The sequence below is a fragment of the Taurulus bubalis genome, assembly GCF_910589615.1.
Source record: "Taurulus bubalis genome assembly, chromosome: 9".
Classification (NCBI taxonomy): Eukaryota; Metazoa; Chordata; class Actinopteri; order Perciformes; family Cottidae; genus Taurulus; species Taurulus bubalis.
Window position 1 is genome coordinate 17,450,736 of NC_136597.1, and position 288,358 is coordinate 17,739,093.

Sequence of the window (288,358 nt, forward strand, 5' to 3'; positions counted from 1 at the left end):
CATGGAAACAAGCTTCTCTCCCTCTCTCTCTGTGCATCTCCCTCTCTCTCTCACACACACACATACTCTCTCTCTCTCTCTCTCTCTCTCTCTCTCTCTCTCTCTCTCTCTCTCTCTCTCTCCTGGGATAGATAAGCAAAGGACAGGTTCTATGTTTACTTTCCATGGCCCCTCCAATCCCCGAGCAGGCTGAGCCCTGATAACACAAGGCCTGTACAGCCACCGACCACTGACAGCTGATAAGCACCCCAGCAGAGCAGAGCAGTCATCACCCTCCGACCAGGATGAACAAACCTGCGAGACCCGGATTCATTTGGATTAGGCTGGATTGCTGCTGCTTTTGCTGCCGCTGCTGTGTTCAGACTACTGATGTTCACAGGACTTTCTACATGAGAACTTGATGTTGCTCTTCACCCCGTGGAGTCTCAGAGCTTAGTCAGAGGACATGGGCACAGTAATGGACTGGATGCTATTTTAGATATTGAGGTCAAGAGACTGCCTGCACTGGGCAGGTTTGTGTCCCTGCAGCTGGAGGGCCGCGAAGATGGAAAAACATAATTCTACCTGATGTGTCCTGAGGAGCAGGTGACCACACATTATCAGTATGTTATTTCACCATCTTCTCATTCCTGCCCTTTTTGCAATGGCTGTTTTCCACTGGAACGCTAGTCGGAACATTCCTTTGTATTTGTTCCAAGTGTCCACTAAAAACTCTAATTCAATACCTGGAGTAATTAGATTTGTATGATACTAATGCCCTGAGAAGGAACCAACATGCTCTTTGATGTTGAGATCAAGACAACTACAAGTACTTCTTTATTATGTGCATTATGCTAACATGGTAATTATATTTCCACACACATTCTTTGAGTCAGGCACAGCTGGAGGTGTATAGCAACATGACTAATTACAGAGGAAATAGTGGTATTGAGCTAAAGTGGTGAGAGCTGGATTTCCCTTTGGCCCAGTCTTCTGCCTGTGTTTACTTGTACGATTTTTAATTTAATTTTATAAATCTGATTAACAGCTTGAGCACATACTCTGAATTAAAAGAGGGGGATTGTCCACTTAATATTAAAGGCTTGTAGGCCTATATTTAGCAGTTAAGTCGTTAATAGATTTATCTCAGTTAGTGTCAATAATTATTGTCTCTGTTGATTCAACACCATGGAATAAATACAGTCTCGGACCAATACATCACTTACTGCACATCCAAAACTGCATCGGGCCTCCTGTCTGTTGTTCTCTCTGGGCCTGTTGAATACGATGGGATAGCCATGTTTTATCTTTATGTTCAGTGAATGTAATGCACTACAGTGATACTCAACACTGTACGTGTTAAAGTAATGCAAGAGATACAGGACATATTTATGGAATATTATGTAGTTCCCTTTACCTTTATGGATGAATTAAGGAAAAAACATGCAACCATCAGTGTCTACAGTACATATTAATAGGGCTGGGCAATAATTAAATATGCTAATCTATCATCTTTCAATGATATACCGTGACGAAATCATATATCAAGATATTGTGAAACACAATTATGTCTTCTAAATGTATAATAACAAACACATTTCTCAGAAAATCTGACTATTTTGTCAGTGCTATTATTTGTAAAGTATTTAATTCACACGAGTATTCTAAACCTTTTTGTTATTTCATATAGACTACCATAACATACCATTGTTTTATGGACGTGTTGATGCCTTCTCTGCCGTGAAGAGTTGTCACTATCGGGATCCATGGCGGCTGCCATTCATTGAAGATAACCTCTGTGCTCCAAAGGAAACCTGGCAGCAGCCACCTTTGAAGCCCTCAGTCTGTGAGGGGTTGATATCAGTTGAAGTGACAGCAGCTCCTGATACATCTTAAACGTGAAGAACTGAAAGTGTCCGGACTCGTATCAAATCAACAATCAAATCAAGTTCAGGTTAACTCAGTTAGCTCACTTGAATGAGCTGTAAAAGCAAGTCTCTGAAGGGAAACCCTTGTGACAGATTTTTTTTTGTGTCTAGTTTAGGTTCTCAGGCAGTTTAGACCAGTGTGTTGATGAAAATAATGTGGTTCAACAGTTTTACCGACTTTCACAGAACTGATTTTCTAAATTGTAGTAATGATGTCATCACAATCCCATACACGCGTGTACTTTTTCAAACTAAAATAATGTGCCCTGATTATCTGTTGTCATGATACATCGATATTAAAAGTTATCCATGTACTGGTAGACTACTTTGAATAATTTGAATTGAAGAATCATTAATTAGTATATACTTCAGGGCACATATCCTAATTATAGTTTCACAGGAGTTGCTGAGTTGGAAGTCGAGCCTTGTTTTGTTGTATCCAGCACGGTGGATTGACTAGTGTGAGGGAAAGGTCATATTTTTGCCTATTATCGGGGCAATGTAACTGTCTCATATAGGAGACAGTTACATGCACCATCTCACACTCTCCCTGCTCTTGTCTCAGTATTGCTGCTGTGCACTGTAGTCATCACTGGAGAGATGCAGAGAGCAGCCGGCACTCTAAAGGCGTATACATTCATCACAAGATTGTCCACCGTTGTCTCTTGGCTTTTTGGAAAGCTCTTACACATGTAAGTAGTGAAGTAGCTGCACGATCTCTGTGCTGGAGAGCTCCGCCCTGTTCAAATACTACTTGAAGCTCAAGTGTTATTCTCTGCCACAAAGTGATACACCTACTTGGCCTCATTTTGTGAAGGATTTTTTTTTCTATCTTGACCACTATTATATAAAATCCAGTGGTCAGTAGCATTTTTAAGGCTTCAACTGACTATTATTTCATTGTTGATTTATCTGCTTTTTTGTATTAGTGGATACATTGTTTGAAAATAGTGAAAAATGGCCATTTTAATTTTCCACAGCCCAAGGAGATATATTTGAATGTTATGTTTTATTCAACTAACAGTAAATAAACCAACGGTATTCAGGTCATCTATAACAAAGAAAAGCCTTTGAGGCGCTGGGATTTTATTAAAAAAAGTTGGCAGTTATTTTCTTGTCAATATATACATATCAATCTATTTATCAACTGTAGCCTTATTGTTGCAGCTGTAATGTTTTGCTGAAATGTACTGTTTTTGTCTTTTATGGTGACAGTTGTGAGTTATGAATGAAACCGTGGACATGATTTTACAATCCAGACTGCACTGCAGGGTATTAACTTGTAGGTAAACCCAGGAAAATGTTGACACCAGACTAATGAGATTTATTTGATGAAACTGTTAGTGAAACTAGATTTCTTGCCTCTGCTTCCGGTCTCTGGCGAGTTTTTGTTGTTGCTGGTAAACACTTTATTTCTATTCCTGTTTGGTTCATTGAAGCATCTGTCATTCCCAGTGCTCCCACTGCGCCTGACAAAAGCAGAGCCATGTTAGATTGAAAAGACAGAGGGGCAATCTTTCAAATGGATCTCTTTTTCGAAAATATATTATGACATAATCATGTTTTCTCCCTAAAAGCCCAGGGGAGGTCTGTCTGTCAGATTGCAGTCCTCTCTTGGCTGCCTGGCCTGAACAGAAACAGCAGTTGTGTGTTAATAGAACCCAGAGGCTCTCTGAAACCTTACCCATTCTGCTTTACGCTCTCAGCCAGGAGATTAAAGTCAGGGAAACATTACAGGAGGCTGGATAATTGCCCCTGTGTCTCCACCAGACAAAAGGCAACGCTCCGGCAATTCCCTCGGTAAATTGTCAAGAGAGGCTCAAGGATCCTTCAAGGCTGCAGCAAATTGTACAGTGCTGTCTTACAAACTACCAATCTCTGGATATTATGAGGCTTCCATATATCCTTGGCCATAATGACAGCTTGCACTGCTATAATGGAGTGCAGGCACTGGATGGCTTTTGTGAACACACTTCCAATAGAAAAATTACTACCTTAGTTCCCAGTCTGCACTTTTCTCTTTTTTCTTTTTCGTTCCCATTTGTATTTTGATTTATTTTGCTATCATTTTTCTTTTTGCTTTTATTCAGATATGAGTGTCGGCTGCTGCCACCAAGAGATGATTGCAACCTTTACTCCTGAGGGCCACTTGATCCCCTGACAGGGGAAAAAAAAATCTGCAAGCAGTTAATGAGTTGCCATCCATGCCTAGTGTTAAGGGCGTCTACAAATTAACAGAGGCTTTTGTCAGGGCTCTCCCTCGCTCCCTCGCTCTTCCCTGCTCTTGCCACCACTTTCTCTCTCTCACCCCGTCTCCCTCCTCCCCCTCGCCATCTCATGCTCCCTCCTGCTCTTCAATTTTCCCCCTCTACCTGCCTGCTTCACGCTCCAGTGGCTACGTGGCGGGAGCAGCGCTGTCTGGCTTTGGCTCTGAGCAGCGCTCATTGTCAGTTCGGTTCATGTTTAGAATTAGCCATTTAATGAGAACAAAAGAAATTAATTGGTGGTTTAAGCCTAATGAGACGTCTGTGAAATTAACGGGCCTCATCAATAGAAACAAATAAAATCCTTCAGCTTGTTGTTGTGGAGCATTATTCTGACAAAGCTTTTGACACAATGATGAATAGCAGGTCAGGAGAGACCATCTGTGCTTTTTTAAACCCCTGCAGGAGGGGGATGGAATGTGGGCTGGCTCGAAGGGATGGTGATAAAAGAAGGAGAGGAGGGGGGGGGGAAGGGGTGAGGGATGGGAGAAAAGAGGCGAGAGAGGAGGGGGTGGGGGTGGGGAGCTGAGAAAAAAACAAATTCGCCGGCTTTATTCATCGCCCCTTTAGCATGATACCGCTGTCTAACCATGGTTACAAAGGAAATAAAAAACACGGGCATTAGCATGTGAAAGGCACTGGGTCTCTGACTATGCGTCCAGAAAGCCAAAGAGCTCTGATTTCGAGGGATATTTAACCTCCATTCAGACAGCAACAAAGGCCTGGCTGTCGCGCTGAGAGCAGTGGTTCAGCCTGATTGGGGCTCGGGAGGGAGAGAGGGGGGAGAGGAGGGGACAGCAGGATCACAGACCTCATTTGTTCCCCCTCTTTACTTTAGCCTGTCTCTATTCCCACTGAAGAGCAGCATTTCCTCTCTATAACCCCCCTCCTTCTCCTCCTCCTCCTCCGCCTCCTCCTCCTCTCAAAGTTGTAAATGTATGACCTGAGGAATAAATTGGATGGGAAGGAGCGGAGGAGGCAGCAGAGAGAGAAGTAATACATCTCTATCATGTTCGGTGACCTTTATTTACCATGCATTGAGTAACATTGTTGTTTGTGTTATGCGTCTGCCTCGCTTCCTTTGCTTTTAATGCCCCAGTATGGAAGTTGTGGACGTGATGGAGGCGGTTATCTGTCTGTCTTCAGCCCTGCCAGTGACTCAGCCCTACCCTTGCTCTCTGGCCACCCAGCAGGGCCGGCCCAGCCCAGCCTGTTTGTGTATCATGGAGAAACTGTTTGCTTTCCTGCGCTGATCAAATAAACAGGCCATGTCTTTGGGGGCGGAAGGTTGGAGGAGTGGTGTCTGTGTGTTGTTTAGCTCTCTGGGTGTAGATAAGGAATTGTTTGATGGGGTAGAGAGAAACGAGAGCGATTTAGGTCAGCTAATCTGATTTACACAGAGATGGTCTGGCCATTGCAGGGAGCAGTAATTACATAGAGGGATTAGAAGCCCCCCAAAGCTCCCAACCTACAGAGAGGAGAGAGGGGTGGAGGCTTAAAGGCCGGAGAACTGCTCGAGTGCGTTGCTGCAACAACAACAGCTTGAGCAACTCTTGGTGCAGATTAAAAATGGCTGAGATTGCGCTCAAACAAAAGGGGGCATTTGGCTAAAGTAGTATTACATAGCTTGTTTACACGCATTTACATCTGCTGCTTTGATCCCACAATTATCAGAATTTGTTTTCTGTGGCCAAATATCGCAGTTTTGTCTGCCAGGGAATCCAGCTGATGTCATCAGTTTATTCATTTGTCACGTTGTTTTTTTCCTCCGGAAACTTGTTTACAAAGTACACAGTATGAAATGAAATCACATGTTATGTTTCCCTCACTCTGGATCCCTCTCTCTGCTACAGCTGCAGCTGCTCTGTTTTGGAGTGCGTTCTGTGTGATACATCATTTGCAGATTGATCACTTTCAGTTTTGACATTCTGTTCACGATTAGCTATCATTCAATGTTTCTGCGAGGTACACTGAGCAAATATTCAACGCTTCTCTCAATGCCATTTGTCTGGGTATTTAAAATGCACAGCTGAATAATTGCACTGCCAGAGCCATTACTTCATCCACAGGAATGACTTGCACGCTTGGCTGCTGTTTCTAGAGTGTGCTTGGCTAATCCACTCATTGCTTTGTGCATTCAGTGCTGTGAACCATAGGGCACCCGCTTGGATGCCCGTGCATAAATTACTGCCATGGAACATAAAGTGCTGGGAGGATTTTCCTTAACGATCGCCAACGCTTTAAACGCTTCTGCTTCAACAGTCGATACTGCTCAGCCCATTCAATTATTCAGCGGCCCGTCCCTCATTAACAAAATCCTGACCTTGACATGTCTGCCCTATTTCTCTCCCCTGACAGACTCGGCTCTCCAAACGACTCTGTTTGCTCAGATATTGGCTTGGAAATCCATGCATATTGATAAGTTGTTTGCAGTGTAATTGAAAATGTCAGTTATGAGGCCTGTGCAGACAAAGGTCGGCCCCAAGAACAAAAGCTGACAGGCTGCTATGTATGCTGCATATGTAGTATAGGGATATATTATATACATTAATATACTTAAATATATGTTCACTATTTGCCAACTAGTAAAAACAAAGGGAGATAAAGATGTTTTAAGCCTGGTAATTACACAACTCCACTCTCCATTTTCATAAAGTTTTATGGATTGGTTTGTGGTCACTTGATTGAAATTCTAATCTGTCTTCAAAGGTCAAATTGTTCATCATTCATATCTCATGGTCTGGGTAAATATCTACGGCTCAAATAGTCGATAGGACTTATGCATATGCTTATCAAATTGGTAACCCACCATCTCCGGAGTAGTCACAGGTGTCCTGTGGGTGCCGTCTTATCTCGGGGAAGGGGTTGTACCTTGTGCATCAGTGATGTGATGCGTCAATCAAAAGCTGCCACGCACTGCATCTCTTAGCACTACCCGCTCACAATCTGTGTCTTAATCTGCTCCACAGGGGTGGGGATACAAGGTTAAAGTGCTCACCACTATTTCTACATAAACAAAGATTTGAACCTCAATCCCCGGGAGCCTCAGCTGGCCGACAGGCCCCGAGCCCCGCCATACCCTGTGCTGCCTGCAGGCAGAGTGGTGACTGCCTGCTGGTTCTTTAATCGATTGCTAATGGGTTCAATTCCATCGTTGAGGAGCTGCTTGGAACCTGGCCCTGAGACTGAATGAAGTGGAAATACCATTTGCGGCTTTATGAGCCGTTATACTGCAGCGAGAGACCTCTATTCGGCATGCTTCATAGCACTGCCGAGAGTTTTGCACCACCGCTTGATGGTTTTTCTTATGCCGGCTCCGACTGCTTTCGTCTCAGTGCTCTCCATTTACACTGTGCCCTAAAGCATTTACATCCATTCAATCTACAACAAAATTGCTTTGCTTTGCTGCATTTTTCACCAGGCTTGATGTGTAGGGTAATAACCATAGTATATCTCCCTTGTACACATGAGGGCCCAACAGATTCATTCAATCTTTAAGCTGAGATATTATTCATCAGTTTTTATCAGTAGCGTGTAGCTACGGCCCTGTGTAACTCAGAGGCTTCTGGGATCACTGTGTCTTATTACTACCCGCAGCAATGAGCATGCAGTTCAGTCAGCATGAAATATGTGAGTAGTGGATAAGTTATGAAACTACAGTTTTTTTATTTTATTGCAAGAGCATGTTTCCACCTTCTGAAGGTGTTGCAGTGAGCAAAGTTGTGCCTCATACTTTACTCTCCCTGGCTTCCAGATCTGCCCAGATTTCTGCAGCGCTCCTATGAGCGTGCTCTGGCTGAAATGCAAAGCTAAGCAGCCAACACTGCTCTACATTTCACATCCAGTCCCAGCAGACATGTGCTCTTTGAAGCATTTCTGGGCCAGGGATACAAGTCTTGTTTGTTCAGTACTTCTGGAGAAAAGAGAAAAATGTAAGCGATTTTTTTCTTTCACTATGGCAGAGAGTAACATTCTTTGACGTCTCAACAGAAAGCCTTGTGTTACAGAACTTGCCGCCAGATGCCTTGATAGAATCACCCATGTCAAACAGGAAGATAAATAAATGCTTCATTGAACTAGAGCTTAGCTTAGTAATGGTGGGAGGGAGCAATGGTGAGAAAGAGAGAGGGAGGGGTGAACAGGCGGCTATGTGGGTGTCTGTGGGTGTCAGTACACTAGCGCAGGGTTATGCTCAACCCTCAGTATAAGCACTTTCTTGGATGTGGTGGGAATAATTAGTGCGCCTGGCCTAGATAGCCTCATCTATGAACATCTAATCTTCAAAAGAAATAGGAAAGAATAAAGCCGTAATCAAGGAAACCAACAATTTTGGTTGCCGACCTGGTGCCAGCAGTTGCAGCTGGGTACAAAGCACATGTTTGTGTTGGTTCTTTCAGGCTCATCTTCCAGCGCCAAGTAGAGTATGACAGGATTTACATGCAGGTTTCTAATCTCTGTAAGCGAACCTGTTTCGGGATGTAATTCACATGGTATGTCTTTTGATTCGGATTAGTCTGGGCAATCCTCTTACCCGTGGCTCAGTATAACTTATCACTGACAGGGCCGTCTCGTGGAGCAGTGCAAATCCTCATATCCACCCCTCCCAGACTTCCAACTCTTAATTCTAATCTGTCCAAATCTGATCTGAGACTTTAACTTCCAAATACCTCTTGAAAGCCAGAGCTCAAGCTGAAGTTCATGCTAGGGCTTTGGATTATATAAATTGAGGTTAGGGATTTCCAATATGGCCTTATGTTTGAGAATGGAGCAGGATTTGGATGTAGGTTGTCGTGACAAATCTCCTGCATTTTTTAAATCATTTTTCTCTTAAATGTTGAATCTTAAATAAAGGGATGATCACTCATGTTCGAGCCAACATTCTTTGGTAATTGATATTGCACCTTTTTGTATGAATTTACATAAAATAAATTGTATGCTATACCCCAGAATATTCCTTCGATAGTCCTTATTTTGGTCATTTATATTTTTGGAAATTAAATTGGATAGAAAAAGTTTGCGTCACACCACATACTTTACTCAATGACGTGCTTTGACGTAAAAATACCATAAAATATTTAAATGTATGAGTCACATTCCTGATCCTTTAAGGTTCTTTATAATTCAATAAACAGGATTTAAAGTAGAGCAGGCATGCTCCACTTTTTCTGCCTCAGCCGGAAGGCCACAAACGGGCTCTTATTAAACGTTGTAAGATTATGCCTTAATCTCACTGAACACATGTTGGGTGGAATAAAAGCAATTTTATTTCTGAAACAGTACTCCACACAGCTCTCCCTCTCTATAATCTTATCCCAGCTTCTGCTACGGAATGAAAAGTCTTGTTGGCGTGCCAAAGCTGCTGCTTTGAGGAGGCTGAGAGATCAAGGTCCTAATTGAGAGTTATAACCCATTAATGTACCTGTGCCCGACTTGGACTGCACCTGCAGCCCAAAGACAGACTTGGTTCTCAGTCGGAGAGGATTTGGGTGCCATGTTCTCTGCTCTTGGTGAAACAGTGGTGTGAAGATGACGATAAGCCAAAGCTCTAAATCCCAGACTCAGCTGTCTTATCTGGAGCTGCTGGGCCGTGTGGCATGCTTTAATGGAGGCAGCTCACTGTCTGAGCTTTAGCTACAATCGCATTAAGATTCCCCTTCACCTCAACTAGGCTTGTTTGTTGTCAGTTTTTGATTGAATCTTGTGAATTAAGGTTTCAACTCTGTTAAGTCACCCCACGGTTTAATTCTGACTACTCTGTTCACAGGAAGGAACAGTCTAATTTAATCTCTTATCATGTGAGGGAATACTACAACTAATAACACACTAATACACTGTGTAAAACGGATTTGCCCTTTCACCCTCTTTGTTTGCTGCAAAGGAGGAAACCTGACTAACAAAATAAAGTGATCACTTATTTTATGAAAATGAAATGAATTCCACTTTTACTTCAAACCAAACACAACTTCTTTTCATGTCTAATGACAGGAAAATGGCTAGTTAACAAAGCTCTTTGAAAACCATACTGTGCAGTTGTCTGAGTATTTTGAAAAAAAATAATTTGCACCTTCGCTCACATATTTTTTTCCCTGTCACCTGCAAGTGAGGACAAAATAAGCCTCTTACAAGTAAAACTAAATGTTTATACAGCCAGCACTTAATTAATTAGTCACATATACACCTTGAGAAATACATCATGTGTGATCTGAATGAATGCTTAAAGGAGTCTAATGAGCTTTTATACTGTCTGTCTTACTCTGTTAAGTTTACTAGTCTGTATATCAATAATAATAATCATAATCTGTATCATTATATTTTGCTGTTGTTACCGGCCCCTATCTAGTTGGACATGAACAAGTAAAGCTATAAATAGTGCCAATATGTTTGACCTGTAAAATAATTTGAATAATATTGTGTTATTGTGGGGAATAGGGTAGAAATGATTGACGAATTAATTCAATTAGTAGATAGACAAAAACAATTGCTGACCGGTTACAGCTTCTCAAATGTGAGAATCTGCTGCTTTTCTCTTCATAATGTTGTAAATTGAACATCGGTAGTTTTCGGACCGTTTGTCAGACAGAACAAGAGATCTGAAGACATCCCGTTGGACTGGGAAATTGTGATGGTCATCTTTAACTAGTTCCAGGATGTGGTCACTGTGTACAGGGTCATCTCGCTGCCCCTTACAGCCACTGGGTTGTATAGAGGCAGGTTGGATTGACCTTGTTTCAAAGTGATAGCCTGGCCTGCCAGTACCTCTGGCATTGTTGTGCTTTTGCTATTACCTTCCCTCTGTTCATCCCACTCCCCTCCACCAACACACACATGCACATGTGCACGCAGCACACCCATACCCACAGTGAGTCCCAGTCTGTTTACTCAGGTGCCTACTCGCTCGCTGCAGTGATGAACTCCTGTGCAGACTTTAACACTCCACTGCCTCTCAGGCAAATGCCAAAACAAATCTTGTCATAATTAGCAGTAATCCTGCTCATTACCGTCTGCTTAATTATCCTATTAATAGCACTTCCTGGGAGAGCTTGTTTGCTACGCAGGCAAATGTTTGTTCCTAAATTAGCAGACAAGAAGACAGCTCCATTGTTCAAACAGCAGCTTTGACAAAGCAGAACAGGCAGGATTAACAGCAGACAGAACGGGCCACAAGCTCATCTCCGCTTGGCGCTGACAGGCAGGGAGGAGGCAGCCTGGGCCAACAACAGCACTCTTATCCTGCAAGCTGCCGTATAATCTACATAGTCAAGTACACACAATCAGCATAAGCAACTTGTCATATCAGAGCTGCAGTGGGCTGTGAAATAAGCATGAGTGACAGGAGTAGCAGAAGCTACAGGTGCACTAGGATTAATGGTGGCAGTGAAGTTAATATACAATGTTTTTAAATGTGTCTGATGCTTAGTTTCCCATTGCTGTGAATGGAGATAAAATCACTGGGTTGTTCTTAACAGGATCCAGTCAGATTCCTCCGGCCTGAGAGCCAAGAGCATTACTGAGGCACCCTGCAGACAACCGCCCGACTAACCTCATTACATTGCAGGTAACAAGACACTAATGTGGACTTACAAGGCTGTGTGACTTTCAAATTGAGAGTTGTACCGACTCCCAATCTTGTAAGGCGATGGGCTCATCATTGTAAATATGGAGGTATTAGTGAATTGGATCTGTCTTATCCATCCAGCCTCCCAAGTTCCCAAACAAGGCTCCGGAGGAAAGCTTTTAAAGTAAATAAGGCAAGTGCTCGGAGGGAAGTGAAGACCAGCCACACAGAGCTATGCACACTAACCTAAGCAGACCCAACACCTCACGCTCCAGCAGGCCTATACATTATAAATGACCCTCTCTCTTTCCCCCATGCACCAACCCCCCTATACTGTATACACAGCGTACCATAGCTGGAATAAGCAGGGCCCGTTCTGTGGAGCCCGCAGCACTGTCAGTCCATTGATGTACAACACTCTGCCCTTTGTTCCTTGTACACAAACACACTTTCCACATGAATATTTCACATGAAATGTACTCCGTGCTTGTGATTTAAAGCCTTTTCTTCTTAACAATGCTGTTTTCTCTATTCTGTTGCACTGAATTATGAAGGCAACTTGTCAGAAAGAAGACATGCCCATTGCATTATAATACTACTGAAGATAAATGATTACTGGCAAGGCACATGTGCCTTAATCCACTGTGCCACGCTGTGTTCAAACATTTCCCCTAAGGTTGCACTTGCAGCTATTAGTTAAAAGCACAGTGATGTGTTTAACCTAGTGTGCATACAGTATGTGTGAGTGAGCATTTGTAACGTGTGTACGCATTATGCACATATGCATATTATACATTGCTTTATTGTTCATGGATTTTTTTCTCAGATCTGTTTGTCGGAGTGTGAGAAAATGTACAGCCAGTGATGTCGCTTGTTTGTTCTTGTTGTCAGAGAAAAGGCAAGGATCAATGGATTTTCCTTGCAAGAGTGAAACATGACAGACATAACGAAAGCCTTTCATGAGAAATGAATGAATAATTCATGGACGCTCGCTGTGCTTTGTTGTGTCTCATACAGATGGGATTACAGAAGGCTAGATCTTGAAAACATATGAAAGATTAATTTGTGATCTGGGACACTGCTTGCTTACAAAAGGACTAAATAATGATTTTACTGAGAGTGGCAGGGATCTTGGGATGGGTGTGATATGCACGGGGGGCTGGACACAAAGAGCCTGCAGAGAACACGGCACGCGGAATAATGTGACCTGACAGATATTCAAAAACTTTGTGTGAAAAGTGAACTCCAGCTTTCAAATATTTCTCTCATTACTTTGATTGGTTTGTTGTGCTATTCAATAAAAAAAACTGAAGTTTACGTTGGAACAGCATTGGAAATCATTTTTTTTATTGATCCCTGAAGAGCAAAGTCAATTTGCTTTACCCTTTTCTACACAGGTAGGTCAGACAGAAGCTACAGAACATTTTTTTTCTGCGGCAATTTGCTGTCTTGCTCAAGGACACTTCATGCTTTTTTGAATCCAGGAACCTCAGCTGAAGAACCGGCTTCATATTAGCAGCCAGATTTAACCACAGGGTGTTCCTATCGTCTTAGTTGCTGAATGTAGCACTAAAGTGTTGCCTGAAAAAAACTTGTATCTTTTCAAAAAAGCCCTCCGATAATTCACCGGGGAGCACGTGAAGCTGCTGTCTGTGTCTCCCAGATGGCAGGACTCTAGGGTGGCACCGCTTGTTGTTTTTGATGAGCTGTGCATATACAAAAGCAAAACATCTGGAGCCGCCATGTGGCCTCTCCATTTGGCCAACCCCATACCTCCCCGAGCCAGATGCACCCAAACAACTGTGAGCTAAACAGCATGAATGATTCATAGAAGAGTGCGAGGCGCAGCTCACACCAGAGACCTGCCAGCCACTTTGATTGGAAATTTGAAAAAGCTATGAATATGCACGAGACATTAAGCCTGCTAGGGGGGGATTTGTCAAGTGATCTGTATTTGACCAATATGGAGAAAGCTCCTGTGGTTTTTCTGATGAGAAAATAAGAAATGTAATGTCCAATTGCCAGAATCATAAAATGATCAAGACCCTGGATAGCAAGGTGCCATGTGAATGTAACTGTGCCGTGTTGCTGATAGCCTCCCATGTCAAAGATAAGCAGTGTGACAGTGTGGAAGGAGAGGTGTTCACACCTGCTCCATGACTCAGTTAGACCAAACTAGATTAGATTCTAAATTGGAGACACTTTGCATCTGATATCAGACCATTTATGCAGGAATATATCTGTGGAAATAAAATAAGTGAGACGGTTTTGGTGAAAATGCATGTGGTCATTTGATTACTCAATGAAAAATGTGATCTAGCAATTTTCTCTTTTTTTTCTATCTGCACTACAATTTTTTTAATCATATTCAATGAAAAATTACTGAATTATTGTATTTATTATCAAGTATGTGTGACATCTGTTTCATTCAAATTCATCTTAGTTTTTTGTTTCGGGATTTAGGTAACAATATTTTACTTTGATATTTTATATAATATGTTTCACACTTCAGGCCTGGTGTTGCCTCTTTGTGACTTTGAAAACTACTTTTAACACATCTTGTTAAATACATGTTGCAATGCTTTGCCCTGAGACTTGCACAATGTGGAGTGAGATCCACTCAGTTTTGAGCTATTCACAGTTTGAAGATAATTTCAGGCAATTCCCAAGAGGAAAAAAAATATTAAAATGTTTTAATACCTGTCCTTGGTGTTGTGGATGTCTTTCCATGTCTTGTCACTGAGTCATTATTCATTGTTAATGTTGCGCGCTTCGTTATTAGTTTTGTTTTGCTGGAAACATTCTTTCCTGTGATTAATCTGTTTTTCAACAGAAGGTATTATTTACATAATCTGAAAGGATTTAGAATATGTCATTATTTGCCTCCAAAAATTATTCTATACCTTATTTACACGTCCCTCATTTTGTGACATGTTTTTCAATATATAGGGTTACATACTTACTTGATTTTAAGGATTACTTAATAGCACCAATTATGGCTTTGGAGGCCATATTTCACAATGTACTTAAAGTAACCAAAGCAAATTTCCAGAAACCCTTTTTTCCCACCAATAAGGCTTCAAAGCAGTATATCCTTCTGCATCTCTTTTCTTTTATCATTTTCTGTACCTTTGGGGTACTTTCTGTTTCTGCTCCATTCATGTTATTCATTATTTCCTGACAGTTTCTGGGATATGTTTGCAGAAAAGGGAAAGAAACATTAGCTAGTATCCTGCTGAGGCAGTGTTTCAGCATAATCATGTGTTGAAGTAAGTTGATAAAAGGTTAAGCAATATATGAATATTAATTGTTGCAAATTACACGCCAAGTCATGTTATAAGTGTACAGTTAGAATAGTGTTGTGTGATGTAGACACAGAGATGTAATGATGCAGCAACGAGGTGGTCACAGTCTATAAATAAAGCAATACACACAGAGCTGCTGCAGCAGGTCTGAGGAGGAATGTGTCATCAGAGCTCTGACATGTTGATTCAATTTACTGTCTAATGAGATGAGCTCTCATTGCAAATTAACCCATCCATAACTCCCAGTGCTCCATTCATCATCACACAAAGCTATAAGTGAAGACAGACACAGATAAGGACAACAAAATGTTCAGATGTGATTCAGAGCACTTCTCACAATTAGTTACATTGAGATGAAGTTGTAGGAAACAAGGTTGTTGATTTTGACTTGTTAAAGATGAGAAAAATAATTTCGCCATACTCACAAAAATAGTTAAGGCTGTTCTGATCACAAGTAGAACAAGTACAACACATCAAGTTCCATTTGCTTGAATCCCATCAGGAAGTAATCAGGTGTACGTATTATATATATATATATATATATATATATATATATATATATTATTATATATATTATTATATATATATATAATATCCAACACAGCAGCCCTGCAGTAATGGTGTTCAGACTCAGGTCTGTGGAAAAGTAACTGTATAACTGATTACTTGCATGTTCAGAAGCAAAGTTGTCATTCAACATTCTCAATGCGTTGTGGTAGTTTGGTTGACTGCCAGATTGGACATTAGACACTACGTCTGCAGAGGGACCAAAATATGATACTTCAGAAAGGCAGTTTATTTTCACGGCTTCTTCTGGTCATTTGCATTTATGAGGCCAGAAAATCACTTTGTGTTTGTCTTACTGACTATATGAGAAGCAGTGGCAGGTCAGACTTTGTGTTGACTCAGGCTAATCTGTCTAATGGCTTTGACTTTCACTCATAATCCAGTTAGTAAAACCTGACACCTCTGTTGGAACAGTTTTATGGGTCCTGTGTTTTGCCTCTCTGCAACTTTCTTCAGTTTACTGAGCCTGCTCGTAGCCCTCCTTATTGCCACAAAAGACAAACCCCTGCATGTTTCCTGATCCAATGCACATAAATCACTCCCATTTTCATTAACTGTGAATAAATAGTATAAAGTAATAGTTTGATTGAGGCATTTAATCATCCATAGAGGAGTTGTTGGATATTAAAGGAGATGTCAGGATTGGATGGGTGTGTAGCTAACAGACTAATAATAGAATTCACAGCGTAATAGCTAAATACAAATCTCACTCCCTGCAATATCTGCACAACTACAATGTGGTTACGTTTAGGAAGACTTATTCTTCTGGTAAATAAAAGAGGCTTACAGTTAGGCTGCAAAACACTTGGTCAATGGAGGGGAAGTGTATGGTTCCAGTAACTTTGACAGGTGGAAAACAATATAGACCCATTTTGTGTTTGACATGATGACTTATTTCTGTGGGTGGCATGTAGGTGGAGAAGGAATAATTATCTGAACACATTAGCTAACGCTGGTGAGCATGTTTTGTTGGCTTTTTTTGTTAATGACTGAAATTAAAAACAAAGGCTAAGCTATTTCTCCACATCGCTGAAACACTTTGAATATATTGTATCTTGCTAGAGCCTAGGATCACAGTTTCTGATATCAAATGCATGCCATATCAATTCTGGCACTGAACGACTCATGATGGGTAACTTCAGCCCACTAATCTGAAAGAATTCTTGTTTGCCTCCAGTCTCTCCTTTGTTTTGCCTCCAGCACCTTTGCCAGATCAGATTGCCAGGTTTCAAGCCCGATCACTGCCTCAAACACACACAAGTCAATAGAAACAGCCCAAATCATAACCTTGCCAGAAATCGTTGTAAAACCACAAAACAATTACATGCGCCATAGAAAACACATAATATGCATACAAAGCTTAATTTCTGCATCAAATAACCAAACATAAAATGTTAGATAAATAGGATGTAGGTATTATAGTGCATGTGAACTAACTGCAATGACTCCATTCGGCCGAGCTAAACGGCACAGCGGTTTACATTTTATACACTGCATGGAACAGTAAGTTTACTCAATGTAGTGAAGGAGACCCCAAACTAAGGGAAAATGAAAATATAATGAACTGCTGGAAAAAGCTTTTTATGGTTTGTGTCTTCGGCAATGTATATTATTCACAACTTGTCCAAATTGTTTTCTGATAAAGAGATCCTGGATTTTTAGTTTCCTCAGCTTGTGAAACAATACATTGATTTGCAGTGGGGGACACAGATGAACAGCATTAGTGCCCTTGTATGAGAATTAGTTTGTGCCCTTCTGTTTGTATTTGATTCTGGTTTATTGCATTGATGGCAGCTTTCAATTTCCCCCAGTTCCCTTTGGTTTCAGAACTAAGCTGCGTAAAAAAGGATTAAGATTATGCTTTGAACGAGTCATCACTTTAAACTACAGATGGAGTTTACAGTTCAAAGGGGATTATAAATATTAAAGAGGGCATTTTTTTTGCTTTCAAATGATTGGGTTTTGCTCCAGTGCATTGCTGAATCACACAGCATACACAAATTCAAAGGATTAAGCAAACACAAATCTTCAAGGTCTCTCTTGTGACGAGGTATGTATTTGAATTACTGCTGAATAATATCCAATTAAATAATTCATTGTTTCTGAGACAAACAGTCCTGTCACAGAGATGAAGCACAGGAGGTGAAGTCCACAGATAATCGTTGTGCTTTGATTTGCAGCAAGCTTCATCTGATCAAACGGCCCGGGACCTTTTTGCTCTTTTTTGGCAGGCTGTTGAACAAGACCTAATTTCCAGTGACATCATCTTCACAACCGTAAAGTGCCCAGTTAGATATGTTTATTTTTGTAAACATTGTAGAACGTTGCACATTGGTAGAAACTTGGGATGAAAGTTTAGACGGAAACTCTGAATGAGGGACTTTTATTTTGACATTGCCATTTTCTGCAATACACCTTTTCCATCGCAGATATTTTGTAACTGGAAAAGCACTAGTGTGATTAATAACATTCATCAATAACTCCACTTTCATAACCATAAGCTTTGTAGGTGTAGCACAAGGGAGATGGCGCCTTTGCATTTGTAGCCCCAAAGCTTTGAACAAGTTGCCTCTGCATGTTGGGTAAGCCCCTACACTGCCTGTCTTTAAATCCCATCTAAAAACACATATGTTTTCCTTGGCTCGCCTTATTGCTTTTATTGTTTTGTTGTCCTTTTGTCTTTTAAGCTGTTTTTGTGCTGTGCTGTGTGTGTGTGTGTGTGTGTGTGTGTGTGTGTGTGTGTGTGTGTGTGTGTGTGTGTGTGTGTGTGTGTGTCTGTGTGTGTGTGTTTTATGGTTTTAGTTGTTTTTGATTGAACAGCACTTTGCTCAATTGTTTTTTTTATGTGCTTTATAAATGATTTCAGAATTTGGATTGGATAACTTCATGTAAAATCACAACTTGTCTTTTTAAGTGTTCATCTTTTGTATGGATTAAAAACAACATATACAGTTATTTTGTGAGTTTTATGGGTGCTGGCAGGCAGATTCTTTTCAGACAGAAAACAGAGCCAAGCTAGCTGTTCCCCCCTGTTTCTAGTCTAAGCTAAGGTAATCACCCACTGTGGTGAGATTTTCTCAACAACTGGCAAATACTTACATAAAATCAAAAGGTCCCCTGCCATGCCTGCATGATTCAATGTTGGATCATGGCCTCAGACGTATTTAGATTGTGTTGAGTCACTGAAGCCTCAGCTCTTGGTGAGTTTACAGATACAGGCCATCATGAAATAGAAACCTCATATCTCAAATCTGTTTGGGAGCAAATTACTGGCCGGGTCGATGACCAGTAAGCACATGAATGGATCAATATCTTCACTCTGAGGGAACAATCTTCACTTATAATGACAATGTATTGACTTTTTAATAACCGCTCATGTTTCAGCACTGCTAATCATTTTGCTTCCCCTGAAAATGGATCCTTAACTCTCTCTGTCTGTCTGTCTGTCTGTCTGTCTGTCTGTGTGTGTGTGTGTGTGTGTGTGTGTGTGTGTGTGTGTGTGTGTGTGTGTGTGTGTGTGTGTGTGTGCGTGCGTGCGTGCGTGTGTGTGTGTGTGTGTGTTTGTGTGTGCGTAACAGGCAGCATGTACCTGGTGTGTGTGTCGCACCTGTCTGAGGATCAATGGATAAGTATGTGTGTGCATGTGTGTCAACATGTGTTTATGGAATAAGTCGAACGTGAGACGACTAATTGCCTCAGTCTAGCTGTCAAATCTCTTACCAGCTGCTTCAATTTAACAGCTTTTTTTTCTTTTGCGACTGTAAAACGAGATGCTTCTGGTAATTGAGAGCCACCTGCAGGTCACTTTGACCATCCGGGTATTATGATCCTTGAACCGGCTGTTCGCTGGTCCTGAGCTGCAGGTTTGGCGGTACAGTGGCCAACATGAGCCATCCTGTTCTGACAGATTGCCCCCTATGAATAAATGATGGACTGTGTGCGCAACGGTCAATGACTGAAATAGCAGCACTGCTGCTTTCATCTCTAGGCCTTGTTTCAACAGCTGGGAGGAGCCGGCTGCTCACACAATTTCACTTAAACAAGATCTTTTGTTAGAGGTTTACAGAAGGATCAATACAGCAGTGGATGTATGACGTATGTTATCAAGTCAAAGTGTAAGGTTATTTTGTGTTCAGTTATGTTTTAACATTGGTAGGTATGTGTATGTGTTTTAAGTTAAATTAACAAAAATGAGGAGTAACCTTTCGTAAGATATACTAACCATTGTATGAGGATACGTGGACAAGATGGATTGGCTTTATGCACAAGCTGTCATGGTCCCCAGAGGAACAATCCTACAGACTTTGGTGATCCCCTGACTTTACCTCTAGCGCCCACATAAAGTTGTGTGGCTTTGAGTGAAATGTCTTTTAGCTTTTAACTAATAGATGGGTTGACGTGAAATATGGTGCACACATTCATGATGAGTTATTAAAAACGTTGGTGATCCCTTCGCCTTTCATCTAGTGCCATCATCAGATCAACATTTGTATATGTCCAACACCAAATCGCTGCACAACTAATGGCTTCTTTATCAGCCTCAGCTGTACTTTGTGTTAAGTGCTAATTAGCAAGTGTCCTCATGCTAACACGCTAAACTACGATGGTGAACATTGTAAATGTTATCTGCTAAACATCAGAATGTTAACATTGTTTGTATTTTTTTTTTTCAGAATTATTTCAAGGATGCTATAACAACAACACATGCTACACATAATGACTTTGAATTTCTTATTTATTGACTGCATTTGTGATTTTGAGATTTTTTGGTGTGTCTCCAGTTTATGAACATAACATAGGTATAAGATGTTTGAAAGCTCTGACCTCATTATGTTGTCATGGGTAGAAAGAAAAGAGGAATGACTAAACTGCATACATCCCTCACACTGTGTTCCTCATCAATAATGGGGAGATAGTTTGAGTCCTGAGGCAGGGGTGGTGTTTTTTGAATGAAAATCAAATAATTTCAATTTTGAATGAGGTGCATAGATAAGTAATGCTGCTTTGTTGCTTTAGGATATGTCCATCTGCCACTTACCCTTTTTGTCTAAGCCTTGAAGGTTGGCATTATAATAGAAGAGAAGAATTCATGTGAATTAGGACGGTGATTAGAATCCTTCAGATTTGAATGTGGCAACAACTAAACAGGCATTTGTCTGAGAGTCTCTAACATTTCTCGACATATAAACTAAATGTTTGAATAGAATCCTTCGTAGGGTTGAAAGTAACAACCTAATGTCACTTGCAAATTTTGAGAACTCATTCCTTATGAAATCTAAAATCATTCCCTCTGTGTATTTACACAGAAAGCATACAACCTTTTGTAATTTAGAAAGTGTTATACCACTCTCCGTATTATCTTCTAAGTGTAACCTGAGTGACGGATGGATTTGTACATATAGGTGAAAAGCAAATACAAGCCAAAGGGCAATTTTCCTTCCCACTTGTGTCTTCCTCATTGAGGTATTCGGAGAGAGGAGAGGAGCGAGAGGCTCTGTGTTAAGTGTCTTATTAGTGGGAAATGACTGCAGTGTCAGACGAACCCAGGCTGTCACAGTGCAGCCGTCATTAGAATAAGCATGAGAAGCTCTTGTCGTGGATGGAATCGCATTTTAATCCCCACCACATTATTACTGTGGTGAGGAAGGTCAGCACTCAGGCACATTTAAGCTGGAATAAACCCCCTTGAGAGCTTATGATAATGTCTTCCCTCAATGGGAAATATTGGTCATATTTTAGTTTCAAGCTTTTTGTAGAATACGGCACGGCTAATGAAGAGCCTAATGTAATGCAGCTGTGCGGGCCGCCATGGTAACCATGAATAATTCAGCCTACTTGTTCTTTGGTTTCCTGGTCTCAGGAGAGTTCTGCCTATATTGTCCATTATGACAGGCCATTATCCAGCCTTCAGCCTGCTAGCTCTCAGATGGTGCGCAGAGCCCATTTGTTACCCCTCTTGCCCCTGGTAACCTTCAACCAGCTGGAGAGAATGATTGAGACTATACTGTTATATAAACATGAGAGCAAGAGGTGCAAGAGGCAAGCAAACCAAGAGACCCCTCCACACCAGGGGATTCAAGGAGGCCTTTCCATTTCATTACAAGTGCATATTACATCTGCCTCCAAAGCCATCAGTTACTCTTTGAATACAAATTGCACCAACAGGCCACTGGGATATATTAATGTGCATTGTGCATTTCTTGTTTTGAGCAGTGGTGGAATACATATTCATATGCTTTACATAAGTAAAAGTAGCAATACTGCACTGTGAAAATGCTCAAACAAGTCAAAGTCCTGTGTTTAAGTGGCAGAAGTGGCAGAAGTAATATGCTCAATGTTCCGTCAATGTTAACATGTTTATATATATATAATTGATTTGTTAAAAGCAGCGATTGAAAGGGGAGCTCCACTGGTTTCACACATCAAAGTCTGTTTACAGGTTTGGCAAGTACTACTGCATGTGTCTTACTGCACGCAAAATCTGACGGGTTGGAAGACAACACATTTGAATATTAAAAAGAAGTGATCTTACCAGAGCTCTGTAGATTGCGCTTTATCTCTGCTTGATGCCGACTACACTAGCCACTACTAGCATAACACACCCACATCTTTAACTAAACTGGCAGTGGTTGAGATGTATTGTGGGTAATATAGATGGCAGGTTTGGAGAAGGAAGGAGAATTCATTGGAAAAAAATAAAGATATTTGAGCAAATAGCAAGGTTATTATTAATAATAATAATCCCAAAATATGCTAAAAGGATATACTACAAGAAAATGCTTAAGTACAATACTTCAAAATTGTGCATTATTTAGTTACTGTTCTTGTGCCACTGGTTCTGAGCAGTTGTTTTCTTGTAGCAGTGCCACTGTCATTTCATTCTTGGAGAATAGCAATGATCAAATCACTTCCTATGGATTAAAGGGAAGAAGGAGCCACGAATAATTTCAGTAGTCTAAAAGGAAATTAGATGTGTGATTGTATTTGGTTTGGAATGTTGTCAGTATTGGACCGGCCAGTCGAGGAGGTGTGATGCATTTGATCTAGTCATTAAGACGGGCAGGGGGCTCTGCGCCTTGGTACCTCAGCCATTTCAAATCAATGCCTGTGGCGGGTCTTAAATCAATGAGCGTGTTGCATCTCAGAGTCTCATCAGTGGGCAGTCCCCAGAGAGAGGTTGGATAGCAAGGAGAACGGAGAGGGAGATAGACATTGGGAAAGAGGAGGGAGGGAGGGGGTACACTCTTAGCTACTGACCTCCGTAATTACCCTGTGCTACTGCCTGAAACCAAATGTGACCCGATTGAGATAATTGCCTCGTGGAAAACACCATTGAACCTCACTCCCGTCACAGCTCTCGCTGATCTCTGCCTGGACAATCCTGAACCTATGTCATGCTGTGGCCGAGCTGCCGCTGTGCTACGGCCTGATATTTAGCAGAGGAGTAAATTGAGACTGATGTTTGTGTTCTTGTGATTCCAGCCCAGCCATTGTCCCAAGGGCAAGGCAGTGTAATCAGGGCCGTGATAGCATCTCTTGGGGGGAAGGAGGAGGAAGCAGGGCCTGTGGGCTGATCCAGAGGGCAGATATATTTATCTAGGTAATGAGAGCCCAAACACTGTGGCTCTGTGGGGAGGGCCGGGGACATGGCCTAGTGCGCTGAGAGACCCGCCAATGCCATGGCGGCGCGGTCCCCGTGCTGCTCATTAAACTTCCATCAGCGTGTGGTCACCATGTTCCTGCCAGGCCTCCAAAGTGCCTGTTATTAATTCATGAAAGCACACTGCACATGTGATTGAGTCTGGCGAGCAGTGAAGCATTGAGGCATGAGAGATGGGGGAAATATTGTCTGTGTCTGAACACCCAACCCTCCACCAAGCCCCTCCCACACTTTCCCTCTGGCAGTGTGCCCTTGAAAAAAAAAAAACTCAGACAGAAACACAAATACACTATGTTGTGAAACATTAATAGCCACTGCTGCAGTTTGCCTACAGCTGGAAAGAGAGCAATGCAGGTGTGTGTGTGTGTGTGTGTGTGTGTGTGTGTGTGTGTGTGTGTGTGTGTGTGTGTGTGTGTCTGTGTGTGTGTGAGCACATTTGTGAATGTATATGCGTCAGGGTGTGCATGTATGTTTTGTGTCCATTTTCTTTAGTGTTCTATAAATGTGGAGGAGGTGGTTGTTTTGTTGTCAAGACATTCTGTGTGAATATATTATCAACAGACGCAGTATTGTTTTGGGATGGTACGCTTGTTTTTGGTGAGCCAGCCGCTTTTATCTTCGCTCCACAGACGTGCTCTCAAAGCTTGCGTTGGGAGGGCCGCCTTTTAAAAAGGGGACCGTAAATTGGCCTGGATATGGATTGTTGCAATTGAATTTAAAACATTAGCTCCAGGATAATAAGGGTTGCTATAGAGAAAATCTAGGAAATGCATTTGGTCGTTAGAGCATGGAGGGATGGGGCTAATGGCGCACGGGGGTGGGCTGGGGGTGGAGGCAAAAAAAGAAAACGATGAAAACCATTTTTAGGATGAATGGGTTATTTCAGGGAGAGAGTGAGAAAGACAGGGAGGGAGTGGAAGGGAAATATAATATGGGAGACGAGGGAGACAGCGAGAGAGAGGGGTGCTACATGATTTCAAATTAACCATTATTGTAGGCTGTGACATGTATTATGTCTCCTGAGGCTTCGGATCTTGAGCTCATTTTCACGGAGAAGAGGGGAATAAGAGTTCACTGTCACAGTTTGAACGTGTACAGCTGGCTTGAGCGCCTCATCTTAATGCCAATTATAACTCCTCTTCTTCCAAATCCTTAACCCAGCTCTCCAAGGCAAATCTCACCATGCATAGCTTATTGTTAGCCTCACTCGATGTCCAATTAACAGAATGTTCCTCTCACTTCCTCCCGTCCTCTTGCAGTGGAAAATAAGACACAGCAAAGCTGTGGTAAGCTGCAGCACTCGTTATCAATATAATGATAAGATAATAGCAGTGGGAATATTTAGATGTTATTATGTCAAAGCAGGGAGGAAAACATTATAATTGTATAATCATTTCCTGATATAGACATGTTGTTGCTAATACAAGTGGGAAGTTATTAGCACTGTTCTTGTTTTGTTTGCATCATAATGAAATGTACAGATGAGAGGCTCTATATTATATATATACCTTTTGTCAACACAGGCAGTATGTGATTTAAAATAGTATCTTAATCACGTTTGAATGGCTTCTCATGAATCAACAGTTCATATCTGCATCTTTTTTTTTTTACAGTAATTGAGCCCTAGTCTGTGGTATGAGCCTCAAGTTATGCATCTACGTTAGCTCATCTCATAATTGGCGTTGGGAGCGACAGAAGATTAGACAGTAAATTAAATTGACCTTGTCCTAGCCTTTGAGTAAGACGAAAATACCTCTGTGTCAGCTTACCTTACATGGAGAAAAGACAAAATGGCAACTGTCCAGAGAGAGACCAAGCCTCACTACATTATGTGTTTACTATCTTGAAATGGGAACGGCAGTGTTAATAATGTGCTGCTGTCCAGCCCAGGAGCATGTCTGTCAGAATGCATCAAAGTGCAATTAATAAGAGAGGCTGAAGAAGCTCTTCTCGTATTAATAGCTGCATTAAACTCCAGTGTGATATCATTAGTCCAGTATGTGCTGTCATTACCAGATGGGTGCAACATGTAGCACTACACAAATACATAGAGATTTAAGTCGAGTGTGAAACAAGCTATACTTACTATGAATTTCATTACAGAGCTAATCAGCTATTCTTAGTTGTTTATCTGTGATATTAATTACAGTTGGATGTTGTTTTATAGTTTCTGCAAGTACATCAGCACCAAGGACCTTGCCCCCTTGTTTTCCACTCTGGTTAGCCAGTTGTAGATACAATAATACAGCATTGAAGCCAAAACAGTGTGCCATGATTAGACGCCCACATCTCTTATTTTATTGCTCATGTGACCTACAAATGTAGGAAAAAAATGACAGGGAAAATACTTCTAGTAGAACAAGGGTCATGGTTTTGTGAAGTGATAACTGGGATTTCTAACGGTGATCATAAGCTTTTACAATCGTAGATCAAAATAACCCCAGCAGGCTATGGGATGTTGTCCATTCACCCCCGGCTGTATTTGTTGATTCTATTTTTGCAATATAATGATGAGAAACAGAAGACATTGTGACGCAAAAGTCTTTTTGGCCGTATCTTGGTAAACTGATCCCAGCTACATTTCTGTTGGTAAATCAATGCCAGCAAGTGAAATTGATAAATGTTTGATTTCCTGGTTAATGTGAGTGCAAAATGCTTGTTCCGGGATCTCAATATCTCCAAGTCCTTACAGTGTACTGAGAACATTTCTTGCTACTGACAAACATTTTTCACTCTCATTAACTAGGAACATCCTTTCTACAATTATTAACCAATGTGCAGGAGTGGAAACTGAGCTCGAAGTGGCAAACATCAGTGTGTTGTTGTAATGTCTACATTGTAGATTAGGATCATAGTTTTGCAGCATCATAAAAATAGCTAATTTCAAGCTTTTTTTCAAATAGCTTGATGACACTATATCTAGTTTTAGCCCAAAAGAGATGGTCTTAGTCGACTACAATTAATAATTTTTTTGTTTATTTTATTTGTATTTCTGAATTACTTATTTCTCAGAAACGTCTCTGGTATACACAATAGTTAAAGTTGTGTTTTTTTCAGCTTGGAGAGAAGCATTTACTTCTGCCCTGTCTGTCTGCCACCAGAGCTGCTGCCCTTTAGTGGTCCTCTCTGCCACTGTCTCATCTCTCAGTGGACATCATGTACTCGCCCTTTTAGGTTAAAGCTCATTATTAAGTAAGAAATATATTTGATATGTCGCAGTGTTGTACAAACATGTTGATGACGGCGAGGCATCATGTTGTTATTTTAGCTTTCAAATTGCTCCTCCAAACAGTCTGTTAAGTCTTGAGGATGCAGGACTTCCTGTAGCAGAAGGACATCTGTGTTATATGTGTCAGAAATGTGTTCGTTATGTAGTTGTCGCAAGAGGCGCTGTGGAGGAACAAGTCCCACTGGGAGACAGATGGCAGTGGCCACAGAAGTATGAGGCGTGTGCTGGCTCTGCACATTCATGGTAGGGCCAGATCTCAACACCTCCCCCCTTTCGATTAATCAAGCCTGTCGTGGTTATTTAAGGCCCCCGATTAATCATGCGGGATAACTGAGTTGATAGATTAGGGTTAAAGGAAAGTTTTGGGGAATTTGAAGATAAAAGGGTTTATTCAGGGTTAGTCTGGCACTGCAGCCAGAAATCATCTGACTGAGGGGCTGCAATTAGGGTATCAAGACCTTTTTGTGAGGTGAGTTTATGTATCTATCCATCACTGGGACAAATTCTCTTCAGTCATCATTAGTAATATGATCATTTGACTCTGTGTCAGTGATGTCTATCCATACGATCATCATTTCACAGACCACAGAATTCACTTAGGTTACCTCTCTTTCTAGGTAAAATAGGAATGATACTGCAGAGGTGTTAATATTATATGAGTGCTCTTTTCAAATTCATTATGAACAAATTAAATGTTTTTTTGTTTTTTTTATCAGAGTTGACGTGAGTGTTAACTCATTCCAATGGAGAAGTGAGGCAGCAAAGCTTGAGAGCACAGCTCTTCAAGCTTCTTCACTGGCAATTTAACTGCAGTATGTGAGAGGATATGCATACATCAACACTCAACACCTCAACACTTGCGATTGGCGGGGACTCGGGGGTATGTGTGTCTTTCTGCAGCTCAGCAGAACATTGGCATTGAATCTGCACGAGGAGCCCTCAGAATAACATTTCAGTCCCTTACTTCGTTAATGATAGCTGATGTTAAGAATTGAGAAATCAAGATTGCAATTTGAAAATGTGTTTCATGCCTCCTTTTAAGCAGCAGGCCTGTCTGTAATCACAGCATTAGGATGTAGTGAATAATGTCTTCATGAGCAGGCATTCCCTCTGCACGGCAATAACAAGTCCTTGGTTTGCTAATGAGCGTCTACAGTCTGGTGTGCTGTTAAATGGCAGGGAGAGCTGCGAGGATCTTATTCTAACACTTAAAGCTGACTTGATCTTCTGTCTTTACTCCTGCCAGCTGCTCTTTGCTCCGACAGACACGAACACATTCCTCGGAAAGAAGATTCTGGTTGAGCCATTTACCTGCCAATCAGGGCCGAGGGCCGAGGGCTCCCCCCCCCCAGCTCGTCATGCACTGTGGGTCTCCAGATGAACCCTGCCGCATGTGTTGATGTAGGATCATTTGAGCATGTCAGCCTGTAGGCCAGCACACATGTAGCGAGTACACCACGTCTATAAGGGGCCACAGTTAAGTTTACACTAATTAATGGGGCTGAACTTTTCAAGGCAATGCATAGCTTTCAAAGCAGCAGGACCACAATTCTATATTTAAATCTTACAAGCAGCAAGATTATTTACAGCTGGGAACATTATCCAACACCTCACTTTGCTGAATCCAAATGAAAACTGCCACTAGGAGACTCGAGGGACACTGGTTCACACCAGAAGATACTTTAAAATGTATTTGTACTAGTATGTATATCATTATTATTATTATTATGAGTGTATTAACAGGCTTTCAATCTCATAGTCGGTCAAGATGGTATTGCAACTGCTTTATATAGTTATGGGTGGTTAAATACATAACAGCAGTCTATATTTTTAAGCTGATCATGTGTTGGTGTGTAAATGTTTCATCTGGAAAGAATCCGACTGGCTGATATCATCAGCTGATATTAGCTTATCACACATTTATTGATATTAGCACATGACCGTCAACTCTGATATTGTTTTAATTAAGGTGCCCTTTTGGTTGTGTCTAGGATGAAATATGTTGTGTGATTGTATTTCATTTATGCTTTTATAATCACAAATTTGTTTAATTCTGATTTGGCATAACTTGTGTTGTCTATCGCTTGCTGTTTGTCTGTAACTCAAAGTTATTGCTGCCTATCTTGGCAAGGACATGTCATTTTCATGCCAGTGAGGCTTTTTCCTGTACGTTTATTTTGTATAAAGTACAGTGCTTAAATAAATGTACTTAGTTAAATATATATATATATGTGGAAGGATTCTGTGACATTTCACAATAGCAGTCTAATCTGAGCTAACGCTCCTAAACAATGTAGCACCTGATTGTTGGCTTATCCCGGGGCCTGTGGTTACTGAGGCCTGTCGTCCAGCCGGAGCCCTGCTCTTTGGGGGCTTTAATGAAAAACTACTGCTGGGAAGAGAAAGGGGGGAACGGCCTGCTGAGAGGGGTGGAGGGCACAACGATGTACGGGTGCTGAAATGTGTGCTCTCATAAGACTCTCTCTCCCTCTCCCCTTCTCAGCGGGGGCCTGTTGCCACCTCCCCCTCAGCCTATGGCCCCCCTGCTCCTCCCACATGACAGAGGAGCTGCCGGAGCAGCTGGGGTTAGGGATACTTGTCAGCAGGGCGATAGTGTGTCCTCTGAGTCTGTCCCCTGTCTGTCCCATAGCCACGTCGACTGACAGCCAGCATCAGCTGATTATCGCCACTGTGGCAGTAAAAGAAACCCACTTTGGCAGTGACAGGCTTATGACCTGCAAGACATGCTCATATTGAGTAACCAACACTTCTTCCAGAGGCCCAGGCTGTGTTACCATAGCCTTGAGAACACACTACTGGGCAGATAGGCTGACACATTAGCAATCTGTTTAAGGTGAAAGGATCAAATCATAACCATGGTCATAAATTGCATCTGTTACCCGTACAAGATGTTTATGTGTTTGTACACTGTAATTTAACTTTATTGCTTCTTTGATGCACAGAGTAGAGCAATTGCACCGGGCTAAATGTGATTCTTATCATATCTACAATGTCTTTGTCTGGTTAATGATCAAACCAAAAGGTTTACTCCTCATTAAACTGATGTGATTCTATGTTTGAATGAGTTATATTGCTGACCAAAGGCAAGTGTGGAAACCACAGTATATGAGCATGGCATTCAGAAAAGTTATTTTAATCCCTCCTGGCCAGTCGTGCTTGGTGTTTGTGTATTTTGAGAATCTCTGAGAGGTTAACACCCCATGTGCTCAGAGGCTCAGACAGACTACTGGTGTCTGGTATCAAGCTGAATTAAAGCTATGTCAACACATTCAGTCAGCCAGGCTTACATGACAGAGGCCCCCATTCGTCTCTTATCTGAGGCACACACATACACACACACACACACACACACACACACACACACACACACACACACACACACACACACACACACACACACACACACACAAACTCCCGTGTTTATTCCCTAAATATATTTTGGTGTTAAGATTTTTATGAGTTTCGAAATCTTTCTGCCGTGAGGACACGTTTGCCTTGTTTAAAATGCACGAAGATTGGAAACTGAGAGATATCATTTATTGATGGAATCAAATTAAAAGACTCATACTTATACCTAATAGCATCAGCATTATTAAGAATATGTGTTGGGGCGTGTGTGCTGCCTGGAGTTTGGTTCTGGATCGGCAGGCATTGTAACTTCCTTTCCTGACTCAGTGTGTTATTGTGTCACCGGCCTCTGGCCCCCGTGCTGCAGAGTAACAGTAACTGACGCTCTGCCTTATGCAGTTATGTAAAGAAACCCGGTCCGATGGGAGACTGCTGCCTGCCCGCCCGGTGAAGGCAGCGTGAATGAGGCGACATTGATGTTGTCCTTAGACTCCTGCTGTTCTGTTGATTGCCTGTGTGTGCGGCTTGTTAGGCGGCTGAAAGCATTGTGTTTAGCCCCAGAGATGGTGGCTTGAAGGTGACATCTGTCTGGGAGGTGGAGGGGAGAGGAGAGGGGAGAGGGGAGTGCTGCACCATGCTGCTATAAATACGCAGCGGCCGTGACAGCTCACAGAGGAAGCAGCTGAGAAGAAGAGCTTTGCTATGCTGCATACCTCCCAGTGACCCTGTCACTTCCACAGAGGTCTTAATTATTCTGCATTGGCAGCTCCCCTCTGCTCACTGCTGAAGCTGTGACACGCAAGGCCCTGTCAGAGGAAAGGGCCACACTGTTCACTCTCTCATACTGCACCCACAGAACATATAAACAGCAGTTTGGTTCAGTGTATGAGCACAGTGCTCCCTATACAAATCTGTCATTCAGGTTTTAAATTAGCATGTTCCCTCGTGTACTCCCGCACAACTTTTTTTGCAGCCTGACGCCATTTATCCTGCAATTATTTTGTACTTACTCCTGAGATTGCATGCTGCTGGCACACATAATTTGTCATATTTTGGCTCTCAATTACTTCAGTGGCTCTGTAACTTCAATTTGTGTCTGACATTTCAATTTCATAATAGTTGTTCTCTTTTTATTCATTTGTATACATCCATTACTTATGATTACACTTGTATTTACTCTAACAAGCTCTTTCTTCTTGCTGTGTTTGTCTTCACACGTCACCAGATAAATTATTCAGTTAGATGTTCAGTTTCTAATCTTGTACTCAGGGTTGCAGTTCATAAAACAAGTCATATTTTAGCATAGTGTGAGTGACCTCCGTTACCCTGCGAATGACGCTAGTGGCTTTAACGGCTGTTACTGGAATGGAGGTACATCTTTATCAGCTTTGCAGGCTTAATGGCAACTTATAAATGGGGCTAGTGTTTCCACACTCAGGTTTCAGTATGGCCAAGGTCACAAAGTTCCTGTTACACATGGAAAAAACACTGAGACACACATACAGTATGCACCTTTCAAGTTTGTGTATTTATTTTAATTTTGTCAGGGAGGAGGCTTCTCATAATTAGACAGTTCACATCTTTGTACATCACATGATACCAGGCAGTATTTGTTCTGCATGTTGTTCGACATTGCTGGCAAGATAAGTGCCCACTACTCACCATGGAATAGTTCCTTGTGTTCTTCCTGCAGTGCCATAACCAGCTCTCTGCTCTGACAATGGCTGCTACTGTCAAGTTGCCTTTTTCTGTGTGTGTGTGTGTGTGTGTGTGTGTGTGTGTGTGTGTGTGTGTGTGTGTGTGTGTGTGTGTGTGTGTGTGTGTGTGTGTGTGTGTGTGTGTGTGTGTGCGCACGCTAACTGGCACCAGTGGATAGATTACCTAATACAGTCCAAGCACGTTATTAGACCCCAGGGCGCTGGCTAAGTCACTCTGAGTTCTGTTTCTGGCCTTTTAATTATTCATCAAGGTATTGCCTGGGATGTAACCTCAATTACTGTGGGCTGTGGGGCCAGGTCACGTGTTGTTAACACCGCACTGTGATCAGAGCCACCACAGGGAAGGCTGCCAACGGGAAGAAGTGCTCTGTGGCTTGGCACTCCACCCACCACCACTGATTGGCTCACATTTAGCAGGATGCTGGCTGTACTGAGGGCAGAGAGGGGAGGGGCCGTCCTCAGATTCCCCGTCGCCACAATGGGGACAGGAGGATGGTGTAAATACTGTAAATCAAAGCTTGATTGGTGTGATCAGCGTGGTGTGAGCAGCCGTGTGAGGCTGGAGGAGGAGGGGGGGAAGGGAGGGAGGGAAAGGAACAGCTGAAGGTTTTAATGAGCCAAGAGGAGGGTGAGATGTGAGCTCTCTCTCTTGGGCCCACCTGTAGTGGGCAGACAGGCTGTGCACCTGCAGTCCTGGAGCCCCCAGCACACAGAGCGGGGGGGGGGGGGGGGGGGACTGGCAACCCAGCAACACTTGACAGAAGGACACAGGGATGAGAGGCTCGTCTGATTTGAGTGGCTGGAAGGTGCCACAGACGTTGTCCATCACATGCTCCCTGTTTTAAGTGTTGTCATGTTGAAATTACATTCTAATCTCATCTGACTCCTTTGTGTTAAAAAAAGGAAACAGGACAATATACTCAACTGAGTGCTTTTGACTCTTAATTTGCACCATAATAAGGCATCTGCGTTTCCGTTTGTGACGTCCATAAAGTCGAGCAGCCTGAGCTGAAATTCTGTACTTCTATCAGATCTGGTGAGAGTGATCAGACATCTCATTTCTCGGCGATCATGTCTGGCAGTCTCTGGTGCTTGCGTCGCTCTGACAACCATGCCATGCATATTCAGGTATAGATAATGAGAGCTGCTGTCATGGCGATCTATGACTAACAGCAGTTTCACGCTGTGTTAAATCAGGGCTGCTGCCTCGTTACAGTCTGCTCCCTCAGGCCACTCCTACTTTTTCCATCTGATAATGAGGCCTCCAAATCCCACGGATTAGTATATAAAAAGATGGTTATCATAAGGTGACAAATGTACAGATATTTCTACTGAGAGGGTTATCTACACACACACACACACTCACAATAGCACAAATAACCCACCGTCCTTGCATGACCCTGTGCACTGGTTGAATATACAGTCCACTAAACATTACTGTAAGGGTATATTATTAATTGATCAGTGAATCATCAGAAAATGTATCTGCAACAATTTTAATGATGAAAATTAGCTTTTTAAATCGGACTATTTGGCTTTAGGAACTTGTGTTTCTCACTATATTATGACATTTTATAGACCAACCGGTTAAACTAGAAAATAATTGAAGATGAATCAATCAGTTCAATGTCAATCAATCAATCAACTGTGACAGTTTGATCTGAGTTCACGAGCAGTGAGTAACAGCTGCGTTAGAGATTTCTTGGCTCTGACTGTTTCTTTTCCTCGGGCGCAGTGGAATCTTTCACTTGCCATTAGGAACACTAAAATATTATCTGACAGAGTATCTGTCTCATGAACTACCGTGAGGGTTTAGTGACAGTTTGAGAAAATGTGACAAAATAAGTTATTTTTATTGAAGTTACCAACCGTAGCTTTAATTGACTAGCTCTAGATGTAATGATCAGCAATGAAATAGTCGATAGTTGCTGAACTTAATATCATATCAACATGTCTGGAGACAAACTGTTTTGTCTGAAACTCCGCTGCTGTGAGTGAGTGTATTGAATTACACCCAGAGGAGAAGAGCAGATGTCCCAGAGAAGTGCTACTAGAGCTCCAGGCAGGCGGGAGGGGGGGCAGGGGGGTGGGGTGTGTGTGTGTTGGGGGGGGGGGCAGACAGGAAGCAGCTCCAGATGGGACATCCTGTGTCATAAATATTGTGTGAATTGTACTGGCTATAATGGCACATGCCTACTTCTGCCATGCTTCCGTGTAACCTTGACTGGGGATTTACAAGTACGAACATAAATTGCAGTGAATGATTTAGAGGCAGCGAGAGGGTTCAGTGAAACACGTGGACCATGTTTAGAGTTTGGCAGGTGAATGACATATTACTTTTCATTTCTAAAGTTTTCCGACATTACTGTATCATATTTAGTAGATGCAAGTTGTCAGAGTAACTGTAATAACTTGTGCCTACACGAAACAAAAATGCACATATTAATTTACTACCCTGAAGCATTTCATTTTTTATCTGGAGGTTTAATTATGGCTTCTCTCTGAAGGTCTTGTTTAGATAATGTAGTAGGTGCTAATTAACCAGCTTGCTCTCCCACTTGTAGCTAAGGTCACAATATTGCTTTGTTCATGTTGATCCAGCAGCTAAGCCATAGCGCTCTGCTTTCCATTATGCTTAAAACCAGAGAGCGCTGAAGTAAACCTACAAAATGAATTCTGGGTTAAGAAATGCAAACGCTATGCGAGCTGTGTGAGCTGAGTGGATTATCTATAGCTGCAGTCCTGCTGCTTCTCTGGGATAGAGCCTTTTATTATGGAGTGTTTTATTGCTGCCAGGAGTAAAGCTGACAAGGAAGAGGCAGCTATAAAATGAAGCCTCCCATATTTGGTCGTCTGCCACCTCCTGTGAAAGCCCTGCAGTCTGTATGCATGTATGTTCATGTGTACTGTGCATGCAGGGTATTGATGTGCATTGGATGCTTTTGTGTTTGTTCAGTTGGTATGAGTCTCTAAAATAAACAAGGCATTGGCGATGTGTGTCACTGTAATCTATGTGGCTCTGAAACCTAATCTGTCCTGTCCTGTACTCCACTGCAAACCAGAGTTTATGTGTAGAACAGTATCAGTAGGAAGTTTGAGTAAAGATTCATTTTAATGTGCTGCCACATCTGTTTTTGGGCTGACAGAGTTTTGGCTAAAATGAAGTGTCCCAAATATTTTTCCAGAAACCACAATGAGCTAATGGCCCCATGCACAAAACCACAATTGAGCAATGCTGTATATCAGTGAAGTGTGTTTGCTTTTCCCCTCGTATCTCAATTAGTCCAAAGCATCAGGGTGACTTGTTACAGCTTCCCTGGTGAACAGTGGGACACACCCAAGGGACATTCTTCCAAGCTGTGTGAGTGTGTGCAAGTGTGTGTGACATCGTGCGGATGACTACGTTCACATGCTTTGCAGTGGGGAGCAGCAGGGATCAGCGGTAGCGCAGCGCTGGCAGGTTGACCCATACAAAAGCCCTCTGTCATTACAGGGATCAAACTGTTCAAGGCCACAGACTTTCACTTTTACCCCTCCCACTGAAAAAATGCCGCTCCTGCCCTCCTCAATCATACGAGACAGTTACATGACCGTGCAGTTCGAGGACCACATCGGTGTGTAATTTTGGCCTCTCAACATTACTGTAAATGGTCCCTGTCTTTAGCAAATTGTGCGTGCATAAGTGTGCACGACGCATGCATGCTTTAGTAGAACTCAGCCTGACTGCCATTCATGTGGAAAACACTCTGTGGGGCTTCAAAATTGCCCGGCATCCATAATTTTACCCTCGTAAAAATTAGGCAGATGCTTATTTTTTAACACATTACTGTATTACTCTGAAACAACAGGTTGAAGTTTTGCACATAGATTATTAAATCTTTTCTACTTTTAGGCTTCCAAGAATTTAATGTTGTTTTCTTTTTTGCTGCATCGCCTTTGGCCAAAACGCCTCTGGCCAAAACGCCTCTGGCAGATGGTAAGTCCTCCGAATATCTTCCAAAACAGTTGATATCAGTTTTCCTGTCCTGTGTTATATGAATTGCTTTTAAATATTGCAGATTTATGTTGTAAAATATGTTTAGACGGAAACATATTTGCTGGCTGGTTTACAGACACAGCCAATGTTTTTCCCAGTAAAGGAAGTGCACTGCTTTTTGTACCGCACAAAAGTTGTAAGGAGGGCATCCTACGGTTAGGTTAGACTAGTGGTACCACAAATTAGACCACAAACCCCCATTTGATCAGATATTTTCCCAGGGTCCCCCATCTGATAGGATGTTGGCATGTATATGTTTTATGATAAGACATGCCAAAATACTCATATTGTTGGTCATAGTGTAATTTACGGATGGAAATATAATGAAAATAAATTATTTTCCTTTTTGCTGCCCGGACGACACTTTGAAAACCACTGGGTTTGACCACTAAAACTGTTTGTTTAAAGTTAGTGAAAGATTGTGGTTTTAGTTGAATACTATAAAATATGACATTTGAAGTCGCACATCTCAGCATTGTTTTTGTTTTTTCTTCTATATTTAACAACAGACCACAAGCGTTCCCTAACCTTCACCAAGTGCTCTGAGTGTCTAAACATAACCATAAAGAAGACTCAGAGGCTGCAGAACTCGCGGTTCTGTGGCGCTGTACTTATAGGCACAGAGGTACTTTTGCTAAATGCTAACATCTGCATGCTAACATGCTCACAATGACAACGCCAACATTCTGTTTTTTAGCAGGTGATGTTCACCAGTTTTTCAGGTTTTTTCAGGAAGTGATGTGGAGCAAGAGGAAGTCAGTCAGATAAGTAGGTTTGATTCATCCTCTGGGGAACCTGCATGTGTGTTCAACATCTCATGTAAATCCATCCAGTTGTTGAGCTATTTCTGTGTGAACTGAAGTGGTGGACACAATGACATTGCCAACCCAAGAGCCACGCCACTAGCATGGTTAGAAATGTTAGCATGCTTTGGAGTTGCTAGGCAAAGATATCGTAGGACTTCAAGTAAATGGAAAATAGTCAGGAAATGTTTTGAAGATACATTCAGTGTCAATTAAAGGTTGTGACTGAAATGTTAAACCAGTGTTTTCCAAACTTTTTTTCTGGGGTCCAAGACCAACTGTCCCGACCAAATTTGTAATAGGCCATATCTATAAATTGTGGGAAGAGCAGATGTACGCCTAAATAAAGTTCATGACCATTTCTACTGCAATTTTGGACATACCTCATATAACAGGTGAACCAGTTCGAGATTTACGGTAAATCACGACGTCATATTAAGCATATGTAATTAAAAACATATACTCATGTTAAATACCTATTAAATGAGACCATATAAATGCATTTCGGGAGAGTTAGCAGGCGCTTGTTTTTTCCCTCTGCTCAGGAAAACAACCCTTAATATTAGATTTAATGTAATAAGTCGACTTTAATTGTGAACGTTCAGACAATACGAACATTCAGGCTCCCTCATGTGGCTCAAATGTGCACTGCAGATATACGTCTTTGAAGAAAGACATGATTATGTTGTTTAAAACTGTAATTGGAGCAACATTATACTTCTCTCAAATCATATTTGTGTTGCTAATTAGTGAGTGTGGTACATGTAGCAAAAGAATTCAAGAGTGGTATTTAGCTGACGGGACGATCTCCAAAAAGGGGAAGAAGTGAAAATGACAGAAGTCTGAAGCAGTTGTTTGAGCCGTATAACAGGTGCCACGGCAGAGTAAGTTACGTGTGTACGTATGTGTTTGTCTGTTTATGTTTTCTCAGAGTAGAGGGAAAAGGAAGGTGTCTGTTGCGAGAAAGCATGTTTTCTCTCCTCTCTCCTTCTCTGATTACTGCTGTTTTGGCAGCTGACGCCTAGTAATGGAGACCTGGCTGTCAGGAAAATTTGTAGCTATCTGCCGTAGTGCAGCTCTTCATTCCAATCAGCAGCTGTCAACCCAGCCGAGGCCGTTATTAATGACGGCCACTAACTGCCTCACAAATTCTCGGCACTATTTGAGAGCCAGCGTGAAATAAGGATACACTCTCCCAGTGAGCTGCTGTGGGTTAATGGAGAGGTCTCAAATATCAAACAACACTACAAACTACAGTTCTGAGCCTCCTACTTCGGAGTCCATGCAACATATGAAGCAATAGTTTGTAATTGTTCAATGAAACCAAAATAAAAACCCACACCTAAAAGTGTTGTCATTGAGAATAGTTTAGCTGTTGGAACAGTTCCTCCCAAAGTAATAGTTATCATGCTGATGGTAGTGTCGTCATTTCAGGGTGTGCATGACTGATGTAGTCTCGCTGCTTGATTGACTGAGATAATGCCATCATAAAAACTACCTTATACCTTTGTGTGGTAGAGATTGCACTAATAGAATTGTGTTTGAGGCCATAAATATGACCGTAACAGAAAAAGCATGTGTTTGTCAGCTGTTAAACGTGGGCCATGGGCATTCATAACGGCCCACTGGGGGACAGCTGCCATATAAATCACTCACCTTTAAAATGCTGCGATGAGCTCTCCGCCCTCAGCGTCACTCCACGGGTGAACAGAGGAGCGATTCCTGGCAGGGAGCGGCTGACACTGAGCACGTGACACCACCTCCATCTGCCTGGCAGGCAAGGCGGCAGAGAACACCACCTTTCGTCAGGTTCCTGGCGGCTTAAGCTTGCTGTAACCATGACTCCTTTTGCGCCCGAGGAAAAACGGTGTGGTGCGGCAACACCCAGAAATAAACAAAGATTTTGAACACAAACTTCTCTGTGTGGTTGTGTTGACTCACATGGTTTCTCCACTTATCTTTCATCTGCCAGATTACTTATCCACCCTTTTAGGTTGATGAGTTACACCACAAAGAAGATTGACGCTCTTGGCTATTATGGGCCTTGTAAAAGAGAAGAGAAGATTCTTGTCCTGTGACAGGTAGCAATTAAGTCTTAAAGAGGTGTAAGGTCTTGTATTATCCTTGTCAGAGAGGTCATATCAAAGAACAGCATGTCTGCTATTTGTGAGGGGGAAGTAGATGGAGTAGAGATTGTTGTGGATTTTTCTTTTATCTGACCTTTGGTTCACAGGTAATCCTTATCTCTGGGATCTTGATCCTCAAAGGTACGGCTGTTTCCTACCCTCATTCACAGGACAATCTTTTCCATCATCATCCTTCCACAGTCTGCAAAGGAATGCTCACACCTGTAGCACTTCACCCCAATGTGAAGCCTATTGTGAGAATCCAGCCGGGCAAACCTTATTCTGCTAGCACATGCTGATCACTTCTCAGATAACAAGCTGTTGTTTTGGCAACAGCCAGACTATCTAAAAAATGATAGAGCAAAAAGGAGGAATGATAGTTATAATGATAATGACAATAATAATAGTGACTGTTATATGAGGTGCTGGCGCCCTCGAGTCCTGCGTCTGTTTGTAGTTCATTCAGACCTGTTCTCCCGCTGCTCTGGTGTTGAGCAGCATTCCTCAGCATGTTAAGTTGTTTGTTAATGGCTGTCTCGGTGCAGTGGAGGGCGGAGAAAGGGATATGTGAGTCAAAAGCACCACTGATGTTGGATTGAGGAAAGAGTGTGACATACAGCTAACCGCTCAACCACCTGTAAAGCCACACACGCTGTTACCACCCCGCCCTGTGCCATCACTGGGGAAATCGCTGACAATTACAGGATATTGTAGATACTAGTTCTCTAGAAGGAGGAGCGAACATTATTCTGAGGTATTTGACCCGCAGTGTCGGGTTTGTGATTTAAGTGCTGTTGCGTCAGGCTGATGCTCCTCTGTGGATTCATCTCCCATCGGGTGGAGAGTGACAGGACAAGAGAAGGCTGGCAGAATGTCTCCAAACTTGAAGTATTTTCTTGAAGAAGCTTCGGGTTATTAACCCCTCTCACGTTTGCTCATGCAGTCAAGCTAAAGAATACAGGAGCCTGAAGGCACACTCGTCCTCAAGCATTATTGGTCTAGATTTAGTTCAGCTGCATAGTTGTCATGCGTTGTCGATCTGTTTGATTAATTGTTTATATGTACCAAATATAAGCCTGTGAAGTTTGCTGGTTGCTTCCTCCTCCTTGTTTGTGGTGTAGTCATAGTCAGACCTGTAACACGATCCCACGATGAAAGGGGAGAGTGATGGGACAGAAGGTCACAGATTCTGAGGCAGCGCCGTGTCACGCGTCACACTTGTACACGGCCAAACTAGTTCATGAATGTGTTCTTTGTTTGTTTTCTTGCCTCCAGTTTTTCCTCTGGCCTGTGTTGTAAGCAGATGAGTCAATGATCGTTGTATATTGGCACGTTGATGAGAAAGATCAAGCCTATAGATATATGAACATAAATGGCTCGACCAAAGTTCATCGTCACAATACTTCACTCCAAACCTACTCTAATTGTAACAGGGATGCTGAATTATTTCAGGAATCTGTAAAATTATATTATTTCTTTCTCATTATAGCTGAAATAACCTTTTGTATTGTTCCATTAAAATATACTATATTTAAAATTGCTTGCCTAGTGCAGAAAGGAGAGGCACTTCATTGTTAATCAACTCTCAGAATCCTCTCCAGAGCAAATATGAGAGATGCTAGGATCTGCTAAATCCATCAGCCTTTGCTAATGTAACACCAGACTGTCAGGGGAAATGGTAAACCTCACTTTTGTACATGTCGAACATAACATGATGAACAGTCATAAAGTTGCACAGCATTAAAAGTTCACTTTTCCCACGTCGCGCTGCCACAGCGCCTGCAGAACCACAACACCATAACTCATGCGAGCTCTATAAACTAATCACTTCCCGGGTTTCCTCACACTGAGGCGAGACTCTTTCATCTCTGTGTAGATGAAAAATCTGGAGTTGTGAAATTTACACTGAGCTTATTCTTGAATACTCAGTGGACTAAAAAAAGTGCAAAAACTATTTCATGAGGGAGCTGTTACATTCGCAGAGTCGCCGCTCTTCTGTGCTCTTTTATGGATCTAGTTTCAGATCCATGAAATAAGATTCCTCTGTCTGGGCGAGACCTAGACATGGGTGTCTGTCGATGTAGAAATTGAACATCTGTGTGGCTGGGAAGTTGTTTCAGCCCAGGCCTCGAGAGGAAAAGCAGGAGTTAAAGGGTGCTGTCTCACAAAAGGCAGATCTGAGTTACAACTACTTCAATCTTCGATGGATTTCACTCTTCCATTTAATTTCGTTTTTTGGAGTACCTCACAAATTGCAGAGGCCTCCCACTGTAAGGTTGTTTCCACTGAGGACATTACTTATTGAAGTGGATGTTTCTGACCTTAGTTGAAACACTACAATGCGTCTCTTTAAGATGAGCGTCACAGTGATTTTAAAAAGTGTGTCTTACTCATCGTTCATTCGCCAGAGCAGCATGTAGGTCATAGATTTATTCATCGATACAACAGATTGTTCACACTCTTAACATGATGTGAGCTGTGGAGAATCACGTGGGTCACATCCAGTTTATCAGAAGACGCACACTGAATAGTGGCCATGTTAACGTACCATATAAATAGTTAACTGACTTTTAATGGAGAAATCTCACCTCAAGGTCTGGAGCTCTTCTGGAGCTGTCAATCACATCTCGTTGAAACTTTGAACACATGGGCGCTCAACTTTAAAGCTGTCATGGATGAGAAATAGCTCAGAAACCAAATGGAAATATAAACAACTAAATCTGCAATTTCATGTTAACTTGGCAAACTCTATCTGCTGATCATGACCGTGATGTGATTGAAAGCTCCAGAGCAGCTGTTAAAAAGATCTTCATGTCTTGTCAAAGTTACAATGTGCTTTTCAGAGGCGAGTTAGGAAAAGTAATGAAATTGTGCAAAGATTTGGCATGAAGCATACAAAAAACAAAAGCAGAATTAAGGCGTGAAATTCTAGTCAAAGCCAAGAACAATTAAAAAGAGCCAAAAAAAAGGAGATTAAAATACAGACTAAAGCAAAACGACAGAGTTTAAAGCAGAGATTTTAAAAGCTGATAAAAACTGCCAGAAGGAATTATCAGACAGTTTCAACATCGTTCTCTCACCTTTCATTGTTAAGGCTGGAGCTGGATCTCTGCCTATGTTTAGGCCCGTAAGGGGTGAGAATACAACAAGATTTGAGGGTAGAACTAATTGTAAACACTTATCTAGTGAACATGTAATCTATACATTTCCTCAAAGCCTTAGCAATTAGCAGTGTCTATCTTATTTTTTTTCTTTCAAGCAATTAGCAGTTATTTTAATAATTTGTTTAACTGCAAATATAAAAACATGTGTTTCACAAAGACAGTGTATCAATTTTGTGAAACTCCCAATGTCGACAACGTGTACTCAACTTTCACTTCAAGTCCCCCGTGGCCTATGTAGCCTAAATTGGCTAATGGATTTCTGCCAGATCATAAACTCAGTTGTAAAATTAACAGGAATCTGCAAAGAGGATAATATGGCAGCTAATATGTCTCCTAATCCTCGTTAAAAGTGTGGTTGTGATTAACCTTATTGTAGCCAAGTCGTTTCATGGATTATATCACATTGTTACAGCACACATTATGAGATGGGTTCCTAAAATACACTCCTGTGTTAGTTTTTAAGCTTCACAGACGCATTTATCACGGAGGGAGCACTGTGTATACAGCCTGTTAGGATTTCATGACAGTGTCCATGATGGAGTGTCATGCTGAAACTAGCTTTGTAAAAAAGGCACCCACAAATATAGCAGCCTGTTTCCCTGACGGAGCGTTTTGAGGTGACAGGGCTGTAAAATGTGGGTAAGAAAATGGATCATGTGAAACGCGCTGAGGCCGACAGAGTGATACTGAATATCTGTCCATTTCATACACTGCGAGAGAAAAACTCAAAACAAGGAAAGGAAACCATGGAAATTAACAATTTTGTGGCTAAGCTATTAGTGGGCATTTTGCCTGGCAATGCTAAAGATGGATAGCTTATCTGACTTTAATAGCTGGCACAGCAGCATTAGTGCTGAGCTGGAGCGAGGAGAGGAACAATACGCCACATTAGAGGAGCAGCCAGCACACGCCAGAAACTGCTCCAGACTTCTAATTAGCATTCATTAACAGTAGGGGAAAGAGCGATTATGGTCTTTAAGTAGTGCATTAGCTAATGTTGCTTTTTCTCATGTCAGCAGATTTAGATAGCGAGGAGTGTGCTGCCACATCAGAGCCACTGTTTTGTGCTGACTGGGAGGTTTTGGTTGATGTTTGTGATGACCTTAAAATACACCGCTGCTGTTTGTTTACACTAGTTATTACTGCTAACAAGGCCACAGGCTCAGTCAAACATGACTGACTGTCTTCTACCATCACAGCTGCTGCAGAGGCTCCTCTGAATGTGTGACATCCATCACAGCTTTTATGTCGCTTCTTTACTGACTTGCTAGACAGACGTTCTTTGTGAGCTATTAGCCTGATTATAGACCTCTGAGTTGCTGCTCACATCTCAGATTCAGACGATCAATAATGGAGTGAAATGGTAAATAAGTTTAATTATCTGGCTTGTGATCTACAATTTACAATATGTTTCAAAGAATTTTTGCCGTCATGGATATCATAACTTAGGTAAACGCTTTCTCAAACTTAAATTAGATTGGCAAGCAAAAAATGACATTCCAGTTGTTAACGCAACTAGAAAGTAGTATTAATTGATTTTTTAATTACCTTTTTAGGCACTGAGGGCAGCGCAACCAGCATGTAATACAAACAACTTTATTAATCAACATGTTGAGTTGGTGTCCAACTGACAAATCTAAATCCAATATTCAATCATGTTACTTATGAGCAGGTTAAGTAAATACTGATTAGTCCTGTATTTAATGGCAGAAAGTATACAGGTTTAAACAGATACATATCTACAGTGTTTTAAAAAGAAAACATGATCAACCCACCAGAATGCTGATCAATAACAGCATATTGTTTGTCCTCTTCTCTATTCTTGTCACTTAGATTGTCAGATGCAGAAGCTCAATATGTTTATGTTTGTTTTCCAGAATCTCCTGCAGATTAAATTGTGCTGGTGGATGAATCCCGAGCAAACAGAAAGTGCTGCTATCTGATGGGTTTATAATTTCCTCTTTTTTTATAACTGCAAATAAGGCAAAACTCAAACATTATTCAGCTGCTCCCAGTAATTAAAGCGTTATTCAGCCACAAGTATGCTTTATGCCACTGCATGTTTTATGTGAAGAAATCCCAGTTAATGGCCTTTAGAACTGACTCCACTACTTTGCGTGTATTCATCCACATGATGAATGGAAGGTTTAATTTAGTAGTTGAGCAATCTGGGCAAATATCATAATTAGGCTGTTGATATTGGCAGCAGCTTGACCTTGAACGAACTGAATCAAATACCTCTCCTTCAAGAGTGAAACCATCTGAAGTGTTGAGCCGTTCATGTATGACTGTCAGCAAGTCCAAGCTCGACTGCACAGAGCGCCTTAGGCCAGCAGAGTCTGACATCTCACAACTACATCCACATAAAAGACAGGTGATGAAAGAAATGTCCCTCTTGTCAAACATGGAAGCCACTGAGGCAAAACGTAAGCAGGAGTTTGCTTTCTTCCGTTTTCTTATTATCTTTATTATTATTACTGCACCAGGTGGTCAAGGTTCACTGACAGAGCACACTTAACCATGTATCCTGTCACACACACACACACACACACACACACACACATACACACACACACACATGCACACACACAGATAATTCTCTGTCTCTCTCCTAACACCAGTCCTGCTCTGTGTGCTCAGCTAATATTGACTCTTCTGACTAACACTGCCTCTATTGAGTCAAACACAGAACTGTTTGACTAGAATTAGAACATCATTGAGATAACAGCCGCCGACCTGTCCAGGCTGGAGCTGCGATGCTAATGTAAAGCAGAGCCGGGAAACCGCAGCTCATGATTGTCGTGAGTGAGCTGAAGGTGCAGAGGTGGGGCTCCCAATCTGGTCCCTACACAAATATTTTCTCACTTTTATCGGCGACGCACAATAACAGGCACTTGTGAAACGTCTTCTCGTGAAATCACACACACCCAGCGTTCTTGTTCGGCTGTGGGAAAAGCTGTGTTTATGTGTGTGTGGTGTTTCTGTCATTAAGCTCACTGAGTCCTCGGGGTTGTAAAACTGGCTTGTCACTGGAGCCATTGTGTCGTTTGTGCAACCGCAACGAAAACAATGTGCCGTCAAACTTGTTGGCAGCAGGAATAAAAGCTTTATGCATTGTGTGCCAAAGCACATTTTTAATCTGAATGTAGGTATTAAATTCTTATCTTCTGTTACACATTGCTGCTATAATGTTAACAGCTCTACCCGGCCATAAAACACATGCACACAAAGGACACAGAGATAAGTAAACCTACTAGACTACTCCCCACTCACAGGCCTACTCACTTTATCGCTCTTTATCTCTCTCACTTACACATTTCCCAAACTCAGGCTGGGTCTGAAATCACTTCTTGTTTACTATGTAGTACATTATATTTATCCTCCGCCATTTTCTTTGTGTGTAATTTATGTAGTGACAGAAAAATGTCCACAATGCAATGAAATAAAGCACCCTCCATATAACTTTCACTATTTTCTGCAACCATTACCACAATGCAATGTGTTGCCTTTTATAGATGTCAAAAATCTGTGACGACGCAAAGCGTTGATAATAATAATAATAATAATAATAATGCATTTAATTTATATAGCGCTTTTCTTGGTACCCAAAGTCACTTTACACAACATTATAATGTCCTAAAAATTATGTAATAAAACAAGTATAATAATAAAACAGATGCAAAATAAATAAAAACAATAAGAGCACACAGTCATACATTAAAAGCAATTCTGAAGAGGTGGGTTTTGATTTGTGATTTGAATGTGGAGAGGACAGTGCAGTCTCGGATGGGTTTGGGGAGAGAGTTCCAGAGGGAGGGGGCAGCTATAGAGAAGGCTCTGTCACCCCATGTCCGGTGCTTGGCCCTATGGGGGATGGATAGGAGGTTGGCATCAGAGGAGCGGAGCTGACGGGATGGAGTGTGGTGGTGGAGCAGGTCGGTGAGGTAGGAGGGGGCCTGATTGTGGAGGGCTTTGTGAGTGAGAAGAAGGATTTTATATTGGATCCGTTGTGGGACGGGGAGCCAGTGGAGATTCTGGAGAACAGGGGTGATGTGATCACGGGAGCGGGTGTGGGTGAGCAGGCGAGCAGCAGAGTTCTGAATGTACTGGAGTTTATTGAGGATTTTGGATGTTGTCCCATAAAGAATGCTATTGCAGTAATCAATTCTGGACGTGATGAAGGCGTGAATCAGGGTTTCGGCAGCAGATGAGGAGAGTGATGGGCGGAGACGGGCTATGTTTTTTAAGTGAAAGAATGCAGTTCTGGTAATTTGTTTGACGTGGTGTTCGAAGGAGAGGTTGCTGTCGAACACGACTCCGAGGTTGTGCATGTGTTGGGAGGCAGACAGAGTGGAGTTGTCGATGGTGAGGGAGAAGTTGTGACTGTTTTGGTGAGAGATTTGGGACCTATGATGATCAGATCAGATTTATCACAGTTGAGTTTTAGAAAATTGGTTTGCATACATGATTTAATGTCAGTAAGGCAGTCAGTCAGAGTGGAGTGAGTAGCAGTGGTGATGGCCTTTGTGGAGATGTAGAGCTGGACATCATCGCCGTAGCAGTGGAAGAGGAGACCATGTTGACGGATAATGTGAACAAGAGGGAGCAGGTAGAGGATGAACAGAAGAGGACCAAGCACCGAACCCTGTGGGACGCCTTGAGACAGAGGAGCGGTGGAGGAGGTGCAGTTGTTGATGCTGATGAATTGTTGTCTGTTTGTTAGATATGATTTGAGCCAGATGATTGATAAGTGTGATTGATTCACTGCAGAGTTAACCACAGAGTCTGTTAAGAAGGGAGTTATTTTGGATACTTCATTTTCTATATTTAGTCTACTGTTAAATTGACTATTAGTATTAGTATTAGATTGAGCTAAAGTTAAGCTAATGAGTGGGCTGACCTTTTAATAAAATGCCAGCTGACTTGTTTTAAACAAGAATCTTGTAAAAAAAAAAAAAAAAGTCTTTAACACCCACTTGATGGCTTCATACATGACGTTGTGCTAAAATTCAGCATGCTCTTCAGTTGCTCATTAATATGGAAATAGCATTTAGCTGTAGAGCTAGTTAGTTGGAATATGATGGAGAACAAATTGTTTTAATGAAACATGTATCTTCGCACACACGCTACCACTTCTAACGTTGCAAGAGAAAACGTGTTTAGGATGAGGATTTATTGATGAGTTTGGCAAACCCAACGCTTCCGTCTGGTAGCGTTGGCCGGGGTTAATTGAGACAGAGCTTCATTATCTTAAACTCTGATAGCACCCAGGGCCGGCTTCCACACAGTGTGGATTTACTAACAAACTGGATGTGGTTGTTGTTAACAGGTTTTTGTTGTCACAGCAATAGCTGTGGTCAGAGGCCTTATCAATTTATAGATATTTCTTCAAATCAGGCACAGGCATCCACATGGACGCAAGGATGAATTGGTTAAGATTTGGTGGCCAGAGGTCGCTGTGATGTCACAAAACCCTTTTCTGGCCCAAGAATTCATCTGCTAATTATGACAATTTCACACAAATGTATGACAGAATAAAATGATGAAGTAATGACATTTGGATGAACATGGATGTAAACTGCAAACTGGTCTTGTGTTTGGGGTTTTTCATCCTTCAAACTCTTTGAATACCAAGTGGGTCTCTTTCTACGGCCCCATGTGCACCGATTCAACGCGAGGAAAACCCTTGTTGGGCCCACACATCCGCGTGAGGGGCAAGCCATGTTTGTCAACCCCATGAAAGTTGAAGAGCATAATAAAACACTCTTGCAGATGGCAGTGCGAAAACCTTTTCTGCCTATGTGGTTTAATTGTATTCCTCCAGGCCCTCGTGGTATTTTGAATGGCCCTGGGTTATGTATTCACTCGTTCATGTAAGCTAAATGAACCATCCATAATGTAAATGAGAAAGAAAGAGAGATTGAGAGAGAGACAGGGATGCAAATGCAGTGGTGCCGCTGGTGTTGGGAGGCAAGAGAAGATATGTCAGCATTTTCCCATATTTCACTTTCAAATGAGCTACAGCTGAATGGAGACGCTAACCCTTTTGCACTGCATACACCAAATAGTGCAATTACTTACCAAAAGATTCAACGATATGTGAATTTAGAAAGTCAAAAGCATCACAAATGTGGTTTATTGTGTGAATTTAAAGAAAGGGTATCTCGTCCTTGCCTTGTCACAGTTGCTGACTCTCTGTGGCTGCCAGGAGTTATGTGCATTTGTGTTTATTGTGGTTGAACCTCCACCCCCTTTTCTGCTCTATCCACTTAGCACACAAAGTCCCAAATGCACTGTTTTCCCATTTAGCAGATGAAAAGCACCTTTTTAAATAGTTAATAGCTTTCCAGGGACACAGGTTGTGTTTTGAGTGCAGAATAATCACTGATGGAATTTTTTTTTGGGGTCGTGCCTGTTCAAGTCACAAAACAAAGTAACCACAAAACAGCACTACTTCTGTCTGCATTCGATCTCATTTCAATCAGTAATTACCCGGTATATTTGCACTTGGCACTGCGAAACATGATGCAAGTTATTTTGTGTCCTGGATGAGAAATATTTCCTGGCATTTCACTGCCTCCAAAGTGTTACAGCCAATTTGATATTAGATAAATATTTGAGCTGGCATCCAATGAAGCGTATGTCATTTGAGCAAAAAGCACTGGCACTATGGATGCATTTAGCTGCTCAAAGGGAGGAAAAAGACAAGGGAGAGGCTTTGTCTGTTCTCCATTAGATTCCACTCAGTTCCTCTACAAACAGAGTGGATGCTAGCCAAACAAGCTTATTCAAGGGGGTTCTGTGTGGACCGTGTTAGCTCAGCAAATCCAGCTCCACAAACATGCTTCAAAGAATCCTGCTATCTCTGCAGAGCCTTTGATGTGGGTATTGATCATGCAGCGGTCTGTGAGAAAGAGGGATGCAGTGGAGGTTTAATATTGTGTTCTGGCTCAGATAGAATAGATAATAGCAAAAACATGCACTCCCATCACGTCGCGCCGTGCTTCAGTTATGACAGCTGCACAACCATTTTCTGGCTCTGAGGTAGATGCGATTAGGAGTAAAAGACAAGGGAAGAGCAAATCAGATCATTTGCCCTGAGGACAGGTCACAGCGCATTATGTTTACCACAGTAGAGGAGCCTGAGCAGAATACAAATACAGTGAAAACATGAGTTGACAGACACACCTCCAGGTGACAGTATAAACAGTCTGAGATGTGTCCACCCACTTCTAAAAGCATGAATATATTCCCATTGTAGAAGGTCACCTCAGTCTCAGGAGGGACACATGAACAACAGTAACACTTTTGGAAAGTTCCTAATGTCGCACTACTGGGGCAAGAAAAGCAAACACAAACAAAGCCACCATATTCAGAATCACATAGTCGTGTTGCAAGCTGTAGAAAGGCAAACAGAGTCGGTTCTTCTTAGCACAGTAAAACAACCACCCACAGCCCCGCTACTGTCTCACACTGAGACCATTAGTCACGATGATTCCTCTGCCAGCTGTCCTGGTGTTTGGTTAAGCTAGCCTCGCAGGCAGGTTGAGCCTCATTTGAATTCTCACGTCAGTTTATTAGGCATGCACTGGATCATTAGTATCCAGTAAGGACCATGTAGATGTGTTCCTCAGGTAATGTTCAAATGCAAATTGGAACGGTCATTAATCATGCGGATAAACACACCATGGAAATAGCATGCTCCGTGAATTATATGAACCCTCGTTCATCCAGTGTTTTTGATTTTTGGAACAACTGTCCCGTTCACCTTGTAAACAGCGGTCGCAGCCAGCGCTCTAATCTTATTTGTGCACATGGATGCTGAGATCTCCGCCTTTATACTAATACCTGGCCCTGTGTGATAAAAGTTGCAGCTTTATTAGATTGATTGAACTTTGCAACTTAGCCATATCTAATGAATTAAGTAACAATGCCTTAATGTGCCATGTCAAATTGCCTACCATGTACAAAGTGCAAAGTGCACAGTACTGGACAAGAACAGCAGTGTGGCAGTCTATTATAAGATAAACAGCTGACGTGTGCTTTCAAAGAGGCTTTTATGTTTGCTTTTGCGTGGGATTTTGTGAGTAGGGACCTGATTGAGCCTTATGCAGATATAGAAATCATGTGGCGCTATTTCACCCTCTTCCAAATGCCATCTATGATTGTTCACAGATAAGCCGGTTCCAGTGTGAGTAATTTGCATGAACGCATTGGCAGGACAAAGGTTTGAAATACCACTCTCCTTCTCACTGTAGCAAACAAGGACTCACAGATATCACTTTAGCGGGTTAATAAGAGGTGTTTTAACGCTCATTTGTTCTTTGTACTTGCAGAACTGAAGCTAGAAGATTTATGTGATGTGAGTCAATCTCCACCACATCCCAAATACCATTTAGTCATCATACATCATCCTGCATTGTGGCATTGTCAGGAAAATCATTTCTGGCATCTCCTCTCCTTTCATTTCATCAGCATAAAGCTTGGAGCGCTGCTTAAATAATCAGCCAACTGCACGCAAAGCCCGGTTACGCCGCAGCGTTAACTAGATGAGATCAACCACTTGTAAAAAAAAAAAAGCAGTCGGATTTCTCTGTGAGGGACACATTGTGGTTACAATGAAAGTGAGTCAATGGAAATCAGTCATGGCATACTGTCACCACGGTGAGGACACAGCCAGCTAAAAGTGCAGCCAAACCACGTAGACTTGGCAAAGAGAATACACTCAACTGACAGCTGCAAGCACTCAGTCGGCTGCAAAGAACAAAGACGGGGAGAGGGGGAGAAACTACTCGGCCCAATTTGCCCATAATGGGCCTTCACAACAATGGCTTCCAATATTTTTTGTAAGAAATCCGTCATGTCTTGAATTACGTTTGTCAGAGGTCAACTCGCTCAAAGTTGATGTGTAACCACAACAACAAGCATGAGGACAAATGTATTCTTCATTACAACTTGAACTCTAAATGATAACGTCAGGAAATGAAATGGACAGTGACGGACTCAACATCTGTTTAAATCATCGCTGGGAAAAAAAACGTCATCCACCGCATGAAGTAAGAAATCAGATCAGCTCGTTGTAGACTGTCTCACAGAGTGTGAGTGGGGAAGCTAAGTGACATATCGGACTAAAAAATGCCGAGCACGAGGAGGTGGAGGTGGAGCAGATGGGATGAGGTGTTCTGAACAACTAACCACATGCGCTTAAGGGTCAGAGCAATTCTCATCCAATGTGCTTCTAAACAGCTGAAAAAACAAACTTTACCTCCGGGAGTCTCTGTGAGTTTGTGACTCTTTGACCCATCTGCTCGTCACCAGCAGAAAAGAGAGCGTGGGAGCTTTTACCTTTTATTAACACTGAGCACGGTGCCTCGTGCCTCCACTGGGCCTTTTAGTATGCATTAAGGCAGAGGAGCGTGAGGTGAGCAAGCAGTGAAGAGGAGCCCAGCAGAAAAAAAAGAAGAGGAAAAAAAAAGCCAGATGATTCCCGAGAGGCTGGGAGATGGGCTGAATGACAATTGACTAGCTGTCAACACTCATCTGCATTTGCATATCTTTCTGGCCCCGACACTTTTAGCTGGCAGGCAGCCACGGCTTTGACATATGAAGATGTAGTGTACAGACCTACTCAAAGCTTTGGTTTGCAAAGCTTTGCTCTCATGCAGTATTTACTTGTGTTTCCCACTAATTGGCTTTCATTGTCAGGGAATTGTTATCCTCGCCACTAAAAGAAGGTAGACCACCTTCATAATGGGTTCTGGTTTAAAGGACAGCTGTGGCTGTGATTTAACTACTTGCTTTGACATGCCCTTCAAATCAGCAAGCATTCAGTTGTTATGATACCGCTTTGGAAGCAACTGAAACAGGCGTCATACTTTGAATGCTCCGTGCAGCCAAGTTTAGAGTGCTACTGGATAGGGTTACACTTTCATCACACCTATTTAAACTCATGCCCACTTTTCACAGGCTGGTTCAGTACAGCGTGTTAATCATGGGAGCAGAAAGAGGTCATAAACTTTCTGTCAAGTCTAATATAGCGAAACGAAATAGCTGCTTTAAAGCAGCTATAATCGATATTGTATATTAATAGATCAAATGACGCCGTGATGTGAAACAGTGAGGAAGGTACAGGCCGACGGAGCTTTAATAAAGCATCTTTCGGCTCATTGTTTGGATTTTTCTGCCCACAACTTTACTGTTTTGGTTCACTCTCACCGCTCTCATAGCCACGCTTTTAGCTGCAGCTGTTTCCAGTGAAACATCTTTTAAAACTCACTGAACACACACTTGCTTAGCACCAAACAACAGAAGGACAAAGTTAGCGACTAACTGATGAACACAGTGAGCATTGAAGAGCTAAAGAGCCAGGTATTTCCCTCAGGACTAATTGTGGATTATATTGGATTAACATGAAGAGGTGGACAGAAACATGACTCCCCCTGAAGGCTAATGCGCTGGATGTTTAATAACAAGTTTGCCAAATCAACTTAAAAGGTGATGCTGCTATGTCACTTTTGTTACTAGCTTTGAAACTGTCAGTGAAGAAAATCAATAATTATACGACAGGTAAAACGGTGGACAGTGTTATTTTAAATCACTAACTTATGAGCGGCCCTCATCGACATCATAGATCGGTGTGAAAATGATTTCATCCTGCCTGTAGCAAAAGGCAGTTTAAGACCTCTTTATCAGACTCATTCAAGCAAAGAGTCAATAAAACATTGCAATTAGGCTTGCTCTTTTAAAATCCGAGATGGTTTAATTGACTGTGTATTCAAGTATAACATCAGAATCCCCTCCAGCAAGTTTAATAACATTGATAAGTGTAATGCGTAATTATAAGCCTGCAGCTCTGAAACACAGAATGATGTATTCCTACCATGCAGTTGGAAGAACGGTGTTGTCTTTAGGACTTGGTTTGTGCTGATTGGAGGCCTTTGTGTGCAGTTTTCATTTATTCCCCTCAAGTGTCTCTTTGAAACCGGTGATGTTGATCAGGAGCTCAACAGGAGTTTCATAATAACATCTTTATAATGTTCGCGCCACTTGTTGTGGAGGGCTTGCAGTGAGGAGCTGAGGATAACAGTGTGCTGCAGCAAACCAAACACAGCCCGGTCAAAAAGCAGAGCACTCAATATCTCATAGGAGTGAATTTAATGGCCACTGGTTGCTCTGGGCTCTTGACCCTCTCCAAGAGGCTCCATGTTAGTCACTCTCCAGTGCTTTCCAATTGAAACCCAGCCAGACTGGTAGTTGATGAGATTTCAAATGTCTACTCAAAGCCTGGATGACTGTGCCACTAGCTTCAGCTGGCCATTACACTGGCGATGCTCAGTTGATATAAGAGGTAGTGAAACTGGACGCTGGCATTTTAGCACGTGGAGGTTTTGCTGCAGTTTTGAAGTTCAGGGTTTTTCTCACTCTCCTTCTAGTGGTTTGTTGTAGATTGTTATTCAGGCTGTAATTTACAGCTAACTTTGCTTTCTTTTGATCATAGCCATAAACCCAAATGAAGTGGTAATTAAGTACATTTACTTCACTATTCTATTCCAGACTAGTCCATATCTCTTTACATTTTTTATTTATTTGACAAACGTAGTTATTAGATTGCAATTTTACATATGATCAGTATATGAAGTGTGATGCATTGTGATGATTAATCTACGACCAAATTGTAATCAGTAATTCAAATATAATGCTGCTAATATAATTTAACAGAGGTGTTTGTAACCTAATGATTACTTTTACTTGCATAGTAGTTTTGTGGTGTGGTATTGTTATTTTACCTTAAGGGGATTTTAATACTTTTTCCTCAAATACCAATATTGTCCTTGTCTCTTCATTTGCAGACAAAAGTCAAAACAGTGAAAAAAAAAGGAGAAGCTTGTAGGTTGTGACCAAGCCACCAAACAGTTCAAACCAGGATGTACTCAGGTTTTGTAATAGCTGGGACCAGAAGGCAGCCAACCAGACTAATTTAATGTGGATTTATATACGAGGTGTCTTGTTTAACATATTGCATATCTAATCAAGCATGAGCACAAGAAAGCAATTTCTGCAAAGTAATGGAAAGCAGACTTGGTTATATGACACAATATTGCCACATTCTTCTAATGGGACGTTAAATCTCTTTTCAAGCATGATTTTAAAATAAGCAGGCAGTCTCTCCTTATTGGCCCATCAACAGTTCTGCTGACTGCTAATCGCTTTTAAAGCAGCACAAAATTGACCCTTGAAACTGCAAAGCTGCTATTATTTTTTCACAGACACTTAAACTCTGTGCTTCTCTTCAGTGACATTCATTAAGTCAGCATTTCTTGTCAACCCGTTAACATGCTTACAGAACAGTGTGGTGTGAGTCAGCCGTCATGTGCCTTAAGTATTACTGCGGCGGTCAGCACATATAACTCCTGCTGTCCTCTATTGCCATCTAGTGGTCAGAAATGATCCTGGCACTAATTGCCAGGCGCATTATGCCCCAAACTGTCAACATTGCATTGTTTTTACTGTGTATACACGACAAACTAGTGCGTCAAAGGAATTGTATTCCGGAGTACAGTGAAGGCAGGAGAGCTCCGTTCTATCAACAGCAGAATCACATTTTACAAAGAAGGGAATTCAAAAATAACTGGATTATTCAAACCCTACTGTAAACTTGATATAATTTACCCATTAGGAAGAAAACAGTATGGTGCAGATGAAAATCATTATTGCGGCAGCTTCACACCGACTCCTCATGTGCCAAGTAAAAAATGTGACTTGTGTTACACACAAATGTGCAAGCAGACTTTCAGCCACAGTGACTACATATGTGCCGGCATCCTTGACTGAATCAGAGAACAATTGTATTGGTTCAAATACAACATATAAAATATTTTTACAAAACAGCTTTGGTGATTTATATACACTTCTGAATATATAAAAGCGTGGAAAATGTTTAAATATAAAAAGTTGAGACTATTGCACAACAGCCAGGTGAGAGGGAGTGATCACTAGAGCAGCTGGCGGCTGCTTTTAGGGTTTTCTGCGCCTGTAAAAGAAGAAGGAAAAACGCAATCAAATACTGTCCTGCTATTGCAAAATAAATGTTATTTTCAGATGTGATCTATGGACAGCTTACTTGGTGATCCCATGATGCTCATAGCCAGGACCCATGTTGGATCCAGCCCTCATCTCCACAGCCCCAGAACACTGCCAACAAAAGACAAATTAGGACCCAAAGCTTCTCTGAAGAGTTGCGTTTACATTAGTCTGTGTTGTTGCTCATGCATCTTTCAAAGATACACTTTGTTGCTTCTTTATCAAACGTCTGTCTCTGCCTGCAATCGGGTTGCAATGTTAGGAGTGCTAAAATAATTGACCTGGGGTGAATTATGTCAATTAATTGGGTGCATATCCTGCAATAAATCCAATCCTATGTTCAGTTCTGTTCCGATTTCACTTTAGTGTAATTTTTTATCTGTAGGTGGAGGGTATTATATTCCGTTCAAATAATTAATCATCTGAGACAAATTGATCAGCAACTTTATTAATCGTTAAGTTCATTTTTACTGCTTTTCTGGTCATGTGTGATTCATTAGCATTGTAATCTTTTGGGTTTTGGTGAGTAACAAGCAAATTTATGCTTTATTTAAATATATATTGTAATTTATTAAAATGGGGAAAATAAACGGATAATCGAGAATTAAAACAATTGTTGTTTGTGTCCCCCAACTAGGTTAATTATGACAAATTGTATCTGATAATAACATTTTTCAAACTAAAAGAACAACAGATACATGTTCAGATCTGTTTTAGGCTGGCCACCTTGCTTCTATACACATGCAAAGTAGTTAATCAATATAGTCATCCTACCCTCGTCTCCACATCAGTCCAAGCACCATCTGTTCCATCTCCATTGGCAGGTTCACCTTCTGATGATTTTCTTTTACGCCTTCAGACACAAATTTAAAGTGACAGAAACAAAATGTTTAAACATCATTACAACAGCCGACTAATCTGCCGCTCCTAACTGGCTGTCGGCTGCTACCTGGGGACAGTGGTGAGCTCCTGCCTCAGTGTCTCGATGTCAGTGAACTGGACAGCCTGTCCTCCTCCTCTTGTTTTAATCACATCACCCTGTAAAATGAAGAAAAGGGTATGACGCAATTTTAAGTTAATTTTGAGTTAATTCAGGTTTGTATAAAACAAAGGGGGTTAACAAGTGCAGCACGTGGTTTTCATATTTTAAAACCATTAGATACAGTGTTGATCACTCACTCGCCTCTAACTAGCGCTTTATCCCCAACATGCAATATGTAGAAAAACTAAAATGGCAAGGAAAAGACAGCTTTGCCTCATTCGATCAAACTTTTCAAAGGCCCGCCACTTTAGATATCTACAGATCAGAGGTTTCTTTTTCGACGCGCAAGACACTCCAGTAGACACTCCGCCCTGAACACGTTTTAGAATATGCAGCAGACTTTGCTGGTCGGATAAAGAGTGGGATGTAATCTTCCTCCGTCTACGTAGTGAGCGAATTTACAGAAGTTAAGTTCGACTGACATCTTGCTTTGATGAATGTGAAACATGCACCCGACAGTAGTTTAAAACATTAACGGCTCCTAAGACCAGTTATAGCAACTTCTGCTGTGACTGTGATGTTGGTGGATACCCAAATCACTATAACAAAAAACAGCCAACATGAACATAGCAGATTGATCATCAGCATTAATGTTAATCGGTTCCATTGGACCTAAATTTGCAGCGTACTGACCTTAATAAGTTTGGTCTGTATTTCCCCATCAGAGGTGATCTCCTGGTGTGTTAACACGTATCTGTCACACTTCGACAGGGCCTTCTCACTCGGTGAAGACACATGGATGGCATTGGGGATGACGGGCTGCAGAACTGTACCCAAGTCCAAATTGGACGAAGGCGTGTGGTCAACCCACTTCTCGCCTCCAGCAGAGCGAGAGCGCCGGTGCAGCGGTCGCACCGGCGCCATCGTCTAGAAAGCGGAGAAGCAATTGAAAAAGAGGAAATAAGAACATGCATACAAGCAGGATCACACTTTGACAAAGATATCCACCATGAGACATCAAGGCAAATGGTTGTAGATGACTTCAGTTGTAGGAACTCAAATTTGGGGGAAACTGTCAAATATTCTCCCTGAAGAGGCGGACACTTAAAGTCTGATCAGACACTATAACACCTCAAGCTGCTTCCTGTAGCTAGCTCACTGACCCTGTAGCTCCTCTCAATTAGGTCTAGATCAACTGGAACCCGACACACAGCTCTCCTCCTGATCCGGAGGGCTGGGGACCGGGCTGGGGACCGGGCTGGGGACCGGGCTGGGGACCGGGCTGGGGACCGGGCTGGGGACTGGGCTTTCGTGGGCGTTCTAGGGGACTGGTAAGCCGACCTGCTGTCCTGGTCTGCCTGCTGCTCCCATGCAGATACACAGTTAGACACAGAGCTACTGGGGATGGGGCAGCTGGACCTTGGGTTCATCTCAAGCTCCTCAAATCTAGTGGCACTGACTGGCACTGGACTGACACGGGGAGACTCAACAGGGCACTGGGAAGCAAAGTGGACAGACTGCACAACGTACGGTTAGATACAGTTAGTACAAATAAATCACAATAATTGAATGTTACTGGTGGAAGCAACATTTAGTCTATATCAATTAATCATTTGGGTTATTGTAAGAGCAAAAATAATAAGATGGTTCCAGTTTCCTCGAATGGTAAAATGTGTTTCTTATTTTGTTATAGATTATATTTAGTACTTTTGTTTTGGACTGTTGTTCAAATATAACTTAAACATCTCATTCTGTCACCATATCTTTTTTTAATCGTTTAATATTGTGTCGACCGCATGCCCTACTGTATGTAAATGTAGTTACAAAATAACATCCGTGAATATATTCCAATGTAGAGCTGAAAGCAGAAATTTTTGCCTTATAAATAATCAAAGTTGTTGCCAGTTTGATCCAAGTGGTAATTTTAGGATTTGCTTCTTTTCTATATCTAGCTTTCATTGTAAATTGAATATTTGGATTTGGGACCTAATATTTGAAGATAACATCTGGGACTTTGCAAAGTTGCGTAATTTTCTGAGACTAAACATTCGAGTAATTGACCATTATTTTGAGTTGCAGTACAGACACAACTTTAAAAATGAACAACTAATTTGACTTTATTCAATTATCTAACTGCTGCAGGAATAATGCACTGAACTATACTTTATACTTATACTGTACTTTATAATGCCCAGGTTTATGTTCCTGCATCTACTGCACCACAATGGGATTAGTAATTTTAGTCCAGTGAGGAAAACAGATACATTAATCAGGAGCGAGGCAGGTGCTCTCGATGTGCATCGTCAACACAACATACAGGGACGGGTGAGGGCGAGGCGGATCTCTTTGCAGGGAGGCGTTCCTCTCTGGAAGGCCGCTGAGGCTGCGTCTGACGTGGTGGCGGATCGGGGCGACCTGGAGTCGTTCTCTCCGTCACGATGGCCTTGAGCTGCTTCAGCTTCTCGTCTTTCACCCAAAGCTTGTTTTGCATCTCCAGCTGCATCGCATTAACGCGTCGGTCCTGCACAGCAAGAGGCATAATGTCAAAACTCTACACCACCGACTATACGATCATTGGGAAAATTGGGGCATGACAAACAAAATAATCCACGACGTGCCACTCTAGAAAAGCTATAGCACACATAAGGCTACCAAATGGATCAGTCTCTGCGTTATTAGAGGAGCAACTCACACATTCTTTTGACCACTTGTGCTGGGTGTCTGTGACCACGCCGTGCATGCGCTGCTCCATACGTTTCTTCTCCGACAGCTCCCTCTGCAGCCTCTGTTCTCTGGTTTCCAGTTCATACTTCATGGAGCGCTTGTCGTCCTCATAAATCTTAGTCGTTTTCTGCAGGATGTCAATCTGGAAGAGGACCATGTTGAACGTTAAAGAAACTGAGCAATATATCTACTAAACAAACCAGCAATCTCTGGGAGGTTTTAATGTTTTCGTCTGTCACCTTGTGTTCTTGCATCCTGTTTTTTTTCTCCAAGCGTTCGATCTCTGTCTTGTTGTTCTGGATGATTTTCTCCTTATCCACCAGTTTGCCATTTTGTTCATGGATAAAATCGTCTTTGGAAATTTGGTTTTTGTCCAGGTCCTGAAGCATGGACTTCATCCTGTTGGCTAAAATAACACAAGAGTGAACATAAGAGCAGAGTTAAGGAACTGTTCAAGTAACCTGAACAATAAAAGTTGTGGTGTGACGGTTGAGCTAGGATGTTAGCAGGCACCTGCATTGTTGTATTCGTCAATCATCATCTGCCTGATCCTGTGTCTGTTCTGCAGAGTTTCGATCAGCCTGGGCAGGGTGATGTCATCATGGGGGTCGGTCAGCTCAGAGGAAGGTAGAGGAGGGAGGCTCTGGCCCAGGTGGTTTATAACAAAGGGCCCGTCTAAAAGAAAATGGACAAGAGAATACAACTTCTCTTTTCTATTCCAAATATGAAGATATAGGTCTCTTTTTTTAAGTAAATAAGGGATTTCTTCAATTTTAGGACTGATGCCATTATACATTAACATAACCAGAAGGTACATGTATGAGCGTGATAAGAATTTGAGTAAATTAACTGAAGGAATGAGTATTACCACAGCCGATATTAAAACCTTTTTTTTTATTTTATAAAAACCTGAATATTCTGCTTCATGCTGATCCTCTTTAAGATGGTATAATTACAATTAGAAAGGTCAATGGGCTACAGTTTGACGTTTCATTTAAAACAACTATATTTTATGTTTTCCGTTTTTGCGACAATACATTTAATGTTTTATAAATATTTCTCCTATCATCAGGCTCGTCTTACATTTGTTCCAACGTGACAGTCTATGAAATACTCTTTATTAACTACATCCAGTTATTTTACAGATTAGCTTCTACAGTGCGTAATTTACCTCTGTCTATTGGACCACCGCGCTCGTCCAGCTTGCGAGACAGTTCCTCTTTGAAGGCCTGGTTTCTATGGCGACGGCCCGGGGTGAAGCCACAGATGGTCCTGTCCACTGGCCGAGCCACTTCCACATCCTGGGTCATCTCTGCAAACCGCATCACCAGCTGGACAAACAGAGAGCGTCGTTTGAGAGGCAGACAGAAAACAACTCACATGTTCATTCAAACAACAAAAAGGGACGCGGTGAAGGTGCAGGACGAACTTACCAATGTTTCCTCGTAGTCGTCGGCTTTGGGATTGACACAGACAACCATTCTCACTTTACCCTCTCCGTCAAAGTAGTTCTTGAACAGATGGGTTACTTTAGAGTCTCTGTAAGGGACCATCTGTAAAAGAGAACTTGCATTACCAACATGGTTCATCAGTAACTGTAATGACAGTATTCAGGTTTGTTCTGGTGATTCATACCCGGTTTGTGCCACACATCTGGTTTTCTCGAAGTATCTCAATGCACGTTCGCAGATTCAGCAGAGACTGATTGATGTTACCTGCAAGGTAAGAATTGTATTTAATCTCATGCAACTTCAGCTACAAATAACACTTCATTTTTATGTTTTAGTAACAAACCTGCTTCTCGCATACGTGTGCCTTCTGCCCCCGTTCTACCGGTACGCTCACTTCCTGCCAAGTCCACCAGGCAGAGCTGACTAACAGTCACCTGGTTTCTATCCTGACAAACACAATCAAAAGAATATAACAAAATGGTGCTTATAGTTAATCCAAATATGAATCTGGGAGCAGACGTTTGGTTTCAGTTCAACTGACCTGGAGAATGTTGTGGCCATCTGCGTCAAGAGGAGCCTGAGCCAGTTTAACAATGAGCACGCTGTGGGAGCGACTGGACTCTGAATTCAGACGGGTGTTTGCAACCTTCCTCTTCTTCTGACCTGTAACGCCATAATATAAGTTACTTTTTCTAAACACGTTTATTCACAGATATGCATGCAATTTTAACCGCTCTAAACTATTTTATATGGCTCAGCGAGAAGATTAACTGAGGTCATATCCTGGCCAGAGCCGACCCGGAGGCTGGCAATGCCAGGTCAGTCACATCTACTATCATCAGTGCAATGTTTTTCCCTTACTCTTTTTTTTCTTTAAATGTGACTCTTGACTTCTATAACGCAGGTCTTGCAATCACTTACCTCTCCAGAATACTTGAAAGGCCTCCTCAGCAGACTTGACTTCGACTTCCATACAACCAGACACATACATGTTGTGATTCTGATCCTCTCTGAGGGTCTTGGATTGAGGTGGTCTACGTTGAGAACATGAAAGTGTTAGTCACTGACAACATGGAATTTCATTTTTCATGCAACAGATGTGAAGAATCGAACATTTGGAGGGGTATAAATGTTGCTCGATTGCAGCCATTAAAAAAAAGTGATCAGTGACAATCATGAAGGGAAATACAAAGCAACAGAAAGCAGGTTTACATTCAGGAGCTTCGACATAAAGACCACAAGCAGCTGAAGGGGTGATGCAATGATTTTAGGACTAAATGAACACTCATCACTGGAGACATCACCTGGAGCGGCCTGCAATCGGTCAACTTTTGGGTAAGGCCGAGTTGCAGGCCTCCATATTGTGTGGCCACTGACCAAATGTGTCTGTGGCGCAGCATACCTGAATCTGGAATGCTCACAGACCATTTGATGTAAATTGAAATTTTGACAATATTTTAATCGGCAAAGTTCTTGTACAGCTGCATGGGTTTTACTTTTTAGAACACGGTTTTGACCCTGAAACCCAGTCTTACTTCTGCGTAACTTCTTAGTTGTCCTCACTAGATTTGATTTTTAAGCACAAGAAGTTTCCATATCAAGTTTGTAAGTTTGAAAATGTCTCCAGTGTTGATGGGGTTATATTTGCAATCTAGCCTGCAGATGTTTGTGTAACAGGGAGAGTTGATCTTAACTAGGCGACTAGTCTGATGATGTACGAGTATTCACTGGTCACATACATGAACTCAGTGTTCTGGCGCACAGGTGTGCCTCCACCATTCCACCTGGTAAACAGAAAAGACGATAATTGCCTTCCAGCTACTTTGAGAGAAAAATGAAATAAATAAAGTAATCTCTACAAATCACTACACTTGAAATATAACATTTGAATAAGTTTGAAGAGTTAAAACATGATGCTGATTAATCTGCCTTTAAATTAATGTTTATATCTGAATTATGTTCCTTTCACTTTAAATTTCCGTGACTCACTTTGATTTGATTGCTTCCTCCTGATTTTCCTCCAGGAGGTCATAGATGTAGTTTTTGTAGATTTCTATGTAGGAAACAAAGACGCTGTAGCTGCTGTCCTCATCCACGCCGTCAGTTTTATAAGCCTCCTCTGACTTAATCATGTCAGCAATTTCAGGATCGAGCTTTTGTCTGAAATCACAGTGGAGACTTCCGTGTTATACATCAGTTACACTGCAGCAGAACACTGATGTTTAACAGGACTCAGACTTACCTGGAGGAGGGTGGTTTAGGAAAAGACGTGTTTTCCCGCTTTTGGCGCTCCAGCAATGCATCGCCTTCATTTTGGACCTCCATGCCATTTTTGTCATCAGTCTTGAAAACCTGAAAAACCCAAGAGGAATTAAATTATACAAATAAATGCACCAATTTCACAAAGCATTGAATTGTGTGGGGAACGAGAGATGATCAACACCGCTCTTGAATGTGTACTCGCTTACATATCTTTTGGCCTGGTATGGTCCTATACTGTTGAAGATCATGTCCAGTGAGCGAGGAAGAAGTCCACCCTGGCCTGGAGAGCCAGTCATGGTGAACGTCTTTCCACTTCCTGTGACCCCGTACGTAAAGAGAAGACCTGCAACAACGAAGGACATTTAGTGGAAGAAAACGTAGCAGAATTACTGATATATTTAGTATGAAAAATAGAGATTGCTTTAGTTAAACTTATATTGTAATTTGAGAAATACATGTGGCTTCTTTCTGAAGGTGGCCACAGCTCTTACCATTTCTTCCATGGATGAGGTCGTCAACCAGAGGTTTGGCCACATACTCAAACAGCTCCATCTGAGATATTGACACTCCAAATACTTTTTTAAAGGAATACTGTGTCTGAGAAGTGAAAAAGATTGATTTGAATATTGATAGAGAAATATGTTACATTTAAGCACAAAAAAAATAAAGACAAACAAAAACACAATAAAAAAATATATACATTTCCAAATTCCAGTGTGCACTGTAGTTTTGAGATTTTTTTTTTTAAATCAAGAGCAAACTGTGCATTTATCTTTATTTGAAATGCCTATATATACTTTTTTTTGATGTGCCTTGTTCTGTCTTGTGGAAAAGACAATAAAAACATTTGTCAAAAAAACAAACAGTGAATTTGTCAACTATGACTAGTACAATACAAATGTGGTACATCACTGAGCATTTATGCCAGCTGGTTTGTACTCTCATGGTTGAATGCACTCTTTCAGGCCTTTGGATCAAAGCGTCAGCCAAATTAAATGTAATTTAATATATGTGGGATTGAATTGAGGAACATTTCACACACCATTGATGCGGTTAAAAACAAAATGTTTGACCAATAGTGATCCATCAGACTTTGGCTACACGGATAAGACTTGTGAATAGGAACCATGTGTTGGTTTTAGTCTTTCCATGGGATTTGTTCACAAAAAGAAAAATGCAGACTGTTTAATTTATAGGATACAGCTGGTGGCAGTCACATGATCATTGTGTAAAGGGACAACAAATACCTCTCTTATTACCCCTCAAAAGTACTTGATCAAAAAGGAAGGGAACAAAACTACTCGTGGTTCATGGGGTATACATTACCTCTTTGTACTCTCCATTGCGGTTTGTTTTAAAGCCTTCAGGGGCGTGCAGCTGGATGGTGCTGCTGCTGATCACCTCGATGCAGCACTGCTCGTCCTCCACACCCAGAGGTCGTACACGACAGTACACCTGAGCAGAAGAGGTGGACGTGTTTATTCGTTCACTGCTCCAGAGTCCATTGTGTGAAAAGTATCAACTGAACTTAGTAACAAGCCAAACATTCACACATCACATCCCAAACATAATGAAAGCTACAGCCTGTGTTGTTTGACAATTCTTGAACAAACTTCAGCAACACTGGAGACATCACCTGAGTGGCCTAGCATCAGTGATCTGATAGTCAACTTTAGGGGAAAGGCCTCCATATTGTATGTCCACTGACAAAAAGTGTCTGTAGCACAGCGTACCAAAATCTGGCATTGAATGCTTGCAGACCATTTGATTTAAATTGGAATTTTGCCAAATATTTTATCAAGCAAAGTTCTTGTACAGCTGCATGAGTTTTAACATTGTATAACTTTAGTTTCAGGCCTGCAATTGATGATTTCCATTATTGATTCAATTATGTTGTAGTTCAGTCATTTGGTTAATAACATTACATTATAAAAGTAAGTAAAGTTACAGGAGGTGGACGTGTTTATTCGTTCACTACTCCCGAGTGGGTCAAGTATATCCACTAACGGTTAGTGGATATACTTTACCTTAGCAACAAGCCAAATGCCCACACATCACACCCCAAACATAATGAAAGCTACAGTCTGCGCCGTTCAGGGACACTCACCCCCACCGGGTCTTTCTGGTTATTGGACGGCTTTTTAGGAGGCCTGCGGGGGGTTCTACCCTTCCTGTAAAACAACCACACGTTATTAGCAGTTACTTCTGATGATGCGTGAACAAAGCCAACAGCTAACGTCAGGGCTAAGCTAACCGCTAGCTAGGTACCGGTGGGCTGTTGGAACTCAGTCGACATCCTGTAACTTAAACTGTATCTCGACATTTAGCCTCCGCATAATACTTTATGATCGTGTACTTTAAACAGTTATTTAAAAATAAATCACGTCTACTTACGCTTGTCTGATCATTGTAACTCGCTGCTTCGTCTTCTTCTTGAGGACTTTTTATTTTTTTGTCGTTCCTGTTCCGACGATTTTAAAATTCCCTCCGCCTCAAATCAAGCTGGCCGTTCGTTCAAAACGAGCCGCCAGTAGCCAATGAGAATTCACAACAAGTGAACACGTGTTTCCGGTTTCACCTGCGAGCCGTTTGAGGAAACAACCTAAGCGTAAAATATGTTACGTGTCATCAGATTAACCTTTATTAACCATTATCCAAATAAAGAATAACATGATACATTTTAGAAATAAACGAACTAACTAAAACTAGGACAGTGTATATCAATATATGCAATAGTGTATACCATAGTCGTATAGGTTTTTAAAACAATATATTACAAAAATGACATGCTATGTATTTTAAAATATCTATATCCACACTGGAATGTTTAGTATTACATAATCCTTTTTCTGGTCGAGGGGGGGCGGTTCTTCAAACTATGTTAAACTAGATCCCGTTCTACATACTCCAGTACGGTAGGTGGCGCTATGCATCTAAAATATGTATATGCATAATAAATGCAAAGAAGACAAACCTACCGCCCACCAGAGCTCTGTTACCAAACACGTTACAAAACACAGTCGTGTGCAGCCGTCCCTCTCACGTTCATTGTTGCGTTATGCAAACACCTGGAGCTCCTGCGACTTTAAACACCAGGCATCACAGGTATGCAGTTTCGTTTAACCCCACTGTGGCTGCTAAATGAGTAAGTGTTAAGTCAAACCCTCCGTGTTGGTGTTGTACATTAAATATTCGTCATTTTTTTAAAGGGGGGAAACATGAAAACAAGACAGACGAAGTCCGCAGAGGCACCGGAATCAAAGGCTAGACTGAGGAAAAGAACCGGGGAAAGTTCTGCTCCAACTCTCTCCAAGAAACTACGAGACAGGAAAGATGGAGAAACATCCAAAGAAGGTGTGCAGACCTGGAAGACAGGACAACTCCAGTAGGTTGATGTGTTCTTATCATGACAGTTGTTTTTGCAGGGCCTCCTGTTAAGCCTGCAGGAGTTCAGAAGAGAGGAGGACACAGGAGCATCCTGCACTACATTTACAGGAACACTCTGGGACAAAGTCTTCACTCACAGATGAGACAGGTGAGACCAGTCTACATGCATGCTGGGGCTTTATGTGAATCTATACAAGTTATCTAAATGCATATCAATTCATGTGTGCATAATTTTTTCTGCACCTCGCCAGGGTGCAGTTGCTCATTTAACTCTGTTGTTTATTCCAGTGTCTGCAGGAACCTTTCGTTCGCTCGCTGTCGTCCTATCATTTCCACGGTGCTACCAGCCCCTTCAACCGGAGAATCACCTGTCTGGAGTGGCACCCCACTCATCCCACCACCCTGGCTATGGGCTCCAAGGGGGGTGACATATATCTGTGGGATTTTGAGGCGCCGGAAAAAAAAGTATTTCTTCAAGGGGTGAGTTCCTGCACCAGATACTTGAATGACCAACATGACAAGTCGTCCAACAAGCGTTCCCGTCTTTAAAGTGATCCTTTTAAATCATGCAATGCTTTGAGGACATCTTGAAGCTGTGATTGATTTCCAAGCTGTGTTGATTAGATTTACTTGACAACACCCTTTTATTGGTTCTCTGCCTAGATGGGGGTCGGAGACTCTGTTACAGACATGAAGTTTAACATGTTAAATCACAATCAGCTGTTCACCTCGTCTATGCGGGGTGTGACAGCACTTCGAGATTTCAATGGGACGACTTTAACAGTGTTTGCCAACACAGACATTCTGAAGTAAGAAATTATCAGTTTTCTCTATGCTTCAATCAAAAAGGGATAGGCCTGAGCATCAGTCTTCTTAGCCGGTGGCCCTTATTGGTTTAATGCTAAACATTTGTGTGGTGCTGATAACCGCCCTGTGATAGGCCTGCGTTTGTGTTCCTGTGCACAGAGCGGAGCAGGGGACTTTATCGGAGGGATGAAATTTTGCCCAACAAACCTTTCCCAAGTCTATGTGGCTTCTGGTGAGGGCACATTGACCGTGCAGAGCTTTGAGGGCCAGACGACCACCATTCTGTCCAGAACTCAAGACTGTGGACACGATCACCACAATGTTTGGTGAGAAAACTGCAGAGAAGACTGATGCTCAGCTTAAAGAGATGCTGTGACCTTGTTAATGTTGTTCTGCTGAAAGTGTAATGTTTGCATCTCTTACACTTAAATTTTTCATGAAATAAGAAAAAAACTGAGAAAGGCAGAGTTACAACTCTTAAAACAGTTGTAACACTGCATCTCTTAGATAGTTTGTGTTTTTAGCCTCAAACATAAGAGTGAACATGTTAAATCCCCAAATAAAAGAATACACTCACGGTCACTGGACAGCAATTACATTTATTCATGTATCGGCTTCTGATATTTAATGAACTTACATCCTGTGAATATAAATTAGAATGTAATAATTATTTTAGACGTAAAAAAAATCATACATGTATTGTTGCATTATGGGATCTTTAGCTTTAGCTTCATCACTGTTTACTTGTTACTCTGTTTCATCCAGTGAACTCATTTTGTTCTGTTTCTTACAGTTACTGGTACTGCTGTGTGGACGTATCTGTAAGTCGACAGATGCTTGTGACAGGAGACAATGTGGGACAGCTTATCCTCCTGGGTTTGGATGGCCAAAAGGTTTGTGTCCATCCCCCAATTAAGTATTTATTATTAAACCTAAAAAAGTAGTTACTAAACCTAAACAAGTAGTTTCGATGTCTAATCCTAAAATGTGAAAATAGACTTTTCACAGGACTCAAAGCTTAGTTTCCTGTGTGAGAGTCCCAAATTTGACCCATTCATTCACCGCAATTTACTCCTCTAACATACTTTGTCTCTCTTCATACTACTACTACTACTCAGTCCGTTAAAACGTGTGTATTTGTTTTAATTGGTAATGCCTTTTTGTTCCATTTTGATGTTGTAGATTTTCAGTGACAAGTTGCACAAAGCCAAAGTGACCCATGCAGAGTTCAACACCTGCTGTGATTGGTTGTTGGCGACGGCCTCAGTCGACCACACAGTGAAACTTTGGGACCTGAGAAACCTCAAAGACAAAAAGAGCTTCCTCCATGAGATGCCCCATGAGCGAGCTGTCAACTCGGGTAACGCTCTCATGCAAACAACTCTTTCTTTCGTAATTAGGGTTCGGCTTGCCATCTTTACGACATACATTTTTAGAATATTCTTTGTGCAATAATATTTGTGCAATATTCCTAATATACATGTAAAGTAGCACAGTTGTTATGGGCAGGTTGTAAAGATCTTGTAAAATCTTGATTATTTTGTAAAGCTGTAAATGTCGTCTCCACACAGCCCATTTCAACCCGCTGGATTGCTCCAAGTTGCTCACCACGGATCAGTACGACCAGATCCGGATCTACTCCTCTCCTGATTGGTCGAAGCCTCAACATATCATCCAACATCCACACAGACAGTTCCAGCATCTCACACCCATCAAGGTTTGTTTTTTTCTCTTGACGTGTATATATCCTTCTGTAACTTATCCTCAAAGGATCATGTCCACCAAAAAGCTAAACTAGCAAACAGTAAAGTAGCAGGAACGATCGACGCATGTGTACACATACATGTATACACACACGTGTACACAAACGTGTGTAGATAGTGTTGGGCCAGGTGATATTTGAAAAGACATATCTAATGTTCGGAAACTATTTGTGAACGCTGTTATTATTTGTCTGTAGGCCACGTGGCACCCTTACTATGACCTCATCGTGGCGGGTCGCTACCCGGATGACCGGGTTTGCGCTGGAGATCAGAGGACCATCGACGTCTATGATGCCAACACAGCTGCGCTTGTGTGTCAGCTGCAAGATCCCAGTGCTACAGGAATCAAATCTGTAAGTGTGTTTTTTAAAACCCCGGAAAAACCTTCTTGACGTGAATACTTTAGTTATTAACACAGATAATTTGTTTATTTACAGATCAACAAATTCAATGCAATGGGTGACGTGATTGGATCTGGAATGGGTGAGTCTGTCAAAAGCACAGTTTTGATCGATTGTCTAATTTTATCAAACCAGTTCAGTGAACATATGTCAAAGTGTGTCACTTAAGCTGCTTGATGTTTACTCACAGGTGTGACGGTGCTGGTGTGGGATAGAGACAAGTCATTAAACGGTGATCAGCCCCAAGCGCAGGAGGAAACCTCAACCTCAGTGGACAGTTTAAGAGGCCAGCAGAGGAGTCGGCAGCGCTCCAGCAGGGACAAGAGAGCTCCTGCTGTGGATGCAAAGCTCAAGAAGAAACTGGCTTCTCTGGTAGAATTGGAGACCAAGACGGAGAATACCAAACAAAAACAAACACAGCTGAAGAAAAAGTAAACTGTGAATCTTAAAAGCCTTAAACATTTTTCTACTGTACTATAATAAAGTTATGTTTCATACACAATTGGCTTTTTTTTTCTCTAATCTTTAATCACAAGCATTATTATGAATACGCATTACAGTAAGATTCAGGGCAAGTGATTTATTGCATAAATCTTTATCGCATACAGAATAGCAGTTTGCGAATCATGCATAACTAAAGAGATAGTTTCCACGTAGGTCATAGACCGTGTAATTTGCCAGCTGATGAAGCACTTCACTCCAGGCCGTTTGTTCCTTCTGTGTCTCCTGATGCCGGGCTTGCTGCGCCGAGTACACCATGCTCAGAACGAGAGTGTCAAACTGGTTCTGACTCAGCGGCTGCTCCCTCTTTGGACCCTCCAACGTGGTCGCCATGTGCAGCATGGCGCTCAGACTTCTGGGTATGTTGTCATTGATCTGAGACAGAAAAGCCCGCCCCTGCCTCATCGATGCCATCTCCTTGTCGAGCATGACGACGTTGTTGTCCCGGTCGATCTCCACCCCACCCAGCAACAACTACACGCAGGATAGAAAAATGAAAATGTACCACTAACTCTGCAAGATTGAACTGCATGCGGGCATCTGTTGAGTCTAAAATAAAGAGAATACCTCAAACATCAGGTTTGCATTAGAGACGGATGAGACCATTTCTTGAGAAGTTGGGCTTCTGCCTGCCGCCACATCTAAAGAAGAAAATACTGAAGTTAAACTAACATAATTGAAATGCAGAGAAAGTGTCTATATACAATGACACCTGTTGTTTCATGCATATTGATCAGTGCATGCAGTATCATTCTTTAACAACCTAAATATGTCTGTCCTAATCACAGTCCTGTTAGAAGATCGTCTGCTTACCTTGCAGCACAAACAAAAGCCATACAATTACCCAAAGGCATATTTGAAGTTGTATTTTTGTATTCATTCTTCTTTTGATTATTCCCGAAAGATAAAACACTGCATCCTCTTCACACACTTTTGTGAATGCAGGCAGGAGCAGCTCAGCCTGAATACCATTCATTTTTCCATCTTGGAAAAAAGGGACCAAAAGCCAGATGGCTGAGATGCAGAACAGAGAGCAATGTCTTTTAAATCCTGGATGTTCATCATTATTGGTCTGCAGAACTTTGAGCTCAAAGGACTTGAAGTTCATAGAGGCAACTAATTTTTTCAGCCTTTATTCTGCCTAAATTAAGTGCAAACAACTATGCTTTATGATGCATTACCCATTACATTAATGTTACAAATACAAAACAAAAGACAAATTAAAAAAAGTCAGTATCAGTTAAGGTAAGGGTCCTTCTCAACATTAACAGGTTAAATTTGTATTTATTTTTCTTGTTTTTATTTAACCTTATTTAACCAGTCGTGTCCCATTAAGATCAAAGATCTATTTTACAAGGGAGACCTGGCCAAGAATAGCAGTCAGGCAGAGTTTCAAAAATGAACATAACAGCACACATATTTGAGTGACATTAAAATGATTAGATTCACACTGACAGCCTGCACTCAGTAGATTTCACCAAGGTTTTAAACTCATTCAGGGTATTGACTAGTCCGTAAATGTGCCTATGCAGTTGCCTCGGTAAAGAAAAATGTAAAAGACTTTGGGAACAACAAAAATTATTGAAATTTAAAAATACTTGCTGTGATTCATATTGTGTTAAACACAGTTTCAATGTCAACAATTAAAAAATATATATATATGAAAAGTGGGTGGAAGCATCAACTCTTTCTCCCTTACTGAGAAATCCTGCATCTGTGAATATCTAAAAATCAATATATCACAGCTCTGGCGACCCCCGGCCCATCCATCACATTCATCATTTATGAATGAATGTAATTTCGTGGGTGTAGCCATATCTGAAAACATAACCAGGGAAGTCCTGGAACAAAATACTGGGAAAATGTCATTTGAGATTTTAAAGCTCACCTCTTTGGCTTTCTGTGTAATTTGATAAGACTCATATAACATAACCTTACAGCCTCATGCTTTTGGTGAACATTATAAACAGTGCATGCAGTAAGAAAGGAATTATGTTTATCTCAACATATCCTGGAGTCACTATGTAACTAATTAAGTACTCAACTAACTTTCCCCCATATATTGCGACTTTTCTCCCTTTAAATTACTTATTTAGTATAATTGACCAATTATATATTTTGAGCTGATTGTCATTTTATTTTTTACACCACATAGTTTCTCCAAAAATAACAGTTGTAGTAACGCAGCTCCACCACGAGGAGGCAGCATCTCCAGATTAAACCAGCGACTACTCTCATCGCAGTGAAACAGTTGATTTACTTCCGGTGAAGAGTTCATCTGCTCCTGGATGGTAAAGTAGTGGAAACAAAGGTAACCACGATTTTGTACAGGTCATTTTTAAAGGGTCGCGACTCTTTTGTCTAGTTTTCAGTCCTAGTTATAACTGTATTTCCCTGATATCGCGGCTGAATTGTGGCTCGAGGGAACCCTAGCCAGCCCGTTGAGCTAGCTGCTGTGGGTGCTACGCATGTTCTAGCTAATGAGAACCGTAAACACAACAACGCGTCAGCCTCTCAGGCTCGACACCCGTGTCTGTGTGTGCATCACTGACTTTAACAGCCTGTGACAGCAGCTCATTTAATAGCAGCACAACCAAGCTTTGGATCAGCTGTCATATATTCATAACTAATGCAGTCTATTAGTCTATGCTGTTAATCCCACTTTTATGATGGTTATCATGGAGGTTGTTTAAACTGCATCAGAGAGGTGTTTATTCAATTTAAAGGTGATTTTGGAGGCTGCATTTGTATTGTATTTTTTTGTAACGTTAGATGTCTAATATTTAGTGTATTTTAGGTTAACATGTGGTGGATAAATTATTAGAAACACCTTTCAGGATAATGCAACATGTTTCCATAAAACGAATCAACAGCAAAGATGGAAGGATAAACTTGTCGCGCCAACAAGAAATACAGAATACAGAATGAGTACAGAAATGTCCAAATTTGACCCTTTCATCTTCACTTAAGACAATTAACACGTTTGTTTATTCAGTACATATACTAACTAGTCTCTATCTATCTGATCCATGTTCAATATATATATATATATATATATATATATATATATATATATATATATATTATTGGCCATCATATTGTTTCATTTTTTGAAAATCTTGTCATCTGCTTCGGCCTCGAGTGTCAGCACAGTTCTAGAAAAATGTCAACAACTGAACATTATAATGTTAATGAAGGCAGGAATTTGTTTTATATTATACTAGTTTTAACTTGACATACATGGCGACTGAGTGTGAATGGATGTTTTGTTGTTTGGGGACTTTGTCAGGCGAGCAGCAAAAATGGAAAACAGCGAGGAGGGGGGCCTCAGTGTCGGGGGCGCTGTGGGAGAAGAGAACTACTTCCTGGGATACACCTTCACTGATCGCTCCCACTCCAGCCGGGTGGTGAAGAGCATCATGGACCTGTGTCTGGAGGACGGCCTGTTCGCTGATGTCACTGTCACCGTGGATAGCAAAGAGTTTAACCTGCACCGGCTGGTGCTTTCGGCGCAGAGCTGTTTCTTCCGCTCCATGTTCACCTCCAACCTCAAAGAGTCCCACGACCGCTCTATTGAACTGAAGGATGTCAGTGCCACTGTCTTCCAGCTGCTGGTTGACTACATCTATCACGGCACAATTAAATTGAGGGTAGAGGAGCTTCAGGACACCTATGAGATGGCAGATATGTACCAGCTCACTGCACTGTTTGAGGAATGTTCCCGCTTCCTCTCACGGACAGTAGAGGTCAAGAACTGCCTGCAGGTGACTCACTGTTTTTACAAGACTCTGCTACTTCAGCATTGTTGTGTAGTATCAGTTTAATGATGACCTGTTTGTGTCCAGGTGATGTGGCTTGCAGACAGACACAGTGACCAGGAGTTGTATACTGCAGCAAAGCATTGTGCTAAAATCCACCTGGCGCAGCTGCACCAGACTGAGGAATTTCTTAATATGCCTCTCTGTCTGCTCCTGGACATCATCAAAGGTATTACCCAATTGGCTGTCTCATGACGTACGAAACAGTGTGTTTCCATCGACTACAGTGTGCTCTATTATTTACATTACTAAATTATGTTCGCTCGCAGTGATAACACATGCAGGAGCAGTTATAGGAAACACATTTGATGAATGTGACTCACCAGGCCTTGTGTTTGTATTCAGATGGAGTTCCGAGCTCCCAGAATCCAACGTTGGCCATCGAGTTGTGGATAAATCACAACAAGGTGGAGAGAGAGGAGTTTTCTTGTATCCTCCGAGAAAATCTCAAGGTAATGTTCTTTCATCTGAGAGTGCTCTCTTTTTAATTCTGTTGTAATTATTGGTTTGTCTAATGTGTCTTTTGTATGTCTTCAGGAAATCGGTGAGACTGTCCACATTTACCTGATCGGTAAAGAAGAGGCACGGACTCACTCCCTGGCTGTGTCGCTTCACTGCGACGAGGACGATGCGATCAGCGTGAGCGGCCAGAACAGTTTATGCCATCAGATTACTGCAGCCTGTAAACACGGAGGGGACCTGTATGTGGTGGGGGGGTCCATTCCTCGCCGCATGTGGAAGTGCAACATGCACACCATGGACTGGGAGCGCTGCGCCCCACTGCCCAGAGACCGCCTCCATCATACCATGGTCTCTGTCTCTACTGAGGACGCTATCTACTCACTGGGAGGTAAGACATTGCAGGACACACTCTCGAATGCTGTCATCTACTACACAGTGAAGGACAACATGTGGACAGAGACCAGCCAGCTGGACACGGCAGTTTCCGGGGCTGCTGGTGTTAACCTGGGAGGTACCATCTACCTGCTTGGAGGGGAGGAGAATGACATGGACTTTTTTACTAAGCCATCTCGACTGATTCAGTGCTTCGACACCGCCTCCCAGAAGTGCCAGATCAAACCTTACATGCTGCCGTTCGCGGGCTGCATGCACGCTGCGGTCCACATGGACGTGATCTTCATTGTAGCCGAGGGAGACTCCCTGGTGTGCTACAACCCTCTGCTGGAGAGCTTCACCCGCCTGCGCTTCCCTGAGGTGTGGAGCTGCGTTCCTTCACTGTGGAAGGTTGCCAGCTGTAATGGCTGCATATACGTCTTCAGGGACAAATGTAAGAAAGGTGACGCAAACACGTTAAAGTTTAACCCAGCCACATCTGTTGTCTCCGTTATCAGCGGTATAAAAATCCTCCTCACAAACTGGCAGTTTGTTTTGGCCTAAACTCTCCTCTGGATGTTCATACATACGCCACCACGGACAATCAGGGAGGACTGTTGGATAACTTACCATGACTTCACTGCTCAGACATTCGGTGAGGAGTGCTCTGTGTCACTCATTCCATTCTGACTTCCACCTCAGACCAGTATAAATAGTTTTTCACTTGCTTGTATTATTCCACTGAGTCTCATTGTTGATCCCTTTAGCTAAGAAGTCACATGATTTGTAGTGATGCTGTAACGAGTGATGTACTAATCGACATTGTTTCCTGTGCACTGATTGATTGTTGACACGCATGCACAACTTCAGCTTAAAACTTTACTGAACATGAAACATTCTTCGGTATATTGTACGTTATTAAGTGTGCCATGATGTTGTGGGTTAAATATCCTCAGATGTCAAGTTTGAAGTCAATCGTGCATTAAGATGATAACAGAGGATGTTTTCTAATTTTTCAATTTTTCACAGTTTCTTGTCTTGTATTTTTTGATGTACATGTTCAAGTTAAACTGTTTATAGAAATGTCAAATATATCGCTGTTGCTACAAGCTGTCAGTTTTTTATTATATTTATGGCTCTTTAGCCGTTACGCATTAACTATCTCTCACTATTAATACTTTGTTTATTACCAGGTATTTAGGATCTTTCATTCTTGCAATTATACAGCGATGCATTTAGAAATGGTGCACTTTGTTGCTGTGTAGCTATAGAAAGCTTTCCTGCAACAAAGACATATTTATCTTTGTGTTGGTAATGCATCTTGTGAATGGAGAGGTGGTAAAGGTGCCTGTTTTGTCCTTGGGGGGGCGGGAAGGGAGAGTTGAAGGGAGAAAGCTACTACAGAGAGGGCAAAACCTTGATCCCATTGATGTGATGCAGGAGGCTGTGCAGCTGAAACCCAAGCCCAGTAACATGTCAGACTTTGTGAACTATTCTAAGCATCAGTTGCTGACGCCAAGACGAGGGGTGGGGGTTTCTGGGGGCACATATGTGCCTCCATAAGAACTCCCAATAGGAACTGACTGCCACTACAAGCACCAACTGACTCGCAGTCCCTTATTCATGTTGGGCAATAACGCTGTTAATAGCTCCCATATCACAGTTCACAGTCCCACGTGTGAGTCCGGTGAATCAATTCGTGGGGGTGTATTTAATGCTCCAGAGGGTTGTAATGTAAAAATGTTTTGTCCAGTGTTTGGTCAGCGAGGGAGGTTTAGTGCAAGGTAGATCGCTAGGAGCTGTAGTGACCTTGGGGCTGCTTGCTGAGGGCAGGACAGAATTCCTGAAGGGACACATGGTCTAGAGTGACAAGGCCATCTGCTGTAGCGCCAGCAGTAGGAGGAAGGTGGAGGGGGTTGGACACGGGGCTGTTGAGAATTCCTTTCGCTTGGGTGTGGAGGGAGTCGATATTCTGGGATATCACTGCTAGCACTCCGTCGGGAAACGTGTTTCTTTGGCATTTTTCAAGCGCAAATCTGACGGAGAATTTTTTGAACACTTTATGGTGAGAGGGATCATTGCAGCGTTAAATGGGGAAGGTATTTTTCTGGCCCTGCAGCTCTCCTAGAAGCGACTAGTGATAATGGTCTTGGTGTGTTGCCGTTTTACCTTGGTGGATTCAGTTTCCTCTCCATCTCAGCACAGCTGAGAGAGCGGGATCTAGGCCTTCTGGCAGCAACCTTCTGGCATCTCGAAGGATCATCTTCAAGGGATCTTCTTTGGAGTTGTTCTGTGCATGGCAAGGATCTACTTTCTTGCTGCCTCACGGAAATTGCATGGCCTAAACGAATGAATATTTTTATGAGGCGCCTTGCACCAGAGATGGGCCAGGACCAAACCAAGCATCAGATAGAGAAGGGCCTGAGGTTGTATCAGTCCAATCAGACAGACAAAGCCCTGCATGTCTGGACAAAAGTGCTGGAGAAGACCTCAGATCCTGGAGGGAAGTTCCGGGTGTTAGGGTGCCTGATAACGGCTCACTCAGAAATGGGAAAATATAAAGATATGCTCAAGGTAAGCCTCCCAAAGAACAGTACGTTACATACAATTACTGTAGTTAACCAAATATATATATTTGTATATATATATTTATATATGGTCTGTCCTGCTCTGCTCTATATATCAGTGTTGTCATTTGGTTAAGATAATTCATGTCAAGACGATCTCACATTTTCACATTGTGATCATGTTCTGTGTTGCAAACGGTGCTGTATGTGTGTGCCACTGATTATCCTATAGATGTTATGTCACCATGTCCACCTAGAACTGGTACAGTTCATGCTGTAGTAGATTTCTACAGCGATTAAGTGACTATTGAACGAGAAGAGGTCAAAGGTCACCTTCTTGGTTCCATGTACAGTGATCTTGAGAAGCATGAGTTAATTTGTGGCTTCCACACGATGCAGAGTAAATAAGTGTCCTGCAACCCGAGTATCAGTGTGGGGTGTCTTGTTGACATAACCATCTTTACTCAAGTAGCACCCACTCTCTTTCACTTCGCTTTAATGAGGACTTTATAAAGTAGAAGCCCAATGTCTTTGAATAAATGCATCATATAATTTGTCTTTTATTCAGTATGTTTTTTAATTATTCATTCCCATCACCTCACTCTCTCTTGGTAGTACGCTCTAGATCAAATTGACACAGCCAGAGAAATGGAGGACCCAGACTACCTGACAGAAGGCTACCTGAACTTGGCGCGCAGCAATGAGAAGCTGTGCGACTTCCAGAAAACGGTGTCCTACTGTAAGACCTGCTTAAACATGCAGGGCACCACCGTCAGCCTGCAGCTCAACGGACAGGTTTGTCTTAGCATGGGCAACGCCTTCCTGGGCCTCAGTGTCTTCCAGAAAGCTCTGGAGAGCTACGAAAAGGCCCTGCGCTACGCACACAACAACGATGACAAGATGCTGGAGTGCAGAGTCTGCTGCAGTCTGGGAAACATTTATGTCCACCTTAAGGTACTTTTTATAGAATTAACCAGATTGTTCTGAAAGCTGATGCTTAGCAATACCGTTTCACCAAATGTCTTTAACAATAATTATTGAATGGCATATTATAGACAAGGAGCCTGAATAAGAATTTTTCTTTTTCTGTGAAACACATTTTGACTTCTTGTGTTTTCTGTTTGGGTAAAAACATTCGTTGGATTGCACGTGTGACTTGATTGCGCAATCAATACTGAGGTTGCCAACGTATTTGCAGAGTATGGTAACACTGCAGAGCATCTAAGCAAACATTATCAATGGTTAGCTCATGTGGTACTGGGCATTGTGAAAGAAGGGCGGAGTGAGTGGGCTGCCTGTCGGGGGTTTATGTAGTACCTTTGACATCAGAGATTTGTAAGAGTAATCCCTTGGCTTCCTAGGGAGGATTGGTTTCAATGGGATTGAGATGAAGCGGCATTTGTAAAAATGCACTCATATGTCCAATTATTTTGTATAATTTGCCTAATATCAAAAATACACTTTTTAAAAGACCCTTTTTATGACAATTCAACCTTTGACTTAATACAGTCACTGGATAAATTGTCATAGGAAGGGAATAACAAACCTGAAAGACACTTTGGGATATCAGAGGTCTTACTCGTCAATAACTTCTGCCAACAGGACTATGAGAAAGCCCTGTTCTTCCCATGTAAAGCAGCTGAGCTTGTCAATGACTACGGCAAGGGTTGGAGCCTCAAGTATCGAGCCATGAGCCAGTACCACATGTCTGTCGCCTACAGGAAACTCGAGCGCCTGCCAGACGCCATGGAGTGCTGTGAGGTATTGTTTTATTGCTGTCCAACACTCAATAACTACTCCACCTGTACTCTGAATCTGGACTCACCCCCACAAAGACAAACTTACATAGCTTGTGGAGAATGTCACAGTTTTTGTTTCCTCACAAAGTCCCTGTCCCCTCATGTCTTTGGCCGTTTGGATGTCGGAGTTGCAAATACTGTAGACGTGCTGACAGGTGCAAGCGCCAGTTGTTCTGTTGTACCAGGCCTTAGACCTCGACAGAAATATGCTCATAGAGGGGCTGGTTTAAAGTGTTAATGAAGCTTTAGTCTTCACTCTGTTCTAATTATGTACCGAGGGTGAAAAATAGCTTGATGTCATTGCCTTGGAGTGCAAAAGTAAAGTAACAAGACAGCAGGATGCATTTCAGATTTATTACTTCAGCCAAACGCATTTAGACAAACAATTTACACATGTTGTCATATTTAGAATACCAGGGTACACGAGCTGTAGGTGAAACAACAACGCCTCTTGTTTTGCGTCAGTTGTCAGCCTGCTTCATTTGAAAATATACTGAAACTGCTCAATGAAATAACTGCATGCAATTTGTAAAAGTAGATACATAAATGAAATATGGCCATCAGTTTCAGGATTCACGCGTCTTTTCATTCACAGAATGTTTTAGTTAAATGTACTGTGTAAATATTTTCATTCATAAAACTACATTTTAAAAAGCATGTTCTAGATTATGGTACTACATAGTTCAATACTGCCATTTCATTTTAATATACATGATGTCAATGAACCTGACTAACTAAATGATCCAAAAGTATTTTTGATAATTTCCCATCATTAGATTTCAGAAGAGCTTTTGTATCACAGTTTAAGGGATTCTACAAAATAATGTATTCTCGAAAACCTCTGTCTTCCACTTCAACAGGAATCGATGAAGATTGCTCTGCAGCACGGTGACCGTCCTCTGCAGGCTCTGTGCTTACTAAACTTTGCAGACATACACCGCTGCAGGCGTGACGTTGATGTAAGATTATCATCTTACATCAAGACCTGATGGGTTAAAGATAATATGTTGTATTTGGTGTATTTATCATTGCTTTCTCACAGAAAGGTATTCCTTAACTGTTTGTTGCACTGACATCTAAATGGTGAGCTTTATTTTGGTAATTCTTTTCATCCATCTAGAAAGCATTCCCTCGCTACGAGTCTGCACTGGGTATCATGACTGAGATTGGAAACCGCCTCGGACAATCACAAGTATACCTGGGAGTTGCAAAGTGTTGGCTTCTGCAGAAAGAATTTGACAAGGTACCTATAATTATATGTACATTTCACTTCAAATATCACAGTCTTAAGACTGACTTTGTTTTTTTATTTCTTATACTAAGTGCCTGCCTCACTGTTTATTTTCCAGGCTCTTGATTCTTTGCAGCGAGCACAGGAATTGGCAGATGGGATGGGAAACAAGGTAAGTGATGTTACACAGGAAGTACAGTAGAGCTGCAACTATTTGTCCATTAATCGATAAGTTGTGTGCAGAATTAATCAGCAAGTAGTTTAATACTCAAATAATTGTATTAGTCATTTTTTTAAGCAGTAATGAAAAACATTTGCATAAATACCAGAGTTACAGACTGAATGAAGGACTTTCCACGCAATGGGAATCAGCAGGTGGTGGTAATTGATGCCACTCCAGGCTGGAAACCAGTGACCTTCTGAGTTCCTCAGGGATCTGTGTTGGGCCCTGTACCCTTTGTTGTCCATGCAAATTGTTTGCTAAGTGGGAATGCATATTTTTTTTCGGAAGACACAAAAATATTTAGAACAGTTATTGAGGACACTGACATTGGTCTGGTCTCCTTATAAGGTAACATATATAGAAATGGGGTTAAGAGAAGAGCTACTAAACTAATTCCAGGTCTGAAAGAGATGTCATATGAAGACAGGTTCAGAGAAATACAATGACTCCTCTAGTATACAGAAGACATACTTCTAAATGAGGTCTCAAAGCTTGTTTACAGAATATATTATGATATCACAGCCAAGCCTGTCGTCTACTTATACTTATGATTTAAGCATGATTTAAGTGATTTAAGTGGCAACTCCTTAAAATAATTCCCACTAATGTGTTTCTCCAAAAAAACGAGAAAACCGTTCTTCACACTTTGTGCTGTAAAAAGCATGGAAGACTCTTCCAAAGGATGTAGGGCAGGCTCTCTGTTAACTCTTTAAAACAGAGATTGGATAAATTCTGGTAAACAAAGGATATTTTGTATGATTATGAAGCGTATTTGTGAAATCATTGCGGTATTATTTTGTTGTATTCTTGTTGTATGCTGTATGCTGTAGCTGAAGAAATGTATTTATTATTTCAATAAATTAGCCATAAGATTTCTTTGTCACACATGATGATCAAAACAAGACATTTCAAGGGAAGTTACAAATGAATGTTTTGCTACATTTTGCCATTTTATAGACAAAACAATTACATTTTCTTTAGTGCCATTAAACATTACATAATCTTTAGTTACAACCCTTCGCTCAAGTGGTATAAATCATACATACAGTACACATTGACGATCTTTTTCTGATTTTGTCTGAAGCTGTGTGCGCTAAAGGTGCACTGCCTGAGTGAAGGGATTCATCGAACCCGGGGGCAGCAGGAGGAGCTCAGAGATCAGGTGGTGAAGTTCCTGCAGTGTGTCGAGGAGCTGGAGCTCTACTGCGGCATGTGTGGAGAGTCCATCGGGGACAGGGACCAAAAACTGCAGGCCTTACCCTGTTCCCACATTTTCCATCTCAAGTAGGTGTTCTAGCACTGCGTACTACTTATTATTGACACATATATATATCAATAAGTCCTGTTCAAAGATAACAGAAGAGTGTGATTTTTTTGTTGTTGACTATACTATCTACTACAATCTATTGCATTAATACGTGTATTTCGTGATTTGTGCACGTCTAAAGGCCGTAGTAGTTGACACGTGGCTGTTCTATTTTTTCAGGTGTCTGCAGACAAACGGCACGAAGGGTTGTCCCAAATGTTTCAAGTCCTCAATGAAGCCTGGATTTGTGTGATTGTGCGACTGCGTTTGTGCGTTGGATCTGCAGACAAAGCGTGACGCCTCACAGGCTCCTGACTGATCTGAGAGAAGCAGGCAGCCTCGGGACGTGCTGAAGATGTTTGAGGAGTAATAATTCACTGCTCTGTGAAGAGGACGCTGAACTGGACCCAGAGCGTTGCTGAGTGCGGCTCTGAGGACACGATCAAGGCATCCATCTTATTACCAGACATCAGTCTGTGAGTTACAGCTGACGGTGGAGGTATAACGGACTGATTTCAATATAAGCTGAAGAAGTAAGAACCTACAGTGTCTCTGGTGACTCTTTTTTTGTTGCAGGATTTACATCTAGAGGAATATGGACCGCTCAAAGTGCATTTATAACTTGTATTTGCTATTTCATGCATTCTACTTGTTTTGTGAAATGATCTTCAGTGATCTTAGTCGCAGGGTTTGTTCCAGTTCTCATAATACCTTTTACACAACATCCACTTTTTATTTCATCAACAGTTTTCTGATTATTTATTTTTGTATCAGAGCACAGAACCATTTCTGAATTTAACTGATTTCATACATGGCATATTTATTATTGTATTCATGTACATACTATTCTCATGTTAATTTGTTTTAAAGGTTTGATTTATTTGAGGTGTTATGTAAAACCTAAAAATGAGCTAAAAACTCTTAACCATTCAAAATCGAGTATGTTTTTACAGAACTGGTTCATGCAGCTGTTGTTTTCCCTTAGTCATCAAGATTAAGGAGCCACATCAACACACATTGTGTTCATAGAAATTCCTTTTCTGTCCATGTTTTACTCTTAAGTCTGACATCAACATAATATTGTTGCAATTTAAGGATAAATATTGTTGAGAAGGAAACCTATTGGGAAAGGATCTTTGACCAATCACACACTTGTCAGATAAGCATTTAGAGGAGACACATGCAGTATGTTTTAATGTAGTGCTTTCATATTTATAGTCATATGTAAATATATATTAATTGGTCTAATGTATTGAGATTATTTACTTGCAGAGGCATTTTAATCTTAAAGGGGTTTTGAGGGAGAAAGCCAAAAATCGTATCAGATTATGTTGCATGTTTTATTTAAGAAAAAACAAATGTCATCAAGTGATGAATCCGTGTAACTGCATTTACTTATTTCGGAATTGTTTAATATTTCTTAATATTCAGTGTCTTTTACCATTCATATTTCTTATGTATTTGTTCAATATATTGTTCAGTATATTCAAGTAATATTGTGATTTTGGGGAGAAAAGCCTGTCAATTAAAAGTTGTGGCTTAAACAAGGTTTTTCATACAATAGGGTTTCCCTAAAAAAACTGTAGACTCCCTATAAGTTTCTTTTTAGTAAGACTGTAGTTGTAGTTTACAAAAATACTCTTTTAAAATATTGATGCGGGACACGAATCATTTCAGTTGAGTGGTCAAAACAGGATTAATAGTTTTTACTATTTACACTTTTTAAGCATTCATAATTAAAGCAAAGAGGTGACAATCTTGTCTCATCAATACACACAATGCTGTAGCTTTAAAACATGAAAAATATATATTTAGTTTTCTCTCTATGAAACGCAAGTACGGTGACAGCATGAAAGAAGAGAGAGCAACACATTTACTTTTACAGCTCAACACCTGTTCCTCACGCATCTCTACGAGCACCTGGATCTTTTTTTAAGTTGTGCATCCAAAATAATGTTAATTCACCGTCTGTTAACCTGTAGTACAGTCAATTTATACCTTGTAAAGCATGGATATCATTTACACTTTTTGTTCTTGGTTCTGGGGTATAAATGAGATTTCACTGATGGCACTGCCACTCATCTTCAGCGATTTAAACTACCTCGGTATTTGCCTCTAAGCTTTGCCCTCCCCAGAGGAATGAATGCAGTAATAACACAACATTGAAATACATGTAGTAACATTCTTATGTTTTTTTTCTAGACCTCATGTTGATAAAACCATGGTTTGAATTATTTAGAGGCTGATTAGAATGCATTGTTAATATATTTATGCATTGAGTCAAACCATGTTACTGTGTCAAATATGGAAACATTTCATAATGGAAAATAAATGGCACTGAAAGTGAATATAAGTCTCTTCTGTAATCTTAGTGCTGCTAATGACTATTGTTTTATACAAACATATGTATATGTGTGTGTGTGTGTATATTTGTTATGCTTCCATCTGTAGTTTCCACCATTCAGCTGATTTAACGTGTTGTATGAGGAATAACGTGTCGTACTAGTTTGCCGACAAGTTTCTGGGTTGTTCCGCCAGCCGTCACAACACCTGAAGAGCAGGAAGGAAGCGCTCCTGTTACCTCACTTTACAGGAACACTTCAGCCAGATGGCAGCGATTTTATTCTCTGAAGCGGACTTACTTTGTCCTCAATGCACTGAGATCTATTACCTTCCTGTTCTCCTAAAATGTGGACACAATATTTGCAGAGTTTGTTTACAGAAATTCTGGGAATCTAAAGGATGCAGAGAATGCCCTGTATGTCGCACCGTGTCTGTACCTGGGAGGCCTCCCATCAATTTGGCACTAAAGTTAGCTGCGGACGTATATCAGGTGCAAAAGACCGGCGGGAATCAAGACTTTTGTTGTCTTCACCACGAGAAGCTGAAGATTTTTTGTCACAATGACCAGGAGCCCATCTGTCTGGTCTGCCAAACGTCAAAACAGCATAGAGTTCATGAGTGCTGCCCAGTGGAGGAGGCGGCCGAACAGAAAAAGGTAGGAGTAAAAATAGAAACTGCAAAAATGACAAGAGGATTAACTGCACATACACTGCAACACAGGAAACACCATGATCTGTGAGAGCAAACGTGTGTTGCTACTGGGGTTGGATTTTCTTTATTTTAGAGGATCAATTGGGCTGCAAATAACAATATATTTCATGTTAATTGTTTTCTCAAACCAATTGATTAATCATGTGTCTTAAAAAGTGGACATCACAGTTTCCCAGACCAACCAGTCTAAAATTAAATGTACAAGGATTTAACTCGCAGGAAAAAGAAACAAATTAATTATTGAGAAAGTTGCAAATAAATATGTTGTCTGTTGACTACATTGCTTCAGTTCGAGATTTTAACTCTTAATGATTCTTTTTTTTTATCATTTCAGAAGGAAATTTCCGCCATGCTAGAGTCCTTAAAGAAAAAGCTCAGAACACTGAACAAGACCAAAGTGGACTGGGAGGACACCAACAACTATATACAGGTAAAAGTTATTAACTGAGTTGTGTTGTACCTCTAGTCTGACTTATATTTCACTATTTACGGAGGTAAACTTTTGTTAACAGGTTCATTCGGAATTTCCAGTATCATTTGTTTCATTTTCTTTGAGCTCAGAGAGTTAACACCCTGAGCTCGATACGCAAGCATTCCTTTGGTTCACTGCTAAACATAATCAGCTTTCTCAACATGACAGAGCCAAGCTCATCAAACTGAGGAAGCAATTAAGGAGACGTTTGAGAAGCTACACCTCTTCCTTCAGGAGGAGGAGAACAGTAGAATGAAGGTGCTCAAACAGGAAAAGGAAATCAAGACCCAGGTGATGGCCGAGAAGCTGGAAAACATCAAGGACCAGATCAAAAGCCTCTCTTACACCATCAGTGATATTGAGGCATATCTCAGAGCAAAGGACTTAACATTTCTACAGGTACATTTACTGCTGTTTACACAACTAAATACCGTAAAATGAGAAGAGTAACATCTCCACACTGACTCTAAACTATGACTGTATGGACAACATGTTAATCCCAGTTGGCTCTTCTTTAGGTCAAAATGTATTAATATGTTGTAATTACTTAGTATAGAAAATTGTTATAGAAATTGCCAAATTTGGACCTGATGTCGGTGCTAGATGAAACGTCAGAATATTGCCAGACTTAAACAGTTTGAGGATTATGAATGCCGGTTTCCAATTTCAATCAAATGCTTGAGATTTTCCCATCTGGACCACCGTGGGAGGCCGACCGGAATTATTTCAATGTTTCTTTTCATGTTTGTACTTAATATATTTAATCTATAGTTCTTTGTCCATTTAAAGTTGTGTACAGGCGTTACTCTTTTTGTCAATGTTGATTTTAAAAAGCTTTGCATCTACATGTGATTTGTACATATCTAACATTATATAAATATGATGTATTTCTTTACCTTTTTTTTACTTAAGGACTACAAGGAGATGAACAAACGGTACGTACAACTCACTATCTGCCATAATTAGCAAAGTCTCCATAAGACAATGCTGCAATTATTTGAACCTGTTTCAGGGCCAAATGCATTATTCGAGACCCAGAATGCATCAGAGATATCCTGATTACATCGACAAAGCATTTGGGATTACTTGGGTTTTCAATTTGGAAGAAGATGGCCAACATCGTCACATGTGGTGGGTGAGCACACAGTGGCTTAAAGGTAAAATGTATTATAAGGTATTTTCAATCTACTGAATTTGTTTTTTTATTTCCAGTTCCCATCACTCTGGATCCAAACACGGCCCAGTCCAACTTAACGTTTTCTAAAGAGCTGACCAGTGTGCAATACAGCAGTAAGCAAATCCTACCTGACAACCTTGAACGCTGCACCAATCGTGTGTGTGTGCTGGGAGCCACTGGCTTCACATCTGGGAAGCACAGCTGGACTGTGGAGGTGGGCCAGGGGAAAGACTGGTACATCGGAGTAGCCCAAGAGTCCATCAAAAGGAAGAGTACCGTCTTCCTCAACCCGACTGAGGGATTCTGGGTGATCAGCCTGTGCAATGGGGACTCATTTGCGGCTCAGACCTCACCTCGCACTAAGCTCGTGTTGAAGCAGAAGCCTGAGAAGATTACTGTCCAGCTGGACTATGACAAAGGAAAGGTTGTTTTCATCAACGCTGCTGATTTGACAACAATACACACATTCAAAGATAGATTTACAGAGAGGATTTTCCCCTACTTCTCTCCTGGATTGAATGAAAATGCAAAAAGCTCCACCCCACTGACAATCTGTCCTCAGACAGTCACCGTGGATGTAGAGTAGACTCGCATGCAGTAGACACAAAACAGTAGAGTTGAAGAGGACTGTGTTGAGTGTGTGTTATAGCTTTTAAATTACATTAAAAATTACATTAATGCTAAAATTACTTATGGGTGACAATGTTATTAAAGTCCTACTTATCACAAGCTTATTAATAATGTATTATATGTTGAATTATATCATTTTATTCAAAGCATATGTCAACATTGTTTAATTGTAACTGATACAACAAACTAAAAACACATATTTTCCGACTGTACCTTGAATAAAGAAAGTAGCACTTAAATGGCACTTTCTTATAGGCCTTTGTAGTTTGGCTTTCTTGAGGAAATTGTACTTTCTTGATTCTTGTTGTTCCGAGTTTGTACTCATGGCTGAATCCAAGGAACAAGTTGCCGTTTATATATGTATTTCAGGGTATTAAGCAGCAAATTGTATACTTACAGTGTATACTATGAAGGTTAGAAGGGCAACAAACTGTATATTTGATCAAACGAGACGTTTTCAGACATTTGTATGGTTTATTCTTGATCACAATAAAGTCTCTAGTTATGTGAATTTATAGAGTTAATTTGTTATCATTAACTGTCATTCTCTTTGCTTTTTGGTTTCCTCTGTGATGACATATCTTTCAATTTAGAGTCCAGTTTCCTTTGAAGATAGGCTTTCTTATTTGGGTCCATGGATTTGTCTTTCTTCCCACTCCCTGCGTACAGAACGCCTTCTTTGCTTATTCTCATCCGAGCATGAGACTTGGCTTTATCTCCACAGCCGTGGACCTAAAAAGGGTTTACAACATGACAATCACATCAGAAAAACAAAATGTTCATACATTTAACAAGGGACAACTCCCCAATCAACACCAAATTATCCTCTTACCTATGGTGCTATTTATCAATCTACATAATTTTGGTGTGAGTTGACTAGTTTTGGCGATACTTGCCATTGATACGTTTTTCTAATGCATGTTTTTTTTTTTTGTGCCAAATAGTGTCATTATACCCGTGAGAAGGCAGACGTCTTTATGGCATATATGTCCAAAACTAGGCAACTCACACCAAAACAATATAGGTTAATAATTAGCACTACAGGTAAGAGAACAAATATTAGTTAGATATGGGGGTGAACTGTCCCTTTAAGCTGTCACAGGAGAAGAAAAAAAGTACAGCCTTTCTTGGCACAGTCCATGCATTTTTAATACAGCAACATGGTCTAATAAACACGCAAACCAAAACACAACTACTATTTGTTTGGGGTCTGCTCCGGTCTTACCTCTGGAATATGATGACTGAGACAATACTGCCTGTTGCAGAACAGGCAAAGCTGTCCAAGTAACAGCACAGACGCTTTACACTTGAGAAAGCTGCACACACTTTCGGCCTTTATGACCGCGTTGAGGAGTGTGTCAAAGTCCTCATCTGGAGCTGCAGCAGCAGCGATGCCGCAAGCGCCTGCCTTCATTCGGTTCTTTCCTGGGAGAGAAATGGTAGGAGTTGAATTGTTGCATACACATTGGAGCAGACAAGTTCAAATAACACTAAGAATTAGGTGTTTATATTACAAACCTTTAGCAGACTTTGGCTTCTTTGATGACTGGGCCTTAGCTGGTGGGATGTTGCTCTGTTGCTGTTTCTGTTGAGCATGTTCTTCCCTCTTCTGCTGCTCCCTCTTCATTCGCTCCAAATGTAAATTTTTCAGGTCTAATTGAGGTTGACCCAGCGGCTCTCGTTGGGGGTTAGGGATTGTTTCTTCTTCATGAGCTTCATCATCATCATCATCATCATCTTCTTCTTCATCACCATCTTCTTCTGCTGCTGCTTGTGTTGGCCTCTCAGCTGGCGTTGACACCAGAGGCCTGGCCACCGTGATACACCTGTCTTTACCCTCTCCTTTACTCTCGTGCACGAGGCCCAGCTCCTCAGCGATCTGGTGGACCAGCAGGCGATCATGAGAGTTAAAGGATGACGGGAACTCTAGTTCTTTCTGACGTAAGTCCTTTAGAAAGCTCTCCACCTGCGCTCTGATCTCAGCACATCTGTTCTTTTTCTGCTCTTCCTCGGCCAGTGCTGTCATGGCGGACTTTGTGTGCTTCTCTGTATCAGCAGCATTTTCATTACTGCTGCTACCGGGGGCCTTCTTTTGTTGTTGCTTCGCCCTGCTCGGAGGCTGATCTTTAACCTTCTGTTTGGTGGATGTGGAGCTGCTGGCAGACGTATTAGCCTTTGTGTCTTTGTGGTCACGGGTGTAGTTCTGTGGCACGATGTCTTGGATGTACTCGAATGCTGTTCTGACCTCGCCAAACTCAGTCATATGCTTGATCAGGGACTTCAGGAAAGCATGACTCTGGACAGTCTGGGTGTCGCACACAACAGCGATGTGACGTCTCGCACGTGTAACAGCCACATTAATCCTTCTGTCCTCCGCCAGAAATCCAACTTCCCCTAGAATAAAGCAGTGACCAAATACATCAATGACTGCTGCAAACAATCATGGCGTGCCAGAAACGGCGAAATAAGTTACCCTTTCTGTTGGACCGAACTAACGACAACACCACAGCCTCTTTCTCTCTGCCCTGAAATCCATCCACAGACTTTATCTCCAGCTCTGGATGCCTCGCGGAAAGTTTCTGACGCAGAAGATCGACCTTTACAGAGATAACGCATTGAAATACAAGTCAGTTAAATATTTTGAGACACAACTGTAAGATCTTTTGATTTCACTTTACATTTTTAGTTAGTTTAGATTTTGGGGATTTTATTTTCATTATGGTGAAAGTGTGGATTTAAATTTAAGTTTTGCATTATTGCTTTGACACAAGTCGTATTAGTTGAGTTAAGAAACATTTCACACTGCAGTACCTCAACACTGTGACTTACTTGTAGATTGTATGGAGCAATAACAGCGATGTCTTTAGCTTTAACTCCAGCTCCAGTCAAGGCCTTTATGTGCAGTTCAACAATGTCGACCTCACCTGAGGAAAAAGTCAACTGTGTTAGATCCCACAACACACTCGCTGCAATAACATTTGATTTGTTGCAATAAAAATGACTAACCCTGATTGCCTTTGGACTGCTCATCTGTGACCTCCATCTCACTCAGGCCGCAGCCTGCAGTGTCAATGAGGAGAAGTGGCGTGCTGGTCTCTTCAACACAGGTGACTCCTGGTAAATCTCTTTTGGCATCAAAGAGATCATTTTGTTCACACTTTAATGATTTATCATTTACTGAAATACAAACGAGATATACTTTCCATCATCAAGCTCACACTCACTTTAACAAGTGGCTCTCTACAGAGCTGTGAGCCGTTAGTCTCCCCTGGTACATCTCTTTGGAGGCCCAGTTCATGATGGCACTGTTCATGCGGTACTGAACTGTGAGCATACGGACCACTGAGTCCCCATACATCTGGATAAGTCTCTCCATGAGACTGAGCGACAGGCCTTTTGATGCAGCCCTGTGGATCACAAAAAGAAAACAATGTGCAGTAAACTAAAACAATCTGTCTTGGGGTCTAACAAAAACACAAATTTTTTGCTAGAGTTAGAACAGTTTTCTTCATTTCATGTGAGAGATTTCTGTATTTGTGTTTTTGTCTGTGTTGTGTCAGTGGTTTGATGTGGGCAGGGCTCAACTGGAAAATGAGGATGTCACATATTTCTGTGCACCAATCAGTTTAGCATTGGATAAGTGTTGTTGACAGTTGCACTTAAAATCAGTTAAAATCTGATCAAACCAAACAGTCCTGATCAAGCAGATCAGCAGAGTTTCTGAGTGTTAAAGCAAATAAAAATACATCCCATATTGTTATTTAAGAGCTTAATCAGATTATTTTTCTTACTTGGTCATTAATGAAAAGATATTCTGATATGTTTACAGGAGCTCTAAGGAATTTTTCTAAAGTTTTGTCTCAAGACAAATACAAAATCTTGAATGTTATTTGCATATGAATGAAAAGAGAGGAAAGCCTGTTTCTTTACTTTTGTGATTTGATAGTAGGTGGTAACTGCTTGTAGTCTCCAGCCAGAACGCACTTGCGTGCTTTGAGCAGGGCGATCCAACAGCTGCTCTCCAGTGCCTGAGCGCACTCGTCTATCACCACCCAATCAAAATGCTCCGCTGGCAGGAACTTCAGCGGGCCACTGCCACTAGCACCTGCAGACGCAGACAAGTGCACTGTGATTGCCTTTCATCATCACTGCAACCACTGAATTACATTTTCTTCATTCAACGCCAACACTGACCTGTGTTGGTTGATAACACAACATCAGCTCTTTTTAGGATCTGGGATATGGCCGTTGCTTCCCTTGATTTGAGCTCTTTTCTAAGCTCCCCTATTTCTCTTTTGTGGTTCACCCGCTCTCCTTTTTCGCGCTTTTTCTTCATTCCAATCTTGAACAGAAAAAAAGATTTATATCTACAAAGAAATCTGTCACGATGGCACACATGCCAGTAGAAGCACACACTAACCTACTTAACTAACCTACTTACAAATGCTTTATCGATGTCTTTACGGATGTCAGCGATGATGTTTGCGTTGTCACTCTGTGCAAGGATGGCATCTAGTGAATGTTTCTGGATGGACTCCAGAAGTCTGGCAGGGTGACCCAGCCTGAGGACCTTTGCATTGCACCGGGCCAACCTCTCCACTAAATTATCCACGGCCACGTTAGAGGGCGCACAGCAGAGAACCTGCACAAACACAGAATCCAAATGTGAAAATGACCCTTTCTAGACTGAGATGCTGCAATGGCAGAGCACAGTCAATGTAACTTAATCAGAAGGAGAAAAGTATTCACTTATATACTAATACAAATCAACTTTCTGCACCTTTTGGCCTTGTTTTACTGCTTGCAAGATGATCTCCACCACTGTGGTGGTTTTCCCAGTGCCTGGTGGTCCATGAATCACAGCCAGCTCTCTCTGAGACAGCGTAAAGGACACAGCTTCTCTCTGAGAATCGTCCAGGTTCGAGTTAAAGAATTCTACTTTATCTGATGAAACAAAATAGCATACCCAGAATTGTTTGTGGATTGTATGATTCATGCAACGTTTTGAAATTAGTGTAGACTATGTGGCATACTTGTGTAAAAGCTACCAACAAGCACAATTTCACAGAGCAACTATCTTTTGATTATATTTGCTTTGTAAAGTTTCACCTACTTGGCTGTGATTGAGAGGATGGTGTTGAGTCTCCAAAAAGAACACTTATCAGATTGGCAGCTGGTCCATTTCTGTATCCATTTAATGTATTCAAGGCACTGCAAGCAAAGAACACACAGAAAATAATTAAGTTTTCATAATTTCCTTGTATCTGTCTTACATAAAAATCGCACTCACCTTTTCATCCGTTTGTAGGTGACATCATTTGCCAACTTTAAGAGGTTGTGAAGTGCATCCGTATCAAAGCTGAGGCCGTCATTTGAATCGTCGAAGGCCACACTTATAGAAACTTGGCTGACCCTCGTCACTATTCCTGTGCCGATCTGTGAGGCTGGGGTGCATCCACCAGTGTCATATAAGCCGACTATGTCCCCTGTAACAAAAGACATGTCACATTAAGCAAATATGAAACTAAAGTCACAAAGAAAACCCACAGATCACATGTTTTATTCTTCCAGCTCACCGGATCCAAAGCTGTTGCTTGGCAGAGATAAGAAACCAAGATGCTTTCTTGGCTCAAGGACGATGACTGTGCGACCGTACAGGCCTGTGGACTGACTTCCTATCTGCAATTTCAGCAGGCAAACTCCTTTATTTTGAAGATCCTTGAGAGAGATGTTTTCCTGCCATATCCTGAAGGCAAAAAACAAGACACAGTCATTTTATAGTGCCATTATTGGAAGTGCAGCTCGAGCCATGTCACTCATTTAAGTGCTGAATAATGCCTTTATTAAGTAGAGTATCACAGTCTAAATGTTATGTTACATACCTGGTCTCCTCTATTTCAGCCTCCCTCTCCTCCTGTAGAAGCTCGAGTGTCTTTGACACAAATTGTTCAACCGCCATCACTCACTAGAGAAAGAAAACAAAAGGTGATCAGTGTTACACAACAGATCAGAACTACTTCACGTAAGCTTGAGACAAACTAGAAGAGGTCCAACTAACTATCTGTTGTCAAGTTGTAATGTTACATAGCAGCTCAAATATGACTGACAATATCTGTTGTTGTAATTTATAGACAGGTTAGTGAGTTCTTCCATTAATGAGGGTGAATCCCACCAGTGCTGGAATGTAACAGACAAACGTTACATTTATTAATTATTCATTATGAAGGGAGTGATTCAAAGTTTTAAGAATTTGCTTAACTTTAACCATGCAGCTGCAATATAAAATCATGCATCCAATACATAACATTATAATAAGTATAATGTTGTATTACTTTGGGTACATTGGTAGTACGAACTACTTAAGTAACGTTATAAAGCCTTTACACTTCTTCCACCATCACAGCCCATACATTAGGTAACGTAACGTCACACATTGCCATGAAGAGCAAGGTGCATGTGGAAAAAATTAGCTGGATAAAGCTTTGTAGTTAAGACAAATATATGCTAACGCTTCATGAAAGCTCACGGTAGCTTGCCAACCACACAGCACTCTTACTTTAGCAACAGCTAGCAAGCAAAAAAGACACTCACCTGTTAATGACATTAATCACGCGGAACAACTTTCACAGTCTCTTGCTAACATCTTTAATCGCACAACATCAGTGTGTGTGTTGGACTCATGTTGTCTTTCGTGATACTTGTCAGTCTTCCGGCTACACTGCCGCCTAACGACTCGGATGACGTCTCGTCTCTCACGCGCGCACGTTTTATTTTGAAAAACCCACAACGCGGAAGTTCCCCCAGCTCCATTGACGCTCCTAAAAAAAAAACCACGTTGAGCTAAGTTGTCAATCAAACTGGCACAAACCCGCCCGGCAGTCAGACCCAGGTTGTTCATCATACATGTTGCATCTCTGCAGCGTGAGCGGAGCCGCTCGTTGTTCAGTGTGACTGCAGAGCGAAGCAGGATATGCTGGTTTTTAATCTACCACATCTCTGGCTGTCAGGAAGGAAGGAAGCATTTGCACTTCAAAACCTGCCGACTCTGAGCTAACCCGTTTTTATATTTCACTGTTCACTGCGTTTTTTGGAAATGAGAACGACATTATTCCTGCTGCTGCTGCTGCACGCCATCTCATGCTGCTCGTTGGTCAGTGCCACTCTCTCCAAAACTGATGCGAAGAAGTCGCACAAAGCTGAGGTTGAGGTGAGTCTAATATATCATATTAATAATAATATATGTTATAACTTAGGACTGTACCATGGCATGGGTGTGAGCTGTTTTATGCTGTCAGTTCAGGACTTACAAGTCCTCCTCTGTCGGCCTGCCATGCTGCTGGACTGGGCATCATGTCCGTGTGTCCAGTCATCGTTATGGTCTATCTGTCACTGAGATGTGCTGTTTTCATTTCATCTGGCTGTTTAGGCTTCTCCAGCTGAGCTGTCTGTGCTGGAGAGAGGCCTCGTTGTGTCGAACCCGACCTGGAAAGACATAGTGAAGGAGGAAAAGAGACACCGGACTCAGATCAAGAAAACCTTCCAAGGACCCGTGCTTGGATATGTCACCCCTGTAAGTCACTGACATATGTACTTCCTCCCTTGTTGCTGTTCAGCGTTTGACAACACAGCATTAAAGGATGGAGGTTCTTTCAAGTCTGTCTTGATGCAACACTTGCATGCCCATATGTGCATTGGAAGTGTTTGTCCCTGTGGTTTTCTTCCTCGCCAAACTGGCTGTAAACATTAATGTAAGAGATGAGACAAAAGAGACGGCCCTTGTTCTGTGCAAACATGCATTAGAGTTCAGCTGAAGTTGGTCAAATTTAAGTATCTCCCAAAATGTATATTTTTATTGCAAAACGCCCTCTTTGTGTTTCATCAGACTGTTACTTTGCAAAGTGACTATGCATATAAAAGTAATTAAACTAAAAAGACTTGACATTGAAGGCCTGTGCACAACTTAAACTTCTTGGAGACACACTCAAAAGACTAACTTTCGAGCCAAAACCATTGGGTGAATTTAATGGATCCACAGAATAAACTGGTAAGTGTATTGATAAGGAATTCATAATTTAATTCCTTTCTCAAATGCAAAGGCCACATATTTGCTGATGTCATGTTCTCTACAATACAGATGTAATGCTTCCATTTGTCTTATGATGGTAAATTTAGTGTCTGGGAATTGTCATGGTCTTTTTTTGGTCTATTTTCCGAGGTGATGAAACTGAACAATGAAAATGATTTTCACTTCTGGCCCTTAAATTTATAAGTAACCCTCTTACACTGCTTATGTATGAGGACATTAAAGGAGGAATGATTGCAGCAACCGATAGTTCATTCAACATGCATATAGACGTGTAGGTGTTGAATCAAGACTTTAATGGGAATCTATCGTTTGTGTGTTTTGACTAAATATCTCTAAATTGCACGTCGTATTTTTTTCCCATCCTCCAGTGGAATTCCCACGGTTATGATGTCGCCAAAATTTTTGGTGCTCAACTAACTTCGGTGTGTCCAGTTTGGCTTCAGCTGCGTCGGCGGGGACCTGAAACCTTTGACGTTACAGGACTCCACGATCATGACCCAGGTAAAGGATCCACGTCACCGCCGGTCAAATGGAAGTTGTTTTCTGGTGATTAATGTACATAAAGAAGTATTTTTGTCTGTCCAGGCTGGGTCAAAGCCGTACGCAAGTCTAGCAAAAAAGTCCGTCTGGGTGAGTAGATGTCCCCACTGCCCACAACTCAGATCTGTTAATGTGTGAAAGCGCTTTCAGATGAGACTCTAGTGTTTGGTTATTCATTTTCTTTACCCTCAGTGCCTCGGCTGTTATTTGATGGCTGGTCTTACCAGGACTACACAAGTGTGCTGGGGAGTGAAGATGAAATTGAAGAGCTGGGAAGTGAGCTGGTGGATGTTGCAAAGGTAAGTAAGCGCTGTGTTTAGCTTTCACTCCCTTGCAACAGTGTTTGTGCTGCGTCCGTCTAATGAAGCTGTGGCCTTGCAGACTGAAGGTTTTGATGGTTTCACGTTGGAGTTGTGGAGCCAGCTGGGAGGTAACAAACGAAAGTGAGTTCTTCTGTTGACACATCTGTATCTGACCATCATATTTTTATTTTTGTCTGAGGTGATAACGGAAATACAAATAATCAAATGTGTAAAATATTCTGTGTGCAGGGAGCTGGTCCATTTTGTGAAACACGTATGTGAAACCTTGAAGGCAAAAAGATTAGACTGCATTCTTGTCATCCCACCTGCTGTGACGAGGTGAATTCAATTAGTTTTCTAATTTCTAAGCTAACCATTTTTTTTAAAGTACACTTTTGGTGCTGACTTTCCTTCATTTCTTTTCCTTTTCCATCACTATCAGTGACGGGCAGCCGGGTATGTTTGGCCGGGAGGAGTTTGAGCAGTTGGCCCCGGTGGTGGATGGATTCAGCCTCATGACGTACGACTACTCCAGTGGTGCCAGGTGAGGTTCACAGACAAGTGATGTTTGTAGATGCATTGTGGCAGCAATGGAAATATTTCAGAGAAGGGACATGAGTAGAGTAACTTAACAGCTACAAGAAGATGCACAGCGTAAATGGTTTTTTTATTTATTTGAATAGACCGGGCCCGAGCTCCCCCCTGCCCTGGGTGAGAGACTGTGTTCTCCAGCTTGATCCCAACACTCAATGGAGGCAAAAGATCCTGCTCGGGCTCAATTTGTATGGCCTGGATTTTGCAGGCCAGGGAACAGAGCCAATCCTGGGAGGAAGGTAAGATAGTACTGTTGAAATACCTTATTTATATATATGTTAATCTGATTTAGCATTGTGGTAGACATTGTCTGACTCTCAATGGATGCTTTTCAAAAAATAATCAAACTCATTCAGAGATATTTTCTTTTTTTCTTTGCTTTCTTCTTCCTCCTCAAAACCAGGTACCCATAATGCAATGGGAACCGTTGACAATTCAGTTGTAGATTTGCATGTGTTGTGCAAATAGCATCTTATGTAGGCTCAAGCCGCGAGCATCAACCGGTGATGTGGCGCCGGCAACAAAGGTCTGGTAAACTTCTTTCCAAGTCCACACCCCCAGATGTTAAATCCTTGGAGTTCCCGTTTAAAGCCCCTGAAAGCTTTCAAATCATAACTATTTCTCAAAATAAAGTACTCATGACCAAATAAGCAACATCACCTATTTCCAACTAAGCGGCAACAAAAACATAATCTTGGTTATTTCATGTGAAAATCTCAGCGAAATTACAAATTTGGGTAAGAGAGTAGCCAGTAGCAAGAAGTCAGAGTACAAGGCAGAAAAAAGGACAGCTCCTTGAACATGGTCTTAAGTTTGTATCTGATTTCCTGCAGGTACATCGAGATTTTGCGAGAAAACAGGCCCAAACTTCTCTGGGACGAATATTCTGCAGAGCATTATTTCAGCTACAAGAGGTACTGATTTAATTACACTTAAAGTCAACAAATCATGGCTTGAATTTTAAACTTCCCGCAGCATCTTTTAACAATATATGTGACGTTCATTTTTAGGAACAATGCAGTTAAGCATGTGGTGTACTATCCGTCATTGAAGGCAAGTCTTTTGCACATTTTAAGCTCATTAAAGAAGTGTTTTCATTATGTTTACTGCTACATGGGAGATTAACATTTTTTATTTACTTTTTTACAGTCACTCTACCTGAGGATCTCTTTAGCTACTGAACTGGGAACAGGGATTTCCTTATGGGAATTAGGACAAGGACTGGACTATTTCTATGATCTCCTATGAGAGTTGGGCTGTAGACTTTGGACCAGCAGCACATGGATTTCAATATTTTTGTCTTTGAACACAGAGCACCAAACATTCAGGAACTGTATGCAGGTACCATTTTTCTGTTTTCACAAGTTAGGCTTACATGAACTCTGAAATGAGCCATTAACAGGATTTAGTTAATACTCAACTTGTTTGAGGGTCATGAAAGTGTTGAGAAATCTCCTCAACATGAACACATCATGTATTTGTTGACTCAAACAATACTCGCAGCAGACACTAGGTACTTCAGTATGTTTTATTCCTCATCATTGATGGTATTGTGGAAAACAATTAAACTTGTACAGTTTAGTCAAAGTGCAGTGACTCGTCTCCCTTCAACAACAGAGGGTGCATGATAATCAATATGTATAACGTTGAAATGAAAGGTTATATTCTTCTCTTGTTCACGAACCACAGACATCAGCAGCCTCTCTTCAGTACAAATCCAGAAATCTGTTGTTTTGCTCTCCATTGCCCACAAACAGTTCTGTTCTTGGATGCAGCTTTGCTTGCTGTGAAGATGCATCCTTCTCTGACTTTGAACATCCTCAAAACTACATCTGCTTTTTCTCTCCCATTTTCAAATCATGACATTTGATTGTGTGGCATTTATTGTGTTTATAATAACAGCATTGAGAAATAATGAAGTTGTATTTACAGTGTTGCCAAACATCAGTGCTGACCCAGCATCTTCCAATATTTGTCAGAGATGAATGTTTGTTTAATTACATGATATAAATGTGGAACAGTTGAATTTGAATGCTCCTGATGTTCATCTTTTCTGTTTTTATTTTGCACTGGAGAGCAGGATTAGATTATTTACAGCAAGTGATGTTGACTGCATATTCTGGCCAGTTATTAGGTGTCTGTCGATTACGACATGCACAGCATCTTCTTGACTTGCTGAAAAACAAAGAGATACACATGAGAGGATTTTAGAAACGCCGATTAAGTATTTACCAAATTATTGTCTGTGCTCTGCAGGTCAGCTCACCTGTGTATGATCCACCACTGTCTTTCACAAAGTCTTCCACGACCAAGGGCAGGTTGGCAAAGTCAGGCCTCCGCACCAGTTCAAACACTGACGGCTTTTGGCAGAAACAGTTACCGTTATTACGTACATTAACACATGAAGATATTTGGGTATATTGCCTTCATGTTTACTCGAGGAAGACTAACCCCTGTTAAGCTGTAGCCATTGAAGATCCACCTCTGTCCCTCAGTGGCACAGCACAGCGCCGACACTCCTTGTCCCACTGCACAAACCGGCTCTGCATACAGAGATGCAAAAACACATCACCACACCTCCACACATGGATTACACACCGACTGCTTTAAAAAAATTTAAAAATAGCCTCGCACTCACTTTGATGAGAGATGAAGTGTGTGAGGATGCGGTGCAGCGAGCCGCTGTGTGCCAGGTCATTCAGCGCTCCGGGACAGTCCGGGATGAGCAGCACCTGGTATCGAGCACCTGAAGAGGGTCATCGTGACACAACTGAGCAGAGTCCAACCAACGGCACACATTAAAAACTGCTAAATGACCATGAAATAAATATCCTCACCGTCTATTGATTCAAGTTTGGCGGGTGTTGCATAGGGTTTCAGGTTGAAGTCCTGCACCCATCTAGCAGTACTTTCATCAACTCCAACAAAGTCTATCGGCTTCCCCTGCAAAAGAAACCCTCTATGAAGCCAATCTCATCCCTCTGTTACTCAGTGTGGAAGTTTCATAATGATGCCGGCGCATACAATTCAGTTTAAGAATGTACACGTATATTATTTATATGTATGAAATAAGGATTTTAAATTTATGCTAATTTAAATATATATATTTTAAATCTCAAGTACCCCCATTTGAGAACCAACGTTTTAGATCATGATCATTTTACCCTTAATTAACACGAAGAAAAGGATGCAACCGTTTCCCCCAAAAAATACTTTTTGATTAACACTGTAGAAAAACACTTTAGTTGGGTATTTTTCGGGAAGGAATAGTCTTACCCCAGGTGTGGCTGTCTGGAGATTAAACACGGAGGCACAAAGGCTGAAGGACTGATGGAAGGACGTCGCTGACACACCTGGAGAAACGAGACACCTGTTCAAACGAGAGCTCGTCTGTGCGGCAGGAACACGAAGCTCGGTTGTGACGCTAAGCTAGCTAGCAAGTGACGTTGACCAGAGATAATACAAAAGTTAATTAAATCAACAACTAACGGTGGCTGAGCTCTAATTCACGCATCACTGTTTCTGTGAACTCAGCACTTCACTTTATCACATGAATTAACGTCACAGTATCGCCAGTGTTTGACTATAACGTCACATCAACCCACCTTGAGGAGACGCACTCGCCACAATTAAACACGTGGGTTTTGCAGACATTTCATTTATCTTCGTGTTCCCTCAATAATGAATATGTTTAGCTGGTTTGAAACGAATAAGGAAGATATTTGTGGGTGAAATCATTCAAGAGAAATCCGCGAAGAGGAAGCAATGTCAGCTGACAACAACATCCGCTGAAAGATTTCAGAATAAAAGTTCACCGTCACAGAAATGCAACACGATGTCATTGGGGAAACAAGCATTTTTATTTTCATTTCAGCAAACAACACATTAGTTTTTTTGTTACAATTTTGGTTCTGTGATGCATAAAAAAAGATAAACATATTGCAAATGTAGTCACAGACATTCTCATATTTCTCTCCTTTGTAAAATGTGTTTTTGGTTCATCCTTACATCATAATCTTAATATAAAAGGGACGATATTTAAAGCAATGCTATTTTGCAGAAAAATAACATTGCTGCTCAGCAGCATTACATCATTTCATGTGTGCGTATTTGGAAAATCATCATGTCATAATTTGAGTTAACAGCTTCTCAACATCCAGAATGAATAACTTTTATTATTAAAATACCTACGAAATATTTTACAAAATCAGTATGGATCTTCTTTCAAATTTTGATAAAGGCAGCAAGTAAACATCATCCCCATAAGCTGAAATAAAAAAGACACAAGTAAAGTATTAGTTCCACACTGCACATAGAAACAACCATTGATCACAGTTCAGCTGCTGGCATTTTCCAGAACATTAAAAGAGATGTTGATATCAACTTGTACTCAGTGGTTAGTACTTTACCTGTAGAAATGCAATCCCAATGCCCGCTGCACCGATAATATACAACTGACTCAGGATGAATTCCTCTAATTTTATAATACAGCCTCCCTGGGAGCACGAGAGAGGAAACAAATTAAGATACTGTGAATTTAACATATATTTACAGCCAACAGGACATGTCTCCTTACCTCCAGCTTGTAGATGTTGGAGGGATGGTCCCTGAGTCCGCAGAGGTTACTGGGACTTTTACAGCAGCTATCAGGGACAAGCCGCACATTATCTGCTGACTGGATCCACACACAGTCTCCCCAGTCTGAGGCGTTATCACTGCCGCAACACTTGAACTGAGAGGGAGGCGGTGCAGAGAGAAACAAAAGAAAACAAATGTAAGGAAAAGGAAATAGTGATTAACACTGAATTGTATTCACATGCAGGCTAAAGGAGCCCAACTGTCATTCCAAATGTAACATTATCTAAATAGACTGACACCTGACATTGAAGTAATGTGTTACTTCTTATCAGCCTGGCAGTTCACTTAGCTGTGATTTGAACATTTAGTATCACTTCCAGACCTCCTGCTGAAGTTTATCCACAGCCTGTGTGATGCTCTCCTCCCCCGGTTGCTGGTATTTCTGCTGCATTGTCACCTTCAGATTATTTGTCAGCTCCTCGTCCAGCTGTGAGACAGAAAGCTGCACTTAAGTGGCTACTCAGGAGCAAATCTGTTAATCTACTACCATCGATAAAAATACCTATATATATATATATGAAATTACATAGCTCCTCTGACTCCACTCCCTGCTCTTCACATTCATTTATAAATAAATATAGTGTTGTTGCTTGACTGACAATGTGCAAACAAGCCATTTATATCAACCTGTGAGAGAGACAGTTTGATATTAAATGGAAACAGTTGGCAGCAGATTACCTGATAGCAGAAAGGGAAACACTGGTGCAAGAAAAGGGGGGAAGAAAAAGAGATGTGAAAAGGATGGAAAACAGGTCAAACGAAGATCATGCACAGAGAGGCATGCAGAAAAGATTTCACAACAGAAAGTGCTGCAGCTGAGGCATTTCGTGGCTGATTAAACAAAAGGATTTAAATAGATATGATGGACAACAAGGAATGGTGTTTCAAATCACATTAAGGGATTGTGAAATGAAAAAAATACACATTAAGTATACATACAGAAAAAAGGAAGTGTCAGGTTTGTAGTTGCTGCAGTTAAATTTAAAATAAATGGTGGCTAGAATACAAAAAAATACAATCAGTGTGCAATCACATGCCGTATAAGAATTTACAAGGAAACATTTCTATTGATATGACTAATATCTGTCACTATCTTTTCGTCAAATATTTACAGAAACAAACAAACAGAAGGTAAAACGCTTCACCTCTTGGTAGGTAATGTAAGCCAGCACACCAGCAATGATTTCCAGCAGGAAGATACAGAGCAACAAGACCAAATACTGTCGAGGAGGGACATGAAAGAAAAAAGAACACTGCTGTGTATAAACTGAGGGAGAAAAATATTGATCCTGCAGGTTTCAAATGTTTTTCCAGTATATTTCTGAGCTAAAATATGAAATGATTTTACACATGGCATTAGCATTGAACATTACTGAAAGACAAAACATAAGGATAATTGATTAAACTATGGCAAACTATCATTAAAAAGGTTGTGTTGAAAATGCAAATAAACAGCGCTTGTGCAGTTTTGCTTCTGCATTATGTCCTCTCACTGGCGTCTGTCTCTCTCACACACTCTTCAGTCCAAGCAGCCACTTCTAATGCCCTTCATTCCTCGAGCATGAGCCGCACTCTAAATCAAAACTCTTAAAGACACACTCTGCATGGCTTCGTCTGTTATATTTGACAGTCATGCCTGTCTGACATAATGAGCTGCACTGAATGCAGGCGAACGAGACAGAAGGTCACTCAGGATTAACTTTCCAAACACGTAGACTCGGACCGGGTTGTGTGTGTATAAACAGGAACTCAAAAATGCCTTTACTTGGTTTCTGATTCCACATAATTCAATGGGGTTCATGCTTTAGTGGTGAAATGAACACTTCTCAGTCACAGGGCAGTGTTTTGTGTCTGATCCATCCTACCACAATCAAAAGACTCTTCATCTCCTTCAGAGTGGCACAGCATCCGATGATCCCCGTCACTATCACAATGACCCCGGCAGCTATCAGGATATAAGCTGAGACCGAGTAGAAGCTGGAGTTTAATAAACTGATGTATTCGCTCTTTTCCACCATCGTCCACACGCCGACTGCCAGCACCATCCCTCCTGCCAGCTGAAAGAACACCGTTATCAGCTTAACTTGAGCCAGACACTCATATCAAGAATGGACCACATTATTTTTTGCAGGCTATTAAAATACTTATTTAGTTATACAAGATGGTTACACTACAAGTTATATGTAGATTTGTTGGAGGGTTGTCTCTAAAGTTTTTATTTTCTTTTAGTCACTAAATGATACTGTAAATGGAGTCTATAGAAACTATATGGCACATAATATTACAGATTTTTGTAGAATATACATTAGATACAAGTTGGTTTTCCAACCATGAGAAACAATATGTGAAGTGATTCTGTGTTGTAAATATCTGTGGCACCTGAAGCAAAGAATCCGTTTAACATGTATATAAAAGTTGAATATTACTACTAATGTTAGTAGTACTTATCACAGTAGTCAGTAGAGCTCTGAACAGAGAGACTGTTGTCTTTATTACAGATACAATCTTCACACTTCCTTATTAACTTACCCAAAAAAGAATATTAAAGAGAAAAAGTAGATATTTCAGACAAATTGTCCCACAGCTGAGTGGTTTTTCACCCTGAGTTTCCATTCTGAAATAGAAACACGTATACGTTAGTGAACCGCAGGGAGAGTTTTACCAAATGAAATACTTTCAGCAGAAGATTAGACAGCACAGCTGAATCCTCACCAAGAGAATGAATACAAATTGCTCCCGCAGCTGCGCTTACTTGTATGAATGGTTGATAATCCTGATGTGGCACCTTGCATGGTAGCTCCTCTCATCAGTGTGTGAATGGGTGAATGATGTCATGTAGCGTTAAAGTGCTTTGAGTGGTCAGAAGACTAGAAAAGCGCTATACAAGTACGGGTCCATCTACCATTTACAAGATGCTCAGAGAGCAGGTCATATTCTCCAACACCAATTTCATAAAATAGTGAAGATACAATTTATCATCTTTATACTCTCATGATTAGGAATTTCCTCTTTCAGTCTACTTTAGTTCCACGTTTGGTGTGAAAAGGTGATTTATTTATTTAAGGTTTTATACGCGTGTTAGCTTTAAGTGAAATTAAACAGTACAAACATTTTTAATCTGGCGCATTTTAAACTTAAACAGGTGGTATAACAGCAATGGAAAGCGCTCAAAGATTAAATCAAATGTGTTTTGGGGAAAACATACTTAAGAAGTGTGTCACATGTCATCCAGCAGTCAGATACTGTATGTCCCCCATCCAAGTAACTGAACCTGATCTTTTTACATGCAAGTGATATACTGTTGACTATTAACTCTCGATGTTATGAATTCAAAGTCTATGTCTGTTTTTATCCTCGCCTGAACTGAACTTTCCTCTGCTTCTATTTTAAGAAAGGTTGTGACTCTGAGCATCATGAGAGATGTTGAGTTTAGGCATCAGTGAACATCATTTTTTACATAAAAACTAAAACAAATCAAGAAACGATCACTGTAACATTAAGGAATTTAACACATGAAAAATGTAAGGCTTTTTTTCCAGACCTGAGACACAATACTCCATGTGTAAATGTGATTGTCCAGCAGTAAAATAACATCTCCTAATCGTCACAAGAGTTATTTTTAACGCATTGTGTCATGGAAAAACTGCTCTCTCTTTCCGCTGAGACTGAAATACTCCTACCTGATTTTAGATGGTGGGCCCCGAAGGATGTAGATTATCGGGGTAATGTCTTCCCAGATCCCACCAACCCGGCGTAAGTGAGCTGCTGTCTTTGAAGGTTAACTGCAACAGCGTTCGTTCTCAGTTGACACTCTGACCAGCGCCTCCTACTCAAGCGTCTAAGTGTCTGTCCTCTTTTGGCACAACAGCCAGCTCGCCCTCTACACGCTATATGGAGCACATGGCTGCCCCCAGCTGGTTTCTCACGCATATGAGCTCTAAAACAACTGTGCAGTTTGTAAGAGGCTGTTCAAAGAATAGAACAACAACAAAAAGACTACGACAACAAAGGCGTCATCAAAAATGTATTTTATTTTATTATAAATATCCAGAACATATGTAAACATTACTCATACTCTTCAGTGAATTTGTTCTCAGAATAATGCTGATGTTTGTGTCTTCAAATGATTTAAGTGACCTTAGGACTTGGAGCTTATAGTTGAACGTTGTCATCCTATGTTCATGTGCAGCAGCCTCTTTTAGCCACGCCCTCCGTCAGTAAAAGTGCATCTTCACATTGTCGATCATGCTGGGAGACTAACATCCTGAAAGGAAGAACATTATTGAATCATTGCACAGTAGAAGCCACAACATTTGTTGTTTACATAGTTGATCCTGCTGCCTGACTTCATTTCATTTTTCTGTCAAAAATTGTGTGAGATGAACTACACTCAAGTTTAGCAACTCTATCCCTTTTATATCCATGAAAGTAGACTAATGCTGAGACAATTAGTCGATAAAGTAATAACCGCCCTAAATTAATTGACAACAAATATTTTCTAATTCCAGCTTCTCAATTGTAATGATGCTACTTCTCTTTTATATCACTTTAGTTTACACTGAATATCTTTCAGTTTTTAAACTACTGGTCAGGTAACATAAGCCATCTGAAGACATCACCTGAGGCTCTGGGAAAACATGACGGGAATGTTTTACTTTTACTGGCATTTTAATATAGACTCTAGTTATAACGCAATACAATAAAAGAAAAACACCATATACAACAACCTTAAAAAACGACTATAAATTAAATGAAACCCTCTCAAATCACGATAACATTCATGAAGGTACAACTCCTGTATTAGACTGCTTACCAGATAAACTGGTCACTGAGTGTATTTTTGCTACAATGATAAATTGTGCCAACAAAATGTCAAACATGTTGCAGCATCCAGAAGATGTGAATGACATAAATAACAAAGGAATTAGATGCCATACCCAGCAAGATAACTCATCAGCTCCTGCACGTTACGTCCAGTTTTTGCACTGCACTCGTAAAACAAAGCTTGGTGCTGCTGTATAAAAAAGAAAGTAAAAAAACAAACATTTAATTTACTTCAAAGATAATATTTAGTCGTTAGCAAGAACACTGAGTAAATCACTGTGGAAAGTAGTTTGAATATTCAAATGTGCCTCACATCTGCTAGTCTCTGCCCTTCCTCTGTTTTCACTTCTTTGCTGCGACCGGCTGCCAGATCCAGCTTGTTCGCCAGCAGCATCAGCACCGCACTATCACACATCTTCTCCTGGGACAGACAATTTGATTAGTGTTAAAAACTGAAGTTGAGAAATGCTATTATATCATCTACAGACATCAGTCAAAATAACCTCGACAATAAATAACCACAGTTGGTCCTGGATCGTCAATCAGCTGCATGTGTATTCAAATTCGAACAAATGGTTTTGCATGTTGCTTTCCATCTATTCCGTCTCCACCTGCTCACCTTCACAGAGTCCATCCATGCTCTCACAGCAACAAAGGAGGAGGATTTAGTTATGTCATACATGGCAAGGATACCGTCAGCTTTGCGGTAGTACTGCTCAGTTATGCTGCGAAATCTGAACAGGAATAAGAAAAATGACACCTACAAAAAGCTGTATTGTTTTTATCAGATGGCAAACATTTAAAAATAAGATCCTCCAGCTCAGACCACACTGTTGGTAAACATGTGAAGAAATATGATACATCTGACCTCTCTTGTCCTGCAGTGTCCCACAGCTGCAGGGTGATGGTGGTGGGGCCCACAGTTAAAGTCTTCATCTGGAAATCAATACCTAGAAGCAACATAGTAACACATGTCATACTTTACATACAATTAGGAGCAGGTTAATCATTGTGATAATAAGAGAAGAGCTTACCGACAGTAGCGGTCACTTTACTGTAGAAGCGTCCTGTGCAGTACTGCTGGATGAAGGAGCTCTTACCAACGCCGGAGTTACCCAGGAAGACCACCTTGAACACTCGCTGAGGACTGACAATTGTGCTCTAAAATTCAGGTAAAGGGACCAAACATAACAATACGACAGAGTCATGTTGTCTGTGTTTAAGAGGATGCACCTTTAAATCTGTACTCCTTCATTGCTGTGCAGATTACAAAAGCCTCAGAACATTACCTTCATAATTAAAAATTATCCAGATGCTGCAACTGTATATTACAATTGAAGGATTTGGGATTAATGTATTTGTAAATTAAATATGTTCCCTACCTGAGTTTGCACCTGTTCAACATTTTCACATCTGACTCTACGTGACGGTTGGTGTCTCTTGGATAAGTTTGTGACCTCTGTGTCTTTGTCCTGTTCCAACTCATCAGATGAGCTCAGCTGTCTTCAGAATCAATGAATACACAAAATTAGTTGCTTCCTCTAATAATTTTTGCAGTAATGCAAGGCAGATTGCCAATGTGATATCAGATGCTGTAAATCATACAAACCTTTTCAGTAGCTTTTCTTGCAGTAAGTAGTTCCCTATAATTGACCCTTTCTTCTGGAAAGGCTTTGTGACATTTGGATTCTACAAGGTTTTTGTGAGAAGTGAGGCAGAAGAAATGAGTAGCATTAAGATTTTAATAATATACGTTTTATATAGTATAAATATATGTACGTGCTATGGTAAGTTTCCAAGGAACATTAACTGTATTTTTTATAGAAATACTAATTGCTTCACATGGTGAAAATAATGTTAAAAAAGGGACAACTTTCATCCAATAGTGACATTTATTCTGCTACAAAGTAGTTAAATATCACAATCACTTATCAGCAATACATTTGTTTGATTTTCAAATTTATACGGCAAGACAAAAAAATACAAAATATATCCGACAGGTGTTCATTGTGTAACGGTCAATGCGTTTTTTTGAAAGAGTATTGTAAAAGAGTATTGTATATTCTTTGTATATTACTTGTTCAGAAACTATGATCAAGGGAGATGGTTGTTAGTGCAAATAAAAACAAATTCAAAGTAACCACAGTTAACTGCTTTGGCCAAAATGCCATAAATTTAAGAATGTGGATTAGATAAAGGAGAACTTGATAATAGATAATGACTCTTTTGAAATGTGATAAACAAAAGGCTTTATTAGTTTGCTAAATACTGACACACTTTAGTTCATAAATAGAGCTGTCATTAATGAACATATAAAACAATCTTTTTAAAATTGGCACAGATAGAATAAATGTCTATTAAACAAAATATTTCACTTAATTGACTACATCTACAAAACAAAACAAATGAAATTGCTGACACCCCAAATGAGGTCAATGAACACACATTCAATCAATCAATAACCAAACAATAACAGCTGCCAAATAAATAATCATTGTCCACAGGAAGGAAGGAAGGAAGCATGAAGCCATTCCAAGACTTAGCTTAGGTTGGATAAATCTGCTGTGTCCACGAGGTACAAAGGTCCTCACTGAGATAATAAGTGAGAGGCAGAGGAGGAAGGACAGAGCTTCTGTGACTAACCCTCTTCTGAGACTGTTGGGCATCCTTCTCATCTCGCAGCCTTTTGTTCATATCCCTAAAATATGAGATAATCATGAACGACAAACATCACACTGGCTAATGGAGTGGTTGAATAAAAAAAAAGGAAAAGCACACACATGGACATTTACAGACACCTATACATCGATACATTTTTCCTGAAACTTCACATCAAATGAATTTGATTGAAACATCAGACAGCAGCTGTTTAGATGTACCTCAAGAGCTCCAGTTGTCTAAAGAGACTGTCCTTCTCTTTCTGCATGTTCCTCGACACCTTCATCACGTTTCTACAGTGAAGCAAACAATTGTTAAAGATTGCTCTTTATTCTTCCTATCGTCCACAAATCCCAGAGAAGACCAACACCAACAATAAATGGATTATTCTAAGTGCTGCCTCTGTAACCAAAGCCTGATATAACTTATTAATTCTTAATAGACTATTAAAATACGTCAATGAGCCAAACTGTTGCTCTGGCCGACATGCTCTTTCATTATGATGAACACAGTTTATTTTGAGTCTACCACATAAACTGTCCTGCTGCCATAGATACTCACAAGAAAATACCAAACGTGTTTTAATCCACAACAAAAAATTGTTTCCAACAAAAACACAACTTAGTATAAGCTGACACAATTACAGGGTCAGCTGTTAAGTTTATTACACAACAACCTTTATTTTTTTTATAAAACAATCTATATTGAACATTGAGCATTTGTACAGTATGCTTGTATGTAAATAGATTTGTTTGTGTATGTATAGCTCACATTTTGGTTGTTTTTATATTTATGTAAAGCACTCTAAAACTGCTTTTGTATGATATGGAGCTATGCAAATACATTGGAATTGAATATCTGAGCGTAATTTTTAAGAAATAAGTCTTCAGTATGGACAAATGTGGCTTGGTCTGTGTACCTTCCCTCAAGGTCTTGAAATTATTGAGTGAAAGATTAAAACATTGTTGGTTTGGTCTATTATTGGGATTCGTTCCCCTTAACTCCTGGTATTCTTGCACATATTATCAGACCAGCTGCCAGGCGAGGAGTCATTTCTAAGTTGAACTCTGGTTCTGGTGCGGTTCGCCACTCACCTCTGCCGGGCCACTTGTTCCTGTGCGGCGCTGACCTGCAGCAGGCTGAGCTGACCCAGAGCGGCCTGCAGCTGCTCCCTGCTGCGCTCCACCTGCTCCTGTAACTGGATGTTGAGGCTCCGCAGCTGCTGGTTCTGCTCCTTGATGTTCGCCTGTTCACAGCTCAGCTGCCGGATTCTGGTTTCCAGCTTAGAACAAAGACGGGTCCTGTTGATTAATTCATTTGACTCAAACTTCAGAAAGAACAGCGGTACTATTTGGACGTATACCTCTCTCTGTTTGGTCACTGTACTCTCCAGCTCGTGCTCACGCAGCTTCAGGTCCTCCTCAAGTTGTCTTCCTCTCTGCTTCTGTCCAATACTGTCCTTGATTTCACAATAAATTCATGAAAGGCTATTACGACGATCTCTTTTGTTAAATGGCACAACGCCTGGACTGAATAGCAAGCATGTACCTGAGCCAGACGTTTCTCCCTTTCCTCTCTGATTTGGTTTTCCCTTTCTTCATATATGGACCGAACAACGTCATCATGTTCACTCTCCCGCCTGAAGCACAAAAGAATTACAGTTGAATGATTTCAGACAACTCGACACAGTGTGAATCCTCACAACTGAACAGGGCACAATGAGTTGTTCCATATGCAGAGGGAGGAAGCCGTGACCTGCGGAGAGCTTGTTCCAGACTGTCTCTCTCTCTGATAGAGTCCTGTAGATGTGACACTGCGTGGATCAGGACGGCGTCCAGGACGCTCAGCAGCTCCGGTCTGTCTCTCTGGAGTTCACACCACAGAGAAGAGAGCTCCTGCTGACTGACACACAGCAGACAACTATTAAAGCAACAAGGACGTTGAACCTTATCAGCACGGAATCACTCAGTTACGTCACAAAAAGGTGCCGGGTTTTTAATAACAAACTGTGAACATACAGTATCTGTGTATCGAGCTTCAGGTTTCCTTGGTTCCTGTAAAAGTTATCCAGCTCGAAGAGTTGTATTGTTTGCTCAAGAAACTAATAGTTTACATTTTTGTTGGAGAGAAGAAGAATAAAATATCTACGATATAATACATCTAAGATATTTTATATACAAAATTGTATTGAAGTGCCAAAGAATCACACTAAATTAAACTGTTTAATATTTTCATATTGAACTGCTGGGACATCATACTGTTACTGCAACTGTGGATCTTTCCACATATAGTGTTTATTCACTTCTTTAAGATCACTTCCTTATCTATTTATCCATTTAAAACTTGCTTACACATTAACACCTCACTATCCTTCAGCTTCTAGCAACTCTGAAAATATTTCTATGTAACATGTTACACATAAAGCAAACATGCTATAGTAATATTCATACCATCTAAACCACCCTTGTGCTAATATTTGAAGATACGTCTTGTAAAAACGTGTGCAGTCTAATTCCACAGTCCTGCAATGAATCCTCCCTTCAGGAAAAGGTCATAATGTTGTGGGTTTAGGAAGATTTTGATTACACTTTATGGTAACATTTGTATTGCTTTATAGTGAGACATGTTTCTACTATTTGTTCCATCTTTTTTTGTCAACATTTGTGAAAATAAAGGAAGGCTAAATAACAGAGCAGCCGGTTTTAAGCTGCCTCAGTTATAGCTAGGTGTGCCTACCAAACTGGAAACTGAGTGTAGATAGTTCTATATTGTTGCGACTGTAGAACTCATGGGGACATTTTTAGTGTACAGTCTGATGGAAATGACTTGTGATCTGTCAGTGATCTTACTCCTTAAATAGTTTGTCCGCTCCCAGCTCCATCAGTATGTTTACAAATCGGACTGCAAGGGGGTCCTGGGAGTAGTCCACCTGGTCCGTGTCGTCTGATTCGTTTTGACTTAATTCAGTTGTGTCCTCCAGCCCCACAAACTCACCTGCACCAGATAGAGAGACGCACAGAGGATTTGGTTTATGGCTTTCCTCATACTGGATAATGTTTTCAAACCACAACACTTACCAAGGCCTGTGTTGAACTCGACAGGAGTGAGGAATCCATTGCTCTTTCGGTCCAGACTCTCAAACACCGTCTCCAGCTGTTCGGGGGACAGCGGCAACTCCGCCTGCAGCCTCTGAACAGAAGAATATGGAAAGTTCGATCTTTTACAATCAGCCTAACATGTTTCTTCTTCTACCACATCAGCTGCTCACCTGCATGTCCCGCTTTGTGATAAAGCCCTTCCCCTCTTTGTCACACAGCACAAACAGCTCCTTGGCCTTGCCCATGGTCTCTGCCTGTGGGCTTCCTGACACTGCCTCTCTGGATCTGGGGGAAGCCAGTGGACTAAAAACACTTTGGCCGGGCCGGGGGCTCCCAGCTGATCGGCCTCGCGGTCTGGGGCTCACTGGTGCTGCCTCACCGCTGCCTTGACCCACCAGGACTTCACCATCGTTCAGCCACTTAGACATTACTGCACACAGGAAGACAACTATGGGTGGGGAGTAGGTGTATACGTTCTTGTACTTGTTGTATTGTGTACTTTTTGACCTCTTAGTTTGTCATTGAATGCCTAAATGTATTTGTCATGAGAATGTCATTTTGATAAATGACTCATTAAAAAGATTTCAACCATAAATAGTCAGACAAAAAAGGCAATTATTCTGTGGTTCAAACTTCTCAAATGAGCTGATTTTCAGATTTTCTTTGTCAAATATCATTGTAAACTGATGCTCTTTGAATTTGGGACTTTTGGTCAACAAAAGTAGATATTTAAAGATGTCATTGTGGTCTCTAGGAGGTTGTGATGGGCAAATGTTCCCCTATTTATGATATTTTATAGACTAAACTAATTAAAAGAGTGTTAATGATATACATTAGTTAGAGTCCTAATGAGAGTGTCTAAGTATTTAGACAGTGTTGTATATTTCTGGAAGCCACCAGTCTGAGACATAATCAGACACATTCACTTTTAATTTCTTGATGAACCAGTATGAATTAAAAGACACTTTGGATCTAGTCTCCTAGTGCTGCCAGACATTGTGAGAAGCTGGCCCTGCAGGTCCTCCCTTGTCAAACATGAGGCGCAGAAAAACTAAGCTGTGACTGGACACATTATCTACAGCTGCTGTGATCAGGTGGCTGACATGTTTACACTCATTAAGATTTTAAAACTGTCTGAGGTATCCAATATGATGCCATGCTATTTTCTCCACAAAATGTTAACATCCATGTCACACAAAATGAGATATCATAACTGCCTAGCTTCATGCAGCAACATCCAGTTTCCCAAAGTGTTTATTTAGAGGAGGAAAAATTTAAATAAATGTGATGCAGTGTCACTGCTAGGAGCGCCATGACTGAGCACCAGGATGTGCCCAGGGTAAAAAACAGGATGGTATCATGTGAGAAGAGTTTATGTGTACTCGAAGGGGAGGGCAGATTGCCAGGGCTGAGGAGATGCAAATAAAACATTTGCAGTTGTTTGCATTGTCAAAAATACCACAATTGCAAACACATTTCACTCTTAAGGACTACATGGGAACTATGGCTCAGTGTCTAACATTCATAAAACTGTGATTTATGATACAGCAGCACATATCCTCAGTCTTCAGGTTAAATAGCATTTATATTACACAAAAAGAGCATCCACATACATCATCAATGTTTTAATTGATGTAGTTAGAAACACATATATTTCTGGAGATCTTCAGGCAAAAAGGTGCACTCTGAATTGGAATCTGTTTCAGTGTTAAATTAAATATTACCCTACCTCTCCTTCATAACCCCGCAGTCGTGAAATCTATGATCATAAAACCTCCAAAATATGTACTGGTAATAGCGAGTAAAGTATTGTTTATGACCTATGAAAGCATCCTTCTGACATGAGCGATATGGTGGAATCCCAGATAGGCTATGTAAACATTATATCTTAAGGATTTTGTATTTGCTAGTTAGCCGACAGCCACGCCAAAGGTCAAATAAACTTACACACCTAAGACATATTTCACAAGGTTGGTGTGTGAGTCTTTCACACATTCAGGGAAAGGGAATTCTCAGTGTATAACATGTTATCGGTTACAAACTGTCAGTCAAACTTATACTACACGTCACAGAAAGACTGCACTTTCGGAGAAATGTCAACATACTTTGTGACATGCAGATAAGCGTTTTACCAAAAACGTACTCAGAAACACACAGAGAATGACACGGCTTACATGCGACCAATTTTAAAGCATTAACGTCAGCGGATGTAACCAAAAACCCCAAAGAATGAAGTAATGTAACGCCTACATGTATTAATAAAGAACAAAAACCCCACACTTCCGTTAGTCGCGGTCGTTCATGCACCATAACGGAGAAAGTAAACATAAACGTCTCGATGTTTCTAAATTACTTACGTTATTGTATTCCGTGTCAATTCATCGAAGTTGCAGAAACTTTGAGTACTCACCCACAGTGTGCTGGACGCAGGTGTCTGCTACCTTTGATCAGCTCTTAATACTTCAATCACGTAGTACCCGCGTTAACCGCTGGGTGGCAGTAAGCGTCGTGTGTGATGAACGTTTACCGTAATGTTTAATGTAGCTTTCGAAATGAAGACCAACAGGGGCCCAATGTCCCGTAGTTATTTTAATGTTCACACAGCAGCTACGTTGAGGAAATAACAGAGAAACTGAAAGTAATACAACGAGAAAATACACCGTAAACTCTATAGAAATGTTTTGAGGAATATTTATTGAACCTATACGTCTGTTATTACGGTACGTGGTGGTGTTACCATGGAATTCAAGGAAATACACGCTGGAAAATAGGAGTTGCCGCTCCAAGTGAGAGCATTGTCTGTAGATAAAAGTAGCGATGTGAGCAGTATAGCGGTTCTTCTGGACGTAGTTTCACTCCTCGCACGTTTCTTTCTAGTGAGTAGGTGTTGTGTAGTATTTGTAAAGTCGATTTATTCAACAGTGAGCGCTGCAGAATCAATGTTGTGATGGTGAAATTAGCAAACGCGTCTGGAGGGGCTTCCTCGAAGTTAAACCCGCCAGCCGAAAATGAGATTGCGAGACAGTTAACTAACGTTAGTAGTAACTATATTACTGTCTCCAAGATTATCCGATACCAGGATTAAATAACTTGAGGCTACCGTAAGAGACGATAATTTAGGCGCGTGGGAAGAAAGAAATAACAAAGAGATCCCGCGTGTGTTCCCGTAACGTTAGGGGAAATCTGTAACCTAATCCCAGTTTTGACCTTTCCATGCTAACCTGTGTAACTGCCTGATGATGTTAGGTAAACTGCTAATTTAGCTCTCTGCGACAGACACGATATTTGACATCAGCACTGTATTCACACAGATGTCTGGAGGTTGTTACTCCTTGCACACCACACACTGTTGTTTCACATCTTTTCTGGTTCTTCCTCACAGGACATGCAGCAGACAAGGAAACTCTCACCATCAAACATGTTAGTATGTCCAATCTGCCATCTTGTACTGCCTGCAATCATCACCAAGAACCCTTTTCCGGGAGGACAACAATCAACATGTTTATGAACAGGGGGACAACCTGGTGTGAAGAAAGCATAAAGCAACAGAACATTTCAGGGGAAAGCCCCCAATTTCTCACTATGTGAATGGACACGTTGTGAAGCCAGTACTGCTTACTTTTAGACCTCTGCAGGTGTTTGTTTGTTTTCACTCTAGTATGTAGGGACAGGATCCAGACCAAATAGACTTGTGTCACCATCAAGTACCTACGTTTAGCAGGTGTGAAGAGAAGCAGCCGGAAGCGAGGAGGTGAATAGACTGGGAGCTGTGGTGGTTTGCAGTATCGGCCCCTGAAGATGCTCCAAGCCGGTAACTACTCACTGGTGCTGCTGATCCAGCTGACACTGTTGGCCTATGACCTCTTCGTCAACTCCTTCAGTGAACTCCTGAGGGGGGCGCCTGTCATCCAACTAGTGCTTTTCATGTAAGTCATTGAACTACATCGAGTCAGCTTGTTCAAGTCAACACATCTACCACTCTCTGGATATATCTTCTAACCTGTGCAGACTTGCTGTGTTTTGAAGTTTATACTTCTTATAATACATTTGAATCGTTGTATCATTAGTCTCATTTGGGAGAGATGGACTAAGACTAAATGTTTCAAATAACAGTAATTTATGATTAATAAACTAATCCCCCAATTGAATTGATTAAAATGGCAGCCAGGCATTTAGAATAGTTGCCAAATATTGATATTATTCATTAGATCACAAACATATTTACTTTACTATGACAGTATTTGCATGTTTTTGAGGTTTATCATCCTTGAAGCTGTAAATTTAAATTAATTAATTTACTCTTTCAGTAACTGGTCATCTCAAAACTCGACTCTACTGCACGTTGTTTAATTATTTGCAATGCGTCAGCAGCTCTGATATCGTGGATAATAATAGCTCTAGACCAGACCCCCTGGGGGTGCGCGAGAGGAAAAATGTAATGGTCTAATGGTGTAATAATTAATATTAAACATAATTTAATAAAAATTAAGTAGGATTTTTTAATTATAAAAATTCCCTTTGTAAGATTTAAATTTAAAAACGTACAATTTAATAAATAGATGCACTTCCGGTCCGGCCGCCAGACTGTCTTACGTACACACCAGCTAGCCTAGCTTGTGCACCTAACGTCATTTCATTCATTCAGCAACATCCATGAAAATATGTTAAACTGGCTGAAATCGGGGAAGCTGTCAGGTGGGACATCTGAAGCTATCAGTAATAAAAGAGGAGAGGGACAGAGAGAGAGAGAGTGAGGAACCAGAGGCGAGAGAAACGGAGAGGTGCGTTGGGGAGAGACCGGGAGCACAGAGGCCCATCGCGGAGTCAAGGTGAAAAAAGAGGAAACGAGAGTGAGCATCAGACTGGGAAAAAAAAGAGGAAACATGATGACAATTATCTGGGTCTGGGCTTCACTTGGATTGGCAATGCAGATTGCCCGAAGCCACAGTGCGTATTGTGCAGTGAGGTTCTGGCTAACAGCTGCCTGAAGCCTCTTATTTGCGCCGCCACCTGAACACCAAGCATGCCAGTGCAAGTCAGACCCCCTTACATTTTTTAGATCAAAATTGGAGTCACAAAACAGCCAAAAACAATTGCAGACTCATTCATGTGTTGGGTCTACACAAAACGCACTACGGACTTCATATCTGCTCAGTTACCGAATAGCAAGGAAGGGTCTACCTCACACAATCGGCGAAGACGTGTGCTTGCCAGCTGCTAAATAGATGGTGGAATGTATGATTGGAGAGAAAGAAGCTAAAAAGTTAGACATGATCCCGGTGTCCAACAACACTGTCTCGCGCCGCATCGATGCTTTGTCCGAAGACATCCTGGCAACGTTAGTCGGTCGCGTGAAGAAGAGTGAGTTTTACTCTCTGCAAGTAGACTTGACAGGCTGAGCCACCTGCGCTGCATGTGAAAATCCTCATATGGACTCCTCCTTTTTTATATCTGTTTCTGAGCCTACGCATGTGCCACTCTTTGTTCTTTACGTGGCTTACTGTGTTTAGGTAAATACATGTGAAATGCGATCTGCCTCTGAGCCTAAATCTTGTAACAAACGCCACGCGCAAGCAAACTGTTCTCGCATTGGTCCGATTTTATGCGGCTATAAATAGGCTTTGTTGCGTTTTTTTTAAGGTGTGGGGGATTGGGGGTGCGTGAACCCGGTCGGGATGTAGAAGGGGGTGCGTAGCCTACAAAGTTTGGGAACCGCTGCTCTAGACCAACCATTTATATCCCATTAACTGCTATTACAAAATGCCTTGGCCAGTGAATGAAGTCTCATCATAACCACAGGTACATGTTTTGAGTTGTAGCCATACAGGGTCTACCTTCATTAATTGTCCATATAAGACCTTTGTTTGGACACCTGGTAACAGTCTTTCACAAAATCCTTCTCTCTGACATGGTCACATGTATCACTTTTTTTAATTGTGCATTGTTCACACATCCCTCACACCCTCAGAAACCACTGTTACAAATAAACCAGTACAATTTGTGTCTCCAGCATCCAGGACATCGCCATCTTGTTCAACGTGATCATCATTCTGCTGATGATGTTCAACACCGACGTGTTCCAGGTCGGCCTGTTGTCGCTGCTCCTGGAGAGGTTCAGGGCTCTGCTAATATTCTCTGCTCTTTACCTGATGCTCAGCATCTGCCTCCACTGCTGGGTGTTGGTAAGCTTTGTCACACCTGACACCTGCATGTCAAAACTGTCTTCTTTTTTTTACATCAAAGTAAAATATTGATAAATAAATGTAGAGAATTTGGATCCATTCAAACTAGTATTATCTTTTTCCCAGAACCGTAGATGGTTAGAGTCAAACAGTTTTATTTGGACAGATGGTCTTCAAGCCCTTTTTGTTTTCCAGAGAACAGGTAATTGGTGGATTAATTCCGAGGTGCATTTTCCATTGCAACTAATCTATTTGATGTAACTTATGTACTTCTTTCTGTTAACAGGGGCAGTGGTGTATTACTACTTATACAAAAGAACAGCAGAGTATATGGGAGACCCGAGGCTGTATGAGGACTCTCTGTGGCTTCGGGATGCCTTTGCCAGAGCTTGTCAGTGAAAGAGAATTTTGAGATTTTAAGAGAGACAAAAAAGATTATTTTCATGTGAAAAAAACAAGCTCAAGATGAAGCGAATTCTCAACCAGTTTGTTTACTGGATTTTTGTAGCCAATCAAGCAATTGGTTAAATGGTTTACAGTGGCAGGTTAAGCCAGCCATGGTAGTATTGCATTAAGCAGGATTGTGAGTGTTAATCTATGTGGCCTTTGTAAATCAATTTGATTTGCAGACAGAATGCAACACATTGGAAGTAGTATGGGAACTTTGTTTAATTCATGCTAACATACCAGTTAACGTGTAGTAATAGTTCTATTGGAAAAGCTAAGTTATTCCCTGCAAAGGAGGAAACATGTTGATTTATTTTGCCTTATGTAAGGCTAGCATGCTGTTTACATGGTTAATGTAATTTTAATAAGCCAAATGTCATGTGAATCCAGTTGTGGTTTAGTTGGGATCTTTGAAAAGTGTTCCCGCTGTTTTTATTAAATAATCCTTTTCTAATCGCGGTGTAATCCTTTATCACTAGGATAGTCAGTATTACCCTGCAGACAAGGTTAAACTGACTGCTCTATTTATAACACAAAGATTAATCAGGGATTTGGGTTTTAGGTGCCACTAGTGAAACGCACCAAAAATAGTCTTCAGTGCGTCAAAATAACCTTCTAATCTCAACAACACAGCAGGTCAAGTTCCAGTGAACTTCAGGTCTCATCTAAATAATAATATTGTTCATCAACATTTTATAGAATTGTTTGACATATCAGGTTGAACAAAGAAAGACACAAAGTTATACAAATCCTCTTTACTTATGACAAGAAAACCAGAGTCCATAAGATCCCAAAATGTCAGTGCAGTCCAATTAAACCGAGTCCATGTTGTGTGTGATGTCCTTCGTTCCGATGGAATGTGTTGTTTGTTTTAAGTCAATCACATGAAACTGCAAGGAACGAGAGGAAACAAAGTTAACCACTACCACATGGTTTCAGTGATCACAAATATAAACTACTAGACCTACATAAGATTTTAACTGTACCTTTTATACATATATGCCAACCCAGAGTAGTAAGAACAGCACACCAAAGCCCATGAAGAGGGAAGCCACAAGGGAGATCAGCAGCTCTTTGTAGACGTCCCTGGTGTACTTCGTTGACGTCACCTCGTAGCTGATGAGAAGTTAAGGGCCAGCTCATAAAACAAGTACAACCAAGCCTCATGCCTCCTGCTGTGTAGCTTACTCTGATAATGATATAATTGTCCATTATGTTAGTGTATCACATGTACCTTGTAATCTTTAATGACAATTACATAAAACCACTTTTTGAAAAAGACCGTGAGAGAATTAATACAAAATGTGTATGCATTCAAATGGGTCTGTTTTACAGCAGTTTATAACTGACATAATCAATACAGACAAAGATTAACTGTTTATCTCCAGCTTTTTTCCAATCATCTATTTTTTGAGTTTAAAATATGTGAGTGAGTGTTTGCATGTTTCTTGCCTTATACTTTAATACTCACTCAGCTATTAACTATGTTCTGTCTCATTGTTAGCAATTGAAATGATGGCTGAATAATGAAAAACAGTCACAATTAACAGGTTTAATCGTTTAAATGTCACATTTACTCAAATGAGTGAAAACCAGTTGATTCCTGGAGGGTTTGGGAGAAAACAAACCTCTAAAAACCTATTGCATGGTTTGCTTATTGTGCATCATGAGAAATCGCAAACCTGTTTCACTAACTTAGCTTGAGATAAGTGAGGCCACAACATGGAAAGGCAACGACATGATCCTTAACTTCATCTTGTAGGGTTTTCCTGCAGGATAGCTATTCTAGTACCATAATAGTGTCGGGTATGACCCCTTCTCCATGTTCACCACACAGTGTTCTGTGAAACACGCATTGAAAAGGATACACGAAGAACCAGGCAGTGAAGAACATGCCGATGGCCAGAAGGACGACAGTGAGATGGGGGAACACAGCCGGGTTCACCGGGCTGGTGTATCTGGTCATAGCCTCGAGTTCCTGAAGCCACAGCAAGGAGTTTAATACAACCAGGTTAGCCACGTGTACGCTACATCACCCCGAGAACATCTAGTACAACTTTCTACGTAATGCATCGCGCATAAAGCGTTACATTTGTGTGGAAACACATACACAGTGGCTAAATCTGATTTTGACACGAGAAGCTAACGTTGCTCTGCTCGTCTGCAAACCCGCAGCGACAGCACACGCATAATATGGCGAGTGGAATTGTAAATAACGCGTAAAGATACAGTGTGCCATTGTATAATACAAGTCTAAACTTATAAAAACGAGAAATGATTCTACCATTGTTGCAATGAAGGGGAGCTCCTCTTTCTGTGGTGCAAGATGATAAGGCCACGTACTGACTATTACTTCCTGGTTTATTTTCTTGACGTAGAGGTCACGTGGTTCTCATGCAAATTTTAGACTAATCTTCTCGTGGTTTAACGGCGGTTGGCATCCATTTTATTTGTGCATTACCGCCACCTTCTGCTCCGGAGTATGGATCAGACAATTACACTCTTTACCCCCAAAACAAACCAAACAAATACAATAATTTATTTTAATTAAATAACCCCTACCTTATCCCTATATTTCAATCATACCCTATAAAAAAACCTGTGTTTTTTAAGAATGCTAACAGTACTAGCATACCCCTAATTCCTTCAGATTATTCATCATCATCTCTCTCTGTGTCTCATACGCCTTACACCTCAGCACTATGGTCAACTGACTCCTCTTCTCCACATCCTTCACACAGCCCTGTCTTGTGTTTGTTTCCCTATCATTTTCAGTGTTTGGTTTAGTGCACTATGGCCCAACTGTAACCTTGTTAGAACAGTTTCCTCTCTCATATTCCTTCAGACTAATTGCCACCAAGAAATGTTACTTACCAAGTCTAATAATACATTAATGATGGTCTAAACATTTTCAAACTATAGACTCTAATTATTTATCACCATTGATGAACCAGCCAATAACTTTTTTTGTTTTATTGTTTTCACACGTGGCATTAACACTCCGCTACCTCAAAGGCACATTTCAGGTCACATAGTTTACCTCTATGCTCGGCGACTGTTAACATCTTCTGCTGCCATCTAATGGATAGAAGGAGCAATCCGGTTTCAGCTCATGAAGCAGTTTGGCAAACACAACAGCAAATCCAATCACAAATTTATTTACTACATGCATTTACATCGTATTACAGGGCATTATTTTTATATTTTGACATAAAGCTTTGGAAATGTAATGATAAAATGGGCTAAAAAGATAAAGTAGTGATATTAAAGTACTCACGTTTTTGTGTTATGGCATTTTCTCTTGACAAATAGTGCTACAATTTGAAATGTATTGTGTGTGTCTGTGTTTACTTGCTTGTCAATCATTTCTGGGCTTCATTAGCTAAAAGTTAATATATTATTAACAATACAAACACCCACAAAAATATCAACTATAAAAACAAAATGATAAAACACATCAGATAAAAAGGAGCATTGGTAGTAACAAAATGAAGCTATACAGTTACATGTAATGCAGTTCTACCAGAGTATTGAAAACATCCTGGTGCACTGGATCGAGCAAAAGCAGTTCATATATACAGTGCAAAAAGTGCTACAGTGGTTTCATTATGCTAGCTGGTGCGTTATAAATAAGCTAAAAATAGTACACTATACCCACTGAAGTCATCATACTTATACTAAAAGCATTGTACAGTTTCTTAATATTATGATGAATTCCATAAACATTTGTCTGATGGCTGTTTCCTATTTAATATTGATTTTACATTTGAGATACACAGTTATGCTCTTTCCTTCTGAATACAGACACGTATGGAATATGGATTTGAAAACCAATTTTAACAACAATAACACAAGCATGGTGGTGAGAGTAAGTGGAGAATGCCTTTAAAAGAAGAAAATATAATAAAAATAGGAAACATCATACAAATCAGTTATACTCACAATGTTATCACTGCATATTCTTAATTGTATAGGCACGGGAAAAGTATTCAAACATCCAGTGAAATACACAGAACAGTCCAGTGTATAATATCCAATTCTAACTCTGCAGTGTGCGTAAATAAATGCAACTCCCTCTCAGCTTGATCGAGCCATTAAAATAGAATTTCCATCGCTGAAGCAGCATTTGAGTTGCCTCGGAGCTGAGATGTATCATTTGAAAGAAATGATTGGGCATGCATCTGAAATGATTTAAGCCATTTGTTGCCTTGTCAGCATTCTGTCCATTTAGCAAAATACAGTGTGAGCTATTCCAGTGTTTCTTGAAATATTGTCAGTGTTGGACTTGTTGCATTTCCACTATCAGATGCTAAGAGCTGTCAGTGTTTCTACATTTTCATTTCCAGTGATTTGTTTACTTATCCAGTCTTATCGCATTTCTTCCAGTGAATCTGCTGAAATTAGTATGACTTCATTTTAGGAATGACAATAACAAGGCTTTCTATGTGATAGTATGCATATGCATAAACATGTAATGTAACAGTTTGGTGTTTAATTCAATGTCACAATTGAGAAAGAAACACTGAACAGCATTTCCTTCTCTGTGCAGTGTTTAGTCAGTTGCATGAAGAGACAGCAGACAGTCTCGCTGACTGCAGCAGCCTCAAACACAATGCTCCACTGTAGAGATCCAGGGTTTGCCAGTGTGCACTACTGAGGTATATATTCAGTGCAAGTTGCAACCATTCACTGAAGCCTTCAGCAGAAGTCAATGATATTCTCTCCAGTGTATAAAACGTGTTTTTGTTTTCAGTTGACACTGGATTCAGTGTACATGCAGATTCATTGAATTGAAAAAAAACGACAAAAATGTGTGCAGAGTCATCTAAAGTATCTTAGCCTGGGCTTCATTTAGAAACTTGAATTATGTTGGAAAGTAAGTATGGCTTGTATTGAGTATAGACTTGGTGATCATCAATTAAATGAGATTAAAACTCATCGACTCAGTCAACAGTGACACAACATAGTCGTCCTTTACAGTGATCTAAAACATTTTCAGTGACAGAAAAGAAAAATCCAGTGATCACAGCAAAAAAAGATGGCCTAATGCATACACATATGGAGGGGATTGCAGTAGGGACAGTGGTATATAGCTTGTTCTGTATGAATATCTTTAAAAAATAATGTACAATAATGAGACAAAACCATATCCCATCACAAAAGCGTACAAAAGGAACCACAAAGGGAAAATGTGGTGTATTGTAATGGCCCTGGGACGCGTCGTCTTCCTTCTCAAACACAGCTGCTCTGAATGAGGAAATGGTAGTCAGAGTATGAAGAGGTTTCTCCTTCAGTGGCACAGCTCACTTCACTCTGTCAACGGAAAGCAAGTGGGGACAAAAGTCATTGAATTTATTCAAACTAAGTACAAAAATAGTTGGATCAAACCACACAGTTTCTACAGCGTCAGAATGCTTCTCATATTTTGGAGGCCAAGTTTACTCACAGACAGAGAGACACGGAAGTGATAGGTGATGTCCTGGAAGGACAACAAGGGCACTGACCACAGGTGATGAGTCCCCTAAGAGAAAAGGAATAAGAATATAATGAGTCCCGAAGTCATTTGCAGAATGAATTCTTGGACAAATACATTTTGAGGAATAATAATTTTACGTTCACATACTTTTAGTGGTACAAAATGACGAAAGAAGGAATTATAAGATATTACGTACCTTTGTTGATGGACTCTGTCCACCATAGAGCTCTGTCTCTGTGTGGTTGGGGCATAAACGTCCCTTGGTGGCTCCACATTGTCGTACCCATACGTTGTTTGTGGACCTGCAATAATTAATTATGCTTTATGTGGGTGGCTACAGTTAAAAGTAGTTTTTTAGTGGCACAGATTGCACTTTGTTTTTTGGATCTGTTATTTCCTGATCATTTCCTAATCTTTGAATACAATTTAGAACTTATTTTCGGGAAAGTCAAGTGTACATTTTTGTCTCATGAAAGCTAGTTCAGAAATTAATTAGAATTCATTAATTGGAAGTCTACCAATTAAAGCCTGCCTCTATTTTACAGATACAACGTGCCAAATTACATGGCTCTTTACAAAGAACCTCTTTGGACATTATTGGGGATTTACAGACCCGTAAAGTAAAGCATTGCATGTAGATAGTGTGATGTTCGTATACTCACATCATGTGCAAAGTGATTTGTGATTTGGAGGAATTTCTGCTTCCATGGAGTGATACTGTGTAGCTGGAGTCAACATAAATATATAATTAGCATTAAACATCAAGACTTGAATTCCAAGCCTAATTGTGTAAAAGGCAAACAAACATACAGAGAAGTGACAAATACATTTCAGGAAAAACTTAAATAATTTAATGGATGAACATAATTCAGATGCTTCCATATAGGGCATTATGTTCCACTGAATAGTTTGATGGTTTGCAAAACTGAACCCCATTGAGAGACTTTGGACTGTGGACTAATACAGTGCTCACCACCTTCATCAAAACACCAAATTAAAGAATATCTTTTGGACAATTAGCCTTCATCCCTCCAGGAAAGAAACTTGGAGAATCTATTCCAAGGAGAATTGAAGCTGCTTGTCGTGGACCACCACATTACAAGGACATTTCATGTTGCTTTTTTAATTTGTCACCCATAATGTCAACTCAAAACTCGTGCAACTATTCATTATATACCTGCAGCTTTCAGGTGTGGAGCAATTTTGTGCTGAGATCTCTTGGTTTGTCTCCACGATATGTAGACTAGTCAGAGAGGGAGCTGACCTTCCTCCTGCAGAGGCGAGAAAAGCAGCACTATGAGCGCCGAACCCATACGGTAGCATTCCATTGTACAGTATGCAGATAAGCTTTGTTTGCTGTTGTCAAACACATAGGCTTCACTGTGTTTGCATACTGCATATTATATTGGTGAAGAAAGTGCCGTGTCTGGGCTGTGTTTGTGGATTTACCCTTTGTGTGTAGGCTGCGCTGTCTGCGTGGCAGTGGCGGCTGACCTGGAGGCAGACGGTTGGTAGCTCCCATTTCGCCCTGGTCTGTAGTTGCTGGCCTTTTGGACTTGGCAAAGAACAATGGTGCTGATGTGTGACTCAGACGGTTTCTATTGCGGCTGTCTTTGTCCATTGGTCTGGACTTGGCCTTCTTATTAATGGGTCCTGGTGTGGGAACCGGGCTGCCTAAATCTAGAGAAGGAAGACAATTAACCTGCATGGAAGACAAATGTACACCACAGAAAACGTGTCATGTTTATTTACTTACCTGGTGTGGATTGGTTGTTACTCAATGTCACAACTGTAGCTGATTGGTTGTTTATGGCTGTAGTTGAACAGCAAGCTGCAGCATTTGTGAGAAGTGAAAGAAAAGGATCAGATCAATGTATATTCTTGATGCTGTGAGGGAGCTTGGTGATTACTGTGCTTTTCAAAACTACCAAACTTAATTTGGTGATCAGTCACTCCACTCACCTGGTGCAGGGGTGGTGGACAATAGAGTATCTGAACCCTTGCGTGAGGATCCCAGTGCAGATCTGGACCTGCATCAAGCAGATGGCAATACAGGAGGTGAAGAGTATGCTTTGGTTAAAATAATGATGCATATAAAACCGAGTTGAGTTCATAGCGTTTAGATACGTGACTCATGGTCTCCTTTCAGACAAGTAAAAAAGAAACGCCCAACTAAGCAATCAAAGATAAGACAGAAAGAGTAAACCAGAAAATGAAACAAGGAAGTAGCAAGAAAGGCAGGTGTTGAACACGTACCAATGGCAGACAGGTGGACAGAAAGTTACAGAGGCAGTGAAGATGGGCATCCAAGAGATGTAGAGAACACGGGAAGGAACATAGCTACAGAAAGCAGGAACAGATTATATAGAAAGAAGTTAAGGAAGAATAGGAAAATGTATTTATTAAAGCTTAAGTGTCTTTCCCCCTTAAAAGTACATACCCATCTTTGTCTGTGACGTCTCCTCGATGGTGAAGAGTCAACACATAAAGGACGGACATGGAAATGACACTGTCGGGGGACAAATGAAGGTCATGGCACGCAGATGACGATTTTTCGTTTACCCACCATTCCCTCCCCAAACACATTTTGTTTAGTCTAACCTGAAGGCCATGACAATGACGAGTGCCAAGATGGTTCCCTGCATGAACCTCTGGCTGATGCAGCCTGGATCTGGAGCTGAATTCTGCAATAAAAAAAACACAGTTTACAAATCCTGCTGTTTACTTATAACACATCATAAAATGCATGATTATGATCACAGACCTTGCTTCCAGGTTTGACTGTATTCTTTCTGAGTGGGCCACTTCCTGTTCTGCTGAAATAGCTCCCTGATTGGCTACATGGACAACAAAAACAAAAGTAATCTATACATTATTTTCTAACCATACAAGATTATCTCTGTCAATGTGTAACACCTGCCCTGAAACCCACATTTTAGGCAACTTCTGCTCATTGCTCTCACCTGACAGTGCTTCCACTCACAGTGCTCTTCATGCTGTCAAGACGACGCAGCTTGGCCAGTTTGCGGCTCCAGCGCTCTAGTTCGTCTATACGAGTCTCCAGGTTGTCTGTCAGCTTACACAGCTCCTTCACCGCTCCCACGTTCTCCATGAAGATACGGTCCTTTGAAATAAGAGGGAGAGCTGTGAGTGTGCATGGAAGTGATGTCTGTGTGCACTGTTTGTTCATGAGTCTTCATTACCTTGTTGACCACTAACAGCTTGGGGATAGTTTCTCCATTGGTGCACACTATATCACCCCCCTCCTTCACTGCTTCAGGCAAGATTTTCTGAACATCTTGAGCGATCACTCCTGCAGGAGGATATAACAGATTTTGAAGTGAATTAGAGCAGCGAAAGCAGGACGGATGCACAGACAAGCTGGCATAACAATGCACATGGAGCAAAAGACAGATAAAATATTAAAGTAATCATCTCGAAGATTTTCATTTAAATTAATGTCTGTTAAGTCACTATCTTATGCAGAATAAAGTAACACAATAGAGCCTATGAGCAATGCATTTGTGGTATTACGAACTGTATGTCTGTGGTGACTTTCTTGAGAAAAGTCAAAAGTTGTTATCTCTGGGAAATTAAATCCAGAAATAAATCTGCAATTACCGCTTATCATCATAGGTGCCGCCAAAGAGATCTTTGAGTTGTAACATGTGACATTACGATGATAACATAAAGTACAGTGTACAAAGAAATGGAGATGATGGAGGCAAACATTTAATTGTGTTATTTATGAAGTTGTTACCAGTCTCTGGAGTTCTCTCTATGCCCACGGAGGCAGCAAACTCAGGCTTGAATTGATAATGGACCAGCCTCATCTGAGAAATCCGTTTCAAATTGTCTGTCGTATCGACCTAGACACAGACAGAATGACAATGACCTCCATGCAGATGGTATGAAAACAAAATGTTCATGTTGCAGATGAAAATGCTTGGCTTAAGTACAATGAAAAGACAAAACTTTGAGTTAAACTGCACAGTCAGCTGTGCTGAGCATTGACATTTGGATGATGATACATGATGACAAGCACACGAGGCACACAATGACACACTGACAGTTTGGAAACACACGCACACGCACACGCACTACATGCCCAAACACACACCCATATACATACACACTGAGTGTCATCCTGACCTCCTGGACATTTTCTTTGGCCCTGATGTCAGACGGGTGTACCAGTGAGCCCATGACCTTCAGGTTGCCATGGATAACAAGGGCTTCGTCCGGCCGGTCGGTGTTGATGCCGACTCTCCCGTGGTGGTAGACGGAGTCTGGCAGCTGGCCACGCTGCCACAGCACCTCGCTGTCATTTTCAAACTGGCCTGGGTTGGATGCCTGTAACAGGGAGACAAAGGAGAATGTGCACAAACAAACAGTCATGCAGATGTTTCTAAAAAATATGCCAAAAAAAAGATCCAAATAATTGTAATATGAAAAATATTATAATTATTTGGAATAGTTTGACATTCTGGAGAATTCAAATAATACTTTTTTTTTCTAGACGAGCAGTAGAGTCCAGGAAGTGCTCTGCACTGCTCCCAGTTACAAATCGCTCTAACACACAATGCCCCGTAAAACCAGTGACCATTAGAGGTGCGGCGAAGCAGAATTTGTTGATTTAGTTTTGTTGGACAGAGACGGATATAAGGCAAGAAAGCAAATAGGGATATTACCCATAACGTTAACAATTAATTTAACACAAGCCTAACATCTAAATGCTTGACGTTACATTAAGCTTAGTCAGTGTTTAAAGAATAATCACAATTATTCCAGAAATTGTGGTCTCATGTCAGCCCATTGGCTTAAAGTAAATAACTGTGTCGCTTTCAAATATCTCTAATACTTATTTCGCTAATGCAGTTAACTTTACACTCTAATTCCATGTTTTACACATCTGGAATAAGAACAATGCCATTGCTGTCCAGTGAAAACCATTTATCTCCATCTGTCTTTCTTTTGATCAACCGTTAGGTCAGATGTTGATTTATGGGTTAAGAAAATGATCTTAATTAAACAAGGTTGTTTTCCTTTGCTCACAAAAGGTTGAAGTTTGGAAGATACATGGTTTTCACAACACAGCTATCAGAGGAGCACACAGTCATAGTAGGTGTGCTGGCGATTACAGCCACGCAGATAAAAGGAGAAAAGACAGTCAATGGAGAAGATGTTGAGATACACAGTGATTTTGAAGTGCAGAGAGTTTTGTAAAGTAGACCAAAGGTGTCACATTAACAAGGGGTATGATTGTTGTAGGAGGTAGACAGACATGGCCAGACGTTACCCTGACGATGATCCTCTCAGACGCTTGAGCAGCCACAGTGTAGCTCTGACTGTGGGACTGAACTTGCAGCGCCACCACCAACATGAAATACCTGCGAGGACAAAAACATCAGCATTAGATGTGAGTGCCAGAGCTTTGATGGGATCTATGTGATCATGTTGACATGTGATGGCACGTCTTTCACCTTTGGTCAGGGTTGGGTTTGCCCTTCTTTCTCATGTTATTTGCCGTAGTCTCACTGAAGTGGAGCCGCCCCACTGTGACCTTTGTGACCTGCTCTGAGGGCAGGGTGATCCTGGGAGAAAAAAAAAAATCTATTTCGAAAAAATCCTCCTTCTGCAGCTTTATACTGATTCGAGAACCGATCCTTTAAAGGCCTTATACTCACAGCACTGGCTTAAAGGGTCTCTTGCTGCGGTCTGACTGTGACTGCTCCACACTGATAGACTGATTCACGGCCTCCACCTGGCAATGAAGAGAGACATCAAACATAAACTAAATACGGTAGAGCTTATTATCTGTCAAGTTCATGTCATGTTCACTATTTTGCCTCTGCGCACCTTTACTCCGTTGAGCTTGAGATAGAAGCAGTCGATGGGCTGCAGCCCATCACTTGTCTTGATGTACTTGGGATCTCCCAGCATGCCGACATATACTGTGACCTGGAAATGATTCTTCTTCTGGCAAACAAAAGCATCATCAGCCAAGGAGAAGTTGAAGCCCTTGTCAGCATCAACACGGTAGGTTGGCATTGGACTAAAGACAGGGAAAGAGATTGTGACACATGAATAATGTGAATAGGAAGCTCGCATTTGTTGTTAGAAAAGTGGAAAAATTGCTGCATAATGCAGAGTTCTGAGCCATCACCAGGGGGAGACTCTTAACTATATCACAGGGTGCTTCCAAGCCCTCAGAGAAATTGAAAAAAAAAAAGAAAGAAAGTGGACAGAGCATATGTAATGCATGTAATTTGGTAAAGAAATGGACAATATTTATTTGTGGGGAGCAACAATGGAGATGGTGACTGACACCCCAACTATTTACTTTACGACTGAGGACTGAGAATGTCTGAAAGTTAATAAATCTAATGTAAAACCAATGAAGACCTGCTGTGCCTTTACGTAGGTGTTGTGTGATACAAATTGTGATGGGTAACCAGCTGGTTTTAATTTCACATCTGAAAGCTCTTGTGAGTTCATTTCAACCTTCCTCCCTATCTATACTTTTTGGCATCGCAAAAGCACAAGTAGGTGTACACTAATTTCTCCCTTTACCCCCTCCTAACGTTGTCTTTCTAAGCCGAAACCCTGCACTCGTTCACTCCCCCGCACAGCTCACCTCTGAGGAATTTGTAGACCTTTGCAACCCTGCTATTCCTTTGCCACTCCCGCGGTATACTTTGTTGAATTATTATTTGACCAATTATAACTTATTTCATTTTTGGCTCTCTGCAGAGTACTTTTAAGCTCTATTTTTTGCCAAAATAAAGACCTCAAAATGTACAGATATGCCAAAAATAAATTCCACCCACAGCTCTTTGCAGTTTACGTCATACAGTGGTGTCCACTTGTTCTGCTGGTGAGGCAGCCACTTGATGCACTGATAGTTTGGGTCCATGTAGGAGTTGTCTTCATCCTGCATTAAACCTGTGAAAAACAGTTTAGCAATTAAAATGAGACAGTGGAAAGCTAAGAATGTCTGCAGATGTTCTGTAAAAGTGTTTATCTGTGCAAAAGTTAAAGGGTAGGTAAGAGCAGGCGAGCATCAGGTAGAGAAGGTGAGGAAGAGAAGAAAGATGCCTGCCTACCTGGTTCTTGTTTGATGATACCTGTGAGGATTTGGGAATTGAGGGTGCTGTTTGGAGAGTCAGAGTGCTTCCTCTTCTTGGCCTGGTGAGCGGGGATGCTGCTGTGTGAGAAAACGGAAACAAAGTCAAAGGTTGCACATATTTGTGCTCCTTCCCATCATTCCTTCTGCTGGACAAACAACCCTCCCTCTCTTCTTCCAGTACAACTCACTCCTGCCCCTGAGGATGCTGCAGCAGCTGATGGAGCATCTGAGTCTGCTGCATGTCTCCACTTCCGCTTGTCGTTGGACCGATAGAATACTGTGATATCATGGGCTCAAGCTTTGGGTACATGTCCCGATGCATGGTGGGATAGTGCCCGTGTGGTGGGAGGGGTGGCGTTGGAGTCATGTGACACATGTTCTCTGGTGTCATGGTCCTGATCATGTGAGGATCTAAAAGACACAACGAGGACGGAGCATAATATCTCAATGACTTTTTTCAAATAAACTTGATCACACATAGGCAGCAGCTTTTTCTCCTCAAAATGTATCTGTCTGTCTGCACTTCAAACTGTAGTTTATTATACTTCCCTCTACTGAGCTAAATGTTTTGTTGTTTCAAACTGGATAACTGGAGGGATGCCCATCAGATAACACTCTTCCACACCTTTTCACTAATGGGCAAGAACAACACAGGTGTGTGAGTGGCAAGAAGTACAGAATGACTTTGAGTACCTTTGGTGTTCAACTTGTATGCTGAAACAAGCCAAACATATGCTGGTTCATTCTTTGAAGAAACACTTGAAATCAAAGCTTATAAAGCCGAGTTCAGGAAATGCAATGTAGTTGATAAAATCAATTTTCCAGACAAATTATGTAAACTCGGTTGATTAATTAATGACAGATGTGCGCTGCATTCAATATATTGATTTGTTTTTGTCTTTACGCTTTGTTTAAATACAACAAAGTGATGAGTAACAGATATTGATTTGACTGTGACCCACATACACCTTGAATGAATCAGTGGCTTCCTCTGACTCGGTGTCTGAAGGCAGTCTGCAGATTAAAGCACCATTTCTGTCAGTTATATCTTCTCTTTTGTGTGTGCTGTTTGTTACATTCTTTCCACACATTTTTCAGGAAATGAGGAGTTTCAGGAGAAAAAAATGTGTCACTTACCATTCACCTGCTGAGGAGAGTACGGCTCTGAGCTGGAGTCTGGAGGGGACTCAGGTAGTGTCCTAAAAAAACACAAGGCAGTCGATGTTATATTCAAAAACACAGTAATATTTTACATTCAAATCCTAAAAGTCCTTAAAGAAATACCATGCTTGAAGTTGGGAAGACCTCCCTCGTATTTCCTTCTTATTTTCTAATCTGCCATTATATTAAAGGTAGAAACTCTCCTTTGGGATCAGAGTAAGTGTACAAGTTCTTTACACAAGATTGCGCACGTCAGAATTTTTTTGCAGAATGTAATTTGACTCTCGCTCTCTGTCTGTTATCAGTCTCCGTCTCCCTCCCCCTCTTGACCAGCTAGTGTTTTACTTGTACAAATGAAGCTAAAAAAAAGTATTGATTGCATAATGGGCCCATAGTATGATTTCATTGCAGGCTTTAAAACAAACTTCTGCCTGATTTCATGTTTAAAATGACAGTTTTGGGAGAATCTTGACTATCTCTTAGAACATACTTAGGTACCAGCTCATTCTATACTTTGTCTTTTTTGTACCTTTATCCATCTACCTCTGTGGTATTGTGCTTACCCTGGAGCGTAGTGGCCCCTGTGCTCAGGCTTGACGTGTGCCTGCTGTTGCTGTTGCTGTTGCTGCTGCTGGTGTTGGTGTTGGTGTTGGTGCTGCTGCTGCTGCTGCTGCTGCTGCTGCTGCCCCAGGCAGAGGTAGTTGTGTCGGAGGCCCAGGGATGGACCTGGGGGGTAGGCGTTCTGACAGTTAGGAGGCCCAGGCGGAGGGGCTCCTTGGCGAAGTGGAATAGGAGGGCTCACACCACACACCAACCCCCCAGAGGAGGACACTCCTGCCTGGGGAGATGAGTAATTTGGTCCTGGGGTGCTGTGGACCTCTGAGAAGCAGCTGGATGAAAGAAGAAGAAAAAAGGGATTAGCCTTATCTGAAAAAACAAATTCCTTTGTAACGACATGATCTGATTTGGTTGGTGCATGTTGTTTTGACGTTGCTGGGTTGGTTTGGAGTCCCTACTGACATGTCAGTGCTATCGTCCTCCTTGCTGATGTACTCTTCCAGGATACTGGTGTCAATGTTGGCTGGCTCCAGAGAACTGATAATATCATGACCTGTGGTGAAGGGAGGGTCAGGAACACAGGGAGATGGAGAGCATCTGGGAATTAGCAATGGCAATCTCTCAGCAACAATAGCTCTAGTTTCAACACAAGCTTATGTTGTAACAATTCCCTGTATGACAATCTATCTATCAAATACAAATAACATAGTATTAACTTGGTTTATCATTTATAGCTTCAACATCATAATTAAGATGACGTACACAATTTTTCTGAGAATTTAAAGAATAAGGTTACAGGAGTGACCAGCAGTCTAAATATGTGTTAGTAGTTAACATGACAGATGCTTATGATTCAGTGTCTCTAATTGCTTACACATAGACTGGAATGGCTCTGGTTGAAAGTTACTATTTTGTACCTCAACTGCCTTTCTCCATAAAAAAAGAACCACAGTTAACATAATTCATAATCATAAATTACTAACAAAGATACTAAACTTATACTAAACTTGTGTCACCATTTTCTTTGTTCACTACAATTAACATGTATCATGAAGATGAACTAAATCTAAACGATTTCCTCATCATGTGTGGCGTGATGTAAACTATTTGTATATAATGATATAGCAGTTATATTAGTTATTTCGCCAATTTTGTTCCCCAATGCTCCCCTTACTTCACCCCAGGGTCATTTTCACCCTTTGATAGCCAAAGCCCCACAAATCCCAAACACATGACCCCACTTAATCTTTAAAACACCAACATGCAGAACAAGGACTTGCTTATGCATATATTTAGAAATGAGTAAATACCTTTATATAAACTGACTTTTCCTTACTGTTTCCATTTAATGAAATACATTTTCTTTAAAGCTGTCACTATTTGTTTGAGTGCAGATGCTGAAACCGAGTGAGTGAGGGAGGAGAGGTGGGAGGAGGATGGAGGGGTGAAGCAGAGGGTAAGGACCTGGTATATAGTGGGTGGGCAGGCAACCCCAGTCTTTCTCATTTTCTTTATTCTTTTCTCCCTCTCTCTCTCTCTCTCCCTCTCTCTCTCTCTCTCTCACACACACACACACACACACACACACACACACACACACACACACACACACACACACACACACACACACACACACACACACTTTCTCTGATAGATTAAGCAGCTACTCAGTTGGGAATGCAAGGAATTTTTTGTTAGCAATGGAAAAGATTCTCCTGTTCCCTCTTTTTTTATGCCACTAATGCTTCACTCTTCATCAAAAACGCAACTTAATTGTCACAGTTCCTCTCCTAACCCTCTCCACCCATTGCCACTGTTCACCACAAATTATCAAACGGACTACATCATTTTGGGACTAATATGTGCTTTGTCCCATCCGCACAGAGTTGATAGCATGAACATAAACATTTTACAAATTGTAATCATTAAATTCACAAAACAAACCACTTTTCCGCAACTAAATAAACAAAGAACACCCAACATTATATTGTTTATTGTTGTAGATTCTCACATTACCATGTTTTTGGAGAAAACTAGCATGTTTACACTGTAAAGAAGCAGATGGTTAATGTCTCTTAATGCGTGCCAGTGCAAAGGGGGGGAAAGCAGGATGGTTCCCCTTAAATAAGATCCAGATGTGCACCCCACCCAAATAGGCAGTAAATTTAAGCTGGCAGGCCTGATAACGGAAAATAGAGAGATGGAGGCAGAGGGGAGGGTAGACAGATGGAGGTTGAGGAGAGCGGGGGGCAAGAAGGACAGAATACAAGTTTGATGTTCAAGGATGGAATGATAGAGGGGAAAACCTACAGCGACTGAGGAGAAACAGGGCTGCAAGTGTCCAAGAGAAGTCCAAGACCGAGCGCAGTTGAGTTCAAGTAAGAATGGCAGAAGTTCAACACCTTGATCGAAAATCAAGTCCTCTCCCAAGACCCATTTGTGTATTTTCAATATATTTGAATCTGGCAAAGTAAGACATAGCTATTGTTGGAAATGCATTGTGTTAACAGCTCCAAATACAGATGTACTATCAAGCTGAGCCCTTCTAGGAAAATTTGACATTCAAAAATGTTAATGACTTCAATCTGCAATAGCAGATTGTTTTTGGGCCACTTGGGGGCAGCGGAAACAAGTTGTGAACACAGAACTGACATATTAAGTTATAATTTGTATTTGCACATCCAGAGGTGAGGAAGGAATATCATCGTTCATTTAAAGTTGTGTTTCTGTCCACGTGATTAATGAAGAGCCAATGTGAGCTCTGTGTTTGGTCTCTAACATCTTTATTTGCTGCACAGATAAACAATGAGCTGAAACTCGCTATAAAGCTCTGTCAAGCCGAGGGGACCTGCAGATTCGAGTGATACTTTTGACAATAACATTTTCACATTGTTTTACCATTGCCATTGGATACATTGTTAAAGCAAAATATATTGATTATAATGCTGATTTAATTAGACACACTTCACCTTTCAAGGATTGAAGCATGAGAAAATATATGTTTCAGATGCCGATACCTTTATATATTATGTGCATTCATTTTCAGTGGAGCAATAGTATAATTTACACTTAACGGTTAACACTTTCTGCAAACAGATAAGAACATATTTTGATTTTCCAGTGAAGCACAAAGGTGTATGGTGAACTTTTTTGTAGCCTCATTTATCCACCATGTACCCCATTGTATAGGGCCTGCATGCTGCTGCTTATATTTATACAAGTTATATTACTGAAAAATAGTGAACCGAAAAAACAGCGCAGTTAGTTAAGTTTCTCCCCTTGTGGAGGCAAAGTTAACGCTAAAAGGAAAATTAACAGGTGTACAATTCACAGGGTGAATGAAGGTGAGACTATACTGTGAACGTAGGACAGATGTGTCACAAATAACAAAAAAGCATATATAAAAATGCATGGTCTTCCAAAACCACAAAGCCAAGGTAATAACATTTGTTCTAAGTCTTTCACAACTGAGAACAGATACAGTATTTTTGTTGCTTCTTGAAGGAACTTTTTACTGAGGGATGCACCGATACGGACATTGGGCCGATACTGACTCAAACAGTTGGATCAGATGTCGATGAAAATAACGGTGTTGTAGAATAACAATTTTGATGGTTAATTTAAATGTAGATGTCTTTTTGTTCCATTTAGTTTAAAAAAGGGAGGAAAGCAATGTTTGAGTCCAGCCTGATCCCGGTCACTTCCATTCAGTGAGGCAGCTGTTTCAATTATACACTTTTGGATCGGTACTCTGGATCAGGCGATATCCAAAGCTCCCAGGTAACAGTATCGGGACTGAAGTTAATAATCCCTAATCCCTACTTTCAACACTTTATTAACCATCTATAAACAAGCAAGTTTTTGTCTTTGTGTGACATTTGCAATGATTAAAGTAAAGTTATGGATCACGCTGTCATTAAATGCTATTCTGTTTGGTGTGGGTAAGGAATAATATAAACATAAATTAAGTAATTGTAAACGCCAAATCACTGCATCAGTTAAGTTTAAGTTGCTGTGATATGGATGTGTAAATTCCCCCGCCCTTTGTTATTCTCTGTCCAGCTGTGTTCAACAAGGAACAGTGAAATGATTGTCAGTGCAACTTCGATACAGACTGGCCTTTTGAGAGATTAGGGGCTGAGAGGGGAGTGTGTGTGTGTGTGTGTGTGTGTGTGTGTGTGTGTGTGTGTGTGTGTGTGTGTGTGTGTGTGTGTATGTGTGTGTATATGTATGCTTGTTAGCATAAGTGTGTTTGTTTGTTTGTGTGTGTGTGTGTGTGTGTGTGTGTGTGTGTGTGTGTATGTGTGTGTTATGCCACAATGTCAATGCCTGAGTTGTCTGCAGAGTAATAATCTAAAATGAACACACACAGAGGACCAAGTGTGCGAGTGATGATTTGACTTATATCAGATGCACAGCTTTTCATTTTCCTAACATAGTTATTTTAACAAGTAGGGTAGGATGTCATTATCCTCCTGTAAAGTTATTACACTATTATTAAGGGTAAAGACAGGTAATAAAGCAGAGTTGAGGGAACAAAACTAAATTGAACAAAACTAAATTTTACACAGATGTTTTGCTTCCAAATTAGATTTTTTTAAGCACTCACATATGTGTGTTAATAATTAAACACCTTCAGAGGAGGAACAAAGTCCATCTGATTATCAAACAGTGAGACCTGAATGAACTCGGCTGCACACCCACAACACATATACACACAAATAGTGCAGACAGAGAATACACTTTCAAAGAGACTTAACATCAATTTACAGACTGAACTAGTCATTTAAAAAGGTTTTGCAACCACATTAAAACAGATGTTTGTAGAATCACTCAAGATATTTAAAGCACATTAACAGGTATGTCCTGTTTCTCAATGTACTTTTGGAGATACAAAAATCTATTCAAAATAACTTGACGGATCTTAGTGATGTCAATGTAATCAATGTAAATGAGCAAACAATCTCTCAGTTGTCCTAAAAAAATGCACACAATACAGAGATTGTACCCACAATGTACAATCCAACACACATAGAGACACAAATAGTAAATGAAAGGAAAGGAAACATGTCAAATATACACTAGAAAGTGTTAGAGAGCTCTGACTTACAGCCTGAGAGTTACAGACCTTCTCCATGTTGACAAGGAAGAGTTACTGGTAAACGAGTAAAGCGCATCACTATGACGCAGACGTTATTCAAGAAATAAATCAGAAAGCCCCTCATCAGGGCGGAAATAAATCACCGCTAAAGAGAAGCAGAGCGGACAGAGCGGCAGAGTACCTGCGCGTAGCCAAAGCATGTTGATGTCCTTGAGATGAAAGCACCTGAAACAGAAGATGAGAAGAACAATTCCTCTCTAATTTTTCACATGTTTCCCTACTCGGACTGAAAGACTTTCTTCGCTCGACCCCAGAGCCACAGATCAGGGTAACGAATGTGTGTGTGTGCGTTCGCGCGTGCATGCCTATGTGCTAAAGCATATGTGCGCGAGTGTGTGTGAGAAAGGCTCGGAGAGTGTTATAATGAGGATTATTCCCCAGTCATGAGAAAAGGCTGTACCAGGCTACCACACACAGCCCTTGTCGCACACAAGCACTGGGCGCACCGGCGGACCTGGCTCAGGAGATTACAGGAGTGACAAGGCTGGGACCGGGACACGAAGAGAAGCTGGTAAAAAAACACGGAACGCTGCTAATGTGAGGTTTGAGGGCCAGCACTCGACAGAATTACAGAGCATGGCGGGAGAGAGAGACGATGTAAGAAGATGAAGACATCAAGGAGGAAAAAGTAGAGGAGGGAATGAAAGAAGAAGAGGCAACAAGTAGAATAGAAATAAGATGTTGAGCAACACGAAGGAGAAGAAGTGGAATAATTGGCTCATAACCTCAGTCTGGCAATGCTCAGAATTCAAAATTGAGGCAGTCAAATTAATAATCTCATGTAGATGAATAAAAACAGTGTTTTTGTTTTAAACTGTCAGATTTCTCAACTCTGATAAACAGCTGCAGTCAACATGGCTGTGTTTGAGTTACATGTCTGTGACAATGAACAGAATTCAGGATGCAAACAAACATCGCCTAGCATGATTTTATTTCCCATTAACAGCCTCTCTTGAAGTTATAACAAACACACAAAAAAAGTGAATTCATCTCTTGAAGGCCAGGTCAACCACAAACAACATGCACCGGTTGAGGATTACTCAGTTAGCATTCAGAACTGATGGGAGTGAGGCACAACAATGAATAATAAAACCTACTCGTAAGCACCGTAAGCCTGACTGCTCAAAAACAATACATTCCTGGAGCTGCAGTTCACTGCTAAACCTGTAAATCAGAGGAACCATCCAAACTGTGCTCTGTTTCACACAGGTTTCCCAAGATGGACGACAGCCTTTTCGTCCATGATTCACAACTTCTGTGGGAGTGCAGCAGGACTTTTGATATAGTAACACGTGTGATGAGGTGTTCCTCCTTTAAGGGCAATATGGAGGAAGAACATGATTCATTCCCCTGTTGACGGTTAGGAGGTGAACGTGCTCAAAGTTTCATTACTGCCGCATCCAGTTTAATAACATTATCTACTGTATCTACAAAGTTCATTGCATGTTGAAGGGTTTTCATCAACATGAGCAGTGTGTCTCTGTGGATGGCAATGTTCGCAACTATTGTGATATTTTGACAATGAGTTGAAACACAGTTCTCTGCCCATGGGTCCATTGTCCAATAGGTTTAAAATCCTCTTCAACCAATTATCCTATGAAAATTGTACACGTGTTCTAGGTGGACTATATATGTGTTTGCCTTTTGTCTTTGTCCAGTGTGAATCTGATGGAGACACACTAGATGTATTTGCATTAAAGACTGCAAATCAATCAGTGTGCTCTGGCCCCTTTGAAATATGTTGATAACTATTGGATGGATTGCACAAACATTCATGTTCCCCAGAGGATGAAATCTTAATGACTTTGATGATTCCCTGGTGTTTCCATCTAGTGCCACCCTGATATAAATATCTTGCAGGCTACTAAATGGATTATCATAAAACAAAGACATGTATGCCCTCCTCAGAAACAGCTTAAGTAATCCTGAAGCTGTTCAATACTTTGTCCAATACTTTGGTTCATGACCAAATGGCGTTAATGACATTGATGATGTTCCCTCAACCTCAGCTGTACTATTTTTTTTTTGTTGCTAAATTAGCAAATGTTATAATTCCAACATACTAAACTAAGATGGTAAACATTATAGCATTTTAGAATTGTCATTGTGAATATGTGAGCATTCTGACTACAGCTACAAATACATAACTGATCACTCATCAGTAAATTAAACAGCAGTTACTTGGAAAATGGTTAAGAGTCTTTTTTTACGTTGGTTCCAGCTTCTCAATTGTGAGCATGTACTACTACTACAGTTCAATCAAGTCTGTTAGGGTGGGGTACTACTTGAAATGAACACAACACAACAGCAATGAATGTCATGATTATTTTACGTGCCAACACGGCTCTGTGCGTAAGTGCGTGACTATTTGTTGTTTAAGTGAGTCAGAGAGGAGAAGGTCAAGTTTTGGGGGAGGTTTGTGGTTTAACTGGGTTTCTCTCAACAGGTCAGTCTCTCTCCACCCTGAGTCTGCACTATCTCACCTCCTCACCCTGTCTGCTCACTGTCACTCTAATGGAATCAGAGAGAGCGAGTGCCTGGGGAAGGCCAAATACTTGAGGAGAAACACCAGTCTCACCTCATTGTGTTTTAACAGCCACCAGGGCTATGTCAGGAATGTACACTGTGCATTAGTGTAAATGTATACATATTTCACTAATCCTATAAAAACACAGTTTACCAGTGCCAAAATCCATTATAGTGCATGTGTTCTTTTGTGTGAGTGTGTGTCTCGTTCAGATAAAAGGCAGGATGAACACAGACACTAATTGTCTAATATATAAATCTGAAGGTTTATTGCTTTTACTTGTTGTCACAAATTTAAATCCAAGGTCTTTTACCAAAAGGCCTGAGTCCAAGATCTGAGAGAGATATAATATAGAGTTCCATATCACTGTGTTAGTTCAGAGAAAGAGCAAGTTAAATAGCAAACTAAGCATCTAAGGCGGCATCTACTGTATACTTCTCATGGACAAGTTGACATTTTAGTCCAAGCAAAAGTGGCTGAAATAAAGCCAAAGTAAGAACATCGCTCTTACTCCCAAAGCAAGAATGTAAACACACTAAATTCCTGTCAGAATGGCAAGGAACATCTGACAGTCATAGATGGCTGTGTATATTTAAGTCAACACTTTGTGTATACTATAATCAAGTGTTAAGTCTCTCTTCAGATAACTTATTATACAAAAACCACAGTATGTGTTTTATGTGCACTTGACTTCTGGAACATTTGACATTAAGTTTCTTTTAAGAAAAACAAATTAGTACGACGTGAATTCTGTGGCGAGCTGTAAATCACAGAGCAGAGTAAAAAAAACTCTTCAAACAAATGTGACAAAATGTCATTGTCTTGCTCGAGATAGGAATACGATGGACAGGATAGGGTTCACAATGTCATGAATATTCTCAAATTGTGACGGATTACAAAACTATGATGTAGTAAAAAAAATAGCAATGTAATACAGAAGAAACCAACAAACTATTTTAGTATATGTTGGGAAAAAGGTTTGATAACTAAAAGTTTAATGATTTCAAGTCATAATGTATATTAATCAGTATGCGAATAAACATACATTTGTGCGTTTCTATTTATGGTTGTTTGCCTTATGATGAGCAACACTACATCACTGGTTAAAATCCCATTGCTCATGTCTGTCTCTAACGCACACATTGTGCCACAGCACCCTTGCAAAACACACCATTTATCTTGACTTGAATTCCTACACCCTTCCAGCCCTCAACCCCACCCTCCTCCACCTCGTTTTTTCTTAGGATTCCCCGTTTAACTTGATCTGTTACCCATCAGCAGCACTTTTGCTCCCCTCACCCGTTAAACCTCCTGCCTTCTTTCATTGATTTTTATTTTTAGGATGAACAGCCAAGAAGAAAAGTTCAGGGAAAAACACCTAAAAGTCATAGATCCTATAAGATCATTAGCAAATACTATTATTATTGTGATGTTAACCACCTGCCGTGTGTGGTGCACAAGAAAAGCACTGAAGTTAAACTACATACAATACATGAGAGCTGACACTTAAACACAAATATACAACCCATTAAGAAGTCAAAGTTGTTGCAAAAGTAACACTAATCACACCTTTTCCGTTTTACTATCACTTTGCTGTACATTGATTTAATACTGAACTGCATCAATAAATATAATACAAATAAGACATTCCTACCTTCAAAAAATCTCTGTAACGCTTCTGTTTCATCTACCACGTCCATCCTAGCAGGTCCCACATAAAAAATCCATCCATTCAAGTCTCCCCTTGTCCGAACGAAATCAATTCGGATCGGGGAAACTTTCAAATAAGCATCGCGGAATCCAGATTATATTCTTAGTGACGACTTCTTGTTTTAGTTCACATAAATCCAACACTTCATGCGGAGAACGTCTTTCTCCTGGTCAGCAACTTGGCACTGGATTGACGTCTCTGAGCCAAACGCCTTCAATGACGCTACAACACTGGCTATAACTTTAAAACTATAGTCTGAGGTGTTTGTTGATTAAGGTGCCAACAAAAATCCAAAGAAGAACAACGTTACATAAATCGCCTTCAGGCGCGCCTTCATTTCAGCCAGCAGCTTCATAATGAACTGGCAAAAAAACAAACATAAGTGTGAAGAAATGCCGACAGAAAAATACAAGTGTGTCGAAATAAAATTTAAAAAAAGAAGTGCGTAAAAGTTGGCTTAACTTGACCAGAAGTCCCTTCTGGTGCTTCTCTTCCTCCTTCGCCTCTCTCTCTCCCTCTCTCTCTCTCTCTTTCAGGATGTGTGCAGCGCAGTCGGAGGAGAGCAGCGGAGCAGGTGAGGGATGTGAGGCTGCGCCAATATCCCCAAACTAAACAGACGCAGTCAACGTAGGGCGCGTGTGCCTGTGACACTATACATTTGATTCATAGTGGCCTTACTAAATTGTATCTTTACATTATTATTATTTTTTTTACCATTGTTATTTAACTAAAGCCTCTATAAAAAGCTGCAATGATTAGTCGATTGATTGGTCTTCGAAAGAAAATTGATCGTCAACGATTATGATAATCAGAGAAGCACAAATGGCTGAAATTTGCTGGTTCAAGTTATTTCAATATTATATTTGCTGCTTTTCTTTGTCATAGAGGCTGAATTACATTGTAACTTCAGGGTCTGTGATGGGCATTTTTAATAATCAGCAATCAATAATCGTATTCATATTTAAATGCATTGTTAGTTGCAGACCTAAACCTATGTTGTATTAGACATATTTGAAATAAACATATTTTTCCTAAGAGCATGCAGAGACATTAAATGTTTTATTTTTTTATGTGAAAATGAGCTCAAATACACTTGGTGGGGACAAAATCTAAACAGACTCATTGCCTATTGTCATTTTATTATTTCCGTCTATTCTGTATATGACACATATTTCACATCTTTCCGCCATGAAATTCATATCTCTCCTCTGTTGCTGCTCCTGAGGTTTCTCCCTATTTTTTCTTTGTTTTTTGTATATGGAGTTTTATGATATTCAAATAGAGGCTATGGATTTTAAAAGCCAAATTTACAATATTACAAAAATAAAAGGAATATGACTTTGTGTTAACTTTATGAAAAAACTTTAGCTTTATACAAAAAGCATGCAGTTAGGTCAGGCCTGAGGATGCTTTGAAAAAAAAAAGTCTTACAACACACTTGATCTAATGTGCTGTCAAATTCAGTTTTAACACTACTTGATTCATGGTCCTAAAAATACATATTTTCTCTCTCCCTTAGCGGTGCAAAAACATTTGATCCAAAGTATGTTTTAGTGATTAAAAAAAACTTCTGTGCCGCCTTTTTAAATTCCATCTTAATATACAGTAAGAGGAGTTTTTTGTGTCATGGCTTCCCAAGGGGAGGATTTGAGGGAATGATCCATTTCTCTCAACCTTATCAGCTGCATCCCACCCCCCCTTATAACAATGCCACTGTGTGCAGCCCCCGCAGCCCTGACACCCACCCCCCCTTCACCCACATGTGAGATGCTGTTGTGTTGTCTTGTTCCCCCACAGCTGGAGCATCTCCCTCTCCACCCCCTCCACCCCTCTGCTTTTCCTGCATTCAGCCCAGACAACGCCTCCGTTCTTTTAGTCACACTATGCAGATTGTTTCAGAGGACAAGCAAGAAAGAGAAACAGATAGAGGCTACAGGGGACAATGAAACAGCTGGCTATGCTAAAGCAGTTCATTTTGTCATTCTATATTTCTTATCCCATATAGCTAACTGCATGTGTGTGGATGTGTGTGAGTGTGGAGCCCACTTTTACTAGCCGGGCATGTTGTGTGGATATAAAGCCTGTGAACAAAGTCACATTAAGGAGACTCACCTCGTAACAGGTCAAGGTTCAAGGGGGGGCAATGTGCCCTGAAGCTGCAAAAATACAAACAATAGTGGAGTACTGGAGGGGGTTATTAGCATCCAACTTCCTGTACACTGAAGGTCTATATAGCGAAATTAATTATTGTGAAAACGTAATGTCATGACTCATGACCTCCTTGGAACTGTCTTTCAGTTGTCCTCCATCAATTGATTTTTGTTTGGCCATTTGGGGGCAGCTGAATATGCTGAAAAGAGAAACATCAACATATTGATGAAGTTGTGATCATAAACATGTTAGTAGATGTGTTTATGAATGACGTGGAGCAACATTATCAATCATTCACATTCACCTGTCAAAATAAATATTGACTCTCTTTTTTCCTCTGGTTCTCCACCAACTCTTGAGAAAACATTCTTACTCTTTAGCTGTTAGCTACATGCTACACTGTGCTCACCAGAAACTATCTTAGATGCTCACTTTTTCTGCCATTTGACAGTGAGCATGTAGCAAAGAGTAGCTTTTAAATTTATTTTTGACTGAAAACAGCTGCCTGCTGCTGCTGGAGGGAGATAAGAGTGGAGTTTTAACAGTGAAATTGAACTAAAGGGTGTGCAAATTATAGTCACCTGCAGTTTCCTTTACTTTATGACAGTCCGCCTGGTCCTTCTTGTCTTTTTTTATCAATAAATATGTCAGAAAATGTCCTTTTGGCTAAATTATCTTGCTCCTTTTTTCAGGAGAAATATAACTTTCAAAATCTGGCAGTATTTGTCATTATATGTTATAAAACGAGTGTGTAAAAACAAGTTAAGAAACGTGTTTGAATTTCCATCAGGTTTCTCTTTATAAACAATTGTAAATGAAGATGAAGAAAACTTTTGAGATTACAGAAATTAAATTGAACCTGTTTTACAACTGTTCAAACAGTTGTGTTTACCTAGAGCATTCAGTGTCCATGTCCAGGCGTTCTAGAGATTTGTTTATCTCCCTGAAGCAGTTCCTGTCCGGCTGAGGACAGAGCCCAGTATTGCCCTCCTCACACCCATGGAGTGCTTTTAAGGAAGAGGGTACACTGCTTCCTCTCCAGGCTGGCCTTCTGTCTGTTCTTTTCCCACTGTCCTTCTTCTTGTTTGTGGGGACAGGAAAGTGACCTTTAGTGAGGGGTTTAGGTGGGCCAGCCAGTGGCAGAACTCTCAGAAACTATACTAATACTATTATTTACAACCCCAACATAATTATTTACAAAGAAAACGTCACTCAAATACCAATCAAAACCATTGCCGTAATGTACCTCAATGTGCCAACGTTCAGATTTCGTTGGAATTACGTCAATAGCGTAACCTTTCGAAGAGTTACGGCAATTTTAGTTTTGCCTGTTACTTCCTGTCGCCGGCGAAAGGTTCCGTAGAAGAGTACCGTGCGCAGTGATTAAATGAGGAGCCGGCCAGCCAATCAGAAAAGAGATCACGTTAATAGTCAACGTTTAAAAGATCTCGCGGTTCTCCAGTTGACAGACTATCAGGACTTTATACACTTCAGTCTGTATCTGCTCTAGTGTCAACGTATTTTAATTAACCATACACTTATCCCACTTATTTGACCAGGCTGCTGTAGTTCATCTTCCGGCCAGTAGGCCGAGACGTTTCATCTTTCTGGTCGGAAGTGGACGAGCTGAGGAGAGGAATCAAAATGGCGATGCCCAGAGCAGGTAGGTGGACGCGTTGCTATGGCTGCTATAGACACGCGTTTAACTAAGTTAGCTGGCGTGACATAACGTAAGTCATTCATATTATTTACAGCCACTTTAAAGAAAACCGGCATCAATGCTCCTACTTTGGCTTCGGTTCATTGTGTTAATCTAAAGCTGTAAAGAAATTGAGATAACTTTTTTAAATTGCGTGTCTATCTCTCTCTCCCTCATTCCCCCCCTCTCTCCCTAGGAAGATCAGCCAGTGTAGTATCCTTTTCACGTCATCCTAAAGAGGGCAGTCTCTCTCTGTCACTGACTGATGACAACACCTTAACTCTGCACCCAGCTGTCTTCTGTTACCATCCATCTGCTGCTGAACCTGACAACACTTTACTTTGTTTTCTATTTCCTCTTTACTCTTGGCTTGATCATCAGAAAGAGTGAGTGCTGAACACGTTACACAGTCCCAGTTTCCCCCAGTTTTTTTTACACTAGAAAACAGTGAATATGTCTGTTGTTCTCAGGCTTGGTGTTAACTTATCCCACTGATGCTCTGGTCTATGACGTCTGTCTGCTGTTCCTCCTGGCTGGTCTGGAGTTCCTCCATCTATTAACTGGTGAGAGAACAGATTCACATATTAAAGCATGGTTGATTGTCAAGCATCCATTATGGGCCTCTTTATCATTGAGCCCTGGACCATGCCAGTTTCTGCATACGGTGCATGTATACTTGATTGTGTTATCATAGTATTGCTTTCCGTCCATTCCCAAAAGCATATCATAGTTTTCAAGGCTGATGACTGCATTTTATTTTTACCTAAATATTTACAGTTCATACATGCATAAAGTGTTGCATAAATAATAATAATAATGCATTTCAAATTATAAATAAATACACAAGATGCACCTCTCCACCTTTTTAAACCACCTTTCAATGGGGAAACATGTCTATTTGTCTGCAAATAAAAAATGAAATAAGCAGACATAAAGAAGAAAAGTAATAAAAGGGACATTGCTTACATGTACTCATAACTATACAGTATATAGGTGCTTCTTCTTACATCTAACACACAATAAATAACAGACCAGTTAATACCTCTAATTAGGAGCTTTAGGACCACTGGCAATTCTTGTAGCATTTGTAGTTTCCTTAAATGTCTGACATGGAGCAACATACTCAAGTCAGACTTACCAGCAGCTTTCAAATGTGTCCTGGCTGAGTCTGAATTGAAGAGCAACCTTTTTAAAGCAATCAAAACTACTATGACGTGATTTTGTGTTATGCGTCTTAGATATTACATTTTATAACAACGTGGGGTATAAATTCAAGTCCCATGGAAGAGGTTCCAAACCGTCCACTCTTGAAATCCTCACCATGCAGCAATAGCACAGTGTTTGACTAAAAGATATAGAGAGAAGATTTTTCACTGTAATATGCAAGTGTGATTTTGTAAAGTGCTAAAACAAGTGGTGTGCAAGAGCTGCCTCTAGGTTGATAAAACAAATATTAATCTAAAGACCTGTGATGAGTATGACATCCTGATTTCAATTCCTAGTATGGGTCAAGCTCCTAAAACACTGGATGCAACATTTCCCATAATGCAATTAATAGCATAATTGATCTTGTCTGTCAAACTGCCTGACTGTAGTTTGTAAAGCACACAGTTATGCATTTTGAGTGGTATTTCTAACACAAAACAATAGATTCAACAGTAACTGACATCCCTCTTCCACCGTCTTTGAACCTGTCTGCAGGTGTGAGAGGCCACCTGACGGAGAATGAGGGCCTTATTCTTATGAACCTCATTGTGACTGGGACAACTATCCTGCTGACGGTCTACTTCCTGGAATGGCAGACATACGTGATGCGGGTCGACGAGATCCTCAGCAGTGTCCTACTCGTGTTCTATGGCTTAGATGGAGGCCTGGCTTTTGGCACTTTAGCCCAACTGGCCAGGTCAGTTCTTCTCTCATTAGTTTTCATCACAGACAGTTTATATGAAACCTCACCAGCCATGATAGATGGCTTTATCCGATTATGTGTCATGTGAGAACACAAACAGGCTTCTTTTGACAGTTGCATGTCAGCATAAATAATAGACAGGTGAGTATATTACAGTATCTTGTGTCATACATAGATAACATGCTTTATTATCTCATGAATCGATTTGCCAACAATATAGTCTCCATTTTTTTTATATTGGCTAGATATGTCTTTGTAATTAGCATCTCCTACGTATGTTTTGATGTACCTGAACATACTCAGATTTTCTTTTGTTCACGCTTTTGTCCATGAATGAAGCCCTGGTTCCCTTTAGGACTTGTTTGAATAATTGAGATGTGTGGTATTCATTTAAGTGATACTGTATACCTTCTACAATATAGTCACAGCCTCAAGTGTTCCTCCTAAAATAGATCCAAGGACAATATTCCAATTTCCCAATCTGAAAAGATGGATGTTGTTTATTCAGGTGGCTAATGGCCGAAATGCATTCAAAAAGCAATGTGAATGAAGAACTACACTAAACCTGCAGTCATTTACAAGACTTATTTTGAACAACTAAACATGGTTTCACACACGTCTTTGTCATTTATGTCCTTTAGGTTGTTCAGGTACAGTTGAATAACAGGTGTGTATATCTTTTGTGTGTTTCAGTGACAGATGAAGAAGCCTTCTCTCCATCGTTATGTTATATCTGAACTCACAATGCACTTCTTTGATACAATCACAAATCAACATAACTTTGTATTCAAGACAGTTTTAATATTTGTAAGGTGAAACTGTTTGTTTTAAAGTTCTGGTTCGTCCTTGTTCTGAGGATCTCTCAGGGATTTCACTTCGATGCAGTCAGGCCTGTTTGCCGTAGAGACAGACAGATATTTCTTGTATTTAATATTTTCCTTTTTTTGTACTGGTGTTGAAATTAAATATTTATTTTTGTGTTACTATTGATTATTTATATTAAACAAATCACATTTAATACGTTTCATGTACTGTATGTTCATCTTTTCTCCAGTAGAGGGCAGAAGTGTTTTGATTAAAATTTAAGGTGTTAGTGGAAGTAGTGATTTTATTACTAAAAAAGAAACATTTTCTTATTCCATGTCTTCCATTTTTAGGAATTTAACGAGTCAATACGTGACCCTGATGCATCCTTAAAAATTATTCTAGGTTGAGAATGAATGTTGTAGTTTGGCTTAAACTTTGAATTGCAGCCTACATATTTGATGTCAGATCAACACTGATCCACTTTATTCATTCATTCAGGTAAAAATCTCTATTGGTCATTCCCAACACCACATTCTTTAAACAGGTGCTTTCTCAGCACTGACAGCTTAAGTTAATCATCAAACTGAATTCCGTGGTTTCCAAAGTAACTAGTTTCAAAACAAATGACATTTCAGAGTGCCTGCGCTTGAGCAACAGCCGAGCACACGGACAAACACTTGTGGATGTCTGAATGTAAGTCAATCCAGTTTGTGTGCAAGCGTTTAAAGGTATATTCCCCTTTTAATCGTCCCTCACTGCTGGTTTCCTGAGAAAAGTGTTGTTGTTTTTTTGCATTTTTGTTCAAACAATCATTCCGGAGGTTGTTCCTATGCAGTAATACACCCAGAAGGGGGCAACTGCAGTATATTCGGGATTTTCTTTGCAGGGACAGCTCACTGCAGCTGGACAAAGAGTGGTCCTTCTTACCAGCCAGTGACATTGAAATCTGGGCGTTCCACACTGTTGCTCTTCTTTCACCTGTTGAATCCAACTAGTTTAGACCAGTTATGGCTTTGCTGCTCGACCTGTTTAAATATAATGATGATGATATAATGAACTTGCATATCGAATGTTTTGAGGCCTATACATTTGTTAATCTTAAGCAGCATTTAAACAAATATTTTTGACAACAATATATATGTCACCTCTAGACCATCTGATTTAAGGTGTTCTTGGGGCACTGCTGCTTTACGGCAGCGGTTCCCAACCTACAGGTCGTGATCTGTCAAAGGGTCCCAAGTTGAATCAGAGATTCACAAAATTATCAAAAAGTTTAAATAAAATATATATATATATATATATATTTTCTTTCTTGCAATATATCAAACTAAAAGCTGCAATCATAAAGCCTTCACATCACACTGTCTGAGCAGGGAAAACATATTAAGTTTAAAGTCCTCTCTTATTCCCATTCATATGTGATGTGGGGCCACAAGTTAATGGCTTCATTTTAAGGGGCCACAAAACATAAAGGTTTGAAACCACTGCTTGCTTAACTCCCAAGATTTTAAATGGCATTAAGACAACATAATAAATCCCTATGTTTTCAAATGAAGCTGCGCGTTGTGGGTTGTTGTTGCTTTATGTGATGCCGGATAATGAAACAGATGAGGCAGTTGCATCACCAGTATGCATCCAAACCAAAGCATTCCAATTTACTGCGAAGTGAGTGAGAAAAACTCACACCGAGGACCCCGCCCCCCTAAGCAAAGTGTCCGTGAAGCTCCTCCCCTTTCAGATTGAGTTACCTGCAGAGTCACCTACCTACTGGCAACCAGTACCGGTACGTCTGCGCTCTGTTGGTTGACAACTGAGTAGTTTACAGTCTTGGATTTCAACGGTTCAACTGAAAAACAAGCGGGTACAAATATCGACCATTTCCCGCTGAGTTCCTGATCGGGCTGTGATGGCAGACTGACGCTTCAGTCGCCTCTCGCCCACGTTTGTCACCTTGCACATCCCGCCAGGAAAACCCCCACTGTGAGTTCCGATGAGGGGTAAAATAGAGACTACTCCTTTTCTTTCTCTCCCTATGTCTTTCCTCCTTTCTCAGTGGTATATTATCCTCTGCAGGTGGAGTTGCGGCTTTATGTTAGTTTAAAGTAGAGATTGGTTGCACTTATTTTGTTTACGGAGATGATTTATTATTAATAGTGTATTATGTTATTATGAAATATCTCATAATAATTGTCAGTACATCATTCATGATCTTTGACCAAGGTTGCAGGTTTGATGTGATATGTATACACTACAATTGAAGTGATTCATTATTGGAGTAATTCACATACTGCAACATTTGGCGTTGTTTATGCTTGTTGCAGGAGAGCAGACAACTACATGTTGCTATCATATATTTAAGCCTTCAGCCTTAATTACAGCATTTAGCTCATTGGCTTTAATTTGTGTTTAACTCGTTTAGGAATAACCCCATGCATGCGACACATTAACAACCAAATGAGAAACACTAATTGCTCATTTGAGAATCTTGTAAGTATTGTTTTGTCCTGGCACGTGATTTTTGATCGTCACATCATATTATATATGAATGTGAACAAAAAGGGATCATATCTGTGAAATCTGACCTGCTTTCCTCCTGTGTCCTGACTCAGAGACCTCTATAGTCAGATTGAACCTGTAACTTCACACCAGATATCATAACAGCGTGCTATGATTCACCCAGATGGCTTGCAATGCTTGAAATACATAAATCAGACAACTGTTTTACAAAATGCTCTGGTGCATGAAGCAAAGTCCAAATTGCTCATATATTTTTAGACACCTAAACTATCACTGTATATATTTTCTAGTTTTGTACAATGTCAAAAGGTATTTATATTGACAATGAAGCCACAAGCTTGGTTAACATTTACTTGCTGAGATCTCAGCACACTCTTATTATAAGGCTGAATTCATCTAAAGAAAACCATTGTATAATACTGTAAACACTGGGATCATGTCAGTTGTGATTCTTTCAGTTTTTCTTACCGTTTTGAGAAATCCTCTGATTAAGCTCCAGGTGTGTTGCAATATATATGTATTGTGTTAGAGCAGTTGTTGTTTGGGGGGCTACATGTCTAATTGTGCTGCTTTGTATTAGGGTTATCATATTGTGGCATTACATGTGTTTCGGACTCAAGCTGCTAAAATTCAATTATTTTGTTTTTGTTTACACTTGGTACATAAAGTGAGGTCATTGTCATGCAAAACAGCTCATGACCTCCTCGGTGCATAAACTGATTGCATCATTTTATGTCCATTGAGAAATTAGTTTGGTCAGGGTTGCTAAACTTAAAAGTTGAAGTACATAACCAAAGATGATACATGATCAGACATGCTTGTCACTGTGATATCTAGCTGATTACATTTTTTTTGTTCAGGACTTATTGTCTGTTTTCATTATCTTTTAGAATATTAGATGATACAATTATGAGTTTCAACACAAAATTAGATCTAACATGTGAAAAAACTTATTTGGTTGACTTTCATTGTTACTCCCATCACTCTGATTTGTTGTCCCAGAATGCAGCATGCATATGACAACATTTGTCTAACCTCATTTCAATTAAAAATGAAATATCTATATATGCCACCAGTTAATTTGAAGAAATGTAGAATACAATATATGAGACATATAGCAAGATAAACATCATGCACACTCAGCCTCTATTTTTGTGTAATTATCGTTCTAATACTGTGTAATTACCTCTGAATAAAAGGCTTTCAGTATTGAACAATAAGAGCCTGAGGCTGAGTGGACGGGAGGTGTGCGGAGGGCCTCTTGCCATGAGGTTGACAACACATGACACCCAGCCCGCCCCGCTCCGGCTTCACCTCTCTCCTGAAACCTGGCGGTGGGCCAGAGCTGGGAACAATAGCACAGAGGGATGATGACCAGATAGATAAGGACAGAAAGAGGAAGTCTACCTTTTGTGCAGGCAAACTAAAGCGAATAGGATTAGTTGTCTTTGCTCATTTGCATTTCTCAGCAAGATTTTGTTGTAGATGATCCTTTAAGCCGGTTGCATGGAGATACTGTACATGCGTGAAGCTCCATAACACCATGTCTGCAGGAACACTAACTTTGGTTGATATCCGTGGAAGCTGTTGTTGTGATTTGGCCTCACTTTGTTTCAGCAGACATGAGCGGATTATCTGTTGAGGGCGATTATGTACACGATAAGCTTGAGTGACCGCGTCCGTAACCTGTAAACTGTCATACACAGTATTTACCTTGTGAAGTTCAACTGCCGCTCAATATGCAAAAATAGTTTGATACTTAAGAGAGGATTACACTGAAATATTCATAGCTACTCTGGGTAGCATGCCTTGTGTCACAAACTGACACAAGTTCAGTATCTCACAGGTTGGATTGTTCTTGCAGAGCACTTCAAATGCTTGCTTGTGAAACAAAACCCAAACCTCTCGCTCCCAATTAATAATACAAACTGAAAGCATTGGCTAAAGCGATACATGGCTCCATGGAGTCTAAAAGTCACATACGGTAAAGGTGATTACTATCTCCAGTGTTAAATACAATTCACTTCAGCCATTAACGTAGGGACACTTATCAGTGGTTATGCAGTATAATGAATCGTAAAGGAAGCCGAAAGGAGCCCAAACTGTTGTGCAACAGCTTGTTATTGTCCACAGTTAGGCTAGCTACAGTGTGTGTTTAGCCATAGTGTGTGATATGTTTTTTTACATAACCTCATTAGTACATACCTTGACAGAAAAGGCCGTCTCCACACCCAGAGGGAAGGTGTGGGGGCGTTTCGTTCTCTCATTTCCTGCTCCCATTAGCCAGATTTAGATGTAGCACGCCACGCCAATTGTCATATAGTTAGCATGGCTGAGTGTAAAACCCAACCAAATTAATGAATTGCAGCTATGCAGGTACAGTCATCAACAGAGTGGATCTAATTACACAGTGCATATCGGCCTGCTGTCTGCCATTGTCCCAGGTCAGTCCCCCGACTACCAGCAGCACAGGCCCAACACCTGGCTCTCCACAGTGGAAGAACAGGCTGTTTGGTAGACTACGCCTCAACTTTGCATGCCATATGTACAACCTTAATAAAGGTTATCAATCGCTCTATAAGCTTTCACACCATGGACTGTATATGAGAGCTCAACAAAATGATGCAACAGGCATTTAGAAGGTCTTTGAAGGGATAAATAATGCATGTTGGTTTTTTGGAAAAGGTTTGCTCTCCACCGCCAGCCACCTCCCTCCATCAACACCCACTCTCATTCTTTCTCTGATTATCATCCTCTCTGTTTCTTTCTCCAGGTGGATGCCTTAAACCATGAGTGTTCTGGGACCTCCGTCGAGGCAAGCCAAGTGAGTGTCGCACACATTCCTGCGTCCCCCCACATATTAATCTTTGTGTTATGCTGAGTTACTGTCACACATGCGCGAGAGAATCACTAACCCAGTATGCAGAAGGTGGTGTGGGTCAGGGACCTCGGGCACAAAGCGGCTCTGTTGAGAATTGTTTGCATTTGCCTGGGTTTTCCTTGCTCTAGCCTCCCTCCATGCCCCACACACCTCCTTTTTCCCTCCCCCCTCTCCCTTTTCCACTCTCCCTCTCTCTCCCTGGCTGGTCCATATGCTCAGAATCTCAGGCTAATCTCATCCAGTGCTGGCCAGTCTGCTCTCTGAATACATCACTCCTATTGTGTGGTACTTGCGTTTATGAGAAGGGACAGCGTGGGTGATTCAGAGGGTTTGTGACACTGACGTCCAGAGGTGGAGGGGTGAGGATGAAGAACATGCAGCGTAACCCCGTCTCCTCTTCTTGTCATTGTAGTGGAGTGGCCAGATCGGACAGCAAGATCAGCGCCAAGGCCCTCTACGGTAAGTGACTGCATGGAAGTGTGAAGGGAGGTTGCTGCCTTGTTAGAAGGATAATTTAATGGTTTGACCTGTTTTCAAGACTTTGCCTTTACATGCTCTTCACCTGTAATGACTTCTGCCCTTGTTTCTGTGGCATGAGTCACTACTGACGGTTTACAGTGTAGAGTTTATTGAGTCATTTAGGAGATTATACACTCTTTATTGTTAAGGAATAGTTCTGTTTAAAAGTATTTTCTTCAACACCCAATAGTATTTCTATTCTTAAAGGCAGATAATATTCTATATTTTTCTAAAATCCTAGGAGAACAAACTTGATTTATTCTTCTAATACATATTTCCTCTGTCATCAAAGCCTGATTGTTGACCTTCACTGTCGTCTATAAATGAGCCACTCTGTTGCTGTGAGAGGAACAATGAATCTGCAGCACCGTAGTTAATTTTGAGTCAATCCCACATACACCGTCCTGGTGCTGTTTATATTCTCTCGCACCAAATCTGTATAAATCCGCAATTATTAATAAAAGAATAATCCCCAACAAAAATGCTATTGCTAAAAACTACAGAACCCAGTTGTTTTCATTTATGAAGAAATCAGCTATAGCATATTTGAGACTCGTTTTTTTCCTTCGATTTTGCATCTGCGCAAATCAGCCTTTTCATTTGATACCTTTCCAAACAGTCGTAGTCAAGCTGTGTAGATCAGCACATTCAATTTGCTATGCAAATGACTGTCAGGAAATCCAACTCCCTCATGCTGCAGATTATTGCTGCGGCCTTGCTGGACTATCACAGTCCTCTCCCCAGAACAAACACGCACAGTGATAAGAGGAGGCCAAGGTCCTGCTGAGGGGCCCCGTCGTGCTCAGGCTGTTGATACCTCTGTTGGACGCTGAGGGACACGGGAGGGAGGCCGGGCTCCTGAAGGGAATTTGAGTTTCCAGCTCTGTGCCTGCACAGCAAGCAAGCAGGGATTTGTTGTCAGTCTTTTGGTTGGTTGTCTGCACTTTGTAGTCACGTTTGGTGCAGATGTATATTTATATTGTCTTTTAGTCTTTTGTGGAGACTTTGAATTGAAGAATATGCTTGAATGGTCAGGCTCTAATCTGTCATGTCTCTGGTAAAACTCAATAATACAGTTATGGCATGTCACTAGCTGTTGCATACTTGTGCTAGAGTGTATATGTGTGTGTGTGTCTGAAATGTGCAGGGTGTGCCTGTTTTTAACGTGTGGTTGGAACAGGGTGCGGATGCCCGTGTTTTGCAGGTGAATAAAAGATGCATTGAAAAGTGCAAAGGAAGAGGCGGACTCACTCTCCGCGCTGCCTCAGACATTAGCTCACTGGCTCCTGCTAGCACCTCCCTCCACACTGCCAACATAGAGGAACATTGTATAGCAGATAGATATAAACCTACACTGAGGTTTGCCTGCACAACCTGCTCTCGTGCATGGCTGCACTATTCCAAATATAGCATGGCCTCAAATGACAGATGATGTATTGTAGAGATGCAGGATGTTCCCGAAGCATCTGACTGTGCACCTCGTTGTCTGTGAGGTACTTTTGTGCTGTAAGTCCACAGGACCCACCCACTCCTGTGATTCCTGTGAAATACCCCACCGTGTGTGTGACGAGGCTGTGCTGTTTTTCATTGGCTCGTCGCATCTTGTGTGGCAGATGGTCACGCTACCTTCTCACTAAAGGATGACAGCAGCATGCCTGTCCTCCCGAACCACAGAGGCAGGAGAGTGCACAATGTTGTTGTGAACCATCCATAACAGTGGAGATATTTGGATAGATAAAGGTCTGTTGCTGAGTAAACATAGAGGAACAACAGCAGAAGTCCCAGCTCAACATCCCTTTTGCAAAACTCCCCATCCTACACACAGTGCAGGGCTGCACAAAGCAGATGCAAATAATGCACAGGTCCTCCCACCTGATCTGTTATCAGCAGTTCTGGTTGTAGAGCAGAGACATCCTACATCGGATTCATCACCCCTGGACTTCAGACCATCCGACAGCTTTCTTGAGTTTCTTGGTTTGTGGTTGAGGAGCATGTTTATGTCAGGTAAAATGCGTTTGGGTTGTGAGACTGAATTAACAGGTGTGTTTTGTCTTTGATATTGTCAAGCTCTTCTGTTTTTTCTTTAAAGTCTGGATGAAATTCGAATGAATGTCTGTGATAGATCCAATAGTTCTAGTGTAATTCCAGTTATCAGTGGCTGTACTTTACAAAATGATGGTTTGGCCTCTTACTCTTCCTGATAGACAAATACATGATGTTAACTAGTATTCATTTGTTTAGTTTTAGAAAGCAACTGTGTGGTAGATCAGACTGGGAGGTTTGTTTATATGATACGTTTGGTGACTTAATCTTTGTGGAAACCACAGGACTCTTCCAAAACGCGTATTTTGACTTATTCATTATGCCTTTTTGGGCGATACAGGATTTTATTGTTTTTGTTAATGAAATTACAGAAGCAAAAAGATTCAGTTACATGGCCTTGTATCAAAATGTTTTACTGCCTTTCTTTGGGGTTGAGTCACGTTAAATATCATGTCTCAGTTTGTTTAAAGGGCAGTTATTCGGAGGTCAGATTGTCCGATTGATCTAGGCTATGCCAAGCCGCTATGTTTATCACTGGTCATTGACTCTGGAGAGCCCTGAAGATCTGCCCAGCCGCCTGCTAAGTGGCTCTTATTGCAAGCTGTTGCAGCACTGTGAATTGATTGGCGTAAATGTCAGTCCATTAATAAGACATGGGGCGAGCTCACCTTTCAGTACGACACTTGACGCTTGTGTTTCGCCTGTGTTGAGCCAAGCAGGAAGGAATCAGCAGAGAGGAAATAGCAGGAACACGCTTGCGTCATTTGGGCAGCGGCAGCGGTTGCATACATAAAACTGCTGGGAACATGGAAGAGGCCGAGCTCTATGAAGCATGTTCAAGTCACACTAAATCATCAATAAATAAATATTAGGATATTTAGAGGCTTGGCACATATGGGTTCAGGGTTATACAAACAGCAGAACTTTTGTGTCACAGGCACCAAAAAGCACATAAAGTGAAATGTGGCTGAATGTCTGTATGGAGAGAGAACGCCTTTGCTGCATCAAAATGTTGACTCTATTGGGTGGGGGACATAAAGAGACCTGATATGAATCTGGAGTTGATAAGAACATGCTCTCATTTAACCGTAATTGTTACCTGCAGACTATTCAGCCGGTAAATAGGTCAATGAACACACTGGCACACTCATTTAACAGCGGCCTGTTTGAAGACAATGGTCCCAGCCAACAGTACACGCAGTGCTGTCAACAATTCCAATGGAATTTAATTTCAAATAGAGTGTTTCCAAATGACTTTACAACTTTTAACAGGTCACCATTTGAAATGTATTCTTCTAATATATATTTTTTTGCATGTGGCAACCTCCGGTGCTGAGAAAACCTGCAGTACCTCAAATGGCCACTGGCTGACATTAAAAGCAAGTCAATCTTCATGAACTACATGTTAAAATACCCAACTTTACAGCAGAAGTAAACAGTAATGTGGGGTACAAACTATTGTTTCTGTCTCTATATGTAATTTATATTATATATAATATTACTATAATATATAACTCACCCGTTTACATTATATTTAGACTTAAAGTTCTGTTATCAGCTGTCTTTTTTTCCAAGACCGGTCAAGACCAATGCTGCCGGTATATCACTAAATTGCGTGTGTATTGTCTGATTTATTTGTTGATGCCATTACTGCGATAAGATATAAAATGTCCTGCTTCAAATGCAACCAATAATGTGACTCATTTATAATTAGACTTTTTTTGTCAACGCTACCGGCTGTCCGGTAGACCGGAGAACGCTTTGGCTGTCTGGGAAGAAGTGTGTATACCTAGAAGCACACAGCAGGACTGGGACTCCCACTGGTCTGGTCCGTGACTGGAACGTGGCCTGCCTTTGTCTTGACTTGGTCTCAACCCGTCAAAGTCTTGTTTTCTCATTCTTGATATACACTCTGGTCTTGGTCATGACTTCATTTTGGTTTAATACTGCACTTACATTCACCAGGTGGACAGAAATAAATCTCCAAATGAATGATAATGTTGCTCCGTAACTGCCAGATGTGTAAATAAGCAACTGTTTGCTCGCAGGTTCCCCATACGAACTTAATAGGTGATAATATATCAATGTTGTGTAAATTCTGGATTTTTTTAGGGAGGACTAGATGCACTTTTTAAAGTGTGCAAGTAGTTTAGAAAATGTTAGTTTGTGAACAGGCAAAGCGTTATTATTCAGAGCAGAGTATTGTATGTCTTCAAATATGTCTAGACTGAATCTTTATTGTATGAATTTGTGTGTTGACATTGGTTTAATCTAAATGACTGGTAGCACTGACAAAAAAATATTGCCATGCCCCTATTTAAGGTACTCTCACCTGCGTTACTATTTCAAAGGTTTGTTCTAAAACTGAGAAAATGCCAGGCTAAATCCATAGCACATTGAGCAACTCTTAGCGGCTGTTGAGAAGTAGTACTATTGATCTTTGACCCTGCAGTAAATCGGCACCTGTAATTGGTGCACTGGATGTAGCAAGATATTATGTGAGCCTGGCCAGCACATATTGTAGGGGTCAAAATCAAGTCACACTCTTTGATATGAGATTCAATAATTAACTTCTCAGATAGTTGTGTTCATTTGATTTGCCTTATGGCAAATTTAAACTCTTAAATCCAAAGCCATCAACGTTTATTGCACTATTGTTTTATACACTGTAAAACACTATTTACTATTCATTTAAAATGTTTGTGAATATTGAACAAATAAAACATAAAAAAAACGCCCCACAAGTTACGTATTCTTGTTACTTCCTTATTGCTCTGCTGGTCTTTACAGCTTGCACACTAGTGTTTTGTTTCAGCTGTTCTCTCTGCTGAAACGGGCAACATGTGGAGTTTAGGTCAGTGTCACTGCTGGTTACATAAAAGATTTACACTAAGGCAAGACTTGGATTGTCAGTTTTTCACTTTTGGTGCTTTTGTTTTCTTATCAACAGAACAGAGGAAGAAATACTCCAACTCCAATTATATCATGCATGAGACGTCGCAGTATCATGTTGAGGTAAGAACTGCTCCATTTGTTTATCTGAAAAATAAAGCAAAATATATGTAGAAGTAGAAAGCTTTGCAAAATATTTTAAACTTAACCAGTGCATATTTAATTAATATTGTTACAAAGGCTGGAAGGTAATCAGTGTGAGAGGCTCTTTAACACACTTTACCTTATTTTAAGTTTTAAAATATTGTTTGTACTCATTAAAGTTAAATTAAGAGTTACCGTTTAATAGTTTCCTGTACATTGCTCTCTGAATCCCTATTATCTATTATTAAAATGTTTGATTTACTTTTTTAGATACTTTTCTGCATCTTTAATTTGTAGCATGTGGTACCTGTTCACCTGACTTGTGACTGGGGAGGTAAATAAAGACCTAGGAGAAAACATACAAAAATGCAATAAAAATAGAATACAGATACAATTTTAAAATATTTATAAAATAATTTTAATCAGCTGAGGAATTTTTCTTAACTTTTCCAAATTGTTCCTGTCACACATATACAAAATTCAAGCCAGGTTTAAAAGAAAAAAAAGATAAAAAGGTCATGATTTTTTTTTTTAAGTCACTGAACCTCACTCATGGGAAAAACAAGATAAAAGAAACTCACTTAGTCTTAATGTTATGTATTGTTCTTTTAGGCAGAGATAAACGCTGACAGTTAATCTCTTGAGTATTATTTCAAGAGTCCATTCATATATTATAAAACCCTTTCATAATAAAGCAATCAGGCCTATGATTGCAGCAGTCGGAAGCTGGTGATGGGGAGTCTTAGTCTAACACATGCTTTATAGGTCAGGGATGGTGAACTATGTCCTTTGTCCGTGCGGTAGGATTTCTCTAAATGCTTCGCTGTTATCACACATGGGCAGGTAGTCTCAGATAAGAGCCCCGCTGGCGGCCGCTGCATGCAGAGAAAGCCATGGAAGTGGTAATATTGCAGCTTTGATATCAGATAAAACAAGTAATTCCCTCAGTTAAGTATTGCTGTCAGCTGAAGGCATCATGAAGAATCTTCAAGTTAAGTAGTTTTACAGATAATATAAGAAGAAGAAGAAGAATACAGGTCTAAATATACAGTAAAGCACAGAACAGGGACAGTGTTAGAAACAGTTGTGGAATGGGAAATATCCTTATTTTCTTTCTTGCTGGGAGTTAATGAGAAAATTAGTACCTTTCATGCCTGTATGTTCCATATGAAGCTGGAGTAAGCAGCTGGTTAGCTTAGCTTAGCATGTGTGTGAACAGACGGCAAACTGCCAGCTTGGCTCGGTACACAGGTAACAATCTACCTAGCAGCTCCTCTAAAGCACAGTATTTAACACTTTATATCTCTTTTCTTTCAGAAATCTCAAAAAACAACATGTTGTGTGCCGGACTATTTTGTGTCTGGGAGCGGTTCCAACTAGACTTGTTTTTACACTTACATTTCGTACCGCTGAAACAACCAAGATAGTACATGTTAATTTTTGGGCTTTAGAGATGACAGTATCCAGATTTTATGTCAACTTTGGATAACGTTGCCAGTTTTAATGCTGAGCTAGCATAACTGGCTGCTGACGGTGTCGTTTTTCTCATCTCTCTCTCTGCAAGAAAACAAATAAGTCTTTTTCCCAAATTGTCAAACTATTACCTTAACACAGCCAGTTAACTAAAACAGTCTGTATTTCAGAATAACATCAACATACCTTTCCTACTTTCCATACAGCCATTGTTTTTCCACACCAGGTCACCAGGTCATAGTCCCCTTACAATCAAAAATCTTACCCTTCATTTACCAACTCACTGTTTTCTACTCAGCATCTCTCCACGTTCATTATGGACAAGACAGAGTCCATTACCACGGTGGACGATGCCGTCAAGAAACTAGTCCTTCTGGACACAAAAGACAAAATCTGGACCCAGGAGATGCTCCTGCAGGTCACCGACAAGGCGGTCAGGCTGCTGGACTGTGACACACAGGTACAGCTTCACATCCGTCCACACATCATTAAATTGTGTTAGCATGTAATACACGTCACATTTAAAGGCACTGGTTTGTGTTTGGGATCTACAGCATCACACACTATAAAGCATGGACTGTATGGAGTATGGACTGTTTTGATACAGTGTTTTTAGAGTTAAAAGTAAGGACATATTGGCCTTCGACGGTTAGCTTAGCTTAGCATAAAGACTAGAAGCAAGCAGAGACAGCAAGCCTGGCTTGGTCCAAAGATAACTAAATCAAACAGCACTCCACATAGATCCACAAGTTATTGTTTTTTTTTACACTTTTGCATTTATTGGACAGAGCCAGGCCAATTCCAGTCTTTGTGCTAAGCTAAGCAGCTGCTTGTGGTCTCTTCACATTTGCTATGCAGATAGGAGAGTGGTATTAATTCTCTCATCACTTTTTGAGGACTATTTGTAGTATTGTTTTATCATACTCAGGCCCTCTCATATAGTATCTTGCTTTTTCTCTTCCTCCACCTCCTCCCTTTTAACTATTCCTTTGTTGTGCTCCTGCAGGAAGAGTTGGAGAACTTCCCTCTCCCCACCATCCACATGAGTCAAGCGGTCCTGAATCAGACACGTTACCCCTCCGTCCTCCTGCTCGTGTGCCAGGACAACGAGCAGCACAAACCCGACATCCACTTCTTCCACTGCGACGAGGTGGAGGTGAGTCTGTTTAAATGATGCAGGCTTGGCTCAGTTTGCATCGTTTATCGTTTGTGCATGATTGGCTGGCTTTGTGTTTTATGTCATTCGTAAATCCAAGCTGCTGTTGTTGGAGCGCCAGGTCAGATTTCAAGTGCTGTTGGTGGCAGTGTGCTTGTGTGTATCCTTTTACATTTTTGTTGCAGCTTTGTTCAGCGAAATTTTCTCAGGGGAAGATCAATCCCTGAAAGGATGTAATACTATAACTTGTTGTAAAGACAATACCTCTCAATAGTTCAGAATCACAAGGCTACTAGTAAGTTCAAAGAAATAGTTTACAAGAAATGTTGGCTCATAAACACTGTACAGGGTTGGAGGACCTGAATATGACCTTTGGATTATCGCATATTGCTTACTTCTTTTGTCTTCATTGAAACAATGCTAAGTGAATGAGGAGTTTCGTTTCTATCAAAGTGCTGACGCTTCAGTTATTCAATGTGGAGAAAGAATAAAACAAAACATATATGATATGGATTATATGCTACTCCAATGCATTAAACTGCAAACTTTCATAATTAAATTTGGCATGGCAGTATTGCAATTGGATCTAGACTCTAGATCGGTAACTCTGGCTGCCAGTGAAACTGCTTTCAACCTTAAAACTCCACCACCATACAGTTTGTGAAGTTTGACTCTGTATGTCTCTCCTCACTTTCTTCAGGCGGAGATGGTTCATGCGGATATAGACAGTGCCATTGGAGATAACAAGCATGGAAAGAAAATGAGGCTTCAGACTCTGAAGTGAGAACAGTGCTGCAGCAGAAACACACACACCTTGCAGTCAAATACACATCGAAGGAGGCGACAGACTTCTAATTAGTAGTTAGCTAACTTGATGTTAGATTTCTGAAGGTCTCAATGCCTCCTCCTCGTCCTCCAGGGTGAACCAAGAGAAAATGAAGCATCACAGAGAAACTATCCTTCCGCCCTCGGCCCCTAAGGGCCCCTCACCTGCTGCGAAGGGACGCGTGGCAGCCATGAACCCGCAGGGTGAGAATACACAGACTGCACATGCACTCAAAATAAATCTCTTCTCACATGCACAGCTCACATTTAAAAAATGTTTAAGTTGGAATTGGCATGAGCTTTTTTTGTGTTTACATGTAGATCGACAAGCCTCCAGAAAAAATGACACAGAGTCACATGAACAACTGGCACAACGCATCGAGAAGGATTTGGTGAGTGTTTTTATCCACACTGACGCCTGCCATTACATTACACAGCTCCTTTCACTGGCTCATGGCGCTATGTTCTTTAAGCTAAACCCGAGGGTTTGTCTCCCTCAGCAAATCCTCAATTGTTCCCTGGATGACATCGAGATCTTTGTGGCGCGGCTGCAAAAGGCATCGGATGCCTTTTCTCAGCTCAACCAGCGCAACAAGAGTAAGAAGAATAAGAAGAAAGGACCAGCAGGTCTGTCTCCCTTTCTTCTTCTGTGGTGGCACGAATGCAGTGACAATATGCTTATATTGCTCACATTGCCATGTTTTTGTGTTCTGTTAAGTAACACAATACTCATTACTCAACTGTCATAACTGATGTCATATTAATACTTCTTATCCACTGCCTGGGAAAGCTAAACTGATGTATTTCTGTCATGTTAAAATGTTAAAATTATTATCAGTGTGCTTTTGTCTGTCTGTTATTATGTCAAACAATATTGGCATACCAAAAGCAAGCAATAGTTAAACTATGCATGGAGGTTGCCTTGAGATGCAGATTAGATGAGTCAAATTTTTTTTTTATTGAAACCATCTATGGACTGAAATTGTATTTGCAGATAATTATAACAAAGTTTTTGCTAAGTAATATTACAGTAACATGTCGCTGAGTAATGTTTTACCAACCAACACTGGCACTGTGTGTGTGATGCTGTGTTTTTATGTCAACACACCTTGTTTCCATCGCAGCCAGACATTCTTTACATACATGCATGTGATGTGTTGTTTTCTATGTGCCTGTGACGCACAATCTGTGTTGCTTTTACACAAAGCTTTTGGTAGTAAGTAACACAACGTGTGTGTTTTCCCCGAGTACACAGACAAACGAGCTGAAAATGATGTATTCTCTTTCCAGAGAATCAGTTTCTCAACTTTGGGGTCAGATTCCCATATCGGGTCATGTTGATCCAAACGTTTCAAATATATATTATATGAATATAATTATATAAAGTTAAATCAGTAGGTCTATGCCCAAATTCCCATTACATGATTCTGGTTTCTGGGGTTGTGAGAATGTTGAGACCTTCTGGGTCACAAGTTGAGAAACACTGATGTAACACATTCTTTCTTACACTTTAATCTCTGGTCAAGGTGATTTGTTTTTAAATGCAGAACTGTTTACTAACTAACCATTATTGCACTGCTTGCCTTTATTTAACTGACAAAAATACAATGTCTATGAACTGTGGCCAGAAAGTGAATCCTGTGTTCTGTCTGTGATATGTGTGTATGGAGGGCTGGTAACTCTGGAGTCTGTGTGTGGTCATTGTTGCTCTGGTTGTTTATAGAGGGCATGCTGACCCTGCGTGCCAAGCCCCCCTCTGAAGCAGAGTTCATTGATAGCCTGCAGAAACTGAAGCTGGCCCTCAACCTCTTGGTGAGATATCACAGCTCCTAACCTCTCCTCAGTCATCACTTGTCCTCTGTTCACCACCTTCTCACTGTGTATTTGTCATGGTGCCCCCTGCAGGGCAAACTGAAGAAACACATACAAAATCCAAGTGCGTCTGAGCTGGTTCATTTCCTCTTCGGCCCCCTGGAGCTGGTAAGAGCTATACATCTGTTCAGAGTGTGTCAGATACAGATGTGGATGAAGGGTATTACAGGTGATGCCATCATCTTTTGTGAACGCTAACGATATTCATCCATTCAAAATAAGTTCTCCATGTAATTGAATACCCTCAATGTTGACTGAGCCCTGCCTAACATTGTTGCCATCAGACGTTCCTCTTATTGTGTTGATTTTTTCTGCCACCACGCCCCTTGCCGCTTTGCTAAACTCTCACCAGACTGGAGCAACGTGGCTTTCAGCTCTGACTCAGGTGCAGCCAGATTTACATAGTGCATGTTTCCGACCCTGCACTTTTCGGCCGCACCTTTGACACTGCTGGATAGAAACTCAGCTGTGACGAGGCTCTTCCAGTTGATAATGTGCAGTTATCTCGGGGCACATTTGATTTGCTTGATAAGGTTGAGAAAAAGCCAGAGCAGTAATATTTAAAGTGTGGGCCCACGGCCTCTCGCTGTTCTTAATAATCAACATGCAGCAGCTTTAGATACACGTGTTGTTTTACAATGTAGATAAGGTGCAGAGCTTTCTGATGCATTTCATCCATATTTTATTCAGGGTGCGGTTTATTGCTTTTCATTTATTACTTTCATGTCATCTGAAAACAATAAAGCATCTTCAGATTAAACAGCAAACCTATTTAGTTTTGTTTCATTTCTTCAGTGGACACTAGACACAAAACCTCAACATTATTTGATGATTGGCTAAAATGTTTTTGGAGTATCGAGTAGTGAAAACGTTCTAGTATCGAAATTGGCACTTAATGTTTGGTATATAACATATCTATCTACATAAACATTGCTAAAAAGTTAACTTCTGAATGCGTCCACAGGTGCTGCAGAGCTGTGGAAGTCCTGAACTTGTGCGTTCCGTAATCTCCCCTCACCTCTCCAAAGACACGGTCGACTTCCTGCGGGGACACCTCACCCCCAAAGAGATGACCATCTTTGAGCTCCTGGGGGATGGATGGACCAAACCTAGGTACATAAACGGCTGCATTTAAATAGCACGTTTATCCAAAGCAAGTCACAATTTACCTCTCAAATTACACACCCGGTCACACACTGACGACATGCAAAATGCTTAACCGGACCATCTGGAGCAATCGAGAGCTCAGTGGATTATTTTGACTGTCTCTTTCTGTACAGATGAGTAGCTTAAAGGTCACATTTTCACTATCCCGTTGCTCCTGTTGCAGAGCGGAGTGGCCCAGAGATCAGTGTGCGCCTCCTTATCGCCCTAAGTTTCGTAATGGCTGGGAGCCGCCGTTGGAGCTCCTCAGAACGGCCCCATGGGAAACAGAGGGACCCACAGGCCCACTGGGGTCTCCCACCAGCCCCGATTACAGAAAACACTCAGCTGAAGACGTAAGGAACTTGTTTGTTGGCTACTGTCTGTGAATGCGCCGCCCATTACAGGTCCCAAGACCTGAACATGTAACAATCTGTCTGCTTTTTCAGTATTATAGAACACATTCCTCAAGCTCGTCAAATGGGTAAGTAATGAAGTCCTTCACAAACTTCCACACGTGTCAAAAAACATGTCTCAGTGTAATGAGCGGATACCATGTGTCTTAACAGGTCCTACAATGGGATGCCCCCCACTCGCAAATATGCCAAAATTCGCTACCACTTTGTAGCACGGAATGCCAACGAGCTGTCAGTGCTGCAGGATGAAATCCTTGAGGTACTTTAAAAAAAATCTAAAACTAATGCAGATGTACATTGCAGCATCTGGCAGGGATGATGCAAACCCCTCCCCAGCCTTCTGAGGCAAAGACCTACATTTACATTTAAACCTATGCCGATTTGTTTCTGGAAACAAATTGTATGAATGAGCGAATGTCCAGTGTTAAACCATGAACGATCACTTCTTGCACTGAAGCAATTTCAGTGTGTTTGTGTGTTTCACAAGACTTGAGTTTAATTACAGTTAGCAGTGCTGTGGACTGAGATGTGAAACATGTCTCACAGGTGATAGAGGATGACAAACAGTGGTGGAAACTACGGAATCGCAGCGGTCAGGCCGGCTACGTCCCCGTCAACATCCTGGACGTGGTGAAGATCGAGGAGCCAGAAGCCGTCTACAACCAGGTGACCTGTTGTACTATACATGCAGTGCATTAACATTTCATTCTCTGATGAACTCGATAAACCTTTGGCTGTGTATGTGTGAGCTCTTCAAGGAAATGATTACAGCAGCAGCAATTACAGCAATACGGCAGCAAACAAATATTATCTATGTAGATATAGTGGAGTGATGTTGACTGTGGCTCGTTGGTAGAGCGTGTCATCCTGCAATCAGAGTGTCGGCACAACATGTCCTGTGGCTGCATTGATCCCAGTCTCCCCGACTCCATGTCGATGTGTCCTTGGGCAAGACACTTAACTCCAAATTGCTCCTGTAGGCTCTGCCAGCGGTGTATGAATGGTCTGTACGGTAGTGAATGAATGATAGATAGTCCTGATGGGCAGGTGGCCCCTGCTCAGGGGAGACAATCCTTCAGTTCTGATTATGGAATTTAAAACCTTTTTCTGATAGCATTGTTAAAAACTGTTATATTCATTCTGAGCCTTTTGTAGCTCTGTGGTGTAATTCTATCATTCCCACAGACATGCAGCCACAGGAAATGTTGTGTTTTGAATATACTTTTTCCAGCTTTTTTTTAATCTTTTATGTATGTCAGTTCATTCTCACTTACTTCGCCTACTACTACTAGTAGGCGTCATGATCGTTATCTCAGCTGCACAACCTCAGGTGTGTTGTCAAGAGGGGTCACGATGAATGCTGGGAAATACAATCATAAACTAAAGTATGATGTAATTAAACAGGTCAAGGTTTCTTTAACACTGCTTGTGGGGGAAACGAATGTTACTGCTGGGAATTGTTGCATCCGGGAGAAAAGTGATTAGGGCACATAAAGTAGTCCTGATAAAGAGATATTCAAGATTCAAGATATTTTTTATGTCATATGCACAGATAACATATTTTGCTGGGTCCTCCTAACACACAGAAATTACAATAAAAAGGTAAAAGATAAATAAAAATAAGGCACAACATATAGTAATAGTATTGCACAAAAATAAGGCACAAAAATGTGATGACATTATTGCACAGTGTATACAGTATTGCTCAGTGTTTAAAGTGTGATAAATAAGTAATCAGTTGAATAAAAAAACCTATATATATAAAAACAATGGATAGTATGTAAAAATCACTGTTTTAATTACTTAACCTTTTTTTCTTTTATGCAAAGCTAAATAACAATGTATAAGGAGTGTTTGCAGTCATATCATATCATAGCTTTTTGTACAATCTCTCTGCACTTGTTGTGATCCTACTCATTGTGCAGAAATACATTCCCACTCTCAACGAAAGCCTACATTCCCATGGTCACGCACTGCACATGCACGCTGCATGCAGGTTCAACAACACCCTGCAGCAGATACTGCATGCGGCTACTCTTCCTGGTTTCAAATTTTTTCACACACATTTTTTCTCTTTTGGCTCCCGGGCAAAACTCCATCAACCACCAGTGAGATGAAAGACAAACCTGTTTGTGGATTAATATCTGGTTTCTCATGAACTGTGTTTGTTTGTGTGTGTGTGCGTGTGCAGCCAGGCTACAGTACGTCACCTCCTGGTTCTCTGAGCCATGGAGACAGCTTCAACAAGGGTAGACCCAAAGACAAAAGTGAGTGAACACAAAAAAAGGGGAAGATCTGGGAACTACAGATCTCAATTGTCATAATTGCTCAATTCTGACGACTGCTGTCCTGTTTCTGTGCTGCAGTGATGGATGAGGTCAACAGTGAGTTATTGATGATGATCACTGCGAACAAAAGCCAGCCGCCCGCCAGGAAGTTCCGTGTGGAGCGACCATCCGGCAGCCATGTACCGCTCACCTTTGACTCAAGCGCAGAGCAGGTCACTGCATGGCTCAGTGCAAAAGGTTTCGCGAAACCGTAAGTCACCCACGATGTTCATCAATCCAGCAAAATAAATACACGGAGAAGTTCTCACTAAAATGACAGAAGTAGGCCAATTAAAAGCTGTATTTCTATTCCAATAGCCAGAGCTGGAAAGAGTAGCCTACTAGAACATTGTGCTTCATTAAAAGTAAAATGTACCTAAGTAAAAGTAAAAAAAGTCTGTTGTTTCTGCTGTTTTATGTTAAAATGCAGCCAACACTTTCTCTTTGGATCTACAGTGTTTTAGCAACATTAATGTCAAATGAAGAAATAGATTCATATTTTATATTGAGTAAATTAATTGAATGTTTGCAGGACTGTTGAATGTTTGGGGATCCTGACTGGAGCTCAACTCTTTTCCCTCAACAAAGAAGAACTGAAGGCGGTGTGCGGGGAAGAAGGTGGCCGTGTCTATTGCCAGGCCACCGTGCAGAAAGCACAGCTGGAGGTCGGTCATACACTTGTTTAGCACGCAAACGGTGTGCACACCTGTTACAACAAAGTTGTTTCGGTCACAGTTAGACAATAACAATATAACAATTATTTAAAAACCAACCAATGAACCGGTTCAACATGTTTGCAAAAAAAGTAAATAGTCTTGATTTGAATCATGCTCGCCGTTCTCAGCTTTCATTCTCCATCCGGGCATGTGACAACAAGCTCATACACACATATACTAGCTGTCAGCTGTCTATTGGAGTCAAAAAAAATAAATACAGGTGGAATCCAAAAGAGCTCAGAACTAACCCCCAGACAGTCAGACTGCTGAACAGCAAGCACTGTAAAACACTTTGAATAACTTTATTGTTTGCTATTGTTAATGGCCCTTATTTAGTATATAATAATAATAATAATAATAATAATAATATATATATATATATATATATATATATATATATATATATATATATATATATATATATATATATATATATTGTTAAGGGATATGAGAACCAGGGCAGGTGCATTTCATTGCTCAACTGTTAAAGTACATGACGATAAACTTGAACTTTTACTAGGCAGGATTATTATATAATTCCCCACAAGGACAATAACATAATTATAGTTATGCAGAATAAGTAAATACACAAAAATGCAATGAAGCCAAAGTGTCAACTTAGAATAAACAGTAGATGAATCTCTTTACACTATAAGTATTTTAAATATATACCCTGCAACACACCATACCATGGGTGACACTTATATTCTGTAAAAAAATGTATTACCTGTGATATTATTAATTCAATATCAAATTAACTTTTTTTAAGTTGTCGCACAAATTAGTAAATGGTGAACAGACGTTTCAAGAGAAAATACTTTTTGTATTTAATTTTTTTTTATAAACTGTGTTACTTCCAGAAGACCAGCGGGGACTCAGAGCTGCAGGAGATCATGAAGCGACGGCAGCAGAGGATCGACTCCGGCAGCAAAGACTGAGCCGGCTGAGCAGCTTGACGCTTTCAGACAATTTCACTCTCTCCAACCGCAGCAGCTTCTTCAATCAATCGTCTGCAGATTATGACCCACAGTAGAACATACTGAGATGTTCTATACATTTTTAAATGTGTATTTATTTTGTATCACCCAACGTGTGTATGTATTCCAGTGTTTTCTTTTCCTTCCTTTGGTTTTCATTGTCACATAAAATGTTGTTGTCGTATGAACAGAGGAACATATGAATCTATGCACAGTTTTCTGTGTGTGTGTGTGTGTGTGTGTGTGTGTGTGTGTGTGTGTGTGTGTGTGTGTGTGTGTGTGTGGATGGGAACATGTGTAAGCACAACATGCATGTGATGTACATATTTGTACGATCAGTGTGGTCAATGTTTATGTTCATTGCCGATATTCCAGCTGTTTATTGAATGACTAAAATAAGTAGATCTTAGCTATCACATATTTAAATCTGTGCCAGAATGTTTGACACATTTTCTGATATATATATAGCCAATTATTTTCATATTACTGTTTACCAGTATAATAAAACACACTATGTATTTCAGAAGTAGTCGCATCCTGTTGGTAACTGCAGATCAGCAGTAGGTATTAACATGAATAATGTTGCTGTTTATAATCGGAATTCAGTTTCAGAGAGAAACTGTCAATAATCTTGCATGAAGTTATTGTCAATAACTGTGAGATGCTATGATGAACGTGTCTTTATGCAGCATGATATGTTGCAGTGTAAACTGCACAGACAGGAATTATGCATTTATGATATTATGTGATAGAAAAATAATTAAATGAAGATTTAGGAAAAACATTCAAAGACGGTTGTAAATATTATGGGACAAATTGTTTAAAATTAATATTGTAAAAAAAAGAAAAAAGGTATATATTCGATATCATCTCGTTTGTTCAGAATTATTGTGTTGGTCATTGATTAATAATAGCAGAGGTGGATAAACAGTCAATACATTTCCTTTATTTTATACTGTAAGATAAGAACAAGAGTTGCAAGTAAAGAAGTAAGTTAAAATTAAGTGCAGTAACTAATTAATCCTCAATTACATGGGACTTGTAATTTGTCCGTGTAATTGTCTCATTTTATTGTTCTGCTTCACATGATAGATAATAAAAATCACTGTAAATACCTCACAATCAGTTTTCACAATTGTATATAACACCATACTTGTTGTTCGAGACACTGTAGGCAGTTCAGAGAAACCCTGTGAGCACTTAAAACCCGACACAGAATATGAAAAAAGTGAACTATAACACCAACACTATAGATCATTCCCACACTATCAAATGGATTATAAAACCAAACAGATACAATCGATGTATGCAGAAGAGGAGAAAAATGTCACTACATTGCAAACAATTAAAGTTGTCATTTATGGAGGTATGCGTCAAGCCAGAGGTCGCCTGAGTTCTTCAGTGACCTGAAGAAAAAGAGAAAAAAAATACACACATACACTTTAAGTGAGCAATTCATCACATACTAATTTTGATTTGGTCATTACAAAATGTATATCTCATTCTATCTTCGGTATTCTGACTTCCGGTATTGCACTTTTGAGTTCACACCTTTGTTTTGTCAGATGAACACAACCTCAGCATGTCTCATGCTGCCAGTAGATGATAAACTACTAGTATTGTAGTATTGGACTTACCTGAAAACATCAGCAAGGCCTTGCCACATTGTTTTCACCTGGTACGGAACGCCATGTTTCTCACACAGTGCGCGGACCAGTGGGGCCACCAGGTGGTAGTTGTGGCGCGGCATCGTGGGAAACAAACTTCAGAGACAAAGGAAAAAGAAGGCGTCCATCAGCATCAAACATGTCTCAACAAATGGGTTATAATCAGATTCAACATTTAAAAACATACTGTTTCGCATAGAGAAGGATGGCTGCATCCAGTAAAAAGCAGTTGTTTGAAGTTCACATTGGCTGTCTGATTATTCTATTGTAATTGATACTGAACACAGAGAACGAATAAACAAAGAGATAAAAATACAGCAAAAAAAGTGCAAGTCAATCCAATATACTTCTGTCATTATACAGTATATATGATATTCCATTATATAAATATTTCACAGAAATGACAAAGTTCTCTAACTCTCATTTACAGAACATCGTAATGTTCATATTTTACAAACTACAGAACAGTTTAGTCTTTTCTCAGTTAATTTCCTCAAAAAGATCATGTTGCAGAAATGTGACCCCTTGAAATACAGTTTTCTATTTTCTTTCAACCATAAATCCGACATGAAACTTTTTAAAACAAGCTTTGTGCATCATCTTGAGTAACTGGGTCAGAAGCTTTGAAGAGACATTGCTGTTGAGTTTTTCAAATGTATTTTTAGCACTTTGAGCACCACAAGTCAGGTGCCATATAGTTATATCATATTGGAGAGAAGACAGATATCTCTACAGCCCATATCTTCAAAACCTCATCAGCTCAATACTGCATGATGTTTATGTTGAGTCAAATATTCAAATCCTGTGATACACGTTTCTCATATCTTTGAAAACTTTGGGATCTTTACTAGAAGTTAAAATTGTTTTGCTACATAATACCTGATGACGATTACTACATGCTGCAGGAGCGTTGAGATGTTTTTACTTTTAATTTTACTTTTATTGATTCAACATCAACATCAATAGCCCTTGCACCGCTGTTGTTGTTTAGTTAGTCACTGTACATACTTATATACACTTCATATACACTGCATATACTTTGCATTTTCTTTATTATCTAATTTCATAAATTAATATGCTCTGCTGTTTTGTTGTATATATTGAGTATTTTGTATTCCTGATATGTTTGTGTCTCTATGTAACTTTGCTTGCTACTGTGACAAACTAATTTCCCCTTGGGGATGAATAAAGTATACATCTATCTATCTATCATTTCAGGAGCTTTTCTCTGTTTTTCCTCCAAACGTTGAACTGATGAACACATGTTCTCCTTGGACTCCATCTCTGACTTACTGGTGTTCAATTTGAAAGTTGAGGTGTCCGCTGAACCAGTCGTTGAAGGGGGACTGCTTGATATTGCAGGTGGCGTGTAGCTAAAGTAGAGGATGACACAAAAGACGCGTTTTTTATTTTTTATTTTTTATATTTAACCTTTATTTAACCAGGAAGTCCCATTGAGATTAAAAATCTCTTTTTCGAGGGAGACCTGGCCAAGACAGACAGCAGCATAAAAAAACACAGACAGAAATAAAAACCTAAAAAACATAGACAGAAAACACAGAACAAGACAAGTTAGTTAAAAGAAACTAGTTAGTTAAAAGAAACTAAAAGCTAAGAGCTAAGAAACAGTGACGTAGAGTTAATTAAAGAAACATTTACATTTTTGTGAACATGCCTCTATTTCTTTCATTCGAGATTTAAAAGCAGTCAGTGATATTAGTTCCCTGAGCGTTAACACATCAGCAGCAGGCACAGCTGCCTGCATGGACAGTTTGATAAAAAACCAGGTACCTGCATGGACAGTTTGATAATAAACCAGGTACCTGCATGGACAGCCAGTCCTGGTGCTTATCGTGGTCGATGTTCATTGGCAGATGATTCATTTGGGTCACCCACACAAACCAGTTACTCTCCAAAAACCTAATATAAGGCAACACAAGACAAGTGGCTGAATAATATGTGACACCATATGATGAAGGTGTTGTAGAAAAACAAGGTGTCACTTCAAAAGTGGTTCATATGTTGAAACTAATGGTTTTATTTAAGTTAAGTAATTTATTGATTATTTATACATCAGTCATAAAAGATTTAAAAGAACAAATGTTGGGTTGTCAGGTATTTATTCCCCTCCATAATAACTTGATCCGTCTTCTCTATGTCAGTGAGCATGAATGTGTATCTTTGTTTTTTAAATTGTTCAGTGCATGTGTTACAATATATGCTTCAAACAGCAGATGTGTGAGTGTGGTTTGATGACAATATATCATGATGGTAATGTAAGTGTGTGTTTGGACTGTGGCGTTTACCTGACAAAGCTGATGAGCACCACTGAGCCAAACAGGCCATACAAGGGCACAGAACAGCAAAGGTAGCGCAGGTAGTAAGACAGAGACCAAGCCAAATCCTTCATGAAGACAGGAGGGTTAATATGACCGATCTTTGTGATCAAGACTCCCTGAAACTCATCTCTTATCTGTATAAAGCTCACGTGGACATATGTAATTGGACACAATGAAGAAAATGCTCATATAATCTGCGTTGTAAGGCATCGTCTTACCACCCAGTCGTGGCGAGAAATCATGGTGCGAATGATCTGAATGTGGAAGTAAACTGGAATGAGAAGAGGCGGTCCAACTATAAAAGAGAAAAAGTGAACTGTTATTCCTATGAAGAGAGATTAACTCTTAACTTTTTTTAAGTTTAAGAAAATTACCAAGAAAGAAGTACTTGTGTTGGTGGTGATAGGGCATATATTTTATCTTTTTTATGCCGTACTGTAGGAGAGAGGAATACAGAGTCATGATGAGAAGCTGGTCAAAGATTAAATAACACGTGTTTACGGGAAAAAAAAGTCAAATCAGTTTCTTGCCTCCACTGGTTGAGTTGCTCCAACTACGAAGACGTGCAACATGTTGACATCAGGGTCCTTACTGAAGATGTTGGGTTTCGCGTGATGCTGGTAATGCCGGTGATTCCACCAGTTGGCAGACGCTCCCTGAGAAAACCATCCTTTAATTATATCTCTGTCAAATCTTCAGAAATCAAAATGTACAATTGAGAATACCAATTACCTTCAAATGGCCGATTGAAAACTTGTGCAACACGTGATTCCAGCTGGACTTCTTGAAGACAGACAGGTGGCCAAAGTCGTGCTGCAGCCATCCAGCCTGCAACTACAGAAGAGGAAGAAAAACGAGCATTAACTCAAAGTTCATCAACAATGACAGCATGAGGGGAAGAGATAATGATGTTTGAGTCACCTGAGCAGTTGCCAGCATGACGGCGCTCAGAAAGGTCAGTGTCCAGCTAGTTCCCCAGATCCAGATGATCATCCAGGCGAGGGCCTCCAGCAGCAGGATGTGACCCAGGTGGAGGCAGAAGAACGAAGGCCGAGCCTGGAACAGACCCTCGCGCTCCGCCTTCGCACGTAAATGGTGGAAATCCTGTATGATTGTCGCCTGAGAGCAGATGTGGAAAAATATCAGTCATTGAGGGTTAAAAAAAAAGGGGATGTTCTTACAACATTTGAGGGCGTGCAGCTTTTAAGTTTTAGTACAGAGATTAAAAAAAGAAGAAACAAAGAACAAGACATTAAGGCGGTTTGAGTTATTTAACAGCTCAAGACACAAGTGTCCAGAATCTCAGATGTGCCTGAACACCGTTCGACTCATGAATAACAAAACAGATGTGTCAAGGGTCTGACCTAGTCCTTTTCCTCAGGTGTTTCTGTACATGCTATCAATCCTGCCATGTTGTCCCACTGAGACATAAATAATGAGATGTTTATCTTTAATTGAAGGAATCTGAGACGGATCTCACGTTTTTGTTTCGGTCCTGGCTGGGCTCTGTCGCTGCCAGCTCTCCAATCAGCAGGGGCTTCAGAAACTTTCGCACAAACTTTAAGTCGGGGTGAAAAGCAGTGAACGCCTCCTGGGAAACAGAAAGGAGAAAGTGATGCAGTAAATAAAATAAAAAGTTTGCAAAATGTGTTTTAGAGTTTCAAACAAGCAGACAATGGGCTTAAGGTGTAGCATACTGGTCAACAGATACATTAATTAGTGCTTGTAATGATTGTGCCAAAAATAGCAGTCTTTTGTGTTTTTCAATTTCAATGCAAACACTGTAAATTAAATAATTTGAGAAGTTTAGAAGGACTGTGTCTCTTAGGTGGTGCAATGGTGAAATATGTTAAGAAGCTCAACCTAAACAGTAAAAGGCTGGAAACCACTGGTTTAATGTTCGACAATGTGTTGGAGAACAGTACTTGTGTGTATGTACTTAGTTACATTCCACCATTGACAATTATGAACACCTCAACAACAAAGGTCTCTTGTATTTTCAAGGAAATGTGTTGAAATGTAAAATATTACCGTGGCATCCTCTCCAGCATAGTGGCTGATGACCCGGATCCCTCCTGGGTGTCTTTTGGCCCACTGCGTAATGTTGTAGACCTTTCGGTCGATCACCACCCACTGGTCGTTCCTGTTGCAGTGGCTCTGCACCTCCTCCCAGGTGTAGACGCCACCGGCTCGCCCGCTGAGCTGCTCTCCTGGCTCCGTCAGCTGGCCTCCACCTCCCATCCTCACTTCTGTCTCTGGCCTGGGTCCACCTGCACACTAGAGGGCCAGTCAGCCACAAACTTTGACACCTGGGTGTGAAGAAGAAGAGGTGTGTTTAACGCCCCTCTGACAGTGTGCAGTCACAGATTGTGCAGAGGGAGCAGCATCCAGAGGAAGAGGGTTTTAACCTGTTGCTCTCTTTACTTTGACCACACAGCTGATTGTGACACAAGCGAAGTAAGACAAAGAGCAAAGCAACATCTTCACTAATAATTGATGATGAAACACGACAACCAGGAGGCTGCTGGTGAGGCAGGGCGTATTTTCTCCATTTGCATAATTGTGTCTGTATCGACATGAGCCTCCAATAGCGTTTACATTAACTGCAAAATTCTCGTGTAATGAAATATTAATCTATATTTAGCGTGTGATTTGGATTTGTGTGTGACTATTCGTTTTTTACAGCAGCGCAATAAGTCGCAGTTTATCACAATAACCGGTCCACGTGTAAAAACAACACGCTGATCCATCAAACCACAGACAGTCTATCGATAAACGCGCATCGCCTGTGTATTGATTAGTTGAACAATACTCGCAGATAGCGGCCGGCTGTAAAGGCCCGCGACATGAAGGTGTAAAATATTTCACACTTACAGTATCCAGATTTGGGCTACTCTCCCCGGGTTTCAGTCACATATGCACTGGCTCACTTTATTTGCTCCCGTTTCGTTTTTGACCCATTTCAAAAATCACAAAATTCATCCTCTCGTCTTCCCTAAAATGTGCATGGACTCATTCACCCACTCACAGTACAAATTCCGAGCAGATCATTCGAGGGTTTCTGGGCCAATCGGCGTACAGTATATCCTGGACCGCTGGCTGATGTGCAATAGGCTCAACACGCAGCTCGTCTGACATGTCACACTGTCTCGTCTGTGCGCTCACACGAAAGAGACGCTTTTAGATCATCCTCCATTACATATACATGTATTATATTCATAGTATAATGGACAGTGTTTCGTGGTATTATCATTGTACTATTCAATAGTAGTTCAGTCTATATTCTCAGATTTAAATTCCATTATATTCTATTTGATTGATTATTTACTGTGTTTATTGTATGATTTATTATCTATCTATCTATCTATCTATCTATCTATCTATCTATCTATCTATCTATCTGTCTGTCTGTCTGTCTGTCTGTCTGTCTGTCTGTCTGTCTGTCTGTCTATCTGTCTGTCTGTGTCCTTATCCTTATCTAAAAGTAATTATCTAAGGTGGAAGTTTATCATTATTTTTTAGACCAACATAAAGAGCTCCTTAGTCAAAGTGAAAATATATATACGTATATATATATATATATATATATATATATATATATATATATATATATATATATATATATATACGTATATATATATATGTATATACGTATATATATACATATATATATATATATATATATATATATATATATATATATATATATATATATATATAACAATATCACATGTTGTGTTCAAGGAATCAATATCTTTTAAAAATGACGTTTGACTCCAACTGAACGCTCGTGATCAGTAAACACAGAGCCAGCACAGTCAGCAGTCATATAACTGAAACTCTCTTCAACTGAAAACAAGGGCACTGGTTAGTTTATTGTCACGCGTTATAATCCTGGGCAATATTAAATTACATATTATAAAATAGGTGTTGCAGTTCCCTACTCCACCAGCAGATGTGCTCCTTTATTCAGATATCTTCCTTGTCCTCATTTCACCCCTGAGGATGTAACAACAGCAGGTATCATGACAGTCTTGTGTTGCATCAGAAAAATATGCAACAATGTAATTCAACCCAAAATTAGATGTTTTATTATTAATGATTGGATCTTGGATGGTGGAAAATAACCATTAATGTTTACATTTATTTCAGTTTTTACTTTTGTTGTTGTTGTCTTTCCATAATGTTCCCATGCTGGCCGGGCCATGCAGTTCTCATCTGGATCCAACACATTCACCTCAGCAGTCACATCCAGTCACCGCCCGGGGTCTCTGTCTTTCTGTCGGCTGCTTACAGTCCTTTGTGTCATTTCAGGGTCGTTTGAATGCGATGCAGAAACGTGCAAATCAGCTCTTTTGGTTCTCAGCATATCAGACAGGATTATCCTCAAGCAGCGCGTGGCCTGTCTCCCCGTTTGTCTGCTTCTTCTGCCACAGCTCATCAGGCTGACAGAAGCGCTGCACATCTGACCCCAGCAGCTTTTCCAGGCTTTTCTTCAGTATCACAACCAACAAAACATGCTATCAATCAGCCTGCTGTTGTCAAGAATTCAACAAAGTATCTTTTGTACAGTAGTATTACTTAACTGGAGTAGTTCCATTTTGGGAGACTTTTCAAACTTCTGCATTTCAACCAGACATATTCTACTATTTATCCAACAGCTAACAATTGAGTGACTTTTTTTAGATGAATATTTTACATTCAGGTCCTTAATAAATATGATGCATTGCAGCAGATTAAACCATCCAACAACATATAACGTTGTTTCAGTCTATGCACCACCTGCACCTGCAGCAATAATAAGATGACTGTAACACATTCATGCATTCATAATTTTAGAAGAATTGCTAATTTATAATGAGTACTTTGACCTTATGCAAATACATATTAATACTAGTACTGTAGTGTTGGAAAAGGTATTCCGATGTTTTGCTCAAGTAAAAAAAAGCAATAATCATAATGCTGCTCAAAAAGTAAACTATCCTGAATTAAGAAGTATAATTGAAGTAGATTTACTTCCAGACAAGTAGTTTTACTACAGAAAGTTATAATACTACATACGTTGTTATACTAGTATTTAAACGCACAAATGTAATGAAGAAGCAAAAGTACTCAATAGATCCACATACATGCAGTAAAAGGTACATTTCCCCCTGATATTGAATTGAAGTACAGAGTACTGATGCATAAAATGGAAATCCTCAAGTAAAGTACCTCAAAATTGTACTTTAGTACAGTACTTGACTAAATGTACATACCACTTGCACTATGCAGTTGTAAAGGAGTATTTGTACACAGTTAGAACAAGAGGATGTGAATATTCCTCAACTGGATACAGTTAGTTTGTGCTGTAACTGCTGCTGTCCTTTTATTCCAAACTTGCTCTGGGCTCATCAAATTTTGGAGCTATTTTGAGCCACAGTGTATGAATAATTTTAGTCGAGTCACATTCATGACAAGGCAAACTGCAGTATAGTCGGTATCTCTTCATCCATCTATCCACCTGTTTAGGTGGTGAAGCAAAACTTTTACTTTGTCAATGACATTTAGTGAGACTTTTACTCAACCATGCTGCTTATCTGATCGTTAATGCATCAGTCATTCTTACACTTATCTCAGGTTGAACACTCTGAGGGTTGGCAGCAGTTTTTAAGTTATTTTTGTTATTTTTGCATCTGTTCTGTGTCATAGCAGAAAATTATATGAAGGTTGTCATCGCAGCTTTTTAATTGGTCTATAAAAACCTGCTGAACTAATGTCTCTCGTGTTTGATACAAACCAGCACTAAAGTTACTTTGGAGGTCCAGCAAACTTTGTGATGACAAGCATTATGCATTTACAGTGTACAAGTACAAGGCATGCATTCAAAATGTTACTTCACTAAAAGCGTGTAAGATCATCAGCAAAACATACATGAAGTATCAAAATACAAATCTACTCATTATACCGTGCAATGGCCCTTGTCCGTGTTATTTTAATTAGATGTTTTCTTTGGTTTGTATTGCCTGAAGACTAGTTACTGTACATACAAAGAACATACACAATACAATAATGACACAACTTAGGGTTTCTCTGTAATAATAAAATACATATCAGCATATAGCAGATGGGCAGTTTAAATAGTGATGACTTAAAACTGTTTATTTTTTACATTATTGCAGACATTACAGTACATTACATGGTCACTGTGAGAGATACCAGATATAATAAACAGACAAGTAGGCGTAGTGGGCTTATTATTGAAACAAAAACAAGAATAAACAAATGTATTAAAATTAAAATCTATTCTTTTAAATCGTTTAAATAGACAGAGCGGTTGATAGGAGAGAACGTTTTTACTTAAAACACACGCACACGCACACACACACACACACACACACACACACACACACACACACACGCACACACACACACACACACACACACACACACACACACACACACACACACACACACACACACTCACTGACCATGTGACGTGAATGCCCCCTGCTCCGGTTACAGAGGGAAGGCGGAGGGAGGCAGCGGTTCAATGTAAACCTTCTCTCTGATGGAGAGAAGCGGCCAACATCAGGAGAGGACACACAGTCGCTCAGTCAGCGCTGCAATTTCCCAAAATGTGCAATTTCCTTCTCCAGCGCGGATTAAAACTCCGGGAGACCTCGCCCTCTAATGGGGAGCAGCCGCATTAACTAGTGGACACACTTCCATTAACTGCTTTTCTTTGCTGCCGGCAGGGTCACCGAGCTGCGCGCGCACCGTGAGCTTATCCACCGACACCCGGCAGGAGGAGGGACATTAAACTGACTATTTAGACTCCTAAAGTGCCACTTCTTTCCTATTCAGAAAGAGAGACCGGATCACGTGGGCAGGTGACCTGAAAGCTGCGCGTTATCTTTCTTTTCAAAGCCTGGAGGAAGTTAAAGAGGAGAGGGTAAGGACTGCAATAATTCAATTTGAGCACACAATTCTGCTCTATTTTTGTTGAGCTCAGCTACCAGCGGCACTATTACTATTATTGTCACTATTATTGCTACTATTACAACTGTCATTACTATTACCCCACACTTTGTTAGATATCTTCAACTGGTGTTTTTTGATCAAGCGGCAGATGAAGTGACGAAGAGACAAACTACTGTGGCATGGCTGCAAGTGTGTTAATTGGCCCGGACCATGATGCCATTTGCAGCCGGTGGGTTCAACAACAAGACAACATTAGCTCCCAGGCGGAGGGTTAACTTGTCACAGATACTACTTCATCAAATGACTGTGTCCTGACTCACATAGGAGTCAGGGACAGCAGGCCACAGCATGGGCAACTCCTCCAGGAAGGGAGAGGGAGAAGAAGAAGATGAGGGGGCGAAGGATGGTGAAGAGGCCGAAATCACAGAGAAGAAGAAGGAGGAGGCGGTGGAGGTGGAGGCAGAGCTTCCACTGGGGGTGGAGGAGTTGTTCGAGAGTGGGGATCCCGTGCTGGACCTGTGCTACCGTAAATTTAAGCGGTTGCCGTCACGCGTCAGTGAACTTTTGCATCTGGAGAAGCTGTATGTTTGTGGGAACCGCCTGCGCACTCTACCGGACAGCATCTCCCAGCTGCAAGGTCTGCGTATCCTTGCCCTCGATTTCAACAAGATGGAGGATGTTCCCGCGGCCGTCTGCCAGCTCACTAACCTCACTCGCCTCTACCTGGGCAGCAACCGGCTCATGACCCTTCCGCCTGAGCTGAGAAACCTGCAAAGTCTGCGCTGCCTGTGGATGGAGAGCAACTACTTTGATAGGTTTCCACAGGAGCTCTACGACCTGCCCCACCTCAAGTCCCTTCAGATTGGAGACAACCGGATGAAGACGCTGCCTTCTGACCTCTACCGTATGGAGGCTTTGAGGGGATTATGGCTCTATGGGAACCGCTTTGATACCTTCCCCAAAGTCTTGCTACGCATGGAGAATCTGGAGATTTTAGATCTGGACCGCAACAAGATAACAGACTTTCCCAGCCTGAAGCGTCTCCACGCCCTGCGGCTCTTCTCCTACGACCACAACCCAGTGGACAGCCCTCCTAGAGTGGGCGAGGAGGTGCTCGTGGTTGGGGAGGGCGCTGCAGAGTTCTTGGAGGAGCGCGAGGCCAAGATTGAAAGACTACGAAAGGCCGCAGAGCAAGAGGCTGAAGAGTTGGCTCTGGCAGGGGAGGAGCCGGTAATTCATGGCATCCTGAAGAACAGCAGCTCCAACTCAAAGCAAACTGCGGTGACTGTTGAGGACGCAGACATTGACGAGGAAGCGGCCCTGGCAAATGAGGAGGAGGATATGGAGCTGCCCGTCACCGAGTACGACGGAGCTGAGCTTGAATATGACGAGGAGGGGGTCGAATATGAGACGGAGGAGCTGATATGTGAGGGAGAGGGGTTTGAGTATGAGGGGGACGAGCTGGAGTACGAGAGGGCTCAGATGGACTATGAGTACGAGGAGCTGCAGGACTCTGGGAGACAAGATGAAGGGGCATGAAAAACCCTGCATACATTCAGACTCAGATGTTCTGCAGGCAGGCGGAGGTGGATGACAGAAAAGAAGCTGACACAAATTAGCTGTGCTGCTAATTGCTAATCTAGCGTTAACTGTGAAAATGAATAAGCATCGAGGCATTATGAAACTGACATCTCAATCAGCTGCAAATGACCAAATCAGAGCAGGACTCAGGTGGTGTGTGTGTGTGTGTGTGTGTGTGTGTGTGTGTGTGTGTGTGTGTGTGTGTGTGTGTGTGTGTGTGTGTGTATGGGTGTGTTACATTAGGGTTGTTTTTGTGTACACCATCTTCCCTTATTAAATATGAACTTAAATCGGTGTCAATCATTTATGGGAAGATATGTCTTAATAGGGACCCAGTAAAGGAAGCAGCTATACTGTTTACTTCACTGACACTCTGTAGTATTTCCACAAATCATGGTCAGTGTCTGTTTTATGTGCCAGTGCATCCCAGGCCTCGACTCATTGCTATTTTTATAAACCGAGACGGTTGGTGCACATGTAAATGTGTGTATTGAATTTAGATTTGCAAAATATTTATTACAACCCTTGTCAGTGTTGTGTAAGCAATCCTGCGAGTGTCAGTGCCAAGAAAGAGAGCGAGACAAGCAGGATTATTAGAGGGATGAATAGCTGGGGTGCCTCACCATAAAAGGTAAGTCCAGAGGGAGGCTCCAGACATGAAATAGACTCACAAAAGTGTCAAGCAGGAGGTCAGCAGGTCAGAGACTCGGCCCCGTCGTGACCTTTGTATACTCCTTTTGGTCAGAGACGGCACCTTTTCTACCATGTCTCCAACATGAAGCAGGTCCGGCCCTTGTTCTGCTCTCATCTCCGCACTCATTATTCATGTGGGGCTCGTTTGTAATCCAATCCTCTTTGCCTCCACGTATTTCCTTCTCACATCTCATTGAAAGAGTGAAATATTTATCACAGCGCTGAAATATTTATGCTCGTACCCATGTGGCAGCGTGTCCCGACTCCTGCGTCTGTGCTCAGGGAAACTTTTGGAGAACAGACTCATATTTTTATATATAAAACCATACATTTTACATGTATGTACGGCTATTTGTGTTATGTCAGCGGATGATGATCTTTTAATTATTAATCTTCTGATTATTTTCTTGAATATTTAATCGATTGATCCAGTGGATATCAGAAAATAGAACAAATTGCCACCCACAGTGCAGTAGAGTGCAAGTTGATATCTTCAAATTGAGTGTTTTGTTTGGCCAACAGTCTCAAACTAAAAGTTCAGTTTACAAAGAAGATTTGAAAAGATTGTTTGTCAGTTTAAAAAAAATATTAAGCAATTTTAAAAATTGTTGAGTAAGTTCAAATCTAAGTTTCTGTAAATCTACAACTAATGATCATTTTTATTATTATCTAATTTATAAAAAAGTCTTGACTAACAGGTTGATTATTTTGTCTTTAAAAATGTCATAAAACAGCATAAAATGCTCATCACAGATTCCCAGAGCCAAATGTGACATCTTCCAATGTCCTGACCAAAAACCCAAAGGAATACATAACTGTAATCTTAATTAAAGACAACGTAATGCAGCAGTAGCTTACACTGGAAGAGCTAGAACCAGAGAATATTTTGCTTGAACAAGACGAAGGCCCGGTCAGACAGTGTGTTTTTTTTGTAATTGTTTGCAATGAGATTGAAGTGTTTTTTGTGCTGCTTTTGCGTTGCTGAACTCCATGTGCCTCAGAGCGTAAAAGTGTGTGTATAGTAGTGTGGAGCTACAGTATACGACACATAATGTGACGCTTTTGGACACTTGATCCTCCAGTGACAGCGAGTCAAAGACAATGCATCAACTCTTTCACTGCCTCGTTGGCTTGCACACGACTCACTTCCCACAGCTTTTCAGCTCACACAAAAAGGACTCAACAAAGAGATGAAAGTAAGCTATTTTTTGACAGGACTGTTGTAAAACAATACAGACGAGGAAGTGATGAAGGTTTTCAGGATTTGATCATAGCAATATGTCGTAATTACACACTTCCATAGTGTTTATTTCTGCACAAATCACCCAGAGTAAAGTGTTACTAAGAAACTCAACATTTTATTTTTAGTCATGCAGGTTCCTTCCCGTGAGAAGGTTTAGCCCCTAAAGATGAACCTGTGAAATAAAAGTAAGCCGAATGAGTCAAAGGAAGCATAGGCATGATGGCACATCATGTGTACAGCTTGTTCCTGTACCTGTCAATGTCTCGACGATTGTAGCTGTTGTCCCTTTTTCCATTGATAATTCCTGCATAAATGTGGCCAGATTTTGACTTTTCATAATCGGCACCATGACAAAACCTGGGGGAAAAAAAATCAACACTCTTGTCAACTAAACATGTGCTTGGATAATATTCTGTAATGTTCGCTTACCTCAACATTATCTGAAGGTATCAAACAAACTTACACGCTTTTATAATGTGTGTTGAAGTGTGAGCGATCAAACGGTGTGTGAGGAAAAGTCTGGTTGCTTGGAGCATTGAGAAGAAACCCTGAAGGCTCCTAGAAAACACAACAAAAGGCTAAAACAACTGATAACAGCTCCAAACACAGAGGTAATGTTGATTACATGGGAAACAACTACAAGATAAAAGTATATCACCTTTTTTCCAATGGACTTCGTGGTTGGTGCATTACTTTTGGACCGTGGTGACGGCAGAAGGGAGGTCTAGATGAGCAGAGGGAAGGGTGTTTAAAGTTAAAGTGATGTCATTAAAACCTTCGACAGCTGACTGGAAGAGGATCAATACTTACCGGGCAGGCCAAGGGAGCGATGGCACCTCGAGTGAATCCTGTTTCTCGAGAAAAATGGCTACTGCACTCGCTCGGTCTCGCCTGAGTGCCCTCAAACAAAAGCACAGAAAAATGCTGTGAAATCTTACAGATTCTGGAAAATAATATTGCAAACTGAGTGGATGAGGTCTGTGTGTCAACCTGCAGAAACGGCTGTGTCACAAAGTCACTTTTCATCACTGAGCTGTGAGTCTGGATAGGTTCAACCTAAACATCAGTAAAAAAAAGTAGCATGTTGTTCGGGGAAATACACAAAAGAAATAACTTGTGTACCTACTGTGTGATTACAGATGTGAGCTAGTAATACTGATTTAATTTACAATAATTATTATTTACAAATCTTACCATGCAGCTTTTTTTCTCCAGAAATGTGTTACATTGAAGGTCTGTTCCCTCAGTGAAACCACTTTCTCCTTTCGGACCCACAGTCACATGGTTCTGGGAAACTGGGGGAAGTGTGACAGTGTGCTCATACAAACACCCACAGGCCAAGAGAAATCCTCATTCTCTTAACAGCGGCATAATTACAATTAGTATGTTATTATTATGTCTCTCCCCAATCCTCTATTTTCCGTTTGTCTTTAACCTTTAAAGTCACATAAACATGAGTCTTCATTATTCTACCTGAGGCTGTGAGGCGATGTGGCACAAACCATCTTTGGTATTCTGTCTGAAGAGAAATATTCATGAAAACAGATACTAATGAGAAATGTTCAACTTTTTATTTATGTACAACATGTGTTGTTATCGTTCTGCGTCTTACCTTTTCCTCCATAGTCGCTGTCTTCGGAAGACTCTTCAGCTGATGGAAGCCGCTGTCTCTGGACTTGTTAACGAGGTTTGGAAAAGGCCCCGTATCATCAGACTGGATGTGAGGTTGGTAGTGTTGTTTAGTTTGAGACATGAAACTGTCAGATAAGAGGAGTCTGCACACAAAAACAACACACATGTGTTTGAGGACCAGTCAGCTCAATCAGTTCAGAAAGTTGGTTCACAAAAATAAAATGTCTGCCTCCACTCAAATACAACAGAGAGCAATACAGTTGGCTATATGGGGGTCTTTGCATTGAGAAAATTTGATTAAAAAACAGCAATAGTAGAAAGTTTGTTGAAATATGAACGGCTCAATCTGTACATTACTGCACTTAACAGGGACATTGTTTCTGAAATGTTTAAATAAATTGAGAATGCCATGAGCCTCTTATTCACTAGATGAATATCTCTCAGATGTAATTCACCCAAGTGTTAATCCCTGATTGATTAGACTTCTTCTCAAGACTGTTATAGAGTTCAGACAGCGTTTTATTGACATTATGTTGAACTTTCCTGTTAGCTTTGTTGCACCTGTTCAGGCTGAACCAATATCACCTCTATAAGGGACACTTTGACTAGAAGAAGAAGCTCAGGTGTTACCAATAACATTAACGAGCGTGTTGCATTCAGCCAGCACTGTCACTGCATTCCAAATCACATACTTTTCATTTCTACTTCTGCACGTACTGATGCAGGAAGTATGCATTCAACTGAGACATACTACTTTCTCATAACATTGCACCTTGAACTTTGACCCTCATACATCCGCAGGACATCCTTGTATTTGTGGCATACTGCCTTTGACACTGTATGTATTGGAACATATTAAATCTTCTTCTGGCATACTAAATAGTATGATCGTATGGATGTTGGAACGCACAGGGTGACAGTGAGCCAGCATGAGCAAAACTAGCACCCTGAAGTAGCTAAATTGAATTCAGCCATCATTACTTTTGTTATTCACACCTGTGCCTTTCCTACTTAGCCATGTTGTGAACCACACACACACACACACACACACACACACACACACACACACACACACACACACACACACACACACACACACACACACACACACACACACACACACACTCAGTGTACTGACACAGGTGTTTTCACTCATGATTGCCTGATCATAAAATAATTGGTGAGCATCTCAGTTTCATTTTCATAGTCCTCATCTGACACTTACCCAAAAGAAGGATTGTCAATGAGGTCCAAACTGGGCCTGTAAAATATGGCTGGTCTCTGGTTTGATGTGTAGCCCGTGGCATTGAGATGTTCGAGGTAAGAGGTGAAATTCATCCTGCCTGGGTCTGAGAGAGTCGTACGAATATTGGCCATCAGAATCTTAATTTGAATCCTAATGGACTTTTTTTTTTACAGCAGTCATTTTGACTACACTCTAAGCAAATTGACCATATATTGAATTATAGTATGTCAAAATGTCTGCTGTGTGTGCTGTTTTTTAGTATGATACAAGTTATTTATGTTAATGGCGAGACCTTTGCCTCTCCCCTCACTGTGCACTCTCTCACCGTAAGCAGAGGAGAGGTGGACTGTGTTGCCGGTCACTCTGCTACCTGTTGCTCCAACAGTCGGCATATTGTCCTCTCCTGCTCAGCCACCCGTGACTGCTGTAATGGAAACTTTCACTGACACCGGTGATGGATGGCAAAAATCCTCTGGGCACGTGCACAGGGCTGTGACCACCAAACAACACAAGCAGGCAACAACATGTAACTAACTCCTTTGTTTTGGGGTTTGACAGAATCCAACAGAGCTCTTTGAAAAGGTGATTACAGAGTCTGGAGGAAATAATGCAATAAGTGCTCCCTATATCAAATGCTGTTTGTGAGTGAGGAGATAAGTTCAGCAGCACTACTGAACAGCTACAGATGTTTACACCAGATATGAATTACCCCTGAAAGGAAAGGAAAGATTCACTGACTCCCCAGACGTACCTGCAGGGCTTGTTGTTCACCTTTCTGTCGTGTGGCTGTGTGAGTAAACAGGTATCTGTTGCTAGGAGATCCAGCACTAGGGCTGATGTGTGACTCCAGAGTGGAACCTAGGCTGCTTACATCATTAGATAATGTTTCTACTGTATGTCAGGTCTCTGCTTTAATCTTTTAACACCTGTCCTATGCAAGTTATTTGATCACTGGAAGAAGTTCTTCTAGTTTTCAGATGCACTTGAAGGCAGCAGGTGGTGTTCAGGGTTCCGTGCTGTTTATATGCATCTAGCAATAAATATACTGAAGACCACTAATGTATCATCTATTTGTTTGTTTTTAGTCCTTAACACAAATGATTGGAATGAGTTTTTTTTTACCAAAGCACAATTTCTATTTCATTGTATTATGCAAAGTATGTCCTCAATAATACGTTATTTATGAATGATAATCAAAAAGTAGCAGCCATTTGTACACTGTACTTATTTAATTGGTAACACTTCATAATAAGAATACAAATTACATACTTAAGAAATGCTTAATGACTCATGAGGATGTATAACCTAAATGAATGCAGGGTGTATCATGAGTTATTGTTACATTGACAAATTATGAATGACTTTATGGGATTAATTCACAGAATGCTATGACTGAAGAAAATTAATTTATTGATTATCTATTAAGTGTGAACTGAGCACTATCATTTATAAGCTGCATTGTTTCAATCTTATATCATTATTACTGCATTATGGAGGAGTCAGTAAACAAAACATCGTATATCTGCTTACAGCTATACATTTGAGTGTGTTGTATACATTTATTAAATTGTATTATGATTATAAATGTGAAATAGGAGGAGTTAAAGTAAAATTATACCATTGTGGTGTAGTGTATGAATATAATATACAGTATTGCCCATACTTGAAAACTAAATACTATACTGTATTTTATGTATGTTGTATTTATTATTTATATTTATGTTATGTACAGCACACACACTATGGCTGCCTGACACGTTTTACTCTTAGAACTCACTGAACTACCTTAGTAAGTAATACTGTATATATATATATATATTTGCATAATTTATGTGTCTAGTCTAAGGTATATTATACATACTTTTTATTTATTAATAATAGGTGGTGTATGATTTTCATATTGTGAAGCCTTTGAGACAAATGTGTGATGTATACACTTACAAAACCTTAGCTGTACAGCTCTCATAGAACATCCTCAGAAGACTGGAGGGTTTCTCTGTGTGTCCATTGGATGGCAGTGTGATGCCACAGTGGCTCTGACTTCAGTCTAGCCCAGAAAAGACGTACGGTTATGTAAAAAATGATGGATGGCTTGAAATTTGCATGATATCTTGATCAAAATTGTCCATCCGAGACAAGGGTTTATCATCCACCTCTGTTAGCAGGAAGAAATGTCCGCACATCATCTATACATCTACATGAGCATGTCAATTTAATCTGGAGGATATCCACCTCCTGGTGTATTGAGGAAATCAGGAAAAATATTTAGTTTTTTTTATAGATGCAGATATACAGTATTCTCACAAATTAACCAGCAACAGGAAATCTTCTGTATTCAATTAAAATGGGTAAAAGAGTGTGATATTTATACACAACGTCTGCTTTATATCAGAGAACCCACATGGTCTTCAAACACGCAGTATTAACACTTCAAACAGTGTGATTGTCCTCACCGTTTCCTTATGTGAAAATTACAGCATAACATCTAACTGGGGTTTTTCCATGATGACCTGCTCACCCCCGTGGATCACTAAATCTGACAATGCATCATCCGTACACCATCATCACACATTTCCTTTAATTCTCACTTCCTATTCCTTCTCTTCCCATCTCATTTCCTTGGACTCACTGCATCTTCACCTCTGTCACATCACTTCTTGCTCCCTCCATCTGTCCAACGCTGGCAGTCAGAGAAGCCTATCTTTACCAAGCTGTTGCTTGGGTTGCCGTTCCACAGTCTGTCTTGCTTGACATGCTGTCGTGCCGTGCCTGGGACTGTTCATTATCTTCTCCAAAAAATAACGACAGGGAAACGCCTGCATCATTGAAACTGACAGTCTCATTTCCTGCTTCTTTTCTCTTAAGCACAATGTGCACATTATTGGCATTTCTAATTACAAACTTTCAGGGATCCATACAGTTGGAATAGACTAAGCGACTATTTTCATTCCAATCAAAGATTACCCCAGATGATTTTGCTTCTTGGAACAACTTCAGCCAGAGAGTCAGAGAGGAGGAACTGATCAGTGGAAGCACCTGCTGTACTCTGAAATGAAAAACCTGCAGACTCTCCACGTGATTATTCATCTCTCTTCAATACAGCATTCTGTGTTTGTTCTGCATCTGCATAATTCACATATAATATGACTGTGCTTTAGCCAGGATCAGTTTTAGGACAGATTCTGGATCAAATTTACATTAATTTTGGGCGGAAAAGAAATACAAAGCTGCACCTCCTGCAACAATTTGCACTTGAGATAACACTTAGGAAACGGAGGGAGCTTAAAACATGAAAAAAGGTGGGTGCAGTGGATCTAAAAATAGATGGAGGTGATGTAAGCACGGGTCTCCCGTCGAGTTGATGCGCTTGGCTCGCCTGCAGCCGTCTGTTGTAGTTCAGGGAGGGACAAAACCTCGGCCCCTGTCTGCAGGCTCGGCTGGCTCGGTGCTCGTCTGTGTTTCCTGCCCAACTCTGATACTCTGCTGCACTGGGAGGAGACTCTCAACAGTCTCTCTGTCAGTTCAATAACCTGTTTCTATGTCTGCCATAGAAAAGCATGGAATTAATATTTAGAGAGACAGCTAAGGCGCTAAGACCCGTCTTTGTGTGTCAGGTCTCAGAGGTGCTCTCTCTGCTTCACCGCCTCACTGTTCTGGGTCTTATCTCCTTCCTGCTTCCTTTTTGACTTCTATACTTAATAGGCAAATCTGGCACGAACAGTTTGGAGTAAATTGCATTGTCATCTTTTTCCATTTCTAGTTTCAGTCAGCTTTGGTTTGTGTAACGCTAAGGAGGCCGGCTGTGGTGAGCAGACGGAGATTCAGACATAACATCAGAAGAATTACATTTCCTGACATAAACAAGACATTCTGTTGATATCGCGAGATATGCCTTTGAATATTTAGATGGCTGGATTAAAATGGATTGAAGTTGAAACACACAGTTGTTGGACTGACATGTCAGAAGTGAAACAAACTGTATGAACAATGCAAGAGCTAACTAATGAGAAAAAATCATTCTTGAAAACGGGATGAAAGATTCCATCAGTGTTGCATGTAGCTGTGCAAGTCGCTTACCTTCATGCTAACTACTGTGTTGCTCAGAGCAGAAGCTTTCCACTATACATTTTTAATTGCACAGGCAAAAACTACCCCTTACAAATTGTCATCTCTATCAGCAAATGGTGGAACATGTTTGATTGGAATGGTGTCATTACAGTTTCTAATTATTTATAGTGCAGTTCAATTACACTGTATTTGTCCAAGTTGATTAAAAATACACTACTCGGACACAATTATGTGGACACCTCTGTTCACATTTTGCCGTATAGCTGTTTTATTTTTTTCCTCTTTGGGCCTGAAGCCGTACTTACAATTGACCCTTTGCTAAGTCCCGCTGCTACTCCGTCAAACAGTCAGAGCTAACATTACCAAGGAGTCCACACTGTAACTAACTGCAGTTCCTGAAGAAATATTAGCAAATGTTGTGTTACACAAAATAGTTATTTCAGAGGGAAGTGGAGAAAGAGGTCTACAATCATGGATAAATAAGGATGTATCCATGATGAAAATAGGTTAAAAAGATGAAGAGAGAAGCTAAAGCCTACAGATCGCTGTGTAAAAATTAACCACCACATTGCCTGAAGATAGACAGAAGTCCATGAAATTAAGGAACAACACTATTCCTGTAAAGCCGAGTTGGTCTTTCTTCAATAAAGCACGAATGTTGACCTGAGCATAATGCGAAGTTAAGGAATCATTAAAGCTATTTTCATTTATCTTCTATGGGGACTTTAAATTATATATATATTTATTTAAAAAGGGACATTTCACTCAAAACCAAAAATGTCAACCTCATGGTTTTCAGAAAAAGTAAGGAGATCACCAGAGTCAGCAAGACTCATCCTCTCTGGGCCATGAATGTTTGTACAAGAATGCATGGCAATCCATCCAATAGTTGAGATGATTCAGTCTGGACCAAAGTGATGGCATGTGAAAAGCCAAACCCCTAACATGGCCAAAAGGACTCAGCAGCATGTTAACGCCTTTCAGAAAGAGACGCATTCAGGTCTAATGTTTGAGTGTCTACAGATATTTAAATATATAACCTTGAAAGAAACAAGACAGAAAGAAAGACCAATGAATCTCTGAACACAGATGTAGTAAAAATGATTCTTTAATATGGAACAAAATCAGAGCTCAGCTCCATGGCTCCGTCCACCCAACACACTCTGTAACACTGATGGGTGGAGGAGAACGAGAAAATCAACAAGTAAGATCACAGTCCGCTCGGCCAAAAAACAGGAGAGGCTAAAAAAACATGGAACGCAAAACCAAAGTGCTACTGGGTTTGACCTCGAGACGCCCTCGCTCCCCTCCCTCCTGACCCAGGATGTGACCACAGGGACAGGCCTCTCTGTTGCCTCCCAGGGCTCTCCCACCTCCTCACTCACCTCACCCTTCTCTCCCCACCGTCCCACAGTCGATGACCCACTGGCCTCTCCGAGCCCGGTGAGGTCAGCGTGAAGGCGGGTCTCGGAGTAGCAGAGAGGCAAGTGTGACGGTCTTTATGCTGAGTGCGCTGTCAGTCCTCAGAGGGACGTGAACACAGACAAGACGTCTTGGTTATTATCATGGCTCCAGTGGAAATGTCTGTGGTTCAGTCCCTCTGTTGTTTCACTCCCAGCCTATGTGGTAATCTAATCATTTTTAAAATGCTGCTCGTTTGAGATTCAGATGGAATGTTTGAAGTTTTTGAGGAAATGAGATGAGATACGAGGAAGAGGACGTCTGCGGAGGTTGCCCAGTAAGAACCCGTTACTATCCTAACACAGGGACATCAACAGAAGTACTACACAGATATGTACAGAGCAACCAAGCAACACATCGGAATACTGAGTAATAAATCTGGTGTGGGAAAGGGAAGGTAATAATAATCCACTACAAATGCACATATCCCACTACTTTTTGTGTGTGTAGCTGGTCCAATCTTTAAGGCTATTCTCTTTATCTTGCTACAAACAGGGCGGCAGTGAAGCCACCACAACATAGATTTAAGTCACAGGTCTGTGCTTGATATCTGAATATGGCTGCTTTGTGTTTCTGTGCGCTAAGCTGGCAGCTGCCCTTCTCCTCAGATTTTGTATAAAGAGAAGTCAAAAAGTACAACATCGTAAAGAGAGAGAAAGTAACGTGAAGGTATGACCAGGGACGAGGATGCTCTTTTTTTGTGCTAAATCATTCTCTGGTCCACAGAGTTCTGCAGGAAAAACAAGATAATATGGAGGGTGACTGATGACAGCTGCTAATGGACAAAGAATCGCAGATAGATGAGAAAGCATGGATTACTGGTAAATTAGACTCTGGTGGTGTATGCATTACCAGCTGAATGGGAAAGTAAATGAGAAATTGAGCAGAGGAAGTGGAAGTGGAAATCTATACTTGGTGGAGGATTAAGATGAAGCGTTGTAATGAAGAAGCAGAGTGGGCATAAGGGGACAGAGAGAGAGCGAGAGAGAGAGAGAAAGTGAGCGAGAGGGCATCTGCCAGCTTCAGCCAACAGTCATCCTGCACCTTAACACACACTGCGTCACATGACAAACTACATCAGAGAGGAGGGAGGCACTGCACAAAGATCACTAGCACTACCATGGACGGACACGCACCTAACACTCGCACACACACAGACAAACACACACATACACACACACACACACATCCACATCCACACATACACACACTACTGCACAGGGTCCCAGTCTGCGTTCCACTGCACTCTCCTGGCTGCCAGAACCTTGCTGTGTCTTGTCAAGAAAAAACAACAAACGAACCGATTAACAAAATAACGGACGTAAAGAAGAAACAACACACACTTTGGATCCCACTGGCAATAATAAAAAAATAAACCAGAAACAAAACCTAGGATATAAAAAGAGCCAGTGGCACCGGGTTTACAGAAAGCATTTTCTCAATGACTGGCTTTTGAACAGCTCTACGCTTTTTCTTTTAGTCTACCAAGTATATACTATTAACCTTACCAGGCAGCTAAAATCTATACAGTACTGTCGTTTTTCATATATTTATAGATATTTATACACTATACAAAGTTGGCAAAAATACATAAATAAATACATTAAATTAGATTGTACACATCACAATTGTGTGTTTTAAGTTAGAGCACTCTTTGTTGAAGAGGTGAGCCATGGCAAGTTAAGAAAGGAGGTGAAGAAACAGGAGTGTTACCCTCGACATCCCACAACGCAAAAAAAGAGTCACCATCAGACTCGGTAAGTAATATGTCAGTGTATGGCGTTAAATAGGTGTATTGCTTATTACCTACCTGATTACAAATGTCCACATTATGGCAGGAGTTAGAGGATGCTCTAACCGAATCACAAAGTCTATTTACAACCAGCGAGGGAAGAAAAACACTTATTCTGAGGGATCTGGTTTTAGGGAAAATAGTCAGAATTAATTTTCAGTGCATCGATGAACGACAGATTGTGTGTATGTGTGTGTGTGTGTGTGTGTATTTTCTGACTCGTGGGACTCCCTCTAAAGGATGGCATTACAAATGAAGGCAGGACTGTATCCACTGTCCTTCCTGCAGACAGCTACTGGGAGTATCTGCTGTACCATATCATGCCCATGGCAGAAACAGTCCTAAAAGTAAAATGAAACTGATAAGCTCCATCCCTGCACTGTACACACACTCAGCCAGATACATAAGGCCGTGGCATATGGAAAATAGGAAAGTAGGCGTACAGACACATGCAGTGAAAATAACTGGAGTACAGCCATGTGCATATTTTTTTGGGATGGCAAAATCTGAATATATATATATATATATATACTGTTGAGAAGGCACAGGGCACATTTTCGACATCTGGAAAGATCTTAATCTCCTTCTCTTATTTTTAAATCATTAAATACCATTAATGCCACTATAAGTCTGCCATATGGCGGTTTACAGCACTAATCCTGCGTTTCTCTCGCTGGAGTATGAGATTTCTTACAAACATCTCTAAACAGGAGACACGCATATTATGTGGCGGGTTCACGGCAGTGCTTGATTATGAGCCCAACCCCAAAATAAGAGGCTGAATCACGAGCCCTTTACAGGGTCAGACGGATGAAGTTCATCCTTCCACTTGGAATCTACTCCCTCCTCCATACATGCCCATCGCCATGTATGGCCTTCAGCAGAGCAATAATGACTCCAAATTCAATGAGGAAGGCATCATCAGTGTCAGTACAGGGCCAATCCCGTCTAACACAATGGCATTACAGTAAATCCCCAAGCCTTTAAGCAGACAGGGTGAGACGTGATGCCAAGCGACCGGGGCAGACAGACTCCACGGGGCGGAGAACAGTCTTCTCACACAGCCACGGAGCGCTCCATTTTTGTCATAAAAATATAAAGATGTTTTGTGGCGTAGATAACACAGGCTACAATTTGTGCCACATATCGCTCAGTCCACTTCCTGAAAATGTGGTAGGGGGGTAAAAGATGTGTGGCAGTGCTGCTACAGTGGGCCTGGGATGTTTTGGGTATCACTCCTTCACTTTGTTTCTCTTGCCCCGACCTCACAGCACCTCCAACAAAAATACAGCGGACATCAAAAGCCCTTATTCAAGAAGGGCAGGTATAATCAGCTTCAGCATCATCAACATCACCACTGTTATTCATCAATATCATTTTCGTTTTCTTTATCATTTCAAGTGACAAATGAAAACTCGGCGTACAACAAATGTTAATTTTCACCAACGATATTTACATAAAGTTTCCAAAAACAGAAGGATTTTCTTACCACGTTTTTATAAAGAAATAACACCTACACACACATACATACACACACACTGACCTACAGTCAAATGTGAACAGAAAGAAAAAAATAATTATTACTCGTTATTGTTTTTCATATTCCTTTTGTTACCATTCAAATAATGCTTACTTGAACCCTGATTGGGAGAAGTCACATTGGTTTTCACCAGATGCTTAAAACAATTGAAAGGGTGAGTTAGGGGAGGCGAGGTCCATCTGCGCAGGGCGAGACACACACACAAAAACAAATGTGACCCAAAAGACTTCTGGGCTGACTCAGCCATCATAATGATTCAGCAGAATAAAATAACTGCAGTCCCTCCAGAATGAGATTACTACAGCCAGATTTTAACCCACACACACACCTAAAGTTATCCAAGACATGACCACAGTGTAGCTTTGATTTAATATTGCACAAACTACAACAAAGCAGGCACCTTTCCAATAGTGAGTCACTGACGCTCGTCTTAAGAAAGCCATATCCATCAAGGAAAACTAGTGTCACAGTTTAAGAAAGGACCGAGAGTACGACAAGGACAAACAATATCAGGCTCAAGAATATATCTTGCTAATTCCTTGGCAAACAGGTGTGACCCCTTTAGCCAATAAAGCTTTCAGTTATTTAGAGAGTCAACAGAGAAGGGATGGCTGCAGGTGACAGTGATAAATTTGGGTTGGACACACCCATACACTTCATCCAGCTGCTGTAGACAGCTAGCAGCCGTCTGAGGCTGAACTCAAGTTTTGAGCTAATTACTAATGTCAGCAAAGTCACGATGGCAATGCTAATTTGCTGATGTTGAGTAGGTGTAATGGTTATCATGGCTGTGACAAATTGTAGGAAGGAAGGAAGTGCTTAAAGTTAAGGAAATTTGCAGAAACTTGAAAATAGAAATTACAAAGCGTTCCAACAGCCTGCCGATTAAAAACTAAATAAAGAAGAATCTAATAAACTGGGTTAAGTTTGAGCTGCTCCCAACTCAGTGGCAAAGTTGTGGGCTGTGTCTTCTTGATTTAAACCTCAGTCATGAAGCAGTAATTATCCGCACCTGGCACCAACCCGTTGGCTTCGCCCGGGAGCGAAACACTGATTAAAGGCAGGGCAGAGTCTGAACACCAGGAGAGTGAGTACGCTGAGTGGAGTTAGTCTGACAAAGTCTCGACTGGGAGCATCTGCAACACCGTCATGCTGTATTCATGAGTTCAGGATTGTTGAAGGTCGGTCCTGACAGTGTCGGTGCCAACATAACGCAATAACGTTTAAAGGCGCGAGACAGGTGGCAGTGTAATAAAACCGGGATTTGCAAATCGCTCTCTCTCTCTCCTTTTTTTGGCTCTGAGCTCACCATCCATTTAAATGTTGCTGCTGCTTAACTGCTGGCGGTGGGAAAACATACGGTTTGAGACTTCTGGTTATTACAAGGAAAGTATAACTTTCTGGATACTCTGTGATGAATCATATGCCACTGTAAAACATTGTCTTACAGAAGAAAATCACTTTAGAAACTAAAGAAAATATTAGAATCATATTTGAGAATTTTGCTCTTGCCATTTTTAGAGATAATAGTCAATTGTGTGACCATGAGCATGAGTAGAGTAATCTCTTTTAATGCAGATAAATTAGGATAAATGTTGGATACTTGCTGAATTAACTTTGAATATGTGTGGAGAGTAGGTAGCCAGTTCTTCCTGTAACTATGATGTTCTTTAACACCTCAAAAAACATAAACATTGTTCTGTCAGCTCGATACTTGATGACTTTTCCTAATTTTATGAAAAAGAGACTTGTATATGCCTTGCCGACATAACATATAATACATGAAATGTGTCCTTATTTGGTGTCATAAATGTATGTTTATGTCCACTTGATGAAGGCAAGCCCAACATTAAATATATTTTCAATGTTTTTTAGTCGAAAATACATTTTCTAGCATTTCACTTTCACATTAGGAACCTCCTGCATTTGTCCAAATGCCACTAATTATTTGATGACTGTGCCATTTAATCTTTTAAAAATAGAAAATATTGTTCGTTGGAATTGCTTTTAAGAAGTCTGTATTCCAAAGCACTCAGTACGTTTTAAACTCTGCAGCCCTCCAGTGTACCTTGGAGAATCGGCCACATCACTCTGTGCCTTATGTTACTAAAAATAAAGCTGTATCCTTCAGTTTACAGGGTCATTGATGACTGAGCTTTGTAAACCCGGGTAGCATACCAATTTATCACTCCTTGAGCTACATATCATCTTGGTGAAAGGAGATGGCAGCGGTGTTGTGTCGACTCATCACCTGCACACCTGCACATTCAAACCACGTTTGGTTTTCACAGCGACCGCCTGATGATTATTTATCTTGTTTTGACTGACAAACCTTTATCCCTGCCCATCATCCTCATGCTCATTAATGAGCACACTCTTAGCAGGTATTACCTCTGCAAACAGCGGGTCCCTTGGGTCCAAGAAAGCAGATATTGCTCCTTTCTGACCGCCTAATGGGAGTGTAATGTGCTGTGACACTGCAGGCAGTGGCTGTCAAAACAGTGGACCCTGTTCAACGGCTGGCCAATTGTTCTGAAGGGTGCTGAACTGGATCAGTGCATCACAGCAGCCAGCACCGAGTCTCGCACGAAGCACACAGCCCAGAACACATTCACGGCGCAGTGTGCTGCCCAGACGGGTTTACCGGACGAGGACCAACCTGGTGCAGATTAGACCTCATTTACATAATCTTTCAAGTGATCAGGATATCATCATAAATTAAAACAAGCACAAAAGCATAAAGACACTATCAATTGTTTGCATGATAAGAGAAAATAAAACCCACTGCAGGGCCTTCAATATTTTCGGCATGGTATTTAATGGGGCCAGAGTTAGCAGGAAGTACATTAACTGAGGCAGTGATGCTTTGACTAAAAAACAAACAAATTACATTTGCTTGCTAAGTCAGTCAAACATGAGAGATATTTGAAAGGTTGATGCTCATTTAGACATAAAACCTAAGCCGCTCCAGTAAAAAAACAAATCCTGAATAGCTGACAGGATTACGCTTCGCAGGGCTTCCTGAATGTGAAAACACAGTTTGTTACTGTCGAATGTACACAAAGAAAGAGTAGACGTCTGTGTGAGCAGCTCCTAATGGACGGCGGTATTCTTGTTGCTGCTTTGTGACTGTTTTATATACGTTACAGAAATATCGAGCTGAGCTGAATGTGCCTGACAAGCAGGGCAGCTACCGATATACTCTGTGCTGCTCTCAAGCACTCAGGGATGAGATAATGTCTAATCTGCTTCTACAGTATCTCACAGCGGCAGATCAGGCCATCGTCTAATATCACACCCACCGTCTGTGATACACAGTCATTCATGGTTTCTGGAAATAGCAACAAAAACTCAGAGAAAGTCTTGTTGTCTCATTTTTCTTTCGGTGTTAAATGCACATCTGTCTCACTTCCTCCAGACACGCACCGATCGTTCAGCATCGTGGACTCATGCGGGAGCATCCAGACTCTTGGTCAGAGCTCTGGCCATGCTCGCTGTCGATCAACACATCGGGTAATAGCACTGTTGTTTTGGCCGGGTGACAAGCAGATGAGCCTGATCTTTCCATCCTCACCTAACAGACACTTGCAGCCTGCCACCAGGAGTCGGGAAGCAGACACACGCACAAACACACCGGTACACTAAGGGGAAAAAAAGAGGAACAAAAAGAGGAGGACGAGAGCCCTCCATCCATCCTCTGTGTCCTCCACTTCATCTCCAAACCCTGAAATCACAGTGCAGACGTCTCCTCTCCCCAACTGCTGCTCACCCTTTCAGATACTCCTCCCTTAATTTTCACCAGTACTGTAATCATCATCAAAACTGTCATCATGATTATTATTGTTATTACATTTTCAAAAAGTGCAGATAGAACTTTCCTGTGCCCTCGTTCAGAAGGCAGGGCAGTAAAGGAGGATGGGGGAAACAATGGCAGTAAGAAGAGCAAGAAGAGCGCAAGATGAGAAAGAGAAAAGAGAAGATTTCTGCCGAGTCTGACTTGTGTTGCTCCTGTGAACACACACACGCACACATACATAACCAGGCACATATTAGCGCAGCACACCATACAGTCGAAATGGGCGGAAATTGACTCCCATCAGCACGAGACAACAGCACAGGGCAGCACGAAGAATTCATAGCATCAATAAAGAGACAGAAGTGTGCACACACACACCGAATGCATGTGCACAAACTTTTTTGATTCTGTTTTCATCTTAAAATTGGAAGAAGATTTAAAATTGGTTTCCTCAGTTGGTGATGCTGTGAAAAATGACATCATCGTATCATGGGGGAGGATTTTTTTTTTTTTCATCTTCTTTTTTCTCTCTCCATGTCAGGGCTTTGTCTGGAAAATTCAGGAGCGATCCATTTCACAATTGTATTGTGTTCCCGCTTTCGGAAAGTTTTTTTTCTTTTTAATCTCTATTTTTGTTGGAGCTACAGCACAGCACCCACAGCACACAGACGATAAGGGTTGGGGGTCCAGATAGGGTTGGATACACTAATATTGTGCCAGAGGAAGAGAAAGAGGGAACAATAAGGTGGGGAAAATATATAAAGGAGAGCATAGAGAGGAAAAAAGAGGAGGGAGAAAGGAGACAGCAGTATCAACAATTCCATCTCGAGTTCAGCTGGTTTCATCACAAACCGAGTATTGATTGCTTTCCACAACTTCAGCTGAACATTAACCCACTTTTGAGTAAAAGGAGGGAGGACTGAAATGGGGATAGGATATTGTACACTTGAGACAGATGACAAGGAGACAAATGAAGTGGCAGGAGAGATGGGAAATGGCAGACAGGCTTTGGATGAGATACCGTATATTCGGCATGTGTATGGGGGAGTTCTGCCAATCTATTTACCTAATATATGACATATATATGTACATATTGTACATACTGTATAGTATTGAGTACCTGGAATAGTCATACAATAGGATTATATGAGAATAGATCGTTACTTAATTCTCTGTGATCCCACGGGACTGGCACCTTAAATGGGTCGGGGGGCTGCAGTGTAGTTCACAACCAAAAGGTTGACAAAGAAACTGAACATCGGCACGCCGCAGGCAAAGTGCATAAGGACAGACACACAAACAGACAGTTAGAAACAGGGGGACCATTGGCAAAATGGTGATACACAGAAAACTAAGACACGGCTGTATGAAGAAGAGGGAAGAGAAGACGTGAGAAGAGTTGGAGAGAAATATAGATCTTTAAAAAAAAAGAGTTTAAAGGTTTTAATAGAGCAGATGGCTAATTGTACCCGTGTTTCGCAGCCTGGCAGCAAGTCAGTCTTGTGCATAAGGACGGGAGTGGGAGGAGGGGAGGGAGGAGAGGGGAGCAGGAGACGGGAAGCTGGGCGGTGCGATCAGGCCTTGAGAGCGTGCCACTGGGCGACGTTAGTGCGCGGCCGAGCGAGCATGTCTTTCCAGTGCTTTACCTCCGCTGGTCCACTCTTCCACGATAGGTAGATCTGAGAGAGGGCAAGAAGAGAAGGGATAATAATCACGTAGACTAAATAATCTCTCACTCTTTTCAGATACTTCCATAACTTTGCTGTTTTATTTTTTATCATTCAGACGTGTTATTTATTCAGACATGACAGCATCTTTACAGAAAAAGCCACGTGTTTGGCCGATATTTGGCATCTGGTACACGTGTGGAGCGGAGACACTGTTGAAAGGTAATGCCATGAAGGAAGAAAAGTGGTCTCAGTTCTCTCACGGGCTGCATCACTTATGGATTTCAAAATACATTTTGCTGTTGAGGCCTTAATCAATGAAGCCTATTTCTACCATGCTGTCGCTCCCTGGAGTCTCTGCTGGTTGCTTGGCAACTGCTAGAGCCAGGCTAGCTGTCCTCCTGCTTTTAGCCTTCATGCTAAGCTAGGCTCACCGTCTGCTGGCTGGAGCCTCGTGTTTAACTGCCAGACATGAAAGTGGTGTCAATCTTCTCATCTAACTCCAACTGTTAAAATATGTATTTCCTAAAATGTCAAGCTACGCTTTAAAGTAGAGGAAATGGTTCGCACCACGGCATGATTAACACACTATGTTTAGCTAATTAATAAATGGTGTGTATTGAGGGCCGACCAGATAATCAAACTCTGAAGCGCATGCATGTTTGTACCATGGTCACATGGCGAGCCGCCACTGCAAGTTGACCAACCTCAGTGGCGACAACTTTCTGTCTGAAAGCAGAGCTGCCAACTTTTCAAAAAACCTTGGAGTGAGATTTTGTCGGGGGTGACCAAAATGTTGCCGTGCACGCAGCCACACACGATGGTGGCTCAAATATCAGGAAATTTGAATTAATTTGGCGTTGTACCCATGTTGTACCCTGCATTCTGGTGGTTTGTGGGGCCCAAAGTCATTGATAAGAGCGGCCTACTGGAGATTGGTTACATTATGTGAAGCAAAGACATAGCTGTTGGTCCACCCCCAGGACATTTTGGTTTAAGTAGATGTTATTTCATGCATTCTAGTGGATTTGCTAGTGGTATGCTAAAGATGTAGCCTGGTACCAGCCGAACTTAGCCCCGCCCACAACATTTGAGGTCTGGAAGTTCGGTCTGGCACTGCTCCGTTGGGGAGAAATTATCCAAAATCTAAAATTGTTCGGACCAATCAAATTGTCAGGGCGGGCTTTATACGATGATGGACAGACGACAGCAACGTAATCAACCACGTCACCAAAGAGCGCTTGGGAACCACATGTCATTAACATACCTTAGTCCAGGGGTGGGCAATTTTCCCAAGGGGCCACATGAGAAATTTGGACCGTTGTGGAGGGCCGAACCAATAGTCTGAACTTAATTCAATTAACTCAATATGAATGCTACTACTTTATTAAAAAACTGTAAATTATATTGTTTTGAGCTGCTACTGGTAAGAATACATGTTACAATAAGGCTATGAAAATGTAAACCGTACATTAAATATGTATGTTAAAGACCAGCAATTTATTAACTTTAAACAAAAGCAATCAGCACTTTTGATGTTTTCCAGTTCAGTTGTTCTTACTCAGTGAGAAAAGTCCAGTCTGTGTTGCTTGAACAAGAGCATGAAGTCTGGTTGAATGAGGAGGAGATGAAGGACAGCTGACAGGTGTCAGAGAGAGAGGATCTGATCTGTTGAACTTCATCACTAGAATGTTTGTTCTCATGTGTATGTAGATCCAAAGAGAACCAACATCTTCTGAGCATCTTTCCTCATGTGAGGAAAGTTCTCCTCTTTGAGAGAAGAATAGAAATCCAGAAGTGATACTGACTTAAAGTGCTCTGCCATAGTGGATCAGACCGCAGGTCAGATCCGCGGCGGCTTTGCGCGATTAATTTTCAATCTGGAGGCGGAGACTGCAGCGCGAAGCTCCTTGGGAGGCGCGCGCGTGCGCGCACACATAAATAAATCGCCTTCAAAGTAAAAGCAGTGCCGTTTGTATTGCATTCATGGCGTGCACCTTATTTATTTATTTTTCATTTTTGATTGACCTCACGCGGGACAGACTCAGAGAGCCGCGGGCCGTAAGATGCCCAGGTCTGCCTTAGTCTCTGCTCCTCCTGAGCTTCTCCCGCGGTTGTGTCTGTTTGAAAATCTTCTTCTGTTACTAACTTCGGGACTCTTTGGGGTAAATAGGATGTCTATGCAGCGAATAGGTTTACAGATGCGCTCCTTAGCGCCATCTATCGTCGGAGAGTTTGAAAAGGAACGAACGCGCCTAGGCCCAAAATCAGAATTTTTTTTTGCCGTGAGAAATTGGTTGTGTGGCGTGAGTGCGTGTGGAAACATGCAAAAGCGTGTGTCACACGGCGAAACCGTGAGAGTTGGTAGCTCTGCTGAAAGTCCCTTCACTCAGTTGCATTTTCAGACATAAGACCTTTGCCGTCACTTCCATGACTTATATAACACAGAGGGTACTGCAAAGGGTTACCTTGCCGATAACGTCGTTGCGGCTGAGCCTGTCCTTGTCCATGACGGTGATGATGATGGTTGTCTCCCTCAGCACATGGGCGGCCACATCGAAGGGGAAGGACTCGTTGAAAATCGGGTTCAGACAGCGCTTCATCGTCACCGTCTTCTTCTTCTCTACGCGCTTGTCCTTATGCATCAGCCACACCTTCACGTATGGATCTGCAACGTGGCCGCAGAAAACAGCAGTTTACATGAGAGCGAGGATGAAGACGCTCACGGAAGGTGCATTTTAGAGTTAGGTTTGCAATTACCCTCTTAATTGTTAAAGTCAGGAAAGGCAGCAGGGAAGCAGATACCTAGTTTGAGCTCAAGGTCAACTTATCCCCTGAGCTAGGAAACATACAAATGAGGAAGTATTTATGGAAATAGGGCCTTGGATTTGTACTACCAATTGTGGTGCATTATCATATTCTGTGACACAAAACACCGCTCCAGCTACTGCAGGAAGCAGTAATGTTACAAATGAGCCACAGAAAGCAATTCACATTGAGACGTGATGCTTTAAAGACTAGCACCAGACTGAGCTGACACAGATTTGGCTGGGAGGCTACAGATCCTCATAGATATACAGAAAGACAGGACTCAGGAGAGGGAGAGGTGCTTGATGTAATGTCAGCATGCTGCCGCGGCTATCTACAGTGCGACCCGGCTTAGGAGCTAAACGGCAACCGTCTTCTGCTGGACGAGTCAGCAAATGTTTGAACACGGAGATGGAGCTTCCATTGCCAGGAGAAGGGCTTCAGACGAGCGGAAAAGGGTTAGAAAGAAAAACGGCTCGACAAACAAACCTGAGGTGCCCCCGATATCCATGGCTTTGAGATTTCGCGCTTTGATGATGTTCACAGTGACGGTGTTGGCTGAGGGATTGTAGCAGAGCGACAGCAGCAGGTCTCCTCGTCTCCCCTGAGGAACACACACACACACACACAACGACGTAAGAATCCCCCAGTCTAATATCAGATTTCATCAAGGAAAATCAAACTTCAGATTACTCACTAGCTCGTTGTATCATTTTACATCACTGCTCTAACCCCTTGTGCCCAACACAGATGGTCCAGTGACCAGGCTGGCCTAGCTGAGCCCGTTACTCACCCTGAAATTACGTCAATCAAGCTCACATGCTGAGAGCACTCAACAAATGGCGTTGCACTTTTAATAAACCTGTAACATCTGAATGAAAACACTTGATTCGTCATCGTTCGGCCTGATCTTACAGCGCCATCACTGCAGGGCTTGAGCTCCTTCCAGAAGGTCTTTATCTGGCCCAGTTCCACCTTGTTGAGGGGGATTGACACCTCTCCAATGGGGTCATTCCTGCTGAAGCGGTCGTAGTCCAACACCTGAAGGTATAGAGTGCGCTCTCTCACCTTCTCGTAAGGGAAGCCTAAAACAGAGACAGAATCAGAGGGAAGTTACAGAGAAGGAAAAACATATTCTTGACAGTACAGAGGGCAGTGCAATCTGCACCGCGCTAACAGGGAGGCTTTTGGCAAAGGCCAAAGTGCATTTCAAAAACTGCAGGAACAGCCAGCTCTCTCTCTCTCTCACAAATGACTGAGTCACAAAACATGTGAGAGTTTTCAGTGTTCAACTGTTAATACATAATTACTGGCATATTTAGTTATGCAAAAAAAATGTTGTCGGGATAAGAGTACGTTTTTAAGGGCTTTGATAGATATAAATACAAAATATGTAATCAAAACATGAACAACTGCAATAGTTCTTTGATTTATAGCTGAGTGGAACAATACAGACCCTCAAACAGGAAGGTTTCGTTCCAGTTGGGGTTGAGGTTCTTCCTCTTGATCTTGGTCTCCAGCTTGTGCTTTTTGTCGGGCAGCAGGTAGATTTTGACGAAGGGATCGGAGGTGCCAGAGAAGTCCTTGGCCGGGAGCTCCTGGCCCCTGAGAAGTTTGACGGTGAGGGTCGTGTTCTGGAAGCTGTAGCCTATGCTGAACTGGATACGGCCCAGCTTCTCACTGATGGGCCCTTCACCGTCATCATCCTCCGAACCTGGGGACAGCTGCGGGGGCCACAAATGCAGTCAAATAAATATAGATACATGCAGCGGCAGCAGCACCAGCCACTCGCATGTATCATTCAGTCCAGGGCACACATTTTCACTGACACAAGCACACACACACAGACCGTGACGGAGAGAAGCTGTGATGGGAGGAGATTTTAGAGCTGCGTTTCTATCACGGCGTACTCAAGCAGCTGCTCAAAGGTCTGACATTAAGAAGACTGAGAGAGTTTAATTTCCTTTCTAATGTTCTTAAGAGACAGGAGGTGCTCAGATTCAAGATAGAAGAGCTTTAGACCACCCATTCTCCTTCACAGCCACTCTGACTGCTTTATCACTGCTGTGCACTAAAAGGCCACTATCTGATAGAAGGCAGTGGACAGAGAGTCAGACAGAGAGAGAGAGACAGAGCATTGAATTAGGGGCACGATGAGAACTAAAGCACAGCTCAAGGTTAGCATTCTGCACTTGAATGCTAGGCTTTACTTCTTTTCTCCCCGTGGCTCCACCTTCTGTTGTTGTCCCTTATCGTTTTCTCTCTCTGCAACAATAGCACTGATTTGAAGCGTTTGAGGACTTTAAGGGAGTTCATAAAGACCACTTTGGGCAAGTGTATTCACTAATACTTTGAAAAAGACTAGCCAGGTTGTCTGGTTTGTGGACAAACTTTGTCTCGGAGCATTACCTGAAATTGTTGATTATGATGCATTGGGTTAGAGCTTAAATTTCAAAGTGGAAAAGACTCACTTGCTCATCTTTTGTCAATATGGGTTTTATAACTGACAGGCAGAGTAAGTGTGAAATATTCCAAGTCTAATTTATGAAACAGTGTGAGTCACCTTGGATGGCTTGTTTCGCTTGATTGCCGCTGAAGGAACTGTCTGTTTTTTTTCCTCTCATATTATGGCACTCTAGCTTGGAGGATAACTCTGCAACTCGAGTCCTACCTGCTCACCAAGAGATGCCTCATGTAGTACAGCCACATACATGCATATGTGATCATTGACCATTTAATTCCCAAACCATGGGCATCAATATTATTATTTCACTCTTCTGCTTTAAAGATGTCCAAAAGGATTTTTTTAAGCTGTTTGGAGGTATTTGTTTCCATGCAGCCACAAGAGCATTAATGATGCCGGCCAATGATTTTGGCGGATATGGCCTGGCTCACAGTTTGCATTTGGATTCATCACCGAGGATGTTGATGGGGTTGTGAGCTAGTCGACTTGTCATGTTAAGGTCAGTTTACTCATCATAAGGATACTACTCAGCCAGTGAAAACAGCTGTATAATACTGTCTGTGATTTTGGACAGAGCTTTCTAAAAGATGACACATACTCAGGACTAAAAATCTGAATATTTTGGCCTCTTTTGCTTCAAATCATTTTGAATCTGTCTATTGTGTCCTTTTACATTTCGCTACGTGAATAAGACGACAAAATGTAAGACATTTCGTAGTCAAATAATAATTAATTGATCTTACGGTTGTCTATATAGCTTAAGCCTCATCTAGTATAACGCTGTACCATAGTTCACCATTGTCTAAGAAATATTAAATACACATAAATGAGCCACATCGTTTCACTCGATGACATATATTATTAATAGAATAAATTGCATAATCATCAACGGGCAAAAATAGTCCAAAACATATTTGTTATTTACTCCTGTTTCACTCGCAGCTGTTTTAGGAAATAACTTTTTTACTCACTTGGTTCCGTGGGAAACAATGTGCTTGATGTCCCAGATGTCATAATGTTCAGTTATTTACTTTTAATGGGATGTATTGGCAATTAAATAATATAGAATAACCTACTCCTCAGCATAGGTGGTGTGGATGTGTGTGGTGGGACAGCAGTTCTTACCATCACCATGTCTCCGGTGAGGGAGTTGGCCAGGTCAGTTACGGAGGAGCCCCCATCAGGGGGTTGGCCCTTGGGACTGTTAGCTGGCTTGTTGCCCCTATAAGCAGAAACACAGGTTGACCCGGAGGGGAAGCGGCGAGGACATGCGCTGAGAAGCTAACTCGTCTCCAGAAAGAGAGAATGTCTGAGCACACAGGGAGTCCAACCTCCACCTGTTTGGCGCTTGAAGGCCGTCTCTCTGAAACGACCAATTGAGTCCAAGTTTTCTTTGGATAGATGTCACTTCAAAGTAGATTGTGCTTTCTCTAGCTATCATGAGCGAAGCCAAATCAAATCTGCCAAAGATTCCACAGATTAACGGCGGGCGCTAGAACTGAGGGCATTTGATGCGGTGAGTTGTGTTTGATGAAACTTGGAATCTGAGATGACTATACATATGTCCAGTGTGGCAAACATCCATATCTCTAACAAGAAAGTTACCTCCACCAAGTAAACAAACACATTTTCAGACAAAACAGAACCACTCAATTTAAAATTGGTAGAAACCAATCGATTATCTCCAAATCCCCAAAGTGTTCATGAATAATCTTATTTACTTTACAGACATTAACGGGACACACATGTATAATGACATGTATAGCAACATGACGTCACTATAAATACAATAGACAGACATGTATAGCAACATGAAGAGGACCAGACGTTTAACAGGACAGATGTGGAACAGTTTTGTGTGTGTGTGTGTGTGTGTTAAAATTTCTTAAGTTATTAAGAGTATGCATCAATCAACAGAAAATATAAATAAAAGCACAAAAGAGAGAACAGAGATCTCCCATGGCACAGCTGGTACTTAGGTACAAATGTTAATAGATGTTAAGTTTAGTTTCCTCGCAGGAGGATTGTTGAGAACATAACGTTAAAGTGGGACAAACATTCTGGGAGAAAAACCTCTATGTTCATACATCATGAAAACAAGAAGAATCACAAAGTGTAAAGAAAAAAATTGGCAAAAGAAGAAGAATGAAAAGAGAATACATATTATGAGATCAAAGAAAGAATGAAAAAAAAGATAGTAGAAGAGAGAGCTAAATGTGAAAGTCCTGGCCAATGTCATGTGACACATTGGACACACAGCACTCCATAGATGACTGGTCAAGGCACATGGAGAGGCTGCACACTGAAACACTGTTGGGCAATAAACAAACAGTAAATACAGAAGAAAAAACAAGAACAGACACACAGAGAAAGAGAAAAGAAATGAGCAGACTCAGAGAGAAATGCGAAAATTTGCAGACACACACACTGAACAGAAATCATAAAGACTGGAGATAAGATAAAAGGTTCAACAAGGAAAGTAAGAAATAGAAAAGCAATCTGTATTAGAAGAGATAGAAAGTATTAATAGCATGAACAGTGAGGTTACGAAAACCAAAACCAAAGAGAGTGAGATTGTTACAAACACCAGCACATTAGAGAGAGAAATAGAGCTGCAAGAAAAGATAGGGAATGAAGGAAGGAAGGAAAGCCTGGAAACACAAGAGAGGCTTAGTTTGGTCAGTCTGATAAGTATCAAAGAATAAGAGACAAAAATAAAGAGCTATGCACATACAATATCTCTAACAGGAGACAAAGGGACGGACATGATAAAGGGAGAAAAAGAGCACACAGAAGAAAAGAAAAAGACAATAAATACAATTGATCACCAGGAGAAGGAGAGCAAGAACTATCGCTCTACGAGGAGAGCTCAAAATAAACGATAGATGAAATATAGTATGAAAGAGAAATAAGGCGTATATACCATTCAAAAATATAATATCATTGAAAACATAAAAAGGGACAAATAGTAAGAACATAGGAAATGCACATTTAGAGTGTCACAAAAGAAGGCGTTGGTATAAACAACTACAAATGATAGAGGTTAACTTTATATCTAACCTGATTTTCAACCTTTTAGCAACACTCTAAAACTGTGGACTGGGGACACAAGGGCCAAAGCACAAGCTGGCATTGGCTACATGTGCATATACAATATATGCAAGTAGTTGTCACTCAGAGAGTGAAGGCAATGCCTTGGACAGGCAGGAAACAAGGAGCCCACAGAAAGTCTGTCTGTCTGGCCAGCAATCTCTTTTGAGCGTTTCACTGAGAGAATGTACTTTTTTGTTGGGCGTTCTAAACTGTCAATTTGGATGAGAATTGATGTTGAATGTAATAATGTGTACATTTTTGCTGAAGACAAGGACAGAACCGGGGGGAAATATTCTGACAAATAGACAGACAGAAAAAGCAAGCAAACAAGACGAGCAAACAGACAATCACTTCAACCAGCAAAGGAACCAGAGCGAGACGGTGGGGGGGAAGGAGGGATGTTAACCATTTCGAGAAGGGAAGGGAATATTCATCAATTGGTGTTAGTCGTATTAGTTGCCAAGGGAGGTAATTGCATTTTCAGGAGACTGTTTATCTTTGCACAAACTCTAAACTGCAGGCAATGAGTTTGAGGGGCTAGGAAAAGGCTGGGTAAAAAACGCTCAACCAAGATCTGAGGATCAGCTCTAAAGAGCTCTAAAGCATGGAGAGAGACTTCAGGTTTGAAGTAAAGCAAGGCACCTCCCTCCTCCTCCACCTCCCAACTATCGATGGGGGAGTGAACGTCTTCAATTATTCATTCTCCTTCATGCTTCATTCAGGGGTTCAGTGCATTTTTAGGTAATAGCGAGAGCATCCAGGGGAATGGCCTTTCTACCAGCCCAGCTCTGCAGCACCTGAGGTGGACCTCCACTCCACATGCCTCCAGGCTGTTTAAACAAAGCAACTGGAGCTGCGGATTTGTTGCAGGAAATAATATACATCCTCCAGATCCAACAGTATATCATGAATTGAACATGATGATTGGTTTCAGTTTATTTAATAAAAAAAATTAAAAAAGCACTATTAATTGTGGCAGATGGTAACACTACAACTGCTACATTTTGGTGCCAATGCTTTTTCTGTCCCACCCCTTGGGGGTTGATATGGCAATTTGACGACTTAGAGCCTGCAGTTGTCTCCAGTATCCAGTGGGAGGCAGACTGGACTCAACTTTAGATCAGATTCTCCCACAGAAATTGGGCTGTTGGCATAGCAACGACTCTAGAAACAGAGACCATACATTTGAGGGTTTGGGGTGTGCGTGACAAGAGGTTGTTGGGAGTGGACGCAGGGGAAGGGTGTGTTTAGAGGGGTGCAGCAAACAGGCAAACACACTGAGAACACACAGGATAAGGTATAGGATATATGACAGGTACGGGTGAGAACCTGGCAGACACACACATGGACAGACACATGGAGGCAGGCGGGGCCACTTTGGGTTTCACCGTCCTGTGATACTATCCTGTTTTGTTACCTGACCGAGGGCCAGCAGCTCGAAGAGAAGGGGAGGGGGGCAAAGACTCCACTTCTCGGCTGGAGAGAGACGCGAGAAAGAAAGCCCAACCCAGCCCTCTTTTTTTTTTTTTCACCCTTCTGCAAACATGTCACAGTCAAACAAACACGCTCGCCTGAGACCATGAAGTGATGTATTTTCAAAGCCTATGCTCAATTTCACAGTCGCCCACTAGATCTTTCATTCTTCAGAGGCCACATCATACTTTCCAGGATCATACATAGTCAAAACCACAGCAGTGAAGCGTGGCGCTGCTTACATAACTCATCATCCACAACACATGTACATTCACACTGGAGTCAGTCATTCCTGCTGCTTCACTTCTCAGGCTACGACCAAAGATTTTCCTGCGACATGTAAATATGGATGCGTTCACTGTTACCTAATTACTTCCTGCATGTTGGAACTGGAAATGAGTCTAAAATAGCATCGCTTACTGAAATCCCATTTCAGGAAGAAGCAACATGGGAGGTGCTAAATGCTTGCCTTCTGTGTCTCTGCTTCTTCAAATGGAAATTTGAAACCACAAGACAATTCAGCGGGTGCCAAACATTGATCTGTTAAAGCACTGTTTTATGTCTATTTCCATTTTTATTAGAGGCTGTGTATTAGATGTGCTCCTCTTAAACTTTGGGTTCTGGCAATCGCCCTTTTGACTGATACATTTACACATGATTACTTTTGAATCCAAAGACAAGCTTAGGGTCTACTCTATCTATAACAGTTGTGCCCCACATCCCTTTATGGCCTCCCAACACTCTCTGCAATTTAGCATTCACGATGTCTCCGAACTTAATTAAAACAACTAACCTCTCATTCTGGGGAATATCAGCGACATGAAATCATCTAAACGTTTTTTTTAAAAGTCTCAAGAGTCTACAAAATGTTTTGCATCCTGATTAGATTCAAAGATTGCCTCTGAGTTGGAGGCTGCTGCAGATGTGCCACCTGTTCTGAGGCAGGACACAAAAGTCCTCGGTTAATGCTCCAAATAGCCATCCATCCATCTGATCTGTATGTATGAGATGAGATGAGCATGTGTACCAGCATGTACCTGCTGGCGAGAGTGCCTTCAGCCCCGCATAATGCATGGATGTGCAGAGTACAAGAAAACACTCTCTCACAGAGAAGATGGATTTGCGCCCTGGAAATATTCCCTCGTCCTCCCCTGACATATGGATGGATGGATGATGGATATGCGACTGCACTAACCTAAGTCTCTGAGTGACTCCTTTCCCCCGCTATTTGCACGTAAGTGAATGCATCTCAACACTCCCCCTGTGTTGTTTGGATAAGCATGGTGGCCACAGGGAGCCAAAGCCTCAGGGACAGTCTTAAGCAGAGCCCTGAAGACTTGGCTGATTAGCCAGGCCTGTACAGCCCCTGTCACGGGAGGAGCAGACTAGCAGAGCATAGCATAATCAATGTACATGTTTATGTACAAACAGATTATATTATCTAGATGCATTGTAACAGCAAGGCCCGCCTTAAAATGTTATCCTGCACATGCATGTGACCTCAGAATGACCTACCACTACATTAACCTGCACACATCCTCCACCACAATGAAGAATAAACTCCTCGTCGTCAGACTAATGCAGTTAGAGCACAAACAAACAATCATGACGTTACATCAACACGCATTTGTATTAAATTAGGTTAAAGTTCATAACCCGGAATACGCCGCTTGTCTTTGCTTTTCATGTCGAGTTAAGGAATCTACTGAAACCATAAATTATAAAGCATTATTATAGAGCCCACTCGGCAATTAACAGCCACTAAAAGTGCATCCCTGAGTGCATCACGTCTTTGAGGCAGAGAATATCCATCTATATTTATCCATATCTGCAAAATCTATTCTGAAACAAGAAAAAAAAACTCCACTGGCTTACGCAAAATTATGTAACATGAATGGATGAATAATTGAAAGACCACAGGCAAGAGGATTGAATGTTAATGTGGCATAAGGATGCATCCCGCCTCTCCTGTCCTAACCCTCCATCCTCATTGGGCCTTTCACTGGCTGCTCAGAAAGAGATCTAGATTCAAAGCTCTCAGGGATTGTGGCTTCTCTTTATAGCAACACTGGAGGAGAAGCTACAGCGTACACCAGGTTCGTTGAATCGCAGCAGAATTGTTTGAGTGAAGACCAATGAGGCATCACCGAGCCACTTGAACCCCCTAATTAAGCTTTCTAAGATCCACAGCCTATGGATGCCTCGGATATAAACATCTCAGCATGTGTGGCGCAGAATCTAAGCAACAGACAATCGTTGTAATTCAGCCAACGTCCTCTGCTATTTCCTTACGCAACCATTACTCCCTCTCTCTCCCCTGAAACTGTGTTACCTTGGTTATAAAGTCTCGGTCACCATGATACAGTTCAAGCGGTCAGTCAGCTCCTGCATCACTTAATAAACAAATGGCTATGCAGAACACTTTCATCCAGCAATCGCACACAAGGTCAGTGACGGAGTGATGAATATTACGCACTACAACACCTTCTCATGGCCGGTGGGGAGAACAGTGTGTTCCTTTGGCTCGCTTTTGACGATGGTCGAGCAACAATGAAGGCTAAACAAACGGCCCCTCTATTGTTATTTGTGCCTTAAGTACTATATAATGTTTCCATTAACAAGATCATTTGGCTGATTGTAGTGCAAGACCAGGAGTGTTCTTGTTTCCTGGAAGAAGCACTCAGATATTTTACTTGCATTAAAGTAATAATACAATGATGTAAAACTACTCCATTATAAGTAAAGGTCCTGCATTCAAACTCCAACTCAAGTTAAAGTACATCGGTATTGTGATTAACATTAAGTATTGAATCATTTTGCTGAATTATCTCTTATGACAATATTAGATGATAATGTGTTAGAGGCATTTGACTGTTGCATACTTTTGTAGCTGCTCAATGAATGGCTAGTTTTAACTTCTTTCTAGTGTTTTTTACTTTAGCCCAGTGGTTATTAATCTACGGGTCAGGTCTCAAGGGGCCACACAATAAAACAAGTTTAATCTTTAAACTAAAGCATTATATTGTATAAAGTAATCCATGTGTTATTATGTCAAATCGGAATCTGTACATCAAATATTACCTATAGCTGTTAAATAGTTATTTCCTCCACTGGTTGTTGTTCTACTAATGTAGGGCACCGCATATCAGTGGTGCAGAGCAGCTCTTTCATCTTCATCAACAGTGGAGAGATTTCCCTTTTATGTTGCATTGATGATGCTTACATTTGAGAGTCACATAAACTATTCACATTAACGTCAGAGGCTTTATGGTTGAGTGAAATAATTTGCCAGTCACATGTTCAGATGATTTCCATTTAGTTGAATGGAGTGATGCAGGTATGGCGATGAGTGATGGGCACACGAAGGACATGTTTTATGTAAATGCACAGACTCGATGATATGGCCTCACAAGGGCCGTGGAGAGCGGGAGACGAATGAAAGTGCAACTTTGTCTCCGGCTTGAGAGCCCCGTTTAGAACGAGCAATATGCCACGAGCGTGATTGATTAAATCACGGTCAGACATCAGTGAAGTCAGCACTAACACCACAGGGAATAATACACTCCCAGCAAGCTTACACCTTGCATTTCTAATATAGTGTAGGCATATAACATTTATTCGAGCCTCTAAATTTAGAATCCAATTAAAGTGGCTAGATCATTTATTATACATTTGAATTTGTAATCAATCATGAAACAAATAAAACAATGAGTGGCTCAAGAGGAATTATTTTACAGCTCAGGAGAGGGCTACGCAGAAGCTTCATAAAGGGCCGAGACATTTGAAGCTTTCATTATATTCATATCTTTTTTACTTCCTAGTTCTCTATTGTTCCCAGACTGTGAGCTACCAGTCATTCTGTTTGGACTGAAATAAATTAAATGAACCTCAGGTTAATCTAGAAAACACCACAAAGCAGTCCATCACCGTTAAATCGTGGAGACTCACGAGCTGGACTGAACGTCCCGCGGTTCCTGCTGGCTGTTTTGTCTATTGCTGGATTTCACAACCAGGTTTCCGGGTGAACGCAAAAGCTGGGAAAGCCAGACGTGATGTGCACAGAAAATTAAACAGAAAATTGTACTCCTCTGTGGCTCGATGGGTTTCACACTAATCCTGAACAATGGAGATGTTTCCGATGTTCACAAAAGCCACATTGTCACTGTAAGAATATTTTCATGTTTGCTTGTAACTCCATGCAGCGCTGTGTTGACAGGGAAAAGGCCACAGGACGCTCCAGGGCAAGAGACTAAAATGAAGCAGACAAACCAAGAGGCGAATATCTCTCACTGGTTGTCGCTGTAGTGGAGCATAAAAGGCTAACTTTTTATAATAAATAAAAGGTGCTTATTAGTTCCGGGAAGACAATTGCTGTCATGCTAAAGACGCAGGAGACCCGACAGCTGTCTCCAGTTGCACGGCCCACATGTGCAGCTTCATATTGCAGCTGTGCAGTCTAGATAGGAAAAACAGTTACCATCTGTATTGTAATAGAGCCCTAGTTTAAAATCATGTGTCAAATTGATGAAACACTTGTGAATGAGGAATAATTGGTGTGACGAGTAAATCTGAATTTGTTCAACCTCCCCTGTCATTTTGTTTTAAGGTGTGTGTCATATTATGTATCTCCAAATTGTCTCCAATTTGTCACAGAATCAAAGTGAGGTTAAAACGACCTAATTGGACTGCTGAGGAAATCGAGTGTTTCGCATCCGCGGGCTGGACCCAACGCAGGATTCCACTCTGACATTATGGTGTTACACGCTGGTGCAAATAATCAAAACCACCATCCCTGGCCGAAAAGGGAACAACACAAGCACAGTGGTGTTTCAGCTGTTTGATTCACATGACACAGCTACTGTACTCATTTGTTAGTCTTACATTGTTCCACAAAAAATTGGATCAATTCCTAAACAGAATGCTAAACTAATTATTTTGGGAGATAGGGAGATGCTAGTGAGAGTGGTGCATCCTTAAAGATGAGTGGAAATAGTTTTGGCTTCTAGTGTGTAAGGTAGCTGGCAAGGAAACGGTTTATTTTTAGCATCATGTTTATGTAAGTGACTAACATGTTGTGGAATAATGAGGAGGCTCTCTGGGCCCTCGGTGGAGCTACAGATATGGGGCTCTCAGAGCAGCAGAGGGTGATTGAAGGAAGCTAATGAGCAGGAGGGGAAAAAAAGCAAAAAAGGGAGTAGAAAGGATTAAAAAAAGCATGAAAATACATCGGAAATACAACAGTCACCAATGGGAGGTCTCTGTAAGGCAGGAGTGAAAAGACAAACGAATAGAGATGAAATGGTGGAGGAGAATGTCGTTGGGATGGGGGAGATAATGATCACGGTCAGGAAAAAAAGACCACTGGCAAGAGAAAACGTTGCTTTTATCCCTAAAAGCAGAAAAAGGACCAGTGAGGATCTCACTGCCTTGATTTATGGACTCATTGCTGCTTTTCAGCTAACATCCAAATCTCTTTTCTCATATCAGCATTTCAAGCATTTTTTCTACATTTGGTTTCATAGTCAGCTCTCATATTTATTTATGTAACAGAGTTGAGCTCTGGTGCTATTTCAGGTGCAGGTCTATGGCACAATGCACTTAAGTGCAGTGACTCACCGAAAACACTACAAAACAAAACTACTCTCCCCTACCGAGATTCTGAACTCATCTCTTCTTTTTCTTTGATATCATATCCTTCACATACTTTCATTTGCATCCCATCATTCTCTCACACTCAACAAGCACTCTCATACATTATCTGGTACCTCTTCTCAGGAGGCGGCTCCTGATTGGATGGTGGTGTTGCCTGCGCTGTTTCCTGCAGGTCAGGGATATTGGCAAAGTCATCTTGCTCGGCCACACCAATGGCCAGAGCCAGGACCACCAGCTTCCCCTCACTGGCTCCCCATAAAATAAATACGATAAAGAGATAGAAACAGAGAAAGAACGAGAGGCCAGAAAAGAGAACAGATACAAAGGATAGGGAAATCGGACGTAAAGGAGGTGTGGTGCAGGGAGAGAGAAGAAAAGAGAGGTCATATTTTAAGTGCCAGTAAAGACAGAAAGCAGAGAGGCGGCGGAACATTAGGAGACCTTATGACATTAAACAGAGGAAAATACAACACCCCAGCAGTAAGCACTTTGTCCAGGGAAGGATATTTAAAAGAACGTTGCTACTGAAATGCCAAATTAATAATTACGTAATGATTTTAATGAAGTGGTGCTGACAACAGGTGCAGGCTGTGTTCACATCGTACAGACAACAAATAAATGAAGGGAGCTGTTGGTGATTAGTTAATGATTGTTAATGGATGTGATATTCAGCAGCTTGCACATCGGCTTCCACACATGTAAACGGTATGTACAGGTCTGTATGTGCGCACACACACACACACACACACACACACACACACACACACACACACACACACACCACCCACACTCACAGTAATTTATTTAGTTATGTAGCCTGCCTTCTGCTTTCCCTCCAGACTCACCTTTCCCATCGAACATGCCTGTCGTCTTTCTCCAGAGTTAAGATTTAATTAAGCCTCATTAAGAAGATCTGGACTAATTGTTTCTATTTGAGTGACACAGTATCTTGAGGTGCTTGGTGTATGTCACCGTTTTCTGGGTCACTGCTCTCTCACTCGCCGTGTTGCTCTCTTCTCATTTCATCTTCCCTATTATGCCACGCTTGCTCTCCAAATCCCCTTTCCCTCTCATCGCTATCCTCGGCTTTTAATTCTTTGCCTCATTCCCTACTTCCTGTCACCCACACCCACGGTTCTATAGCTTAAGCCTCTGACTGCGTTACAATACCTCCGCTAAGAAAATACAGTGCTGCCAAGCTGTGGGAAGATATCAACCTAAACTTCACAATTTCATCTTTCTTACATGCTGTCAAAAGCTTTTCTTGCAGCGCCATAAAGCCTTGTTTAATCATTTCCCTGTTGTACGTCTACAGCAGTGGTTCCCAGCCTTTTATGTCGGACACCCACAAGAAACCCACAACCGCTTTCAGCTTAACTTAAGTACCCCTTCACCGACACCACGCGTCATAAATGTTTCCATTGAAAGTTATTGTATGTATATTATCTATGTGTATCCATTACTTTTAGCTAATCTGAATTTTTAGTCATCACTTTTCTTTTCTTTTTGACCTTTTATGTATCACTTTTAACTAACAATTTCCATTCTTTATCTAACTATAACTTGTCTATTAATCTCCTTTAGTTATTTCAACTGTTTATCCATTACTTTCAGCGAACTGTAACCTTTTAGCATTTACCTACAGCTAACAATCAGACCTTTTAGCCATTACATTTCCAACAATATTCTTTTATCAATTACTTTTAGCCAACTATTTCATCCATTTATCAATTACTATTATCAAAATATTTAAACCTTTTATTCATTACTTTTAGCTTACTGACTATTCATTTATTTTAACTAAGTGTTTCAACTTCTCTGCTCACTTGCTGACTAGTTTTCACAAAACTAGTTAATAATATTTCTACATATACAAATAGTTCTGAATGGTTTGATCAGTGGTCTCTATAAATCAGATGACACAAAATGCGAGACAACTTCTAATACTATGTAACTAGACATTGTTTTGTATGAACAGTTAAATAAATAAATACAGCAACACCATGAATACAAAGCTTTAAATAGACCCTGTGATCCCTGGTGGAAGCTAATAATCCTGATCGGAGCGCCCTCAATAAAATATCCAATGGTTTGGTGCTTTTATTGGTACTATAAGTATAAGTTATTGGTTAATGGACATTGGATCTCTTTTCTCCCATCAGCTGTCAAGAATGAGCATTTACACTCAACAATATTGGTAAAACACTTAAATTAATGCACCGAACATTAAGGAAGCGAGAGAGGGAGCAGACATTAATGACGCTGGATAAATTATTGATTTTAAGGCAAAAAGCAGAGAGACCGTTCACCCAAGAAATCCATTTGGTCAAATAGCTCCAAAGGCTAGAGGTCTGTGTCAAGAGCATCAACACATTCATTGCACAATGATTCACCCAGATAGGGAATCTGGCCAAATTTGAAATGAACTGGCTTGAACAGTGGGTTATGTCTATGACTAGACCGCTCTGTAATCAATCATATGAGGTGTCGCTGTTGCAAAGAAGGAAATACGTCACAAAATATGACATCACTCTCACATTTACAATGATGAGTTGACTAGTTTAGTTGACTATTATGGGCGATATTGTCATTGACCTTGATTGTGTCGCATTTGCTACATTGTTAATTGTTGTTGCTAGCTTTTACACAAATACAATTTTTAAAAACTAATGGTGAGAAGCTACTGTAAAATGGATTCAATGCAGAGACATGAAACACATGTTTCACCCTGGATGTGTCCTTTGTCATACCTACATCACCCCCTCTCTCCCTCCTCTGCTGCCCTCCCTCCACTTCTGGCCTGAAGTAACAATATGTTGGAGAAGTAATGGCGCTGGTGACATAAGATCAATGCTTCAGGGTTAACACAAATCTACACGCAGCTGCTTGAATCTTGTTCTTTTACCGATGCACAGTGACACGTGGATGCACACATGCTGACACACATGTCAGCAGGCTAACTGCACAACCACCATTAGCGTCGAAGTTACAGTGGTACAAGAAAAAGAGGGGCCATTTTAGTTGGACATACTCATGAAATATGGATTAGTCCTACTGGTGTGTCTCCTAAGCAGGATATTTAACAGTCATTTCAAGAGACAGCTCAGAAACAACACCATGTAATTGAGTCGGGTGGCATGAATATAAAATGTGACTTTTTATGACATCATCTCATGAATATTATGAACTAGCACCACCAGCTCTGTCCTGCAAAAACAATTGCAGCCGGAAGGCTAAATGCCATCCAAACAGATGTTACTGTTTAGCAGAGCGAACAGAGTAAACATTGAACCATTTTTCACAGAACTGGTTTGAAAAAGCTCACAATATGTCACTTCCTTATCATTTTTTTATGAACATGATGGTATTTCATTCTAAAATTAGTAAAAATGCTTATTTTTTTAACAGATTTCTCAATGAGAAGCTTTTTAATTCATTTTAACTGATCACTTTATATGGACAAAACTATTATTCATAAGTTATTAATGAATTAAACAATCAGTTTCAGCTGAGATTTGAAATGGTCATAAATCATATCAAGTTACCATGTACTCCCCCTCTAAGATTACAATCTAATAACCATAATGTATCATTGTTATTATCTATCTTTTACGTCTTAATTAGATGTCATGTTGATCCATCTCTTACACAACCATAGGGCCTAGAGCTGAAAGACAACAGCTTATTTACATTTATAATGGAGTTTTCATATAAGCCATCCTCTGGCCTCCTCATCTGCGATTAACTTCATCATCCGACATTAACAAACAATATGGACTAAATTGCCTTTTCTAGCTATATAGAATATATGTGTGGCAGTGTTACAGTGAAAGCAATGACAACTTTTTGTAAGAAAATCCTGCACATGCTCCAAACACACAATCCTGTATCGCCGTGACCCACAATAACACACACACAATACACATTTATGCATGTATGCACACAATCACACGGTACACATTTTTGAAAGACATAAGTAATATCCTTCCCTGGATATCAGATGCAAACTGAAATACAGCCGAAAGAAGAGGCACAGATCACAAAGGTGAAAGGTAAATCCGATAAGTTTGTACTTAAACATAGATACATTATGAATAATAATAATTTGATTCTAAGACATTAAATGTTGCAGAGCATTACCTTAAACAAATGCTTAAAACAACTGCTTAACATAACATAGCATGTACTGTAAGACACAGATAAAGACAGAGGCCTGAAGCAGATAACACTACAAAGACTCCATTGAGACATGAAGGAAGACTTGAAGAAACTCACAGGAAAGACTTGACGTCCAGGCCACGACTTCGCATCTGGTCCATCGTGTAATCCCAGCTGCCAGGATTGGCGTGAGGGCGCCCAGCTGCTCCACCTCCCCTATTGCGAGAGGCCCCTGCTCCTGAGGGGCTGCCCCGTACACCCCTGGGACCGCCTCGTGTACCTGCACCCCCACCCTCACCGCTGCCGCCACCTCCCTCTCCTCTCCCAGCACCCACGCCTCCCCCAGGCTGTCCAGGTGCACTGTGTAATTGTCCCAAACTTTGGGATGTGGTGGGGGGTTGGCCGAGACCAGGGCCTGGCGGTTGGATGAGAGGCTGCTGAAGACTCTGCTGGCGCAGCAGTGTCCGAGGCCGGGTGGGGATGTGCTCCAAAGTGGACGTGTACGATAAGACTGGATCCCCAAAGCTGGGAGGGCAGAGGAGCAAGGAGGAAAGAGAGCGCGAAGAAGGCCACGGTCGGCATAGGATAGGATGATGAGCAGGTAGGATGGAATCAGAGGGCGCGGAAGAGGAAGAAGGAGAGGGAGATGTAGGAGAGGAGCCGTGGCAACAGGAGGTGAGTTGGTCAGGAGTGGTGAGGTCAGGAGATGAGACGTAGAAGAGAGGGAAAGAATCATCATAGATGAGACACGGTGGCACAGGGCAGAAGGGAGACACAGCGGACAAAGTCAGGTTGACGCCAGGATAGACACAGGAAAGTTCATCCAAACAGGAAGTTGATGATCGAGAGGGGGAGGAGGAGGAGGCAGGAAGAAGAGCGATGTTTGATGACAAAGTGAAGAAGGAGGCAGAGGGAGGAGCGTTAGGAGGAGGAGACAGGAGGAGGAGGAGAGAGAAAGAGAGCAACGTGAGGCAACAGCAGTAACAGCAGTAGCAGAAATAGCAGTAGAAGGTGCAGCCTGAGTGATCGCTGTGAGCAGTGTACTGCTCATAGCGCTGCTCCGGGCAGCAGCGTGCAGGCGGGGAGCTCGCCTTGTGCGTCTGCCTCAGCTGTGTGTGCACCTTGCGGGTCTGTGCGGTTTGAGCGTGCTGTTTGCGTGAGGGTGTGTTTCTCGTGGGCAGTGGTCGGATGTGCACTGTCCGCACGGGCGTGGCGCGACTCTGTGCTACGTGACTGCGTCGAGGCGCGTGTGTCGTAGTTTTGCAGGTTCCAGGCCTTCTTGATGAGGGTGTTTTGGTCTGATGAGAGATCCCCATGTCCTCTACTCGTCAGTCAACTTTTTCCATATCTGATAGCCTCTCTTCCTGACTCTAAGTCTTTTTCGGCTTTTAAATATATGCTGCACCTCTAGAGACATCCCAACAGCCAACCAAGTCGTACAGTATGCCTCCCTCCCTCTGTCAGCCTCTCGTTTTCCACTCCTCCCCTTCATTAATGATGTGTAATTAGCTCATGTCTTACTAATGTTAATACTGACATGTTATTTAGATGCCAACACTTACTGAAAGATAACTCCTGTGTTTTGTGGGCTCTACAGTATCCTGTTCAATCCTTTTTATATTTTTCTCTCATCACCAAATATATCTTACTCTCTCTCAGATCACTGTGTAACCCAGACTACCAGAATTAGGTCACGAGAGAGCTATTCACATCAGTTAGGTGCCGTTTTCTCCGCTCTGCATTACTTCACCTGACATCATTCTGCATGAGGCTTTTAGTGTCCATCGTATCTGACTATCACAATAAACGGATAAAAAGCATAATGGAAGGTTTTGCAGAAATAAAACCGTGTGTGGGCCAAACAGAAGAAGAACAAAAGGAGTTACTTTACACAGCGACAGAAAGATGGGGAGTGCGATGGGAACGATAAGAGCAGAGGGTGACGATGGAGGAGAGACAGAAAATGGGGTGCGAGACACAAACACAAGAGACACAGACACTTATAGCAGCCTGAAAATAGAATCCAATTATAGACAGGGGGCAAAAAGAAATATGAGAAGAGGAGAGAAGGAGGGAATGAGGAGTGAGGTAGTGACGAGCGTGAATGTGTTGAGGAGGAAGCATCACAGGCACGAGGTGCCAAAGGAAGGTGCAAAAAAATCCTGAAGAACTAAAAACTTACTGCCTCATTTACAACACGCTGAAAATAGACCCTAACTTTTGTCATACGTCATGGCTGTGGGATACATGCAGTCAGCGGCCAACATCAGTTCACGCTCAAGCCTCGATCCTAAGTACAAAGTTGGTTGGGAAGGTATGAGGCATTATCTCAGTCAGTGTGTGAAAATGAGATTATTCCTGTATCACATTTTTGAAAGTACACTTGCAGGCAGTGCAGTTCCACATAAATAAATCATATCCTCCTGCAGATTCATACACTGGGCTCTATTGTGCAGCTGGGCCGACTGTGTCAGCTGAAGGTTTGAGTCAGTGGGATACAGCTCGGGCAACTATTGTTATCATCTGGTGATGAAGAGAGCTCACATGTCCCGTGTGCTCACACTTTGATCTGTGCCAGCACGCTCACTGTGACACCTGAGCTGCACTTTCCTCCCTGCTGAACTTGACCTAACTCTCATTGTGTCTACTCAGAACGGATTCAGTCATCGGACCATAGCTGCTGCTGCTGAGGTAAAAACTAAGAATAACATTTGCATAGTTAAAATGTGTCAATTCTACTGCACAGTGAAACGTTTGCTTTTATTCCCACCCGGTTCTGAACTCACTCGCTGGGTCTCAATCCTCCGGACTGCATGTGGCCCTGGACGGTCTGCCACCTCCCGGCCTTCACTCCCTCTGTCACCATGCTCTTCACGCTGTCATTGCGATAAGGACCCCCCCCATCATCCCCATGCCCAGTTGCTGCCCCCTTCTGACCCCCTGACACTGCCCCACTAAGAGAGAGAGACAGGGTGCCGAGGTCCCACAGCAGACAGAAGGTACAGGAGAGGGAGAATAACGACAGGCAGAGGAGAAAAAGACCAAAGAGCGTGAGAAAGACAGACAAAAACACACATACACACATAGGAAAATAGATTGAGAAACCACATGGCTAAGGAGGTGAGACAGATCAGTAGAGTGTGTGACGGGGGCAGGTCTAGTTTTCCAGGCCAAGTAAGAGGCAGGAGGAGAAAAGGGTCTGTGTGGAGTCCAGTGTGGAGGAAGAGGGGGATTGGGGAGAGGAGAGCAGGGAGGAAGAGGAGGAAACGGAGAATTTATAGGGAGCCTGTGGAGGATGGAAAACCAGCAAGAAGTCACTCCTTTGGGCCTGGAGGACCAATACTACAGCTGCCAGCATTCACTAGTGGCAACAGTGTGTGGATGCTGCTTATTTAGGTCTCATTCTCTCATTCATTTAGGCATTTGGGGCCTGAGATGTGTTCCTATACAAGCCAATTCTATAGTAGCAACTTAGAGCAACTGGAGGACGGCTTGAACTCAAGTGCCTCATGAGCAAATAAGCGACTCATTTGGGAAGTCATCCAAAGTGATGTTCTGTTAAATACAATTGCATTTGTGTGTCATATTTTATTTTCTAAAGATGTGCTTGTCATCTGATCACCACTTAGCATCAATAACGGTAAACAGGAAGTGGTGAAATACCTGCACCACCCAGTAGAAAGGATTATAAAGGCAATCTAATCATATCAACCTCTTAATATGGTACAGAAGTAAATCAATGTTCATACTTAAGAGAACTTGCCAACTCAGATATCCTCTTAAAGCTGGTTTTAGGTTTAAAATGTCACATGTACTCTAAAAGCAGTGATGATCACAAAAATAAAGCACAGTAGTGCCCTCTGGTGACATGACTACATTTCATTAATATGCTTGGTGCTCCTGCTCCAGGAGACGCAAAATATGAGGCACAGAAAACACTGTCGTCTGGTGTGTGCGCATGGGGTTGTGGGGGGGATGGGGGGGGGGGGGGTTGCTACACTTGCATCATGTCTCTTTGAAGGTCACCTTTCACATTAAATTCTGACCAACTGACCTGACAGAGCATGTGGATAAGTCATCAATCACAACAACAGCATGAAGCAACAGTCAACACAAGAGACGTGGGCCTCATTTATCGAGCACACGGTGAACGTCTTTACTCTTTATTAAAGGTGGGAACACATAAATAAAGGGACCTTGAATCACTAAGTGCATTTACAGGAATATGGCATTCCGATATCAATCATGTTTCTGACTGAACTTAACTGACAGTAGAAGCGATTTATAAAAGAAATATAAGCACAAAGTCGCTGGCAGTTTTTCATCTTGAAGCTCATTGATCAAATTAACTATAATATACTTGATGCATAAATTCAAAAAAACGTTACGTTAATTCACCATGACTTCACGATTGGGTCATGCCCGTTCCTGACATCAAATATATAACAAGTTCAATCTTGAAAAATTATCATATTGAACTTCCACTCCAATAAATCCTTAAACATGGAGACTGATTGTGCTGGGTAGCTAACCTGTTTGATAAATGAGGCCCAGTGTCATTACAGAGAGTGAAAGCTGCTGATCTACAGAGAATCTCAAACTGGAAATAATTCCTAGCCGTCTGTTGGCTTTAGGGGCATAGTATTGGTTCAAGTCAGTAGGCCTCCCCCGTCTCCCTAGTTAAAATATCTTTAATGTTTTCTTGTTCTAAGTGTATGTCAGAATTTTTACTGGCTCACATGCACTACAGAAAAAAAAAACAGCTCAATTTCCCATTACTGCAGTGAAAAGTGAATTTATGTTCTACTGCTGGAAACACAGGACCTGCTGAAAAACAGCTTTATGTACAATAAATGACAACCTTGAGGGTATAAAGAAAAATAATGAACTTCTCAAACATGAGCACTAGGGTCTAAAGCTGGTTTCCTGAGATCAGCAGCCATCATCTTCAGGCAGAGTTTTCAGACAGCAATCTATATATCCACCGCCATCATGAGCACAGAGCTGCCTCCTTTCTGCAGGCCATTTAACACACCGGCCTCAACAGCTAGGTCTATTAAAGAGGACCAGTTATTAGACAGTTTATCAGACAGATGCCTGGTTGCAGGATGTCTAAGCTTAGAGCCCTTTCCGTGCCCGGAGGGAGATAGGTATGACCTTGCTACTGCATTATTGGATTCAAGTGCCTAGTGAGTGAAAAAATGACTTTCATTGCATCAAGGAAAAACACTGTTACCCTATCTGCCCATATGACAGACAGTAGACACAGTTGAAGTGCCACAATGTTAGTGCAGTACACCTTCGATGTTAGGTTGATGGGGATCAGAGAGAAGCCACAGATGAATGTAAACCACAGTGAACACTGGCACCACACTGCAACCTGGTTCAACGGTCAACCCTCCACAACAACAACAACAACAACTTCAGTTCACACAAGCAAAAGGACAGATTACAGATAAGGTGGGTTAAAGTATGTTTGTCTTTTTGAGAGGGTTGTCCGTCTCCATGGTTACAGCCCCATGGGAAAGAGGTGAGAGGTTAGAGGTCAGGAGTTAGTGGGACGGGCAGGGCTGTAGGGAGTGGGGGGGCATCTGAACATGCGCCTCCGTTCCTTAGAAGGTGACGGGATGTGAGAAGTAGCGGCAGAAGAGCCTGCGGAGGTTGCAGGGCTGTGCTGTTTTGACGCTGCAGTAATAGTCGAATGGCCGTCGCCATGTCCGTGTATGACATTTCCTGCACTCACATTTTCCAAGCAGCTTATGACTAATCATTAGTAACCATTTGTGCCCTCCAGGGTTCTAACATTGGCCGTGTTGTTATTGTTGTAGTTATTATTACTGTTGATGGAAATCGCATTATACAACAATAATAAGTCTTTGTGCGCATTGCAACAATGTGACATTTATAGAAGGGGCTTCTTCCAAAGAGCCTTTGGCTAAATATCTCTGGTTACTCGTGAGAAAATGTTGTCCTCAGGGAAATGAAAATAATCGAGATTATGAAACTAGGTGGATTTAATAAGCTGTACGGCAGTATAACATCCACATCTAATGCTTCAATTTGAGTGGCTTGTGGTGGTGACTGTTGCACAACTAGAAAAGAGGATTGTGTGAGAAGGGGAGAGGAGAGGAATGCAAGGAAGGGACGAAAGGAAAGGAAATAGGGAAGGGAAAGAGCAGAGTGGCACTGCCCCTGCCTCGTTACAGCCCTGCTCAGGAGGAAGTCTCTTACCAACCTTGGACCAGGACTCACTTGAGTGTGAGGCGAGGATCTCCATATGGGGCATAGGGAGAAATGTTTAGTACGAACTCCTTGGGCGGATAGGAGCTCCACCTCTGCTGCACTGTGCTGCTGTCATTGTTATTCCAAAAGTCTCTGTCTAGATCACTGTGGCCAAAGAGAGAGACAGGTCAGAGCAATACAACTATGGACAGCCTTTGGCACCAATCAACCATTCCCAACAGGCGCTCCTGCTGTGGTGCGTTGGCTTGGTTTGAGGAAGAGCGTTGGTTTTACTGCTGCACTGAATGGGAGTTTGAAACAAAACAGGCCCAGATTAATGTCTATTTTTCCACCTGAAGTTGACAAATCACCACAGTTGTTTGATAAAAATAAGAAAAAGGGGGCAGCCTGGGGGAAAAAGGCATTCACAAAAGCTTTTCAGAAAGCAATGTGGTGTAGCAAAGAGAAGGAGAAGCAAGAAAAGAGGAGGTCATAACCTGATGAATACATACAGCATGTGATTAATTTATGTTCATCGAGCACGGCACCACTGATGAACACATTTGAGTAAACACCAAGAAGTCAGGCCCCCATCCTCGGCCGCGAGCGGTGAGAACGCATGAACGCATGAGACACAAGGTAGAGAGATAAATCGCAGACAATCAAAGTAGAAGAGGAAAAGGTGAGTAGAGTCACTGATGTCATACAAGTCACACAGCAGTGGTCAGAGCTGTAGCACAGGGACAGAGCAGCAGAGAAAGGTAGTGCACGAAGAGGAGGAGCTTGAAGCTGAAATGGCCAACTGAGCACACCAATGCTGCTGGAGCCAGTGAGAAAGAAAATGCAAAAATTAAGAGACCGAGGGACTCAAGTCAGAATACATTCACATAGTCCATCTTTAGTGCTTACAACCAGAAAATAAAAAGTAAAAAACAAGACAGTCAAAAATAGCTGAGACAGCAGCAGGCTATAGAGGAGAAGTGGTGATGAGCAGGTTAATAGAGGCATTTTGTGGAATAAAGTATTGTGCTTAGCATTACTAAGCTGACATTTCCTGGTGCTGACCTATAGTCTTGTTTCATCAAGAACAGAAAATATCTTTATCTTTGTTTGAGCCCTGTAAAAAATGTTAAAGCAAAATTCTCCCAAACATTTATACTCAACGATTTTGCAAAGAGCGCTCACAAGCCCCCTCTGTTTACTTAAACCTGCACCAACGTGCACCAACGTGCAGAGGCGTGGCTAAAGGCCTGCACTTAAGTGAGACCTATCTTGCAACCAATAAGATAAGTGCAGGAGAGCAGGCTCATCCAGTCAAAAGCTTGACAGGTAAAATAATGCAGATTTAATCTGTACTGATTAAATCACGAAGCTTTCATTTAAAGTCTACCCGAACATGCTCTCGTAGAGAAAGTAGAGAAACACCAGGCCTTGTTTGTGTGGTGTACGTCACAGCGTTCAAAGCTGAACCAAATATAGTTTATTATCACCAGATTATTCTACCCCAACCAGTTACCAGGCGCTTACTTGATGGCTTTCTTCTCCCCTCGCCCACGTGCCGAGTCTGGAGTGTCTGCTGTTTCCACTCCTGGTTTATTCCTCTTCCCCTTGAGCCAAGCAGAAGGAGGAGATGACAGAGAAAGCAAAGAAACAAAAGGTTAGCTTAGATTTGTCCTTTGAAGCTCGTTTTTTGCCATACTAATTTCAAGTGTAAATGCCTCTTCCATTATTTCAGGAACACTGTGCCATCAGTCCTTTACCTGATGGTCTCCTGATTACACTCATCAAAGTCAAATCAAATCTGCTGTGGAGAGCCATTTCTGACTATGATTATCATTCGCACCGCCCTGAAATTTACATGGCAATTGCCTCTTTAAAGTAATCCTCTGGGTACTGGATAGAAGCCTCTAGAAAGTATTGCACCAGCCTGATGAATAGCTAGAGCATGACCTGCTGTAACCATGGAAATAATGGCAATTTAAAGGTTCCCGAAAGTGAGGTCTGCTGGGCGCATTCTACTGGAAAAGCTCATTACAGTTAAAGGTGTTTCACACATGTCACAATGCAGTAATCCCTATTGACACTTTGCTACAAGTGGGACAGGTAGGGGATCAGTCTAAAGCTGCCCTGCCCCCCAAATACCACGCCTGCTTCGCTGAAAGTGATGCTCTGATACACATCAAGGATATAGGCGAGGATTTTCCAGCCCAGAAAATGAGGAGGAGGAAAACACACTGAGCTGCCACCATGGCTTGGCTTGGACAATTGGATCTTAAGTTGAAGGGCAATTTCCTGTGTTGGGCTTGCTTGTTGGGGCTCGAGCATAGAGCTTGAGACTGGATATCATGAACTATGCAACCTCTCTGCTTCCACTTTACTCTTATAATGAGCCTTCTTAATAAGCCTTACCAGACCTCACTTGAGTAACTTGAGTAACACATAACAGTTTTGTGAGTTTTGTTATGAAAATTGTCGCACTCTCTGGTATGCGTATTTCCAAAGATAATATGTATCATACAATTTGTCTATGTCTCTTTTCGTTCTCTGATTGGGGTGACTGTCTTCAAAATGTCCACTGGGAAGGTCAACATGGCGTCGCCAATGGATTAGCCTAGCAAGCCAACGATAGCCTGATAATCAGACTTAATTTTTTATTTCAGTACATTGCATACATTGGGCGACTGTAGCTCAGTGGTAGAGCAGGGTTAAAGCGCTTTCAGTGGTTGGAAGATTAGAAAAGCGCTTTACAGCTCATTTACCATTTATTTATGTCACCGAATTTCTTGTTGGGCAGGTGGTGTTATTTGCCCTAAGTAGTAAGTGACACATCTGTCCTGCCAACGTTATTTTAAGGTGACATTGGAAACACGGTAGCCAGTGGGAGGACTGCCAACGGGGAAACATGGGGGAAAACTCTGAGATGCAATCAGCCAGAGTAATTGACTCAGTTGACTCATAGATCTAAATATGTATGATGCATGCAATGGTCATAAATAGCAGACCCGTATGGAAAGGCAATTTGTGCCACAGTTTATGTCTTTACATGAAGACTGGCGTAAACTCCATAATGTCCAGATAACACAGATTTCAAACTACAGCTGAAACTACCTTGGATATGGTTGACAATAGCGCTGCTGGGCAGAAATGATAAAGCTCACAATGGCATTACTGAGCAAAAAGGAAATCTATCACACACAAGGAAACAAAACCGCTCATCTATTGCATAATCGACACCAACCTGAAATAGAAATGTCAACAGATGAATAAACACTGATATAACAGGAACGACACGATAAACAGCTGCATTCAAGAGGTGTGTTGGTAATTTAAATACTAACTTCTGGATTAACGGTCTCTTAATAAGCTATAGAGGACATGGAAGTCTACTGAACACATAACAGTATGTTCTCAATGCACACTAGAGAGACCATTCATGATCTTTTAGAGTCGGCTTTAGGCGTTTAATAGCTGTTATCATTGGCTTGACATGCTGACTAAATACATGACATGACTTCCTAGTTTTGTACAGCATTTTAGGAGCACAACGATGCATACAGTCAACTATTAAAGCTTTAAAACATCTGCATGCCCAGAAGGGAAACTCTTCCCCGTACAAAAAAAATAATAATTTCACATAAGCACATCACAATAAATACTGTATTCTTGTACGGCAATTTCTGGGGAGGCAAAACTGTCTGAATCTCTGTCAGGCGAGGACAAGCTATCAAAGGAAGCTCGTGCATCATTCAATGTTATCGTAAAAATTTCAAGAAGGTGGGAAGACACGGAGAATGAGCAAGAGTCCAGTACAGAAAAAGGGGTGAGAGCTGAAAATAGAATCTAAATTTAAAAAAAATGTTTCAAACAGGCAGTCAGATGGAGGGAAAAACAAGGACAGTGCAGGACTGTGTGTGAGATAACAAGATGGGAGGGAGAGACAGGTGCGAAAAATGAGAGAAACAATGAGTGACAGGAGGTCCCGAGTGGATTGGATGTGAGAACAAGAAATGGATGGGCATTGAGTCTGACGATCCTCATTTCCATACACACACACACACACACACACACACACACACACACACACACACACACACACACACACACACACACACACACACACACACACACACACACACAGCTTCAAAACCATCTCCTCCACCTTTCCCTTCAGCTCATTCACAAGAGTGGATAACAAACACTCTTCTTCTATCTTCAGGGGAATTGTGGAGGCTGCCGGGATCCAGAGTGACGAACATTAGAAAGCTCACCAGCGCTAAAGACAAGATACATACAAAATTCAATCCAAATGAGGGTTAAAGCATACCAATGGAAGAGCGAGCAATTCCCCCTCATCAGTCTCTACTCAAAAGCTCTTGAAAATACTTAAGTCTAATTTAAACCAGCCGTCTTTTTGTTCGGCGACAAATGGTTTCACGCGATTACATTATTCAGTGTTGTCTGGCTCTGGGCCATGAGTTATAAATAGCTAGGGGGTGTGGGCTGGGGGGAGTCAACTAACACACGTGTAACTTCACCGTTCGGTCTGAGAATAACATGAGTGTTCAAGTTTTGAACTCAAGCACGATATCTGGCGGACACCAGGTACTGCTGATACCATCGGCAGTGAAGCATGGTCGTGGCAAACTCGTGCGATGAGGGTGCTTCTTAGTGGCAGAGACGGGTCAGAATTGAGGGACGGATAAATGCAGCAGATATACAGAGAGGTCCTTGAACAAAACCTGCTCCATAGCGCACACAACTTCAGAACTTTTCAGCGCTACAATGACCCAAAGCATGCAGCTAAGACAACGCTGGAAAGACATAGGGAACATTCACTGACTATCCTTGAGCGTTCAGCATTTTGAACCCAAATATGGATACAGACAACTATTAAAGCTTCAAAACATCTGCATGCCCAGAAGGGAAAACTCTTCCCTTTACAAAAAAAAAAGCAATTCACATAAGCCACATCTTAGGCCATCTGTGGAGAGGCCTGTTCACAAACACTTCCCATCCAATCTGAAGGAGCTTGAGAGAATCAACCAGGAAGAATGGGATAAACTTCCCAAATCCAGGTGTGCAAAGCTTGTAGAGACTCACCCAAGAAGACTCCAAGTTGTAATTGATGCCAAAGAGGCTTCTACAAAGTACTGAGGTAAGGGTCTGAATACAAAATACTACAGAAGTACACATTTTTTATTTTTTATAAATTTGCACACAAAAAAATCCAAGTTTTGCTGAAAAACTGACAGGAAGTACGATTGTATGAAATGTAATTAGTGAAGCTTCAAACAATAAATACAGTCTGTTGACAAAAGAGGGCTAAAATATGCTGAGCTTGAAAATCGTTCATATCTTTAATGAGTTTTAAACACTGACAGATTACCCAACAACCACGACAGACTTCCTGTGTTTACTATTTGTTTCAGTTATGTATACAGGAGTCCCAATGGATGTCCCGTATTAAGAAAGAGGAATGGGGCCCACTGAGGCTCCATATGTATGGGCACAGATTTTTTTGTGAGAAAAAACTTGCCATTGGACTGCCCAGGGTGATGGTGAGTTTTTTTTTTGAAGAATCCAGACATGAGAGGAGACAGAGTGAAACTACCACTCTCTCTGGCTCAGTTGGCAGTGCACTGCCTTCCAACACCCAGCTGTGTTTGTTTGCTGCGAATTAGCAGGCAGCAAGAGTCTACATGCTCGCTCAATATTACCCACATCACACCATAATTAGAGAGGAGGACACTATTAAAATGGTCCTCCGCTGCTAAATCATCAGTCGATCAGTTGTTTTCAGCATCTGTCAAAACAATCTACTTAAAAATACTTGTGTTCTTCTGGAGTTTTTCGCTGACATTGAGAAACACGTAATCGCAGAGACTTAGCATTTGCATATCACCACCAACAATATATGTCACTTAAATATGAAAGGTCAAGGCTTTATATCTACATAATGTGCTCTTACTATAGTATTCACAATGGTTTTGACAATTCTCCTTTGAGAAATTCTATAATTATGGATTTTCACATCTCCTCTGATTGGCATAATTACTATGATCCTCCTAACAACTGTGAACTCCATCCAGTTAATGGACCCAAAATGCAGAAGATTGTTGATATGAGCCCAACAGGGAATAATCGGGCTGTGACTCTGGTCAGGTCCAATCTCAGCTCACAACTATGTCACGGAACAAGCCGGGCTCACAGGAGCAAGCAGGGTTTATGAATGCCAAACAGTCACTGCTGCTCAAACAGATGTTAGCTGCACCACCTCTGATATCCGAAAATCCCACCCAACACCTCCAACAGGAGCCCCTGCTGACAATCAGCAGCCCCGCAACGCAGCGGCTTACCGACCATGTGACGATTTGCTTTGTTTTGTTGTTGTTGTTGTCACCAACTTTCACTCTAATTACAAAAAAAACATGAAAAAAAAAAAGCCAAACACACCGAAATCAATTGATGCATAACAATATTTGTTGTGAAACCAGAGTAAAAAATGTGAAGACTGAGCAGATATTCTAAAAATGTCACGCTGATGCATCTATAAACAGCAATACGCAGGCTGAGCAGGCAGCAGAAGGGGACTATAGCGTTCATCGCGCAGTTCTTCCAGGGGGCTTAGATAACAGAAAGCCACGCAGGAGGGAGGCTTCAGGATGACCGCACATGAGGACTTTTAAAATAAAACCCATCACACTGGTTGCCAAAGCTAAAACACCAAAAGCAACACACACCCAAAATGTCTTGTCTATTAACCTATGAATCATAACCAAAGCTGGCATGGGCCCACTCACAACTGACACGTGAAGCTTGAGGCAAACATTTGTTCTTATGAAAGCTGACACTGTCAAAGAGTACGCTCGGAAACATCATAAACAAAAGTTTTAGACGTGGTCGCTTGTGGTTGCTTTATGTAAAATGAGCATTGACCACTGAGCATTTTTTACCAAATGAATAGTTGTGCATAGAAAATGTGAATTCAAAGCATACTAGATACACATCTATAATGAGGGGTATCAGTTGAAAGTAACCGTGTTTATGCAAATCATACTGTATATATATATTCTAATCATGCATCCAGGGACTACAGGGCTGCCATGGAAAACAACGGATAAAGAGATCAAGGGAAGTGAGGGAGCGGAGACAGTTTCTGTAACACATAGATTGTATAGCTGCCGCGCCTTCATGGTTGTTAGTCACATATAGAGATCATCACACCTTAAGAATGAGGCTATTAATGTGAGAAAACGATCACCACAATGACACACAATGCTTTGTCGACGTGTAGCGCACCATCAATAACACATTCATCACCAAGCACTGCAGTTTATCTCAGTCACACTTAATTATTTTGTACATTACGCAGCTGTGTTTAATGTGGTTTCACACACCAGTGGGTGGCTGACATTTTTCCCCAAATAAGTGGTCTGAAGACTTCAAAGGGTTTAATTAACATCTTACTGCCCCTCTGTTTTAACCACCACCACCAAATACATAAACAAACACCCTGAAGTAGGCTAACCAGGGCAAGATGCACTGATAGGAAAGATAAAATAAGACATGCACAAACAGCATATCCACTGAGATAGAAGCATATCCTCCTGTGTGCGAGCATGTGGTGGATAGTGGCCGTCACAGGGTCACACGGCCAAGAGATCGTCACCGTATCCCAGTCCGCCCGGCTCTGTGGCTGCTGCACGACTCAGTCCCAGGATGGAAATAAGATTAATTTACACATAGAGCAGTGCTCCGGAGAGGACCTAAGGCCCTTTACAAGATGCTGCCAGCAGAACTACCTCCATCCACCGCTGCAACCGTCGCTCGTGATTCACTGCTCCATTTACTTAAAGTGGAATATCAAATATAAAACGACATTCCAGCAAAACAAGAAATACTTTTCTGCATCACTGGGCGATTTCAGCACAGACTATTTCCTCCCTGGTTCATATACATTATAGCAGCATCAACAAGTAATCGAGTTGCAGTCGCCTTCTAGGAATTCAAGCAATGCAAAGGGTATAATGTAGAGAGACACGTAGCAGGCAGAGCCTAATCCCACCATCTGGACTAATAACTTTCGCAGCAGTGCAATGGTGAGCTGAAACCAGTTCGAGCCAACATTAAACTTGAAATAGGTGACCTGTGTTCCTAGGTAGTACAAGCACAAGATGAATCAGAAATGAATTAACTTTAAAGGCATGCAAATCTAAAAGAAATCAGTCAAGTGAAGTGGCACTCAGCCGTACAGCTCTGTCTGCCTAATGAGTGGTTGCCTCTGTTTAATCAATCATATTTTATACCATGTAATCACAATGACATGCCCTTTATTAGAGGTCAGTGTGCTTAATCTGTGTTCTGTTTCTCATCAATGAGGGGACTGGTACTGATGCTGAATCAGCACAGTTTACTGATGTTGAAGCTGTGTCTTTCTGAGAGATTAAGTAGTGCTTCTGCACTGTTGTAGTCATGTGGACACTGATGCCATCGTGGCCAGTGTTTACAGCAACATGCATTCATGGAAAGTAAAAAGGAACTGTTGTTAAATTCAATTTTAAAGCACAATACCACACTGTAAAAATACGCATTTCAGAATGATGTATATTATCACATTATTATTGTATTTAGTGATGCTTTAATGTGAAAGCACCACTAATGTTGCAACTGATAAAGGTGGGCCAAATATCAAACATCTAATACTGCACAGGAGCCTAATCTATAATAATACATCACATTGGTTGATTTATATTCTGAATGAATATGCAAAGTAACAAGTAACTAACGTGGCCAAATAAATGTAGTGGAGTAGAAGTCTACGGTAGCATCAATGGAAATACTTACTGTAAGTACCTCAAAATTGTACTTCCCTATAGTACAGTGTTTAAGTAAAAAACTAAAACACATGATACATTGTACAACCCCTTACAAAAAAAGAAGTGTTTAGTTGGGTGTTTTAAATGGTAATTAATTATTAGCAGTTTTCACTAATTCCCCTCTAAATTTCTCATGTGGTAAAGGTGTGGGGCCCATATAGGTCAAAGTATCCAATATTTCACAAAAGTACAAACATTCAGTTTAAAAAATAAATGACAATGTGAGTCGCAGAACGCTGTATCTCTTCTTTCCTCGTTCATGAATAAACTCCAAGCTACCTGGATGTTTCTAGTTACCCTTATGGGGGCCTTGGACCGTCAATAAAAGCAGCTAACGTTCAAACTAGCTACACCTCAACCAGCTACAACAGCAAAACTATAAGCATCAGTATTATGACACAATCTGATAATATTATATATAATAACTGCAGGAACATGGGCTACAGTGCAAAACCCGGTTCACGCCGTTATTAAAATAACTCTACGAGTAAACACTACTTTACCAAAGTAATGTAAGTCAGACGGCAGCTGGCGTGCTCTCCGCAGCTAATGGTAAAGCATGCAGTTTCAGGTAAAAGGTGAAAGGTCAGTGTTTGTTTTGTTCATTGGCAGCTAACACGTTTTCATAATGCTAAACAGGGCTCTCAAGTGTCACGCATTGAGCGTGACTGTCACGCATTTCGGTCTTAAGTCACGCCCTCCCGCCACACATCGTATTTCTCACGCTGAAAAAAAACTCGCCTATTTAATGTGCCGCAGCGCACATACATGATCTTGCTGGGGGGGGGCTGGTCCCTGCGAGGGGGGGTGGGGGGGGTAAATATCATATGTTAGCAAACAAAAATATAATTACTTAATGAAAATATAACCCATTCTGCTTTTATCCATGCACCTGGCGTTCACAACACTTCCAAACAAGGTGCTGGGATGGGGAGCATAAGCAAAAACACTATGACTACATCCAATTAGGAGACATTGAAGACATTGAAGTGTATACCATTTCAAAGTTATCGGGCAGCGAGTCTCTCAAGAGTTTTCGCATGTTTCTGTGACTTGTGGGTAACTATTGTAACCATCTAGACACAACAAATACCTTTGCCGGAAATACATATCCAACAATGAAATTACAGCAGACAATCCGCCCCCCTTGATATTACATTTATGCCATCCACTCTCATTGCCAATCGTTTTGGGCATTCCCCGTGTTGTTTTCCAAACACTCTGGATCACATGACCAGCCAATTACCTTAAATTGCATAATAATGATAAATAACAGACATAAAATGTGAATCATGTATTAAGCCAGAACTATATTGATTAGTTACTCAGTACCACAAAAACCCACACCTTTTTTTTTATACTACTTAAAGTACATTTTATATTTTCACACTATATTGGTATTTTTACCCAAGTAAAGTTGAATGGTCTTCATTATTAACTGTCGTTTAACAGAAAATTCTCTGTTCAACATAACCGCGCATAATATTTTGTCAGATAACAGATTTTCATAAAATGTGCACACATTGTTGTTTCTCCATTGCACCAAAGTGTCTTTTTCAAGTACAATCACAGCAGACAAAGCATGTTAAGATTAACAAACATAACAGCAGTACATGTACAGTATCTGTTAATGAAGCTTGTGTTCGTGTGCGTGTTTAAACTCACCAGCTTGCGTTGACACCAACCACAGACGCCACAAAGAGCCACCAACCAAACAGTACACACTGTCACTGCGAGGGAGACCAGGAACACACTGAGGGTCACTGAGCCTGCACACAGAAATGACATTGAGGCAGAAAAATGAGTGATGCTTGTAGTTAAACTTTCTTCATTGTGTGTAAAATAAAGACATGTGATTTTTGCTACAGAGCTGATTGTATGTCACAGTGAATCATGTTGTCGACCCAAAATAAAGCTCTCCCTCCCCGTCTAATTGAAAAGCCTGCAAAGCTGCCATTTGTACATTCTGTCATAAGGAGCTGAGAAATACAATCTCATCACTGCCCCCTTCATGCTGGAGCATTTCAATATCTTTCCAATAAGAGCTGCAGCCAGGCATCACTCAGTTGCACACACATCACTGTCATGGTGTCACTGCTTGTTAACTGACAGGCTGAAAGAGAAGGGAGGAGAGGGAAAGGGAGAGGAGGAGGATGCTTGGCTGACAATACAAGAGAGCTCATGATTAATGGGTATCAGTAGATGCCCAGTGAGAGAGGTGGCTCTGGAAGAGAGTCATGAAAAAACATCATCTTTTTGCTGAGAGAGAGTGGATGTGTGTGAAAGAGACAATTCACAGCTGCGCCTGTGTTTGTTTACATGATACTGTTACAATAAGTGGATCGGAACTCGTGAGCACTTTGAGCTTCAGGTTGCACGCATTTAAACAATTCAATGGCATCCACTTTAGAGGACAAGGATATGAAGCCTTATTGAGCTTTGATATTTGCAAAGCGGGGAGGATGCTAATGTATTCAAATTCATGATTTCCTAACAATTCTGATTCTTAAATATACAGTGATAAGCGGGTGTCAGGAAGCATTTTCACACCGCTGAGTGACAAACACTGACAAACACCCGTGCTTTCCTTTCAATAACTGGGTTTTTCTATACGCTTCCCCCCAATTGCTTTCTCCTTCCCTTACTTTGCTTGTCACAACTGGCCTTTTCATCTCACTCATCCATTGGATCTTTGCTATATTCTCCACCTCGCCATGTCCTCTGGGAACTGAGAAGTTCCAAAAGCAGGAACAGTGGAAAATAAGAACAGGATCAGCATTATATTCCACACTTTTCTCTCAGTCTCGGCTACTGATTTGAAGCCAAAGTGAGAAAAAAAGAGTTCATACAAAACAGTCATGGACAGCAAATTTAATGAAAGGTAGATGATGATTAGACTTCTACTGTTAGACAGTCCTTTAAAATCCCATTATAACACAAATTCTTGAGTGTGACTGTAACAAATGAACCATTTAGTTTGTGCATTTGCACGGGAATGTGTATGGGAATGGCAAACAAGGGAAAATCTTGGGTTGTGGATGGAGAGAGACTGGAGACTTTGCAGGGAGAGATGGATGTGAGTGAACTTCATCAGTCTTTAGTATTGTTACTTTAATGTAATGTTAATCCACTATTTTTATGTTGAGTGTCCTGATTTCATTCATTACAATCTACGAATCACATTCATAATCAGCATGGGAGCCTGGAATAGGCTGTCAATATACCAATATACCAATATACCAATATATGTGGTGTTAACATGGTGTTGGCCAGCTGCCATTGGCCGTTTCCTGCTTTGTTTCTTTAGGTGGTTTCAGACAGCAAGCGATTGCCTCGGCTGCCTCCATTGTTTTCAATGTTAACACAGTGGCAGTGATTCCATGCTTCATAAATTAGATTTAATTCACAATTCATAATTCAAATTCTTACTGCGTTATGCACCAGAGTGGAACTTAGAGATAAAGGACTGCGGTTTCTATAATTGTTCAAATAATCTTTTGTTTTAATCATGCTACAATGTATCAATAAACAGTTTTGCGCTTTTTTTTACTAGCGGAGTTACTGTGTGGTGCAAAGATAAGAAACGCAAGTCAATCTAGTTTGTATCTTACAACGTCTCTTCTCAGGCAGGTGCTCAGTAGACATCACTTGTGATAGGTGCTGCCTGATTGATAAAAAGACATCCTAAACATCTCAAAAAATCACACATTACATGAGTTTATCTTCTGACAACAGCACCTGCTCCAGCCTGCAAAACACTTAATCTGACTTGACTGATCTGATCGTGAAGTATAATCATCGTAATAGTTGTTACAAGTGACCCCTACCATTATTTATCTACAGCCAAAGAGACTGCTAATGGTAAAATAAAAAAAGGCACGTCCATGCCCTCCGAAGCATGAGAGGGTCACACAGCCAGCTCCTGAATGATGAATTCATAGGTGCTCAGAAATAGACACAGGCTATATACTCCGTTACTGTATAATCATAGAGAGGTCAATACAGTTGAGTCCATTAGGTACCATGACATCAGCAAGGGTGGCAATGGATCTTGAATAAGAAACTGGTTTCCAGCTCAGGGCATCTATGGTAGCATCTAGTGCTAAGTGACTCAGTGATGGATGTTCAGATTTCTGAAGGGCTTAGAGAGTCAGGTGGATCTGTGAAAGCCATCAGCTGATGTAGGGCCCCACGTCCCGTGCGCTTTGTGAAGGTCGGGGGTGGGGTGAAGGGTGGTATGGTTTATGATCTGTGTCAGTCATGACAGCTGAGAGAGTGAAAAGCTTCCAAACACAAGGCAGCATTCACAGAGGCCACGCTACCGCACTCAGTAAATGGAGAGCCGCATTCCCACTTCATGGAATATAATATATACTTCCTTTTTAGATGCTACAGAGGAGCAGTGTGTGCAGGCAGTGCGGAGGAATAAAAGGCAGGAAATACACTGCGTTGCGGTATTAGGGAGTTATGCAAATCTTCAGCACCATGGCTGTGGAGAAAGAGAGGCATCATTAGAGAAAGAGAAGGCTGCACTACACAAATCACAGCACTCAGCGAATTCAATTTATTTTTCCCCTTGAACGAAACACAACTTTCAGCTTGAAATACTCGAACAGGTGACGCATTAGTAAGGTGAAAGATGAAACAGTGTTTGGATGCTGAAGCTGCTCATGTAACATATAGTGATCTTCACTATATTTAACTAGGTAAGGATTGAAAAAATACTTCCAACAGAGATGCCACGACTCGCTAAAACTGACAAGTGAGCTGAACAAGCCATTGAACCCTTTGATCAGAAGCCTTTAGAAGTCAGAGCACTCTTGAACTTGAAAGTCGCTTATTTGTTTTAGATTTCAGTGGCTATCTCTTTTATATGCACATAAAAGAGTCAATGCACTGGGGTGAGTGGTGGCAATGATGGTGTAAATGAGCTCACTGAAGAGGACAACAAAGACCAAGTCGTGCTGAGGTTAAATGTGGACATTTAAGGGGAATGCAGAGGCAGAACTTGCAGGAAAAGCAAACCGTCTTTTTTATGGAGGGCTCTTAGTGCATAGCAGCATTAAGTACAACAAGCATTACTGTGGTTGCACAGAGTGGGACTGTGCATGTAGGTGATCCGGCCCACATGCAGTGAGCTAAGCCAAGCAGAAAGGGACCAGTCCTTAGGGGTAGAAGACATTGCTAATTGGACAGGCGGAACTGGAGCAGTGTCCAGTCAGCAAAGCTGCCACACTGCATCTTTATGCTCTGTCTGAGGTGTAGAGGGTAGTGCCTCGGAAGCTCTGGGTGCAAAGCTTGCAGCCTAATCGCCACTTCAAAGTGCCCCCTCCTTGTACTGGAGTCTGGGTACTGCCCTCTTTGCAACCACTGAGCTGCTGCTGGGGTAATCCTCAGATGTCACTCAGATGTCTTTGCTGTCTGTCCCCTCCGAGGCACAATCTGTGTGCAACGGAAAAAATCTTACTTACATCCAGTTATATTGTGATACTGAGTGTTTCAAATTGCTTCCATCTACCTTCTGGCTCCGCCGCATCTTGTTGCTTTTGTTTTGCAGTTATTTCTCGAGAAAAAAGATGGAATAGTGGTAAACAGTATATATATTTGAAGATGTTCAATCTAGCCATTTCTCCGTTGCTCAGTCGCACAAAATAATTTGTGGGGGAAGAGCGTAACATTGATTCAAGATGGAGATGGAGATGAAATGACTAAATATGGTGGTTTAACGTAAATGCCATTGTCGAATAAACTGATGAGGTGCCATTTCACACAGTGAGTCTCGTGGTTGCTACTCATGCTGTGGCCAGAGCAGTAATTTTAGCCTTTTTACTTTTGTTGCAAAGCCAGACAGTCTAGAAAGGCTCAATAGGCATTTGCTTAAGACAGAACGTCATTTCAAGTGGGACGTATGACAGATGATTGACAGTTCTTTCCTCCAAGCAAACATCATTGTTAACCTTCCCATAGCTATTTGAACAAATGTACTATTGGGCATTAGTATTTGTTTTTGATTTACAATCCCTAAAAAAAACATACCTGAGCAACAAAACACATACTCTTTTTTCTTTCTTTTTTAATGCAAGATGCTACAAATTACTAGATCTTGTCAACAAATTCATGTTTTATTATTGTTTGTGTTCCAGAATTTGATTTTGGCAGGGACTTCTCACACATTCTTGGCTGTCAGTGCTTACCACCACCCCTTATTGTTACATCTTCATGCGGCGATCATTTTGTGAGACAACATAAAATGTTATGTATGTATGTTTGCGATAGTTAAGCTATCTCAAATTGGAAGGTATTGGGAACATCCATTTACCTAAAAATCTGGGGCATGCTTTGGGAAATTGATGGTAATGTTGAGTTTATGAACTTTGCAGCAATTTGCACGACATGGAGAAACATGAGAACACAATTCTGGTATGGTCCTTTAACCACTTTAAAATCCCAGTCCACAATGGACACCAGAGTCCCATGTGCTGCAGATCACAGGGATGTGTAGATCAACCAGGTACTTTTTGACAGGTGGAGAGCACCTGTGGTGAGAGTGAGTGTCTCTTGCATCCCCTGTAGGCTATAGGGAGCTTTGCCTGTCCTCTGTCCCTATATGCACCCTGTGGCTCAGCTGCAGCACTGCTGTGCTGTCACAGAGGCTGTTTCACAGCGACAGTAAGAGGACTGCCACCCACGTTCTGTCTGCTCTCACATGAGGGATAAGATCCATCTCAGCCCGGTGACAAGCCGGGCTGGAGTTGGAACAGCAAGACGTCATGTGACACATGAATGGTGTCACCTATAATGGCACCATCATCTTATTAGCACCTCTGACACTGAATGGGTGAATCACCCATAAAAGCCAACAAGATCTGGACACTTGGGATCTAAGTGAATGGAAGCTGTGATAATGTATTAATATAGTTGCAAGGGAAGAAAATAAAGTACTGTATTTTTCTGACATACAGCAGATAAACATATACACTCATAAAAAGAGTACATAAAAACATAAAAAGTAACTTAAATACAATAAATGCTATTTTTGTCCCGCATACTCATGCTCTTATGTAACTTGGGCAAATTCTACAATTCATAATGTATATTTATGAGTCTGTAATATGGCTAAGATATCCTTTGGCATAGACCACTTTATGTAGTTATTTAAGCTTCAACAAATATAATACACACATAAATAAAACATTTTCAAAATACTCTGTTTTCTTATCAACTGTATGCTAATTGTAAATACTCTAGGAGTGTCTGTGAAAAACCACCACAGCCTGCTCACAATATGATGCTCAATGAATAGACTGAATATGTTAGTAAGTTGGGCTGCATAATACTGTCAAAATGACAAACTGCAATAAAAATAATAAATGTGTGATTACTGAATATGTTTATTTTCAGCATATTTAAAGAGCCACATACAGAATCAGCTGTTTGATGACTTATTTACTACTTTACATCCCATTTTTGGGCAACCTATTGATCATCCTATTCTTAGAGCCTCGCACCTTCATAAAAAAAGAAATGCAGTCATGTTGAACATTTTATGATATTGATATGTTGTATGTTTCTGTATCAATTGTGAAGCCTTGGTTTCCAGAAACTGAAATCATTAATATTGAGCTAATTTTAATGCTGTTATCTCAGTGGGTGGTAAATGAATATTATCTATCATTGATAGATCATTGAATCAGTGATAAAGATAACATTTTGGTTACATCTAATCTCTCTGGTCTGGATATTTATGCACTAAGCATAATCTATCAGTGTCTCTGCCTTAATTTTCTCCCAACAGCTCTGCCTCAGAAAGACTAAATGAACTGGTCAGATTGAAATTAATGACTTTCATATGTAAGCCACAAAAAGGACTCGACACATTTACCCTGGACACTCTCCAATTTGTAAGTGCCCCTCCTGCCCTGCATCAAACACACATTAAAAATGGATTAGAGTCATATATCACCAGATGATTCTAAAACACTACTTTAAAAGAGGCTAACATATCTGCCTGCCTTGCTTACATTTTAGCGGTGCACATTTGTCAGTGTAGTTTACCAGCAAATTGTACATTTAGGTGACTTTTATTGAGCCAGCTCTGTCGGGATTAAAGAAAATATTCAGAAACATGATTACTGATTGTCCTTTGAAGAAGTACCTCTTAGCTTTACATAGACTTCACCTTTGTCCCCTTTCTTAAATACTAATCACACTTTCACCTCCTGTGCCGAGTGCACTGGGACAAATGACTGTTTTGTATTCTAGAAACCTGATCAAGCTGAATGAGCTTCTCCTGTTTTGTGGCCCCAGAGCTTTATGGTGTTATGGCTTCCTCACACGGTTAAAAACAAACTATTACTCACCAGTCCCACTGATGCCCTTGCCTTTATTGACTTAAGTCCACATGGTGGCTGTTGATACTCTGGAGGTAGAGTAGTGTCCATCTCAGTAATGAGCTTGGGAGCTGTAAACTAAGTCAACCATGACTAACATTATTCCTGGTTCATGGGCATTAAATTGCTTATAAAATTGCTATTTTATCTGTTGTGAGCAAGGCTAGGGTTCACAACGCAACTGAATTGTTTTTCTACACTTTTCCCCTGGCTTCTCCTCCTTTCCAACCTTTTCAGTATGTCCATTATTACTTTAACGGATCATTCACTCAGCCCTGCCTCCCTTACCGATGCTATGCCTGTCAAGCTTTCTGTTCTGAGAGTTGTATCGCCTGAAATACATTTTTGAAACAATGGGTCCTTGATTTAACACAGTTAGACAAAGCAGCTTCTCATTTATAGACGGCAACCGGCGATTTTGCTCGTCGCTGACTGATTTTACCTTATAGCTAGCGAGCTACCTCACTGCCCCGCTGGGAACCAACACCGACACCACACGGCTGGAGACCCAGGCTGTATTGCATCGAAACAGCAAAAACAGCCAAATGGCATCTTGCAGTGTTGTCGGGTGCCACAATTGAGAGAGTATAGCTCCAACTTGACACTCTTGACAAACTGTGATTTGTGGCTTAGGCTCGAGCTACAATGTTGGCAAAGCCTTTTAAAGACAGAAAGTGGTGCTAATGGTTTAGCTGAGCTCTCTGTCCACAGCCTCTCCAGCCCCACCCGCAAACCTCTAGAATAAGTGGCTATAGCGGGACTAATAAAGGATTATCTTATCTTGTCTCTTATCTTATTCATTGAGACCCAAAATGGTAATAGTCTTGTGGGTTGTGTCAAACCTTTTGCTGAGCTCCTCTGACTTCCAACACCACCTCAATGTCCACTTTCTATGACCTTGTCATCTGTGGTCTAATAAACAGCCACCTCCAATTCATTGCTTTATCACCTTTACCGTCTGCATTTACCGTCTGCATTGTTCCAGTTACGGCCAAAAAAAGACAATAATTGTATGTTCTCAAAATTGAAAACACTAAAACACACATACTCTTCCACTTGACACAGCACGAGTACAGTGACGTGAGTGGGAACACATGCACTTTAGTGAAGGAACCAAGAAAGTGGAGAGAGAACAGTCCAGCAAAAAGCAGAGTGGGAGTTAGGGAAGAGGGGCTCAACTGTAATGCTATTGAAGAGCAATTTGTGAAGCGTGTGCATATGCATACAGGCATACAGTCCCCTTCTGCCCACATCATCAGCTCACTGCTGGTGACATCAACCAAGACAAAGAGTTCCCGGATGCTTCAGATGTATCATGTGGGTGGCATTATAAAATCTAATTCAAGTCAGAGTCAATTGTATTTGCCTAAGGATACAGGGCAGAGTTGCTTTCATGGTATGTATGTTTGTGTATTTGTGGGGACACTTGTGTGATTTTTGTATCCATGTCCAATTTCCAGTGCCACTCTTCACATAAAGATATCAGCCTAAATATTCTCGCTCCATCAAAAATGGGAAAACAATTATTGAGGGTGTAATTAAAGTATTGGCAGGACAAGTGCAACTTTAATTGAATGACAGCTAAATTAGAGGGAAGCAGCCTAGTCCCAACATCTCCGTTATGGTTTATAAAATCTCATCAAACACCACGCAACTACACAATGGGCTTAGTTTAAGACGTCTACCGGATTATTCACAACCAAAACAGACACACATCTACCAAGCAAAGTTCATGTGAAAAAGCCATACAGACTCAGTTTGTCATTAAGGAATTTAAGTTCACCTCCTTTGAGTCAAAACCTCACGCTGACTAACCTGTACCTTCGGCTGGTGTGATGACTGATCCCTTGCCTCGCCTCTGACCACAACCTTCTCACAACTGGTGTCAGGAGTGCTGACAAGTGCACGACAGCTAAATGAGGGAATTAATGAGTCGAGAACTGTTTTGGTATTTGCAACAGGCTGTCAAACTGTATTTTTACTGTACACTGTGAGTGCAGAGGGAGAACAGAGTAACTCCTCTTCAGGAAGCATTACACTGTTATATCAGTGGCTGCTGCTCTCATCAAATGGAAAAAGAGAATCCCATCTCTCCAGTGACCACCTTTTTCCCCAGGTGACCTTTCACATCAGCCGCTGTGCATTAACGGTAAAGCTCTGCTATGGTCTGAGTGATCCTGTCCTCTTCGGTGCTGTGGACTGAGCATAGGCCCCGGGGAAGACATTACATTGGCTCAGTGTCAGGAGGAGATTTAAATACCCCTCTGCTTTTAGACTCCAGCTGGACAGACACCACAGAAAATAACTCTCATTAGCATCAGCCAATGTCACTGGAAGGACAAATTAAAGTAATGAAATATGTCCTCTCTAACGTTTACTGTATCATCTTCCTCTGACTCAGAAGTGGGTTTCTTCCAAAAAACTCATTTAATAATGAATACTAAAATTGAATATGCGTCACGTTCCACAAAATGAAGTTTTACTTTTTGCAAACAGCCAGTTTTGCATTTACATAATTTGCTCTTCATAAGTACAGGGTCATCTTGGACGGACGAGCCTTCGGCACTTCTGTCTGATGCTTGACAGCCCATTGATGTGTTTGCTTGTGTAACTGTCAACAATTTACAGCTGGGTAGTACCCAGCAGACTGAGACATATTGATGGTGCCATGCAGCTGCTTGCTCGCAGCAGGATACAGTCAAGGGCTCATGGGAAATATAGTTTTCCACAACTACCAGTCCTTGTGGCCTTCACTTCTGCTGGGAGAAGCTTGTAATTTCCCCTTCATGTTAACTCAATTACACAGCACCTGAGGAATTTTAACCTTGCTCCATACTGTAATAGCTTGTATTAATTCTTACTCACATGCATATTAATAGTAGCTGTTGTGGAGATATAAGCGTGTTGCTGCTGTTGCTGCAGACAATATCACCTCAGAGTTCAGGAGTGGCCATAATACCTGCAGTAGCGAGCAGGATGTCACTGTTTGTCGCGTCCACAAATATGGTGATGTAGTCCATCTGGCTGGCAGGGCCGCAGAGAATAAATGGCAGGCTTGGCTCCTGCCATTAAGCAGTGACACACGCACACACACACACACACACACACACACACACACACACATACACACTCACACGCGGCTCTCACACCTACTTGACATTATCACCCTTACATCAGGACAAGGATGTCATTTGGCTAACTATTGCTGGCGTAGCTGAGGGGGGAAATAATAGAGGGAGTGTGAGTTCAGGCTGCAGAGCGAAAAAGAGAAGAGATTTAAGTTATTACTGGAAATTGTGTTAAGTGTCTCTTTGGCAGGGTAATAATAAGAAGCACAGTATTTCTACTACAAAACATATGATTAATTGTGGAAAGCGTGCTGGAGTGTTGTTTTCCATCACTTTCTCAATTTACTCTGTGCCCTCTTGAGAGCTCAGGGCGCTGTGTTCACTGGGCGGCGCCTGAACAGGGCCAATGCAAACTACAGTACGTTGTCACAAACAATCTAACTGGCATTACGAGCCTTATTTATTATCACTGGAAGGATAAACAAAGGGAACTAACCTGATCCGCGGTTGATTTATTAACTCTCTTCAATAGAGCTATAATTCTTGTAATGAGTAATGGGCCAGATGGAGTTGGCGAAGGATAGCGGATGCTTTTGAGGCAGCCTCTTAGCCCTAAGTCTCTATGAGGTCTGTTAAATTACGAAAAGGACAAACAGGGTGATTGTGTGATTTGTATGCAACCTGACCTTTAAGCCGAATGAGGGGCTCTTGAGAACACAAAGCGATGCAGGAAGAAACAATGGTTCCTGTTAGATTTCCATCAGTCTCAGCTGTACTGTGCAAATTAGAAAATGTTATTATGCTAACAGGGTAAACTACAGTGTGCATGGTATTATACCTGCTACAAATCAGTATGTTAGCATGGTGGCATGAGCATTTTGCTCAAAGCACCGCTGTGCCGGAGTACAGCCTCACAGAACTGCTCACGTGGTTAAAAAATATGTTACATTACATCACGGGCCCTGTTCTATAAAAACAATGCAATTATGTAAAAAAGTAGAATACATATTCGATCGGGAACTTAAGTGCTTTGTGGTCTAATAGTGACTTAACACACCACTTCTATTTGAAAATCAGTAGCTATTCACAAGCTAATGGCATGGTTACACACAAATCGCTGACATTTATCTAATGGCTATGTGTGAAGTGGCTGACACTATACCATTTCATAACACTAATTGATGCACAGATGAAATGTAAGGTTGAGGCAGCGTATGTGTGTGTGGGTATATGTCCATGCCTGTTTGTGTAATTGTTGGAACGTGTGCAGTGCTTAGGCTGGTGATGCGGGGTGATTCACCAGGCTGTTCTGGAGGATTCCTATGTGGGCTGACAGTTGTGGAGAACGGGACCTGAGAGGAGGAAGAATGGCACATACAGTCCCTTATGGACCCTAGGCCCATCGTCTCCAGCGACTGGTGAACTGACAAGTGCCACTCGCACAATGTTCTTACATGATGTATGGTCGAGTGGTCATATACGGATGATGTAATTATAAGTAGGGGGAGGGGTCTGAAGTGTCACTCCATCCTGCATCTGGCATGAGTGATTGTGCAAACCTTTGCTCAAAAAGCCCCCAAAATAGGTTTAGTCCAGAGCATGTTAGGACTGCCAGCATGTCCTACCTCAAGGCTGTGCTAGTTGGGGACTGGCAGGCTGGAGGCTGTGGAGGGGGAGAAGAGGCCGTGTGTCTTTTGGAGAAAGACAATGAGCGAGCATGAACACGCAGGCCTACAGCTGCTCAGAGCTTTTCATTTGCCTGCTTTCCACTGCAAAGCCACAAAGGAAAAGACAGGGCTTACTCTTCACTCATATCAATAATTCCCCCCCTAAAACACCTGTGATTGTTGATGACAGCAATGATGGTCAAAGAGGCTTTAGTTTGATGAGAACAAATACTGTTTTATATTACATTGTATTTATACCTTTTCCAGCTGGCTGTGATTCTGTCAAATCCTACTTGGCTTTATTGTTGTGGCTGGTGGCCCATAATCCTGTCAGAGAACAGCTATTCCACACGTGCCTCATGCCCTGTTCAGACCAACAGTATCCAGAATGTGTCTAGATTGAGCTGAAAATCTTGAAAGGTCTAAGAGTCTAAAAGTGTCTCAATGTGGCTCAAATGTGATTTTGTTTGTGGGAAACTGCAACCGCTGCTGAACAGAAAAACACATTTATGCTGAGCCACAGAGACGAGAGAAGTCCCCTCATGAATTCCCTTCAAAACACTGCCCCTGCTCTTTGCCACAAACAAACAACTTGTCGTGCTTTATGCGTGTTGTACAAAGTTAAAGATGACCCCACGGCCCTTGCTTTCACGTTACATTGAGTGTGCAGTCACATGCATCACTGACCCCCTCTGAATGTTGTTTGAGAGATTCAATCCCAGGGAAGCCTCAAAGCTGTGTGTTGGTGCAATTACACCTGTGTTTAGGGCTTTTCACTGGTGATCAGATGAGATGCATTTGGGTTCCGACTGCAAACAGAGCCTCAGTAAGCAGAGTCAGTCATGTGCACGGCTTTGAAATGTTCACTAGTCTACTTAGTCTGCTTTTAGCAGGAAGAAGGCCTGCAGGAATCTGCGATTTTAAGCATGTGTATGCGATTGCATGTCTGTTTGCACTATCACATGTAGTAAAACAAAGATCGTTAACAGCATGCAACTGTTGTTGGCAAACACTTAAGAATGAATTCAGTTATTACAGTTTGACAACCGGATACAATTTTCAGGGACAGAGATTTCTTCCAATTACGCTTCCTGATAAAATGACAGCTTATTGTCCAGCTGTGTGGCCAAACATTTTGTTTTAATAAGAATGAACAAAACATGTGCAAAATTTGTTAATTAAGAATATGCAGATGGTTCAACAATCGACTTAAACAGACATGCAGGTCTCCATTCCCAAATCAGATTGCATCCAACAGGTGGAGCATCAAGCATTGCCTAAAACCAATGAAACAGCACAACAATGGCTGCACGCCATGGATTTTCCTTCCCCATCACTGCACACGGTAACAACCTCAGGTCAGCACTACAAAGATGATCATACACTCCAATATAACCACTCAAGACATATTAAAGCCTCAAAGAGGTTATTCTGAAAACCAGAGCATCAAACGATACTGTGTGTTTGTGTTCTTTACACCTCAAAGATAGTGTATGCTCAAAGAATTGCTACCCTAGAATATTATTAATCTAATATTCCAAATGAAACCCCTTAACCTTTAATTAAACCCATTAAAGCCCCTCCTCTTTCCTCTCATTCCATCGTTTTTTCCCCTCTTCTACCTCGTAGCCTCCTTGTACCTGGGCTTGTGATATCTTGGTGGATAATACTTCAAGAGGAGGTATTTTATGGACTACATCCAGCCTGTCAAATCTGTCTGGAGCACATTACATAAAGTGCTGCTACAAACAGTGGGAGACGGAGCTTAGAGCGCTGTGTTTAGAAGAAGAAGAAGAAGAAGGAGCAGAGGAAAATGGAGCAGCCAAAAGGACACAAGAAACATTTTCGGTGAACTTCCCCAAGCGATTCACAGCTCACAAACTTCACACTCCCCTCCTCTCACAAACTTCCGCTGCTCCTCCGATCTAAATCTGTCCCAGTTATGCAAGTTTCTAAATTTCAACGGTAATCTAAAGAAATACTGACCAGCCATTTATGAGATGCAAATATGACACTGAATAAAATATTCAATGCAAATAGCCTGTTACATTATATCAATATTTCAGAGGAGTAAAGGCGAGGGTGTGAACGTGGCTCTGGGAGTTGGACTGAGTGCAAAATCTATCTGCACTGAATGATAATATTCCCACTGTTATTAAAACAGGGCCCATCATTTATTTTACATCTCAGACACCAGCATGTAATACGGCAGGAGAAACTGATGGTAAATTCCACACATACGTCACATATACCATGAAAGCTTATACGGCACAAAGCGCTATAGATCTATGTATAGGCTCTGCAATATAACCTTGGGCAACTGATGTTTAAAACATAAGCCTTTCTTGGTATGTCTCATGTCAATAGGGCCTGCGTGAACAGTCCTTAATGAGGTTTGTCAGGCGCTTTAAGACGGAGGAAGACTGTTGGATGAAGCTGGGAGCCACATGCCTGTCAATCCTCAGCCATGTCTGATGTGCAGTCATTGTGTGTTTGCCTCAGAGTCAGAGCCTGTTCAGTGGGGGATCTCAAAGTGCAGCCGTGATCAAATATTAATTGAATTTAAGAAACGGTACTTCTAAAACAATCCTAATTATGAGCTGCTTCCCTATCCGGCATCAGTTTCTCACAGCTGTTCTTGAGCGCCCATTTTACCTCCTCTAGCTACACGCTTAAAGCTTCCTCTTGCGTATTTCTGGCTTTTGCTCGTTTCTCCCACTTTGTCCTCACCTCCTCCCGCTGTTGCTCTGTAAATAAGCAGTGTGTTTTAGAGGGCAATGGACTCAGAGACAAGGGAGGAACAGATTTACCCCAGGGAAAGATGGTGTGAGAGGCAGCTCCTATGACGTCCTATGCATGCATTATCCCGCTCTATGATATCTCAATTAACAAGCGAAGACCTCCATCATCTCGTTAAAAGTGTACTGACCGTCTTTCGGGGGGGAAACAATACATTGTCATTATCAAGTGGATAATCACATATAGGACAACATGATTTAGCACAATCAGTCTCATATAGCAGCTCGCAAACATTAGCACCCAGGAAGGAATACACCACAGGCAGGATGTAGAGTCAGCACTCTGGATGATGGAATGACAATTATTTTATAGTGGTTTTGGCATTCAGGCTTCTTGTTTTGATTATGTAATCAACATGCATATTTTGGTGGTGAGTGAGCTGAGCTGAATCACAGTGCATTCTGGGAGCTCGCTGTTTGACCTGCGTGTTTGTTTTTTCATGCTGTTCAGCAGGATCCTGCCTGTACCCAAATATCCAGAGCGCATTGGAACACACCATGGGACTGGAAAGTCAAGATTTCTCTGTTTACTTGCGCAAATGTGTGTCTGAGGGCATTTGAGCGTGTGCCAACTGTGTGGGTAAATAGACTCCGAGAGAGAGTGACCAAATATTGAAATATCACCCAATATCAAGACTATTGGAGTGTATAATTTTTCGCCTTTTATGACTCATTAAGGGTATCAGTGAGTGGCCCCTCCCGAGCGTGAGAGCCATAATCACTAAGCAGGGTCTCAGGGCGGTTGGCATTAATCAATGAATGTTGCGAACAGGAAAAATGATCTGTGAATGGAGAAAAGCCCTGCTGTTCATTAGCGTGAGAGAGAAAAAGAGTGAGAGATATTTCTATAGCATGTCAGATTTGTGGACCAGTGGCACAAAAGGCACATTTCAGCTTTCAGACCAATCAGAAATGTACTGCTTGGACGAGCCAGCCCAATCTGGTGCGTCTCAGCTCTACTGAGTCTGTGGCTGAGCTCTCTCTCAACTCACTCCCATGCATGCACAATTGTTTGCATCCAATTCATTGTGCTTATCCAGCTGCACCGATTCAGCCGCTGCCAAGGCAAACAGGATGATAAGCCTGCGTCCGTGAAAAGTTAGATGACTGGTGGGGAATTGAGAGGAGCAGCGAAAACAGTAATCCAGATCATTTTTGGAGATGGAGTGGGAGGAGAGAGAGAACAATAACAAGAGTCTACCAGCTGTTGGTATCAGTAATTTGATCTTTTTGTGTTTACAACTGCTATTCAGCTACACCATGAATGGGGCAAGCGTTGCTTTTCTACAGCTAAACGATCAGCTGATGAATCCTAAACCCCCTTATTTGCCCTCCACCCCGGGTATTCAATTTTCCCACTCAGTCATGTGAATCCATATTTGGGTTGAGAGGTGTGGGACTGTGCATTTCTTTTGTCTGTGTCAGGTTGCCCTGGCCTATATCATCTGTCGCTCCTGCCTAGGCTCATTACTCCCTTTTAGACCTGCTCCTCCTCCTGCTCCCTCCACCCCATTCTCCACAAGGAACTCTAGTGCCCATTTTTAAATGACTTAAAAAAGAGCAAGGTGCTGAAAATGTTTCTATCATCGTCACAGAGGTTCTAGTAAAAGCATGAGTGTGAAATCAATTTGTGTGAACTTTCCCAACACACAGAAACACACACAATCCTATTCAAGACCCAGCCCCTGCAGAGCAATAGCTTACTTTTCTTCGTCCGTTAGCTGTGTATTTTCTAACAAGTCCTGATGCAGCCACAAAGTGAGAACAACTCTAATGGAGGAGAGCAATGCAAGGACATAGAGAGCGCCCGCTGTCATCTCTGGCATGTTAACCTCACACTGTCACAAGCTACCTCCTTGGCTGGAGTGCGGAGGAGACAGACCTGGAGGGCTGATCCATCAGGTATTGTAGCTACAGTTATGGAACAGTGAGTGGACTTAATCCAGGAAGAGGCCCTACCTATGCAGCCAGCTTGATAAGGCAAATGAAGGGAAAATATCCCTCGCCATGCTGGTCACCACTGAAGCACAGTAAAAGGAAGATGAGACGGAGGGAACGAGGGGAACGAGGGAGAAACGCACCGGCAGCCAAGCTGAGGAGATGGCACTCATAGAGCACAATCTGTCAGTCTGACTACCTTGCCAGATACAAGGTGGCTCACACAAATTCACACACTTTTTGTTAAATACCAAGAGACAGTGTGGCTACACACATGAATATAGAAATGAATGCGCAAGCGCACACACAAACTTGTGGAACATGCTGTACTGAAGTAAACAGTGTAATACTTAAAAACCCGCTTTTCACCTTACTTCCTCACACCTCAGCTCCTGCACACTGTCAACACTTTTTTAACACGTAAGTAAACTTTCTCATTTTAATTTTCTCCTGAGCACATCTCTCAACATAGGTGTCCAAGTGTTTTCTTCTTTACCACATTTTTTTTTTTTTTACTATTAAAACAATTTTATTTGTAACTGTTAGGGTTTCCTTTAAAGGAATAGTTCAGATTTTAGGGGAATATGCTAATTTGCTGTATTGCCTAGACACAGCTCTCAAGTCTGTACTAACCCGACCGAAAGAGTGCTGGGCTTACCAGTGGCCTAGCTTACACTGGGAAAGCGGCATCTGTAACTCAACTGACACATTATTTAGAGATAAATCAACTTCCCAGTGCAAACACTTAAATAGCCCTTATTTAGATGATTAGGTTCTAAAAGTTGTAAAATGCTCTAATAGCCAAATCCAAAAGCTGCCTCGTGGATGCATTAGATCGCCAGAATGTCCGTGTAATTTTATATTCAGAAACATGTGAGGTGAAAAATAGCTAATACAGTAACAATATGTTGATTAATATTTGATCAGCGCATCTTAGTTTGACAGTTTGATCAAAGTTCATGATCTTCCAGAGCAGTGATTGACAGCTGCGTTAGAGACTCCTCGGCTCTGATTGCTTGTTTTTCTTGAAACGCAGTGGAAACTTTCCGATGCCATTAGGAGTGCTAAAAGAGGCAGAGAAGCCTGATTTTTTTCACAGATTATCTGTCTCATACTGTCAGGATATAGTGACAGAAATTATATTTCATTAAAGTTACCAGCTGTAGCTTTAAGCATATTACTTTAATGACATGAGGCAGTTTGTTTCTATCAAAGCTAAGGGTCGGGATGGATAATAGTTAAGAAGATGCAATATACCAGCAACATTTGAGTCCATCTGGGGCCCTTTATTGCACGTCATACCCCTGTTTCTCTGACCTAGTTTCATGTCTGTCTCTATTCAATCAGCTGTCCAATATAATAATACAGATGTTTAGGGTCATTGAGCACACACTACAGGTCAGTTCCACTGGGTCTGTTTAAGATGAGTACAATTATAGTCTATAGCTGTCAAAATGCTTTGAAGCCATTATTACAGAAGCTATTACTCTTCATCTGTGTAAAATCATAGTGCACAAAGATTAATTACTCTTTGGATTTGGTAATGACGTCTGTCAACGATAATTGCCAAGAATTAGCTTGGAGTCTTCAAATGAATGTGATTGTGTGACCACTGAAGGTTTAATGTGATTAGTGGTGGTGAACGCATTTTAGGATAAAAGAGAGGGAAAAAATTATGTTTTTCTAAAAAAGTAAAATAACATGAATGTAGCATGAACACATTAAGACAGAAATAATGACGATAAGAGCTGGAAGTGACCCCACACTGCCACCCACAGGGTGAACTCCTGACCTGTAAATGAAGTCATCATATGTTATCACAACTCCACACACCATTGCTCTAGAGAGATAAAGTCACAGAGCACCCAAGCCATCTCCGATCTTTCACATCAGCACCGTGGTGCGCCAAAACACTATGGCAACTGCTCACGCGCGGAATCTCTCCTGGGTGTGAGATGCAAACATGGCTAATATATTTGAAGAGACGACAGTGATCACATTTCCAAATGACTCATCCTTGCATCCTGCTAGGATAACCGAATAAAGAATGTTCTTAGCAAACCACAATCCCGCGTTCAAAACACTTGATCCTAAGATGACAAGCACCAGGCTATCCATTATGCAATAGTCTACCTTTTTCCATCACTAATCAGAAACTAGAGCAAGTTCTCTGGATGGGATTAACATTTTCTTCCTCTTGTCTCTTTGATTTCAGAGGACAGAAAGGTGGTTATTGCAGAGGTATTGTGTTTACTCTGAACAGAATGCATCGCAGCACCTATAAAGTGTGAGCTGCAGCGAGATAGTAATGGTCATGGAGTGGCGAGAGGCGAAAGAAGCAACAAGGAGCAGGAGAGAAAGAGACTACAAAGAGAACATGGATCGACACGACGGGACTGGATGGTTATGCAACAACATGCATGGAAACGCTCATTATGCACACATCTACATCATCAACGTTACAAATGTGCCACCACTGCCTGAGTTGAACATGTTAAAAGTTACAAATGTATTAAGCCATTCCTGTCACAGAGGATTGAAAAGACTTAAGTTTTAGAAGAGAGCTGTTGTGAAGCCATATTACAAGCTCTTTTCATCTTTCTCTTTTCCTGCTTCCTTTCTTCATCCCTCCCCAATAAAATCCCAGATCCCAGACTAAACCAATCCGCTGTCACCAACACTTCATTCTTCACCATGTAGGCCTCCCACCCGCACTGTTTTTCCCTTAACACACACACACACACACATAGACATATACATGCAGGGCCTCTTCTCCTCTGTGTGACCTTGACTGGCTAGCACTCCAGGGCTTGTTCTTTGCTTTTCCCTCTCCCTCTGTCTCTCTAGCTCTCTCCATCCTTTCACGCTCGCCTCGGCTCTATTTGTCTGCTTCTCTACCTCTTGCTTTCTATCACTCTTCCCCCCGACCGGCTGATGTTAACCGGCGCTGTCCTTTTTCCTCCTTCCCCCCCCAAGACACATGGGAGAAAGGGAAAGAACATGGCAGAGAGAGGAGAAGTAAAAGACCTCCCCCTCCTCCGTAAATGCAGTCAGCTGAGGGAGAGTCCACTATAACATGAACTGTATCAACAAGTTCCATATATGGATCCTGTCTTATACATCTGTGTAATAATACAAAACAGGTCTTCCATCATTAATTTCATATGAGGACAAATGAGTGAAATGAAATAAAAAAATAACTCTGATATCAAGCATTACCTTTTATTACATGAGACTAACTTCATGTTATGTGAGTGTGCTGTTTCAACTATTCTGCAGGCTAATCAATAAAAAATGATTTCTTTTATTTTCTTCTATTCTTTACAAATGCATTTTTTTTCTTCTTTGCAGCGCATATTGCTTGATGATCGAATGTGTGATTATGCTTTGCTCTAATCGGCTGATACGGCTTCCTGTTCCACCGGGGAGGATGATGAGCGCTCTCAGTGAGACAGCAGGTCAAAGCCGTGTTTCATTGCAGGTGTTACTACAAAAACATCTAATTACCTCCATCGCAGCATTGTAGCCAGTTCCTCTGACTCCAGGGATCCTTGAGATGTTCCCAATGGCTTCGCTCACAACATACATATGCACGTTTAATACATTGGAGCTGTAAACTGTTTGACTATCCATTCAAAGTTAAATAAACTTGAGCTCAAGTGATTGAGTGATCTATTAAATGTCAAACAGGCTGATTAAGCGCTCTCTACAAGTATGCTATTCCTGTGCGATTGAGTTCACCAATCTGAAGCTCACAGACCGAAACCACCGCATTTAATTTAGGCTTCGCTGTAAAATGTCATCATTTTCATACTCAACATCAGATAGCAATACAGCGAACTGACAAGACCACAGAATAGCTCACGGCAGTGTTATGCTTTAAACAATATTAAGAGGGAAAATAGAGGGCATCATGAATTAATATCTCCAGTAATCCTCCTTTTAACCATAACCATACATTTGCTCTCAGCATCCAGCTGGTCTTCAATTCATTTTGCTCCAAGGGGATGGACATTATAAGACTGCCAAAGCAATCTCTCCAAATAATTGTCCATCCCACATTAGCAAAACAGCCATGAAGAAGAAGGACATCATCAATTTCTACAGGGCAATAATAACAAAGAGGGTATGGACTCACAGTCTAACGCTGACACTTATACTTCACACCATGTTAAAGACTCCCCACAAATCCACTCCGTTTACCATTTAATTTCCTTAGCAGTTCAAATCCAGTGATGCATACCGAGAACTGCATGTCTGACACCACCAAGCTAGTATACCACGCACTGCTGAAGACCAGGGCATAATAAAGGCCGTTATTATTGGACAAATTAATTTTTACCTGATGATGGCGCTTGATTAAAACGTTATGGCATCACCAAAAATGATTACAACTCAGCCTCTGGTGACCATAAATGGGTTGTACAAACATGTTATTATAAACTGGCTACAAAGGAGCAATTACTGTGGGTCAGAATTAGGTCATTCTTGAAACAGAGGGAAAATGACCGTAAACTATTTCTAAAAGTGTATCTTTTTTTGACAATCATGCTATTCCTTCTCTATTAATCATATAAACCCTTTTAAGGTTGATGATTTATGTGCAAGGATGCCGAAACAAAAACAAAAAGGTCTATCTGAGGATCTCTCCTAGTGCAGGGCAGGCTCATGCCAAACTTTTGTCAGTTAGATTGGTTACTCCTGGCAAGAGATTTAGACTCCAGCCCAAATGCAAGGCCAGCATCAACATTAATCAATAGCGATCCTGACATTTTCCTATATATCATATTCAAGTGGTAGATAGTGTGGGATGCCAGACATACAGAGTACAGGACCACACATCAAATACATTTAAAGCAAATTGTCCCCGAAGCACAAACTCTGTCTTCAGACTAAAAAAAGAAGGGAGATAAGAAAATGTTGACAGAGTGATAATACTCTATGCTGCAAAACCAACAAGTGAAGCGCTACATTGATTTCATCATTATTTTTGGAAATATTATCATAGACTGTACTGTTCTGCATAGACTGAGCTGGACTTTGCAATAAGACAACAGGGGAATACGTCCTGGGGGACACACCGCTCCACTACAAGAGGCCATAAAGCTGTATTACCGATCCACCATTGTTGTCAGTTATCCTGATCAGGGTGATCACATGCATAATACATGAAGTCAGTCCACCACAGGTCCCTCCTCAGAACGCTTCTACCAAAATCTAAACTGTACCTGAAGCATTCTCCCTCAGTGGAATCGATCAATAAAGGCATCGGCTCCTGTCCAACAAATCTACTATAGTCAGTTCATCAAAACGGGCATCAGTAGATGACGCTGGAAAGCTCTTCATTTATTGGTGCCCTGCCAACCGACGAGCTGAAAATTGCACTTTTTTTCAGTTGGAAAGAAGCTCCTCGGTTTTTGAAGTGGGGATAGAAGTGAGTCTGTGTAGTGCAGACGTTTCACAAGTAGGGCCGGTCTTCTACTTGTGCACAGGGGGGGGGGGGGGGCCTGACAGATTTTTCACACTTGCTGGTGTTGGTTAAAAAGGAGAAACACACACTGTCATGTGTCAAGCCTCATACAAACCCAATAATTAAATCAGTGACATAAAAAAAATATGTTCAGTTAGCATAATTATCATTAAGATACAGTCGGTATTGATTTTGGAAAAAAACCTAACTTATGTAGAGTCGAAACAACTTTTTTAATAGATTCATGTTTCAGTCACTTTTCAAACAAAAGTGCCATAATTTAGCTGGTTCTAGTTTCTTTTATATAACGATTTCTTGCATTTTAGAGGATTTTTATAAAATAATCATTACAAGCCAACAAAGATGCATAAACTCTATAATATACACCTTAGACCTCCAAATAGCTGTTTACTGTTGCTTTCAAATGTTCTATGTTATAATAGTTTGCACATCTTTAGTGTTTCCATACTTTGAAATATAAAATATAAAATGTTTATACTGTCGATTAGTGTTTTAGTTTAAAAAGTGAATTTAAATTGTTGCCAAAGGGAAAGCAAAGTAAATTTTTAACAGCCACACCCATCACATATATAAATGTTGTTCCTGTTATCTTCAGCTGAGTGATAGTTTTGTGCTAAATTAAATTCAGTAGAGCACTGCTAAATATATTCTTAAACAAACTGCTCTACTGAAGAATCAAATGTTTTTCCCGACTACTATTTTCACCATGATAAAGAAAGATTGGCTGCATGATGCTGAAAGATTGGCTGCTGAATGGTCTGAACATCCCCAGGTTGTCTCTTAATGGCCTACATTGCCATCCTACAAACCCTGCAGGAGTCCACGCTGCTGCATTTTAAACAAAAGTAAGTAGTCTAAATAGTTGTTGAATGTTTTCCAGTGGGTATAAAAAACGAGCCATTTAGCCGGCACACTGAAGAGATGATCGTAGGGTGCCACTTATCCCTACTTCCTTTCTATAATATACTGTTTAGGTGTAGTTTTGATTGATGCCCACATCCAGTCTTATTTCTGATGTTTATTTGACAGTATAGCCAGTGGTTTGTGTGATTGTCTGCATCATATGAGCAACCTGTTTGTCCTCACCCCCCTCTAATCTTCTCAGGCCATAATCAATACATCCCTGGTAGACCTTTCTCCAGATCCCTGCCACTCCACCTTGAGACGCGGTGTGAATTTAAAGGCCACAGCAGTGCAGCGAGGGAAAGACCCGCCGGAGAGGAACACCCACCTTAATAAATCAATTAACTGAAGTATTGAGCCCCTTATTTAAAAGAGCAGCCCCGACACAATAGCAGTCGGCCTACTCATAACTTCGCAGTCCATTTAACCCTGGAAAGCTCCTTTTGTCTTTGCCTGGGTCTAACAACAGGTTTCCAGGTACGTTCATTCTGCAACATCTTGTCTTTAATTACTTCAGCACCTCACACTAATGATCCCTCCTGATCTTCCTAGCTCACCCAACACCTGCTACGAACAAGCATGGAGTCCAGGATCGTGAGGTCCCACACACGATACAGTCTGTTATGCTCCGAACATTTCCCTTTGCATCCCTCTTTGACCTTCAACAAGAAAAGAGCTAGCCACGCTAGCAGTTCTGTGAGGCTGCACTAATGTTGGCATGGCATCGTGAGCACAATGGCAATGCTAGCATGCGTAGTTTAGTAAGTGAGCATGCTAGCGATTGCTACTAAGCGGCTAACACAAAGGGCAGCTCAGGATGAATCAGAATCAGAATCAGAACCATTTATTGCCACGTACGTTTTTTCCCATACAAGGTCTTTTTGTATTGGGGGTGGTGCATGACATTAAACAATAAACACAGTGCATGCCTTTAGTTTATTGTGTCGGAGTTACATTTTTTGGCCCGACAAAGGTGCTAAATGAAAAGTCTGACGAGGCCCAGAAATATGAACATGTTTAACCATAGCAGGATATTAATAGATTATATTATGATTCATTGTCTGCGAAACATGAACTTGTTAGCCGTGGGCTCGCAGCTAACGGTGCTACCAGCACAAGCAGTGAAACAACGGCCCAACTATGTAAACAAAGCAATGAACCAGGATTACAACACACAGAGAAAGAGTGACTCCATTATCTGTATCTTTACATAGCATATCGTTGTTTTCTGCTTTATTAATGCTCTGAATATGGAATTTAGCCCCGTTAATTGTTGTCTGGACCAAGATGGACGACCAAGCGACTGATGCTGCTGTGCAATCCAACCGGCTTCGCAAGGATTCCTGGTTTAATAATCTGGTAATTTCAATGTTAGTTCACGTCCCTCAGGTGTGACGGCAGGCCACTAAAAACCCGTCCAATCCTCCTAACACTTCCTGGTCCAAAAAACAAAACTCCAAGATAGCATCAACTGAAACACAGCTGGCGAAAGCCAGTTAATTAACTTCCTTGCACATCTTCTTCTGAAATGAATTAGCTCGGCTGCTCGTGACAACGTGCAACCTTTATAATAAGGGTTACCAGGGTAACTATCAAGGTTATGCCGCCGCCACAGTGGCGCTGTAACATAGTCACCTTTAGATGTTAATGTTAGCTTATGTGACTATTAATATTATGACTATTAACTTAATTGTCGTATTATGACTTCTGTAGATATCCGTTTAATGTGACCTGACTTTGTTCACCGAATAGGATAAACATCTATGTAGTTCCAAATAACTTTTCTAGACGCATAAGTAGCCTTCAATGCAGTCCAGAGTGTCCTTTACATGAAATAATGGTTGCAACTTCTTTCTCTTGCTTCTTTTTTATCCTGTCGACACATATGAGGAGCTGCTCTCGTGCACGGATGCTGCTGCTGATGCTGATGCTGATGCTGCTGCTCGCACACGTCCCCGTACAGCAGCATGTGTCCGTGTGTGGCGAGATCACATTATCTCACATCACAGGGAAATGAACAAAGATAGCTCCTCCCACTCTGCCTTTTGCTCTTTCACACCCTCCTCCTCCTCTCCTCCTCTCCTCCCTGCCCTCCTCCACCGGTCCTCGGTAGCAGCAGGTGTTATTCTCCTATAACCTGAAGATTTGGGAGGGAATTAGCATTACCTCTCCGCCCCAGAGAGTTATTTGTGCTTCGTGGTAACAACAGGGGACACGGGTCGAGTGTGTTCCCGGGCACCCGAGGAGGGAAGGAATCACGCCTCAAAAACACGTGGGAGAGATTACTCAAATATGCCTCCTTTGTACCCTCTTTGCCCCTCTCGCCGCTGCTCGGCTATCGCTCCCCGTTCAGCAATAAGCTGCATTCCGTTAGTAAGCTTCTTTTTTTTTTTTTTTTTTTTTTTGCAGAATGTCGGACGCCGTGGAGCACTATAAATAACCTATATTCACTTGGTTTTCATTGTAGCTAGAGGCTTTGACCTTGTGTTATGCTGCCCTTAAGTATGGTCAATGTCCTAAACATTGGCAACAAAAAGGCAATGCACGCCGGTAATATGATGCATATGATGAAGTGGCTCTGTCTACAACAGGTTCACAATTAATCGCACACGGTGCATTGGAATAAATGCAGGATTTGGGCTATTGATAAGCATCCTCCCTGGAGGCAATTAACTGCACTGATATTACATAATGGCAGCCCACACTTTAGACTAACATCCTCGGTCCTGCATGTCAAAGGAGAAGGCTGTTTAAGAAAGAAAGACAAGATTTACGGAGAGTGACAGTACATCCCCACCTTTTCTTGTCAGCCTTGTCACCTCACAGAGAAACAGCGGGTCAGAAATGAAACACCTTGAAACTGTCAGAATGCTCCTCGCAAAGAGTGGCAATTCTTGACAGGATCTTACCTTTGCTATTGTCCTCTTCCCTGTTCAGATACATGGCTGTTAATTCACTCCGGGGCAAATGCGATGGCGTTGTCTCAATTATTTGTTGGTACTCCTCTGGCGCGTATCGGGAACTCCGGCGATGTGGTTTGTAGTAGTAGCTGTTTATTGTTTTGTTGCTCCTCAACAGCCTCTCCTCTCCTCCTAGTGGATAGGTGGGCTAACCAGTTTGAGACTCACCATCTCCCTCCCTCTCTCTCTTCTCCCTCCCTCCCTCCCTCCCTCCCTCCCTTTCTCTCTCTCTCTCTCTCTCTCTCTCTCTCTCTCTCTCTCTCTCTCTCTCTCTCTCTCTCTTTATTAACCACCGGTTCACTGTGGCTCAGAGGACAAAACACAAGTGACTTTTTTTTGCAGCTGTTAAGAAGTCTGTTTGCTCTGCTGCAACGTGAGATCATTGATTCTGTTTGTGGATTTGTGTGTCATTTAATATATATATATATATATATATATATATATATATATATATATATTCCTCTGCATGAAATAAGGAGTGCAGTCAGCTCACTCGTGGAATTTAGACAAGGCTTGCGGCCAAGTTGCATGGCTTGATTGTGAATCTCATTAGTGGTGGGAGAGGTCTCCAGAATTATACTTACGTAAAACCTTAATATGTTAAGAGTAAAAGTACTCATCATGCAGAATGTTATATTATTGTATACTATATTTTTTCTCAGTCCCATTGTGGTAAAATACACAAAACCTATAACATACAATTGAACAACAACGGTATTATAAACTATCACAAAATTAGATGTTAATTGTTGTCCCTGGTCAATGCAAATAAGATAAGATAAGATAATCCTTTATTAGTCCCTCAGTGGGGAAATTGCAGGATGTTACCTTTTATACTGTAATTGTAATTAATTGGCAGCTATTTCGAACGTTGATTAGTCATTTAATTAAGCAAAAAAAGCCAAGACATGACTAACTCTAGCTTTCCCAATGTGAGGATTTGTGGTTTTCTCTGATTTATTTCGTCATAAAATGAACATGTTTGTAAGATAAAACCATACATTTGCGGATCATGTGTACACTAATCCCTAAACATATACCTGTCAAATGTATATGGCAAAAAACATGCAATATTATAAAGCGCTAAAAATTAAAAATTCTCATGTTAGTGCAAGTACCTAAAAACTGTACTTATGGGCGGTACCTGAGTACATTTAGATACTTTCCACTTCTATATATCTTAAACCACAAAGACAAATTAGTCATTAAAGCAACACCCTGTTTCATCAAACCCTGATAAGGAAACGACGTAACGACCATCTGGCCCGTCACTTCAACCATGCTGCATATCCACATCCTTACCTCTTATATAAATGGTGGTCAGATGGTCCTGTATTCACAACACAATTATGTGAGTTTATTGACCACATTATTAGGCACAGGCCAGAGTACTAGTGCTGTTGAGGAGTAATTGTGTGATACAAGGTGATGTGGCTGCGATGCAAATACTCTCCAAATGAGATGTAGATTATTTTAACACTACTCAGGCTGTCTTGCTATAACACACACACACACACACACACACACACACACACACACACACACACACACACAGCCCTGTAAGTGGTGAAGGAACCATTTGTCCATGACCTTGACTTAGTCCTAGAAAAATTCAGTCTGGAGGCAATTTAAAACAATTTCTTCAATTACTTTTCCTTCTTGTTCTCAGAGCTCATTTCTAATTTGTGATGGAACTTCTTGTTACTTTCTCACATGAAGCTGGCAGGCGGAGACATGGGACATTATAAAATGAAATGGGATGAGCCACGACAGTTATTACAGCTACCACACTAGGCCAACGTCACCGCTTAGCCATTTAGTAGAAATGGTTGAAACAGAAGTTGTGTAATTAATCTCTGATATTAAAATGGAAATAATTACAGAGCATGCTCATCAACCACTAACCTCTGACCTGAAAGCTTTACAATGCGGTCTGTAATGTTTTCATTGCACTTCTTAGCCACTCAGTCGCTCTCAGTGCGTTCTAAATATGCAGGTTTTCTTTACACGCCTGCAAAATAGAAAGCTAATATTGAATTCAATCATGTGGCTCTCTGATATCACAGATTACAATTCAAAAGGATATGAGTTGAGCTGTACTATAGATGCAAATGCTGTGAGCAACACCGCAACTAACAGTTTGCCTGCGTTTTGTCAATAGAGCTGAGAAGGTCATTTGCTCAAAGCATTCTGCAGTGATTTACATTTGATTATATTTTGTTTTGCACTGCGCTCCGTGTTATTTGATCACTATTGAGAATCTTTTGCCTTTTGTTCGCAGAATTCTCTGCAGACTAATTTGACCACAGTCTGTTCCCCAATTTTCCCCCTCCTGTGCTCCCAGCATCATTGTGCCTGTCACTGATGCATCTGTCTCCACTGGTTTCTATAAATACCCCATTCTCTCCCCTTCAAAAACCTGATTCCCATTGATTTAGTGACCTATATATACATCAACACCATCCCCTTCTTTCCTCTGGCTCTCTGCTCCTTCTATCGACGACCCTTTACTGTCTCCACCCCTTGATTTACCCCCTTCCCTCCATCGTTCTCTCGCTTTAGGCTCAACTCCGACTACCTTTTCCTCCACCTTCTCTTCTCCTCTTGCTAGAAAGCATGAAAGACTAGTTCATGGCGGAAGCTCAAGTCACGAAACATAAAGGGGATTCGAATGAGCAGAAGAACAGTGGCTGGTGCTCATTTCTATATTTCAAAGTCTTATCATTGTGGTAAACTGAGCCTGATCTCCAGTGTGTGTAAACACTGGAGAAGATGATGAAAGGAGTCTCTCAAAGAGGCACGCAATTGAATATGAAATCTGACTCTGGTTGAAATAAGATCTGGATGCAAAGAGGCACAGCATGCATCTATTTATGTGTGTGTATGTGTGTGTATGTGTGTGTGTGTGTGTGTGTGTGTGTGTGTGTGTGTGTGTGTGTGTGTGTGTGTGTGTGTGTGTGTGTGTGTGTGTGTGTGTGTAGGTGGTTATATGAAGGCGATATGATTTAATTATTGCTGAAAAACAGCATTCTGGAATACAATGCTATAAACAGCAATGATAAATACAGAGCAAACAGCAGGGGATTAACAATGAATAACCCCGTCAAAACCTCAGTTCTGCTGAAGCATATTCAGGAATAATGTGGGATTTATGGACCTCAAACATCCGGTGAAATCCGCGAGAAAATACATTTCCATATTCCTATTGTGCAACTTATAAATACACAGACACGCCTTGTTCCACGGAGGCACATCTGTGTACTAGCAGCACCGCAGCTGCAAGAGATGGAAACTAGCATGACTCAGAATAAGATAGACAGAGAGTGAGATTTACTGCCACACCACCCAAGCTTAGCATACACCTGTAGTCCATACACTGCTCCCACTCCACCCCGCTCCCACCACAGCAGGACGAACAGCTCTCCCGCGACCCCACACTGACACCTAGTGGCTCCACGAGGCAGCAAATCCCCACAACATGGCTCCTGTGCCCCGAGGAGCCACAATGTCATGGCTGCGCTCTTCAAAAAACTTCACACTGCTGTTTTGTTTTCACAGCACTTTTTCAGGCTAAAACGGCACTGTCTGCTCTTTTGTTTTCTGTCAAACGACTACTAGACCTTGAAAAACAAGGGGAAAAAAACACAGCACAGAATGCACCAGGCAATTTCAGGACAGTCAGTTTATTGAACAGCAAATTCTGACAGGGAACACAATATTTTGGTGTTTTTTTTCTTCAAATTGCATTGTCAACATTGTCTAAAACAACTGTCATTCACCACACATATTCATAAACACCCTCTTTTCCACAGATAGACTTTGTAGATGGACAGTGGGTCCCTATTTTATAGTGCGATAACGCACAGATCCTCTTGGAGGAAGACAACAGAGGCCGGAAGAGACCCCAGAAGGCCTCCAATTTCCCTGCTTGCATCATACATTGTGAAGTTTCTTTTTTTCTGTGTTAATTGTTTTTTTTTCTAATGTGCGTCTGTGTGTGGCTTCAACTTATTGCATATCAGTGAGCTGGTTTATGAACATTTTCAGTGAATGTGTAAAGCATAAATCTTTAGATTAAAATGTAATAAACTCTTCACTATAATAATAATTATACATCTTCTTAACATCTTAATATCTTCTTAACATCTTCATAATATCTAAGATACATTCTTATATCTGATTCATTTAGAATATGTAGGCGATATACATTTTGTGGATAACTGCTGATGGGTGACATTGTGGACACCATCACAAGGGTCTCTTATAATGACCGGTCGTCTCAGCCCTATGGATCAAGTTTTACAGACATAGCTACACTTTCTTATAAGACCAAAAAGTTAATCTCAATCGACATCTCCACTTAAATAAAAAAAGACTTCAATCCGTGTCTGCAAAAGCAGCATATTGTTTTCCAAGGATTTTGTCTGAGTATATTCAAAGTGGGCGATGTGGTCTCTTGTGCCTAATAATCCTTTGTGCTTTCTTTGATTGTATACACTCTAAGTCATACATTTGGTGTTTTAGAGCTCCTCTGCATCAAACCTGCAGCCCCGGCTGTGGATGCTGGGGAGAGTAGATGGCAGAGGAGTGTGAAAGATAGAAGGAAAGAGGGGAGAGAAGACGGGGTCTGACAATCAAAGAGAAAAATACCGCAGTGTCACACTAACAACTACACATCAACTACAGCACTACACAGTCACACACACACACACGCACACACACACACACACACACACACACACACACACACACACACATGCACATATATAACCAAATGCACAAGGTCAGTGAAAATTCACAGCTGAGTAAAACAAAATGACTTGTACAACATTTTCAAGATTCAACCAAAGATACAGAGAGAAAAAAAAGGGAGGGGATGGGGGGTTTACAACAATCATAACAATAATCTCAACAACACGAAAATAGGCATCATTACAATAAAACAGCATATACGAGATGAACTGGCAATCGGAATGTTGAACAACTACAACAGTAACTTATAAAGACGAGCAAGACAGGTCTTTTCACCATTTTCCTGTGGCCCGGCTGTCATCTCTAATGGCTGGAGGTGCCAGTCCATGTATAGCAGTACTGTGGTCCCTCCCTGGCCTATGGCTTTCCTTTAAGACATTGATAACGCTGAGATTCGCTAGCTAGCATGTGATTCAGTCAGCGCAGCTTTGGTCGTTAGTGCCATCAATGTCATATTGCAGCTACTTCATGAAAGAAGCACCATTCATGGATTTACAGTCTGATGTCAGCAGGTCCCTATAGGCCTTGTTAGGGCTATATTTCAAGATACTTCACTCCCAGAACTGTTTTAGTAGTCCCAGAGGTCATTCATTTCAAACTACCTACATTTCCATCACCATTAAGCGCTGTTCCATTTGGTCCCAGTTGATAAAACTGTAAGAAACAGGACAATAGGCTGACCAATTAACCGATAACTCAGGAGAAATGGCACCTCCAAAAATCCCTCCTTGATCTATTCTAGTGTTAACCTTTGCATACAGTAAAAAAAAAGAGAAAAAAAAGAAAGAAGGAATCATCAACATGCTGCATTTAAGTTAACATGATGTTTGTTGCATTAAAACATGTTCCGTCATTTGATATGTCCACATCATTATAACATAAAATCACCATATTATAGATTAAGAAGGTGAGGGGGGTGGAGGGGGTGGAGAGGTAGGTGTGCAAATAAGCCATCATGTACAAACCTAACAATAAATTCTAAAACATAAAGTTCATATTATCTGCCTATGTACAATATAGTTAAGGTGGACACTTTGACACAGAAAAAACAACACATACAAATATATAGTGCTATACTGCCTATAGAAAGGGTTTTTGATAAATAGATCTCGCTCCCACAAATGATAAAACATTGAAAAGTTGCGCCGCGTATCTACAGTGCAACCGCATAACCGAGGAGCTGCTTGAACAGTGGGAGCGACGAAGGAATGTGATTGGATAATACATATCAAAGTCACCTTGATCTCCGGCGAGATAAAACAATGGCGGGGCTTCAGCGTCGTGATGCATAAACAAGATACGACAGGGCTGCTTTCCCTCACAGCTTAAAGCAAACAAAACCTCTAAAGCAAACAAGTCGAGATGTTTGGAAAAATCATAGAACACTAAAAACACATTGGTTTGGTTTTCTGATAAAGAAAGATTCACCATTAGCTCTTTGGGTTCTGCCAATGGATTCTAGTTCACACAACAAATCTAAATTGAGTGTGAACTCATCTGTAAACAATAATAATTATGTCTGGATCCAAGGGGAGTGAACTACTCCAGCTAAATTTCTTCCACAATGGATGATTGTACGGCCTCAGCATGTAATGTCTGACCATTTGTCAGCATAATTCCCCCCAAAAAATCAGCTAATAACCTGCATCCTATTAAAATTACTTTCAACCCATTTACATAGTGAACGCTTTCGAACGCTTTCATCTGAACCCACAGTGAATCACACAGGGCAGAAAACCACTGCCTCTCCGCTCTCGGTGGACTGAAATGCTTAAAGTGCACAGCACCTTTGGCTGCAATCCCATATGTGATGTCACAGCAGGTGTTTCCCATCATCTCTCAAAGGCAAAACCCCTGCTGTGACATCTCTGATTGAGACTACAACACACTTGACAATTTCAACCCATAGAAAGACACATAGAGGCAGCTTTAAACTATGCGTTTGTGGAGTTTTGAAGTGCATAATGCAATAATTTTGTTCACTGTCCCTTCAGTTTAGGGTGTGACTACGAAACAGGAGGTATCTTTTTCACTGAGGCAAAACAGTCAAACCATTGTGGTAGCACTACATATCAAATGGAACCTGATCTACTTAAAAAGCCAAGGCAAGTCAGCGTGGAGCTCAATGGCCGAGTTCATTACAACCCTTACAGGAAGGGATGTGGCTTCACAGGAAAGATCAAAGGGGGTGCGCTGATATCACATCAACACATTCCCTGGGTCTTTGTCTGAAACTGAGGCATACTTTATGTCTTGCTCTAATTCTAAATATACTATTTTTTAAGACATACGGTCTGGGTAAATTCTTTGAATAGCATTTTTTTTGGACAATATTCTATTCTTCTTATGTTTTCAAATATCTTTCTAAGTAAAGTACATGCATTTCATTTAACTATGTATGTATAATTATTAATATATCACTATGGTCTCTTTGTAAATCAGAGACGAACGCTTTTTAAATTAGGTAGTGTAGGGCAGGCAGAACTGCAGCAACCGAGGGCAGAAGATCTACTTTGGAAATTCAACAATCATTTTCACAAAATGCACAAAATTATAAAAGCAATATTTCTTTAAAACTTCAACTGATATTTGTGGCTTCATTTCCAGAGAGCTAGCTCAGCATGCCTACTGGATTGTTGTGTGCCACCATAGGCAGCTTGGCAAACAAAGACTCCCTCCGAAACGATTTCAACATTCAACACAACAAATTCAAAACAACATGTACTGACCGGTCACGATTTGACCCATTGAACATTTCTTTCAGAATGAGATGAACGCAGTTGCCGTGATGCATTGTGGGAGGGAAAGGCAGAAAGGATGTGCTTTTTACTTGTCTTTTTTAGTCAAGGAGCTGAGAATATATTCGCCGACACCCAAGAAGTAGATCACCTGGGCGATGCCGAACAGAGGTGCAATGACCAAGGCTCGACAGTAGGCTCCCTTCAGGAAGGCTGATGGTCCCTCATTTTGCATGATTTTCCTGGAGAACAAATACAATCTCATTATTAAAAGCGAAACACACAGCCAGCACTAGCTACTGTATGTGCCAGTCGGTATGGTGTTGATTGTGGTTTATTTATCTTTTAATTTGTGTTTATTATTACTGTATCCGCTGTATTGTTTGATGAATTTCATAGTTTTTTTTCTGTGCGTAAATGCACTTGACTTGACACACACAGCAGTAAAGACATAATGAGGTCACCTGATACAGTCAGTCACTCCACTGTACGTGTCTTCTGTGCTTCCTCGGTTCAGTGACTGCAGTCTGGTCTTTATCACTGCAACACACAGACCTCAGGTGAATATAGAACATCAACTAACGATGCACACATTGCTGTTACAACGTCCACCGTCCCACTGCTCACCATCAACAGGGTTGACGGCAACGGCCGCTGTGCTCCCCGCGAGGCAGCCGGAGAAAAACGACACGTAGAAGGGAGCAGGCCCATCTACGCCTCTTTTGCCCAGGTTGTTCAGGTTGGCAAAAAGGGGGAAATAGATGATGGAGAAAGGAACATCCCTACAAAAAGAGAGAAATAAGTCCAAAGACAGTAAGTCATGTGAAGTTCATTGAAGCCGGTTGGTAAAACTAGGTGAGAGATCTGCTTTACCTGAGCAAGGTGGCACCAAGGCCCTTATACAGCCCAGCAATACCCTTTTCCCTCAATAGTTCTCTGGTGAGCTGCATGGCTGTTGGAGACTTGATCTTCACAGTACCTGCTGGCATCGTCTCTGGCATCAGCTTCCTCTGAGCCTCTATGGAGCATAAGAAACTCAACATTAAAACAGCAAAGGCTTCAAATAAAGCGAGCATGGAATACTAAGAACAGGTATGTGGGCAGACATTTTGAATTCATAACAGCAAAAAGAAACCAGCATCAAGCTCTTGCAATCTCTGACATAACCACATGAGGCCCCTATTTCTCCAGTTTATGCCCTACACTTCATTATTTGCTTAAACTGCCATCTGGACTGAATTTCCTCTTACCAATTCGTCCAGCATCTTGGAGCTGGATTTTCAGCATCTCCATAGGAGTTGTGACAATAACCTGCAACAAAGCAAAATCAAGGTGTCAGATACAGTGTCAACATTTGCACACGGTTAACAAGGATCGATTAGTATTAGAATGTGTCATGCAAAACATGTGTCCTGTGTAACTCCATCATCTATGTGTCAACTCTAGTTTTCCTCTTTAATCCCTGCAGTAGTAACTAGTTAACTGGATTAGGGATGAGATAGCCATGTTCTCAGTTGCAATCTTAATCCAAGGTCTGCTACACTTAATCTAATTATGTTTCTTGAGCTTGAAGCCTTTGCCCTCATTGACAAGAGACATTTCCCTCTGACTCACTCACTCAGTGCACATGGCCAACCACTCTCACAGCGTCTTATCTGATCACTCAAATCTAGCTGCCAGTGTATCGCCTGCTAACAGGACAACATTTCAGTGATTAGAAATCATTCATGAAAAGGGATCTCTCCAGGTCACATTCATATCACAGATAACAGGGACAACCTGCAGAGACAAACTGTGAGCATGTTACTGCAACTACCGCCTCTCATTTAAACCTGGTCCTGGCCATTTTATAGCTGCAGGCAGTGACAAATGAGGCGATGGCTGAGGCCCAGCGGTGTGTATGTGAGCTGACATCGGCAGTGTCAAAGGCAGCCGTTCCAGATGGAGAACAGGAGGATGCAATTAAAGCAGCGCCTCACTCACCTGGCATGTACCTGCCCCGCACCCAGCCAGCATCTCTTTGAGCAGAGTGAGTTTTCTGAAAGAAAATGACGACAAAATGCTGGATCAGATTAAAGCAAGCTAAACGAAAACGCCAGCGTGAGACAACCTTATTTCTGCAGTCCTTGAAAAAGATGTTATCTTTGTCCTCTATATCAACATGTCTGACACAAGGGCAGATTAATAATTCACAAGGTGAGCAACTGAGCAAGACAAGTCAATCATTTATAAGCTTGCATGTTTGTCACCAACGAGATGGAGATAGATGTCCCGAAAACCTTCTGGTTGGTCTTTGGGGGACAATGGGTGGGTGATTGATTGGTTCTTAGCAACATGATGGTTGCTAATGTTTGACATGTGATACAGTTATGTGCTGGTTTTACTTTCAGATAGGGCTTCTACTGACACACATGCAAGTAATTCTGTATTTTTAAACCAGACAGCTAACAAACTACTGTGAAATACTCAGTGCCACGGAGGAGACGACAGAGCAGGATTAACGAGAGCCGTGGTGAAAATACAGACAGCTAATGTGTTAGTTTACATGTTAGTAAACACGCCAGTTAATCACAAAATGAATGAGGGAGTGTGCGCGTGTCAGTCAGGCTGTTAGCACTTTCATCTTTCATGCCTCACCCATCCTTGGAGAGGTGTTGCCTGAAGAAGTCGTTGGCAGCCAATTTAATGGCTTTCTCTGGCGTGACTAGTGTTAAGTTCACCGCCGCTCCTGAGAGAATAAAAAGGACAGAGAGTAAGAAAGTGAGAGGTACAAAGAAGAAAAAGAAGAAAGAAAAGCAGAGAAGGTAGAGAGAGAATGGGAGATAATTGCCTTTAGCAGCCAGACACAGATCCATGTATTTGATATCTGTAGCCTCATTATGAAGAGCTAAAAATGTATTCAGAACCTTATGCTACCTAACAGCGCTCATGCTCAGACTCACATAAGCGTCCATGCTCAGACTCACATAAAAATAAGAAAATACTAAAAACGTACCTCGGTACATCCCGAAATACCCCTCAGACCGGATGATCTTAATAAGGCAATCTGACCTGAAACATAAACACAACAGTGGGGGTATGTTATGTATCTGGGAAGCTGATGACACGCTGATTAGTCCTGACTATAGCGCAGCAATATTTGTATGGGCTCAAATTTAAAAAGTAAAATACTGAAATGTCTTACATGCTGGTGTAAAGGCGAGATCCATTTTGCTGGTTTTGCAAGCGAGTCTTGGCCAGGTCAATGGGAAACACACAGGTCACTCCGATCAGGCCAGCGATCCCCCCATTGATCAATTTGGCAGGCAAACTGGACCAGAGACAATATGAAATATGAAAGGTCAATAAAGGAAACCCAAATGAACGTCCACAGTGCTGCTGTATCTGTAGTCGTTCCACACTGCAGCTTACCTGATCTGCTTGTCAGCCATTTATCTGAAGCCCCGGCTGGTCAAAGTGTCAATCTGTCTGTTAGCTCGTCTCTTGGTGGTCAGGTGATCACTGTGGTGTGTTGCTGTCCAAGTGGATTCATGCAGTCTGACTGTTCAAGTTGGGAGATATCTGTAAAGAAATAGGAAAGGTCACATTTAGCATTCTCAAAAAGTGTCTGGTAACAGACAACAAAATAATACAGACACAAAATACCATCCAAAAGTTACAATGAAGCAATGTTGCCTTCACACACATTACAACATGGACATTACAACATTTTTTTTGTAACAAGCTGTTAACACCACCTAAAATACATTGCAAAAACTAACTTCGCCCCCAGAAAATCAATATCAGTTGGTGAGAGCTGCAAAAAATGATTGTTTTCATTATCAATTTGTTTAGTCTTTAAAATGTCAGAAAACAGAAAACAAAATTGGAAGCATAACCCTCTCAAAAAAACCACTGAAGGCCTTTGTGAAAGCCACATCATAAGTGTTTGTTAGTTTGTTTTAAGAGATGAAACGTGAAATGGAAGCACTAGCACTGGATGTTTGCATTTGGAAATGCATATTTTTCGATCCATTTTAGCCAAAAGTCCACACATGCTGGCTTGGTATTTTACTGTGTTTTACAAAAGGTTAATGCAAAGTCCTCCCAGTGAGGGTCAGGGGCTGCATGGCAAGAACTTTCTGTCTCTCCTCCCAGGTGTGCTGTGGACCAAACCAAACACAGCCCTTAGTTACAGGTGTGAGTCAGTCGTTGCATGACTGACTACCAACACACAGACAAAATACTCGCAGTACTGCTCACTACCTGCTGCATTTGGTCAATGTACACACAGCAGTTAAAACTAATTCACAATTCACCACAAACAAATGGAAGAGCAGCCTCAACAGCACAACTAATAGAAGCCTCAAACTCAACCCAAACTCAAGTCCAGCAATCCAGATCAGAAGCTGACTCTCCTCCCAGGTGTGTCGAGGACCAAACCAAACACAGTGCTCAGTTACAGGTGAGTTGGCACGTCAACAGTATCAAATCCAATTAGGCAGGAAGCAAATTGTCCCAAATGGGAAGCTTGAATAGTTGCTATTAACTTTTTGTTGTTTGACTAATTAAATCAGCCCTACGGTTAATTATCAAAAACTCTGTATGTCACTTATTAATCCCTAAATAGCGACATTAGAAGAAGAAACATTTCCATAATGAATCACCGCGCAGCATAATTAGTCAGTATTGTTGACAGCTCCACTATAGACTGATTGCTTGATGGTAAAACAACTCTATCATCACTGGAAAATCTGTGCGTCATACATGTCCTTGAACACTCGTGTTTAATGCATAAGCTCTCTCAATGTGGGACTCGAGACGGACTGTATCGGGGAACTCTGTCCTCCGTATGCTAAAACTGCCCTTTCTGAGCAACCAGATGAAATATATCTGACATAGAGAAGATGCTCCATATTAAAAGGTACAGAATGCCTTCAGTGTAAAAAGATGCTTCCCATTTCCTCTATCATGCTCTCCACCCCCATCGTCCACCAATCACAACGTGCCTCTGCGTGTGCAACCCGCCTCCTCCTCTCTCCTCCTCACAGGCCCTCCCCCATCATTTCCCTCAGTCACGAGTCACGACTCACAAACACAGCTTTTCCGTCTCAGATCTTCGCTGACTTGTGGGTTTCTTTGTGAAGTGCATCTGCGCTCGTACTACACCAACATCCCCAATTCCTCAGATTCAGTTTCAGAGAGATCGCACAGCATGTGTGCATGTTTAGGTTTGTGGATTACTGTATCGAGGCATGAATGCAGCTGTGCTCTGGTATGTTTAGTTTGGATGGGCACTTGAGGCGCCCGCTGGCTGCTCCAGTGGTGGAGGAGGGAGGAGGAGAAAAGGGGCTTTCAGAGCAGGTCAGAGGGCCACATCTCTGGTCTCTGATGGCTCAGTGTTCTCCTCTCTGCTGCCAGGACTTCACAGCCCTCCTCGACATTTTCTCATACAGCTGTGATGCAGACACCTTTTTCCCTTTTAGCATGCTCCTTCTGTTTTCCTATTTCCTGTCGCTGACTTCCTCCTTAACTCCAGTACGCAAACTGATTCTCTTCAGACAATAATTGACAGACGATACTATGTTCTGTTAGTGATAGGACTGAGGAGATAATGTATGCTGAAGAGCACTGCAGTCTTTATGAGTAACCCATCAAACAGACATCTCCCTCCTTTTCCATCACGCTCGCGGCTCGACTCGTCCACTTCACTTTATCTACACCACACGACCGTGTCTGCACCAGGACATCTATTTGACCTCCAGTCATAGCCGGCTGGACTGTCTTGTCATGACAATCGGAGTCTGTATGGGAACAAGTAGCCTCAGTGTGCAGAGTCCACAGCACAGTGGCATCACTCATTAAACACATCTCCAAAGGAATTTCTTTTATTCTCAAAGCAGGAGAGAGACTGTCCGGAAACTGCATTGGAACTGGTATTTCTAAATCACCTCAATGCACCACTTAAAAGGCCGCAAAGGATGCAAAGTCATGTTTCAATTCTCCACCTCATTAAAGAGGAACTTACTTCAAGAGAAAACATTGATTTGAAGTGACTGAAAACATCTTTATCAAACTAGCCAATCACAAGTGACTTGAAACATCTCTCACTTAAACACACACATTCCCACAGAGGTCATACATATAGAAGTTGTCACCTCTAGAAAAGATAAGCACTGATTAGTAAACAATAGGCAAGGTGATTGTGCAACTCGCCTTCCACGCAGAACCTTGAACTTAACAACTTCACTCAGACAGCCATTGGACACTTGATTCAAGAGTCTGGGCACCAACTGAGATAACAGTTCAGTTTTTGACCCTTGTTCATTATTTCAACATGAACAATGAGGCAATAAACCATGTTTTTCCGGAGGAAGAAAATGAAGATTTATGTTGAATCTTGTCAGTAAAGCAGCAAGAAATCTTATTTTAGGATATTAAATTCCTAAGGGACTTTTTCTTTTACTTAATAAATATTTAATTTAAGTTCACAGACCAGTGCTTATATTAAGTTAAATTAAAATGTAAGACTTATACTGGGTGTTTGCCTGTAACTGGTAATGGTAACATTTTATGTAACCTTCTTTTCATTAATTAATTACATTATTTTACGACATTTTCAACCATTACAGACAGTTACATAAAAGTAGTGACAGATGTGCAGATGTGTAGGCCTATCTTCTCTGTTCATAAAAAACAAGATAAGGAGCTTTTATTTCCAAAAATACAGTGTATTGGAAGTGCTTCATAAAGCTGACAATACTGGATCAGAGCGAGGATAAATAAGAAATTAGGCAGCTGCAAGGCATACATGTGTCACGCTTCTTTGACTAATCTGCTCTAAGGCATGTCTCAATCACAAAGACATATACAAAAAGATAAATATAACACTGCAGGTACTGAAAATCTGGAGACAAATCCACACCAGTCAATTTCCTTATGCAAAACCCAATGCAAACGGCATCAGCCTCATTCAAATCAACCAGAGAACATTTTACCTTATCCATCACAGCTCCTTTGCTGCCTCTCTGTCCTCAAGTGCCAAACCGGGTAAAGATCTTGCTGACTAAATGACAATCAGTTTGTTGAAAGATAGGAAGTGAGAGGCTGTGCTGTGGTAGTCAGCACTTCGCTCACGTGACTATGGCTCACTGAAAAGACGGAAAAAGAAAAGAAAATCACACATTTCCTTCCTTATTATCCGAGAGCAGGCCGTTGTTACCAGTCCATCTGTCTCACATGTACTGGCTTGTGAATCCTCTATCAGATGTCAAGTACTTCTCTGAGCTGCAAGAGCTCAAATCTGTAAATCTAATACACAACTCCAGCTGTCCACTTTTACAGAGATATTATTTTCCATAGAAGTAAAAATGTATGTGTATATTTTTACTTCGCAAGCTTTGGCTTTAGCTACTATTTATGACTGACATCCAGCTTCATGTTGTCCTTGTGTATATTTGTTGCATCAATTATTTCTATTGGAGGATAGGATTGGGTTTTAAATAGTTCTCTGCACTGACAGCTGAATGTCTACTGTTCTTCACAACAAACCTGACAGCTGCTGTCGTGCTATTACCATGCTTTATTTTTATTTATTTTGTATAACGGTTTAAGAGATGCAGCCTATTTTGGGATATCTACAGCACTGCAGAAACAGAGGATGAAATGTGTGGTGTCACAGATAAATCTGATTACTATTCCCTCTTCCCTACAGCATCAGGATTATGAACCTAATTCCTATTTATAAAAGCTCTCTCCCAATCTCCATTCATAAGCAGTGGCGTGTGGGTTATGATCTGGACACAGTGATGCATTTCCACTAAAGGTGCTCTACACATTGCTGCCATTAAACCTGCACAGTTAGGCATTGTTGTAATCACCTTCTGTAGATCAGAAATAACAAGCTGGCATCAATTTTCAAGAAGCACAAATGCCCCTTCAGAGCAGAAAGGAGGTGCATTGTCCCGTCCCTGATCTGACACTACAGGTAACTGTGGTGGCCCAGTTTTTGAAGTCACCTGGGGCATTTTTTCTTGCATCTCCTCTGTTTTCCCTCCCTCTCAGCTTTCCCCGAACCTCGATAGGAAAATAATGATACCACTGTGAGTGGAGTCTCCAAAATAAAAAAAGCTAAATGCAGCATTGAAGCATCCGATTACAGTTTGCAGATTACATTAAAGCCTCGACTGGCCTGAAAAACTGCGAGTGGCACACAGAAGCACAGCATCTTCCCACAGCACCGCTATACGTCACTTCCACTCAGCGTACATAAACCAGTGACATTTAGCAGTCTTTGCTACTGGCGTTTTAGCATACTTTTAAGAAAATGCTATATGGGTGTATTCCTGCATGTAAACCCAATGAATATTTAACATAATGTTGGTGTCTACTGAATGATAATAAAGTGATGTTTTCAGCATGACAGTCAAAGCAGGTACATCAGTTCCATTGGAAAACACATGTCACCGTACACCCAAGAATCGCTCACCTCATCAATTATTGCAAGACTGCAGGAGTGTTTTATTACACTGCTTAGCCTCCTCATAACCTGACCAGTACACTGGAAATGAAGTTGCTTCCTTTACAAGCATATATTATTGCTTAAAATCTTACTCAGCAGCTAAATGGTCCTTTCTGAGAGGAGTTCTTGAGGAGCAAGTGGGATAAAATGGATACAGCCTGCAGCATTCAAGATGTTCAGCTTTAATAAAGATGTAATTAAAATGTAAATGAAAAGGATCCATCTCACCTTTTCTTTCATTCTGTCCTTAACACAGTACGTTAATGTTTAGCTAGAGTCAGAGGGGAGTAGCTCTCCGTGTCTCTGCCAATGAAAAAGGAGGTGGGTATAGTTTAGGTGGGTTTACCCTCCATACCGAACACGACCCAAACCCACGTGATGATGACACCCTCAGAAGGTGCCGCGCGGTCCGGGGGACCTTGACTGGATTGTCCGGTTGCTGTGTGATGACATCCTAAAAACCAAGCGAGCTCAAATATAAAATCCAACTGATGACGATAATTAAAAACCCGTTGACGTTACACCTGTCACCGACCCGTCGGTTTTACGGGTGACGTTAAGATATGACGCGTTAACGACCCGCGTGTAACATGATTCACACATAACCATTGCAGCTCAACGTCACATATTAACACTTTCCAGCAGAATTTACGGTTAACGTTGTATATCTAAACCCGCCATATGTAACGGGAGAGAATATGCGCGAGGCTTATTTCCACATAACGGGAAAATTATTTTTACCGTCTCTCACAACGAAGAGACAACACACACAGTCACTACACCAGACGGTCATTCATCTCCGTTACTATTTAAACAAATAGGACATCTCACGTCAGCCTCACGCGTCGTCTTCACGTTATTCCCCAGGTAAGATGTCACCGGCTTCACGCCAATTCAAGACACATTTACCGAACAAGACACTCGCCACGAAGAAGACTTTCACTGCGTCCCGTTATCTACATACCGCACAGAGCGTTTCCGTTATTTCTCCCGGTGTGGACTCAAAGCCTTTGTACTGACAGACCGACAATAGCTAACCTACCGGTGTTACTAGCGTTTGAGTCCAGCGTAGAGGTAGAGGAGGTGGGAGTGAGAGGGAGGGGGAGCATGGGGGGGCTGGCGATGGAGTAGGGCTGGGAGGAAGAAAAAAAAATCATTAAAGGGATTTTAAAAGGGGGCCCCCTAGTGGTATCTAGTGGAAGTACAGACATATTTTCTATTTGCAGTAAAGGTGTAGCTGGTGGGGGATGGGGGCCAGCGTCATCGTGACGACTCATCTCATTCTCAACCCCCTGACCTTGAACACTAAAATAGAAAAATGGCTACAGTTGAAATATTGGGGATGATGTGCAGCATCATCAGCTATAAATGTGTCTAAACGACCAGTGACTCACTACAGGACTCTCAGCGAATAAATTACTACAAATATTTAACTGCAAAGTTTTGACTTTGAAGAGCAAAAAGCGATGCTATGCATCATTTGAATGAGGAAATTAATCCTGGAATTTTTTCTTTTTTTTTCTTTCCTGTGTTCTATCATCAACCAATAAGCCAGTAACACATATACTGCTATATGAACCTCTTAACTAGTCTCACACATGTTTTCTGTATAGTATACCTTTTGAAAGTATTCAAATAGCCCTTGTGGTTGAGGAGATATTCTGTATTTAGTATAGGTGTGCAAACCATTTTTTTTTTTTTTTTTAAATGGCGGGGCTCAACTAGGGTTAAAAAGGTTAAGTTTAAAAAAAACAGCCGACACATTCCTTTACAGAACAGTTTTACTGGAGATGAAAATAGTGGAAATTCATACTTACATTTGAAAAATAAAATGTCCTGATATGTGCTGCAGCTAAACTGGTTTCTAGGTGACCGAAGGCACATGAGGAAGACATTTAATCAACCATAAACATTGCCTCCTGTTGCACTTTCAGCAAGTAATCCAGGCCTCCATAGGGCAACAGCTCCCAGTGTTTGCTTTGCCTCTTAACTCTGTGCAGAACAGCGCACAGTGATCGACAAATTTCTGCTAAGAAATTAAAAAATATATATAAAATTGATTAAAAATCCTTATGATAAGTCAAAAATAATGGAATACTAAGTCAAAATGATTGCGTATTAAAAAAATCTAAATTTTTTTAGTTTAATTAAGAAACGTTTAATGCTAAGTCACAATTATGAAAAACTGAATCAATTTATGGGATAACAAGTCTAAATTATGATGATGGAAACAATTATGATATTAATGTAATTCATAATTATGAGGTATTAAATCAGAATTATGACACAAAAAGCTCAAATATGAAGTGTGACTTCCTCACTTTGATTTACCATGAGTATTTACATGCTTCATCTTATATAACTTTTTACAAATGTTTACCTTTTCCGTAGTGTTGAAAACTGAGACCGTTTTTAAAAGTCCATCCCTTTCATCCGTCTTCAGTGGGTCACATGAACGCTGCCACCAGCTGTTAACTGGCTATCATGATCGTGTTCAGAGTGACTATTTGCACCCCAGAACCGTTGTTTAGACAGCAGGATGAGATGATGGAGGCACATTGTAAACAAACAGGTTACTCAAGTGTAAGTCAGCCATCTGTACCCAGCATGGGTTCATCAACTCCCGGGTTGTGGGGTTCTTCCAGGCCCACTCTCCTCAGGGACTCGGAGTACTTTCTCCTTCCTAAACTGACAATGTCCTCAATCTCATCTGCCAGGTCTCTCCTGCCGCTCTCGGTCATGGCGGCCACCAGCCTCGATGCTGCTCCTGGTCCTGCATTCCTCTGTCCCCGGGCCCAGTGGAACAGCATGTCCAGCACTAAGGCTCCCAGGTCGTCCCTGGTGAGGACAGCAGAACATACACAAAACATTATAAACCCACTACAGTGAACTACCAAAGGATTGAACAATAACTAATGTAAATATATATTTTAAATAAAAATATGATATCACTTTATTCAGAATTTTATACCAGCAGTATTAGCAATATTGTATGTTTCAATTCTACTGTTAATGTAGATATAATATTAATAAGAAATAATGTTCTAGATACTATACTTGGGTAAACATACATACCATATTAATAACATCCTATTCATGTGTGGTATTTCTTTATTGGACATCTTTCATCAAATACTGAAATGACATGTGAATGTATTCCTACAAAAAAAACATCCCATGGAAAACCATCTACACACTATGCATTTTTCTTCAAACTCCAGGATGCGTCACGCAAGCTTTTCTGAGCATAAGGAGTGGAGGTGGTGGGAGGGGGAGGCGTGCGGGACAGATGAGCATCAGTCTCTGTGTAATCTCCTGCAGTGTCCCAGATGGCTTAGTGAAGGCTGACAGCGCAGATTAAAACAATCAAAATTCTCCACCATTTCTCTCCCACTGAGGTTTGCCTTCACTCACATTACATCGCTCAAATTCCCTTAGAGGCTTTGGCCGTGCTAGCACACACACACGTGTGCTAGCACGCACTGGTTAAGTCATTCACACATGTAGGAATGCTTTAAAAAAATAAAAGTGAATCATTCCCATGATAATTGAGCTCTGTGCCAGTATTGTTAAGTTCAATTAATGAATTTCCGCTGAACATGACCCAGTTCCCCATTCCTACCTGTACTTGTACTGGATGCGGTCCAACTCCTGGTAGCTTAAGCCCAGATTGATGCCAATAACACGCCAGTCTTGTGCTATCTGAAGAGAGATGGACAGCAGGTTGGCCTCGGTCAGGTAGCCGCTCTCTGGGTCACCCAGGTTCAGAGGAGGATACTGGAGCGCTTCCATGATAAAATTATTTTCAGAATTTAGAGCCTATGACAAAAACAGAGAGGAGATAAGTGCAAAGTCTCCTTTTTGATGTTACATATAGGTAGCAGCTAACCTAATTTGTCGTCATCTAATTTAGCGTCTACATAATAGTGTGTATGGAAGAAACTGTGTACATATTTGTTATTTCTCTTCATAACCAATAGACACATATTCAATATCACTAGGATGCCATCCAATATCCTAAAACAAATTGCACAAAAGGTTTATACTAATTCATCTACAATCCAGAAAATATCATATCATTATGAAACAATGAAGAAAAGAAAAAAAGGTCACTTCAACTGACAGGAAGTCTTAGTGGTAAAGTTGCAAGCCACTGACTGTCGGGTCCTTTCCTCTTTTTCGCCACTTCTTCTGGCAGATTACTGGGAAACTCCCCTCGATAAAAAGACACCTGAAACAGGAGGTAAGAAACATATTTTCAAGGTGTTGTTCAAACAATGCATACAGATTGATTGGACAAAATAACAGGCGCATTTCTCAATAGCCCTGAGACAGGCCGCTGTGGTGAACTGGTAGACTTTAGACTGCGTGACCACATCCAGACCAGTACTTTAGTTGTTTGTGTTTTGACAAAAAGAAATGTATGCATTTTGAGGTTGGACCTTTTAGTTTGATGTTTTATGTTGAAAGGTGTAATTAACTGCTTTTCATCGTGTATGGATGGACATGAATATAAGACCAAAATGTACCATGGAGTTGAATCATTACGTCTCAGATAGTATCACAAAAGCAGTATTCAATACAGGGTTGATTTGGATCACATTACAGAGTACAGGGGTTTCTACTCTCTGGTCACTTAAAGCCCCATTCACAGTGGATTTATTTCTCTTGGGAATGTAGGGTGATTTTAACATTTGCAGTAGCAATTACAGCTGCAATTACCTCCAGTTTTACTGCAGACTCCCTGGTCCTCCTGTAATTGATATCCCATACAGAGCAGCATCCTTGTATTATAAAGTGGATCTCTGACATTTTTCTTTTTTCTGTAGATGCTTTGACTTTTGTGCCAAAATGAATTAAGTCAAAAATGTATAATCTGGTATATAAAAACATGCCGACATGTACACTGCATAGAGGTCCTTTTGGTTACAGTATCACTATAAAAGAATAAAGCCATCAGGAGGGCAGGTCAACTCGTCAAATGGGAAAGGTTGTGATGTTATTTTACAGGTATTAGTTTATTTCTATTTTTTGGCCTATATTTGTTTACATTTTGGCAAAGGCACCATTTAACGTACGCCAAATTAGCTATTAGCTGTTTGTAATGTACCCACGGATGTCGAGTCGCCATCACTGGATTATTTTGATACTGGAGAAAACTTCAAGTTCTGAAGCGTCTTTTCTCTATAATTCCTCAGTGGATTTATGGATAATGGTATGAAATTATATCCTTGGAAAGTCACAATTATGTTGTTTGTGTTTCATGTCTTTGTGTTAAGATTTGACAGTCATGACTCAGAGGATGTCCATGTATATTACCATCTCCTGTAATTTTGCAATAGTTAAAATGCCACCTCCCCCTGAAATGTTTAAGGGGAACTATGCCAATTTTCAAAATGTAGACATGTCATTGCTATGGTATAAAACAGTCAAAATATATATTAGTAAACATAAACAACTCTCTCCAAAATCTGAAACATAGATTATATGTTCTAAATTGTAGTGTAATCAAGTACAAAGTATCAGCTCCATAGACAATGAATGTGAGACTGATTCTGTGGACCCACAGCATGTTTGTTTTCTTTTTTATACTCAGATGAACTTTATTCTATTGTGTTTTTTCAGTTGTGAAACAGACAATGTACCCAGAACATTCCCCTGGGGGATTTCAGTGTCATCGATAACATCTCTCCTAATTCATTGTCTATGGAGCAGATACAGACTTTATACTCGATGGCATCACAAGTTTGACAATTACTTCTCTGGATTCTGGCTTTGAGAGAGAGGAGCTCATGTTCACAAACTGGAATTCCTGAAGGTGCTTCCCTGCATGTAGAAGAGTGACATATCAAATATGTTACTTATGGTTTATTATAATAGCATGGAGATGAGATCATGCAGTCCTTGCAGCAGATGTAATGCCATGAAATGTGGAAATGTAAGAGTCGCAAATAGATTGTGATTATACGTGTACAGACTAAAGAAACACAACCGTAATCATTATTTCCAGTCACTGCACATTCTTGTCTATGATGTCTGTCTTACTTGTCCCCTCACTGGCCCCTTCTGACCCAGATCTGGACAGATGTACACCTCCTTCAGGTTCTTCAGGCTGGAGTAAAACACAAAACACAGTCTTCCCTCCACACAGTCTGGTCTCTCTGGAGAGAAAAAAATAGGAAATCCTAATCTCAAGGCAGTTTCAGAACAACCATTCCACAACAGCACATCATAAACCCCAGGAAGGAAAGGGAGCAGGAAAAAACATTTTGTATCTAAGATAGAGCTTCAAAGAGGACTTCAGACCTGTGCTGATATCCAAGCCCCTCTCAAAGCCAGCAAAGAACTGCTCTCCTTCCAGCAGGTCACACAGGTCTGAGGGCTGAGGGCCATCATATTGCTCTGACAAAGACTGCACTCTGCCGTCCACCTGGACAAGAAGCAACACAATCACTGATTAGGTTTTATGCATAAATGTTTCGATGCCATGAGGAAATCAGTTTGACACAGACTGTCCTTGGTGTAATTACATATATTAAACTGCACAGAGGCGGGAGGACAAACCCTGTTAGCAGGTAGACACTGCAGCATAACTTGTGAAGGATCAGTCTTCCTCTGGAGGACGAGGAACTGGACTTTAAACTGTTTTAGCCTTTGATAGACCTTCCTGACCACCCCACTAACACACCGCTGAGTGGTGTACCACAGCCAGTACCTGTGATGGCGCACACAAAGCTGTGTTAATGCAATGTGTATTTATAAATCAAACGTACATTATGAGACAATATCATAAAAAACTTACCATGAGAAGTGTGTAATGTAGAAAATGGCATACAAATGGGTGACATAGAGAGAGACTTGTGATGTAATGTCAGTCCAGGTTTGGGCAGTGGGGTCTCCGTGCAGCAGATACAAACACGACGTATCGAGTGTGTGGCCTGCAGAAGCACCGGACATGTTAATACTTGCTAATACATTGTTATAAACATGTATGAGAATGAAGGCATACTGTACCTGTGACTCCTAATGGCAGGGGAACCTGAACTTTGATAGGCTGTAGGAATTGTATGCTGGGGGTCTGGGAGAGGCAGAGTAGAGGGCTAACTCTAGCCTGAGGATCTCCACACAGAGCCTGTACCTCCGACACAGACACCTGCAGCACCTAAAGAAAGAGAGACAAACTAAAGCCTCGGAAATCACAGATCCCAAACCGACATAGACTACCATATAATGCAGCGTTACCTGTAATGTTATAGTGCGGGCCTGCACCGTGGAGTCTGGAGGGAAGTGGAGCTTAACTCCAGGGTCAGCGGTGGATACCAGCAGGGCTCCAGCTGGTGTAACAGAGCAACTGTCCTTTACTGGACGGGACACGACCACAAACCAGGAGAACTGGATCACTGCACAGCAGGCCAGCTACAGGTACATCAAAAACAATATTACAATGTGTACTATGAAAAAAAAAAGGTTAAACATAATTTAAATACAATATTTGACTTTACCCTGGCTGGACGTCCTCCAGGGTGGCTGCTATGACTCTCGCTTCCTCTCCTCAGAACCGTTGGCAGACTGCTCCATGACTGTCCGTCAAACCTCTGCACCACCACCTCCCTTCTTTTGGTCCGATGATATGGCACACAGACCTCCACAGGCTGTAGGGATTTCAAAGTTAAAGTACATTTATATAACGCGAGCGCAGGAAGGAACACTCTGACAAAATGGAGCAAGAATAACCTTCTTAAGATTCTGAATACTTTTACAAGTCTTCTAAATACTTATTTGAAGAAGCAATTTAGTTCTACACTTGCATGGAATTGAGGGACTTCTGAAACAGATTTAATAATATATCATCAAATTCTGTGCAGCAGCGGTTGAGATATCTTGACTTTTAGTCCTTACTGGGTCAAGCTCCACAAACCCTGGATCCTACATTTCCCACAATGCAACTCGATAACATTTTACATTAAATCATCACCGCCAGGTAAATGTCCACGTCTCTTAAACTTCACACCTTCAGTATGTAATGCAGATTTTCTGTCATCGATGTGTCTCTCAACCCAAACGGAGACAACCCTGGTGACATCACTATGACTTCATCAGGGTTATTTTTCAAAATTGTCAAAGCTCTTCCAGAGCCACTGGCAATATTATGCAAGCGTTTTACAGAAGAACACAAAAAATGATGAAGTAGACTGATATTCATCTGTAAAGTTAGTGTAGTGTACAACAGATGTGGCACACAGACACATTTAGTTCAATACCTTTAGAAACGTAATTCCATGAGGACGAAGTTCCAATGGACGACTCAGCAAGATGTCATGCTCCTCCAGCCACACCCACTTCCTCTCTGGCCTTTTCTCAACCCACTTCAGTCTTGTGGTTGTCACCAGGCACCCTGGGGGGAACAGCAGCTCAGCCCCCCCCGGGAGAAACACATGACACCCAGCAGGCGAAACACAGAAACTAAGGAGCAAAAGGAGCATGATGTCTTTAATCTAATCAGAAACGCGGGAATTGACAATATTACTGCAGATTGAGAAAATGTGTACATTGTACCTGTGCTGGTTAAATCCAAGGTGCAACTCTTGAATTTTTGTTTCTGCTTGATCTGGTAAGAAAACAGTGATTCAACTGAGGGAATATGCTGAAAGCAAACGTAAACGCTGTATCTAATTACGATACAGTCAGAAGGATTTAAGCACAAATCAATATGAAGCCGTTTTCTCCGCTCACCAGGTGTAGGAGAGAGAGGCGGAGGGGTTGGGGGTTGCCCCAAAGGATTGTCACGCACATCTATTTTCAGCAGAGGCAGTTTGTTCAGACATTGTGGGATCAGGTGGAGGTCATTGCTGTAGATGACAAGCTCCCTGAGGGCGAGGAGGGAGCCTGGGCAACAAAGAAGACGTTTACACCATTTTATGAATTTAACTTACATTAAATACAATTAGGAGTCCAGTTAATTACTGTAATGCTCCATCAGTGACACAC

The 288,358-nt window shown here is 41.3% G+C and overlaps 21 protein-coding genes across 24 annotated transcripts in view; 9 read left to right on the top strand and 12 right to left on the bottom strand.

Annotated features, from left to right (window-relative positions):
- Positions 1 to 53,988: 53,988 nt before the first annotated feature.
- On the bottom strand, positions 53,989 to 64,610 carry kif23 (kinesin family member 23; the record flags this gene model as incomplete). Its single annotated transcript, XM_079223341.1, has 24 exons — positions 53,989 to 54,733; positions 54,824 to 54,894; positions 55,558 to 55,636; positions 55,733 to 55,821; positions 56,459 to 56,692; positions 56,929 to 57,282; positions 58,083 to 58,286; positions 58,458 to 58,631; positions 58,729 to 58,895; positions 59,003 to 59,164; positions 59,661 to 59,820; positions 59,923 to 60,042; positions 60,125 to 60,204; positions 60,284 to 60,386; positions 60,482 to 60,603; positions 60,862 to 60,974; positions 61,680 to 61,724; positions 61,930 to 62,100; positions 62,183 to 62,292; positions 62,409 to 62,545; positions 62,694 to 62,799; positions 63,529 to 63,657; positions 64,310 to 64,373; positions 64,597 to 64,610. 24 exons carry the CDS (start codon positions 64,608 to 64,610, stop codon positions 54,718 to 54,720), a joined length of 3,024 nt encoding a protein of 1,007 aa, XP_079079467.1. The 3' UTR covers positions 53,989 to 54,717.
- Positions 64,611 to 65,222: 612 nt separating this feature from the next.
- ddb2 (damage-specific DNA binding protein 2) lies at positions 65,223 to 69,056 on the top strand. Its single transcript, XM_079223915.1, has 11 exons — positions 65,223 to 65,307; positions 65,412 to 65,556; positions 65,628 to 65,737; positions 65,878 to 66,069; positions 66,556 to 66,722; positions 67,190 to 67,289; positions 67,579 to 67,756; positions 67,968 to 68,113; positions 68,357 to 68,512; positions 68,597 to 68,642; positions 68,751 to 69,056. Exons 2-11 carry the CDS (start codon positions 65,421 to 65,423, stop codon positions 68,993 to 68,995), a joined length of 1,476 nt encoding a protein of 491 aa, XP_079080041.1. The 5' UTR covers positions 65,223 to 65,307; positions 65,412 to 65,420; the 3' UTR covers positions 68,996 to 69,056.
- Positions 69,057 to 69,184: 128 nt separating this feature from the next.
- Positions 69,185 to 70,037, bottom strand: LOC306741089 (protein FAM180B; the record flags this gene model as incomplete). The annotated part of the gene is made up of 3 exons (XM_079223342.1): positions 69,185 to 69,535; positions 69,629 to 69,702; positions 69,875 to 70,037. The coding sequence occupies 3 exons, from the start codon at positions 70,035 to 70,037 to the stop codon at positions 69,185 to 69,187; spliced, it is 588 nt and encodes a 195-aa protein (XP_079079468.1).
- Positions 70,038 to 72,363: 2,326 nt separating this feature from the next.
- kbtbd4 (kelch repeat and BTB (POZ) domain containing 4) lies at positions 72,364 to 74,748 on the top strand (the record flags this gene model as incomplete). Its single annotated transcript, XM_079224347.1, has 4 exons — positions 72,364 to 72,825; positions 72,907 to 73,048; positions 73,225 to 73,331; positions 73,417 to 74,748. The coding sequence occupies 4 exons, from the start codon at positions 72,364 to 72,366 to the stop codon at positions 74,275 to 74,277; spliced, it is 1,572 nt and encodes a 523-aa protein (XP_079080473.1). The 3' UTR covers positions 74,278 to 74,748.
- A 1,314-nt stretch (positions 74,749 to 76,062) lies between these two features.
- Positions 76,063 to 83,181, top strand: rapsn (receptor-associated protein of the synapse, 43kD; the record flags this gene model as incomplete). Of its 2 annotated transcripts, XM_079224043.1 has the most annotated exons (8): positions 76,063 to 76,287; positions 76,896 to 77,234; positions 77,883 to 78,041; positions 78,940 to 79,038; positions 79,200 to 79,322; positions 79,429 to 79,482; positions 80,618 to 80,817; positions 81,020 to 83,181. In XM_079224043.1, the coding sequence occupies 8 exons, from the start codon at positions 76,063 to 76,065 to the stop codon at positions 81,090 to 81,092; spliced, it is 1,272 nt and encodes a 423-aa protein (XP_079080169.1). In that variant the 3' UTR covers positions 81,093 to 83,181. The 2 variants fall into 2 exon arrangements, with proteins under 2 accessions (XP_079080169.1, XP_079080170.1); XM_079224044.1 differs by lacking the exons at positions 79,200 to 79,322; positions 79,429 to 79,482 and having other exon boundaries at positions 76,096 to 76,287.
- Positions 83,182 to 83,447: 266 nt separating this feature from the next.
- Positions 83,448 to 86,165, top strand: LOC306741567 (zinc-binding protein A33-like; the record flags this gene model as incomplete). The annotated part of the gene is made up of 6 exons (XM_079223872.1): positions 83,448 to 83,837; positions 84,228 to 84,323; positions 84,534 to 84,764; positions 85,278 to 85,300; positions 85,378 to 85,496; positions 85,578 to 86,165. The coding sequence occupies 6 exons, from the start codon at positions 83,448 to 83,450 to the stop codon at positions 86,126 to 86,128; spliced, it is 1,410 nt and encodes a 469-aa protein (XP_079079998.1). The 3' UTR covers positions 86,129 to 86,165.
- Positions 86,166 to 86,700: 535 nt separating this feature from the next.
- On the bottom strand, positions 86,701 to 92,854 carry ighmbp2 (immunoglobulin mu DNA binding protein 2). The gene is made up of 16 exons (XM_079223871.1): positions 92,764 to 92,854; positions 92,055 to 92,137; positions 91,749 to 91,918; positions 91,463 to 91,658; positions 91,286 to 91,383; positions 90,953 to 91,116; positions 90,614 to 90,814; positions 90,367 to 90,514; positions 90,103 to 90,277; positions 89,397 to 89,579; positions 89,179 to 89,297; positions 89,002 to 89,096; positions 88,646 to 88,769; positions 87,691 to 88,566; positions 87,398 to 87,597; positions 86,701 to 86,904 (listed from the first exon to the last, which is right to left on the bottom strand). Exons 2-16 carry the CDS (start codon positions 92,129 to 92,131, stop codon positions 86,707 to 86,709), a joined length of 3,024 nt encoding a protein of 1,007 aa, XP_079079997.1. The 5' UTR covers positions 92,132 to 92,137; positions 92,764 to 92,854; the 3' UTR covers positions 86,701 to 86,706.
- A 411-nt stretch (positions 92,855 to 93,265) lies between these two features.
- Positions 93,266 to 97,068, top strand: chid1 (chitinase domain containing 1; the record flags this gene model as incomplete). The annotated part of the gene is made up of 12 exons (XM_079223826.1): positions 93,266 to 93,379; positions 93,599 to 93,742; positions 94,627 to 94,759; positions 94,844 to 94,888; positions 94,991 to 95,097; positions 95,180 to 95,241; positions 95,350 to 95,439; positions 95,543 to 95,644; positions 95,784 to 95,933; positions 96,528 to 96,608; positions 96,705 to 96,747; positions 96,844 to 97,068. The coding sequence occupies 12 exons, from the start codon at positions 93,266 to 93,268 to the stop codon at positions 96,940 to 96,942; spliced, it is 1,170 nt and encodes a 389-aa protein (XP_079079952.1). The 3' UTR covers positions 96,943 to 97,068.
- Positions 97,069 to 97,208: 140 nt separating this feature from the next.
- gatd1 (glutamine amidotransferase class 1 domain containing 1) lies at positions 97,209 to 99,423 on the bottom strand. Its single transcript, XM_079223827.1, has 7 exons — positions 99,300 to 99,423; positions 98,971 to 99,047; positions 98,532 to 98,637; positions 98,333 to 98,440; positions 98,146 to 98,237; positions 97,961 to 98,054; positions 97,209 to 97,869 (listed from the first exon to the last, which is right to left on the bottom strand). The coding sequence occupies exons 1-7, from the start codon at positions 99,346 to 99,348 to the stop codon at positions 97,754 to 97,756; spliced, it is 642 nt and encodes a 213-aa protein (XP_079079953.1). The 5' UTR covers positions 99,349 to 99,423; the 3' UTR covers positions 97,209 to 97,753.
- Positions 99,424 to 99,532: 109 nt separating this feature from the next.
- Positions 99,533 to 104,100, bottom strand: cd151 (CD151 molecule). Of its 3 annotated transcripts, none has more exons than XM_079224188.1 (9): positions 104,013 to 104,100; positions 102,862 to 102,946; positions 102,198 to 102,389; positions 101,478 to 101,552; positions 101,011 to 101,031; positions 100,655 to 100,759; positions 100,271 to 100,426; positions 100,104 to 100,190; positions 99,533 to 99,961 (listed from the first exon to the last, which is right to left on the bottom strand). In XM_079224188.1, exons 2-9 carry the CDS (start codon positions 102,943 to 102,945, stop codon positions 99,902 to 99,904), a joined length of 780 nt encoding a protein of 259 aa, XP_079080314.1. In that variant the 5' UTR covers position 102,946; positions 104,013 to 104,100; the 3' UTR covers positions 99,533 to 99,901. The 3 variants fall into 3 exon arrangements, with proteins under 3 accessions (XP_079080314.1, XP_079080312.1, XP_079080313.1); XM_079224186.1 differs by lacking the exon at positions 104,013 to 104,100 and adding an exon at positions 103,085 to 103,196; XM_079224187.1 differs by lacking the exons at positions 101,011 to 101,031; positions 104,013 to 104,100 and adding an exon at positions 103,085 to 103,196.
- Positions 104,101 to 105,454: 1,354 nt separating this feature from the next.
- On the bottom strand, positions 105,455 to 111,340 carry cracr2b (calcium release activated channel regulator 2B; the record flags this gene model as incomplete). The annotated part of the gene is made up of 16 exons (XM_079223343.1): positions 105,455 to 105,577; positions 105,776 to 105,890; positions 106,025 to 106,106; positions 106,191 to 106,317; positions 106,539 to 106,659; positions 106,766 to 106,845; positions 107,430 to 107,451; positions 107,720 to 107,854; positions 108,036 to 108,107; positions 108,909 to 109,096; positions 109,178 to 109,273; positions 109,363 to 109,453; positions 109,570 to 109,716; positions 110,664 to 110,808; positions 110,892 to 111,003; positions 111,083 to 111,340. The coding sequence occupies 16 exons, from the start codon at positions 111,338 to 111,340 to the stop codon at positions 105,455 to 105,457; spliced, it is 1,914 nt and encodes a 637-aa protein (XP_079079469.1).
- A 3,370-nt stretch (positions 111,341 to 114,710) lies between these two features.
- Positions 114,711 to 117,615, top strand: tmem138 (transmembrane protein 138; the record flags this gene model as incomplete). The annotated part of the gene is made up of 4 exons (XM_079223491.1): positions 114,711 to 114,838; positions 116,923 to 117,094; positions 117,221 to 117,296; positions 117,381 to 117,615. 4 exons carry the CDS (start codon positions 114,711 to 114,713, stop codon positions 117,491 to 117,493), a joined length of 489 nt encoding a protein of 162 aa, XP_079079617.1. The 3' UTR covers positions 117,494 to 117,615.
- A 666-nt stretch (positions 117,616 to 118,281) lies between these two features.
- On the bottom strand, positions 118,282 to 119,902 carry tmem258 (transmembrane protein 258). Its single transcript, XM_079223492.1, has 4 exons — positions 119,826 to 119,902; positions 119,410 to 119,519; positions 118,528 to 118,657; positions 118,282 to 118,431 (listed from the first exon to the last, which is right to left on the bottom strand). Exons 1-3 carry the CDS (start codon positions 119,826 to 119,828, stop codon positions 118,531 to 118,533), a joined length of 240 nt encoding a protein of 79 aa, XP_079079618.1. The 5' UTR covers positions 119,829 to 119,902; the 3' UTR covers positions 118,282 to 118,431; positions 118,528 to 118,530.
- Positions 119,903 to 122,773: 2,871 nt separating this feature from the next.
- Positions 122,774 to 141,253, bottom strand: myrf (myelin regulatory factor; the record flags this gene model as incomplete). The annotated part of the gene is made up of 27 exons (XM_079223481.1): positions 122,774 to 122,854; positions 122,988 to 123,062; positions 123,214 to 123,319; positions 123,680 to 123,742; positions 124,195 to 124,288; positions 124,467 to 124,697; positions 124,774 to 124,848; positions 124,980 to 125,047; positions 125,274 to 125,357; positions 125,458 to 125,526; positions 125,619 to 125,701; positions 125,782 to 125,854; positions 125,981 to 126,141; positions 126,221 to 126,330; positions 126,778 to 126,886; positions 127,170 to 127,370; positions 128,317 to 128,407; positions 128,501 to 128,611; positions 128,705 to 128,781; positions 128,877 to 129,072; positions 129,848 to 129,962; positions 130,124 to 130,224; positions 130,335 to 130,557; positions 131,284 to 131,345; positions 131,871 to 132,197; positions 132,328 to 132,418; positions 141,208 to 141,253. 27 exons carry the CDS (start codon positions 141,251 to 141,253, stop codon positions 122,774 to 122,776), a joined length of 3,123 nt encoding a protein of 1,040 aa, XP_079079607.1.
- Positions 141,254 to 145,059: 3,806 nt separating this feature from the next.
- On the top strand, positions 145,060 to 147,901 carry LOC306741091 (transmembrane protein 80-like; the record flags this gene model as incomplete). The annotated part of the gene is made up of 6 exons (XM_079223344.1): positions 145,060 to 145,078; positions 145,311 to 145,324; positions 145,407 to 145,500; positions 145,585 to 145,677; positions 146,816 to 147,017; positions 147,717 to 147,901. The coding sequence occupies 6 exons, from the start codon at positions 145,060 to 145,062 to the stop codon at positions 147,724 to 147,726; spliced, it is 432 nt and encodes a 143-aa protein (XP_079079470.1). The 3' UTR covers positions 147,727 to 147,901.
- A 5,219-nt stretch (positions 147,902 to 153,120) lies between these two features.
- eps8l2 (EPS8 signaling adaptor L2) lies at positions 153,121 to 170,925 on the top strand. Its single transcript, XM_079223136.1, has 20 exons — positions 153,121 to 153,171; positions 153,641 to 153,687; positions 158,741 to 158,805; positions 160,598 to 160,759; positions 161,306 to 161,455; positions 162,156 to 162,235; positions 162,375 to 162,484; positions 162,602 to 162,672; positions 162,781 to 162,907; positions 164,004 to 164,092; positions 164,186 to 164,260; positions 165,117 to 165,265; positions 165,483 to 165,651; positions 165,745 to 165,779; positions 165,865 to 165,970; positions 166,258 to 166,377; positions 167,903 to 167,978; positions 168,078 to 168,249; positions 168,571 to 168,703; positions 169,615 to 170,925. The coding sequence occupies exons 1-20, from the start codon at positions 153,137 to 153,139 to the stop codon at positions 169,690 to 169,692; spliced, it is 2,049 nt and encodes a 682-aa protein (XP_079079262.1). The 5' UTR covers positions 153,121 to 153,136; the 3' UTR covers positions 169,693 to 170,925.
- A 160-nt stretch (positions 170,926 to 171,085) lies between these two features.
- fads2 (fatty acid desaturase 2) lies at positions 171,086 to 176,788 on the bottom strand (the record flags this gene model as incomplete). Its single annotated transcript, XM_079223039.1, is given in 14 exon segments — positions 171,086 to 171,137; positions 171,369 to 171,494; positions 172,692 to 172,771; positions 173,222 to 173,318; positions 173,705 to 173,802; positions 173,956 to 174,032; positions 174,112 to 174,172; positions 174,268 to 174,393; positions 174,470 to 174,571; positions 174,659 to 174,856; positions 175,218 to 175,328; positions 175,769 to 176,014; positions 176,758 to 176,764; positions 176,766 to 176,788. Coding segments are annotated over 14 exon segments (1,404 nt in total).
- Positions 176,789 to 181,048: 4,260 nt separating this feature from the next.
- On the top strand, positions 181,049 to 182,239 carry lrrc10b (leucine rich repeat containing 10B; the record flags this gene model as incomplete). The annotated part of the gene is made up of 1 exon (XM_079223267.1): positions 181,049 to 182,239. The coding sequence occupies one exon, from the start codon at positions 181,049 to 181,051 to the stop codon at positions 182,237 to 182,239; it is 1,191 nt and encodes a 396-aa protein (XP_079079393.1).
- A 19,087-nt stretch (positions 182,240 to 201,326) lies between these two features.
- syt7a (synaptotagmin VIIa) lies at positions 201,327 to 263,363 on the bottom strand (the record flags this gene model as incomplete). Its single annotated transcript, XM_079223252.1, has 12 exons — positions 201,327 to 201,431; positions 203,888 to 204,087; positions 204,717 to 204,831; positions 205,143 to 205,312; positions 205,684 to 205,951; positions 207,817 to 207,913; positions 217,011 to 217,154; positions 221,185 to 221,592; positions 227,320 to 227,454; positions 228,817 to 228,896; positions 237,831 to 237,934; positions 263,330 to 263,363. 12 exons carry the CDS (start codon positions 263,361 to 263,363, stop codon positions 201,327 to 201,329), a joined length of 1,860 nt encoding a protein of 619 aa, XP_079079378.1.
- A 7,595-nt stretch (positions 263,364 to 270,958) lies between these two features.
- slc25a22a (solute carrier family 25 member 22a) lies at positions 270,959 to 274,301 on the bottom strand (the record flags this gene model as incomplete). Its single annotated transcript, XM_079223643.1, has 10 exons — positions 270,959 to 271,112; positions 271,335 to 271,410; positions 271,498 to 271,652; positions 271,744 to 271,888; positions 272,121 to 272,181; positions 272,854 to 272,908; positions 273,508 to 273,598; positions 273,866 to 273,921; positions 274,055 to 274,180; positions 274,282 to 274,301. 10 exons carry the CDS (start codon positions 274,299 to 274,301, stop codon positions 270,959 to 270,961), a joined length of 939 nt encoding a protein of 312 aa, XP_079079769.1.
- A 6,874-nt stretch (positions 274,302 to 281,175) lies between these two features.
- Positions 281,176 to 288,358, bottom strand: part of pidd1 (p53-induced death domain protein 1) — a gene marked incomplete at its 5' end in the record, with an annotated part of 8,857 nt that continues 1,674 nt past the window's right edge. The window contains 13 exons of the mRNA XM_079224334.1: positions 281,176 to 282,208; positions 282,993 to 283,189; positions 283,494 to 283,601; positions 285,416 to 285,531; positions 285,677 to 285,800; positions 285,935 to 286,085; positions 286,173 to 286,308; positions 286,385 to 286,532; positions 286,613 to 286,786; positions 286,873 to 287,022; positions 287,632 to 287,833; positions 287,927 to 287,978; positions 288,104 to 288,256. Of these exons, the coding sequence (XP_079080460.1) occupies positions 281,959 to 282,208; positions 282,993 to 283,189; positions 283,494 to 283,601; positions 285,416 to 285,531; positions 285,677 to 285,800; positions 285,935 to 286,085; positions 286,173 to 286,308; positions 286,385 to 286,532; positions 286,613 to 286,786; positions 286,873 to 287,022; positions 287,632 to 287,833; positions 287,927 to 287,978; positions 288,104 to 288,256 (1,961 nt within the window). The 3' untranslated portion in view covers positions 281,176 to 281,958. The remainder of the gene's footprint in view (positions 282,209 to 282,992; positions 283,190 to 283,493; positions 283,602 to 285,415; positions 285,532 to 285,676; positions 285,801 to 285,934; positions 286,086 to 286,172; positions 286,309 to 286,384; positions 286,533 to 286,612; positions 286,787 to 286,872; positions 287,023 to 287,631; positions 287,834 to 287,926; positions 287,979 to 288,103; positions 288,257 to 288,358) is intronic.

Excerpts from the sequence above, each read along its gene's own strand:
- ddb2 (XM_079223915.1), top strand. The coding sequence starts at position 65,421 with ATGAAAACAAGACAGACGAAGTCCGCAGAGGCACCGGAATCAAAGGCT. Across the intron at positions 65,557-65,627 it reads TGGAGAAACATCCAAAGAAG|GGCCTCCTGTTAAGCCTGCA; the intron begins GTGTGCAGACCT and ends TTGTTTTTGCAG. Across the intron at positions 68,513-68,596 it reads GTGCTACAGGAATCAAATCT|ATCAACAAATTCAATGCAAT; the intron begins GTAAGTGTGTTT and ends GTTTATTTACAG.
- ighmbp2 (XM_079223871.1), bottom strand. The coding sequence starts at position 92,131 with ATGGCGGTTGAACAATTTGTGTCAAAGACACTCGAGCTTCTACAGGAG. Across the intron at positions 89,580-90,102 it reads CCTACTATCAAATCACAAAA|GGCTGCATCAAAAGGCCTGT; the intron begins GTAAAGAAACAG and ends TGTGATCCACAG. Across the intron at positions 88,567-88,645 it reads AGTTCGGTCCAACAGAAAGG|GGGAAGTTGGATTTCTGGCG; the intron begins GTAACTTATTTC and ends GCTTTATTCTAG.
- gatd1 (XM_079223827.1), bottom strand. The coding sequence starts at position 99,348 with ATGTCTGCAAAACCCACGTGTTTAATTGTGGCGAGTGCGTCTCCTCAA. Across the intron at positions 98,638-98,970 it reads TCCAGACAGCCACACCTGGG|GGGAAGCCGATAGACTTTGT; the intron begins GTAAGACTATTC and ends TTTCTTTTGCAG. Across the intron at positions 98,238-98,332 it reads ACACTTCATCTCTCATCAAA|AGCCGGTTTGTGCAGTGGGA; the intron begins GTGAGTGCGAGG and ends CTCTGTATGCAG.
- cd151 (XM_079224186.1), bottom strand. The coding sequence starts at position 103,167 with ATGACATCATTCACCCATTCACACACTGATGAGAGGAGCTACCATGCA. Across the intron at positions 102,947-103,084 it reads ATTATCAACCATTCATACAA|AATGGAAACTCAGGGTGAAA; the intron begins GTAAGCGCAGCT and ends TTTCTATTTCAG. Across the intron at positions 100,427-100,654 it reads TGGATAAACTTCAGCAGGAG|TTCAAGTGTTGCGGCAGTGA; the intron begins GTCTGGAAGTGA and ends CCTCCCTCTCAG.
- tmem258 (XM_079223492.1), bottom strand. Across the intron at positions 118,658-119,409 it reads TTCACTGCCTGGTTCTTCGT|CTACGAGGTGACGTCAACGA; the intron begins GTATCCTTTTCA and ends ACTTCTCATCAG.
- eps8l2 (XM_079223136.1), top strand. The coding sequence starts at position 153,137 with ATGAGTGTTCTGGGACCTCCGTCGAGGCAAGCCAA. Across the intron at positions 161,456-162,155 it reads TCCACTGCGACGAGGTGGAG|GCGGAGATGGTTCATGCGGA; the intron begins GTGAGTCTGTTT and ends CACTTTCTTCAG. Across the intron at positions 164,261-165,116 it reads TCTTCGGCCCCCTGGAGCTG|GTGCTGCAGAGCTGTGGAAG; the intron begins GTAAGAGCTATA and ends ATGCGTCCACAG.